At 40.9% G+C, this 288,358-nt stretch overlaps 1 protein-coding gene and 2 long non-coding RNA genes across 5 annotated transcripts; 1 reads left to right on the top strand and 2 right to left on the bottom strand.

Moving 5' to 3' along the window:
- Positions 1-47,267: 47,267 nt before the first annotated feature.
- LOC135175931 (uncharacterized) lies at positions 47,268-227,100 on the bottom strand. 2 transcript variants are annotated; one of them, XR_010302503.1, is made up of 5 exons: positions 227,059-227,100; positions 219,520-219,654; positions 54,217-54,425; positions 48,745-48,852; positions 47,268-47,948 (listed from the first exon to the last, which is right to left on the bottom strand). It is a non-coding gene; the product is annotated as an uncharacterized LOC135175931 (long non-coding RNA). The 2 variants fall into 2 exon arrangements; XR_010302504.1 differs by having other exon boundaries at positions 48,745-48,831.
- A 24,244-nt stretch (positions 227,101-251,344) lies between these two features.
- On the bottom strand, positions 251,345-286,651 carry GPAM (glycerol-3-phosphate acyltransferase, mitochondrial). 2 transcript variants are annotated; one of them, XM_064144399.1, is made up of 21 exons: positions 286,268-286,651; positions 284,755-284,885; positions 282,782-282,904; positions 280,089-280,162; positions 277,196-277,309; positions 275,748-275,897; positions 274,104-274,200; positions 273,011-273,147; positions 271,577-271,676; positions 270,678-270,890; positions 270,171-270,284; positions 268,111-268,196; positions 267,016-267,131; positions 266,229-266,299; positions 263,879-264,143; positions 263,264-263,406; positions 261,730-261,807; positions 258,506-258,646; positions 256,786-256,975; positions 256,631-256,689; positions 251,345-254,729 (listed from the first exon to the last, which is right to left on the bottom strand). In XM_064144399.1, exons 2-21 carry the CDS (start codon positions 284,854-284,856, stop codon positions 254,613-254,615), a joined length of 2,490 nt encoding a protein of 829 aa, XP_064000469.1. In that variant the 5' UTR covers positions 284,857-284,885; positions 286,268-286,651; the 3' UTR covers positions 251,345-254,612. The 2 variants fall into 2 exon arrangements, with proteins under 2 accessions (XP_064000469.1, XP_064000470.1); XM_064144400.1 differs by having other exon boundaries at positions 258,506-258,643.
- LOC135175928 (uncharacterized) lies at positions 285,653-286,225 on the top strand. The gene is made up of 3 exons (XR_010302501.1): positions 285,653-285,835; positions 285,941-285,990; positions 286,084-286,225. It is a non-coding gene; the product is annotated as an uncharacterized LOC135175928 (long non-coding RNA).
- Positions 286,652-288,358: the final 1,707 nt, after the last annotated feature.

The following is a 288,358-nucleotide window of genomic DNA, read 5'->3' as shown; positions in this document are numbered from 1 at the left end:
GAAGCAGGGAGCAATGCAGGAAAAGAAAGCAAAAGGCCTGGAGCCACCTAATCTGCTTCTGAGATAAAGAAGGTGCATACACTTGTTTAAGCACGGCCTGAGCTTTCCCAAATATGGTTAGCTTTGGCAAAGTGCCATTCAATATCTGTGGCCAAATAGAGCCATCAGGACTCAGGCAATTGCTAAAATGTGGTCAGAAGTTGTAAACAACTTCTCCATTTCGCCTTGACATGCTTGAAACCAGCTTTACTGTGTAATAACAGGCTTTGATGTTTCAAGCTTGTCCACCTGTAAACTTTGCCATGCTTCAGTTTACCAGGGAGAGGCATTAAGTGACTTCATGCCCTTGGCAAGAGTTATTGCTGAAAGCTGCCCAAAACCCATGGCCAACCTAGCGTGAACTGAAAGTGATAAGCTGCTCCTAGCTGAGGAGCTTGAGCTCACTTAGATCTCTTTGCAGCCTGCATGGTGAGATGGGACAGGTTACTGGTACCAGCAAGACCCCGTGCTTGCCAGTACACCTGCAAACCTCTGTGCCAAGCCTAGAGCCCTGGAAAGAACACTGTCCACCCAAGAAGGGACCAAGACCAGGTCAGAGACCATGCAAATCCCAGCGTGCTGTCAGAGCCCTGGGGAAACTCCAAAAGCCTCCAACATATATCATACCACTGACAGCAACCCCTCAGATGTTTTGGGTGCTTGTCTGGAACTACAATTCAGCTTCAGGAGCCCAGAGATACTAGTTTGAGAGTAAATATTCTAAAAAGCCTCTATGTGATTGAAGCCTTTTTGCTTTGGTTCTGTTTATTCTATGTAACTGCCTCCTGCTTGAGTTCCCCTAAAGGACAAGCAGCATACTGACTGCAAGGATTTCATTCCTAAAGCTCAAATTCATGTTTGCATTTCTGGTTTTGCTTAACTGTTTAAGCTGCCTGTTATCTGTGTAAATACCCACAACCATGTGCTTGTACCTTATAAATAAAAGCTTCCTGATTAGAATTAATATTAATAAATATTTTTCATAGGTTAATTAATTTTTGCCTGGTTATGAATAGTAATAATTGTAATTCATATTATCATCATAGAAGGGGATGTCTGATTTAGTATTGTTTAGGAAAACAGAGTCAGTGCATGGTCCCTGTGCACAGTATCTATGAAATACCAGCAACTTTGTGCCCTGCAGTTGTAATTGGACAACGAAAAGGAAACTAAAATGGGTAAACTTGTGAGTAGAGCTGTTGTGAGCAAGTTTTCAGTCACCTCTGCCTTAACACAATCATACTTAAAAGGCTACATTGGCTGCACTGTGTTTAAACAAAATGCATCTGCTTAGTAACCAGATGCTCACATCAGTATCTTACTGACACAGACAATTTCTTCTAGTCTTGATGTTGATTTCATTGATAGTGACACACACAGACCTCACTGGCAGAGCTCAGTTTGGCAGTCAGTAGCCAGATTCTCAGAAGTCTTTGGCACATTTGAGTGCCTGAAAAGGAGCAAAAATCCTGTGAAAATATGGCTCTAACTGGGCAGAAAGACTGAGCCAGAGAACAGCCCCTTCGGGCGGATCAAAACTTGTTCCATTGCTGTCAGGACTGGACATGCTCAGCAGACAATCAGGGTGTTCTTGGCACTAAGGCTGTCAAATCAGCACCTCTCAAGCTCTGAAGTGACACAACCAGAGGAAAAATAACACAGGTAGACATACACACACCCTCAGAAACTTTTCTTGCCTCTGACATGTTTTATCGGCGCTCGTTCAAGCTGAAGAAAAATTGCCATTCTCTTCTTGCAGTCCCAACGATATCACCTCACAGTTTCCTGGTAAGCTTGTATATTACTCACAGCACTAAGTAATATTTTTATCACCATTTGACAGTTGTAAGCACACAGAGCTTAGCTCCTCTATCTCACCTCTCAACTCCAGCTGCCCTCTGCACTTTGCCAAAGCTCTTGGAAGTGTGCTGAAGCATTGAGCTTCTGCTCTGCCTTTTCAGAAGGAGGTTAACTGAAGGGAAATACAGAGCTCTGCCAATTTATAAAGATATATACAAACATACTTAATTGGAAATGGTGCCTGGATGGAGAACCCTTGCTGGTTTTTTTTTGTTTCCTGACTTGTGTAATAGCTTCTCATGTTATTTTTCATTATTTACTATCCTATCTAATTGGGGCTAGGGGAGGATTGCTGAGATGACAGCTAACATAAGCTTGTCTCTCCAAAGCACTGATTTAGTAGAAGCAGCAAATGCAGAAGAAAGCAAGTCCAAGCTGCAGGGATATTATTCTAGATTCCACTACTGCCTGTAAAATGGTGATTTATTTCTGTAGTAACAGATTCTTCAGGCAGAGCTGCTTAAAAGCAAAGGTTTCATTCAGTCCTGCAGCTTATCTTGTCATTTGCTTAAATCTATCCTTCTGCAGCAGACATTTGCTACTCTCCCTTTACTCGGAGCTAAGCAAACAAGGTAGTGCAGGGTTCATAGAATCAACCAGGTTGGAAGAGACCTCCAAGGTCATCCAGTCCAACCTATCCCCTAGCCAATCAACTAGACCATGGCACTAAGTGCCTCATCCAGGATACTACTGGGTCATCTGTAAACTGAGAGGAAGCCCACAAGGAGGTACAACTGTTTGTCATATGGGCCAGGAGCCATTGGACTTCATGTCTGTGCCTTGTCACTATACAGTGCAGCCCTTCTGGAAAAACTATACAATCAGTTTTTTCCAAACAAAGCTAACAACAACAAGAACACTCTAAAGCAATGGAAAAGGCCTCTTCTGAAGAGCTTGCTATGATTCATTATCTGACCTTCAAGACATGAAGCAGATACAGGAAATAAATGTTAGACAGTACATGCATTTGTCAAGGGAAGAACTTCAGAAAACTTTTACTGAAAACAAAAATTAAAGATATTAACTACTGATCATAAGAAATGCATCATTTTGAAGGGAAATGTCTATGTCTGTTAAAAATCCCTGCTACCACCCGTGACTTAAGAGGGAATGTTTAGTTTTGACTTGCCATTTTATTTTACCTTTTAGGATGTTTCACTAGATGACCTTTAATGGTCCCTTCCAGCCTAAACCATTCTATGATTCTGTTATTCTCTTATTTTTCTATTTGTCAATGATGCAGCCAGGGTCAAAGTTTTTCCACTAAGTAAATGCCAGCCAGTAAACCGCCAGCAAAGTGAATGAGACTCTCTACATGACAGTCCCTTCTCCCAGTATAGTTGTTTGACAAGCCTGCTCATAAACAGCCCTTGGGTTCCATTTAAAAGCTTATCAGCTCAGTAGGAAAGTCTTCTAAAGACTTCTGACTTAAAGAGAAAAATATTTACTAGCTGGCCTGAGGGTAATTTCCTCCCTGTGTTTACCCCTTCGTGAGAGGCAGTAGCCTGAATAAATCATTGTCTAGAAAGCCCTGTTCATAAAATGGGAATAAAGGCAGAAATAAAGGAAAAAAATGAATGTATCTCTTTGCCTTAGCTCTGAATAGTCAGGGTATTGCACTGTCTGGCACATGCAGCATATGTGCCAAGGCAGGCAGGAATTATAACCTAACCAAGGAGTCACCCTGCTGCAATCTCTTCCGATTTTTGTGGGGCCAGACCCATGCAACTTCCCCGATAGTGCTATTTACTTTATGAAAGCTTTCTGTGAAGAGGAGAAAGCCCTCTGCGTAGGAAGCTGGTGATGGTATCAGGGAGTCAAGATCTCTGCTTTGCCTCTGACTTTTGCCAAATCCTTGAAGTGGACATGACCCATTAAAATTATATTTAATCCTTGCTTGGCCAAAACCTACAGCACATACTAGATAAGCATGCATGCTTGCTAGCATGGCATTCTGCTCCCTTCACAAAAGACTGACTTTTCTTTCTCTCTGCAAAGTGACCCCCCCATGACAGCTATGCCCAGCACCTGTGATACCTCTTCTAGAGAGAAAAGTGATTATTTCAGATTCCTAATTAACACTTGGATAACTTGGATCCCCTTGTGAGGTAACCACAGGTCTCAATACAAAAGGCTGTCTTTCCACTGACAGCAAAAAGATGCTGAAACATTCATTCAGGGCAGGTCAGGCTCCTGGAGAGCTTTATTCCCTAGGCATCTCAGCAAAATAAGGAAAGTCTCTGGTCTGAGGTCCCAGAACTTAAAAATCTTCAGAAAGGACTTGAAGTCTGAGAAGGTTGCAGTGGCCCTTGCTGTGATTGCTGCCTCTCTCATCAACCTTTCATGGTGAGACTTGGAGTTACTCTCAGTCAGGCTCATGTTGCTACTACCAACTGATATCACCACTGAGCTGCTTAAAGATTTTTTTCCTTTGGAAGAGCTCGTACCTATCAGGTATAGACACAATAATGCAGAGGGGAAAAGCTCTGCACTTATCTCTAGAGACCAGGAGACAGCACTGAACCAAAGGTTCTCTCCTCCATCCCTGCGGATAACTGCCTGCATAAATTCTCTCCTACTGCACCCCTTCACAAGCTCCCTCAAAGCCTTTAATTTCCCACCATTACATTCCTTCCCTCTGGCCTCTTTGCAGCAAGAACCTTATCTGGGAGGCCCTTCTCCAACCTAAGAATCTAGCCTTCCTCCAGCAGGCTTTTACACCTCTGCTAGCATTCCAATTACCCAGAGGAAAAGAATTAACACAAACTCCTTCCTCTCCAAATAGCACATTCCATGGCATGCACGGCTGCTGTCATTTCTTGGAAGCTACAAGTTCTTAGGAGATACCTGTAGCCCAGTTACTGTCTTCTTTCTTTTATTACTACCTGAAATGGCTCACCTGAAGAGAAATGATTTTATACATCTACACTATGGTTGATCAGTGACAAAAATAAGTGGTGAGTTACCTCCTAGACTGCCACAGTTGTGCTGGAAAACACATGTTTGAGTTTCTAGGTCTGTCTAGAAAGAGAAGCCTGAGCCCAACATTGCTTACACTTAGCACTCAAGCACTCAGGCAAAGCTCCATGGGGAAACTGAGGACTGAAAGAGAAAGTTTACTCAAAGACTCAGACCAAGTTAGTGGCAGCTTGAAACAAATTAGTTCATTTGTAGTAATTTCAGGTGGTTCATGCAGAGGTATGAGAAGAAAAGGCCTCCCTTGAGGCAACTTGCACTTGTGACAGATTTCCTCCAAGAAGGTTTAGGGGCTTGGTGGGGTTTTTGCTGTTTTTTTGTTTGTTTGTTTTTTTTATCAGAGCCAAAAATGGATTTTAAAAGTTTTTAATTACTATAAGAATCCTATTTAATCAGACTACTGTCTGGGTTCACTCCTTTAGAAGTGATGAATTAACCTAATCACTGCTTGATTTAACTGGGAGCTTTGATAGAACGATATTCAGTTTTGCAGTTAGCTGTCTGTGTCCCTGTGTCTGTTACAGACCTCTTTTCAACCTTTTTCTGTGAAGAAGAGGTCTTAAATGCAAAACCTCTGACCAAACTTACATGAATGTCCATGGTCAGACTTCACTATTGTTCTGTGAATGTACATATTAAAATAATTACTATAAATTCTTCTATGAAGAACACAAAGTGAATCTGATTATGCAGCCAAATCAAGTAAATCTAATGTTGTCTAACCAAACAAGATATCTAAAGAGGAAAGGAAGGTGAAGCTCTGAAGGAGCTGGGGTCTTTTTCTAGAGTGACATGATTTATATCACCATCATATTCTCCACACTTCTTTTCTCAGGGAATTCATTGGGATGTTGGCTTCATCTGCTTTTGCTTAGCTGTATTGAAATACACCTAGATCATTGGTTGAATTTGGAAAGGGGAAAAAACCCAAACAACAAAACCAAACACCACTCCCTTACCCATACTCCCTCCCACCCCCCAAAATAAAAATTCATAACCAAACCTAACAAAAAACCCAAATCACAAACCTTCATACAGAATCAGATGTGCCAATTACAGTAGGGTAAACTTAAACTTGCTGCTCACTGAAGTCATGGCCAGATGATTTCTGAAACCATATGTTATCTGCCATGAGAATGTGAAGAAATATTGTTCCTACCTGCCTATCTGTCTGGTGCATGGCAGATGGAGGGAACAGTCCATGTGCCAGCATGTCTAATTAGCTGAGAGACTCATAACCCTTTTATTGTTTCTAAAATGCCACTCTTTCAAAGCCTGATCCAATGTCCATGGAAGCAAATGAGTTTTTCTACCACCCCTGGTACATGCTGGACTCAAGTCTACAAAGTAGTGAAAAAATACAAACAAATTTGGCTGGAGAAAGGAATGGATGAAAAGCAAAGATGACACCCTCAAACTGGGCTACTTCTAATCAAGGGGCTTTACTGTGGGTCTATAATGGAACAGGTACTTCCATCTATCACAAGGAAAGCTATCCAAGTATCGCCAGGAAAGCTGGTGAGAGACTTCCTAGGATGTCAGGTAGTGATAGGACTTGTGGGGAATGGAGCAAAACTAGAAGTGGGTAGATTCAGATTGGATGTTAGGAAGAAGTTCTTCACCATGAGGGTGGTGAGACACTGGAACTGGTTGCCCTGGCAGGTGGTGGACCATCCCTGGAGGTCTTTAAGGCCAGGTTGAACGTGGCTCTGAGCAACCTGATATAGTGTGAGGTGTCCTTGCCCATGGCATGGGGGTTGGAACTAGATGATCCTTGTGGTCCCTTCCAGCCCTGACAATTCTATGATTCTAGCTCAGCCCAAGCTGAGGATGTTCTCAGGTTTGAATTCTCTGATTTGAACGTGCACAGTGAATGATTGTTTTCTTTTTCTCTCTCAGAAAAAAAATTGTCCTCTCCCAGCTAAAGCTCTGCTCCTTCTGTCATTCACATGCTGTCTCATCTCCATCCCTGCTCCCGCACACTGATGCACTGCAAGGCATCAGGTTGTGCCAGGGATCTCATTCCTCCAAGGGTGGCTCATTCTCACATCAGCTGCCTGGCTAGATCTAGTTCCTGCCAGCTCTCCTCTTTGGGAAAACACAGGCATAGCTGAGGGTCAGTCACCCACTTGTCTCAGGGCTCTAGCAGCTTCTCAGGAGCAGAGTTTTGTCTGCACAAGAGGAGGTCTTTCTGTAATAATTTGCAGCACAGCAGAGTGGTGCAGGCTCAGCCAGGCTGCAGAGAAATGATTCTTTTTCCTTTGCCTGGGGAAGAAGGCAGCAGACTGTGTAGGGAAACTGCCCCAGGTCAGCACTGACTTTGCTAATAGTGCCTAATGCTAGGCTAAGAGATACTCTCCTTTTATCTTCCCAAGGGAGGCAAGCTGAGAGCTGCCAAGACAGCCCTCACACAGCACACCAGTCACACACATTCAGCTCTGGCAGTTTGTACCTCAGGCTGGCCTGAGCTCATCTGTGGAGATGGGTTAGTGATCAATTAATAACTTGTGCTATAACAACACATTTTCTCAAACCAGGGGTTGTTGAGGAGAGAAAGAACTGCCATCTGCACTTATCCTGTGTACAGGTACAAGGGCAGTTACATGGCTTGGGTAAGTGAATCAGGAAGTGCAGGTAAGAGTTGTAGTACAGTTCTAAATATCGTAATTCAGCATCACAGGCATCTTACTCAACTTGGAGAGGCATTTAAAGTAAAATTAGATCCTATGTCTGAGTCAGACAGTTCTAAAGATGAGCAGTTTGGATAACTGCTGTGCATTTGGACATAGCTAGGTGTTAGAAAAGGAAGAACATTTTCAGAACAGTAGCCTATTTTTGTTCTACCTCCCACCTGCGATAGGAGGTCTATTCAAATCTCCAGACCTTGGTTTGTCACACAAAAGCAGACAGAGTCTGAACATACCTTTCACTCAGGAAAAAAAAATATGCAGCTGTAGCCCTAAATATGTAGCTTTTGTAAACAAGGACAAAAATATAACCTCTGCATAGCACAGTTAAAACCACATAAAGAGCAGAGCAGTCAATGCAGATGTACATTGCTGCTTATTCCTGTGATGAATAGATGAGAAAGTTTGTAAATGTTTAACAATAATTCCTGCACAAGAGCATGCTCAGGAACTTTATTGCCTGGGTAGGTGCACAGGTGTGGGTCCCCCCTCCCTGAAGGAAAAAACGTTTTTGCTTTTAGGGACATTGTTTCCACACCCTAGAAGAGCACAGAGCCATATTCACACATTAGCTCCCAGCACAGTTGCTAGCCCAGATATCTGGTTCTTCCCCTGGCCCACTAGCTCTATCTCAATAGTTACCCTTTTACAAGTATTACCTAGTGGGTAGTTAGATCTTTAAACCCTCTTAGTGTTCAGCAAGATTTCAATACAAGTCTAGGTTTTGGGCTTCCACTTATATTTTACTTTACTCTGTCTTGATGAAAGGGTAGGAGGCTTCATGCTCTCCAAAGATATTTGGGCCCAGATGCTAGTGCAGAGAAGAATGTAAAGGTTCAATTCTCCCCCATTCTTGGAGGGTCCAGCTTTTTAAAAGCCTTTATAGTGACTCTGACAAGGTGCTTTCTAAACCTGCTAAAAAGAAAAGACAACAAAGCAAAAAGAATAAGTGTACTAGTATATGGGTTAATTCTCTCTTTTGCTTGGCCCATGAATAGCTGCAGTCAAATCTCCTCTTTGTGTAACTAAATATAAAAGTCAAAGAAACAGATTGTAGCTTTTTTTTTAAAACTTGACACTCATTTTCTATGTTTTTTTAAAATGTTTTTATATTTAAAAAAGTGTTTTCCAATAGACATGTCATTCTTAAGCCCTTTTAAAATGGACTTTATTATGCTGCTTGATGTTTTCTACTCCAGTTTTAGCCACTATCATAATCCACTCAACATATGGTGAAATCTGAGCAAATTCACAGTCAGAGAACCATTAGAGGGAGTGGAATGAGACACATTGCCTATTTAGCCTTATGTATTGCCTGCAGGAATTGCTTTTGCTTCCAGAGAAAGAAACTCTACTTAGCATGTAGATCTTCAATTATTAAATGTAATGACTCAGAAGAAAAACTTGTTCTTTCCATCCCCTGGAGATAAGCAGCTTATGAACAATGGTAAATATCCCAAAGCTTGAATTTTGGATAGCAGCATTATATGTACAGCTTTGCAAGAGTCCCTGCTTGAGTAGCAAACCTCAGCATTTTGCATATTGAGATGCAAAGTGACCAGCAAACATGCTTAGGAAAAAAAAAAAAGGAATAAATCTATTGAAGCATGGAAGGCTTTGGCTAAAGGACTGAGAAGATATACTCTTTGGTTTTCACTTGGAAAGTAGACTGGTTAGCACCAGAAAATCCAAGGGTTATTTTTGAAGTGCTTGGCTCAAGTGGGATGTAAGATTGAGAAATTTTGTCAATCATGGGGTTGAGTCCCCTGCATTTGCTGTAGCTATGTACTGGATTGAGCTCCTCATGCACTCAATCCACAGAAAGTTCATCCTTGAGACCAATCCGTTCCACCATCCAGCAGGCCACAAGGCTGCAGTCCTGATAGCAACTCTTCTGGAGCCTGAGACATTATTCAGCTGTGGAGCAGGTGGGCAAAATCAGTTTCCTACTCAAACTGGAAAAGCATCTGTGCTTGAGGTTGAATTCAACACTTGTACCAAAATGTACTGCTCATTTTCCCTGAAATAAATAGAAAACTTTCTGGAAAGACCTGCCACATGTAATACAAACCTCTTTTCCCAGGGAAAAAACAGCATTCCTACAAGAAACAGAAGGGATTTATCATTGTATTCTTGTGTATTCCCAAAACTTGAACTGTGCATACTTGATAACCTCCTTTTAGCTACTTTGCCTCACAATGAGCTTTGAGAGGATATTTAGAATTTATTATACAGGGATCACTCATGCATTACATAACACACTCCAAGTAACATAATGAAGTTAATTACACAGTTAAACTCTTGGAGACACATATTTAATATGAAAAGAAAGAAACACAATATTTTACTGCCAGCGAGTTTCTTGAGAAACAACAAAGCAAAGGAAATAAGTTATTCATTGGTTGGGAAGAGTTCAGATCTGTAGAAATATTCCTTAAGCATCAGCTCCAGGGATATCACTCACCAAATTCCTTTGGCAGGCAAACAGTGATATCTCATTCACAGAAAAGATGAGTTATGGAAGTGATCAATGCAATGCAGCCCTGAAGTGGCAGGAGTCCTGAACACTGAGTTCTATACACAAAACATACATGGGGTCACTGGTTCTCAACAGTGGGCCATGAGGGAAGCTTTCAGTTATTTTTACTCAGAAGAGAAACTGTTAATAAACCTTCTTCATATCAGATAAATTAGATCTCTTCCATGTTACTTTGGAAAGTCTAGTTGATAATTATGAAGCTTCTATTTACTTATCAAACAGCATCAGACTACCCCAGAGTCAACAAGAAGCAGCAATAAATCACTGCAGCAGCCAGGACAACAGAGTTGTTAAGGAAAGATGATATTTGTGCTGAGGATAGACACATTTCCAGATGCTGTGTTCTCAGGAGAGGTTCTGGAACAACCTGAGGTGAGTGATATGATGAATGGTGCCACTAGTTATCAATTGTGATTGAGTAAAGTGATGCCACAGACAGAAGCATGCTTCCAGGAATGCTGTAGATTTTCAAGTAGAGGTTGTGGAAGTTGCAGCATGCACTGACACCTTCTGGAAGCACAAGCATGGAGAATGCAGCTGCCAAAGCAATGCATTGAACCTGACACTACAGATACTCTATGTTTGCAGATCCTGGACTTCAGTCTACGGTATTTCTGAGCTACCACATCAAGCTTTAGATACTACATCAAGCTTAATGCCAGATACTTAAGTGATCTTAGACTGATCATACCAGTACAGTGACATAGATACAGGCATCCAATCACATCTGTCCAGATAGGCATATGTGAAGATAAGCCAGCATGTGCAATAAAAATCTGGTGCTAGCACACTGACTGCACAGCTCCCACCGGTGGCTTAGAGAAAGATGAGGGTAAGACATGGATTACAGCCACAAACTAGAAGATCTGCATAGACACAGGAATCACAAATCTCCAGAGGGGATTCTCTTTTTCATGCTAGACATAAAAGACTCCTTGAGAGGCAGATGGCTATTTTTTGGGACATATGGAGAGATAGACACTTTCACCAAATGATGATGCTAGGGGAGAAGTGTATTTGATATCAAAGCTTAAAGAAATAAAGGAAAAAGACAGTCTGAATAGTTAACTCAGATTTGGTTAGAATAAAAATCACCATCCAGTATTGTTGAATTCTGATATGATTAAACTAGGGAAAAAAAATCATATTGTGAAAGATGTTTACCCTGACCTAGCACTCAATCACTGTTGTCTGAAAAAGAATCCTTCTAAAACCTGAAAGGCCTGGATACCATCATGGGGATCTGAACTACAGGTCTCTGCTCTGGATACAAGTGACTTATCAGATAATGATACTGAGGTGCAAAATAGGAATCTCCTATAGCTCTGAAATACATTAAAAATACAACAAAGGAAAGACTCAATCTTGAAGTCTTCAAATTCTTCCCATTCTGGAGGGAAATAAATATGTTCTAATGGTGTGCAGTATGGTACAGCAGAATCATCTTGCAGTGCAGGAAATATACTTCAGGGAACAAATGGATTTCAAGATCAAAGAACAGAGGAAAAAAAAACCAACAACAAAACCCAAAACAAACCTTGAATAACATCTTAATTATAGATTTTGAATAAGACAGCTCTCTGGCTGTTTTTGTGTTAATGCAATTTTAAAGCAAAGTCCTTCAAGCACTGTAGAGAGAACGTAGATGATAAATCAGAGTGCTCCTTAACTGCTGTAATTAGAAGATATTTTGCATTTTCTGCTCAGATCACGTTTTGGGCTCTTTTTGTGCATGCATGGGTGATGAAACTCTGCAGGGGAAATAGAAGGGACTACAGGAATAATCCCAATTAAATATGACAAAAGCATATCAGTGAAATAGCACATCTTTTCTCTCACTTTCCCTAGGCACTACATAGTATTTCTCTGCAGGAGGAAACCCTTCAGAAAATTACCTGAGTTTCTCTAACCCACTTTTATTACCAGAAAGATTGGAGCAGGTTTGCCTGCGCTCTTTACGCTTTGCCTGTGAGGTGCACATCTGAATTCTTTTGAAGGCTCACCTCCAGCCCTCAACTTCCTTAATTTAAAATAAAATAGTTCATACATCAGTCTCCTGTGTTAAGTGTATGTATTAGGTACCCTGATGGTCATCCTTCTATAAAATATCCCATTGCCTGGGGCAAGCATATGAGATTTTGAGGGAAAGTGTTCTTCGACACTGTACCTGAAGAGAGTGCCTGGCAACTGTTTGGAAAGGTGGCATAGCTTTCCTCTCCAAAAAGCATTCCCTTGACTGGCATTTTTTTTCCTTCCTACCCACAAGACAGCCACATGAAAGGAAACAAATAGCAATTTAATCAAAACAAAACCAACCCCCTATTCATGCAAAGATTAGTACCAAAAGATGACTCAGATTCCACAAAATCCCTAAAGTTTCACAACGAAGGCTTTATATGAAGAACAGACAATCTCAGGGCAGAGGAGAATAACTCAGTGAAGATTAAAGTCTCCTGATACATAAAATAATTGAGAACTAAAATGCCTAAGTCCTTTAAATCTACATCAATGCCACCATTCAAAAAATCCTACGGTAGTTATTGGAGCCACTTGTGTCTCTTCATCTGAAAGTACATGTAACTTAAACAGCTATAAAACAAAGAAAGTATTGCAGTGTCATCTTTTAAAGTGAACTGGGAAATACAAGATTTGACAAGGCATAGTCAGCTTCACCCAGATGTGTCCAGAATATTTTCTGTTAGATTTTGTTTTCTAATCATGCTAGGAATCTTATCAATGCTGTTAAGATTTGCTGATGAACCCTAGGGGAAAAAAAAATCAAACTAGAAAAGGTTTTAATCTGTTTCATGAGGTTTCTGGACAAAACTTGAAACCAGGGAAGCACAAAAAAGCCTAAAGTAAAAAAATGTATCTGGAGGCTAATACTCATTACACCTGAGAGGACAAGAGGAAATGGACTCATGTTGTACCAGGAAAGGTTTAGAATGGATATTAAAAGAGATTTTTCACTGGAAGGGTTATTAAGCATTGGAATAGGCTGCCCAGGGAAGTGGAGTCACCATCCCTGGATGTATTTGAAAGAAGTGTCACATCTGTACATAGGGATGCAGTTCAGTGGTGGACTCAATGTTAAGACTCCAAAGACCTTTTCCAATCTCAATAATACTACGATTATTCCTCCCGTCCCCCCCAAAAAAATAAAGTTTAACCAGATTTTACCTATTTGATAACAGTAAATTATGTGAGAGAAGAACATTTTTTTCCACTGAAAAATCCACTGACAGAAATAATTATACTAACTGGTTATAACTGTCCTTCTGGCCTTGCAGTCCATGTATGTGATTAAATGGAACAAGCATTAATACTCTAGGATTAAGTAGATATGGATCTGAAAACTTTATCTATTTACTAGAGGAAACTCCAACCTTGGAATCTATCAAGACAAACTAGATGAGCACCAAGCAGTAGTGCCACAGACACAGCTGGCCATGTCTAACTAGGAGATTTGCATTCAGTATGCTCCTGAAATCCATTCTAGTCCTTTTCTGCTTTTGTCTGCTAGAGAGGAAGGTAACTCACCAGAATGAAATTCATATAATTCTTCGGTGTTCAGTATCATCCTTCAGGGAATAAAAAGCCAAATGGACTCTTGACATTTACAGCATGCCACATAGATCTCTTTCTGCCTGATGACAATAAAAATACATGTGTGTGAATTGAATTTCTTTCCAGTTGAAATATTTCAGGTTCATATTCAGGGAATTTTGGATTAGAGCTTAATATTTGAGATGGAAATAAAATACTTGTCGCCGCATTTAGTTTTCACCATCTGTTCTTAAATGACATTGCCATGTTCCTCTGATACACTTCACCTCTGCAAGCTAGCTCAAGGGCACTGGGGCAGACTCCAGTCTGAGCACAGAAGTGTTGTGTATGGCTACGCACAGATTAAAGCTAAATGTCAAAGTACAGAAGAAGCCATGCTAAAGGGTAAGTATTAAAAAGTAATAACGAAGAAAAAATGCTTGGAGCAGATGAAAGGTTTATTGAAATTCCTTTTGTGCTGAAATGCAGACTTTTCCCTTTTGTTCCAGGAAAAGGAATAATCAGAAAATACTTGAGAAAAAAAAGCACAGAGATTTCTCAATTTCATCATAACCAACACAGTCTCATCTCAGAGAAAAAAAATAAAAGGAACTAGATGGGATGAGATTCAATAAGGCCAAGTGCAGGGTCTGCACTTTGGCCACTACAACCCCAAGCAGCACTACAAGCTGGGGTCAGAGTGGCTGGAGAGCAGGCAGGAAGGGACCTAGGGGTACTGGTAGATAGTAGGCTGAAGATGAGCCAGCAGTGTGCCCAGGTGGCCAAGAGAGCCAATGGCATCCTGGCCTGCATCAGGAACAGTGTGGCCAGCAGGACAAGGGAGGTTATTCTTCCCCTGTACTCAGCACTGGTCAGGCCACACCTTGAGTCTTGTGTCCAGTTCTGGGCTCCTCAATTCAAGAGGGATGTTGAGGTGCTGAAATGTGGGGGTGACAAAGCTGGTGAAAGGCCTAAAACACAAACTCTGAGGAGAGGCTGAGGGAGCTGGAGTTGTTTAGCCTGGATAAAAGAAGGCTCAGGGCAGACCTCATTGCTGTCTACAACTACCTGAAGGGAGGTTGTAGCCAAGTGGGGGTTGGTCTCTTCTCCCAGGCAACCAGCAACAGAACAAGGGGACACAGTCTCAAGTTGTGCCAGGGGAAGTATAGGCTGGATGTTAGGAGGAAGTTCTTCCCAGAGGGAGTGATTGGCATTGGAATGGGCTGCCCAGGGAGGTGGTGGAGGCACCGTCCCTGGAGGTGTTCAAGAAAAGCCTGGATGAGGCACTTAGTGCCATGGTCTAGTTGACTGGATGGGGCTGGGTACTAGGTTGGACTGGATGATGTTGGAGGCCTCTTCCAACCTAGTTGATTCTATGATGATTCTACAACTGCTCTTCCCACTCAGAGCTACTGGTGAATACAGAAAGCAAGAAATTATTTATGTGTGTCACAGAAAATATAAATTAAAAAATATGCTTTAGGTTTCAAGTAAGATTTTGTGGGACAGTCTGTGAATCTGGGTTCAAAGAAAGAGAAAAAAAATTCCCAGTGATGATTTATTTACTTTGCAGCCCAGAAGAGAATCACAGTACCTTAGAGGTTGGAAGACACCTCCAGAGATTATCAAGTCAAATCCCCCTGCCAAGGCGGGATCCCACAGGGCAGTTTGCATAGGAATGGGTACAGGTGGGTTTTGAAAGTCTCCAGAGAAGGAGACTCTAAGCAGCAGGTTCCAGGGCCCTGTCACCCTTACTGCATCTCATGTTGAGATGAAACCTTCTCTGTTCCAGTCTGTAGCTGTTGCTCCTTGTCTTATTGCTGCTGACCACCAAAAAAGTATCAGCCCCATCCACTTGACACCCACTCCTCTCCAAACTGAAAAATAAGGAACACAAAAGCATGGAGATATGAAAACAGTAAGTCACTCAAAGGACAAACAGGAGGTAGATCATGAGAGGGATGCAAACAGCAGAGAGAATCTTGCTGTAACAATTGAAGCAGAATATGAAAATCTGTATCTAAACAAAACAAATCTCAGTAATTTAGTGTTAAGAATGCCTGGCCAGCCTGTTACTCCTCCAATACTCCTGAACACTCCCCATTGTAATTCTCCCATTGAAAAGAAACTTTTCAGAAGTGAGATCCTAGCCACCTCTTCTCTCCATCATGACACACATAACTCTGCAAAAGAATCTTCAAAAGCAGGTAAAGAATCTCCAGACAACTGAGTCACAAAAATGACTTCAAGAGCAGTAGGTTGCTGGGGTTGTGTCTGCTAAATACCTGCTCTTACCATACAATACAAGGAAACCCTGGAATTAAGCAACTTGCCCAGCTTCAAGGAGAGCCTTAACTCACTAGACTGGCACAATATTTCCTTAAGAATTCCAGCTAATCTCATCATGTTATTTTTCCTGATCTGGATGTCCTGGTAGGGCATAAATCCCGCTAGGCTGGTTTAGCCGTTGCTCTCCTTCTCCTGTTACAGGGAATCTTCAGAAGTTGAGTCAAATGAGCAAAGCCTTGAGGGCTAGGGGCTTAGCACCACGTGTCAGGCGCCTTCTGCTGCCCTTCAAGGTGCTTGTGTGGTCAAACGAGGCATGGAGCTTTGAATTCATTGGCCACAACAAGGGTGGCAGTGCCTACTGGCCAGTTTGATTTTCAAACTGAACTATTTAAAGGGGAGTGGTTCAGAAACCATGCTTTTTGGCGTTTAGCCTTTCTGCCATTCACGGCTCATTAGCAAGGAATCAAGGTGGCCACGTGAATGCAGCTCACGCTAGCATCTCAGCAGCATCTCCTTCCTCTGCCTGGAATACTTTGTATTTTGCCCCGGGATCACTATCATGAGTATGAAAGTAGTTTTGATACAGGAGGCTTACTCAGGGACCAAAAGCGTCGTAAGTACATACGTTGGAGTGAGTGCTGAGACTCTATAAGCATAGAATTTTTCCTGTTGTTGCACTACTACTTTCTGAGTTCTGATTGTTTAAACTGTTTCATTCTGTGGCATTGATTCCTATCAACTGAAAATCCAAAGAATCTCAGGGATTTTCCCCTAATTTTGACTATTAATAAAAATATTCATACAGTAAATAATAATTCATAACTGATTATTAACTTCCAATACACTGGAAAACTAAATCGCTGGTTTTTCTTTCCTGTATCTTGACCATTCTGACTGAATTTGTCCAAGGAGAATCTGTACTTCACTCTACTTATCCCCAGCATTACAAAATTCAGAGCATCTGTTTCCTGAACTTTGAGGTGTCTTTCAGCTTGTCACTGCAGACAGAAGGATGGGGATCTTGGTGGGCTTTTTCAGTGAAAGAAATGTTATATAATCATAGGACTCCCAGGGTTGCAGCTTGAAAAAGGCAGACACCATTAAATTGCCAATTATACAAATCACACCAATTTAGTTCTATTGATATGTGGATTCAATACACTACAGCTTGCATAGCTAATTTGAAAAGTTATTAGGAAACCCTCTGTTGGAGAAATTCTTGCTAGCTGAGGACACAGGATGATAAACATGAGCAACCCGTGCTGGGAGTGTCCTTGAGTCCATCTTGGGAGTTAGATACCAGGCACAGGGTAGCACCCCCCACATGCAGCTGCAGGTGGGCAGAGTTTAGCCAGCCCCAGAGGCTGACCCTCAGATTGTTATGGTATACTGACCTATCTATGCCTTACAAGTAACCCTGTACCCTCCGTATGTAACCAATCTTGGTGGAGCATGCCTCTTGTAAGAATGCACATAAGTCTCTGTATCACAGAAATAAAGTGGATTATGACCATCTAACCATATTGGTGAACAAAGAGTCATTGTACCCAGGTGCTCCACCAGGTAAAATACGCCAATAACCCTCCACTTCAAATTTTCAGCTATGAAATTCTTGCTTCCCAGCGTCTACTTCTGCCTCTTTCCATCTCACCATCACTTTACAATGACACTCTGAATAAAGTTTTAAGTACAAATGCAGCACTTTGACTCCTGAAATTCTACTGTATTTCTGCAATAGCATTCTTACTGTGCATCTACAGACACTTAGAGGCCAAGAAGAATGTTTCCCTTCTCTCTTTTAAAGATCAGTGGAAGGTGTTCAAATAGAATGAAGTCTCCTGAGATCTTGGACTCTGAGTTATCCTTACATGACAAGATGTACTTTCTGTAGCCATGTTATGAAAAATACCAATGATGGGATTATCTTTTTTTTTTTTTAACCTCAAGACAAAAGAAAGATTTAATTCCAAAGTTAACTTTAGCACAATGCAATTGCACAGATAAACAGCTTCTGCAAAAGTTAAAGAAATCAGTTCTCAAAAGGATTCAGAGTCAAGAAACCTCACCCTTAGTTACTAAGGGTAATGCATTTATCATGTACTTAGACCCAGTCCACACTACAAATCTCCCAGATGAGCTGGTCCAGGCAAAGATTTAAACTCCAGACAGAGACCAAGGGTAAGTAGTCTGACTAGTAGCATTTAGTAGTGCTGTAACTGGATGGTTAATGTTTCTCCTTACCAGAAACTCTAGCAGCAGTTGCAGTTACTTCCTGGTAAAAGGGCCTTGTGACCTACTGCTCCTCAGAACATTTAAAATGAATTTTGAAGCCATATCATTAAAGGTCACAGCCACATACAATAACAATAGAAGCTGCTTTGTGAAAGCTCTATTCTGCTGCAATCAATGAAGTGAAAGGTAAATTTCTAGGTAGCATCACATTTTGTCTCAGGCTAGTGAAAATTAAATTATCGTTTGGAGGTGCCTACCTATCTCCATCCTCATTGCAGAACCAAGTGCAAGACAAACAACTGCAACCTACTTTCTAAACTCAAGATTTGAGATGAATTGGATCCCAGGCTTCATTCTCTGTCTGGCCTATTTAATATTTCTTACTCATTCTTCAAGTGACTTCTTATCACTGAATATTGTTATTGATATGTCTAGAATCATAATAATGTTTCTTATAATAAATGACAAACTATAAAAGCAAGACATTCTCTGACTCCATGAGCATTTCCTTCTTGCCCTTGATATTTTCTCCTAAAATGTCATGCACTACTAGGGGTTGTGACACTAAAATCCTTCCAGGTAATAAACTGTGGATAGATTTTGCAATGAACAGCTGGATTTTTCCCCTCCCTTATCCAAGTCTACACTAAGCTGAGATAATTAGAAATGATTTTTGACAAGATAGAGTAGGTCAATAAAAGACTAACGTGAAGGCTGAATATTAAGATTATCACCTGGAGGAAAGCATTCTTGAATTCATTGTCTATTACAATTTATGAATGCAATATTTCAATAAGAAAAGGCAGAAAAAGCCTAATGTTGATAACTTAGCTGTAAGAATAATATTTTTACAGGATGTCAAGAACACAAGTTCATATTCTTGATCTGAATCATGGATGTGCAATGCCTTATCAAGTAAATACTCTGATTCTGAGGTCATTTGCCTTCTGTGACATCTCCTGTATCTTAGTGAGAAAGTCCATCTCAGGTCAAGTTGGGGAACCCCTTCCCACACACATTTTCCTAGAAAAGCATCACCACATCAAGACATTCCTAACCAGTTCCAGCTCTAACCACATCTCTCGACCCTCAATTGACTGGCTCCAATGTGACTCTCTAGCTGTGTAAGAGGTCTTTAGAATTCAGCTGGGTCAACCAGTTCAAAATACCCCATGTGGAGCAGAAACTTAAAATAGTACAAAGGCATTCCTGTAAAATTAATCACTGCTGCCTTTGCATATATTCCCACCAAAAAAGCATTAGGTTCACTAGGAACTCAAGAGTCAGCTCATTTCACATATAGTACTGATTAATAACTGATGCTCACCTCAGCACTAGAAAAAGAATCTGATCTTTTCACCAGGTGGACAGCAATTCACAGTCAATGGGACAGCATAATACCTTTTTTTTCCCATATAAACCAAGTCACAGAACTGTGAAGGAAGATTTTGGATAACCTGACTAACAACCTTTGCAAGATATAGCCAAGTAAATTTACAGCATAGCTGCTACTTTAACAAATATCTCTGCTTATGATGGGGAACAGCATGCATTCATACTGAGAGTACTGTAAATTCCCAATGTGGTGGGTGTCATGGAAGGCCAAAATAGGCCTAAACATATCCTGGCTTTCACAAGCATGTTTTCTACTCTCTCTCCTTCTGCTGATGAGAGAAGCAACTGCAGGAAAGGAGGACAAAAGGCCTGGTGCCACCATGTCCCTCCAAACTTGTTTACAGGGTACATACAGGCGTTTATACACTTGTTTGTGTTCTGCCCTAAAAGGTAAAAGCGAGCCCTGGCTTCACCTATATTGTGGTTAAGCTTGGAAAACTGCCATTCTGATTGGCTGATCTGTGGCCAAAGAACCATTGGTCTTGGGTACATTGATAAAAAGAGATGAGTAGGTAAAGACAAGGTGCCTTTGCCTTTGTGTGTTCTCTGCTCCTGGCAGTGCTCTGCCCCATTGCTCTCTGCTGTTGCATCCTGCCATGCTCTGCAGAATTAGGTCTACTAAGCCATAAGAGAGCCTGCTGCATAATAACAAGCCTTGATGCTTTGGGTTTTGCTACCTGGAAACTTAACTTGTCTCAAGTTGGCCAGGGGGAGGTTTTAGGCGTTTCATATGGTAGACTTGCTTAGCCAATGTAGCATTGTGCCAAGATTGCACATCTCCAAGACATCCTGCCTGCCAGTCTTCTGCCAAGACTGGAAAGCCCTGGAAGGGACACAGATTGTCCAAGAGGAACCAGGATTGGGTCAGAGATAATCTACTTCTCTCCCAGCACCCCTGTTAAGAGCCTGGGAAAGATAAGAAGTCTCAGCAGCTATCAAGACACTGACAGAAATCTCTGCAAGTGTTTGGGTACTGTCTGAAACCACAGTTAGTGCCACAACTCTGGAGATTAATATTGTCAAATAGTCAAAAGCTTATCAAAACTCTGTACAACTCAGTGAATGCAAGTGCCGAATGCAAGTGTCTTCTGCCTTAAACAGAAAGAAGCTACTCTAGTCCATCTAGTTGGCAAGCAGTATAATTGACTGCAAGAACCTCTTTTCCAATACTAACAGTTTAATGTTTGTTGTATTATTGCTAGTTGCATCCTAAATGTTCTAGATTATGTTATTCCTTAGTGTAATGTTTTCCTGATTGTTGAAAAGAGCCTATTAAAAATTACTGGGTGGATGGTGAGAGTCCTGAATATCAAAATTAATAATATTAATTTTGGAAAAAACAAAATCCTATCTTGCATCATTCATACCCTCCATCACAATGGGTTGGGAAGTCCTCTTCCTCTCCTCAATTAAATTCTACCAGACTAGTTCAGATGGATTAGAAATAAAATAAAGCTAGATTGTACAGCAAAGCTATACTTACAAGTGGGTATACAAAGTTTACAATTCTATACAGATTAGAAATAATAGTACAGCAATCCAATTTTCCCTCTGGACAAAAAAGATCCCAGAAGGGACCAGTGCCACCCTCTCTCCTCCCAGATAGAAAAACAGCCACCAAAGCTCACATGTTATCTGATCAGTCAAGGTTAGTGGAAGAGATTAGAGCAAAGCAAAGTTAGAAGTGAACAGATCCAGTGCCCAAAAGCAAAGAAAAAAAAGAATGATTTATACTTTGACATTTCATATCTCTTAGCAAACCAATGAATGATAAAGACTTCATTATTATTCTTTTATAAACAATGATCCAGTTTATCTTATTAGAATATTCCAAATAAGCTTAAACCACTACACACATAAATACATCTTTTAAAAACAATGTCCTAATAAAAAAAAAAACAAGCAACACCCAAACCACCTACCAATACAAAACCCAAACCCACCAAAATTTGCTTAGTTGGGGGGAAAGGTCAAATTATCAGTTGCAATTCTGTTACTTCCCTATTTCCCAAGAAAAAGAAAGGAAAACCCCACACTTCAAAACTGTTTAGAAGTTCTGTAGAAGCAATAATTGGGATTGTTATTTTAGCAATTTGTCTGTGTTCACCATTTCCCCCTTCCAGTCTGTGTTGTTCAACACTAAATCTTTCTTCAAAGTCACTTTGAGAAAAAGCTAGCCCTTTGCTGCTCTTATTTTGAGAAACAGAAAATGGCACCTTATCCATCTCTACTTCCTGAAAGTGCCTTCTTACAGCCAAAATGCACATCCATAGATTAGCTATTTTAGGACAGGTATCACTATCATGGAATATCCTTTACTGATCTGCCTGAAAGTACGGGTTTTTCTTCAGCCTGAACACTGTGTTAGGGGTGGAAGGTCCCAGAATCTTCACCAGGCAAAGAACAACTTTCAGCACTTCACAGCTGAGGCAAAAACATAATGGCCACAAAATGAGACACTGTGGGCTCACTTAAGTGACAGATTATGTAAAATTAATAATCTGTATTAATTTTGATATCCAGGCAAAGATGGTTAATAACTATGAAAACTGTTTATTAACATTAAAACTCACCAGAAAACTTTCACAGGGTTCAAAATGCAGTTTGGAAATTTATACACGCAGGGAAAAGGCAAAACTAGAGTACCTACTCCTTAAATTAGCAAACATTATACCAGTAGAGAAGATTCTTGCAGTTAATTATACAACTTATCCACTAGAGGATGCAGGAAGCTACTTTCTGCTTATGGCAGAGGCAGTTAGTGAATTGCAAGAGGCTTTTAAGCATTTACTCACAAAATATTTTCAGACAGTACCCAAAGCACATGGAGGGGTTGCTGTCAGAGTTTCCCTGTCTCTCTTCTCAGAAAACTGGGAGCCTATAGCATAGTCTCTGCCCTGGTTCCTATTCATTCTCAATTCAGCAGAATCCTAGCAGAGGGACAGGCAGGAAGCAATGCAATGTGCAGTCTTGGCACAATGTCACGCTGGCTATGCAGGCCAATTCTATGCAGGCATTTAAAGCTTACCTGTTCCTGGTGAGCTCTCAAGGCAGTGGAGTTTCCAGGCGATTTCAGGATGCAGCGAGGCAGCAGCAACACACCGTGCTACTTGCTCATTCCTTTTTATCCACACCGCCCTAGACTAATGGGGCTTTGGACATAGATTAGCCAATCAGAATGGCACTTTGCCAAGCTTGACTATATTATACGAAGCCAGGGCTTTTGTTTTCCTTTCCTGTGGTTGCTTCCTCCCCACACAGAAGGAAGGGAAGCAGCTGGACATGTCTGGACAAGCCAGAGCCCTCTTTTCTGCAGTTGCATCTCCCCACAGCGGAAGCCGGCAGAGCAGAAAAACATGCCTGGGCAAGCCAGGGCATGGAGGAGCCCATTTTTGGCCTATCAGGCCTACCATGACATCCTGGCTTTCTCATGAATTTCAAGTATTTCATATGATGACTTCAATAACAGATGAAAAATAAGAACAGAAATTTGAGTTCTCCCACAAAAGAAACACTTTCTATGTCTTTACCTGACCATGCTACAAAGGTTTGATTTGGCTGGAATGTCTCTTTGAAATAAGAGCCTTTGATTTGTTTCTGTGCTCCCTTGATGCTACTCCTGGGAGTTACTGTCACTTTGCTTTGTGTAGCAACCACAAAGTGCAGGACTAGTTGAAAGTGCTGTACGGTATCTTGTTCTAGCAACTGATGATCCACGCGTATTTCCCTTGTTCCCACTGTACTGCAGGGTTCATCTTCATTGTAATTTCCAAGTACACATAAGACCTTAGCGTAGTCTTTTCAAGCAACAAAATTCAAGTCTAACCAGCATAGTGACATTTCTAAAGAATAACCCATCCTCAACTTCCCAGTTACTCCACCAGCAGGTTAGAGTGTGATCAAAGCAAGCCAAGAAAAGCCTGAAGTTTCAAAAAGAGGTTTTAGGTAGACAAGTCTTCTGCTCTTGAGCTACAAAGAGATAATTCCCTTTGAAGATCTACCAGGGCTGAGAGAGTGGTTTAAACTCGAAACAATATGCATGATTATCTGCTCTTGCTTCCAAACAGCAGCCTGAAATGAGTAGCATACAACCTTGGACACAGCAGAATGTGGAAGTTCTGGGAATAACCGGGCTTTTTCAGATAACTGTATCAGCAACTAAACCCTACATGAGATGAGGAAATAGGATGAAAAGGGAACAGGAAATAAAGTCAGGAGATTGAAACTTATATCCAGCTTGGCAGCTGACCTCTTCCCTGGCCATGGTCAAATTTCTTCATGTTTCTGTAACTAATTGCCTTTTATCTCTTTCTGCTTTTGACCTATCCCTTTGAAGACTAAGAGCTGGAAGAAAACCTGATTGGTATCTAATGTACTTGTAACGTACTTAGCATGCTATCCTTCTTTACTCAGACATATAACAGTAGTAACAAGAGGCCCAGAGTTATTTGGTGATGGACCTCATCTAAAAAGCAATTTTATTTCATATACTTATTACTTTTATTTTCTTTGTAATGCTGTCACACAGAGATATAACCATTAAAGAATCTTTGCCTGTTTATTTCAATTGAACCTTCATTCCAAAAGATAGTACCAGAAGCTGAGGTTGAGGCACAGCAACACTTATTTCCAAGCTTATCCATTCTTCCTAAATTTATGGTTATATTCCTTCATTAATTTTAAGGCTCATGTATAAAACCATTTTATTTTCTTTTTTACAGATTTAGTAATAAAAACTGGCCTAAAAATAACATATCCCTTGAGATTTGTACTATTAAGCCATTTTTTATGAGTAAAATGTTCTGCTTCTTGCATTGCTAAAAGGATGGGAAAAGAAAATTTTTTTTTTTAAGTATCTAATAACTTGCCAAGGTTTTAATTATAAGATTATAGGGCTGGAATTCTTCACTTTATTTTCTGCTAGATTTGGCAAGCAGCTACTCATGCTTCCTTTCCCAAGCTCTGTTCTACTGTGTAACATAGAGAAAACATGTCCTGTGGTTTCTTCTTCCTGAGTTTATGCCAATAGTCAAGAATGTATGGAAAGCAAAATCTATGGTAAGATTCGCATTGACTTCACCAAGAAAGTCTGTAGTTGGATAACTCTGGCTACAAATAACAACATTAAAAAGTGAGCAAGATTTTAAAATCTAGGTTTTAGCTGGGAAATATTGAGATTAAGATTATCCCCAAAACACCAATTTTCTTGTTTACCCTAAACAGTATATGTTACCTGGTGCAGTCTTTGAAAGTAGTATTTCAGTCAACTAGTCACAAGCCAGTCACTCTCTACACCTACTGAACAACACCCACAACCTGCAAGGAAGTGTCCATAAGCTCCTTTAGGTCATAACACTGATAAAATTGCCATTCAAAGGACACAGAATTAGATGGTTTCAAGAATATTTGACACATCACTGAAAGCTTTGAGAAAACAACTTCCATCAAACAACTAACTTAATAGGTGATTATGGAGCCTCTCCATAGCACTTACCTTTGCTTGCCAAATCAGATGACTCTCACAGACTGCTCACCCATAGGAAATGGGTTCCCAGATACTTTTGATAACAGCACACCTACTCCTCCACCAAGCAAAGCTTCCAGGAAGACTTTTATACTGCTTTTAATTCTGTGCAGGTGGTTGTAGGGAGCAGAAAATTGATTCAGGCTGAACTTAATCCCAGATCAGCTGCAGCAGTATTTGGGCTGAAATTCACCTGTAACAGAAACAGAGTCATCAGCTATGATGATTCCTGAGCAGCATTTTGACTGGATTCCTACATTACATTTTAATTAAACAGAAGGATAAGATTGAAAGGAAGCAGATAGTGGTTACATTCATAACCATTTGAAAAGAGAAAAAGAAATGGTTAATGCAGTCTGCTCAGCTGACCTGTACAGTGATAGGGAAAATGTGCAGGAAGAGATAGACATTTGAAGTGAAATATTGGATCCAAACTCTGCATTTGGATTCAGCTGTATAAAAAGATCCACTATTCTATAATTGTTTTCATCACTTTGTCTCATGTGAACTTGGATAACACAAAAGATATGAATAGGCTCAGTAGAGAGCTCTTCACTGTTAAGTCAAAAGAAAATGCTGGGTTTGCTTTGGCACTGTGCATTCATATTTCAACACTGTTGGGGAACATTGTGCTTGTAAGTCCAAGGTGTCTGGCTTCTTACAGTTGAGTGAATTTTCCTGGAAATCATGGGAGACCAACATCAATTCAGAAATGCCTTTGGAAGCTCACAAGTGTTTTCCAAATGCATGTCAAGTGAGTGGCGATATTCAAGGAGGTTACACTTGGTTACTCAAACATTTTAACAAGAAACAGATTCCCCAAAGAGAAACAAAGGCTATTGAATAAGGAGGAAGATTGCCAAAGGTCACCATGGCAATCCCTCCCCTGGATACCAGGTCAGTGCCTGTGCCTGGCTGCAAAGAGAAATTGCTTCATCACGAAGTATTATCTGGCTGTATCATAGCCTCAGATAATTTTCTTTACTAGATTTAGCCATGCTGGCTGGATGCTTCATAATAAGTCAGGAATAAAAGTTAAAGCAGAAATAGGTGTGGGAAAACAGCTCTGTTGTTACTTTCTGTTAGCTCTGGAGCTGTGGATAGTTTCACAGCTGCATCAAAACCCTTTATCCACTCCTAGGTTAGGTCAAGTCAAACTTATGTCCATGTTACTGAAATTCAAGAAGTTTAGAAAAAGAGTGAACAACCAAGCATATGTTTTCAGTTATCCTCCTTCTTGAAAAGGAAGTTGGTCTGACAACCTTCTGAGATGAAATAAATAGAAAGTACATTTTGAACATATAGCTCTGTCTGTGAATTCTTTATGGGAAATTGACTTTTTTTTTCCATACAGAAGTTGCTTAAAAGAGTAAAGGTCTTGTTTACAGACAGCAAAGTAGTCACGCAAACATAATAACCTCAGAGTTACATTTTCAAATCTTTGATCCATTTACAACATGGGGAAAAAAAAAAGAGTATGCAAAAGGTTCTGATTAGTCTTGGAATCCTCTTAATTCTCCAAGCATAGAAAAACATTAGCCCTGGGGTTTTTCTTTGTCCTCACTCTTCATTAAATTCCTATTTCTGTTATATTTTCCTAAGACAAACCACAGCACTGATTTCTAACAGCCGTGCTATTACTATGCATGTATTACACATTAACTCTTCCATGATTCTAATTCAGTATTCTATGATCTGAAAATTTCCTCTGAGCCTGATATGAATCCCATTAAATACTGAAGGGAAGAAAAAAAAAAAAAGCCTACTTATTTCAGTGGGCTCTGGAACAGCATTCCCTAAAGAAATTTAGGCTTCCACGCCACCCTGCGTTAGACCTGCTCTTTTTCTACATCTTCCCAAATACAGCAATTGAGCCTGAAAGGTCCAATAAATCATGCTATTGAGAAACCAATGCATAGAAATAGAATTATGGCAAAATCAATTTTGTTTTCTGTGTGTAATATCCTGAGCCAGTGCTCAAGATGGACAGCATTCAGAGCTCCCTAGGTGATTGTTGCGGTTCAAGAAAGGTTTGGGGAAAGCTATTCTACTAGAGATAGTAAACAAATATTGAGTAAAGCCATTGAAGTGGTTTATGTTTCAACCACAATAGAAAATCACTAAGGAGAAGGAAATTGCTACCCAAATTCATGGCCAGAATTCAGAATTGCAGATAGTTTCATATTAATTCCCTCAGTAGAGGCCTGAAGAAAATCCACTGACTTCTAAAGAATCACCCAGAAACAACAGAGGCTTCTTGAAGGACTGTTTGAAGCAGTAAGCATTATTTAATTGTTCAGGCTTTGGGACAGCATATTTCAGTGGAACTGCTGTGTGTTCACCCTAGTGAAACTAACCCTTCAGCTGAAGCTGCACACTTTCTGATGACTGCTTTTCACATTATTACCACGAGTTGAGCCTTTCCCTATTCCATAATCAAGGATTTTTCTCTTGACTTCAAACCTGGTTTTACTAATTGACAATTAATTGACTAGATAAAAATAACACCGCTTTCTGTGATCCTTGTTTGTCAGGGATATTCATCTATCAGCAAAGTAGACTACATCCACAGCCTTGCCCGCATTCATCAGGTGGGTAACCTGATCATAAACGGAGATCAGGTTGGTCAGGCAGGACCTTCCTTCCAGACACTCTGGAAAAAGTGTCAGTTTTCTCCATCACAAACCTCTGTGTTTCTGAAGACATTCCCTATTCTCTAAATTCTCTGTACCTGCTTGTTTTAGTTGCTCTATGCAGCATTTCTCGAGATGATTCATGTAATCATGAAAGAGCAGTGGCAACATTTCTGTTGTCTATGACTGAAATTTCTCCTTCTAATAACAGGCTGACAGGAATTAAGGAAGCCACTGTTTTCATAGAATCATAGAACCAACTAGGTTGGAAGAGACCTCCAACATCATCCAGTCCAACCTAGCACCCAGCCCTAGCCAGTCAACTAGACCATGGCACTAAGTGCCTCATCCAGGCTTTTCTTGAACACCTCCAGGGACGGTGACTCCACCACCTCCCTGGGCAGCCCATTCCATGCCAATCACTCTTTCTGTCAAGAACTTCCTCCTAACATCCAGCCTGTACTTCCCCCAGCACAACCTGAGACTGTGTCCCCTTATTCTGTTGCTGGTTGCCTGGGAGAAGAGGCCAACCCCCACCTGGCTACAATGTCCCTTCAGGTAGTTGTAGACAGCAATGAGGTGTCCCCCCCCTGAGCCTCCTCTTCTCCTGGCTAAACAACTCCAGCTCCTTCAGCCTCTCCTCATAGGGTTTGTGTTCCAGGCAAAAAGAAGACTTTATAACCAGAACAGAAAAAACTTCCAACTTCCACCATTGATGCTGACATATAATGCCTGTACACTTCATTGGGAACCCTGATATTTCATCAATGAAAAATCAGGTGTAACAGCAGAACCCACTTGTACAGATACAAGCTCCGTGTAAATAAACAATGGTAGTAATGCTGTACAGACACGGGTCTGGACTTCAGTGTTTCCCATACTCTGGGATCATTCAGACTTGGTTCAGACATTGCCTGTGGCAGTCACCAAAGCTCAGATCCAGAACTCCCAGCTCTGACCTGTTTACTCCGGGTTTCGCCCTGCCGCTATTGTAAAAGTGCGTTGTGCTGCTCTGCTTTCCCTCTTGCACATTCATATTTTTTATGGTGTTTATGAAACAACTCCTGCTCATAAGAGAAGTGTGACTGGTTTTGTTTATGCAAAACAATTGCAGCCTGTCATTTCATTATTAAATTTGCAAACAAAGCAAACACCAGATCACTACAAGACTGGATGAAATGAAAATAAACCCATTCCTGCCCTACTTGTTTAAGCAAAATGCTGTAAGACTGATGGTAGATAAAGCTTGTATCAACAGTTCCCAAAACTATTAACTGGCTAATCCTTGTTGTCAACAAGATCTGCTTTCAAAGTTAAGTCTACCTTGTCTACCTTCCAAAAACTGCTAGGAAATTTATGATTGAACAAAGAACTCTTAATTGCTTCCTCTGAATGTTGATCTGTTTTCCTGGAAACACAATTAATTCCCCATGCAGAACCTTTAAGAATGAAAAAAAAAAAAAAAAGAGAGAAAAAAAAAGAGAAAAAAAAAAAGGTAGCCTTTGCTGACTTTGGCAATGCAATCACTTTTAATCAGTGCATAATTAGGATTTAAACAGTATCAACCTGTTCCTGCTGCAAGAAGGTAACTGCGCTTAAACTTCAATTACTCCTAAATTTAAAAATCAATTGCAAATAAAATGTCCTGCTGCTGATGCTAAAGAGATTAGAAGAACCAGGATACATTCACACGAAGAGCTAGTTGTGTCAAAACAATTGCAACCAGCAACTGCTATAATATAGGTAATTCTGCTGTAATGCAATATTAAGGCCTTTATCTAATCAAAGGCTGTGGTCTAAGGCTGTCAAAACTCACAAAACACTTCAAAAAGGAGATGGTTATTGCTTTCTGGATGGCTTTATCTTGCACAGGATAATTGAACTATTTAGTTTTAAGAAATAATTTTTAGTGTGAATGCTCAAATATACTTTTTTTTCTCTCTCTCTCCACTCAACTTCTCTGCAGCAAGATGACAGAAAAGGTTAAACCCAGCCATCGTCTGTGATGACCCCAGGATTTGAATTAACAAGCTCATTGTGTATATGTTTAGCGCAATGCTTTCTGCAGGCATCAGGAATTGTGGGCTAAGCACTGCATAAACACACAATAAGGCAAGACAGACAGCTAGAAGGACCTATGGGCAAATCTAGATACAAACTCAGATTTCTAGGTCTCTCTGCTAAGTGTGCAGGGGGAAGGGCTCACAACTGCACAGTATGTGGCTGAAGAAGCAAAGCTGTCAGTAGAAATGGTGAGAAGTGTGTCCCTCTTGGGACCTTCTCTGAGTAGCGGGAGCACAGAAATACTCAGCAGCAGATCTGGACTGAAAACCTGTACAGGAAGGACCATGAGGTCTTCCTGCTTTAAACACCATAATACCTAAGGAAAACATATAATGCAAGTTCATATTTTTTTATGTAACTGGCAGGGAAAAAAAACAAAGAAAAAAAAAAGAAAGAAAATTTCATTATAGAATCACAGAATTGTCCGAATTGGAAGAGACTGCAAAGATCATCCAGTTCCATACCCTTTATCACGGGCAGGAACACTTCATACTAGATCAGGATACTCAGAGTCCAGCCTGGCCTTAGAGACCTCCAGGGATAGAGTTTCCACCACCTCCCTGGGCATCTATAGTTCCCAAATTTGGACTAGAAAATTGTTATTCATTCCCACATTTCTGCTATGTCTTTATAAACTCACGGTGAGGCCAGCTCACTCTGCTTTGCTCCTCATCCAGCCCTGTGTCGAGTAGGAGCTGCTTTTATTGGGACATCTAGGCAGAGATGCTACTTACCAATGGGCACAGGATAGAACAATCAACACATGAGTGTGATATTTGTGCTGCTATTAAACAAGGTGGGTGTCCGAAGCCCTTGTGGAACGGTGAGCAATGGGCAAAGTACAAACATGGTGAAGTGTGGCAGATTGATTATATCACTCTACCTCATTCTCAGACCAACAAGCAATGTGTGTTGGCCATGGTAGAAGCAAACACTAGATGGCTGGAAACCTATCCACTTTTCCATGCTACAGCATGTAATGCCGTTTTCAGCTTGGAAGACAAATCATGTGGTGACATGGCACTCCAGAGCAAATTGAATCAGGTAATGGCACTCATTTTAAGAATAACCTCATAAAAACTTAGGCCAAAGAGCACAGCATTGAGTGGATATATCACATCCCTTATTACACACCTGCCTCAGGCAAAAGTGAACGTTATAATGGTTTGCTGAAAATAACTTTAAAAACAATGGTGGGGAGGAACCTTAAAGAATTGGGAGAAACATCTAGCCCAAGCTACCTGGGTAGCAAACAGTAGAGGTTCTGTCAACCGAGCAGGTCCAGCTCGTTCAGATGTGTTATGAAAGGTAGAAGGTGACAGGGTTCCTGTCATTAGTGAAAAGAATTTGTTGGGGAGGCCTGTTTTTGTATTCTCCCTTTCAGGAGCGGCTATGCCTGTCCAAGGGGTGGTTTCTGCTGAAGGACCTGGTTATGCATACTGGGTTATGCCAAAGGACTGTGAAATACACTGTATTCCACAAAGGAACTTGACATTAGCAAAGAGAATGTAGATATAAGTTGTTATGAGTTCTTTTGCAGATAATTGTGGTGCCCAAAAAAATCATGAAGAATGTGAGCATGAATCCCATGAGTGATAAAAGTCCTGCCCAGTCCCATTTACTGAAGAAAAATCTGACTGTTCCAGAAGCCTCTGAGCTAGCCAATGCCTGAGACAGACAGAAATGAGAAGATGGATGGCTGGGAATTGGAGAAATGCCTGAAGCCTGAGCAACTATTATTGAACACATCCTAGGATATCCAAGTGTTATGATGCTCTCCAAGGAAAGGCAGGACCTCTCTTCACATTCATTTTTTATGCTTCTGTTCTTTCATTCTGTGCTGAGTATATCAACTGCTGTCTTCTTCAACTTGCCCCTTCTTTCATGAAACAAATTACTGTGATACTGTGCAAGACCTAATAAAAGTTGTGGCTGAAGGAAGCAAGCTGCTAGGGGAAATCCTCAGAATACCTTCAATGGTCCTAGGTATAGGGGGAAATAATCTAATTGTTGGAAAAGATTGGAAGCTTTGGACATATATATGAAGGTGGAGGTACTGCTGTGTTTGTCTTCTGGGTACTCCATGCTTTCTTGGTTCTCTTGCAAGTGGGACTTCAGTGACAATGGTTGGAGCCGAAGCCTAGGATGGTCTGCACAAAATGCATCTGAGAACAGAGAAAACTTATCCTCACCTCTGCACATGCACAGCTGTAACTTAGGTTCTTATTGACACAGGCCTTGCTGTCTCTATTAATTCTTATTCATCTTTCACTGAGGCACCATTGCCTTTGTACTCAATTCTCTCACTCAGTGTCCTAAAATGAAGCACAGTCTGACATCCTACAGTGTATGAAAGTGGAATAAAAATGTTGTTTCCTTTGCTCCTGTGTGACACAGGTGTAAAAATCCTTATCACTCTCTGGTCAAGTGCCACTCAGCACCACATCATCTTAGATGATGTGTTAGAAACTACAGCCCATGAAAGGCAAAAGAGTATGCAGAGAAGAGATGATAAATGGCCTTAAAAATAATTTAGGTCATGTTTTCCATTTCTCCCCCAACCTTTGTGCAAATTCCTTTCTCTTAAACCTGTTAAGGGTGAGAGAGATAAATTTTCCTTAGAAGCCAGGCAGTTAATTCCATGTCTACACAACACAGCCTTTGGTCTCTGTAAAGATGTGTTGATTGCATTGTGGTCCTGTAGAAAAGAGGAATCTTGGTAAGTGTGCAGGTGCCTATGGTGCCAAAGCTGAGTTTATACAATGTGGTCACTAACACAACAAGAATAGAATGCACTCGCAACTGCATCCACTATAAGGTAAGTGGAAATAAGTTTGGGAAAAAGCAGACAAACATCATCTTGAAGCTGGGTTGCAAGAAGCCAGCTTGGCTCAATGCCTGTTACAGAACCATAAGATCAGGGCACTACAGGAAAAAGGTAATGTTTTGTGCTAGCTGAAATGGAACTGCAGGTAAGGGAGGAGCAATCATCCACAGGATTGTAACAGCAGAGCATAATAATTTTGACATTAGATACCTGATCATTTATTACACAGCTTGCTCTGCTTGGGAGCAGCTCCAGAATGAATGTTTCCATGAGGATTCCTTTACACAGGCATAGTCCTGCCTCTATGCAGTCGAATAGCCAGTCACTGCTTCTTTATCTGTAAGATACTTTCCCAGCAAATACAATCAAATGACTTTTTGTCTTTGCTATGCAATTTAACATGAACACTCATTAAAAATTATAACATAATCACTGAACTTCTATATGTTATCTGATCAGACAGATCCTAGCTCTTAATGTTCTTCTGCATTGTGAAAGTCCTATTTGCTTTTGCATTATTCAGCGTGATGGCCTTTGGGGAGCTCAAACTTAGTACAGCTGACTTTGAGACAATAGCACTGTTAGGAAATGAGATGTGCTTTCCCCCAGAATCTCTGAAATCAGCTCTGCTACAGCAGCTGTCCTGGCATCTCATGCTGCCATCAGCTTCTCTAGATTCTCTAGTGCCTTCTATGATAAACCAACACTCAGCTGCACCAATAAGAATAGAATAGAATGGAATAGAATAGAATAAAATGGAATGGCATGGAATAAATAATTTTCAATTAGAAGAGGCCTACAACTATCATGTAGTCCAACTGCAACTAAGACTAAGAATGGCAACATCTCAGCACCTTTAAGAGAGTCAAAATTATTGAAAGTCCTGATTTTTTGGTTTGCTTGTTTGGTTTTTGTTTTTTTTTCCAGCACTTTTCCAATGAGGATCAGAATCTGAGCTTTTTTTTTTTATTGATGGCACTATACAGAGATTTCTGTTGTGACCTGCTTTTTTTTTTTTTTTGGCAGATGTTGAGAACCATTAAAAAGCTCTTAATAACATATTCCTAGAAAGCATGTAGCTTTGCTTTTTAGAGTAAAACCTTTTGAACAATCCCAGATTATCTGTAATACCAAAAAAACATTGTTCATGAGCACACAGGAATGTATCCCTAGTTTTCCTTTGGAGTAGGGGGCAGGTCTCTCATGAAGACTACAAAGATGTAGTGAGGCTGTGCAAGGGAGAAAATTAGGTGAGTCAAAGTCCAACTAGAACTCAACCTAGCAACAGCTGTTAAAGGCAATACAAAATGTTTCCACAAATACTTTAACAACAGGAGGACTGGGGAGAATCTCCATCCATTATTGGATGCAGGAGGAAATATGGCGATGAAGAACGAAGAAAAGGCTGAGGTGTTCAATGCCTACCTTGCCTCAGTCTTTAGCAGTAGAACTAGTTGTTCCCTGGATATCTAACCCCATGAGCTGGGAAACAGGGAGGGGAAGCAGAATGAGGTCATCATGATTAAAGAGAAGTTGGTCAGTGACCTGCTATACCATTTAGATACACAGAAATCTATGGAGCCAGATGGGTTATGCTCAGGAGTACTGAAGGTGCTGGCAGATGTGCTCACCAAGCTACTTTCCATTAAGTACCAGAAACCCTGGCTATCTGGGGAGGTCTCAGCAGACTGGAAGGTAGCAAATATGATACCCATCTACAAGAAAGGCTGACAGGAAAATCTGGGGAACAATAGACCTGTCAGTCTGACCCCAGTGCCAGGGAAGGTCAGGGAACAGATCATCTTGAGTGCCATTACGTATTATACAGAGCACAACCAGAGTATAAGGCCCAGTCAGCATAGATTTATGAAAGGCAAGTCCTGCTTGATGAACCTGGTCCCTTTCTATGATTAGATGACTCTCCTAAAGGGTGAGGGAAAGGCTGTGGATATTGTCTGCCTGGATTTCCATAAAGACTTTGACATTGTTTCCCAGGGAATTATCAGGAAAAAATTGGCTGGTTATGGCCTGGATAAGCACATGCTCTGCTGAATAGAGTGCTGGCTGGACACCCAGGCCAAAAGAGTGGTGGTCAGTGGAGTTAAATACAGTTGGTGGCTGGTCACAAGTGGTGCTCCTCAAGGCTCAGTGTTAGAACCACTTCTACTTAACATCTTTATCAATCATCTTGATGAGGAGCTAGAGTGCACCAACAGTAGATGTTCAGAGGCTCTACAGAGAGACTTAGACAGATTGGATCAATGGGCTGAAGTCAGTGGTATGTGCTTCAACAAAGCCAAGTGCTGAGTCCTGCACTTGGGCCACAACAACCCCATGCAGTGCTACAGGCTTGGGGAAGTGTGGGTGGAAAGTTGTCTGGGGATAGTATTGAGGTGCCCAAAGCTGAACACAGGACTCAAAGAGCGACCTCACCAGTGCCGAGTACAGAAGGACAATCACTTCCCTACTCCTGCTGGTCACAGTATTTCTGATACAAGCCAGGATGCCATTGGCTTTCTTAGCCACCTGGACCACTGCTGGCTCATACTCAACTACTTGTCAATTACCTTAACTTCAATCTTCCTACATAAACATGATGTTTGACACCACATATTGTTCTCAAAATAAAAATCTATGACACTGCAATCTCTTGGATACTAATTCTGCTGCACCCCTCAAGGGTGTGCTTTATTTGGTCATTCTGAGAGAATGTTGCCTACAATGGAAGATGGGAATGCAGGTTTTGTGATGCAGTTTCCATGGAAGCCATTAGATAAACCTTAAGTCACTTCACCAGGCTTTGGTAAGTTTTTGCCCAATTTCCTTTTTATCATCCTGAGGCTCTGACAATCACAATATAAGTCCATCACACTGAGAATGAGATGATTATTTATTTCACAATGATGTTTCTTGATAGTTCAGCTGCTCTTACTGGCTCCCGTGTTCAGAACTGTTTGAATTTCCTCCAGAAAAGTGATATTTCTCCTCTCTGTTTCTCAGGGTAGCTCTGGCTGTTTTCTCATTAGGTTCACAGCAAGAAATAAATGAAGCAGATGACTGGCAGTGAGATTCCAGTTCTGATAGGATCTCTGCTATGCAGCAAGCTATATCTGTAGCAGTAAAGTACGTGCATTTAGGTGAGAAAGACATAAAATAAATTGACTACCAAAACTCAAGTGAAGAAAGACATAATCCAGCTATGGCCTTATAGAAAGCAATAATGTGCATGGCTTTAGTGGATTCCTTTTTTGTTCATAACATCCTTTAACAAATTTGACTCATACAGTCCTATGATGTCCTGTCACCCGGTTCTGTCCCCAACATGCTGTCATACTTTGTACTAGGAAGAGCCTTACACATTCAAAAGGCTAAATCTGATCAATATACATTTTGATGTTGCACCTAATGGAAAGTAGGTTGTTAAGTGTAATTGAATGGATATCATGGTCATGCGGACGCAAGAAGCTTCCTTACTACTAAATTGTTTTATCAGATTTGGAGCCACTTTGTTTTGTGCAGTGTGGAGAGCTGCCTTTCTCACAAATGCTGCAAACATGTGCTAAGTGTAAACAGGTTATTTCACAAAGCTTATGCCTATAAGTAAATTGTAATTGTCAGAATTGTTTTTTTTTTTAAATCATGCTGGTTCTGATGCTACTTTAGGAAAATGATAAAAAAAACCAAAGAGCCTCTGATAATGGTGAGAATAAGAACACTGGAAGCCTTAATAAAGCTCTCAATATTTGAAGCCTTTGTTTTAATCTGCAGGAAGAACTATGGCATTGGAGATTGTTACCATGTGCCATAAAAAGAAAAAGTCCTCCTTATGTATATTAAAGATATGTATAAGCATATTAAGGATAAATGCTTTCTAATATATCAAGAGACTCTAAAATTGAGTGTTGCCTAATACAAACAACTAAAAGATAGCAATGCCTATAAGAGCAACCTATCAAAGTTTGGTAGGGTAGCTGTCCTGAAATAATGAAAGAAAGACATCTTCATAGTGCTAAAAATTAAGATACTTAAGTGTCATTTAGACCTTCTGAATCTGAGCTGCATGAACACATTCAATTTGAGGTTCTTGCTCTTCTGCATTATTAATATTTTTAGGCATGTTTATATTTTTCTTTTTTTTTCCATCTTACTTCAAAAGATAACACTTGTGGTGACTTTATTATTTATTATTTATGACCTTGATACATATTCATTTTTTTTCTCTGTTCTGTTCAAGCACATTATTCATTAATATAGTTCATTTCTTCATTGTGAGTTCTTCTGGTCTTTGGAGGTGTTTTCTGATTTGCATGAGCTGCACCATTTAATTTTTCTCCACACAAGGAAATGATAAGGAACTCCTCATCTCACAGTAGTGTCATGTTTCAGTCCTGCCAGTAATGCATCAGAGTCTGCTAAATTGAGGTGAGATATAGGGAAACAGGAAGATCTGAGTCTTTCTTACTTGTTACTATTTTTATGTCAATGAAATGTCTTGAAAAGAGCTGCTCCTCCTTTAGATGAAATGAGAATAGCATCACAGGAAATTGAGGGCCAATCCTGAATGTGTCATAAGACCTTTCTGTCAAAAGAACCTGAAAGTCAACAGCATACATCCAGCAAGAGATCTGAAGCTCATTCTTCCAGAAAACTCAGCCACTCAAAGTGCATTTCCTTACTAATTTTCCTATTATTCAATGCCAGGGATATTAGATTTCACAGATATAAAGCCCAGAAGAAATTATTCTGAGCATATAGTTTGAACTAGAGCATTACTCTCATGTTTGAAAAGAAATCTATAATTCACAGCATCACAGAAACTTAGACGTTAGAAGGGACCTCCAGAGATCATCGAGTCCAACCCCCCTGCCAAGGCAGGATCACCTAGGGTAGTTCACACAGAAATACATCCAGGCAGGTTTTGAAAGCCTCCAGAGAAGAAGACTTTTGAAACAAACATCCTAGCTCCTACCCTCAAGATTCTCATATTTGTGGGCTGTTTAGTCTAGCTGGCTTTTAAGATAAATCATCATCTTGTGGTATTTCTTATATTTGAACTGCCATAAATGAGTTATTCTGAGATGAAGGTCGCAACTCAAATTTGTTTGTAAACTAAGTCCTTTCCTTTTGCTTCCACAGGAAAGGCTGAATGCACTTGAAACACTGTAAGATCTTTGTACTTACTGTTCTTTCTATTCTTTTCTCTCTCTTCAAAGGCTCTACTGAATTCAGAATTAAATGGAGAAATAGTTTCAGACTAGAACATCATGTAAACCTTTCCTGAGGTACTGTGCTGAACATTGTGGTTAAGGATGTCCATGCCCAACACACTGAGCACTAGTAAAAAGGCAGTTAAGGTTCTCAGTGAAGGCCTGCAAATAACATTATGCAACTATACCTTTTATTATACCGATCAAATGTAATCAGGCTGATAAGTAATCAGGCTGATAAAGTTACAGGAGAAAGAAAAATCTTCCCAGTGTATTGAAATAAGATCTTTGCAAGGCATAATATAAATTAATTTCACTGTGTTCATTAAATTAGACTATTCTAATGAAGCTGCCATACAAGAAGTGTTTTCATGTGTTCAGATGTTGTCTAGCAACTGAAGCAATAAATTCCTTAACAAACACAAACTGACACAGCTTTACAAAAATTGGACAGGACACTGCAAACTTGCCATGAAAGAGACACTTGCCATTGAAATGCACCCTTCTTTGCTTCCAATTTCATGTGTAACAGATCTTCAACAAAGCTGACTTACAAGAGTGCAATTTACATGAGGTTTTCTAGATGACAATGCAGGAGTGATTTATATCTATCCATCTATCTATCTATCTATCTATATATATATATTGTTAATAGGGGAAGTGCAGGCTGTGTTGCACAGAGACAGGCAGCGTTATTTGGGAATACAAGAGATTTTCCCCAAGGAGTCTAGCTGTCAGCTGCTTTTCTCCCTGATTTCTGTCAGGAGAAGTCATCTTTTACTGCCTGCTCTTCAGAGCTGAAGGGTAATAAGGAGACTTGGTAAAGTCCTTGCTACTAAGGACTACAGTAATGTCTGTATTTACTTCTGTCAGAGAACTGTCTCAGGAGCTATGCATTTTTTCTTCTCTTGCAGGTCATATGACAGCACTGTGGAAAGCCAACACAATGTGTTTTTAACTAGCCTCCTGGGCATGTGCTAATATACAGACATTGAATGGGTTGGTGGTTGTGAGACACACAATACCTCTCTAGATAAGCACTTTCATATATTCCTGTATGGGCAGAGAGGCAGTGGGACTCTGCATGTAGTCCCTGCAAATAATACTCTGCACAGAAATAAGGAGTCTTCCAAGTACTTTGCTGTAAAACTACCTGTATTAGTTCAGGCAGTTCTGAGTTTTGTTGCTGCCATAAATGTTATTCACTACACACCCTGCACATAGTCCCTGTCAATAATACTCTGCACAGAAATAAGCAGTCTCCCAAGTACTTTGCTGTAAAATCACCTATATTTCACAGAATCACACAATGTCAGAGGCTGGAAGGGACCTTGAAATATCATCCAGTCCAACTCCCCTGCCAGAGCAGGATCACCTATACCAGATCACACAGGAGCGTGTTCAAGTGGGTCTTAAATATCTCCAGAGAGGGAGACTCCACAACCCCCCTGAGTGGCCTGTTGCAGTGTTCCGACACCCTCACAGGGAAAACAATCCTCCTCATATTTAAATGAAACTTCCTATGCCTCAGCTTCCACCCATGGCCCCTTGTCCTGTCATCTGGCATCTCTGAGCAGAGCCTGGCTCCATCCTCCTGGCACTCGCTCTTCACATATTTGTTAACATTGATGAGGTCACCTCTCAGTCTTCTCCAGGCTGGCTCCTCCAGCTCCCTTAGTCTCTCCTCATAAGAGAGTTCTGTTTTGTACAGATTTGCTCCTGCCATTAATGTTATTCACCTTCAAGGAAGGCCTTTCTGCCAGTAGAGCTCCCAACTCTAGATCTTACAGCATTTAGGATAAATAAAAGTCAGAAAATTTACTTTGTCCTCGTGCTTGCTATGACCTTGCTGGACAGGGAACATTTTCTATGTCTTTCCAGTTGTCTTCATCCCTTTCCCCATTCCTATCTGATAATACGTAAGACTGAGAGATTTTCTATGTTTTCTATAGTAGGATCATGCATAAGGATAGAATAATACATAAGGATCATCATAGGATAACACATAAAATTGAGAAATTGTCTGTGTTTTCTATAGTAGGATCATCTCTCTCTGTCTGGACTGTAGTTAGAACTTCAGGATGGTTCCTTAATAAAAATAAATACTGGTTTCAGTTGAGCTGAATTGTAGATTCCTGAGCACAGGCCTTCAAAGCATGAAATGCTATAAAACTGCCCAGAGAGGTGGCGGAGTTGCTGTCCCTGGAGGTGTTCAAGAAAAGACTGGATAAGGCACTTAGTGCCGTGGTCTAGTTGACTGGATAGAGCTGGGGGATAGGTTGGACTGGATGACTTTGGAGGTCTCTTCCAATCTGGCTGATTCTGTGAAAAAGAGATGCTACAATAACAAAACTAGTTCTTAACAGACATATTATTCAACTGAAAAATGTCAGTACTTTCCAGTTCCTCCAATTCCAATAAACCAACCGATGAGTATGGGTAAGTAAAATAACCACACGGCAGCAGAGCTGCTTCAAAGAGATGAGCAGTTCATACTACTGGAAAGGAGCTAGTAAGTTACTAATTTCAGCATGCATTAATCACACAGGCAAAAAAGACACTGGCTAGACCAGGGTTCAACCCTAGACACTGTTTATGAAAGAAAATGCAAAATGGCTTGAGATGCAAGAACAGAAATACACTCAAAACCTTGTCCAAAGCAGCAAAAAGCAGCCACATTAGAGTGCTGGCTGGAGCCTGAAAAATTCCCAGGTAGATGTTAGAAGACTGAGAGGCTGCCACAAGTTGAGCCTTGCCAGCAATGAATTCATACCGTACAAGTTTAACAAGTGCTACTCTGAACCTGCTTCAAGGAACATGGCACAGAAAATCCTAATTTCAAATGACAAGTGTGCCTGTGCACCGCATAAGGGGACATACACGGAGATGATCTCATGCAGACCACATTCCAGGTAAGACTTCAGCAGACTGCATAAATGTCACGAGTAAAGGAGTACCATAGGAAGCCTGGTCACTCTCCTCCTGCAATTCCCAACATGTCATTATAGGCTGAGATGTGAAAAATCAAGGAAAGCACTGCGAGTTCATCCTTTCACATGAACATATCAGCTGGGCATGCAGGTAATAGGAAGGGCCAGCAAATTTGCTAAATGGACAAAAAGGTAACATTGGCTGCCAGATCTATAAGATTACTCAGATCTTCTATCCCATTGGTTTAAACTCTAGATATTCTTGTTCATACAATCAGCCAGGTTGAAAGAGACCTCCAAGATCATCCAGCCCAACCTAGCACCCAGCTCTATCCAGTCAACTAGACCATGGCACTAAGTGCCTCATTCAGGCTTTTCTTGAGCACCTCCAGGGACGGTGACTCCACCACCTCCCTGGGCAGCACATTCCAATGCCAATCACTCTCTCTGGCAAGAACTTCCTCCTAACATCCAGCCTGTACCTCCCCCAGCACAACTTGAGACTGTGTCCCCTTGTGCTATTGCTGGTTGCCTGGGAGAAGAGCCCAACCCCCACCTGGCTACAACCTCCCTTCAGGTAGTTGTAGACAGCAATGAGGTCAGCCCTGAGCCTCCTCTTCTCCAGGCTAAACACCCCCAGCTCCCTCAGCCTCTCCTCACAGGGCTGTGTTCCAGGCCCCTCACCAGCTTTGTCGCCCTTCTCTGGACATGTTCCAGCACCTCAACATCTCTCTTGAATTGAGGGGCCCAGAACTGGACACAGGACTCAAGGTGTGGCCTGATCAGTAGTAGTGTAGAACCCTGTACTTGGCCTTGTTAAATCTCATCCCATTGGCCTCTGCCCACCCATCCAGCCTGTCCAGGTCCCTCTGCAGGGCTCTCCTACCTTCCAACAGATCGAGAGCTGCTCCTAGCTTGGTGTCATCTGCAAACTTACTGATGATGAACTGAAACTCCTGGTCCAGTTCATCAATAAAGATATTGAACAGGACTGGGCCCAGCACTGATCCCTGGGGCATACCACTAGTGCCTGGCTGCCAACTGGATGTGGCACCATTCACCACCACTCTCTGGGCCTGGCCCTCCAGTCAGTTCTTGACCCATTTCAGAGTCAATCTGTCCAAGCCATGAGCTGCCAGCTTTGCCAGGAGCTTGTTGTTTGCAAAAGCACTGCAAAGCCCATGGCAGAGTCTTTGTTTAACTATATGCTTGTGGTAGTTTGACCCAGGTCTCCTAAAGAGAGCCATATATTTCTCCAGGAGGATCAGACAGGTCCAAGGAGTGGACTCCAGAAATTGCAATTTTGCTATTCAATCCCCTATTCCTGCTATCACTTTATCAGTGGGCAGCAAAGTCAAATCTTCCTCTTTTCTCTCCCTTCCTTGGCTCTCCAGAGGGAGTCTTATCTGTGGCAACTGGAGCTGTAACCTGCCTAAGGCCTCAGTGAATTCCTTGCTCTGCAATCAGGCCTGCTTGGGCCTAGTGGGAGACAATGGGGGCAGAGAAGATGAGCACTGGGGTTCTGTGGTGTAGCTTTGGTGGGGGGAAGGTTTTGGGGGAATTCTCCTGTATCCTGTATCTGTATTAGGTGTTAAGGATTTGTGTATTCTGAATTTTTTCTTCCTTAAACACGCTTTTCTGTATTCCTCTACAATTCAGTAAGTGTTATTGTTTTACTGCCTCTGAGAGCAAAATAATCAAAACATAGACAATGCCAATTCCAAACGTGGAATTTATTGTCTGATGGGATGACTGCTGAGGTCCTGAGCCTTTCCATGGGTGGAAGCCCAGTGTACCTTCCACACAGCCATCATTACCAAGAGCCTGGCACATCTGCTTCCTGAATTGAAAGACCTTTCAAGAAACTTTTAGTCTCTCAGCAACAGAACAAGGGGACACAGTCTCAAGTTGTGCTGGGGGAAGTATAGGCTGGATGTTAGGAGGAAGTTCTTGCCAGAGAGAGTGATTGGCATTGGAATGGGCTGCCCAGGGAGGTGGTGGAGGCACCGTCCCTGGAGGTGTTCAAGAAAAGCCTGGCTGAGGCACTTAGTTGTGGGATCACAGGCCATTAATGTAACAATGGCCAATCGTGGGTCAGTGTCAACACAAGCCTTGGGCAAACCATCTGAGTCGGAGTGACCTGATTAGAAGAAGCAAGGAGTCTGTCCTGCCATCTCATGAATATGCCTGTCCTTCTTAGCTGATGAATATGCTGAAAACTGCTGCTCCCCGGTAACCAGATGTGGCAGACAGAATTTAGACTGGAAGAAAAGACGATTTTGCATGTGATAAAATGACTAATAAATATGTAAAAATGTTAAGCCTTCTGATGCCTTCTGACAAAGTATATAAGTCCTGTATGTTGCCTAATAAAGTTGGAACTTAGCTTGCATCAAGCTGCCTTCCTGTCTCTTTGTCGCGGCACTTAGTGCCATGGTCTGGATGACTGGCTAGGGCTGGGTGCTAGGTTGGACTGGCTGATGTTGGAGGTCTCTTCCAACCTGGTTGATTCTACAATTCTATGATTCTCTGCCTTGCTTTATGTTTTAACATAGTGTTTGTCAAGCACATAAGCAAAACATACTCATTTATGTTACATTTGAATGCAATCAATTTTCATCTTAGCACCATTTTCTGTGTCCTATTTTCCCCCTTACTAATGAACCTAACAAGCTTCTTTTTGCCTTTTTTTTTTTCCCCCAGTAATAACATACAAGGAATCTTATTATCATAGAATCATAGAGTTAACACATCTGTTCATCTGTCTACCCATCCTGGTAGTGATAAAAGCTTCAGCTGTCAGGGAAATAGAATCTAAACCTCTGGTATTAATGCATGGAATCTCACATTTTACATAATGATTTTTCACCTTGGAAAACCTCAAGACAGGAACAGCTACAGTCGTCAGTTTCAGTCAGCAGAGGATGATAAGAGACAATGTCTGTTTCCACATAAACTGAGAAAAATGAATCTCATTATTTTTGATGATGTAGCAAAGAAGTAATGATCCTATGGGATCTTATTACATGCTTGAAAAGTGAATTAACTTAGGCATAACCATATCGAGTGAATTACTCTAATGATCTGTTTCCTAGCCCTTATAGGTGATCTCATAACAATGCTCTCCTGATGTGGGAGTATGCATGAGAACATAAATTGATTAGCCACTTCAGAATCCAAACGTCACTCTCAAGGCAAATCACTGAGATGCTTTGTCATATACATTGCTGAGGGAAGCAGCCATTGCTATGAGCAGTGGTGACACCTTCTGTGACAGTAATAAAATTGGTCCAAAGCAAAGGTATGCTTGTGTCACCATATAGATGCAAAACTGGAGAGAGTCCTCATATAAAAGAGCAGGAGAACCTAGTGACTTCATCTAACTAGTTACCTCTATTCAAAGGGTAAGCTGAGAGAACTGCAAAGCCACTCTATCTGAAAACTTGCAGTAAGCATGAAAAGAAAACAGTCTGGAATTTAAAAGGTGGAAACTTTTCACTTTTACAAGACTGGACTTTTCAGCCATGAGATCTTCAGAACATTCTGTAAATCATATCCTCTGAGAGACCTGAAACTGGACACTCAAATTCACTCAGCATTTATAGATTAGATTGACAAATTTTATTGTGAGTTCTCTGCAACTCTGCTGACTTAAGTTTCTGCATAGTGATAAAATTCCTTGGTCTTGTGCTTTATCCTGGTTGATGTTTCCATGTTCTGAAGTCTCAATGTTACTTGCTAAACCTGCCTCACTTCAGTTCTGGATGTAATCAGATAAAGTAGCTCTGCAGGTCAGCAGTAGTTCTGCTGTGCATGGTGCTTATTTCCAGTTAAGATGTGCATAAATGTGCATTTTTAACAGAGGGATTTTAACTCTACAGCAGCAGGATTAACAAGTTCGCTTTAAACTGGACATCACTGATGTGCAAATTGATGAAAAGCAGAGACTGGCTGTGTAGCAGAGGTGAGCACTAAACTTGTGTGCCAGTTGCTGGAGCTCTTCCCCTTGCAAGTCTCACTGCTCTAAGCAGCTGTTTATTAAAAAAAATCCTTGCAGGAGATCACAGTATCACAGTATCATCAGGATTGGAAGAGACCTCACAGATCATCAAGTCCAACCCTTTACCACAGAGCTCAAGGCTAGACCATGGCACCAAGTGCCACGTCCAATCCTGCCTTGAACAGCCCCAGGGACGGCGACTCCACCACCTCCCCAGGCAGCCCATTCCAGTGTCCAATGACTCTCTCAGGGAAGAACTTTCTCCTCACCTCCAGCCTAAATCTCCCCTGGCGCAGCCTGAGGCTGTGTCCTCTCGTTCTGGTGCTGGCCACCTGAGAGAAGAGAGCAACCTCCTCCTGGCCACAACCACCCTTCAGGTAGTTGTAGACAGCAATAAGGTCACCCCTGAGCCTCCTCTTCTCCAGGCTAACCAATCCCAGCTCCCTCAGCCTCTCCTCGTAGGGCTGTGCTCAAGGCCTCTCCCCAGCCTCGTCGCCCTTCTCTGGACATGCTCAAGAATTTGATGTCCCTCCTAAACTGGGGGGCCCAGAACTGAACACAGTACTCAAGGTGTGGTCTAACCAGTGCAGAGTACAGGGGCAGAATGACCTCCTTGCTCCTGCTGACAACATCATTCCTGATGCAGGCCAGGATGCCACTGGCTCTCTTGGCCACCTGGGCACACTGCTGGCTCATGTTCAGGCGGGTATCAATCAGCACCCCCAGATCCCTCTCTGTCTGGCTGCTCTCCAGCCACTCCGACCCTAGCCTGTATCTCTGCATGGGGTTGTTGTGGCCAAAGTGCAGCATCCTGCACTTGGAGCTATTGAATGCCATCCCATTGGACTCTGCCCATCTGTGCAGGCGGTCAAGGTCCCACTGCAGAGCCCTTCTGCCCTCCAACCCAGCCACATCTGCCCCCAGCTTAGTGTCATCTGCAAACTTGCTGATGACTGACTCCATGCCCTCATCCAGATCAGGATGCTTCTGGAGGTTAAATTTTCTGGCACTTGTGAAAAGCCCAGCTGTTGGGTGACAGCCTGTCAGGCTTCTTTTAAACAATCTAACACTAAAGGGCAAAAATACTGCGTCTGTCAGCAGTAGCAGCAGCAGTTTTGCCAGGCAGCTAGTACAGCAGATGTGTCGTGAGGTACTACAGCACCATATGCTGTCTGCCACAAAAACTGTGCAAGAGAAGAAATCCAAAACCTAACACAACAAAAATGTGGATGAAATAGTGCCAAGAGTGCCACTGCGTGTCCTTAGATATCTAGCCTGTGCACAATCATGGAAAGGGCAAAACAGGTGTTGGTCAGCTGTAGCTGGCATACACTTCACTTGTTAAGGGCCAAGCATTTTTTTATCCTTCTCTTATAAAGGAAAAAATACAACAGAGAGCAAGAAAATGGTAAAGCCATGGGCAGATCGTGGTTGAACTGGGTACAGAACCTCCTTCTACTGCACCCTTGCTACTCCTTCGACCCTCATACTCATCAAGATGCTCTAATTTGCCAAGTAGACTGTGTGTTGAAACCTTAACAGAATCAGGCACAGGGAAAAATGGTGCCCCAGTGTGCTTGTCTTTGCATGGTGCTCTTGAGCAGTTTGGGACACTGTCCTTGTGACTCAAATACCCCAGCTGGGGACAGCAATGGGCACACCAGTGTGGCCCTAGAAAGCAAGGCAGTGCTGCTGTGACTTCCAACACCTGACACGCATGTTAGCTCTTCTGAGGCTATGTCAGGCAGTGACTGCTTGATTCCAGCACCTTTGACTGGATGGAATTGACTCAGTCCCAAGTGGCACGGTAGCACAGGCTGATTAGTGCTCTTCCATGCCTATATACGAAAAAAATACAATGAGTAATACTTGAAGAGACCAAAAGTTCACCTAGGTCAGGATCTTGCTTGCCACTGAGACCATGAGAAGGAAGTGTATCATCCTGCTAGTTATACTCCCTGTGACAAAATTCGGTGATTTCTATTCTTCAGATGTCCCTTGTTACAAGCTCTCACTGCAGGTACACATGTGCCCCCTGCTTTTTATGAGTGGAAAGAAGAGCGGTTAGCCAGCTGGTTGCCAAGACAGACACGAAGGCGACTGTGAAGCAGTAATGCATGTTATTTGGGCAGCCCACCTTTGAAACACTAGTATTTTTCAAAATACTATGCTTACCTGCCTGGGAACAATAAAACTGGTAGCAGTCATTTGAAATAGCAAGAAACAGCTGCTTGCACTGTCAGGCTGCATAAATCTCAAGCCATTTATAACAGCAGCAAATTCAACCTGAGCTACAGCTGATCTCCAGTGATAAAATCTGCTTTCCTTTTAGTTAGTCTCCCAACTCCTGGAATATTTCCAACAATGTCTACTTTTTGAGGAAAGCAAATTCACAAAATTGTCACAAATTCAGCAAAGCAAACTCTCCTCAAAATAATGAAACATCACTTGGCACCTCAAGCACCAAAAAGGGTACTTTACCACATGACAGCGGCTTTTGCCTGAACTGTGTCTTCCATAGTAACAATACCTTTGCTAAGTGCCCTAAACTATGGTGGCATGTTCACGGTTGTCACATGCCCCACTAGGGTGGGTGCCTGAATTTCTTTCAAAGACTGATGGCTCAGAAGTTACTGTAGTGATTAAACACACTGCTATAAGTGCAGCCTTCCTATCTTCTCCTTAATGTCTCTGCCATACTGGTATCTGATTGGGGAGGAGAGGTATTCATTAACCTCCACGTCTAATTTCTCAGGTGAGAAATGACAGCATGATCCAAAGGCAGAGGGACAGAGTTGGCCTCGAATTTGGGTTTGTTATTTCCTCAGTTTCAAAGTACAGCTGTGCTTTACATACAAATGGGCTAGATGACTGCAAGGAGCATCTCTGATTCAGGACAGCAGTGCAAACATTTGTGACATTTCAACATTATCCGGCAAAGGTGCATAACCTTTCTATTTGATATTTGACAGTGAAGAGAATATTAATAAGAGCTCACACACAAAAACCCTTCTGGGGTAAAAAGAGGAGGAACACATTTCTATGGTTTTGCATTTTGTGTGTGTAACAAATTAGTCCATTACTATGCTTCACAGACTTTGATTAAAATCCTCTAGTGCTGCTTTGGCCATTCATTTTTTGCTGACGCCCAAGTGGGCACTGCAGAGGTGACACTGATTAATACAACAGAATATTCAGCACTTCAAATAGAAAAAATATCAGAGAAGATATATCTTCTGCTTTTCTCAATCTTACCTGCCATTCAGCTCAATTTGTCTCCTTCCTCCCCTTGCTCCCTCTTCACCAACAGGTGAATGGTAAGCCTGACTAGATACTGCTCATAAAAGGAATCCTGGAGATGAGAGGGCTTTGAGCAGACCTTGTAGTGGCCTTCCAGTATCTGAATGGGGACTACAGGAAGGCTGGGTAGGGGCTATTTACAAGGTCTTTTAATGACAGGATGAGAAGTAATGGGTTTAAACTGGAAGAGCGGGGATTAAAGCTAGATGTTAGGAAGAAGTTCATTACAGTGAGCGGGGTGAGACACTGGAACAGGTTGCCCAGGGAAGATGTGGCTGCTCCCTCCCTGGAGGTGTTCAAGGCTAGGTTGGATGAGACCTTGAGCAACCTGTTCTAGTAGGAGGTGTCTCTGCCTATGGTGGGGAACTGGATGGAACTGGATCATCTTTGAGGTCACTTCCAACCTATTTCTATGAACTCTATGATTCTATATTGCCAGCATGTGTTACAAATGATAGAAAGCCACACCAGCAAATTAGGAACCATAAACACACCCATTTGCCCTCAGCTGTGTGCAGGCAACTTATGTGGCAGTACATAAAGCACGATGACAGAGGTATATTTTAGGATGGGGGTTTTCTTTGAGTCTTGGCTGTTGATCTTTCTCTGTAAATATTAGTGAGTTTAGTGAAGACTGATTTTGGTGTTTACTCTGCCAGAATATGAACAGGGCCAAGATTTCTGTCTTTTACCCACCTTTAGTTAGGATGTGATTTCCAGCAATATCCTTGTGTAGCATCTTGCGTACTAAGGCAGTAATCTTGGCTGACATCCTCGCTGTCTCTGTGATACAGACAACTTAATCTTATCCACAGGAAAAACATTAAAGAAGTAAAAAAAAAGAAAAAAGAAGTTAAAAAATATAGAAGTGCTGGCTTGAATTACCTAGCTTGTGTGACATTGTGAGATACAGCATGTATTGCCCACCTACAGTTGTAGAAATCTCATACACAAAAGTGGAAATGCTGAAAAAGTCTGTCCCATGCCAAATATCACAGTTGTTAATTACTGCTCCTACAGTGCTTTCTATCATATAGTACCTTCAGTCTCTTCTCCCAGGCAATCAGCAACAGAACAATGGGACACAGTCTCAAGTTGTGCCAGAGGTGGTATAGGCTGGATGTTAGGAGGAAGTTCTTGCCAGAGAGAGTGACTGGCATTGGAATGGGCTGCCCAGGGAGGTGGTGGAGTCACCGTCCCTGGAGGTGGTCAAGAAAAGATTGGATGAGGCATTTGGTGCCATGGTCTAGTTGACTGGCTAGGGCTGGGTGATAAGTTGGCCTAGATGATCTTGGAGATCTCTTCCAACCTGGTTGATTCTATGATTCTCTCATTTACTCCTCCTGAGCATTTTTCTCTAACAAATACTGCCTTTAACAGTGTTTTCTTCCTGGCCCAGTTCTGCACTCATGTATTTCTTATACCTCTAATTCTCCAATTTGCAGTCTGCTCCCCATGACAGGCCAGAGGAAACCTTCAATTACACACAGTTTGATGGATACTCAGTGAAGTTTAGGTAGCCTGAGTGCCCTTCAGCTACTTTTTGATAAAACCTGTTCACAAAGACAATATATTCTGTCAGATACTAACAATCAGGTAAAGATTAGGCTTTGCAAGCTTTACTGACCATCAAGTCTGTGTGGAACTGAATATTGTGCAAAGGTGACAAAGTGCTTCAGGAAACTCATGAGACTGCACCTTCTGAATCATTTAGATGTTCTTTATACATACTGAGAGGAATCACTCAAGGATGTCTCAGTGCTTTATGCAGAGAGACAAACTTTGGCAGAGCTCCAAAGAAACTGAAGCACAGGGGAATCTATATGAGTTACCACACAGAAGACCATGTGTTTTTTTTTCCCCCAAGCTCTTGACTATCTTGATGTGGCCTTTAAAAATATTTTTAAAAGCCTTTCTGCCAGCTAGGGGCAATAATGTGAGCAAAACAAGACAAAAACTGTCATCAGAGGAGAGCTCATCTTAAAATATCAGAATGTTCTTGTGGTTGTTATGCAGCCTCTTTTAGCCTTTTAGCCTCTATCAATTATTCTACTTATTAGAAAATATCCAGATGATGGTGCTATTCTCAGTAGCCTGAGGAGGTGAATTTCACATCAAATGCTGCACTGTCAAGAATATTTAAAGGGTTTGCCTGGATGTTTTTTTAATTGTGTGTGGGTTTTTTTATTATTAATTTGTTTCAAACTGTTTCCTGGTAGATTTCACAAACCACTTCACCCTTCTTTGAGCTCATGGTCTTCAAAGGTCTAGATCTCTTTAAATATTATCTCTTACATTTCAATGTAAATGGATCTCCTCATCATTCCATCTAGCTGATTTTGACTGCCTCCAATGTATTTGTCTCATGTAGTCTCTTGCTTATCTGACCTGAAGAGAATTTGCCTAAATTTACTACTACTTCAACAGTGTTCCTACTTTTTTGCTCTGTGACATGTTCTGTTAGCAGCTTTTCATTTTTTTAGAATCATAGAGTGATTGAGGTTGGAAGGGACATCAAAGATCATCTAGTTCCAAGCCCCCACCATAGACAGGGACACCCCCCACTAGAACAGGTTGCTCAAGGCCTCATCCAACCTAGTCTTGAACACCTCCAGGGAAGGAGCATCTACAACCTCCCTGTGAAACCTGTTCTAGTCTTTTCAGGCTGACTCTGATTTGCTGATCCATTTGCTGGTCTGACTCTTCAAGGGCAAGCAGTCAAGCCTGTCTTAATCACCCAAAATGTGGCATGTATCTGAAAGTTTGATACAAATTACTAAGATGATCTTCAAAGAATGCCTTCAATGTTCCTTATTTGATTATATCTCTCTTCTTTTTCATTATTGTCATCAAAATTGCAAAAGTCCACCACATAGCTTGTGGTAAGTTGTTTTTTTAAAGGAAATTATATTGAAAATGTATTGTTTTACTGCTTCAGATGCTCAGGGATCTCAGTAATTTGTGTGTGTGTGATTGCAGAATTTTGGTTCAGTTGGAGTTTCATCCTGTTGTTTGCACTATGTAAACCATTAATGGTAGCAGAGCCACTACTGCACTTAGTAGTATTTATGATACTTTACTGAAAGATCAGATATAATAGCAATCCCATTCCTTTGTCACGAGGCAATTATTCCTCCAGAGAGATGATGAGCAAGTTTACTGGTGTGATATTCAACAACTCAGCTGGTCACAAGGCTTCTGTATGACCATAAACCCAGAGAGGGAAAATTATCTGAGTTACTCTGAAGTACTGGTAGACTAAAGAGATATGAAAATATCATGTGAGAGAGAAGTATTGGATAGACACAGTTAAAATAGCTGGGATAGAAGTTAAAAATTGTCAGATTTTGTACTTCTGGGTGTGAAGTGAACATCAGCTATGTTCAGGCGTAAGTCCAACAACTTGTACTGTAGAGCACAAATAGTAATAGGCCTTTAAATTTTATTCTGATGGAAATAACTGATGATAGGACAGCAATTTTTCATCTTCCTTTTCTATAAATGTCATTGACCATTTTCAGAAATCAAAGAACTGAGTGTTATCTTACTGTTTAGAAATAACCCTGTTCTGATAGGCTAGGCTTTCCTGTGTGAAGACAGAACTGATTCCAGCCTCAGCCTTTCTAGAGAAAAGCCTGGTGACAATTCTCAGCAGCAAGGAAATTTCCATATCGGTTTGCCAAATAGAGTGATACTCAAATTTCATAATTTGTCATTACAGGGTCAAATGTCTAATAAATTTCTGGGGGATTTAGATATGAAGGCATTTTAGAAGTAGCTTGATCTCTCCACATCCTTTCAAGTGCGCTCTTAGAAATGCGAAAGATTTGGGAATCTTTAAACTGCTCTGGAGTAAGCAGTTTTAGCAAAGCACAGTTTCATGTTTGGCAAATACAAGCCTAACGTGAAAAAAGGCAGGTGATTTCACCAGAGCTGTTTTATCCTATGCCACCTGAAATATTAACCTTGCAGAGAATGAAGAAAGGTCCTTCTCTTTCTTGTCTGCTGACTAGTGCAGGATGCACCGCAGAGGCACAAAAGGGATCCTTAGTACCTTGCTAAAGTGCAGTACCCATTGCCCTCTTTTCTGAATGAGTTGTGTAATTTGAATGCCTGGGTTGGTGAAGAGATATTCTCCTAACATGTTTGAAGCAAGGTAACAAGATCTGAGAAGACCAATGAACATTAAAACAAGCAGCTATGGTAATTAGCTGGAACCACACATACATTTGCTTTGAAGTTTCCTTAGCAATCAAAGCAGCACAAAATCTGAAAGCTCAGACCAACCATGTGAGTGAGTGGTTGATACTTGTTCTCTCCACACCATCATGACTGTATTGTCTGTGTTGCCCTTGCAGACAACCAGTTCCCTATACTGATCTTACCAATCAAAACATCCGAACTAGTATGAAATAAGAAGTGGACAACTGTTCCAGTTTCCAAATCAGAAATGTCACCACAAACAATATGAACCACATCCCTGTGAAAACTGAATACCAGGAAAAAGAATATTCCTTCAGGGTCCCATCACTATCTCTGGGCATTCACCTGGGCATTCTCAGCCCTTGTTAGTTCACTTTCTTCCATGGTTAGAGGTCAGGTTTCTCAACCACCACCATGCTGAAGGAATTGTGTGATGCAATCCTAAAAAAGAAGCCACAGCTGACCACATTGGGTCTAAATAGAAAACATATCACAAAAAGTATGTAGAAAAAAAATTATTATTGTCCAATTGTGCAATTAAGAAACTGAATAGAGAAATGTTCTAGTTCTTGGGAACGCCAAGATTGTGCTTATTGTGATGCTCATCAGTCTAGGCAGAGACTAGGCTGAGCTGACACAGCTGTGGACCTCTCTGAACCTGTAATAGTGTTTCAGCACAGCACTTTATAGGGTAGATGAAACCTCTGTCACAAACTGAAAGAAAAACTCAGAGCTCTAAAAGTAATGATTTCAGATTTCACCACCAAAAAAAAAAAGTGGGATGTCATCTAGAAACTGAGTGTTCCTAACAAAAAGCAGAGGGCTCAGTCACTATGGTTTTCAGCAAATAACTGCTTCTGCAAAGCAGCTTTGAAGTGTCCAAGGTAAATGTTATTAGAAAATTAAAAAAAAAAAAATTAAAAAAAAATTGCTACAGATGAATTTCTATGTTCTTATTGTCTATGCATGGAAGCTATTCAGTCTGATTCAGTTTCAATTCTTATGTTAAGAAGCATTTCCTTGCAACTACTGAAGAAAACTAAGCCTGAAGGAGCCAAAGGAAACATTAAAAAACCAATTTGTTTCAGAAATAAAATGTAATATAACTCCCAAATCAAATCATTTCAACTACCTCTATTTGTCTCTTATCTACCTCGAGTAATAATGAAGAAAAAAAATAAATTAGGCAGGAACTATACCCTTTCTAAAAAAACCCTACAAAATTGATGTAAATGAACAGCAGCCACTCTTTACTTTTTCTAGAGAGAGATTTTCTTGTGATGGAAGCCAGTTAATGTTGTTCTCTGCAGAAACATAAAGCATCAGAGAACATTTTTTGTCTGAAAAGAAACAAGCAGGGTGGAAACATTTTTAATCTAGAACGACATCTTAATGTGCCTTCAAAAAAGGAAGAGACAAACAGAAAAAGAGACTGCTGTGGTTTTCTGGACAAGCTTCATGACATTTCACCCTTGAAAACTTCAGAGTTCTGCCAAAAACACTGTTTCAGATGTTGTTTCACTGCCAAAATTTTCCACTTATTTCCTCTAAGCCTTAAAGAAAAGATGAACTTCTGAAGTGTACCTCAAAATCATTATTGCTGCCCATTGAGGTCTTGAGTTCATGTGCAAAGAAGCATTTATTTTCTTCAAATCTTTGCCTTCATTGAAGTTATGTTTAAACTCTTTTGAGGTGTTCCTCTCTCCTCAGAATACTGCTGTTTGTAATAGAGTAGTCTTGTAAACAAACGTGACACTGCACTGACAGCACCTTTAGGTCTTCTCTTGGGAAATGGAAAAGGTATTGTGACTCCTACTGAGCTATGCACCTGTCCTTATGCAAACATCTAGTGTGGTCTGATATGGCCAGGCATTGCTACTTATAGAGTTAGCCCTCAAGTGGATGGATGAATGTTAAACTAATGAAATAAAGACTATTTCTAGGTAAACAAGCACTTGAACTTACATTTGAACAGAAGAAAAACTGAAACCAGATCTTGCCAGAAAGACCATCAGAGATCTATCGTGCCTGTGGCATGGCTCCTCTGCAGAACTCAGCATCGCTGCAGACACCAGGGGATGGAAAACAGAGCTGGCCACATCAAAGAAGGCATCATTTTCTAGTAACTTCCACAATATCCAGGGACAAATTCCAACTTGGACACCTTCCCAATGCTGTCAAAAAGGAAGAAATACCAAAGAAAAAAATGTAAGCAAATTAACCCTGCCAGCTGACAAGGCATATTTCTGAGAGAGTTCTAATTGCCACGAAACATCACAGTTTATTTGTTACAGTTGATGACACTAAGGAAAACACAGAAAAGGCACTAAATCCTCTGGGTACTTAGGTTTCAAAGAGTATGGGCAGGAGGCTTCAAATGATGAAGTTGGCACATCTGAGAGAAAAAGCACATGGCATCTGGAAATTATAAACACACTTCTGAAACACAGAAGCTGCTTGTACACGTTCCTTCACCTACCCTGCCAAGTCAGAATAAAAGGGTGTGTTAATATTATTGTTCTTGGCTTATTTAGACTTCTTTTGCTTATCTAGATAATAGAACAGTATTAAGCACCCTCACTTTTTGGCAATGGAGAAGGTGTCCCAATTTCTCTTGCCTATTAAAGGAGTCTTTTACGTCAGAAAAACAATTGTGAAAAGCAGATGGTGTCAGTAAGAGAAATCGTTTTGTTTCTTCTTTAACTACGTGAGTGTGTCCAGTTTAGTGATAGAGCACTGAGAGAACCTTTTTGTAACTTCCTTTTCTCTTATAAGTCAATGTCTATAAAAAAAAAATAAATACATGCTGAAATACTTACAGCAGAAAAGAGGTCAGACCTAAGGCAACACTGTCAGATCAATGCTTCTGAATAAAATCATCATAAAAGTAGCTAAAGCCGCATGAGACCAATGGCTTCCTGGCTGCTACACAGGAGTCTTGACATTTGTGATAATTTGTTCTCACAGTTGTGGCTGTAACAAAAAATCTTCTGTGCATCTCTATGAAGGGGAGATCAAAAGTCTCCTGTAGGCAAAGATATCTTTACAACAAATTTCTTGCCTTTTGATCAAACTTTAAATATCAGTATATTAGCACTTTAGTTAATGTTTTTTAAGGACACCTATACACACGTAGTTAAGTTAAAGAGATCCTACAGTGACTCCCCTACATTCACAGTCCACATCTAAACTGACTTTGATAATTTGATATTTTGTTTAATGAGCCAACATGGAGTACTATTCTGCAACTGATTTGTGGTTGTGGTCCCTTTTCTGGCTTGATTTGGCACCAATGTTTTAGAAATGCTGAGGCCTTTCCAATGCCATAATCCCAAAGCAAAGGTCATGCAAAGGCTCTTATGCCTGAGCATAATCACAGCAAATTGTAGGTTGGAGGATGAATCTTATGAAAAGCAACTGAAGGAGGTGGGGATGTTTAGTTTGAAAAAGAGGAGGCTGAGGGGAGACCTCATTGCTGTCTACAGCTATCTGAAAGAATGTTGTGGAGAGGTTTGGGCTGGTCTCTTCTCACAGGTGATTACTGATAGAATAGGAGGAAGTGGCCTCAAGCTACAACTGAGTAGTTTTAGAGTAGAAATTAGGAACATTCATTTTTGCAGAATGAGAGATCAGACATTGGAATGGGCTGCCCAGGGAGGTGGTGAAGTCGTCAACTCTGGATGTGTTTAAAAGTCATTTGGATGTGGTGCCTGGGGATATGCTTAGGGTGAACCTTGTAGAATAGGGTTAGTTGCACTCGGTGATCCTAAGAGTCTTTTCCAACCTGTATATTTCTGTGATTCTGTGAATATCTTTGAAGGAAGCAAATTAAATACCTGGGACAGACCAGAAACATTCACACAGAGCAGATCATTACCAAGCAATGAAAGATACATCTTTGTGGCCAGGATCACTAATGAGGTACGTAAAAGATACTCAGTCACATTCTAGGCACTCAGTTTGCATGATGAGTGTCCCAAGGTACAGCAGGTCAAGTTTCTGACAGCAAGTCAGGGCAGGTGCTGCAGAGACGGCAGTGAGCATTTCTCATCATGTTAAAGAGAGATCACAGCACTTGAATATATTACACTTGGCTATAAAATCTCTGTATCTGATTGGTGCAATCAGGGACTGAAAGAATATATCTGTGCTATGAGATGGTGAACATATTAAGACATCCAGGCAACTACCTCTAGTACCAAACAGAATGAGAACACAGTAAAAGTGATTCAAAACAGAAGCGGGAACAGTAAGGTGAGGGAAAACAAGTCAATATGATACATATGTAAACACTTCACAAACCTTCTATGATATTCTACGAGTGTATTACTCCAGAACTGGTTCAACTGCATGCTCTGTTCATTAAAGCCACACAAAGTTTATGAGTATCTTAAGCCCAGAAGAATTATTCCTTGATTATTCTAAGCTGTGATATAGAACCCATTGCAGACAGCTCATGCAGTGCAAGTTAACAGCAATAAAAGCCAGTGCAACTTACAACATATTATTTTAATTGGCAATGTACCAGAAATGGATATTAAAGATCTATACCTAATGTTTCTTCAAGTCGTTGGACTTCTGTAAAGCAATATGAAAGGATACTGTTCCAAGCTGTGTATGAATTATTTTAATCTCTGTATGACTTTATCTTGATGGAGCTTTCTTCTTCATTTTATATTCCTTATGTGTTTCTGAGCTTCAGCCAGAATCAAAACCAAAAATGAGACATGGCAACTCTGAAAGTATGTCTGCCTGGGAGATAGACATGGGAAATCTCATGAAAAATCATATTATATTGGTGATTATTTGTACAAATTGGACTGAAACTACTAAATCTTTCTAATTTGTCTAAATAGTGTTCCAGTGGGAATGGATCTGTAGAGCAAAATAGCTGGTAACGGGGACCTGATATCTTCACTGAACTTTTGGGGGGGATTTATTTCAGATGGGTTTACAAACAGTTTACTTCTACTGAAACTGCTTTACAAAGTGAGTTAAAGTAAGGTTAAGTGTAACTTGCTCTAGAAGCACACCTCTGAGCCAAGAATAGATGGTAATGCACATGTGTCTGAAGTACTCACCAATCTGACTAATGCTTCACATGTTGTGAGTGTTTCGTAGATACTCATTACAGACAACTATGTACAGTTCTGGAGCCCCCAACACAAGAAGGACATCAAACGGTTGGAGCAAGTCCAGAGGAGCTATTTCAATTCTACATCTCTTGTCTTTTGCATCATGCTCAGCTGATTCACCGTTAGGTTCCCAAATCTCAGCTTTGTGCAAAGTGCCTTGGAAAAACAAGATCCATCTGGTAAATGCAAGCATCACTACAAAAATGATTAACTAGCATGGCAATTGTCTCATTTTTATTCCTTATTTTAGGAAGAATCCAGAACTTCACTCGTGATAAGAAAAAAGCTTTCCCCTTTTGTGGAAGATAAGTGCCCACTTGACAGGTAGCACTAAGATTCTCTAGAGCTTGCTTGTAGACAGTATTTACAGACAACATAGGACAACAAACCAATTATCTAGATGTTACAGCAGACTTATGCCCTCAACTGATCAGAAGCAAAATGAAGACAACACACTATCACACTGTACAAGAAATAAGCAAACAACCTCATGGTTCTCTCATTGTCCTTTCAAATATAGACTGGAACTGCATTTAACAGGAGATGAAAAATAAGTCAGCTACATGTATTGGATAGCTGTGAATCTTCTAATTCCCTGCATGCTGCATAGCCTTTCCCCACAAAAAGAGCCTGATGAAAAAGAAGTTCTTGCCTTTTAATCTGAAAGAGCCATCTATTAGCATCAGAGCCACCAATTAGCATCACAAATCTCTTTTTGGTGGTCAGCAGCAATAAGCCCAGGAGAAATAGTTACAAACTGGAATACAGAAGATTTTATCTCAATGTGAGGAGAAACTTTACAGTGAGGGTGACACAGCACTGGAACAGGCTGCCCAGAGAGGTTGTGGAGTCTCCTTCTCTGGAGACTTTCAAATCCTGCCTGGATATGCTCCTGTGTGAACTACCCTAGAGGATCCTACCTTGGCAAGGGGGTTGGACTGGATGATCTCTGGAGATCACTTCCAACCTCTAAAGTTCTGTGATTCTGTAACGTGGCATACATGTAATAAATGTGCATTTCACAGAGTAGAAACATGAAGGATACATGCAGCCAGTGTAGCAGTATAACACACTGTGTTCAGAACAACTGGCAGTATCCAGCTGAGCACCCAAAGATGGCTGAATTTGAATTTAGCAGCCATTTGTTGTCAGCAACACCCTTGGAGACAGACAGAAGGTTGGATTTTTCCAAAGCTGCATACCTGTGTGATAAAAACAAGCTGGAAGCAATGTTACCATTGCAGAGCTTGCTTTTGAAACATGGTGCATTTAATTAAGGCCATTTGCATCAAAGCTCAGCATCCTTAAGACTCAGGTTAGAATCACACACATCTGTCACAACCTGTCACATTCAGCAGAAGAAGACATACAGGTTTGAAATCTTTGCATGGTGGTTATTTTTAGCTAGAGAATAAGAAAAAGCAAAAAAAGAAAGAGACAGAAAGTGAAAGCGTGAAAAGACTGTCAAGAGCACGTCAAGGCTGCAATGCCAGTGACAAAAAAAATCAGCAAAAAGCTTTTAAAATTAATATCCTTCATCTTCAAGTCCCAGGAGCTGTAATAGTAATTCCTGAATGTATAATTTGTATGTTAGCTAAAAATTAACAATGCTTATTTAGAAAAACTCAAGGAAAAGCTCACTGGAAGATTCCTGTGGATGGCAACAATGGCCAAAATAGATTTGTGATGACGGGAATTATTAGGAAGACTTAACAACTCTGGGCCTGTTGCTACTGCTTTCATATCTTATAGACCAAATAATGGTCTGGTGCAAATAATCACAGGACATAAGATGTTGGAAAAGACCTCCAGAGATCATCGAGTCCAATCCCACTGCCAAAGCAAGATCCTCCAGGGTAGTTCACACAGGAATGCATCCAGGCAGGTTTTGAAAACCTCCAGAGAAGGAGGCTCCACAACCTCTCTGGGCAGCCTGTTCTAGTGCTCTGTCACCCTCACTGTAAAAGAGTTTCTTCTCATGTTGAGATGAAACCTTCTATGTTCCAGTTTGTACCCATGCTTCCTTTTCTTATTACTGTGGACAACCAAAACCAGATTGGCCCCATCCACTTGACACCCACCCTTCAGATATTTAGAGACAATGATGGGATCTCCTCTCAGCCTTCTCTTCCTCCAGACTCAACAGCCCCAGGTTTCTCAGTCTCTCTTCAGAGGGGAGATGCTCAATTCCCCCAGTCATCCTCATGGCTCTCCATTGGACTCTCTCCAGCTGGTCCTTGTCTCTCTTGAATAATCTTTTATCACTGGTGTTTTATCAGACTGGAGATAGATTTTGGCTAACAATATCACATTGCTTTAATGTATGACTGCTTTGCTCCCAAAATTTCCTTGACTTGAGGGTAATTTTAGTCCAATGACAGTTTCTCAGGCTGTTAAGGCAATCCAGATGGCTGCTTTAGAGCTGTTTGAGATGCCATATCAGTACTATTTAGAAATGGTTCCAGTGGTTGCAAGAGAAATTTTCCTCCTCTGAAGATAACATTCTGGCTTATGCGTAGGGAACGTGCCAAACCACAGGTATCCAGCTAAGATTACAAAATGAGCTTTTAAAAAGGTTAAATCCTGAAATCCCCATTGTTATCCATTGAAGTCAAACATTGCATTAATTTTAACAGAAAACCAAACCAAAATAACAACAAAATGCAGAGGATAAAACATCTCATTCTTTAAGTGAGATTCAATACTCTGAGTTGAAACTTTATTGAGTTGAAGTGTATTTCCACAACAAACACTTCTTTTAATAGCACTTTTGTGTTGAAAGCAACAGGAAAAAAACATCCCTGGCAAACTCACAAAACTCTGGGTAGTCAAAACATTTAAAACTTAAAGTGCAAACTGGAATATAGAAGGTTTCACCTCAACATGAGAAGAAGCTTTTTAACGGTGAGGATGACAGAGTACTGGAACAAGCTGCCCAAAGAGGTTGTGGAGTCTCCTCTGGAGACTTTCAAAACCCACCTGGATGCATTCTTGTTTGGACTACCATAGGGGATCCTGCTTTTGGCAAGAGGACTGGACTCAACCTCTGAAAGTCCCTTCTGACCTCTAATCTTCTGTGATTCTGTAATAAGGAAAGATTTCATTTTAACTCTGGATGTTCTTTCTTCTCTCTTTGAATACAGATAATTTTTTTGTGATATTGCTTTTTTGATTGCCTTTTTTCTGTCGGTAATACAGGTGGCAATAAAAGTCTTCTTCCAAAACAATATTAGCCAAGATGCGCTGCTGAAGCTGCTGCTGTTGTAAGTATGAATATGTTTTCTTGGAAACAAAATAAGACAAATACTCAGAAGGTGAGGGCAAATATAGAGCACATAACTATGCTGCTTCTGTTTCATGCATACCATAGCATGGAATGTCTCTGTAGGTGAGAAAGGTATTCAGTATACACCCCCAGCACCTCCTTACAGCAGGGTAAACATACATTACTGACAGGCTGCTTAAGACAGCCATCTTCCTGATCACAGACTGAAAGCAGCACAACCAGAGACATTTTTCCCCAAGAAACTAGATTTTTTTTGCTTAGTAAAAGGCAAGGAAGGAAGCAAGGAAACAAACACAAGGCAGAAGCAGTGCACACTCAGAGTTGTGTAGCAGGTGGAAGAGAAACAATCCTGCAGATGAGAAACATTAATTTATTTTTTGTGGCACACATCAGTAAGTGTTTCTCCAAAAGCCAGGAAAAAAAACCTGAGTGATACTCTGATGGATGCTGCGGTCTCATAAGATTACAGGAAAGGTGGGAAAGGTTATTGATTTCTACTCCTTGGCCTGTTGGTTTCAGCATGAAATAATAATTTAAAAAAATGGCAGAAGAGTTGTTTTTTCCATCCTCAACTCACATTTCTTTCTGGTGATTCTGCTTAGTACAGGAATTTGTCAGTAGAACATAACCTGAGTGGGAAGATGATACCAACAGAATTAATGCTTATGTCCACCTTGCCACTTTGAATGTAAAACTAATTTTACAAATAACTTCCCACCACTTTCTTTTTTAACTTGGTCAAAAGGAAGCGTTAAGCAACTTTCAAAACAGATACACTTCCTTTTGAAACTTTTACAGGCACCTTTTACTTTTTAATTTTCTTTATACTCTTGTTATGCTACAAAATACAGCCTAAGTGATGCAATGTATCTAATCAGCACAACTGCAGTTATTGATTTAGCATCTAGAAAGAATTTGTCAGATTTATAACCTCCCCTCCATTAAACTATTCTTCCACAACCACAGCCTCTAGAGATAAGCCTACATGAAGAAATATATTGTCTATTAATTCCATATAGAAAAATCAATGTAGTGTCCCAGAACTTAATTTTTAAAGTTCATCTTACTCAAATCTACACAAAATTCCATTTCTTTCTATACCACAGTAGTATTTTATGTTGCAGTTTGTGGTAGCATGAGGAGAATGGAAGCAGAATGGTACCTGAATCAGGCAGAGATTAAATGCTCTCATCATGAACAATTTTGTTCTTGCAATCCTCTGCCATCCTGTCTGACTTACAAGGAGATACCTGTGGGATAGCAGTCTACATGTAGAGAATCACATCCCATGCATTGGAAGCACAAAGATCAGAAATGCACATTTCATCCATCATACCAGTAACTGGACCTGTCAGAGGAGACCAACATAAATGAGAAGAGTTGGAGAACACGTGTTATGAGGAATGGCTGAGAGAAGTGGAGTTGTTTAGTCTGGAGAAAAGCAGGCCGAAAAGAAAACTTGCTGCTCTCTACAGCTACCCGAAAGAAGGCTACAGTGGCATGGGTGTTGATGTCTTCTGCTGTAACAGTGTGGGCAGAGTTTATCCTAAAGTTGTTTGTTAATTTTGATATTCAAGAATCTCACCATAGACCATGATTTTTAACAATAGATTCTTTGAACTGTCATGAAAAGTATTACACAAAGGGAATACCAGAGAAGCTAAAACACTTAAGAAGTAACTAGCAATAGTATAACAAACATTAATTTGACTATTGGAAATTGGAGAGAGAATCTTGTAGTCAATATACCACTTGTCCACTAAAGGAACTTGAGAGGCTTTTGAATATTTACTCACAAAATATTATCTTTTGTTTCCCAGGACTGAATTATAGTTTCCAGACAGTACTCAAACACTTGAAGGGAGTTCTGTCAGTGTCTTAATATCTGTTGAGGCATCTCAATCTTCCCAGGCTCTAACAGGATACTGTGAAAGAGGCAGATGATCTCTGACCTGATCTTGGTTCCTTTTGGACTCCAGACTTGGCACAGAGGTTTGTAGAGATACAAGCAGGATGGCTTACAGATGTGCAGAGAGCACGTCGGTGGCACTTCTTGCCATGTCATGAGGCACCTAATGCCTTCTCCTGGTAAACCTGAGGCACAGCAACTTTCCAGATAGTTCAAGCCCAAAACATCAGGGTTTGTTATTAGGTAGCAGGCAGAGCAGAGCACATTGCTTGCAGTTTAGCTCCATTTGTATTATTTGCCAGAGCATAATGGCTTCTTTGACCAGAGATTCACCAATCAGGATGGCACTTTGCCAAAACTGACCATATTAGGTGAAACCAAAGCTTGCTTGCCTTTACTTGGGCAAGACACTAGGAAGTGCATAAACACCTGTGGGGACCCGTTTATTACTTTAGGAGGAAACATAATGGCATCAAGCCTTGGTTTTCCTCCCTCCCTTGCTTCCTCCACCAGCAGAAAGGTGGGGCAAAGCCAGGGCATGTTTTAGGCCTATTGCTCTTCCACGCCATCTCCCTAGCAACAAGTGATATGACAAGAGGATCTGGCCTCAAGTTATATCCAGTTTAAATAGATATTAGAAAAAACTTTTTCACTGAAAGTGTTATAAAACATTGGACCAGGCTTCCCAGGGAGGGGTCTGAATCACCATCCCTGGAGATGTTTAAAACACAGAGAGAAGCGATGCTAATGAGCATGGTTTAGCATCAGATTTGGTGGCAAAAGAATGATTGACTCAGTATTCTTAAAGGTCTTTTCCAAACAGAATGAGTCTGCAAGTGACCTCTGATAAAACGGAAGTGTCTCCATTACTGACAAGCACCATTAACTACTGTGGCATTTATGACTGCTTTGCTCCACCAAAATGCACGACAGACTCTTGATTACATTTCCAATTATGACTCATTTATGGAAACCATGTTTGAAAATAATGCAGCTGAGGCATTTTTTTGGTCGTGTTGATGTTACATTAAATATAAAGGACACTTTATGGAGATACTCCAACTCTAACCAAGAAATATTTTTTTTTCCTTAGTTAAGCAAACACTTCTGTACAACCAGACATCTCAGCTTTCTGGTGATTTTCATTTCAGCTGTCTGAAGAAGCAAAGCAATACAACACCCAGATTTTTGCTGCCATGACTTCTGGTAGGCTTAGAAGTGTAAGCAGAGTGGGATTGCAGCTGCCCACAGTTAAAGTCATAACTGCAGCCTGAGGAGCCTGATGATGACAGTACTAAAATACTTTGCTAAGTATTGGGTCTCTTGCTTTCTCCACTTCCTTCCCAAAAGCCCTTAAGTAGGGTGTCAAAACAAACAGTACTCAAGTGGGAGACAAACTTTTGCTTGCCTGACATTAAAGCGAGTTTCAAATGATGCTAAACTATCCTGAAATGCCCTGGAATGCATCTCCATTCACCTAGGGAAAAATCTTACATGAAAATGAAATAGCAACCTAAATCCTCAGAGACCTGCTAAATCACTTCCATACTGCAGTTGATTTTACTGTCTTTAGAGAAGCTCCACAAAGGCATTCAGGCAAGCATAAAGAAAGTAAGATGAGACAAACATTAGGTTATTCATGCGGAAGGCCAAGGTCATGTTAAAGCATTTTCTTATTTTTCTGGTTTTTATGTTCTGTCAAAAATCAATATTCCTCTCAGCCATGATACATTGTACATTGAGTTGTATAGCAGCAGCTTTGCACTGCATGTACCTGACATTCTTTGAAGCTGCTGGAGGCTTGGCTAGAATTCAAAATAAACACTGATTCTGCTAAAAAGACTGAATAGAAATTCCACTTTCTTCAACTGAAAGCAATGGACTTATTCCCTTTATTTTCTTTAAGAGATAGGGTCAGCTCTTTAGAAGGACAACAAATTGGAACAACTGAAGCACCATGTTCTGGCCAGGCAACAGCAAGTGAGCTGATTGCTGCAGTGGAGCACGAGGGATCAAACTGACCTGGTAAAGACCATGTGATCCATTGTTGGAAAAGAAATATTCTTACCAAGACCATAAGAAATCTTGACATATACATAAATGCAAAACAGTGAGGCAGGAAATAATTACTTTGCACATGCAAATTTCCAACAGTTTGTACTGCCCTTGAACATACAGAGCCCATGATCAAGCTGACATTTCTATTGCGCTTAACAGTTGTAATATAATAGCCAAGTCCTGCTGAAAGCAGGAGAAAAAGGATGTGTTTTGCACAGTATGTGTCAAATGAGTCTAGACAATATCACCTTTCCTTCCCAACCATTTATTCTGGTTCCCTTGGTCACCATGCAATGCATGACCAGAACAAAGACTTAGAGGGGAAAAGTTTTCTCACCCAAAGCGAGCTTTCCAGCTTTTGAAACTTTGTTTCCTTCTCTTTAAGGACCAAAGAGCAAAGACATGACAATTTTCACAAACTCTAAATCTCTCAAAACGTAGATGAGATTTTGCCTAATTTAATATTTTGTTTTCCCTTATCTCATATTTTATTTTCACTTTCATCAGGAATGAAGCTATTTCTGCAGATGAAAAGAATTTTTAAAACAAAAAGCAAAGTAAAAAATCCTTCCAGAGTGTAAAGACAATCTTTGGTATTTTGGTGTGTTAAAATCAAGCTTTGGACCATTTCCACACCAGCTTATTGAAGGAACTGTAACTGAAGACAAGGTACCTCGAGATCAGCTACAATTTTTGTCACAGAACAGGACTTTTCACCTGAGACCTGCAATGAAGTGACAATGCCTTGACTGGTAGGTCAGTCAGAGAATGATAGTGAGTGCTGATGCGATGTCACTGTGAGAAAGGCCAATGCAACGTACCAAATCGTTCTTAAGCCCAACATGTATCACAATGTGCAGAGATGTTCTCTAGTCTCCTGTATGTCTGAGCTGGAAAAGCACACAGTGATGTAAGCAGATCCAATTCCAGAGTTTCTTAGTAAAATTTATCAAATTAATGTTCAAATTATGTATGCTTTGCCCTCATCTCTTTCCTGCAGCATGTTAAATTTCAACAAAGCCAGTGTGTTCCAATATATAGAGAAGCTCTCAAATCCCTTCTCAACTGACATACAAACTTCTCAGACACTAGCGTTCTTTGAAGCTGCACTCATTTGCTTTAACTAGGCATTGTGCCATATCTTCATCAGCTTAGTCTTGGTTGATCCATCTTTCTTACTACACAGAAAAGGGAACCTCAAAGAGCAAGAAAGAAATGTAAAAGGAGACAGTACCTGATTAATTAAAAAGGGACATCAACAGATCGGAAGGTAAAAGAATTTTATTGCAGTTACAGCAGTAGCAAAATACAAATGACAAACATGTGTGTTACCATGAAATTTCAGCTCTGATTTTGTTTTCTAACACCCAGCTTATGAATTAACCTTCTAGTCAGAGTTCTTGGCAGTTGTATACTACATTGGCTGAGGACAGAAGAGATAAGTGTCCTTGAACGGCTTGGTACAAAATTACACCTACTGCAAGAACAGCTGAGAGCACTGAGTGTGAATTTGCTGTAGAAACCTGCTCCCCATTATCAATTATTCAGAATTTTGCCACTGTTTGGAGATAAAGTTTTTTTGCACATCTTGTTTTTCTGAGTGCCCACCCAAGATTGACAGACCGTGGGTAATTTCAACAGAAATTATTCTTTTGTCATTGCAGCAAGCATGATGAAGGGAAAATACTTTAAAGTGGTTTGTTTGTGAAGAGCCCTACTCTCATTTGTCTGAACACTGCATTTTCCCTCACCATCTGGAGATACTATTTGCATTTCAGAATAGAAGAGCTCTCATAAATACCTTTTGCCATTCCTGTGGAAAAAAAAATCCCATAAATCTACAAAGTTCAAATTTGATCAAGATATAAAGCTGAAAAAAATGTAATTTACACACCATATGTTTTCTAGAAATTCCATATTCCATTACTCTAAGCTACAGTGCTCTGATCCAGGTTTAGAGTCCTGCTCACCACACCAGAGCATGCCGAAATCCATTGTACCAACAATCCAGATCTGTGAAGTTTGCTTTTAAAAACAGGTCATAAAAGACAATGCATACTCATTCTAACCACACAGATTCTGTATGAACTACAAACTGGCAAGAATTAATTTATGAAAGAGTTGCTTACCAAATGTAAATATTCTTGATGACACTGAATTTTTTTTTTCAGTTTGGGATATTGATTTTAAAATACTGTTAAGCAAAGAACAGGTAAGGGTGGGCTGGAGCAACCCTTTGCATGCTGGGCATACATTACGGAGTGAGCTCATGAGGTATGGTAACAGGTCCTGTGACCAAAGCCATTGGACCGGTATCTCTGTGAGGCAAAATTAAGGTACTTTATTGGGAAACGTTGAGGTGAACACCAAAAATTAGGGGAACCAAAAGTCTTAACAGATCATAGCTGACATGTTAAAGATCCTGCCTTCACTTGCTCTCCCCTTTGGGGCTGGCAAAACTGCATAGTTGCAGCTTTTGCATACCTCTGTTAACTTGGGTTAACTGATGTGTTCAGGAATGGCTATGAAACTTGCTGGCACTGTATTTGGACAGTGTCTTTTGCTTTGGGAACAGATCACCCTGATCAAATTGAATTCAAGTGAATTCCTTTGACAGCTATGTGTGTTAACCAGCTGTGGTCACACATTGTTGTAGGCAAAGAGCAAAGACGGTAAAGAAAAAAGATCGGTGGCCAACCCAGCCCCTTAAAAGATGTCCAGGAGTTCTACATAGCTGTTCATTGTATGAAATAAATTAGATGTGAAACGGCAGCGGGAGGGACAGGTTTGCTAGCTGACTTCCACAGAAAGCTTCCAGAAAGTTCAAGAGTAAAAGTTTTCATTCTGCATGAATGTAAGCCCATATAAAGGGCTTCTTAAACTGCTGGGCAGTTTTGCCTGCAAGAACAGGAAAAGTGGAAAGAGAAAAAGATGAAGCCACCTGCCAAAACTGCCATCTGGGCCTACAAGGTCTCTTGGAGGTCTCTTCCAACCTGATTGATTCTATTCTATGACTCTATTCTGTTCTAATTCCCCACCAGCCAACTCCGCCACAAACTGTGAGTCAAGAACATGCACTGTCCTCGGAGAGGAGAAGTGAGAGCAAGAAAAGCAGGGAAGAGAAAGGGGAAGATGAAGTCAGACACTGTCTTTTAAGCTGTGATACGGGCAAATGGAGCAAAATAACATCGTTACAACACACTGGGATGGTCCTCTGCTCCTCTGGTTTTGTTTAAGGGGACCTAGGATCCCTCAACCTGCCACATCACCCAAAAGCACCAGGTACACTGAGCTGTTGGAGCTCTATTCCTCTATGGAGCATAGCACGAGCGTGGGAAATGTGCATTTGTATGTCCATGGGGCATTTGTGTGCCCAGACTGAACGGCTGCGATAGCAAATTGGTAGTGCTGTGTGCATGAGGAAAAATGATTGTTTCTACTCTCTTGTGCATTCTGCTCACCACTCCCTGCTTCCCAAAATTAACATTTGAATTGAAAGTTCAAAAGGTGTCTAACCGATTACTCACCAAATCACAGGCCAAAGGAACACCCAGCCAGATGCCCAGAGTCTGCATTCAGGAGAAAAAGAGTAAAAAATCCAACTAGTAAGTCATTAGTTCTGAAAGCTCTTTATGTTCTGTTGACTCCTTTTCTGTGCTTAGGCAGTAACAGGCTACTCCGGACCATCATGATGTGAAAAAAACCATGCTGAAATAGGCAGTATTGTTTTAATGTGGCATCTACAATGGCTAAACAAGCAGTGTATTCCCTAAAGATACAATACCACAGTTCAGCTCTTTCACCTTAGAAACTTGCTACTGAAACCTCCTGTGTACCCATTTCAACTCCGGATGTTAATGGACCCTAAAGTTATTTTGATAGTAAATTGGTAGGAAAAGCCTATCAGACATGCTTTCTCTGGAGGAGAGAGGGAGGGAAGCTTCTCTCCAGAGGAGTGAGAGCTGTAGGCAAGAAGACAGGAACGGTGATTAGCTGTTTGGCAGCCTATCACATGAAAAGTTTTAGCTACAGAAGGAAGATGACTTGCTGACATGTATTTTCTCCTTTTGCAAGAGCACTTTCACTAGAAGAGGAAACATTTAAGTCTCACCCTACTTTGCTGGGAGCTTAATTGTAAAGTCAACATTTTTCTCAGTGGTCTTTGCTGAGTTACAGATATGTCCAGGTTGCTTGTACTGTTTGGTTCAATAATTGTCACCTTCATGGAGCCAGTTGTATCACAGACTGTGGGCTAGATGCTCACCTGGAGTGTGTGCGGCTCCAGGGTTGTCAACGTAAGTAGACTGATTGGGCCTGTGTCTATCTCTGAACAGCTTCATTCTTTACAGTTCAAATGCTCTATCCTTTCTATGCTCAGGGTTTCAGGAGAACAAATCTTGCCTAAAATATTTACCTTGAAGAAATTGCTAGGCTGCTATATGTTGGTGTTTGTGACTTTGTGAGAGTCTGATCCTCTCTCTTGTTAATCAACAAAGATAAAGATTGCATCATCCCTCCTTAATCAACAAAGATTGCATCATCTCTCCTTAATCTTGTTACTCGTGGGACTCAGACTCGGTGCTTAGCCCAAAGCTCAGGGATGCAAATCAACAGACAATACCTTTGAAACTCCTAGACCTCACCCTGGCTGGACTGCCCAGGAAGCAGTCCACCTACCCCCAAGGGCTGTGTATGCAGGGTGTGGACAGGTGTAGCCGAGAGAGGGGGGAGGCCCTCCCCCCGGCTACGCCAGACCCCTGTGAATGCATGAGAATGCACAGGAAGATGCCCTGGGGGGCTGCAGCTGGACACTGAGCAGAAAACTGTATAAAAGGGCAGGAGAAATGCATGCAAAAGTGTGGTATTCCCACCGCACCACCAGTGCCATCTCCATCGGACTACCAGTGCCATTCCCAGCAGACTAAGCGTGGCATCCCCACCAGACCAAGAGTGGCACCTCCACCGGACCACCGAGAGCAGACAATCACCAGACCACCGAGACCACACAGCACCCGAAGAAACTCTGACAAACTCCACAGAAGATCATCCCTGGGCCACGCACCCGTCTCTCTCTCTCCCCTCCATCTGTGACTGAGGGTAATATGATCACAGCCTTTTTCCCTTCCCTGCTCCTTCTTCTCTTCTCCATCGATCTCTTTATCTTTCTCTCTCCCCCTTCTCCCCTCTCTCACTCTGTTCTGATCTTTCTCTCTCCCCCTTCTCCCCTCTCTCTCCCCCCGTTTTGCCCAACCTTATCCTGTAATAAACAGTTCCATGGTGATATATGGTCTCGTTTGCACCTTAATTTCACAACACGGAATCCATAAGAACTGGTCTTGCTCCCCTGGACAGAGATAGTGTTCATCTCTGCTCCTTCGGACCTTGACAGACTTGCATTCTCAGTTGTTGAAACTCTGGAGATAATCCTCCTAAAATGTAGAGATTATGGTTATGTCACTTAAAAGACACTTCAGAAGATAAGGCATATGGCAAGTTAACCAAAAGAAGACTTGATACCAGGCAGAGGGATCAGCGATGGGGTGAACTATACACCCACAGTTCCTACCAGCTGGCATACGGCTAAGACAATATTGCTATTTAACGTGACACACTGCTCACAGCCAGTCTTACCCAGGCAGCATCCAGCTCTGAAACTGGTGCACTTCACTGCAGACAGCAATAAAAGGTAGATACAGCCAAGCAATTACCATGACTCATGTTCCAGAAGTGGCCTAAGTAGGGTTGCAGGCACCTCTCTGTGAGCAACTCAGAAGGGTGAATAATGCTGCCTTCCTGACTGACTTTCCACCTGCCCTTGGAGATGGGGCTGTAACCACAGCAAGTGGGACCACGACTCCTTCAATAAATGCAAGTGAAATACTCCTTGATCATGCTAAGAAAGCAGAGGAGTCAAAGATGTTTCAGTGGGAGAATTTCTGGCTCCCTGTGATCAAGCATCTTACATGAACTCCTTGTTAATCACTCTCTATCTCATCCCATCATCCAGGGGCAAGTGCATTGCATTCAAAACTGTGGGAAATTTACAAATAACAAGCCTGAAGTGACTTTTCAATCGCTGTCATTCATACCAGATGATTACTTAATTGATAGATCCTGTTATCAAACCTAACTAATCCATTTGAACTCAACAAAGAGATGACAAGAGAAAATATTCTGATAGAAGATATCTTTTCAGGAAAACAACCTTACAGTCTGTCACAAAGGCTTCAGATAATGAACAGCCAATAAAAATACAGCTTGATATTCATGTAGCCCCAAGGGTAAAAAAACTACCTTATTGCTAAGAATGCATTATTGTTGATTTTTTTTTTAATTGTACTTTAGTGTTTTGGGTTTTTTTAAACTAGAAGGTGTCTGCGTATCTGCATTGTAAGCAAAGACAAGTGTATGAACAGTTAGCTGCCCAGAGAGCCTCAGGAACATTTCTTCCTAACAAGCTGTACTCACAATAATAGAAACTACCTGTTTTGAATTGTTTTCTCTGGTATGAAGCTCTCCACTTTGTAACATCCAAACAGGCAGAAGAATTATATTCTAGTTATGTTTGCCATGTGTGCTCACATACTCCAGTGAAATTCCTGTGTGAATTTATTCTTTGTGGAAAAGGAAGACTCATTGAAATGGATTTTGGAGAGCACCTCAATAAGGCTCATTATTTCCTCTCAGCAGCAACCACATCTTGCCAGAGGGTAGCAAAAGTAACAGACTTGAAAATGACGGTGAGAGGTGCATAGTTGGGTCTACAGTGGAGAAAGATGCCCCTAATTTTGGCTGTACATTCAATAATAATCTTGTCCAGACTGCACTCAAGTAGAGAGCTCAGACAGTCTAAATTTGGAAAATCTCTCTCTGCAAGACAAAAGATTACTCAAAATTCCAGTGAAAAATGCAGCACCAGAAGATGAGCCTAGAGAACCATTTGCAGGGAACAGGCAGTGTAGCCACTGACAGAGCACCAAAGAGAGGTTAGAAACATTTCTTTCAGAGACATGCAGCAATGCTGCTAAACCAGTATGTAGCTAATACCCCTCCCAAACCCAGCTGCACTGAACTTCTGTCAAGTGAATTGGAGAAGAGTAAAAAATCATTGCAAGAGTTCACAGGAGCAAAAAACTCCAAATCTAGAATTAGTTTACAAAGTGCCAAGATTAAGATCATCCAGGTTGGACTGGATGATCTTGGAGGTCTCTTCCAAACTGGTTGATTCTCTGATTCTAAGTTAAGATATTTTTCCTTAACAGAATCCTAAACAGAAATTAACTCAATTTTCAGTTATTAATCATTCAATGATGAGCTAAGTTTAAAAAAATAAGAGTGTTGTTATATATATTTGCCCCAAGCACCTCTAAGTATGTCTGAAATGAGTCTTGAACACATAGTTTCTGAGGCTATCTGAAAAGTCCAATGATACCATTTAAAGGAATTTTTTATTTGAAGACAATCAGAAAAATTAATTACTTTTTTTTTTCCTTTGCTGTAGTGCTTGGAACCAGATGCCTACAAAATAATTTCACCCTTTGCTGAAATTAAATTTTGCTTTATGGAGATAAATATTTTTTAAAATCATAAAGATACAAGAAACATCTCCAATGATAAATATAAAATACTTTTTTTTTTAAATAGTATCAACAAGCAACTAACTGTGATTTTTAAGTTCAACTCATGATTTTTGATTACTTACATTTGATAGCATTACTTTAAAAACTTTGATAATCCATTAAATGAACAATCATCCTTTCTAGGTGCCATGGAAGGCCTAAATAGGCCTAAAACGTGTGCTGGCTTGTCCAGACATGTTTTCTTCTCCCCCTCCTGCCATTGTTGGGGGAAACAAGGGCAGGAAAGGAAGGCAAAGGACTAATGCCTTTGAGTCTCCTTTTCTCCTTCCAAACTTGTTTACAGGGTACCCACATGTCTTTAAATACTTGTGTTCTGCCCTAAAAGGGTAAAAGTAAGCCCTGACTTTACCTAATATGGTTAAATTTGGCAAACTGCCAATCTGACTGGCTGATCTGTGGCCAAGGACCATTAGTGTTGGGTTGCACTGATAAAAACAGATGAGCAGGTAAACACAACGTGCTCTGCCTTAATGCACTTCTGCCTCATTGCTCTCTGCCATCGTATCCTGCTATGTTCCACATGCTGCATAATAACAAGTCCTGATACTTCAGGTTTGTTTGCCTTGCCTGAATTTTACCATGGAATAGGTGTTAAGTGCCTCATGTGATAGGCTCGCTTAGCCAGGTGACATTGTGCTTGTCTGCACTTCTGCAAACCTCCATGCCAAGTCTGGAGTCAAAGAGGAACCAGGATCAGATCAGAGATCATCTACCTCTCTCCCATCACCCTGTTAGAGTCTGGAAAGACTTAGAATCCTTAATGGCTGACAAAACACTGACAGAACTTCCTGCAAGCATTTGGGTACTGTCTGGAAACTGTAGTTAGCCCTGGGATTTCAGAGATAATATTTTGTGAGTAAATACTTAAAGCCTCTTGTAACTGGATCCAAGAGCCTTCTGCCATAAGCAGAAAGAAGCTTCTCCAGTCCCTCTAGTGGGCAAGCAGCATAATCAACCACAAGGACCTCTTTTAAGTTCTAATTGTTTAATGTTTGTTGTATTATTGCTAGTTATTTCTTAAGTATTCTAGATTCTGTTTTTCCATCTGTGTAATGTTTTCCACGACTCTGCAAAGAACCATGATGAAAAATGGGTAAAACAGTGAGAATAAATATATTCATATCAACATTAATAAACTATATTATTTTAAAACATAAATCTCACCTCTACCACCATCACACCAGGTCTGTGTTCTGAGGTTTGATTTTTATATCAAATGAAGCAAACACTGACAGGTAACTAGACTGTGCCCTAGCTGAATTTCATAAACATTCTGCTTGCTCTTTGCACTAGCTAAAACTTATTAACTTCTAAATGCTTTGCTCAAGGAAGCACATAGACATATTTCTCTTTGAACTGCTGATGTTGATAGTTTGATTTATGAAGTTAATATTCAACATATTTCAACTTTTCCAACTCAGGTCAAATATTTGCATTTAAATGGATTACCACTGTATGTTTCTTATGTACTTTTCATGTAGCTGTTTGATAGGAACACTTCTACTGATCCAGACAGATTTCTAGTAATCAGGACAGGAGACAGGTTAATGTACTTAAAATTAGACATAACGCTGTTCCCATGTACATTATCACACTGATATGAAATCCTTATATGCACATCTTTTCCAAGCCCATTTGTCTCCTACTGCATAGAAAGGAAGATTGAAGGACAGGCTGATGTAGCAGGTAGGTATGGAAAGGTAAGACCTAATCAAGATGGAGACTGGAGTGTTGTGCTCACCTGCCGCAAACTCTAAGCCAGAAGTACTCCTGCCTTTGAAACTGGACAAATCACTGCCTTGTAGGCACCTTGTGTGCTGCCAAAATGACATACAACTGCTTGTATGAATTAGTGGATTCCCAGTTGAGAGTTACATGTCTTAACTGGGTCGTTGCAGGACCTCAACAGCAGAGGATGAGATGAGCCTGGTAGAAGCTGGTTCTTAACTGCCCAATATTTATCCACCCTGATGGAAGCATCACATACTGTCCTTGGCACAAATATACACCACAGTCTGTCAGTCCAATGATTTTATTTCAGTTGCAGAAAGATTTATGTCAGATACTAGCAGGGAAAGAAAACAACCCTACCTTGCTTTTACTTGTGGGCAAATTCTGTAATACATCACCTAGAAAGGATGAGGACACTCTACTCTTTGAGCTCCATTGAAGCAGCACAGAGAAATAGCTGTCTGAAGCGAGGGTGAGTGAAGTTCTCAAGGAAGTTGTGCTGAGCCAAGCAAGTTCAAGACTGGAGAGATCTGCCCAGCAATATTTTCTAATCAGTAATGAAATCTCTTTCAAAACTCTGATCGTTTTTGCTTGTTGCTTATTACAAGTACACAGGGGTCACTCACACACCTCTTTGAATGGGAACATGCACCACTAGAGGACATTACCGCATCTAGAGGAGCTCAGTGAGCATACAGTCACTTCCTCTCCCTAAGCTGTGAACCCCGCCTTGGCTCCCCAGCTGGAAAACTGCTGTTCCTTTGACTGCCCTCTGGTCTTGCTTGGGACTCATGGCAGCAAACAACAGCCAGCAATTGAGCAATCCTGCCAAAGATCTGATTGCACTTGACTCACTGGTAAGAGCACAGGGAAGAGGAAGGACAGATACATAAACACGACAGCAGCAAAAAAGCAGTGTTATCTCAGAGACTTATTCACATCTCCAGCTGAGTGAAACTCAGTGGGAAATCTCTTGGCTGACATTCTGAAATCTGCAAGTTCACTTTGAAACAGCAAAGTTGTACAAGAGTTTATGCTATCCACATTTTAGAAATCAGCACCTGAAAGATTTATAGCAGGGTGCATGGCAATTACATTGCTCCCTTATTTACTGTGGAAACACATTTTGTGACTGTGAGAAAGAAACTGAATGAAATTCTGAGAAACAATATTTTAAAATTAAAGCCAAACAGTGGATTTAGCCTTACCAGGGAGCTTTAGCCTCAAGGCAGTCATGACTGGAGAGTCAGAAGAAAAGTGCCACCAAGCCATGCTGGGATTGATTTTGTAGGGCTAGCACTGTGTCATAGGATGGGGAAATAAAAGTAGAGTTAACTAATCAAAGCAGTGCTGTCATAGATGGAGAGCTCTGCCCACAAATGGTTGCAATGAAGAGTGAGAACACAATAATAATAACTCCTGATCTCTTTCACTCTGAATATTTTCCAAGCAGCCTAGCCCTGTGACATCAAACTGTCAAAATTTTGGTTAAGAGATTGTCTGTTTTAAATTTTAAGTTTTCCTGTAGCTCTTAGTCACACAGAACTACTGAACTTTCCAGATGGTTGCTAGACGAAACAGTGATGGATCTGTGTATTCAAGACGGGGTCTCTTCATGTGAATCAAGTGAAAAGGCATGCACTTTGGCACATGCCAACAGCAGATAGCTTCCTACCTTTCATAGATTAAACTGAAAGGAGAAATCTAGTTAATGGCTCCTCCAAAGGAAGGCATTTTCTTTTTAAGGGTGAAGGTATTTTAGAAGTGGAAATCTCACTAAGTCAAGAAATCCAAATACACTGAAATCAATTGAGGTGGCAAGACAGGCAAGAAAACCACATAGCAGGAAAACACTTCCTTCATCTCCAGAGTGACTTCACAGGAAACAAAACATTAAAAGGAAAAAAAGAAAGAAAATGTAATGTGTTTGTCTAATTAGATAGACACAGATATCTGTCTGTGTGGGACCCTTCTGGACTCTAAGGGAACAGTGATTTCTTTCCAACGTATGGACTTCGAATCTGTAAATAACAATATGATATCTTTTTTTCAGGAGGTTAACCAGTCCACTCAACACCTGTAGTCCTGTGTTCAGGTCTGGAGCCCTCAGTATAGAAAGAACATTGACCTGATGGAGCTGGTCCAGAGGAGGGCCATGAAAAAGATCAGGGGGTTGAAGCACCTCTGCTGAGGGAGCTGGGGTTGTTCAGCCTGGAGAAGAGGAGGTTCTGGGAAGTGACCTTCCATTACCAGAAGGGGACCTACAAGAAGGATGTAGAGAAACTGTTTACAAAGGCCTGTGGTGACAGGATGAGGGGCAATGGCTTCAAACTAGAGAAGACCAGATTAAGATTGGATGTTAGGAACAGGTTCTCTACTATGAGGTTGGTGGAACACTGGAAGAGGTTGCCCAGGGAAGTGGTTGAGGCCCCATCCCTGGAGATACTCAAAATGAGGCTTGACAGTTGAGGATGCCCCTGATGACTGCAGAGGGATGTTGGACTAGATAATCTTTGGAGGTCCCTTTCAACCCAGACCATTCTGTGATTCTGTGGTATTATGATTCTATTTTACAGCAGTGTATTATAATCCTGAATAAAGTTATCCTTGATTTACTTCTGGGAGAAGTATTGTGACTTGCTGAAAGCCAGCATTGACAAGAACTGAGATATGTGCATAAAAGCACCAAAGACTGTGAGTTTATTGCTTACCAAATCAGATACTCACTGTCAAAAGTTCAAAAACTAACAATAAACTTGACTGTTGCATCTTTAAAACTTATTTATAGCTTACAGAGGGAGTCCAGTACCTCAGTTTTGCTTCTCCCATAAAGTTTATAGCAGCAGGAGATAATAAAATCTAGACTAAGCTCATAATTCCAAAAGAAGATCTGTATATGTTAGTGGCTGTCAAGTGAGGTTTTTTATATCTCATTAGCGTTGGAGCTGTTATTGCTTTTCCTTTTCTTATTAATACATCATGTGATAGTATGCCCCCTTCTCACACTCCAAACAAGTTTGTCACAGCTAACCTTGTTGTAGCAGAAATAAAGCTTTTCTTGCCATAAACTTTTCACTTTCCCACTTGCAGCTGGTGAGCCGTGCTACCCGAGCAAGTCTATCAATTCTTTTTCACACACAGCTTGCTCACTGGAATTCAAATGCAGAAAATCTCTCTGGTGTTTCCTTCCCCTTAGACCTCTTTGCTGGTGCAGAGATGTTTCATTCACAGCTGCCTGTGCAGCATTGACAGATGTCCTCCCTCAGCAGCATGGCATGGCAGGGCTCTAGCTGACCTTCCCTAGCATGCTCTCGAAGTTCCTGGGAAGCACTGCAGCTCTATATATCATCCCTGCAGGAAGTTATGGTTCTGAGAGCAGCCAAAGCACCGCTCAGAAGTATTTAACATGATGGAGGTCATTCAGGACAGTAGGTCAACGTCTCCCCAGCAGACAATACTCTCCTTGTGAAAGCTGGCCGCATGTTCTTCCCTTAGATATAACCCCAAATAGTTTTTATCTGTGTTATCAGTGGGATTGTAAAAGATGAGCTCCAGAGGCTCCTTCCAACCCCTACCGTTCTATGATTCTGCGATTTTTCTTTCATGCTGAGATATTTCACATCCTCTCCAATCTGCAGGGAAGATGTTTCAGTGTTCTCCCCAGGGTGGGGAGATGGAAGCGTAACATAGATTAATTTGTCCAACAGACAATGTAAAATGGAAAAGAATTCTTCTTCCTACCAATGAAAAACACATAGCTGTGCATAGTCCCTGTTACCAGAACTCTTGATATGCTTTACAATTAATGCTCAATATTTTAAATCCATACTGAGAATTTCAGAGGCAATTAGAGACTGATGGAGTTATTTTTGGAAAAGTGACTATTTCTTTCACTCTTTCTTACTACTTGCTGGACAATCTAATCAGTTAGAGAACTACAGCTAAGTATTGTTTTGCCTTTTTGAAAAGCACACATGTATTTTTACACTGGGTTTTGAGTGGAGGACATGAAGTTGTGTAATCTTTAATTAATCCACTGAGCCATCAGCTTATTCTCCACTGCAAATACTGCCATCTGCTACCAATCCACACACTGATAATTAATGTCTGCTACAAGTTTGCTTCCCTGACATTATCTGATTAAGTAATTAGCCTATGGAACAATACAGGACATAATGCATTATTGTTCTATTAAATCTGCTCTGTTTGAAAGCACTAAAGAATGTGCTAATACTGTTTTGGTTCTATGACTCATAACCCAACCAGCACCTATCTTGAGAATGACAAAACAATTCGAGAAGGAATGGGGAGAGAGGAAACAACCTCCCCAAACTACATGAAAATCATGACAATAAACTTAGACATGAGTCCTGCTTACTTCAGAATAGCTTGAGAACAAGTACAAATACCAGTAAGAAAACCCACAAGTGATGCTCTCCAGAGAAGGCATGGATCAACATCAACAATCATCTGCATGTGATAAATGCCCCTTCAGAGAAATATGATGAAAAATAGTTTGTCATCAAAACCCAGGGGTTTAATAAATCAATGGAAGGTGGAATCTGGATGACGGAGAATGAGGCAACATGTCATCTTTGTTCTCTAGTGTAAAATGTGGCTCTTTCCAAGATTACTTCTGAATTAATCTTGGGAGGCAAGTGAGTGATGAAGATGCAGTGGAGGGGAACTGACGTGAAGGCAACATTTCAGCACTGTCAAATCCTGTAGCTACAGTGGAAGATCTCTCACTGTTTGGCTAAGTGAAGTTTTTTTCCCTTTACCCAACTCTTGGCCGCAGGTGATTACATAAAAAACTCTGATTTTGTTTTGTGTGAGATTTCTAGCCCAGCCTGGAGCAGAGGAAAGGTCAGCAAGGTCACTCTAAGTACATTGAAGCCATGACAAGCATATAAAAAGACCAAGCTTAGGAACTTGGAGACTTCATATATCATCACTGCTATTTCAAAATGTAGAGGTAGAGATTCATTTGAACACATTTTCCTGTCAACACAAATATCTACATCTGGTATGATTCTTTTCACTCCTTTTATAGTCAAGAAAAGCCTACCTTTTGCTTTGACAACACAAAGGTTTTTCACCACATTTATCTGGAATCATTTGTGAAACCACTGTCAGTTCAACAGCACAAACTGAGGACTATGTATCTGCAAGTTAAATTTCTGCTCTGGGTCGGACTTTCTCAATTCCAGGAGATCTTTCCTTCCAACAGGCTCTGTCTCACAGTTATCACTGAAAACAACTCTAAATCAGAAGCCTTATTGTTGGTAGGCTCCTAAGTGCACAGCGACCTTTAGCAGGAGCTGGGCATTGAGCACCCTTAGGGACCCCATGCCAGAGCCCCAGTGAACTGCTTTGACTTGTGTTACCACAGTGCCATAGTTTGTTTCTATATCCTCACTCTGTCTGGCAATGCTTTGTCTCTGCTGTGTATTGCAAAGGTTTTACTCTGATTCTTACCACTGGTGCATTTTGCTGTGCTGTTTAAAAAGGGATACTTCACTGGGGCTGCTGCTGAGGGATTAACCATTAGGTGAGGACACTGAAGTGGAGGGAGATGAGCCTTACCCGTGCTGGTGAGAGAGTCAGGGATAGAGAGGAAAACATCAAAGCAGAGATGCTTTTCCATCTTGTTGCAGAATCTCTACAAAGTCTTACATCAGACCATGGGGGTGGGGGGTGGGGGAAGGGAAGAAAAACAAGAAGAAAAAAAAAAACAATCAGAGAAGCCTCTTTCTACATTTACTTTCTCTGGTAATTGAAAGGAGGAAGCAGTTAAAGTATCATTCTCTTTTCACCTGTTAAATATTTGTTTAACAGTTCTCAGTTCTGTGTATACCTTCCTAAGTGATGCTGCATTTGGTATTCAACAACTATCCCCTCTATCGGTTTTCAAACCCAAATTCCCCTTAGGCACCACTCTGCTTTTATTTGTTTCACTGCAAATAGCAGATGACTTAACATTTGTCAGGCTTGTTTATTTATTTAACCATAGAGACATACAACATTTAGCAGTGTCCAGGATATGTCTCTGGGAGTTAGTAGGAGCTAGAAACACTTTGGTGCTTGGGTCATGACCCAAGAATGAAATTAGATGTATAGGGTAAATCAATGCTAGCAGGAGTACACCACCCTTTTCTCTAACTCTGCTTTCAGCTCTTTCTATCCTTTTTCTTACTCTGCTAGCAAATACGGAGCTCATCTCTCCTCTCCCCTGCTTCTCTTCCCCTTCCTTTCCCTTAACTGCTGATTGTGCATCTCCTTACTGCTTACATTCACAAGAACTGACCTCTCCACACAGGCACATGCAGTATCTAAGTCTAATTGCAACACCCTCAGATGTTCTTCACTGCCTAAATCCCTCTAAAACAAGTCATGGTGTACAAACAGCACAGTACTGAGATCTTTGTATTGAGCAACCTAAGAACAGGTACATAGGAACAGGAAATTCAGAACTACTGGGCCGAAATTCCTTCTCCCTCTGCATTAAAAGGCCAGGACCAACCCTACAGAACCAGGTCGAATCTCCATGGTCCTAACTGTAAAACTGGGGGAAAGCAAATGACTGTGGAAGAATGCACAAAGGAAGCCAGTGTACAACTATTTATATTGAATATGCTCCCAGCACTTTGAGTCCAGGATTTCCTTCACTAGAGAAATTTCCCCCAAATTTATGCCATGCCACATCTGAAGTTTATAATACACACATTTTTCTTGGAAAGTTTCAATTCTTTGATCCATTCAGTTCTTCCCAATCAGTATGACATTCTATAAGATTTCTCCAGAGAGATAATTCAAGGATGTAAGAAAAAAAATACAGCTTAAAAAAACACAGATATGGATCTCCTAAGATCTCAATTCTGAATTTCAGGCTTTCATTCCAAATTCTGGTCTACTGTTTCCCCCTTGTTTAATTAATAACTCAGCATAAACATTCCTCCTGATAACACACAGTACAACAGCAGAGATATTGAAACATTATTTTTATGTCCATGAATAATAGCTCTTTATTACCACAACATCTTCTTACAAATCAAAGCATTGCCTGTTTCTGTGATGAAATTGCTCCACACATAGAGGAAAATATCTCCTTTATGGCTGAACTCTGGGGAGTGTTCACACCACCTCAATTCAGCAACCTGACATAAGTAAGCCTCCACATAATCTATGCAGGGCTACACTTCACTTATCATTTTGGACAACCTCTTGACTCTTTTAAGTGAAGAGTGAGATTTCATGCTTGGGGGTTTAAGATACAGATCCTAGAAAGAAAATATGAGTGTCAAATTCCAAAAATTATAAAACACAAGGTGCTGAATGCTGGATGAAAGATTTCAGCCATCAGCAATTACGCCTGGTAATTTGAAATTGAAAATAATATTTCAGCTACTTCCTGCCCCTGGAGTATGATTTCAGTAGTAAAATAGTCTTTCAACAGACTTTATTGATTGTTCTTTAAATTCCAAAAGAGATTTTTTTGCATACTAAAAACATTTGTGACTGTGTACCTTTTATGAATGCTTGTCCTGATAGCATGAGGAAACAAAAGGGTTTAAAAATAAGGAGGTGTTTTGAATAGGAAGTTTGTAGTCAGCTTTAGTAAAATTAGAATTCTTATATGCAGGTTATACTCCTTTTGCTATTTCTCTTTCATTTTTATACTTGAGAGAGTGCAGAAATATGATGATTTTTTGAAAAGGAGGAATGTTGTTCTTTGCTGATCCTTTCTAGAACTTGTGATTACTCACCAAGTGTGACATTTCTATAAGTAACAGAATATTTCTAGAGTTATGGGGAGGGACAGAAATAAATCTACCTCTTGCCTCACGATTATAATTTGTCAGTCCCTATTTAAATTTTGAATATTCTTTTTGCTTTCCAATAGCAGTGATGAAACAAACAAAAAAAACCACATTCATAATTCCATGACTATTCTTATGTGTACAGTTTCCCACTTACCTTATTACTTGAACCCTTCAAATCTCTCCTTTGGTGAGCCATAGGAACTCATGGGGAATGTAAACTGCCTGAATATATTCTGTATGAAGGTAGAGGGATTACTCTTATGATTATCATCTTTGTTATTTTAGTATCTAAGACTCCACACTTGTCCAAGGTCCTCCTTAGGTTAGGTATTGGATAAAGAGCAAAAAGTAATGCTCCAAAACTTGCAATTTAAAGAACAGCAGCATTCCTATGTAAACGAGGTCTGGGATTAATTTGATTATATCACTACTGGTATTTCAGTCTGAGACCACAAGAATTTTTCAGTTAGAAAGGTTGCAAAGAAAAGCAAGATGACCACAAACAGAGCAGCTCTCTCTGTACCTACTTACTCCCTTTTAATTAAGATGTTCAGTTGGGAGCAGGGAAAAACATAACACTGGGGAGGATTTTATTAATTCTTTTTTTCAGCTTGAGTGCACAAGGGTAAATGTAGCTTCAGGCAGCTTTCACTGATGTGACTCATCTCCATGATGTCAAAGCTCTTAGTGACACTAAGGGGCTCCTATTTTGCGAAGAACAAACTATCCTCTGGTGTATTAATTAAGCCTAAGCATGTCCTGCAGAGAAGCAGCACAAACCCATAAGTTTTACATAGTGAGTTTAATCCCTATAAAACACGTGGCCTGACAACTGCTGAGCACAAAATCTCTCATTAACCCCCAGAATATGGAAAGCATGGATAAGAGTTGTGTGTTTCCCCAGCATAACTCTGTCTTCAGTGAGCATGGTCATGATGATAAGTCAGCACTGGCCTCTTTCCCATGAGGACAGCTAACAGCTGAGCTGCTTATTTCAAATCACATCATTATTTTCTGTTAATTTTCATAGGGCTCCAAATAGGAGTTAGGGACATTGGTAAACATTCCAAAGCAGCTGTTAGAAGAAATGAGGAATTAACATTACACATTTTTTTGAATCATTGCTATTATTTTACCTAGCCACATAAAGAAATGTTATTTTCTTCGCATAGCCTTTCCCAAACAAACAACTCCTCTCAGAAAAAGTCCTCCCAGCACAAAACCGACCCCCAACCCCCACAAAACTCAGCTGCTGTATGACCTATGTTCATGGGCTGTTATGGATCTTTCCTTGTGCCCTCCTGGAAGGAAGAAGATCAGGTGTCACAGAGGATTCAGTCCACCCAGGTGAATTGCATAAAAGAAACCCTTTCCAGTTGCAAAAAAAACCCAGAGCAAGAAAAAAGGTTTCTTCCAGGTTTCCCATTGACAGTATCTCACAAGCTAATCGTGCTAAAATCCAAGTCCAAGAGCAAATAGACAGATCTAATGTATTTTGTGTATTCAAAAAACCCCTTAGTGTTACAAAATTAAAATTGGTAAATAATTAAATTGATGGCAGAAGTAATAGTTTTGGAAGTTTTAAAAGAGAATCTTGGGGGGGGATAACAGAATTTATGTTCCCTCTACAATCTTCCCTTTTTTTCAGAGTTCTGAAAAACAGCCAATTTCTGATATTTTATAAAGCTTTCAGCTTAGATATTTTGTATTTTCTATGCTTTCAAGCACCAGATTTTAAAGTTTCCTTACAGATTTGACTCTGTTGGAGAGCTTTGGAAATCAGGCTGTCAATTACAGGACTCTGCTTTTGTTTGTAGACTTAATAATTCAAAAGTTTGAAGGGAAAAAGGAAAATCAAACTAGGAAATCTAAAACCAAATCTAAAATGTTTAGTCTATATTAAACAAGGCCAATGGCATCCTGACCTGCATCGGGAACTGTGCGGCCAGCAGGACCAGGAAAGTCCTTCTGCCCCTGTACTCAGTGCTGATTAGGGCACACCTTGAGTACTGTGTCCAGTTCTGGGCCCCTCAATTTAAGAAAGAGGTTGAGGTGCTGGAACGTGTCCAGAGAAAGGCGACAAGACTGGTGAGAGGGCTGGCGCACAACCCTGAGGGGAGATGCTGGGGGAGCTGGGGTTGTTCAGCCTGGAGAAGAGGGGGCTGAGATGAGACCTCATTGCCATCTACAACTAACTGAAGGGAGGTTATGGCCAGGTAGGGGTTGGTCTCTTCTCCCAGGCATCCAGTGACAGAACAAGAGGAGTGAGTCTCAAGCTGTGCCAGGGCAAGTTTAGGCTGGATTTTAGTAAGAAGTTCTTCACAGAAAGTGATTGGCATTGGAATAGGCTGCCTGGGAAGGTGGTGGAGTCACCATCCCTGTAGATGTTTAAAAGGAGACTGGATGAGGCACTTAGTGCCATGGTTTAGTTAATTAGAAGGTGATAGGTTGGACTTGATCTTAAAGGTCTTCTCCAACCTGGTTGATTCCGTGTTATATATTAACCATTTCTCCTGACATCTTGAAATTCTTGAGAATTGCTGTTGTGAAGGAAAAGGAAAACATAGCTTCTACTCCAGAAAAACCTCTCTGATATCTCAGGAGGTTAGATTCCCAGTGGGCATCTTAAACAGATCAGTTTAATCTAGTCAAAGCAAACCAGGTGCGGGGTCAGCCACACAGATCACTATTGACATGGACAGATAAAGCAGTTTCACCAAGTGCTTCTCTGAGCACTTTCAGTTTTCATTCAAGAAACCCAAAGCTGACATACTTCTACCTTCAAGCATCTACTGAAACTGAACACAATGAGAAATATGTTTTTCCATCTAAATGTCCAACATACATTGCCAAACATAACCTCTTCCTCATACGTTTTTCATAACTAATTCAGAGACCACTTGAGTGCTGGGAATGAACTCCAGTGAGAAGGGTGTAATAGGGTCTCAACTCAATGTTCTATTTATACTTCTGGCTTAGCTGCACTTTGGGCTTATTCCACACAACCACTGACATGTTCTTATATCCTTGTGCTCAGAGACTAATAGGACTCAGGACAGGAGTTCTCCACAATACCCTGTAGCTATTTTCAAGGTTTGATGATTCAAATAACCTGTAGCATTTGCAATTACATCAAATACCACTACTGGAGTACACAGACATCATCCTGATTTGCAAGCAGATCATGCTGAACTAAATTTGGGCTATGTTCAAATTACAGTGTGAGATTATTTTTTTCAAGCAGGATAGCATGGCTAGAAAGCCAAAAAAATCTCCCCTTCCATTTTTATGGCCAGCAATGTAGGTTAGCCCTTCAATGACATTGGCTCACATATTTGAAACAGATATGTATTAAATTTCAGATTAGAAACACAAACCAAGTGCCAGTAAAAAACATGTAGTTTTTTTTTTTAGAATAAATGACAGAGCTATATAGGGATTTTAAAAAGTAACATTGGAAAAAATCTGGATGCATGTAGAACAGTTTAAACATAGGTAAAAACTAATGAAAACCGACGGAGAATCTCTTTACATCTCCTGTAGCTCTACCAAGTCAAATTCATTACAACTCTTCAACATACTTCATAGCAGCTCCCTCAAGTGGCCATAGGTTTGAGGATTTCAGTGCAATCCGTAGCCAAGCCACCAACTAGCATGCAGGTCTTATTATCCACCTTTAGAAGTTTCTCATCATCTTTAGGTGGTTAGGACCACTGCAAATACATTTTCAGCTGTTTCAAATGCAAAGTCAAGGTGGGATAGGCAATTTCAGGAGAGAAGTACAGAGATAAAAAAAAGGTGTGAGGAGCAAATCGAAGGTTATGTGTCAGAAAAAAAAGACAATTGGGTTGACTTTCAGTAGTTGTTTGCTAAAGTCTGTAGCTCAAGGATTAATTTAATTTTTTTTTTTTTTCCTTTTAGAGTGAATTAGTCTGGGATGCTTGCTGGCCTTCACAGTAATTTTTTCCCCCATAACTAAATAATAATGAAAAGATTGCTCCACTAACAAAAAGATAGGATTCAAATAAAGAAGGCAGAAGCTGTGTCTCTAAAATATGCATGGAGTTGCAACTCGGAGCTGTTTCTTCTAGGGTGAAATTTCTAGCATTCCCCTGTGAGCTAGAGCAGTTTTCTACTACTCCAGGCCCCTTATTTTCTGAGGAAAGTCAACCTTGCATATCTCCTCAGACACTGATGCACCTGGAGCACAAGGTTTTGCATCTAACAACATAGGTTACACAGCTCTTGTGTGAGATTTTGGAGAAAGTTGCTTCTCTCCTCTAAAACCTCACTTTTTCTTCCTTCTTTACTGTGTATTTGCTCTATCAGCACTGGCTCCTGAAAGCATCCAACAAATAATAACCAATCTGCAGTTCAGACAAAGGAATTTTACAGATCAATTCATGGAGGGAAAAGAGTGAAAATTCAGAGCCCTGGGAAATATGAGAGTTGTTCTGAACATGAAAAGAGAGGAAATTGCTCCATATATGATATTTGTCATCGCTTTGTTAAAGTCAAAGCAACTATGACAAGTTTTACACATTGAAGATGTGGTTTCTTTACTACTAGGGAGCATGAATTCCCCTTTAGCTTTGCTTTTGGTTGTTTTTTAGTATCTTAAGTAGAATTATTTCTCCTCCTGGGCTATTTTCAAATAATCCAGCTCCCACAATGATTACTTTTTTTTTCCCTGGCAAGACATGAAAAAATGAAAGCTCTGTGTAGTCACAGAGATTATCTCTGGTTCCTAAGCTAACTTTGGTTAAGTCTTAATGAGCTAGTTTGAAGCAGGGTGGAATGTTTTGGTGAGAAGAACTAGATCATAGGCTGTGAAAGGAAAACAGTGGTGATGTCTACTCCCCTCAGAGTCTTCCTGAAGAAGAAACAAAAACATTAGATAACACTCTCACCATTTTTGTCTCACACTCTGGCTGGGCTGCTGACTGAGCAACATCTCTCTAACACATGCTCCACTCATCTTTGCTTCTTAACCTCTTGGCTGAACCTCTGTTCCTCCTTGGGACTGGGGTAAGGTTGAGAGGGGCAGGGAGAAGGTGCAGGGGTGGTTGAGAGCCCCTCCTGGGGACTCAGGTTTCTGGGAGGGGAGCTGTGTTTCTGTATCACCTTTTACCTTGTATATTTCTGTCTATAACTGTATATACTGTAAATATCTGCTTGTATATTGTGTTAGCTGTAAATAAATAGCTTCATTTATATTCCCAGAGCTGACTGAGCCTAGTCTGGGTGATTTCTAAAGTGTGTGGGGGGGGGTGGGGAACACCCAAACCATCACACAGGTTTCAGTCTTTCCTGACTTACAAAATCCTAAAAACTTCTAATGGAGATGTTCCCTCGACCCTCTGAGAGCAAATTTACTCTGTTAACAATGTCTTTCTTTTCCTCCTGTGCACTCTCTGGCAGCCTGCAGCACGAAGAGCACTCTGTTCTAAGAACACCTCCAGATTTGGAGTCTTTGGAACATACATCTGTATCTACCTACCAAAAGATGAATTAATTGCTTTTTCAAGTTTCAGAGCCTGATTACAGCTGCATAGACTTGTTACATCAATAGAACCAACAGGTGTGAAACAAATACCAATTAGTCCCCTTGTTCCCACAGTCCTTGCTATCAAATCTATTTTTGGTGCAATCAGAAGTTGGGCTACATTAGCAACTTCAGACCCTGACATAGTTCCACACACACTTAATCAAATGCTGAATCTTTTCAGCAATTCTTATGTGTAATGTGAAACTCAGACTTGAATTTTCTCAACTCTTACACCCCTAGACCTCATTTACTTGGTAGATTTCTTTTTTTTCCAATACTGTCACAAAATTACAGAATTAACCAGGTTGGGAAAGATCTTTAAGACCAACCAATCACCTAACACCTTCTAAATGACCAAACCATGGCTTCCTTTTAAACACCTCAAGGGATGGTGACCTCACCATCTCCCCAGGCAGCCCATGGATTCCAATGCCAATCACTCTTTCTGTGAAGAACTTCTTCCTAACATCCAGCTTAGACCTGCCCTGGTGATGCTTGAGACTGTGTCCTCCATGTCTATTATTTTCTCCACTTCTGTTCTTGTAACAGTACATATTTTTATATATATATATACACACAGAGACATTTATTTTAAGTAGATCCAGAATTTTCATCCACTGTAGAACTGCCTCTCTTTTGTATGATTCTCACAAAAGGGAGAAAAAAACCAAGCTGGCTGTTTTTTTTTCCTCCAGCTGTGGCCCACATCCAACAAAGCACTTAATCGTACGTTCACTTTTCCCCCTGGCCTGGGAGTTTGGTCATTGGATAGAATATCCACAGCAAAGGTGTGGTATCCATCACTACTGTGAGTCAGACAGAGACAGATATCTAAACAGCTGATTTAGACAACTGAAGTACCACAATTATTTGATTATCCTTTAGAAATCCAGAAACTAGTGGGCTCAGAGACTTGCTCATAACGGAGGCATGCAGCAGGCAGCAGGATGGCCTCAGATCATACGACATAACAGAAAATTACTTCATGTATGGCACTCCTTACATTCTCTGATTATCACATTTTAGAAATTGAAGCATTTGATGAAAACCACTGGACTATAAATTGGTGCCTTCAACATCTAGCTTCTTACATTAACAGGGTGACCTGCTCATTATGCCCCATTAAAAGGGTAAACATGACAAGATAATGGATTCATTTTGGCAGCAGCTATACACTTTCATATTTTATTATTTCTACTTTGCTAACTCACAACAAAAAAAATCCAAGAGCTCTCTTCAACTGCTAATACATGAATGACTAGACCCTCCTGTTCTGAGATTAGCATCAAAAAATGACAGAGGAATTGCTCACTAGACAAACAAGCCTTGGTCAGAGAGTGTTGGGGGGGTGTTTGCAAAATTTAGCTTTGCTCCCTACATACGCTTTTGAGATTAGCTCAATCTGTACCACTAACTTTAACTGCCTGAGAGAGTCCAATGCAGAGCCACAAAGATGATTAAGGGCATGGAACATCTCTCTTATGAGGACAGACTGAAGGAGCTGGGGCTCTTTAGCTTCGAGAAGACTGAGAAGTGACCTCATCAATGTTTCTAAGTACGTAAAGGGTGAGTGTCAAGAACATGGAGCCAAGCACTGCATGGTGATGCCTGATGACAGGACAGGGGGCACAGGGCAGAAACTGAGGCATAGGAAATTTCATGTAAATGTGAGAAGGAATTTTTTTTCCCCTGTGAGGGTGACAGAATGCTGGAATAGGCTGACAGGGGGAGGTTGTGGAGCCTCCCTCTCTGGAGATATTCAAAACCTGCCTGAACGTATTCCTGTGTGATCTGGTGCAGGTGATCCTGCTCTGGCAGGGAGGCTGAACTGGATGATCTTTCAAGATCCCTTCCAGTCCCTGACATTCTCTGATTCTGCAATCTCTGAAGCTGAAGGTCTGAATTTATATTGAAATCTAGACTAATTTTTTTGCCAATAGCCCAGGTCTATTTTCTAGGTGAACTTAAAAGCATTATTCTTCTCCCTTAACAATTTAAATGCACCACTGAGTAATCATACTCCTAGTCCACCTGCAGAGATTTATGTTTACTGCGTGTGTTCAATGTGTCTAAGGTATGAAATATAGAACTAGAAAAATGCTGAGGATCTACCTGCTAGTTTTCTGATCCCTGAAATTAAAAGCCATTTTTCAGGTATAACCTCTCCTCAGCAATCTGTCAAAGAAAACTTTCAAAAGAAAGAAGCAGGGAAGAGAGAAAGCACCTTTAAAGGCTCCTGAAGCTTTTAATTGAATCAGTGATTCAGGAAATCTCATTCTCTCTTCTGCTTGCTCTAAAATGAAGGCAAGATGATGAGCAGATTTCTCTCAGCTAAACAGATGCTCTGTGCATGCAGACATTTCTCCATTTAATGATCACTTTGACGTTACAGTTAGCTTTGTGTGATGTGCTGCTAGGGGTATCTTTAAATGCCTTTGCTGTAAGAATTTGCAGACATTCTTTTAAATAAGGGAGACTCTCATCGTATTAGGTTTGTAGTGATACTTCACTTAACCTCAGGATTGCACAGGTAGAAAGATTTTAGTTGTTCAAATAACAGAATCTCTAAGACATCAAAATTCCTTGCATTAATTGCACAGTGGAGACAGAGCAATAAAGTTCTGTGCTAGCATATCATGTACCCAGGTGTGATTAATGGCATGGTTAAACTTTGTATGTCTTCCTGTAATATGATTAAGAGAAACAGACCATCAGAGAAAGTTCAGAACTCAGATAAATGTACTTTTTCAGTGGAGCTTCAAGTCTTAGGTTATTTATATTTAATACTTAAATTATATGAAAAGAAAATTTCACACCATCTCTTCAGATGTTACATATATCTCTAAATCCATATGTAGGCTGATATACCTCATATCAGAATCCGGCTTCGTTTTTCTTATTTATAGTAGAAGCCAGCCCTAATCCTCTTCTCCTTTATGACTGGGTAAAAAGATGCAGCTCCACGAATGCAAAGAGGTTAATGCTTCTTTGATGCACAGTCTCCATATCTTCCCATAGTGAAGCTGAACAATAAATTCTGCTAAAAAAAATCTTGCCTGTAATTTTCCTCTATCCACATAGTGTAAGGTTCTAACTGAGTTTCTGTGGTGCGGGCTAATTAAGCAGGTGATGTTTTGCATGTACAAAAGGCAAGATGAGAATACCTCAGAAAATTAATACTGAGATTTTGCTCTTCTGGCCACTGATACCACAAAGTTATTATTTGGAGAAAAAGATAGGGAAGCTTGTTTGCATTTTGGTTTTTTTACTGGCAAAATGTATATGGACAATTGAGCTTGCTGGAAAACAGCTTCCACTGATGGAATGATAAAAGCATTCTGGGTCTTACACACTGTGCTTGTTGCATGTCTATGACCACGGCTAACAATAGTTCAGGGGAGGGGAATTTCATTTACAGCTTCTTTTTGGAAGATCAGGTTTTCATCTTTAGACCTTTGTCTGCTGATTGCAGTATCTCTAGGCTGCTGTAGCTGGGAAAGCTTGCAATAAACCTTTAGACCAGAACCCCTCTGCTTACTTTCCCTATCAATAGCAAGAGTAAACGTCCTTAAGAAAGACAGTAGAACACTAAGAGCAAGCAACATGAAGCAGCAATACTGTTTAGCATAAGGGGCTGGTAGCTATGATGGTAGTGAATAATCTCCTGTGTGAATTATTTTAGGTGATCCTGCTCTAGCAGGGGCTTTGGATGATATACAGAGGTCCCTTCCAACTCCAACTTTTCTGTGATTCTATGAAAGGAAAAACAAGTAGTATTATTGAGTGTGTTTTAACAGCAACCATCAGGACTGTTTCAGCACTGTGACATGCTGACACTATAGTAGTAAAGATACAATGAATATGATAGAATCAACCTGAATTTTATGCATGTGCTTGCAGTATGCTAGAGGAGGACTAGCATTCATCTGGCCTTTTTTCTGCCTAGGAGTTTTATGTATTTGCATTTTAAGCATTTGCCTAAGCAATTCTGTGAGTGGAAATGTCTGGTTTCTCTCTCAGAAGCTTAGCTCCCCGTTGCCTATTCTTAGCTCTCTTTTTAAGGAAACAGACCTTTATTTACTATGACTGTGTTCAGTATGCCATCTAGTTGGTACCTTTTTTCTCTATCAGCTGGAAACAGTACAAACAACTATAATGCAACAAAAGTCACATAATGCTGTTTGCTATTGCTAAAGCGGCGTCATGACATGTCTTGTCACCTGCATTTAAAATGCCATGGGATGGTGAAATCAGTAAATCCAAGATCACAGTATCCAGGTGGTTTTTCCTCTGCTGCTCTTTGGGAAATATTTTTGTCAATATAACCACAAATTGAATTTTGAGAACTGCAGGAAGGTACTAATAGCAATAGAAAGCTTGTAGTCTTTAAACAGGCTTTTCAAATTGTTACAGCGCTGTACACAGTACCATGAGACCTGAAAAAATGGATTCTTCATGTTGCTTTGTGAACAACTACCAAATCTGTTTCTCATTTGAGAGTTAAAGAAGTATCTTCAGTTCTGCTGGTGATGAATGCAGAGTAGCTGCGGAAGTTCTGGCATTTTCATTCTACCTATTTTCTTGAAATTTTAAATGCACATATCTGAAAACTCCTTTGCTTTATACTTAAAAGGCTTTAAAACACTGTGTTTTCTAACTATGTTTAAAAGCTATAGAGCTCAAATAAAGAGTGACATCACGATGAGAGAATCTATCATTGTCTTGTAAGAGTCATCAGAGCAAAAAGTGAGAGAACCTTGCCTACACACTTTGATCTCTCCATCACATCACAGAAAGGAGCAACAATAGATTAACTCAACATTTGTTTAATTATTTTATTTTTTAAATCAACCAGGTTGGAAGAGACCTCCAAGATCATCCAGTCCAACCTATCACCCAGCTCCATCCAGTCAACTAGACCATGGTGCTAAGTGCCTCATCCAGTCTTTTCAACAGAAGATTTCATGTTCTCTGCCAAAGTTATTCCAATCTAGTAACTCCAGATGTATTTGTAATTCTTGTTGCAAATTCTAGCAAATTTCACTGTCTAGTAGCAGAGTAATTTTATTAAGTATCTCATTTGGGAGTTACAAGGCGAAAGAGAATAAAGCACCATTTACAACCTTTCTGCACCCTTTATATACATAATCACCAGTGAATTTGTGATTTCACACAGTCAGGGAAACTTTCATGTTGGAGAAGACTGTCAGGATCACTTGAGCTCTGTGGTAAAGGGTTGGACTTGATGATCTGTGAGGTCTCTTCCAACCCTGATGATACTGTGATACTGTGACAATCCTACTCTACAAGGCACACCCTGAAACATATCCCCAAGTACCACATCCAAACGACTTTTAAACATATCCAGGGTTGGTGATTCCATCACCTTCCTGGGAAGCCAATTCCACTGCCTGACCTTCTTGCATCTTACTCAAATATCCTTCTAGCATTAAGAAATGGGATCTCTACACAACATAATGTAGTGGTGAATCCATATCGTAATTCAGAAAAGTTATCATGGTATTTTCTTCATTTTCTCTAGCTCTGCATCCGTTGTGCAATAGCAGATGTGTGACCAGCCCTGCCTAGGGATTCTGTAGGTGTGGGAAGTTTATTTGATCTTAAGGAAATATTGTATTCACTAATGTAAAAGAAATGCACTAAGAGTTATTACATTCACAGAAATATATTCAGCTCCCAAAGTACCAGATGTGAAAACTGCTCAGGAGATTTTGAAGGACAACTGTTACGCATGACTGTCTTGTATTCATCCCAGTCTCTCTTAAAGAGACTGATTATGGAAGAGGTAGAGCATTGGTTCCACTCAGACCAGCCATTCTTACATTCTAAACTTCTTTTGACAGAACATTGTATGAGCTAAGATTAAAGTTCAGAAGCAGGTTTGAGTCTCAGATGATCAAATCTTTGGTTGTTATTAAATCACCACAACTTCAGTTCCTAGTTTGGATCCTGGTTCTTCTTCATCTTCCTGAACCTGAGATATGAATTGAACAAGGTTTGCAGCTATGAGTCTCAGATGACTGATCTATAGTTGATAAATTGAAGCAGTGATACAAAAGTTATGATCATTAGGTCAGTGTGTTCAAGGATTTATTTTTTTTTAAGTTAATAAATGTTACTTATTAGTTGCTGAGATGTGTTTACAAACAAAGTCACCTGGCTGACAGCTGACTATGTCACAACCAAAATAGCAAAGAGCAGGAAGTGATGCCCAGCTGAAGAGTTTTCCTTGTTATGAAAATGTGCTGTTCAATACTTGGAAGACTTCTTATTCATGGTGAAAGCACAAACTGAATGAAGAGCTGCTAAGTTTATAGAAACTACAAAACTGGGATGCAGTCTATGATCCAAAGCAAAGCATCATCATGTTCAATAATCCTTAATGTGCTGATAACGTTCGGAAGTTAATTAAAACTACACATATCTCTTTAATGCTTTCAACATTTTAATTCCTGTTTTTATTCCTTTTAGGGGACTAAATGTTAAGATAGAACACCACATAGTATCTTCCAATACCAATTAGTAATTCAGTATTTCTAAATGGCCAGAACTGACTTCACATAAGTATAGAAAACAAAGTACAGAATATGTTTAGGCTACTACATTATACAAGAGGGGGAAAATAAGAGAGGAAATTAAAGCTGATATTAGGCTGTAGCCCATGGACTGTAACAGCTGTTAGAACAGACAGGTAATATGGTAAAGGTGAAAAGGTTAAGGAGCCTCATGAATATGAAAAATTTTTAATTACTGTTCATTGACCTTTTCTGTGACAGGGGAATCACCCAACAAAGCACACCAGATGGACAGGGCCACCCCACAGAACACTTGTTGGTTTTAGTGGCCCCATGCACAACTCATAGCATCAGAAACTCAGCTGCTACTGAGATTATGGGGATTGACAGAAGAATCAAACCCAGAATCAACAAGCCTCCCCATCAATACCATTTAGTTTGTGAAATTTGTTGTATTGTTTGCAGCAAGTTTGCTGACAATACCAAACCGGGAAGTTTGGCCAACACACCTGAAGGCTGTGCAGTCATTCAGTGAGACTTGGACAGACTGAGAACTGGGCAAAGAGGAACCTAATGAGGTGCAGAGTCCTGCACCTGGGAAGGAATAATAAACTGCACCACTACAGGCTGGGAGGTGTTTGCTGGAAAGCAGCCCTGTGGAGAAGGACCTGGGAGTGCTGGTGGACAACAAGCCATGCATGGGACAGCAAAGTGTCCTTGTGGATAAAAAGGCCAATGGGCTCCTGGGGTGCATTAAGAGGAGCGTGGCCAGCAGATCCGGGGAGGTTCTCTTCCCCCTCTACTCTGCCCTGGTGAGACCTCACCTGGAATATTGTGTCCCATTTTGGGCTCCCTAGTTCAAGAGAGAGACAGAGATCTACTGGAGAGAATCCAAGGGAGGGCTATGAAGATGATTAAGCAGTTGGAGCACTGCCCTGTGAAGAGAGTCTGGGGGACCTGGGGCTTTTAGGTCTAGTGAAGAGGAGACTTAGAGGTGATCTAATACATGTTTATCAATATCTGAGGGCTGGGGGTCAAGAACGAGGGGGCAAACTCTTCTCAGATGCTCCTTGTGATAGGACAAGGGGTAATGGATATAAGCTGCAGCACAGGAAGTTCCACTTCAATGCGAGGAAGAACTTCTTTGCTGTAGAGGTCACAGAGCACTGGCACAAGCTCCACAGAGAGGTTGTGGAGTCTCCTTCTCTGGAAACTTGCAAGACCTGGATGTGTGTGGATGTGGTCCTGTGTGAACTGAATTAGATTCTATGGTCCTGCTCTGGCAGGGGGAATTGGACTCGGTGATCTCTGGAGGTTCCTTCTAACCTCTAACATCCTGTGATTCTGTTGGATGAACCATTGTTATGCTGATCACTGGAAGCACTTTATCTCTTTTAACCTTTTTAGTGCTCAGCCTTTGAAGTTACACAGACCTATAGACAAAATCAACTAAAGACCAGAAAAATCTGAGCACTCCAACATCTGTCTGTTTGCACAGTTACCTGTGTTATCTCATTTACATCTGACCAGCTGGGACAGTTTTCACACTCATGTCTTAATTATAAATCATGAATTTCAAGGGTGTTCAAGAGTACGTCCCCAAAGGGGGCTGAACAGAACATAAGATAGAAATTTATCTCATTTTGTTGGGTTGTTATTTTTCTATATGATCTGAAGTTCAGAGCATTCTTTCCCTCTTGCTTGCTTGCTTTATCCACTTACTTGCTCCTTCTGGCCTTGCCTGCTCTATGCCAATCATTTGTTTGGTAAGACTGGGAGTGGGGAAGAGATAATATTGTCTTAGCTGGCAACAGCCTTCTGGGCTTTTGTCCAGGGGGATCTGGGTTTGTCCAGGGGATCCCTGGACTTTGTCCAGACAGATTAGCTGGGCTGTTGTCTGGTTGCACACATGTATTTGTATATATTTATTACATATATCCTACGTGGGCACGCTCCAAGAGTCAGGGCTCTTCAGCCTGGAGAAGAGAAGGCTTTGAGGAGATCTTGTAGTAGCCTTCTAGTACCTGAAGGGGGCCTAGGGGAGGGCTGGAGAGGGACTATTTACAAGGTCTTGTAATAACAGGATGAGGAGGAATGGGTTTACACTGGCAGAGGGGAGATTTAAACTAGATGTTAGGAAGAAGTTCCTTACAGCAAGGGTGGTGAGACACTGGCACAGGTTGCCCAGGGAGGTTGTGGCTGCTCCCTTCCTGGAGATGTTCAAAGACAGGTTAGATGAAGCCTCGAGTGACCTGTTCTAGTGGGAGATGTCCCTACCTATGGTGTGGGGCTGGGACTGGATGGCCCCTTGCAACGTAAACTATTCTATGATTCTATGATTCCCTTTTGTACTTAGCCTACTTTGTAAATAATTAATTTGATTTTACTCCCCAAATTCTGAGTAGCGTGGCAATTTATGTTTGGAGGTTAAACCTTAGACTCTAAGGGGTATAAAACCACCACACCAGCACAGGCCATAAAGTGAATTCAGTTATATCAAAACCTGGGTGATGGCAAAAGACACATCTTCTGGTATGGTGCTCAGACTTGTGAAGACATCCAGGGACTGAAAATCTGCTGTCTCCTTATGTTATTTCAGTGGTTGGTCTTTTATCTCTACAAATATGAATTTTCCCCTGCATTTATTATCTTTTACTCTATCTCTTCCAGCTATGCATTTATGCTGCAATCTAATTTAGCAAACTGTTTTCTTCCTCTCAATCATTGCTTTGGAAGCATCATTTCTCTCCTGCCTCTCACAGTAAGCGCGGAGAAAATCTTGGCATGTCTTAGCGTGGGGGGAACTGGAAGGGTTATTACAGAGAGAGAAGGGGGTATTTTTTTTCTCTCAAGAAAGGAACTGCATCCAACTCTTTTGCCCTTTCAGCTGCTCCTTGGAGCCAGCACCCTTGACTACACCCACAAGGGCAGCCTATGTAATCTTTATCCAGAAACCTCTTGTTCATTGAAATCTACTGATATTTTTTAAAGCCTTTTCTTTCCAGGATGCCTACACAATCTAGAAGGCTTTTGTCCAAGTTTCACAGTTGTTTCTGATGCAGATAGTTTATTTCATCATAAGCACTAACTTTTTCCTGTATTTCTATTCACTATGAAATCAACAAAAGAAGAAATAAAACCCAGCAACAACAAAACAAACTAAAGAACCCCAAAGAACCCAAACCACAAACAACAACAAAAACCTCCAAACAATAATAACAGAAAAACACACCACAAAACCATCACCATCATTAAAATGCAAATGACATCTTAAGTTGGGCACAAAGAACTGAGCTATCAATCCCAAGAAAAGTTCTGATTGCCTCTGCATCATGAAAAAAATAAATGTCATCAATTTAGGACCACAAAGAATATCACAGTTCCCCAAGTCGTTTTTTCTCCAAGCTCCTTACTAGCTTTAGTATTCTGAAGCTAAAGAATATTCTGGGCAAAGTATATTTTTTTCCAGGTTTATTCCAGAACCTCTAAATAGAATGAATGAAACATGCCCTGGTAAGACATCATCTTGAGTACTGCGTTCAGTTTTGGGCTTCCCAGTTTAAGAGGGGCAGGGGTCTGCTGGAGAAGGTTCAGTGGAAGGCTACAAGGATGATTAGGGGACTGAAGCACTGCCTGATGAGGAGAGACTGAGGAACCTGGGGCTTTTTAGTCTGGAGAAGAGAAGACTGAGGGGGGACTTAGTAAATGTTTATAAATATCTGAGGGCTGGGTGTCAGGAGGGAGGGGACAAGGTCTTCTCACTTGGTCACAGCACAGGAGTTTCCACCTCAACACAAGAAGGAACTTCTTTACTGTAAGGGTCACAGAGTACTGGCACAGGCTTCCCAGAGAGGTTATGGAGTCTCCTTCTCTTTCAAGGATTATCTGGATTTGTTCTTCTGTGACCTGAGCTAGATTGCATGGTCCTGCTCTGGCAGGGGAGTTAGTTAATTAATGCAGGTCCAGAAACCATAACCTCTGGAGAAATACCTAAAGACCCCAAACATCTTTAGCACAAAAAAGGATGTGGTAATTCTTGAGGTACATAAAAGACACAAAGAAGAGGACTCTGTTCTCTTTGTAATATGCAATGAGTCTAAGTGCAGCCAGAAAGACTGAGCTGAAATAATAGGAAAACATGGAAGCACTGAAGATATTTGAGGACAGGTTAGATAGAGGCTTGTCAGGATTTGTTAGCTAAAGATGATCTGGATCTGGGGCAAACACATGGAGAAACTGACCTCTTCAAATACTGTCCAGTCCTACCTTCCCTTGATCCAATCTTTCCTGTTGGGTCAATAACATTTGCTCAGGATGTATTCCATGATAGCTCTCTTAAAAGGACTAAAATCTTTGTCTGCTTATTTCTAAACATTAATTTATTTGAATCTCTTTTCACTGTATATGTAGACTATTCTGTGAAGACACTTCATTACTGCTGTGTTTTTAATGGGCACTTGACAGGGGTCAAATTTTGAAAAATAAAGGGGTTTGAGTAACATTAAAGACATAACATAATGCATAAGCAGGAAACAACGACTGTTACAAAGATGTTAGAATCAAAGGAGACATTTTCAGTTTATGAGAGAGGGACAGAAAAGCAATCAAAATTAAGAAAAAGCTCATGACATGAAGAACATTTCTGTGCTGTGTAGAGAATAACAAAGATTCTCCTTCCAGTCCCATTCTCCAACTTCATTATCTTTTTTAGGAATCCATCTTCTACTTATTTATTGTAACCAACTTTGTAAAGACAAAAGTACAAATGCTTGAAGGCTACTACATTTTACAACTGGATGATGTTATATCTTATAAATAATCTTTTGGTTCACTAAGAAAACAAAACTCTGACTAAACCCACACACAACACTCAGAACCATTGCACAGTTGCAGCATATTGAGCACTAATATTACTGAAACATTAACCCAAGAAACACATCCCTGTTATTCACGTTGATTTTTATCCTATTGAAGTAATAAGTATTTTCTGATTTGCAATATCAGATGTGATGCACTAATCTAGAAAATTAGATTTCTGAAAGAACCAAGATTACATTTTCCAAGTACTCCATTATTTATAATATTTTCTCTGTGCAAAGGATTCAATAAATTGTGGTTATTTTTTTTAAAATCCTTATTATCATGAAATTAGGGACCTTAATTAAAACAGAGATGCAAAGACCTGAGGGAAACATGTATGTATGATTCCTACAATTGCTTATCATTTAAATTAATTATTATTAAGAATTTTTTAAGCTTGCAGGAGTTTAATTACAGTTGCAGTGGGCTCTGAGAATGTAATGTTCACATACAGAACAGATTCATACATCAAACTGAAGCTACAATCATTTCAGTGCATGTTAAACCAATTCTATTTCTGTAGAAGTGCAAATAAACAGTTATTCACACACACACTCAAGGAGGATGAGAAATCATGGACAAAATGAGTCTGCAGAGCTGAGTTAGTGGAGACAAAGAAAGAAACAGCTCCCAAGTCTGGTGGTGTGCCTCTTTAAGACAAGAAGCAAGAGTTACTTGTTACTAGACCAAAAACCTGGATGTACACATAGCTGGAATGTTGGCTTGGTTGAGTAGTCAGTTACTTCCATTGGGTAAAATTCTACAGGGCTTATGGCAGTTTCATCTTTCTCATCCTCCTAACACAGGAATGATGGTAGAGAAATAGAGAGCATGACTACAGTTCTCTCATTCTCCCCGTGCACTGTCAGGGAGAAGATTCAGGCTAATAGATGCCCAAAAAGCAGGTGGCAGCCTTCCTGAGATGAACTATCACAGATCTCACCAAGCCCACTTGGACTAAAGGCTCTTTCTTGGCACCTTCTAACATCAGGGGCACTTTGAAGCAGATTGCATGCTCAACAATTAAGTTGCTGCAACAGTTTTAGCATAATTTGGTGGCTGGAACAAATCTAGCCTTGGATCATCCTAAAACTTACTGTCTTTGAATTAACCTCCCACCAATATGTTCTCACTATGTCACAGTCAAACCATGCTATCAGTGTTGCTCTTTCATTAAGCTGAAAGATCAGTCCAGTCAATTCTAATTAAAAACCATTCCGTGCAGCGTGCTCTAGGTGAATCTGCTGTAGGAGGAGGGCTTGGACCAGATGATCTCCAAAGGTCCCTTCCAACCTCTATCATTCTATGGTTCTGTAAAAGGTGAGGCCAGCTGTTGTGCTTGAATATGCACAAATGTGAGATAATTTACTGCCCTGTGAAGTGTACTCATGTAAAGGCCCACTGACTAGCTAAAATCCTTTGGGATTAAACTGTTACCAGAACAAGTAAGCAGCTGTATTTTGCTGAGGTGTTCAGTGAGGAGTAAGGGAATGTGAATTACATGTCTCAGTGACCTGGGTGCAGCTGTTTCTTTTCCGGTTTAACATCCAGTACAACACACTGGGGAGGCTGCTCAAATGCTTCATCTTTTCACATTTACTACTTAAAACACATACTATTAATACAGTAGCATTTTGCAGGACTTCTTAGTTCAGTTTTCAAATTCTTAAGACTGAAGGCAAAAATATTTGCTGAGGACCTGCACACTAAAAAAGAATCTCTCCCTGAAAAGGTTTGCATAATATCTATAGCAGAAGTCTGTTCCAGTGTTCTGTCACCCTCACGGGGGAAATAATTCCTCCTCATATTCCTATGCCTCAATTTCTGTGCATTATCCTTTGTCCTGCCATCAGGCACCACTGAGCAGAGCCTACCCTTTAAAATATTTATAAACATGAATAAGGTTAGTTTCTCAGTTTCCTCCTCTCCAAGCTAAAACTCCCTCAGCCTCTCCTCATAATAAAGATGTTCCATTCCCTTAATGTAAGTTAAGGAAAGTAAGCTAAAATAAGAAAGCTAAAATCCCCAATTTTTTTTGTTTTCAAAAGAGTCTTGTTAAAGACTGCCCCACTATCCTAAGGGATACAGCTAGAATGATGCCCATGAAGACGAAAGGACTTTGCTGCATCAAACCCACATCATCTCTGAAAAAAACTGCTTGTGCAGTAGCACTCCAGGAACATATTTCTCAGTTGTAACAAGGCCAAAGATACATTGAGCTCAAACAGAAGGGATTGTGTTCCTAATACATTATCAGACAGAGCCTTTTCAAGGGGCCCAAGACATTTCAACAGAACACGAGGACAAATTAGTCATGGTCAGTAGGGTTCTTGAACAGCAAAGCAAGACAGCTGACAAGTAGCTCAAGATATAACAACTACCTCAGAGAATTTCTGCGTGTTACATAGAGTACTCATCCTCTAACCCACTGCATCTTGAATGGAAGCAGAAGGAAACCATGCAGATGAACCTTTGCAAAGAAAAAAAAAAGGGAATATCTTAATATTCCCAAATGCCAAAAGAGCCTTAAAAGAATTTTCTTTCTTATGTGCATTATTTGCCTGTTGTCCTCACCTCTGATTTTTTATAGAACAGTAGTGTAAGGTGAGCTGGCTACACTGAAGATGAGGCAGAGGGAAAGTGCCATGTTCTATCTATAATTCTGTTTTCAAAAGCATCACAGTTCCTATATCTGAAAACAGAGAATAGTTTCTTTTCCTCCTTGATCCTAACTGAGAGGTATTTTGTGGCAATGATAGCTTCATGCCAAGATTAGGTAAATTGCCATGGAGAAAATGTAATGGAGTTTGTGCAAGTTGCCAGGACATTTGAGTGCAATAATACTTGAAAGGTTTGCTTATCCTCCTTTTGCTTTAATACCAACAGGGCAACCAAGCCCTCCGTAATCTTGTATAAGAGGTGAATTCAAAGGAAATCACATTTTAACCAACAGAGGTAAAAGCTCAAAGCCCTTTATCTGACTTAACAGAACTTTTCCATTTCCATAGCAAAGAAATAGTGTCCTTCTTGTGTAAATAAGCATTTTATACTAGAAAGAAAAGTTGTTTATTTCAACTTTTATAAAAGCAGAGGCCTTAAAACGTGGTGCTTTGTGTCATGCCAGACCATACTGATATGCAAAGGTGACAAAGAAGCAAAATAATTTCAGAAGACAATAATGTTATGGCATCAGGTTCAGCAGTTGGGTGAAAAGACTTCTTAAACAACTGACAAAAGCAGCAAGAAGACTCTAAGATAAATATCAGGGAGAAGGAAAGTGGATTCTTAAGGAACTTGCAAATCTTGTTATGACATATGGAACATATTGCTTGGTTGCAGAGGAGCACTAGTGCCTGACATGAGAAGTTAGGTCAGGCTCTTCTGAATGCTTCTTCTTCTTTCCTTTTCTGTCTTGGTAATTCTGGGATAGATTTGAAATTAGCACATCAAAATATTTGACTTGTTGTGCATTACATGTACCTTGACTGCAATCTAGACCGGCTGTGTCAGCTACTTAGATTAAGAAAACTTCTTGGGGTGGCCAGATTCTCTTAAACTACATTCAAAAGTAGATAATTGCTTATTTGCATCACACATATCATATTCACCACCTTAACAGGATCCTCAAGAAAAGAGTCTTTCACCTGCTGTCTAAAACATCTGCATATGGCACTATTCCTCCAAGAAAGCAAAGGAACTGTATGTCCATCCTAAGACTGTAGGGACATCACAGATGTGCTGGTTCGAGGCTAATTGGAATATTTTAAAGAGAGTAATTAGATTATTGGCTGTAACAAGAAAATAAAGTGACGTCTTTATTACCTATTCATTCTGCTGGGATATATAAAAACACAGACACAGAGATAAGACAGTATCTTCCTGGCTGCTGCCATATTAATGCTGCTACCTGAACATGCACACTTTTCAACTAATCATTCTGATTCTAATGCCCCTCACTGACCTTTCCAGCTCACTCTGCACATAAGAGAGATTCTGAGATAAGGGGGAGGGTGGGAAAAAAGGTGTGTGTGTGGGGGGTGGCTGGGAGCCTCTCCTGGGCACTCTGACTGCTGGGAGGGGTTTCATTTTCCTGTATTATTTTTAACTTGTATATTACTGTATATAGTTGTAAATATCTGTAATATATTGTATATATATGCTTGTAAATTTTGCTAAGCTGTGAGTATATAAAGCTTCATTCCTTAACTTCCAGCCAGCTGAGTTTAGCCTGGGTCAATCCTTGGGGGGGGGGAAGAGGGGGAGGGGATAATAATAACCACCTCTAACCACCCAATAACCACCCATAGCTACCACAGCAGACATGATAGAAAGAGAGCAGGCATGATTCTCAAAAAAATCATAAATTCCTGTCAAGTTTCACAAGCCTTTAAGAAATATCATCTAATGGAGCAATAAAACACATGGCAGCAAACTGAGAATCAAATAGAACTCCAATTCACTACAGAGTTTTCAGTATAATTATTATACTTTATGGCATTAACTCTGCATTCTGCTGGAAATAATTTTCTTGCAGGGATTTATTGGTGTGCTTTTCTTTTTGCAGCACCAAAAAAAGTAACTTTTCTTGGAAACTGAGCCATTGGAACTTGGAAAAAAAAATACTCTTGCTGTTATAGTTGATTCCCAGCAAACGAAAAGGTACAGAAGGAGTGAAAGTAGCAAACACAAGCATGGAGTAGAAGAAACCAGAATGTTATGTAAAGCCTGCCTCCCTAGAATTGTTACAAATGAGATTTGCTTCTTATAGGTGGTATCCAGAGCTAGATGTTTGGAAAAAGCTGGGCTCACAGCAGTTAATAAGGACTGACTAGCCTGGACTTTTCAGAATGTCTGCAGTAGTTTAAACATTGCAGGCAGAGTCTATCCAATGCAATTTTCTCAGCTCTGTTTCACACACCATGACCTTAGTTTTACTGTGACAAACTCTCCCAAAGGGCTTGGAAGTCTGTTAAGAAAAAGATGAAAGATAGATTTCTCCCTACTGGTTGTTGTAGCATTTCTGCCCACTTCAAGTGAGTCCTGTCTTGTAAATAGGCAGCTCCTTGAAATGTACTGTGCTTATATGCTGACTTCTACACAGACATGAACTTTGGGGTTGTCTATTCAATTACACTTTGGAGGGCCTGACTGAAATAGTAATTTCTAACCAAGTGATCACATGATTTGCTCTCAATGTTTTTTCTATATGTTATTGCATTAAAATGTCATGGAAAGCTATGTCATGGAAAGGTTAAAAAGGGCAATGTCTCCTCTGGCTGCCCTAGAAATTTTGTACAATAAGAATGCTTGAGACTGTCTTACTCAAGGTTGCTATAGCTGCATCACCCTGATAAGGGTCAAAGTAAGAAGAGTCTTCAGCAAAGGATGCAACAAATGTTTCAGTCTTATCCCAGAGCCTTGCTAGACCAGTGTCTTTTGGATCTAGGATATTTCATGCTTCTGAAACTCTACTATCACAAAGGATTCCCATACCAATACCTCCCCACTCCTGCTATAGACCTCCTCAGAGCTTTTCCCATTTTTTTCTACTTCTCAAGGACCCACTTCTTTTTCCAATCCATTCTGTCCCCAAACTGCTCACACTTCAGCCTATCACTATCCCATGTCTCAAACATGTCTACACTCTTATCAAATGTCACCTCCCCATCTTACTCCTTCTCACAGAAGAGCTGGTGCCTGAGGTAGTGGAATACTTTCTGAATGCCAGCTGTGACTTATTTCAGCACATGGTCCAGAAAATTAATTAGACAGCCTGACACATCTTGTTCTTCACAGATTCTGACAGTTGTTATTCATCTGCACATTGTCTTCTAAGTCTGCTCTTTTGTTCACATTCTCATATATTGCTTCCATAATCTATGCAGTGATTAAATTTCATAGAAAGATTTACAATTCCCTGGTTACTCATTCTCTAAGGCATGGACAGTGCTCACACTTCCCATTTATACCTGAACTACTAGGGCTAACAGCTAATAGTTCTGTGGTTGCTCTACAGATTACCAGACCTGTGATTTTTTTTTAATCATAACTCCTCACCAGCTTAAATGATTAACTAAAACCTCTGATGCACTGGAAGGCATTGGTAGCTTTTGGCATAAACACCTGACTTTAGCTTGCATTGAATTCCTCATTAACTAAAACCAGCTTCCATGTCAATGCATAGAACAAGTTCATAGATTTCATAGAATCAGCCAGGTTGGAAGAGACCTCCAAGATCATCCAGTCCAACCTAGCACCCAGTCATAGCCCAGTCAACCAGACCATGACACTAAGGGCCCCATCCAGGCTTTGTTTCAGCACCTGCAGGGACGGCGACTCCACCACCTTCCTGGGCAGCCCATTCCAATGCCAATCACTCTCTCTGGCAAGAACTTCCTCCTAACATCCAGCCTAGACCTCCTCTGCCACAACTTGAGACTGTGTCCCCTTGTTCTGTTGCTGGTTGCCTGGCAGAAGAGACCAACCCCACCTGGCTACAGCCTCCCTTCAGGTAACTGTAGACAGCAAATGAGGCAATGAGGTCTGTTCTGAGCATCAGGACAAGAATAAATAAGCTTATTAAAAGCCAATAAACCAAAATAAAACTAGGACAGGCTTGGAATTAGAGTATAACATTATCATAGAATCAGCCAGGTTGGAAGAGACATCCAAGATCATCCAGTCCAACTTATCACGCAGCCCTATCCAGTCAACTAGACCATGGCACTCTCTTTTTATGTTTGCTTTTGTTTTTTTCTTTTGTGGTTGGGGTTTTGTTCTTTGTAAGAATAAATTATTTGATTTAGAAAAGCTTCTTCTACTGTCCCCTCCCATCAGGAATATGGGAAACAACAACAGTTCCAGAATCACATACTTAGCTTTCTGCTCTGAACAGTAGAGCAGCTATCGCAGACAATGTACCTTACTGCTCCAAAGGACAAAGCACTTCATTCTTGAGTTTGGTAATTCTGAATGCAAATGATTGCCCACACCCACCTGGGGTCTTCCACCTGAAAGGGACTAGACTCACTTTTCTAAGGGAAGCTTTGTTTCACAGCTCTGTCCTGGATAACAAGGTGTCACTCTTAACATTTTGAGACACCTCTAGAAATAACAACCTGGCAACTGGTAACTGTGTAAGGTCTGACAGAAGGTTGGGAAGAAGGGCAAAGCTGAATTGTTGGGCTAGACATATAACAGCGACAGCTCTTGGTGTTAACAGGCAGAAGTAAATTACTGTGCCAGAATAATTCTAGGCACAAGTGAACAACAACTTGGAATCTTGTTATACTACTATCCCCTTATATTTTGTCTCTAGCAAATATAAATATGTGGGCTGAATTTTAAGCAGACAAGCAGACAGTTTCAGACTCTTTTCTTATCAAAGACAGATAGATTTTTAATAACAACAAGCACTAATTTTATAGCTGCTATCTAGTTGTGTATCTGCTTTTTTTTTTTTTTCTGTTTTGGATGTTTTCCTATTCTTTGGCTAATGCTGAATAAGATAAGGCACTTCACTAATAGCAGTGCAAGCCGAGTTTAAGAAGGGCAAAGATTAGAGCACAAGAATAATTTTTCTGATGCGTATTTTAATCTATTTGGTAGTTTAGCAAGACACTGCACCATTAGAATGGTGATTAGTCATCAACAGCCACTCATTCTTTGTGGCATGCAGGTCAAAAAGACTAGATTTTAACCTAAGCCTGCAATGCATGCAGGAAAATAAGCACCAAACCACACAGCTCAGACAAACATTAAAAATAACTTTCCTTTGTCACACAGCATTCAGTTGAATGCTTCAGGATGATAGTCCTGCACTCCTGCACGAAGACGCAGCTCTGTCTGCATTGTTGTCTTCACAAGCCGTGAAATGAAATGATATTTAAATCTGTTCCCCTTATTCATTCCTGTGAAGTCATCATAATGGCTTATGTCACAAATATGTTCTCCTTAGGAACAGGTGGTGTGATACCATTTTCCTTCTATTATAAGGATGGAGGAGAGAGTGAGAGGCTGGAGTTTCAATGAATAATCCTACTCAGATATAGAAAGAAAAGGGTGCAAAGAAAAATCTTCCAGAGGAAATTAGCTTTTGTAATAGAAAGGAGAAAGAAAGATGAATTAGGAAAAGGCTTCACAAAAAAAATGTAACTTTGAGAAAGATAACTAAAAATGGAAAAATCTGTCACCAAATGAAATCATCATCCATCTTTAATTATGATAAATTCTAATTTGAATGTTAACAACCTGACCTAATATGTCTGGATATTTACATCTATTTTGCTGAGAATGATTCTGTTAAATTTCCTGACCACAGACTTTTTCTAACAGAAATGAATGGAGAATTTGGGAAGAGAAACCACTTAATACATAAATAGTAGCTGGATGACAGTAATGGCAATGTTATAACGTGGGTAGTAACATCATGTTCATGTTCTCAATGCTACTTTGAACAATAGATGCATCAAGAAAATATGATCTCACCACTTGAGAGCATGCCGGGTCAAAGGGTGAATTTAACCAATCTCTGGTACATCATTTAGGTTTGAAATTATGAGAAGGGATGCTCTAAAGCTACATCTTTGAAATCAAAATCCACAGCATAATAACAAAGAAGTGCCTTGGCACATTTTAACTATTTCCTAAGGGAAAACAGCTCAATCAGAAATCAAAAGAAGTGCTTTGGGTAAAAGAAGTGATTCAGACAAAAACTTTTTTAGGTGTAGAGAAGAAGAAGGCATCTAAACAGTTCCAAATGAATTACAGGATTTTTGCTCTATTTTTCCATATCTCTGTGTGCTTATAAGCAATATAAATCAAAGTATTCAGGTACAAAGTATCTAAAATAAAATGCTTGTCTTTCAAAACTTTGTATTTCCTAGGCTGAATTCCAAATAGGAGAAAAACAACATGCAAAAAATCATTTCCAGAGTGGATTTTTTTGCTAATGACAAGAGCTTTCTGATAATGTCCATTACTAAGAGATAGTAGCAAAAATCTGTAATCCTTAAAATCATAGCCCTGTCACACACTAGGGAATGGGATCATTATCAAAATAACAAATTAGAGTGGGGACTTAGTGAGATGCATTTTTTTTTCCTGGAAAGAATTAGAAAGAAATCAATAGGTTGATAGTAACATCATGGAACTATGTTTGGTTCCATTGTAGATTCCAAAACTGTAGCATCTGGCAGAGACTCAGGTAAATATTTAGGTTTTTCAGACATATGCCCAGCTCAAGTCTTTTTGAAGGCCATTTTATGTAATACCAAACCTATCTCAAATAACAAAGTTAGCATAAGATTATAGGGGAAAATGAGCAACCCTTTAGGTTAAATATGTAATAGAGTACAGCTAGTTTGTGGTTGGTCAGTTTCTTTTAAGTACAGATTTCTTCTTGCAGCAGTGCAGGTGTGGTAAGGAGTTTGCAGAGCTACTACAGAAACTGTTTCCTCCTTGAAGAAGAGATCAGAAGGGGAGCACAGAAGTGATGAGATAGCATCACCTTCCCTAATAGGAGTTGCTTGATTGCACAGGAAGAAAAAAGGTACACTTCAAGAATCAGAGGCTGGACACGACTGATATGTTTGGAAGCATTTCCACATCTTCCATATAGTAATGTAGAAGCCCAGACAAAGCTTCTTCAGGATCTTGCTTTAAAAAGTACCTTTGTCATCTACAATAAAATGGCACTGCTCAATGTGTTACAGAAATGCAAAGAGAAACATACATTTGCTTTTTTCTTGTCAGCCTTATATGAGCATTTTATAAGGTAAGATAAATTCTTTTGAAGTCACCTGCTGCTCAGTATAAAAAGAAAGCAGAGAACAACCTTCTGATACTCTCAAAGTCTGAGTCTATTTGAATGAAATCAAAGGAATTTGCTAATTGAGATTAAAGTACTGAAAGGCTGAGCTGCATTAAGAGGAAGTGCAGAAGGAATTAAACATGCAAGGCCAAAATCCATTCTGGTCAGTAACTGCATTTAGGTTGGTGAAGAATTTTCCTCTTAAACTTGATTTTTGCCTCCTTCACCAGAAGCAGATCCATTTTAAATGTAATTCAAAAGCTATGATAAAATGACAGGCAGATAATTGTCAGTTATGTTAATTTGCATAGCATTAGACCTAGCTGATGAGAGAAGATGTGTCTATTAACAGCTGTGAGAATCCAAAGATCTTCAGTATGGCAAAGCTTAAAAAAAAACTCCACAAACAAAACCCAAAACCAACCAAACAAAAAACAAGGAAAGGGGATCAAATTCTTATCATTTCCACGTTAGAGGCAAAACCTAGAAGCTGCATCCTACAGAATATAAACAGGCAACATCTTGCTGGAAGAGATCTCAGCTATCACCCAGTCCAACTTTTGACCCAGCACTCAAGAATCAACACTAAACCATGTCCTTTAACACCAGATCCACATACTACTTAAACACCTCCAGGGACTGTGGCTTCACCACTGCTCTGGGCAGACCATTCCAATGCTTCAGAACCCTCTCTGTGAAGTATTTATTAGCATCCAGTCTGAATCTCCACTAGCACAGCTTGAATCCATTACCTCTGGCCCTGTTACTTGCCACCATACCCTGTTACTTGCCACCAAGGAGAAAAGGCTGGCCCCTCCCTCCCTGCAACCTCTCTTAGTTGTAGAGAGTGATGAGGTACGCCCTCAGCCTACTCTTCTCCAGACTGAACAACCCCAGCTCTCTCAGGCCACAGCCATGCAAGCTTAAAAGCTTATAAGCACCAAAGTCTCTGGGTCTTGTGACTGTGATTCATGATCTGTTCTGAAATTAAGTTGTAGAAGGGCTTAGTCATTTAAGTGATGTAGCCATGTCTTAGAGTGGCTCGGGTTGGAAGGCACTTTAAAGATCTTCTAAATCTCAATCCCACTGTCACCTCCTAGCAGGAGGGACACCTCCTGCTAGGTGGAACTATATGAAACCACACTAGCTCACTTCACCCTTGTAGCTCAAAATACTAACCCCTCCAAACACCATACCAAAAATCCAATGGGTATCACTAATCATAATTCTCATTTAAGGTCTCAGTTGCTGCAAAAGTTCTTACCAATTACCAACTGGCTGCTGCCCACTGTATATATATAAACAGAGAGTTACCTTGCCACAATTCAGTCACTGCTTTCCCTTTTAGAAAAAGAAATTAAAAAAGAATGGGAGACAACAATAGAACTAATTCCAGCCTAGCTCAGAACATGGAATTATCATTTTAATAAACTTGTGGCTAAGACTTAATAAGGTTACTGGCTTAGTTTTGTTTTTAAAAGTCCTATTTAAAGAGCAGTACCTAATCACAGAGGAAATGAAAGTATCTGGCCACGACTCAGATCATCTAACTGCTGTTTTGAGTATTATCACATCTAAGTGAAATAAAACCTACAAGTCTTTGCAGATCTACCACTGAAGTAATTTTAAAATCCACTCTGAATTTTTTCTGGTTTATCTTTGTCATATGACAGTGTGACAATAATTGTATTTCTATATGTTAAATGTACAGGGTTATAAACAGACAGCAATTTAAGAGTGACTATCAGGTCCTTTCAGTTCCAGTTTGCCGCATTTGCATCCTTTGGAGCTTACGGTAGTTCCTGTCTTGCTTCATAGAATCATAGAGCAGGCTGGGCTGGAAAGGACCTGCAAATGTCAGCTAGTCCAATACTCTCCTGCAGTCAGCAGGGATATCCTCAACTAGATCAGGTTGCCCAGAGCCCTGTCGAGCCTCACCTTGAGTATTTCCAGGGATGGGGCCACAACTACCTCCCTGGCCAACCTGTTCCAGTATTTCACCACCCTCATAGTAAAGAACCTGTTCCTAACATCCAATCTGAGTCTGCTCTTTTCTAGCTTGAAGCCATTGCCCCTTGTCCTATTGCCACAGGCCTTTGTAAACAGTTTCTCCCCATCCCTCTTGTAGGCCCCCATCAGGTACTGGAAGGCTGCCATTAGGTCTCCCTGAAGCCTCTTCTTCTCCAGGCTGAACAACCACAACTCTCTCAGACTGTCTTTGTAGCAGAGGTGCTCCAACCCCTTCATCATTTTCGTGGCCCTCCTCTGGACTTGCTCCAGACCTTTTTCTATATTGAGGGCTCCAGACCTTGATGCGGTACTCCAGATGAGGTCTTATCAGAGCAGAGTAAAGTGGCAGAATCCCCTCACTCCATCTGCTGGCCACACATCTTTTGATGCAGCCCAGGATGTGATTGGCCTTTTGGTCTGCAAGTGTACATTGTCTGCTTATGTCCAGCTTCTCATCCATCAGCACTCCCAAGTACTATTCCACATAATTCTACTTTCTGGAAGTGACTGCACTCAGGTAATGCTCATTATTATGGGATACACACTGTCATTCATCATTACAGAAAGGACTCACTCAACTCTAAAGATACGTTTCAATCCAACATTTTGAGTTCTGGGAGAACTCCGATTCCTTTAAAGGTTATTATAGAAAGACTTAAATTGTTTTTGTTGGAATGGAATTGAAGGACATTTTGTAGGTGTTTACTGTTTCTAGAAAAAATGAACAAAACAACAACAAAAAAAAATTCCTGGCCTGAAAAATTTGCTGTTGTAGTAACTTTGGTCACCAGTTCATAGACAATTATCTCACTTCTGATGTGTGATTTAAGGATCCCTGGGGCTGTTCAAGGCAGGATTGGATGTGGCACTTGGTGCCATGGTCTCGCCTTGAGCTCTGTGGTAAAGGGTTGGACTTGATGATCTGTGAGGTCTCTTCCAATCTTAATAATACTGTGATACTGTGATCACCACTGCATACAAGCTGACAGGGAAAATGTTGGGCTTCCAAGGAATTGCTCTTCTGGCAGCTAGAGAAGCACACAGAGGTGCAGGGACAAAATACAAGAAATACAGCAAGGCAAAAAAGAGAAATAGTTCTAATGACTAAATGCACAGGGCAATGAATGGAAGGTAAGACAAGAGAAGGTGAATACACATAACAGTGGCTGCCTCTTAGGGCATCTGGAGACAGCATAAAAACTTGACAAGTACAGGATTAGAGAGTCCCTGAAGAAAATACGTTAAGTGGGAAACACTCACTGTTAAAGATTACTGTATATTACTGCTTACTGTAGAGATGAATATTGGTGTGTGCTTTAAGCAGGATATGAAATGAAATATTTGGGAGGATTTTAAGAATAAATAGCATTACCAAGAAATTGATGACAGCAAAACTCTGAATCCAGACCTAGGTCCTGAAAGTCTTTTTGTTTCATCCACCACTGAGACTCTTTTTCTGCTGCCCAGAGCCCCAAATGATTATATCTTTTGCAATCTTTTTGTTTGACTGTGGTGCTTTAGGACCAAGGTGCAGCAGGTAATTCAAAACAAAAGGTCATTTTGTTAATAAATAACCAGGGCATCTTTTTAAGAACATTTCCTGTCTTGTTCTGAAGTTTGTGCAACATTTGTCAAGAGAAGAACACAGACATTTCTATACATCATTTAACCCTCTGCAGATGTATCAAATCAATAAAAATGGATGCGTCAGACTCCTTTTTTTCCATGAACAAACCTTCTTTTACTCCATACACACAGAGAAAATGAACCACTCCCTTTTTTTGGCACCTTGTAGATAGAAGGCATCATGGATGTGACAGACCAGGTATTTCACAGAAAACCAAGAGCACCCCAAAGGAAACCAACAAGGGTCAATGCAGAATAAACAGGAAATCCCCTCTGTGATTCTGGCTCTGGTATTTTTTAGTCTAGCTGAACAACACAATCCTCATTCTGATTTAACAGAAGCACATTTAATAGATTTGCACCAAATGAAACTAAGCTGTACTTCCTTTTTTCCTGCTCCCAGGAGTTATCATCCTCTCAACCCTAAAAAGAGACTAGGAAAGACAACAGAGAATAGAAAAGACAATATTCCTGACTTGCACCTCTGAAGATTTCTCGTTCAAGCAGCAGAACAAGATTTACAAACTCAAAACTAGCAATAGACCAAAACCCTGGTGATTGTCATCAATGAACTACAACCCCAATGAGGCAGTCCAGTGCAGAAGCTACACTGGTCCCTCTCTGCTGCTCACCAACCTGCCTGCAGTGAACTGCAACACATGGTGTTATGAAGGGGAAAAGTAATTAATGCAAGATGTTTATTAATTTTGATAGTCAAAACTCTTGACACCTTTGACTACTAATTTTAATAATAATAATCAATTCTTGCATGGTCATGGAAACATTTTACAGATAATAGCTAGATCTAGTAATAACCAGCAAAATACATAAACAATAACTGAACTGGAAGAGAATGTTCTTGCAGCCAAATACTGCTTGTGGTCAGTATACCGCTTGCCTACTAGATGGACTCAAGAGCTCCTTTCTGCATTTACTCACAAAATATTATTACCTGACTCGTGGGGCTAGCTACAGCTTCAGACTATACCTAAATGCTTGCAGGGAATTCTATTACTGTCAGCTGCTGAGACTTCTGATCCTTCCCAGGCTCCACAGGCTGGGGGAAAAGAGACAGACAACCTCTGACTTGGTCCTCTGGATGATTTGTGTATCTCCAAGTCCTCCTGTCTTGGCAGGAGACTTTCAGGTGTAGGCAGAATGTCTTGCAATGTGCAGTCTTAGCATGATGTCACACTGGCTATTCAGGCCAATTGTGTGGAGGTAGAGTCTTCTCTTCATAAACTCGTGACAGCGGAGTTTCCAAGCAAACAATAAGGCAGTAAGCAATGGCAGCAGGCAACAGCAGACACGAATAGCACAGCACAGCAGGACAACACTGCGTTTACCTGTGTATTTTTTTATCAATGTGGGCTGAGACTAATGGGCCTTTGAACACAGAATAGCCAATCAGAAAGGCAGTTAGCCAAGTTTGACCATTTTAGGTGAAACCATAGGCTTGCTTTACCCAAATCTGGGAAAAGCATAGGCTTTGCACAAGGCAGGCACAAGTTAAACATGTGTATCTTGTTTACCACAGGAGAAAAACATGCCTGGGAAAACCAGTACATGTATAAGCCTATTTCTGGCCCATCAGACTGTACTAGTTTGAAGCAAGCTAGAATGTTTTGGTAAAAGAACTAGATAACAGGTAGTGAAATGAAAACAATTGATGTCAACTTCTCTCACAGTCTCGCTGAGAGCTCTGGGCAGAAGTAGTAAACTTTCTCCATTTTCTTTTTTTCTTCTGCCTTTGCCTTAGACCTGGCCACATCTCATTAACCTTGCTCCTACTAACCTTGCTCCCTAACCTCTTGACCACACCTCTCTTCTTCCTGAGAACTGGGGTAAGGTTGAGAGGCCCGGGGGAGGTGTTGGGGTGGTTTGAGAGCCCCTCCTGGGGACTCAGGTCTCTGGGAGGGGAGTTGTGCTTTTGTATTGTTTATCCTTTGTATATTTCTGTATATAATTGTATATAACTGTATATATTGTAAATAGCTGCTTGTAAATTCTGCTAGCTGTAAATAAATTGCTTCATCTATATTCCCAGGGGCAGTCTGAGTTAGCTGGGGCAAATACAAAGTGTGGGGGGGCGGGTGAGAGCCCAAACCATCACACAGACCTATCACTTGTGGTGGTAGGCTTGATGGGGCAAACGTGAGCTTATCTGTGCTCAGGCATGTTCCCTTGTCCCCCCTCCTTCTGTGCTGGGGAAGCAACCTTGAGAGAGGAGGGCAAAAGCCAGGTGAGGCCTGACAAAGTGTCATTCCGATTGGCTGATCTGCGTCCAATGCCCCACTAGTCATGGTCTGGATATTGATAAAAGAGATAAGCAAGTAGCACGAGGCTGCTGCCGCCTCATTTTGCATCCTGAATTTGCCTAGAGAGCTTACCAGGAACAGGGTCCAAATGCCTGCACGTGGTCAGCTTGCGTAGCACTCAGTGTGACATCGTGCTGAGACTGCACACCTCAAGACATCCTGCCTGGACCTGAAAGGCCTCCTGCTAAGACTAGAAGTCCTGGAGATACACAGATTGTCCAAAGGAGCCAGGAGACAAGGTCAGAGATTTCCTGCCTCCTTTCCCCAGAATCCTGGGAAGAATCAAGACTCAGCAGCCAATCAGAGTCCCACATGCTTTGGGTACTGCCTGATTTATAATTTTGTGAGTAATTACTTAAAAGCCTTGTCCAGTATAACATTTGCATTTGCCACTTTAAGTAATAAGTGATCTAGTTTTGCCTGTGCCCTGCGTATATGAATTTCCAACCTGTGCATTTTTTGAACCTGTGAATAAGTTTCTGGTGAGTTTTAATATTAATAAACTGTTTTCATAGTTATTAACAGTCATCACCTGGACATCAAAATGAATGCAGGTTATTAATTTTGAATAATCCTTCACACCATGACACATGGTTTGTATCTGTGTTGGACAGTGAGGGCATGCTCTGACAATATCCACGTGTATCAAGGGATCTTGGTTATATCCAGCAATGAATAGAACTGCTAGCAGGGGCTTCACATAACATCATAGAGGATGAGTATCATCATAACTGCATCTGACTACAAGAAATTTCTCTGCTCTTGGAATTCTGCTGTATGGGTTCGGGATGCTGGAAAAATGCCTTCTTTTTAATAATCTGTGATGCAGATAAATAAAAATAAATGTTTTTTAAATCCATGTCATAGGTTTTTAAATACCCATCAATTTTATATTGGTGTTTGCTTGAGGCTGAGGAAAACACTATGTGCCCAAGAAACTTCAGTAGTCATAAAGGCAATAAGAAAATATTTTCAAGGAAATAGCTTTGTCTGATGGATTTGTGTGAACAGAAAAGTCCTTGTCAGTTTATTGTGTACCCTGTCAAACCAGTTTTGCCAATAAAAGATTTTATTTCCTGAAACTACAGATGCATTCTCCTTCACAACAGTGTGCATCCTGTTTTTTTATGTGCCAGCTTATGTGTGGGCTTGGCGTGCTGCAAAGGGGACAAGATGTAGACATGAAAAGTAAGGTAGCTGAATGTGAAGTAAAGGTGGAGAGGCAGAGAAGGTGACAAGGTTCAAATGCTTGGAAAATAAGAGAATACAGGAACAAGTAAATATTTCCAAGGCACAGAAAGGACTGTCCTGTTTCTTAGGCCAAGTGACAACATTGCTTCTTCCTGAGAAAGTAGAACTGACCGATGCTCTGCTCACTGGCTTGCCAAGCCAGGTAAGTGGTTGCTGAACAGAAACTGTGTCATTCCCAGAAGCAATAGCATCAGCCATTATCACCAGAAGTGAAATTGTTCTGCTTGTTTGGAATATTTTATATTAAAATGGTTAAAACAGAACAGTGACTTTGAATCTTCTGAATTCAGAGGATTTTGGAATCTCTTCTCTCCCTTACACAAAACATAATCTGCCTTTTACTTAGCAGAAGAAAAAGGGCAAACTGGTCCTGGCTGCCTCCTCAGATGGAATGGGTGTAAAAAAGGGGGTATGGGAAAGCATCCGACTTGTTTCTGTTATATAGTACTTAGAAATAGCTGACTGTCTCAGGACAGTTTCCTGCCAGAGCTCTGAGCAGATCCTACAAAATCTAAAGTTACAAGAAGAGCAAGCGAAAAACCAAAACAGAAGGAGATAGAAACAAAAGCAGTGAAGCCAGTGTAGATTATTTCTTACAGTATTCTCTCTCTCTCTCTCTCTGTGTGTGTGTGTGTGTGTTAAGGGTTGAAGCAGAACTCATTGACCTTTGCTGACTTCAATGACCTTTTCTTCAGTCTCTTATTGCAAATGTAGCTTTAAATGACAAGGAAATCAGAGAGGCAGTGACATTGCATAATTGTGTTTAGAAATAGGACATGGTTTGAAAATATCTCATATAGCTTTTTTGTAAATACCTAATTTAATTAACAAGCTGAATAAGCTATATCTATATTCTGCTGGAAAAGTTGACAGTGGTGATATAATACTAGAAACAAAAAAAAAATCATGGCCTCTTAAGATGCTATTCTCAGGCTCATATTGAGAGTCAGGGGTATAGATCTGTATAAAGTTCACTAGTATCTAGAAAATAAGGTTGATTACACCAGACTTAGCTGTTCCTCATGACAGTTGTTGAAAACAAATAGATCAATCAAATATCCAGAGTTTGACTGAAAATACAAAATTGCAGAAACTGCCATTGTGTATCTCCCAGTCCACACGTTTTTGCAGCCTTCACTCTAAGGAGTAAATCAGAGTCACACAAGCCCTTACTGTCTCAGAGAGGGGTAACTCTATAGTACAGCTGACTCATGAATTAAGAAATTCTCCATCCTCTCATGGTTTTGGATCATTTATTGTAGAAATGGTTCATTTGCCTATATCACTTCTCAGGTTTAGGACAAAAGATCGTTAACAATGATGCATTTTAAGCAAGGTATATAATTGCTACCCAAACCTATTCTCCATTATATAGTATTTCTTAATTTTAATAATAGTTTTAAATTAAGTTCAGTTGCCTCAGGGTCTTAAAGGTTGGATAACTGCTGGACAGTCTGGGGCAAGTAAGACTTCATCCTCCAAGAAAAAAACAGGCCCCTACAGGACTGTTCCTCAGACTAAAATTCACTTGGTTATTAAGCACAGGAATAGTCTGAGTTCCTGAGTTGCCCATATGGCTTTTTTACCTGACTTGACTTCGTAGACCATTTTGACAGTAAACCCATCTATACTCTCAAACTCTTTCCTGGAGCACAATCACAAGCAACCTGACCTAACATTAACATTTCATGCCTGTCTTGGTGTCTTCTGTCCAGACTTTCTGCCCTTAGATTAATGTCATATGAACAACTCCAGAAAGCACTCTTGATGAGTCCTTATATGACCAAGAAAGGAGAAAGGCCAAGTTTTAGCTATTTTGCAGAAGTTTTTCAACAAGTCTTAACTTAAACTCAAGAAATATTGAATATATCAAAGACAATAACAATACAACCCCTGCAACTGAGATGTAAAACAGGTAGCAGAGAAGAGCTTTGGAAAGAGTTTGCCATGTCTGCATTGCTGGTCTTGTACAAGGAGCATCACCATATTTGACAAGGGAGAGTGCCTGGGTCCTTTGTGTTTAAAATAAAAAAAACAAAACAGAAGGCAAACCTGGCACATAACTAATTCATGTGATTCCAGCAATAACTGCACCACAAGTTTAATTATGACAAGATTATTCTGATTAGTGTGATGATCTTACAGTAAGTCTGATTATGACAAGAGTGACTGTAAGAGTGGCAGTAATGTGGCAGATCAATGTTGTGCTGCATAGCAAAGAAGAAAAATGTACAGATTTTGTGATGAGGCAGGAAGGAAAGAGATACTGTCATCTGACATCACTGTAAGATTGCTACTGGTAGACCAAGGGTATTGGCAATAGTCTCCTTCATTAGCCTAGCTATACTCTGATACTGTTGAGATTGAAATCAAATCCAGCAGATCAAGAAAGCTTCTCCTCCCCTTCTATTCTGTCCTCGTGAGGCCCCACCTGGAATATTGCATCCAATTCTGGGCTCCCAGTTCAAGAGGAACAGGGATCTATGCAAGAGACTCCAAGGGAAGGCCACGGGGGTGATTAAGGGACTGGAGCACTGTCTTATGAGGAAAGGCTGTGAGACCTGGGGCTGTTTAGTCCAGACAGGAGAAGATTGAGGGGAGATTTAGTAAATGTACATAAGTACATGAGGGATGGTGGTCAAGAAAGAAGGGACAGCCTCTGCTCACTTGTGCCCTGTGAAAGGACAAAGGACAATGGATGTAAACTATAGCACAGAGAGTTCCTCCTCAACGTGAGGAAGAACTTCCTTCCCATTAGGGTCACAGAGCACTGGAACAGACTCCCAAAGACATGTGGAGTCTCCTTCTCTGGAGACATTCAGGCCCTGTCTGGATGTGTTCCTGTGCAACCTGCACTAGATTCTATGGTCCTGTTCTGGCAGGGGGGTTGAAGATCTCCAGAAGTTCCTTCCAACCCCAACCAATCTGTCTGAAAACTGTCTAGGGGAAAAAAAAAAAATCTGTGTGAGCCTCATAAATAATCTACATAAAGAAAAGAAGGAAAATACTTCAGTTGCAAGGTGTGTTCCTATGGCTGCATCCTGAAAAATGTCTCAGCACAATTAAGATAGAACTATCAGGGATATTAGAAAATCTGTAATGAAATAATTTGCACATTTTTTCTCATTCACAGCAAAGATGCACATCAAAGCTTGTAAGGAAAAGACTGGTATGAAAATCACACGGCACAAATTTATCACACAGAGGTCTAGAGAGTCAGTTGTAGTTTCCAAAATGTTAATCAATCTGCCCTTTCTTCATCACCTCTCTTTCAACTGTTTTACCTCCTATCCTCGCATTTCAGGTGCAACTTTGAGATTCCTATAAGAACAAAAGAAATTAAAAGAGTGATGTGCCTCAGACAAAGTCTGCTGTGCCCAAGGCCCATTAAAATGAATATTGCTGGGTGTCACATGCCTTGTTTTTATGGTCATTATCATGAAATGGTAATAGGAGAACACATAAAATAATTGCTTGAAATCAAGATCTATTGCATTAACATCTGAGGCAGAAGTGTGCCCAGGTGGCCAAGAGAGCCAATGGCATCCTGGCCTGCATCAGGAACAGTGTGGCCAGCAGGACAAGGGAGGTTATTCTTCCCCTGTACTCAGCACTGGTCAGGCCACACCTTGAGTGCTGTGTCCAGTTCTGGGCCCCTCAATTCAAGAGAGATGTTGAGGTGCTGGAACGTGTCCAGAGAAGGGCGACAAAGCTGGTGAGGGGCCTGGAGCACAAACCCTATGAGGAGAGGCTGAGGGAGCTGGGGGTGTTTAGCCTGGAGAAGAGGAGGCTCAGGGGGGACCTCATTGCTGTCTACAACTACCTGAAGGGGCATTGTAGCCAGGTGGGGGTTGGTCTCTTCTCCCAGGCAACCAGCAATAGCACAAGGGGACACAGTCTCAAGTTGTGCCAGGGGAAGTACAGGCTGGATGTTAGGAGGAAGTTCTTCTGTGCTAGTTTGAAGCAAGCTGGAATGTTTTGGTAGAAGAACTAGATAACGGGCAGTGAAATGAAAACAATTGATGTCAACTTCTCTCACAGTCTCGCTGAGAGCTCTGGGAAGAAGAAAGACTTTTTCTCCATTTTGTCTCTCACTCTTGCTTTTGCCTTAGACCGAGACACATCTCATTAACCCTGCTCCTACTAACCTTGCTCCCTAACCTCTTGGCTGCACCTCTTTTCTTCCTGAGAACTGGGGTAAGGAAGAGAGGGGCCGGGGGAGGTGTTGGGGTGGTTTGAAAGCCCCTCCCGGGGACTCAGGTTTCTGGGAGGGGAGTTGTGCTTCTGTATTGTTTATCCTTTGTATATTTCTGTATATAATTGTATATAACTGTATATATTGTAAATAGCTGCTTGTAAATTCTGCTAGCTGTACATAAATTGCTTCATCTATATTCCCAGGGTCCGTCTGAGTTAGCTGGGGCAAATTCAAAAGTGTGGGGGGGCGGGTAAGAGCCCAAACCATCACATCTTCCCAGAGAGAGTGATTGGCATTGGAATGGGCTGCCCAAGGAGGTGGTGGAGTCACCATCCCTGGAGGTGTTCAAGAAAAGAATGGATGAGGCACTTAGTGCCATGGTCTAGTTGACTGTATGGGGCTTGGGGATAAGTTGGACTGGATGATCTTGGAGGTCTCTTCCAACCTGGTTGATTCTATGATTTAAAAGTATTAAATAAGCCAAGACACTTGAGGTATGAAACCTCAGAAATCTAAAGAGAGAGAGAGGATACAGAGGAAAAAAAAAAACCTACAAAGTTTTACTAAATTTCAGTATCAGAATTGGAGATGCATATTTAGTTTCTGAAGTGCCAGTGTAAGGCACCACTCACTAGTGGGAAAACCACTAGAAGCACACACAGACACAAAGCACTATTTATGGGAACAATTTAGGTACACAAAAGTTAACATTTACAAGACAGTATTTGTCATGGAAGAAAACAGTTTGTAAACCTGCCACATAAGATACTGAAATGCAAGAATGCTGAAAGTCTGTGAAAAATTGTGAGAAAATAATACTGAGAGAATACACATTTCAGGATATTCATTTTCAGGCCTCTCCCCTTCTGTGAAGTTAAAAATGCTTCAGGTAGAAAATTTTAATTCATGTCCTTTCACTTTATGCTTTCATCCTCCAGATACTGTTTATTCCTCTTTTAATTTCATTTTCCTCACCATTCCCAAATCATTTTAATGCTAATAGAACTGTACCATCCTCTAGACCATTCATAGTTTTTGTTACCATTGCCTTTTTAGTAAGTTTCCTCAAAGTAATTTCAACAACTTTTTGTAAGCTTCTAATAGATCATTTCTTCTCCAGACATACAAACTTCAGGTTGACATCATGCTGCACTTGCATAAGGTAAGCCATAACTGCAGCTATTAGTAAGGTTAGGTCAGTGATGAGACTTTGACCTTTGGAAAAAAGCCCAATTTAAAGTCAGCCTATACAGGAACAAAGGTACCTCCATTTGTCATGCATTATTCTTAAGAACACTAAGCAAATATTTCCAGGAGTAATATGACCTGTGGTGACACAGATTTTCTTCTTAACCATCAAGGACAAATATTTATGGGAACATTTTTTTTGGTTCCATAGAAAGTAACAAATGTTTGTTCTTCAAATGTTTACTTGCAGTCCTGAAAGAGCTTTAATCAATAAAGAACTGAGCTCCTGCAAGACCATGTTATTTCTGGTGCAAAACCAGGTGATGGTGCCTTTCATATAAAATATCAGAGCTTGGGGTTTTTTTCCCCTTTTTCCATTTTCTATGCCCTGTGATTTTTAGGGTCAGGTTATCTTATTTATCTAGTTTCAGTTCTGTCAGCCAGGACTTATGTCTTCACAGAATCAACCACATTGGAAAAGAACTCTAGGATCATCAAGCCCAACCTATCATCTGGCCCCTTTCAATTAACTAAACCATAGCACTAAGTGCCTCACCCAGTCTCCTTTTAACCACCTCCAGGGGCAGGGACACCACCACCTCCCTGGGCAGCCCATTCTAATGCCAATACCTCTTTTCTATGAAGAACTTCTTCCTAACATCCAGCCTAAAGATACCTTGGCACAGCTTCAGACTCCATCCTCTTGTTCTCTCCCTTGTTGCCTAGGAGAAGAGACCAACCTCACCTGGCTACAACCTCCTTTCCAGTAGTTGTAGAAAGCAATAAGGTATCCCCTGAGCCTCCTCTTCTCCAGGCTGAACAAGCCCAGCTCCCTCAGCCTCTTCTCGTAGGGCTGTGCTCCAGCCCCCTCACCAGCCTTAGTGCTCTTCTCTGGACATGTTCAAGCACCTGAACATCTTTCTTAAACTGAGGGGCCCAGAACTGGACACCGTACTCAAGGTGTGGCCTAACCAGCACTGAGTACAGGGGCAGAAGGACTTCCCTGGTCCTGCTGGCCACATTATTCCCAATCCAGGCCAGGATGCCATTGGCCTTCTTGGCCACCTGGGCACACTGCTGGTTCATGTCCAGCCAGCTCCAAAACAGTCTTTGTAAACTTGGAATTCTCCAGCTTGTCTACTGACAGGAGCAGGGTAGAAAAAATACTGGTTATATGTGTGAAAATTTGGAATGGATGTTGCTTTTTATCAGACCTTTTTGTCAGGCTGAAGACTTTGATAAGGAATTGAGTTCTACTTTTATATTTGTCTTTAAAGTTATAGCTCACTTGTAGAAATACACAGCCACTGCCTTAAGCAAACCAAATTGCAATTAAGCACTTTTAGAGTCGGGTAACTGTGACAATGATATGCTGAATCCAGCAAACAGGTGAATATTTGTGTTCTTTTAAGATGATACCTCAACAGAGAGGGTGCATGTTAGGACTAGCAGCATGGAAGTATTCAGCATGGGAGCTGAATAAGATGCCTTTTCTTGTGAGGTACAAAGATGACGTTAGGAAGAGCTGCAGAACCTTTTATTTACAGGTTTTATTGGATCCTGAAAAGGAGATAAGAGACCTTTTAAAGCATTTCTTGTCCAGTACTCACTACAGGAGGTGGGAAGTGATCTCCATCAAGAACTAATACACTCTGACTCTATAAACATACTCAGTGACCGTGTCTTGGCATGTAGTATGTCTCACCATCACAATACTTACTGGATTATATTTTTGAAGTCGAATTGACACTGAAACATGGCTTAGCATCTGAGTGTCATGTGCCTACCTAATTGCTGCATCCCTGGAATGCCTCATGTGAGTCCTGATGGTGTAAATTCAGTCCTGTGTCTCGCACCCGTGCCTCATGCAGCTTAAACAAAAGCTCATTCCACCGCTAAACAAAGCCTCACAAACGCCTAGCAAAAGACTAAAACCCACACAGTTGTATGTCCTTAAAATCACAAAGAGCATTGTCGGTTTCTATTTTCACCGCATTTCACTGTGCCTTTGTTATGCAGAGAAGTACTGAGTCCCTCCATCACAAGAGCCCAAGCAAAAGAGGTTACCATGTACATAACCTCTGATAACAGAATATGCACAAAGACCCATAACCAGGAGAAAAATTAGAAGTTAGTTTTCTCTCTGATGTGTGAAACAAGTCCTAGTTTTAACATTCCTAAACATTAGGTCCTTCTGCCATGGGGAAACACAAGTCAGCTGGGAGGTAGAAAAACAGATGTGTTGTCTGGGGTCTCCATTGTCTGAGATCTCAATCTCAGAGGTGACTTCATTTCTGTAATAGTAGCAGTGTCTGTACTGTACTTTATTCATGGACCATAAAGGTATAGCAGCTTTCATCCAAATTTAAAATATATTAGTTCACAGGTGAGAGAATTGCAAAAGGAATGTTGGACTTTTTTTTTTTTCTCTCTCTTTGCTTAATGTGCTAGTTTGAAGCTAGCTAGAATGTTTTGGTGAGAAGAACTAGATTACAGGCTGTGAAAGGAAAACAAGGGTGATGTCTACTTCACTCATAGGCTTGCTGACAGGTATAAGAACAAGAATCCAAACATAGATAAGGCACTACTCCTTCTGCTGGGGAGCTTGGAGATCCATTTTTTTTCTCTCCCTAGCCTCTCTGCTGTCTCTCTGATTAATCCACTTTGCTTCCTAACTCCCTGGCTGAACCTCCATTCTTCCTTGGGACTGGGGTAAGGTTGAGAGGGGTGGGAGAAGGTCAAAGGGTGGTTGAGAGCCCCTCCTGGGGACTCAGGTTTCTGGGAGGGGAGTTGTGTTTCTGTATTACCTTTTACCTTGCATATTTCTGTATATAACGATATACACTGTAAGTATCTGCTTCTATATTGAGCTAAGCTGTAAATATAAGCTTCATTCAAATTTCCAGAGCTGGCTGAGTCTAGTCTGGGTGATTTCCAAAGTGGGGGGGGGTGGGGGGGGGGGGGGAACCAGGTAACCCCCATACCATCGCACTTAACCACTATCTTTCCCCCACTGTTTTTTTCCCTCCAAAAGGGAGATAAACAGAACACTGTTTTTTTACCAAAGTAAATTCCTAATGAGCAGAGAAGCTGTAAAGAATCCCACCATTCCAAAAGGGAACTTGCAGATCAGCATCTATTTATTGGAGGGCAAAAAAAAAATCCACAGAAAACAGGTTCTATGTGATTAAAGATTGTAAAAATGTCTTCTATCATCTGGTTATATGTAACAGAGAAGCCTTTAAATCTACTTCAAAAATATTCTCTTTAATTTCTCCCTCCCAGAAGGGGAGGAACTCATATGTGGATGAAAAAGAAAATCAGAAGTTACAAGTTTTTAATTAAGTAGAACTAATCTATGTTCATGAAATGCAACAGAGTAGCCTTACCAGAAGACCTCCTCTCTGTAACACACATAACATCAATAATTAGTCTGTGAAAGATCTCTTCACATTCACTCCGTATCATTACCCTTGTTCTCACTGCCTTCCTCATCTCCTGCTGTATTTCATCTTGACACATATTTCTTGTTTTATCAAGGAGCAGCAAAGATTTGTCTGTCAGATACTCACATTCTAAAACTACTAACCCACAGGAAAAATAAGGATCAAATATAAGATAAATGGAATTAGAGAGGCACAGATCAAGAGGGCACTAGATTGATGTAGATCAGAAGTAGAATCCCTCAGCTCACAGGTGGTTTTGCAGCTTGAGGTTTACATTTACTGAGACATTTTTTGCCATCCAAAAGTTACTTCAGAGTCTGACTCTTCTGCAGAGCAAATATTTCAGACTGCTTCATGTGTTTCAAGTGTTTTTCAGTCTGCTAATGTCATTGACTTATGTCAAAACTTGACTTTAAAGGTTCTTGTAACAGGCATGAAAGAAAACAAACAGAAAACTCACAGGTACAGTTTGTCTGCAAACAGACTTAAACTACTTTAAGGGGAAAGAAAGCTTTTGCTGCTCCCTTGTTACACCCAGAAATCTGATCAGGGTCCAAAATATTGCCTAGAACATGGGAATAACAACATACTTGCCTAAAATGATGAGTTTCCTACTCATCAACAAACTAGAACTGCAAACCCCTGTTTCCTGTTAGATCCAGGACCAAATAACTCAAATATATATGCAGATATGTGCACAACTACAAAGATAATCTGCCTGCAACTACAGTAAGAGAAGCCTTAATATTCTTTTTCCATGCATTATCACATACTCTTTGTGTAACTGGTTTAGAATAAAATGTCTTTGGTGTGAAGGTTATACAAATTCTGTTCCTAGAACAGGAGCCTGTTTCTCTGCAAACAGCTCTTAGACATGATGTACATTTAACAAAACATAGTTCAGTGAGGAGAACATAATAGATGCTTGAAGCTTTATATAATTCAAGCCTGATTGTTTGGAACTTCTGCTTGATAATAACATTGGTGGCTTTGAAGATGTCAGTCTGTATTTTAAGGAAAATAGTATGTTTTGTGTGAAGGCACAAACTTCAAGGTTGATTTTACTTCAGCTACTCTCAAAGAAGAAAGACTGTTCAATTGGTCACTTCCAAGAGCTTCAAAGCCCGTAGCCAGCCTTCATGCCTGCCAATCAAAAGGCAACACTCAAAGCCACAAGGAGCCAATCAGCAGGAAGGCTTCAGGAAATGTTGTCAATGCTGAGGTTAGAAACAAATTATGCTAGAGATAGTAAAATAATAATCTATGCAACCTGCAGGTCTTGCTGCAGTTTACAGAATCGTTAGGTGGAAAGCCTTGGGCACTGTGGTAAAGGGTTGGACTTGATGATCTGTGAGGTCTCTTCCAACCTTGGTGATACTGTGATACTGTGATTTAAAGCTGAGACTGCTGCTTATTCCGAGCACTGTACTTTCATTGGATATTTAAATTGACATTGAAAGCAATATACATTGATGGAACAGACCACCAGAGGAATGGAGTATACTCAATCACACGTGAATAAACATCCATATGAAACACAGTTAAACAAGTAAACCTATACAGAGGAAACAAACTTCAGAAACCCATAATTACTGCAAAAAAAACCCCAAACCAAATCAATAAAACATCTAAGTCATTATTTTAACTTCCTCCTTGTGATTTTCTGAATGGTGGATTGTGATTTTCAAACGTTTGCAATGATACAGAGCAATACTACACTGACAATACGATATTCTTTCCTGATGCCAATGATTCCATTTCAAATGGCATCCTGGCCTGGATCAGGAATACTGTGGCCAGCAGGACCAAGGAAGTCCATCTGCCCTTGTACTCAGTGCTGGTTAGGCCACATCTTGAGTACTGTGTCCAGTTCTGAGCCCCTCAATTTAAGAAAGATTTTGAGGTGCTTGAACATGTCCAGAGAAGGGCAACAATGCTGGTGAGAGGGCTGGACCACAGCCCTGATGAGGAGAGGCTGAGTGAACTAGCGTTGTTCAGCCTGGAGAAGAGGAGGCTCAGGGGAGACCTTATTGCTCTCTACAACTACTGGAAAGGAGATTGTAGCCAGGTGAGATTGGTCTCTTCTCCTAGGCGACGAGGAATAGAACAAGAGGACGGAGTCTGAAGCTGTGCCAAGGCATCTTTAGGCTGGATGTTAGGAAGAAATTCTTCATAGAAAGAGGTATTGGCATTAGAATGGGCTGCCCAGGGAGGTGGTGGTGTCCCTGCCCCTGGAGGTGGTTAAAAGGAGACTGGATGAGACACTTAGTGCTATGGTTTAGTTAATTAGAAGGTGCTAGATGATAGGTTGGACTCAGTGATCCTAGAGTTCTTTTCCAACCTGGTTGATTCTGTGATTCTGTGGAAACCTCTACTTGGTGGTACCTCACCCTCACATGCTCTTAAAAAAGGGGAAAAAAGCTGCTGTAGCCCAGTCTAGGAGTAAAGAAACAAGTAATAGCAAAGATACTGGCTAAGACCAGGAACAGAAATGGATATTAAGGAGTGCAAAACATATATCCCACATAAAAAAAGACAAGGCTTCCAGGAAGTAAAGGATGCAAAACCATAGTTGGTGCACGTGTTGAAGATAATTTGGAAGAGAGAAAAAAAAGTCAGCCCGAGAGCAAGCTAGTAGAGACCTGAGGGAATCTCAGGGTTATGTTTTCAAATATGAAATGCATACTGTTATGAAGCAGCAAACACACTGGCTATATCCGTCACTGTGTTACTCAACCTCTTTGCTGATGTAAACATCAGTCCAGAACAGTAGCTGGGAGAATTGTACACTCTCAATTTTCTCCTTTCTGCTATATGGCTGCATAACACATTGTTCCCAGCTACTAAATTATTTAGAACTTCATCTGCAAACACCTGGAAACATATTTCTTGCTTCAGTTCAATCACTTCCTTTTTATACTCTCTAATTTACCAGCAAAGAAAATAATAAAAGCTCTTATTCCAAATGACTCTTTCAGATCATTTTGAATTACTTCAGCAATGTGTTACCTCAAAGCTATTTTTTTTTAAACCAATCATTTCTCTCTATCCTATACAGGACATAACAAAAAAAATCTGAAATTAGAAGTGTGTTTAGAGGCTGCACTTTGTAAATAGTTAATGACATATTGTTATGGTTAATGGAATGAAACTCAGGGGAATAACCATGGCAAATGTATCTGTGGTATGCCTTTGTGAACTGGAATATATACTGCAGGATAAAATTATAGAAAAGCTCTTCTATTTAAAGGGGAAATTATCTCTAGGGCTCAGCAGTCCCTAATGGTGTACAAATTGATGTCAGAGGACCTTCAGCAAAACGTCAGCACTGGGCTGAAACACTTGTATCCAAATTCATAGTTCATTCCCTAAACCAGATACAGCACAATGGATCTGTGAGAAGTTGTCCATGGGATGGGCTAAAGAGATGTGTCTTAGCTCTTAGAGTTTGTGTTCTGGAATAAAACCCCATTTTGGAAAATGTCAAAACACAGACCAGAAGTGAGGAGTTATGAAACACCTGATGGTCATTTGTCTTGATGAGAATGGAACTGGGTTCTGGGGAGAGGTCTTCCCCAGCTTCATCAGTTGGTGCTTCTTGCCTGGGAATACATCCCCACAGCTTTGCCGGCTCAGGGCCATGTGAGAAGTCCCGAATGTACTTCAGACACACCCAGATGAGTTTCTGAAAGGCCTAAAGGCTCACACTAGCCTTGGTGTGAAACAGGGAGTGCTCTGTCCAGCTCCTTCCACCAGCAACATAGAGGAAACAGAGAGACAGAAACGACCATCAGGAGTCAGAGGTTTCAGATGGTACAGTGAAAATCAGGAAAGTATGTCTGTCTGTCTACAGCATGCAACATCTCTGATACACAAACACATCAGTCACATTTGACAATAACTGCACATTTTCAACCATGTCTTTAATCAGCAAGCCTTTGCATAGTTAGTTGTTTTGGAGCACCATATAAATGCTGGTCATAAACACTGGCTGGGGTGTTGGAAGGACAGGAAAATCTCATTCTGCTCACTGGAAAGTAAGGAAATTTTGTGAAGGATGATAGAAAAGGGGAAGTTTGTGTATTGGTTAGCAGCACAATGCTTCTGGTCTGTACACCACTCTCTGTCACTGACGTCTGCCAAAACATGCATCTCAGCCATGGCCATCTGTATGTATAGAGTGAGGAAAGAGGAATGAAGCCAAGAAAGCATCCAAGCTAAGACAGACAGAAATACTTGCTGCCAAGATGTCTTGTCCCATCCTTCAGTCACACTGGCATGCACAAAGCTTTGGTAACATAGTTTCTTATTTGACAGCCTTCAGCTCTTTCCAAGACTGCTGAGGAGCATTCCTGTGACAAGCACAGATCTTCAGCTCAGCTTACAGTGACAGAAAGACAAAAAGACAGCTCTGTCAAAACAGTGGCCTGGTTTGTCAAAGCTGCTGGCCTGACACACCACTTCAAAATCCATGTAACCTGACCCACATATGGAAACACCTTGAATTGGGAGTTACTCATCACCTGTAAACCATAACAAAGATAGTGAGAGAGAGGGAGGTGAACAGATGCAGGTGAATACTTTGAATCTTGGACATTTACTAAGAAGATTGAACTTAGAGCAAGAATTTGTACAAATGTAGGCATAGAAACAAAGAGTGCTCTGAATTCTCTTGGCTTTTAACAACTGTCTTACAGCAGCAGCACTGGCTTTGAAGCCTGCCCAAACTTACCCAGTTGTACTAACATGGATCTAGGGCAGAAAAAGATGGCATTGCTCAACCAAGCTCACAAAGGAAGTTTGTACAGTAGTAGACAACTATGACAAACTCTGATCATTACACAGATTACAGCATTTTTCTGACCAAATCAGCAGTCCTCACCACCCAGCTCTCTCTTGCTTTGCCTTTATTCCCGTGCCATCCATTCCAGATGCTTTACTTTGAGTCAGGTCTGGCACAGGTTTAATCCCACAGTGCATCAATTCCATTTACTAAAAGAGCAGAAAATTATCTTGGCTAAAACCTTTAGCTAGGTTTAAGAGGTGAATTGGTTCTCCATGCAACAAGGTAAGTGCCAGAGCTGAGGAAGGAGAGAGTGAGCTCACTCTTCTGTGTCAGCAATCTGTGACCAGCTTCTCTGCTTCTTGGATCTGCATCCTGAGCTTCACTACATGTAGGGTAAGAGCAAATAGCCTGTTTTGTCTCTGACAATCAGTGCAGACAAGGATGATGTGAGAGGGATTAGGAAAAACAACATTTGCACAGAAGATATTGCTATCACACAATCATTGGATGATAAAGCTGTTTACCAAGAGCCCTCACACAATAGCGTCTGAACAAGGCTATTACATTTGCTCTCAAATTAATTTCAATTTTCTTTTGAGAATATAATTTTTCTATCTTTTGTATTGAAAATAGCTTCTTTTTGATCAACTGACTGTGGTCAAAATAGCTCAGCTACATCACAAATCACATATGCTAAGCTGCTAAAAGCTAAACATGAGAAAACACACTCAATGAAAACTTCAAACACTGAAAAACAGAGTCATAGAAAAACTTAAAGGTATTTCTTTCAGTACAGCCACTTTATCTTTAAATTCACTCTGGAAATTGTCTGAAGCAAACAAAGTGAGGGAGACTGGATCAGTGTGGAAAGGAAGTAAAGCTTGTCCGTAGAAATGAACACAACATTCTTCAAAATGGAAAGAAATTGAAAGGCATGCCTGAAACTCTCACATCACATCCATCTTGGTGAATATTTGCAATTATTTCTCCTGTGAAAGAGCTGCAGAGAATTCCACCAAGATGTTTTCCAATAGCTAAACTTTAAAATGACTCAACAATCATGCTCTATGAGAGGTAGAATTAAGCATATTCCTGTCCCACCTAAGAGAAGAATATTATAAAGCTCAAACTTTATAAATCTGTAGCACTGGCAAGAAGAATCATTTTGCCCTTGGGCTCGTGATGAAGGGTTAGGTTTACCAGCATTCTAAAGAGTATTAGACATTTATATGGCTAATGAGAGCATTCATGGTTATGTAAGGAGGGATAAATAAAATTAAGGCTATAAGCCTCCAGCCTTCAGGGCTAGGGAAAAACAATTCTTTGGTGGCAAACTATTTTATGAAGACTTGAGGTAAAATCTTGACCTTGTTAAAGTTACTTATAATTCTTCCAAAGTAGCTATGATTTTACCTCAACCTTGCTTAATTATGCAGCTTCCCTGAATTCATTAGGCTATTCTTCATCTGCAGAACTTCTTATGCTTTTCTACAGCACCTGAAACTAATCAGTATAAGCTACAGATAAGCAGCTAGATAGACTTTAGATATAAACCAAAATAACAACTGCTGTATTCCTCTTACCTCCATTTTAGAGAACTGAGATTAAATATTGGATCTGATTAGGAACTGTCATGCTGCTCATTTGGCTGGCTCTAGGACTTATAAAGTGCTTGGTATGAAGTGGGACCACAGTACAGTACATTCCCTATCATACTGCATCATCCTCTTCCCAGGGAGCAGAAATAGGTAGGTGTTGATTTATTCATGAAGAAATTCTACTCCTGTTCCACCCTGAATTCTTTTGCATTACCATCATAGCAGGATCCCTGAAAGTCCCCAGCCTTGCCCGATGTGTGTCATTAGCCCAGACCAGCGTCTTGCAAGTACAGTTCTCCCAACTTCAGTCATTCATCTGTCAGCTGTTCCCCAGGGAACAGACACATACCAAAGCCCACTACCTCCTTCTCTCTTTTCCTTTAAGTTTCCTACCTCCTTGTTTCCCTCACAGACATGCACACATCTCCCTTTTGTTTCTTCCCCAGCGATTCTACCTCCATCCAGTTGTTTTACTTCTGCTACAGATGTGGCAGATGCACAATAAAATTATAAGGCTTATGCAGACTGGATATCTCATAAAAACCTCTCTGTTTCAGCTGGCAGTGCTAAAGGATAGACCCATGCAGGTCTTTGATAGCTGTCAGAGCCAGATGCTGAAGTTTCATTGCTTGCCTTGATGCTGTATTCTGTTGTTTATAGTGTGACATCTCTAACAGCTTACATAATTCATCATGATTATTCACTGCATTGTGATAGGTTTTGGGATTACTCTTTTGACGTTTGCCACAGTGTGAGCACTACTCCTCTCATGCCATGAAGCATGACTCCAAATGGTACGTAAATGGTAGGAAGCATTATCCTCTAGTGCTGCTGGTGACAATGCCACCTCCATTTTGCCATGCACCCTTTTGTGCTTTGCATCCCTAATAAAGCAATAAGATAATTTAATACTGGAGACTTAAAATGATGTATTAAATGAAAACCATTGTTTTCTTCCCTTGTGCCGTGGTCCCTTCTGAGGTAGAAAGTGAGAAAAATCTAGTTGACAGTTAAGACATGTAACACAGAGTAAGAGTTGGGATGGGAAATCGTTTGTGTATCTGCTGTTTGAGTTCTATATCAGGGGAAGAGAAGCGGGAAACTTGTGAGCATAGTGAAGTACTTATAAAGCCTGCAGAACTGGAGTTTTCAGACTTTCCAGTCTTTTGCTGACTACCAAGACTCTTGCACAAATTGTTAACAGGTAATTTTCAAAGGCTATCAAAGAAATAAGTGCACCCCACCTTTGTTTTTTTAAAGCAAATTTCAGCATAAAATCCCCTCCAGCTCTTTTGAAAAATCTACCTTGTTATAAGCCTCTGCTCTGCAAAACTGAGCATTTTAAACAGCTGCAAGACCTTCAGTATCCACGTATGAGTGTTGTACCATACTGCTTTCAGAATCCAAGCATGACCAATAACAAATTAAAAACCCAACAAACAAACAAACTACACCAACTTAATTTTTCACAGAATCACAGAATGTCAGCAGCTGGAAGGGACCTCAAAAGATTACCTAGTCCAATCCCCCTGCTAGAGCAGGATCACCTATACCAGCTAATTTTGAGGAAAGTTGAATGGAACCATTAATTTCCCCTCAAGGTGTTTATCTTGGACACAATGATCTCTGGAGGTCACTTCTAATCCCTAATGTTCCATGATTCTGTGATCCTAAGACTCAGGTATTTTAACACACAAGCAACCTTTTGTCATGTGTACTTTGAAGCTATCCCATGTGTATATTGCTAAATATTCCTCAGAGATACATAGTAAGATTAATGTAAATATTGATTATTATTAACCTCAGAGGTGATATCACAGAGTTGATAACTCACTCTCTTCAGGCTACATAACCTTAGGGCAAAATGACCTGCTGAACAGTTCAAAAGGCATCAACATATTTGGTCAAGTCTGATCCAACAATGATACTGTGCAAGTTTTATGGACAATATATAAGTAATTCCTTGAATGGAGGAAAAAACTGCTCTGGACTAACAAATTAGTTACAGTCCTCTAATTTCTGGCATTATGAAGCAATGTTTGCTGTTTCAACTCTATTGTACAGGAACTAGAAAATTAAAGAGTTGGCACAAGATTTTTTTTTTTCTCAAAACAAGGCAGCATTGGTACTCCAGGAAACAGACCTTGCTTGTGAAATCCTTTTATTGTTATTGTCTATGCCATAGAATGGATATGAAATTATGTAGCTGAACCAACGTTCAATCCTGAATCTCTCACTTTTCACACTCAGAGATGAAAGAACAATGCCAGGAAACAGAGCTCTCAGCCAAACCTCATCCACTCTGCCACACAAGTTCTACAGAAGGAGATATCAAACGTTATAAAATAATCTTGCTGCAACAGCTGGGAGGGAAGCTCCCAAGAGTATATGATGAATTACAGCTCTGCTCCTCTTGCTTGGGCAGCCTTAATTTCTTTGCAAGTCTCACAGCTGTTCAATGTCTCTTAGATGGCATCACATACAGATTTCCTTTTCACTTCAGGCAGGGAAAACTTTCATTTGTTCTCCATGGCTGGTACAAAATGCACAAATTTCTGAAGACAGAGCAGTAACCAGCACTGGTCTGTGCCTTCAGTTCAAATTAGGTTTGAAAAAAAGGAAAGGAAAGACTAACAATCCCATATGCATTTTTACTGTCTTGTTGTCAGAAAGCATAGTGTCTGACTAGTCAGTGCTCCCTTCACTAGTATCTCCAACTGCTTCAAGTTCCTGGGGCAAGGAAACAAATCAAAGAGCCAAAAATGAAAGAGACTGGCAATCCTCCTGTAGGTTTTTGGTTTGTTTTTTTGGGGGGAAGGGGAAGGTTTTTGGTTGGTTGGTTGAGTTTTTCTTTTTACTTGCTTGGGGTTTTTTGTTTGGTTGGTTTGGGGGTTTTGTTTGCTTGGTTGATTTTGTTGCTGTTAGTTTGAGCTGGAGTTTTTTTAAATAATATATCAGTAGGAGTAAGAATGATTCCTACAGGTAGTAATAAACTATTTATGACTTAGATTAATCCCTGTAATCTACACAGAGTCAAATATGATAGCAATCCATCTCCTGCTTTCCCTCTGGTTGTTTGTCTGGAGCTGGAATGCTGAGTGAAAACTCAATTCACTTACTAAGGAGTTTATTTTGGCTGGTCAAAACATTGGTGAAGTTTAACAAAGAGCAGTCATAAACATTATCTGAACAAACTAGCTTTGGAACCTTATGATTCATTAGAGCACACAAACAGATTAACATCCCTATATTAGCAACATCTCTTTTTTTTGCTTCAGCTTGGCAGTACCATAACTCTAAACTTATTGCTTTTATTAATATTACATTTTTGAGGAATTCTAGCTGGAATCTGTGCATAACTGATCAATGTGAACAAAGCTTTCTTTGAGCCCAGTGAGGGATTTTGGTTCTGATTTGAGGCTAATTAGAACATTTTAATGAGAAGAAATTAGATCATTGGATGTAAAAAGAAAACAGTGATGAAATCTATATCAATTACCAGGTTGGGAACTATGGGGTTAAAAAAATCCCATAGGGGCTAGAAAATTGTTATTCAAGCCCATAATTCTGCTATCTCCTTATAAACTCACAGCGAGGGCAGCTTCCTCTCCGTTCCTTCTCCTCCAGCCCTGTGTCAGGTGGGAGCTGCTTTTATTGGGACAAACATATAAGGAGTAGACCTGATTTGGGGGTCTCCAGAGGCTTGTGTTTAGGTTTATGGATGGCAGAGGCATTGTGGGAGGGAGGACTGAAGGACTGGGGATTATAATTTTGGGTTGGGGGAAAATTCAAGGCGGTCACCATGGATGTTGTATCTGCTTTGTAATTTCTTCTTTGTATCTCTCTCTCCAAATATAATTCTGGGTTTTTTTCTCCAATTCAATTGAGAGCTTCATTCTGTCGTTCTTAAAAAAAACCCACAACAATCATTCATTGGTTTGCTGAGAGGGATAAAAAGCCAAAATGTCAACAATTTGTCCCACTCTGATCTGGGACACTGGTTCTGTTCACTTCCCATTCGTTTTGCTCTAATATCTCTCCACAATCTTGGCTAACACATAACAATGCAAGCTTTGCTGGTTGGTTTGTTTGCCTATCTGGAAAAGTAGAGGGAGAAAAAGAAGGTACCTTTGAGCCCTTCTGGGCAGTTGCCTTTGTCCTTTGGATTTCTGTATTATTTCTGATTTGTATATAATTGTAAATAATTGCAAATGTACTGTGTGCATATATGCTTGTACATTTAGCTTTGCTGTAAATATAGCTTCATCTCACTTCCAAGCCTTCTGAGCTGGTCTGGTAAATTTCAGTAGTGTGGGAGAGGAAAGTTCCTAACCCACCACAATTTTCCAGCTAGTTGGGAGACCCTTCAATTCTTCCTGAATTGCGTTACCTTCCTCTTTGTAAAGTGACAGACACATCCTGAGCCAGCACAGTGCATTCCCAAACTTGCAGCTTCTGTTCTGAATAGAACTTGACACCTGCTTATATCCGAGTGTAATGCTGGACTTCTTCGGTGGTTATAAGCACAAGTTTTACATTAAGTACACTGATAGCAGCACCTACCTGAGCTGAAGCCTGCCTGTACTTACAATTTCCTCAACATCTGAGTTTCTGCCACTTCTATCCCCATGAACTTTTATAACTCTTAAAAAATGATCTGAAATTGAGATCTTCATTAGCATGTGTACCACGTGCAGCTTCTTCTCAGCAGTTGCTTACAAATTAGATGTATCAGGGACTGCCTCTGACCTTCAGTTAATTATTTTATGCCACTACTGAATTTCAAGAATTCCAGGGGGTATCTTTTAGAAAATATCTGCTGAATATCTGTGGAGCAGCAAATGACACAAGGTCAGCCATTTAATAGGATAGTATTAGCATACTGTTCTGAGGACTCAAAAGTTGTCCTCCATTAAGCACCCCAGGTCAGAGGGCAGCAGTGAATGACACACAAGGAAGAGGAATAATTCTTCATTTTTCAGAAAGTTCCATGACACAAACTTTAACAGATCATTTAGAGTTTCATTTATAGGAATCTTGACTTAATTCCTGTTGACTTTCCCTCTGGATCAACAGAGCAGAGGCAATTCAGTCAAGAGAGAGCATTTCTGAGCATGGCAGTTGCAAAAGTAATTGTATTTATGGGCACACCTCACCCGGACTCCTGCTTCTGAACGTGGTTTGCCTTGTTTGACTCATCCCACAAGCAAATTGTCAACAAAGTACTAACCTCAGCAGCAAGTTCCTCAAGTTGTAGTAGTAAGCAACCATCTTGGTGTACATACACCTGTTACAGCCTTGTTATACCCTAGAGTCAAATATTTTAAAGTGTCATGGACAAAAACTGGGGTACACTATGTCATTGACTTTTATTTGACTGCCCATATGTTTGTAATCTGCCTATTAAAAACTATTCTGTATTTTTATTTGCTGTTATTCGTTCTGTATAGGGCATGAATATGAAAAAAAAAAAGAAAGTTGAAACAGTTATAACAATCAGTTCAAGAAACTCCCAAAGAATTATCTGTGTTCCAGGAAATGTGATTGGAGTATATGAACTCATATACTCCACAGAGCAATAAGTGTCTAAAGTCATGAAGTATTCCTACTTCACTGAGGTATGTGTGTGTTCCCTGCAAGGTGGAAATATGGGAAAGCAAGTCTGGCCAGGAAAATGGGTAAGAAATACTCAGGAAAAATACACATCTCTGTCAGGTACAATCATACTGCACAAAAGAGCTATCAATATATCTTGCTCATCTAATTCTCTATGCAAAAAATAGGTGGAAATTACTGCATTAAGTGGAATCTGCAAGGATAAATTGTCATTGCAGATCTCAGACTCTGGTAGTTCACACCAGCGTTTTGTCAGAGATGTGCAAACAGATCCAATTCTCTCGAGCATTTTCCCCTGATATTTGCTGCTTGACCTACTGTTTCATCAAGAGCTTGTCTTCCAGCAAAACCTTAATGCATCCCCCCCAACACCGGAGAACCTTTTGGTTCACTGCAGTCCAGCTGAAAGGAGAACCAGCCCTGAAGCATTGGAACAAATAGAATAGCCCCTTCACGAGAGACTTGCATAAAGGAAAAACCAAACCAAAACAACAAAAGAAAGAAACAAACAAATAAAACCCTCAAACAACAGCAGAAAAACCAAAACCACAAACAACACACTTTAAAAAGTTCTGTTCTCAGAACTTTTTCCCATTTTTTTGCTGAACAAAGCAACTTCAATGTGACAGCTTCTTACAATAGCTTTTTAAAAATCTTCATTTTGGCTTGTTCAAATCTCGCTTTGCCTTGCCTGAACCTGCTGTACAACAACATCAAGAGACAAAAAGATGGTAGAAAAGTTTAAAGTGCTCAGAAACCTAACAGATGGTGCCTCCAGTTTTTAAAAACAGCCCTGAAGACACCGAAGTTTTCATGACTGCAGTCCAGCTGAGTGAGCAGGAGACATCTCCAGACTTCACAGGCTGTGGACTAGCCCTCTAGGAAAGAGCCACTGTCTGCTGACAGAATCCACCAAGCTTGTCACTGCTCTGCTCCAACAGGCAAACACAAAACAATCTTTTGTGCATCCAGCCTTACCTCTGAGACACCATGCAACAGAAAGTACAGTCAATCGCACACGCTAAGCACTAAATTACAGAAGATTAGCTAATAGAAAGGAAACAAATGAGAGGAAGAAATTTTGGGAGAAAACACTGATGCTGAGACTCTCAAAACTGAGAAATAGATTTGATTGCTTAACATCTACTAAAATAAATCCCTGTGGTAGTTTCAAAAGCGTCAAATTGCTTTCAAGCTCTGATTCAGTGTGGTGAGATCGATAGGAAGATGCCGAGTGTCAAAGAAAGTTAGCAGATTAGAGTATGCAGAAGGCAAAAAAAGAATAATTGATTTTCCCCAAGGCTGTACACATTTTTTTACTTCACTTTCACTCACAAGTCACAATATAGACTTTGGCACACAAGGAACTTGAAACATTTATGCATTGTTTTACATATTATCACAGTGATGCTTAGAGATTTATTTAGAAGCCTGTTTTTAGTGATTTTAACTTTTCCTCCCTCAGCAGTTAGTGCCAGTTCTTATTCTTGCTACAATTTTATTTTTCTGGATTGATCTAGCTGCCACAAGGAGTGTAAAACCAGGATTACACAAGGATGAAATTAAAAGTATGTCAAGCAAATAAAGAGACCAAGCCTCTTAAAACAGGAGGCTGGGTTTTAAAAACATTCATCTTGGAATCACAGAATCAACCAGGTTGGAAGAGACCTCCAAGATCATCCAGTCCAACCTAGCACCCAGCCCCATCCAGTCAACTAGACCATGGCACTAAGTGCCTCATCCAGGCTTTGCTTCAACACCTCCAGGCATGGTGAATTTATTTACTGCACTGAGACTGGCCTATATATCTTTTTGTACAAAAGAATTATAAGGCAAGTAAATGTTTTATTTTAAGAAAAACAAATAAATGTAAGGAGATAAAGACACTTTTGTTCTGAAAAGGCCATAGCAGTTTGGGCACAGACTATGTGCATCGGAGTGAAAAGGATGTGCATTGATAAAACTTCCCATATTACAAAGACAAGAAGGAAAACAGTATAGAAGAGGAACAAGACAGCAGACAAAGTCAGACCAAATCTGAGAACTACACTAGAAACAGAATAAGATCTATAAGATCAGTTTCCTACTTATTGATAAAAATCAAGATTTCTTTTACTAGCTGGCATTTCATCACTGGAAGCAAGAGAGAAGAGGAGGAAGAATTAAAGGAAATCCATATGGCTGAAGTCTGTGCTATAGAATGGTTTACATTGGAAGGGACCTCAAAGATCTTCTAGTTTCAACCCCTGCCATAGACAGGGACACCCCTCACTTGAACAGGTCACTCAAGGCCTCATCCAACCTGGCCTTGAATACCTCCAGGGAGGGATTAGCCACAACCTCCCTGGGCAACCTGTGCCAGTGTTTCACTACCTTCACTGTAAAGAGCTTCTTCTTAACATCTAGGCCCCTTTCAGATACTGGAAGGATACTACAAGGTCTCCTTGAAGCTTTCTCTTCTCCAGGCTGAAGAGACCCAACTCTCGCAGCCTGTTCTCATAGAAGAGGTGTTTATGATGTACAGACAGTAGCTCAGGTGTAAAAGCAGTAGAGATATTTCCATTAAGCAATAAGTCTTTGTTATAAAGGCCTATTTCTCTGCCAGCCTATTAGACCAGAATCAATACCACACAAGCTCTGCCTTCCTGCACTGAATGTGAATGTCTTTGCATGTTATAAAAAATTTCAAGGGTTTGGTGCCAGGTTATAGTGTTACAGCTGTGATTATTTGGCTAATTTAAAAATCTTGACAGTAACCTTTGTTTTGTTACCTACAGAACTAAATCTTCTGTTTTATTAATCATAGAATCAACCAGGTTGGAAGAGGCCTCCAAGATCATCCTACCACCCAGCCCCATCCAATCAACTACACCATGGCACTAAGTGCCTCATCCAGGCTTTTCTTGAACACTCCCAGGGATGGCGACTCCACCACCTCCCTGGGCAGCCCATTCCAATGCCAATCACTCTCTCTGGCAAGAACTTCCTCCTAACATCCAGCCTATACTTCCCCCGGCACAACTTGAGACTGTGTCCCCTTGTTCTGTCACTGGTTGCTTGGGAGAAGAGGCCACCCCCACCTGGCTACAACCTCCCTTCAGGTAGTTGTAGACAGCAACAAGGTCATCGCTGAGACACCTCTTCTCCAGGCTACACAACCCCAGCTTCCTCAGCCTCTCCTCACAGGGCTGTGTTCCACTCTGAGGAGGGAGATAACAAGTAGGTAGAAAGGAGTCTATGTAAAAACAGCCTGTGCACCAGTTCAGATCCTGCTGGGCTGCCACTTGCTTCTGATCAACAAAACGTGATCTGGGAATGTTTATATTTGCAAAGCTGAAAGTAAGTATTAAAAACAGGTAAAGAAAGGACTTGGGACTTGCTGATTCAAGCCAACAATCAGGCCCTAGGAGGAGAGCAAGGTTGCTGTATTTTCAAGGCCATTGTGCTTCCTAGCAGGATGGTCCATTAGCTGTTCGTCTCCTTTAGAGTCTGTGATTTTCTCTGGATCCTTGGGCATAAAGGGAAAGCATATTGTAGGACTGAAAAGTTTGATATAGCATGTGCTCTATTCTCATTCCACGTGGAAAATCTCATCTACTCTCAAAATCTTTCTGTATAGACTAGACTCTTCTTTTTCTTTTCTTTTTTTTTTTTTTAAATCAAGATATTTGCAAGGTGCTCTTCCCTCTCTTTTAACTGTTAGGTTGAAGATAAATCTCTGTTTGTTGCCTTCATTCTTTACTGTGCCTGTACTTGACCTGAAGTGCCACTACACAACAATGTAGTGTTGTGGCAGAAGTGCCAGTTTTGTCTGTCACGTATGAAATGTGCAAGGTAATTATTCTTTGCTACTTGGCACTTGTGAAGTCTTAGCCAAAGAACTTTTTAAATGGTCTTTTTAAATGGTCATCTTCTATTGGCAGCCTTGAAGAGTCTTGAGAAAGGTCTGGAAAAGAGAAGACTGAGAGGAGATCTCACCAATGCGTATAAATATGTGAGGGGTGGGTATCAAGGGGATGGAGCTAATCTCTTTTCAGTGGTGCACAGTTATAAGACAAGGAGCAATGTCTACAAACTGGAACATAGAAGGTTTCACCCCAATATGAGGAGAAACTTCTTTTTGGTGAGGATCACAAAGCACTGGAGCAGGCTGCCAAGAGAGACTGTGGAGCCTCCTTCTCAGGAGACATTCAAAACCCACCTGGATGTGCTCTTTTGTGAACTGCCCTCAGGGTTCCTGCTTTGGCAGGACCTCTGAAGGTCCCTTCCAACCTCTAATATTCTGTGATTCTGTGAACCTTGCACTAGATCCATAGCATCACTACTTACCTAGAAACCTCTTTACCAACATGGAAGTTGTACAAGCACAAATAAATAAGACTTCTAAGACCAGAAGGGTCAAGTGAACCTTATTTCGGGTTGGAACAAGAGTTTTCTTCCTGACAACAGAGCTCTTGTTACATTGAGCTTATAGAATATGTAATTCATCCTTATTCAACAGAACTGTTCCTGATACAAGCCTCATTGCAGGTAAAAGAAGGGTGCTAATAATCTAATGATGTGATTTTTACTCTACAGCAACAGAGCTCTTGAGGATTTATTAAGAAAAGGTATGTGTAGAGCACAAAATACTACAGACACTTGGTGAGAAGTGCTCTCCTGTCTGCCAGCACCTTCAGATCTTAGCATGGTTTAGTAAACCAAGTTAAGAACAGAAATTAGAGTAGTTTAGGCTGCATGGGTTCAACTCTAAAACCCTCAAGCATGACAGCAGACAGTTGCTCAGCATAATAACCTATTTTCAGTGCTTAAAACTACTGTATTTGCAAACAATTTCTTCACTGAGTTCCTTAACTTACACATTCTAGGGAAAACACTCCATGCTGGGTAAATGGAAGTCATGCTGTTTATGCACATAGAATAGAAAAGGACAAGAAAGCAAAAATGAAGAAAAGGAAATGCAGTGATATAAATTCAGATAAATTGGATAAATTCAGCTCTGGAAGAAGAAATACTTGTGCATCTGACATGGTGGGCAGGTGTAAGGGGACATATGAAGCTGGAGAAAGGCCAGGTGGTATTAAATCACAAAAACACTGCACAGACAAGTCTCACAGAAAATCCTTTAGTAAGATTCAAGAAAAAATAAATACAATAAAATAAAATAAAAAAAGAGCTGCTAATGCATGAATACTTTCCAGCATGATTAAACAGGAAGCCTCCAGAGAGATTTCAGCATGCTAATGAGTCCAAAGAAAAATACAAGTGAGATTTCTAGACAGGTACCTAAGAAAGTCTCAGTAAGTGCCAATCTGAATCTTTAGATATCTTAAATGCTTACATGCTCTGTAGGTCTTGACAGCAAAGGTGTCAAGATGATTGTTTATTAATCCCAACCCCTTCCCCAACTGAGTCTAGGCTTGTAGATAAATAAGAGCTTCATTTAAATTTTACTGAAACCCCAAAATAACCAGTGTAATTCTGTAAGACCCAAAGTACAATCCAGCAGAGAGTAGGTTTCTAAGTGATATTAATTCATTATGATTGCCTAACATTCCTTCCATTTTGTTGATATCAAAGATAAAAGTGACCTAATGCTTTAAATATTCAATGGAAATTTAGGACCTCAGAATACAAGCTTTAGTTAAAATAAAAAAATCCTCCACCAAGAGATTTTCCTAAGATTCAGTTCCCCTGATTGTCAAAGGAGGTAAAAAGCTTTTTTCCCCTTAAAAAAAGGACAAAGTTTTGTGTCAGCTCATTTTCCTATTTTGAATTTCTCCTTGTAAAAGGTACATCTTGAAAGAAGTGAGAATTTTGAAACTCCAAAAAAAGCAGTTTCAAAACAGCATAAAATGAAATAGATTAGCATTACCAAAAGAATATTCTTTTTAGAGGCCAGAACAAATGTGTTAATGCTTTCAGAATCATCACCATTTATTTACGTATTGTCTGAAATTGCTCATGTAACATGACTCAGCTTCCCAGACACTTGCAGTCTTTATGATGCTGCCTTTTCTTTAATTCCTCCCCTTCTTGTTTCTTTGAGACAAAGTTACTGTTCTTTAGGGAAATGTCATCTAGGTCTAGCTGTGAAAAGATGAATCATTTGGCCATGAATATCCTAAAAAAAACTAGAGACAACTCAAACAATAACATATCTTCACAAATACAGCTCAATTTTTCCTGTATCCTTTGTGTGCATTGCAAGCCTGGTGGCTGTTCACAAACTCTGGGGTCTAAACGTCATGCCTGCTGGCTATAGCACATTTAGGGTTATTCTTCTTTTATGTGTTTGTATTGCGTTCTTGTTTTCTTCAGTCTGGAGTGACTCATGAAAACACGCCTCTTTAGAGATGACTTAGAGGGTAGTGTGAGAGAACAAGTTGGGGCAAGGTGTACTCTTGGTGAAAGAGATTGATAATCCACCATACAAGTATTGAAAATAAAATGTGTAATATGGGTGTCTTAACAAGACAGTTAAAAATGCAAACTCCCATACTGGAAGGGATATCATTTCTGTACCTGTTTGACCACAGTAAGAGCACTATAACTCTGCAGCTGGCCATGCTCTCCTGAGTACCTGGCTGCCCCGACAACTGTCTCAACTGCCCCATCCACTCTGATTTCTAAGGCAATCAAGGAAAAGAAAAGCTCTAGATAGAGCTTGACATCTCCTCTATTGCTTTCTTCAAGAAAAAGGAGATAAACCAGAGTGGGACTGGCATTAAAAGCAACTGATGTAGCCAGCCATCAAGCATGAGAATCTTCTCTTCTCTCAGGGGACTGAGACCATCAGCCTCCCACTCTGCTGGAGCCAGAGGCACAGCTCTGCTAACACCTACACCGAGAGAATTTCTAAGGATTTCCCACAGCATCTTCCAGAGCCAGGCTCAGCTTAGGCAGTGGTTGTTTCAGTCTCACCACTTTCCTCCTGACATAGTAGGTTCTTTCCACAAAATAAGATGAAGAAATGTATGGGAAGCAGCAAGAGAATCAAAAGCAGACAGGCACATCTATTGAGATGGCTTACTGTATACTTCATCTTGCCAGAAACAGTGGTCAAGGAGATTGAGAGGTTATTAAACTTTTTTTCTGACACAATGGTAAGTACTCATGTTACTACTTACTGGGTTATGGACCTTTTTCCCTATGAGCACACAAATCTCCAATTCTCCACATCACCTCCTAAAACTGATCTCCTCCAATGGTGGTTCATTGATACCCAAAAAGATTCAATAAGAGAATTTGAACCTTTTTAAACATAAGACTTCTGGAAGTGGTATGAAATACTGGAATTTGGTGATATGGAAAAGTGAATGATATTGATGGGTTGGTTTACTAATTCCCACAATCAGGAAATACTGTAGTTTAACCCAGATTTTCAAAAGCCATAAAATAACAATAGAAAACTTCACTTAACTAAACCCCACAAACACTTAATTTCCAGAGACTTTGCCTGCTACTTTAAGATACTTCTTGTCCATGTTATCTCCTTCAAAAAAAAACCCCAAACTTTGACTTCAGTTTCCTACATAGGAAAGATCAAAACCAATAAATGTAAAATTCTACCCAGAAAGAACTTAAGAACAGGAACTGTACAACCAGAGGATGACACAAACCTCTTGAGTTGAAGAGTCTCTATCAACTTAATCAATATGCCTGGGACCTGCATCAGAAACAGCAGCCAAATAACTCTGATTTCTCAATTGCTCAATCTGTAAAAGCACATTTTTGAAAACTGACCTATCTTGTCCTGGAGCTCATAATTATCCATACCTCCTGTGAAAACTGAACAAGCAGAGCTTTTAGGAAACAGAATCCAAGAGTGCAACTCTCTACTGATGAAAAATTGAAATGATGAGGCATTCTGTGTGAAAACACAGCAAGAAAACCTGGATGAAGGCTGAAACAAAAACTGGCAGAGAGGCTACTTCAGAAATTATGGAAAGGGCAGGAGTCAGTAATGACATGAAGAGTCTAGAGGTATGAGAGGATTTTTCTCTGAGCCTTGCTTGTTTTCTGTAATGATATTTTCCTTTAACATGCAGCGGAGCTTTTATACAAGCACTTGCTAATACGTCCGGATGAACCTTAGTGTCTAGTACTCCTCAGGCCTTCTATGCCTTTTTCTATTAGCATGCCACATTTAAGAGTGAGATAATGTTTGCTATGCAATCCATTAAGCTATAAAAACTCTCGCTGGTGTAGAACCAGAAGTTGTGTTCCCTGTGTCAGGATCTTTATTAAGATAGTAAACAAAGGCTATTTGCTGGCTTCAACTAACATGTCCTTTAAGGAGAAGAAAAATGCCTCACTGGACAGGTCATGTTTGCCTTTTAGGATAAGCTGGAAAAAAACAAAACCCATTTTTTTTCTCTCTAAGCAAAAAAAGGAGAATCATCAGAACACCTCTTCCAATGAGAATTAGAACTCAGTTTTGAAGAAATGAACATCATGAAAGCTATACTACTGTACTTTTGCCCAGCCACTGTCACCAAACTGTAGGCAGTTGCCTGTTGTTCAGTTGAAGCATTTATTTGAACATTTATTAGAAGAGTTAGATCATGAGCTTTAAAGCACAAGACTTCAAAACAGCATGTTTTGCTTCTGTCACTTAATTCTTTCAGGGAAAAGAAAGCATTGTATTCCAAAGAAAAACACCCCTCACACGCTTAGAAAATGATTAAACCTTGATTAAGAGCAGAGAACACTGGCTCTGACACAACAGACCCTCTTTCTCCTGGTCTCTCACAACTGAAGGGTTGTGCATGCTTGCACACATGAAGGACCACATAACACCATGAGGACCTGAAGGAAAAAAGATAAACCCCCAAATACTAATGCCATCTTGTGCAGAATAGGAGGTGAGTTGTATCTAACTCCAGGATTTTCTTTCTCCCATGACTGAGAAAAACAAATTCCAGCTGCTAGTCAAAAGGAATACAACATCTGTCTGCATTCAGACCTTTGGAAGTGTTTTCTTCAACAAGAGACATTTTGCATAACACTGTTTCCCTCGTCAGGTTCACAACAGCTGTGGGACTTATTAGACTGACTTTGTGTTGAATATTCAACAGTACCTTACTAGTCATCTGAAAGACCTCAAAGGAGTCAAAATGATGATTTACAACGTACTCCTGTCCAGATTTTGAAAACAAAATGCCTTTTTGTTCAGAAGAGTGAAGTCTGGGGTGGACTTCTGCACGTAGTGTTACAATTCCTAAACGTCTTGACTGAACCACTATGGACAGCTCCATGGTTCACTTGTCATTGCTTAAACCTTGCCCTTTTATAGAGAAATATTCACATTAAAATTGAAGGCAAATATTTACTGCAACAACTATAAGAGAAAAGGACTGTGTGCACTTTTGCCATGTTACCCTCCCCCTTACACTTTGGAAATCACCCACACTAGACTCAGCCAGCTCTGGAAATTGAATGAAGCTTATTATTTACAGCTTATCAGAATATACAAGCAGATATTTACAGTATATACAGTTATATACAGAAAGGTATAAGGTAATGCAGAAATGCAGCATCCCTTCCAGAAACCTGAATCCCCAGGAGGGGCTCCCAACCACCCTTTCACCTTCTCCCACCCCTCTCAACCTTACCCCAGTCCCGAGGAAGAAAGGCAGTTTGACCAAGGAGTTAGGAAGCAAAGTGGATTAATCAGAGATGTCAGACAGGCTAGAGAGGAAAAAAAAGCATCTCTGAGCTCCCCAGCAGAAAAAGAAGTGACTCCCTTATCTATGTTTGGATTCTTGTTCTTATACCTCTCAGCAAGCCTACGAGTGGATTAGACATCAGCACTGTTTCTCTTCCATAGCCTGTGATCTAATCTTTCTCACCAAAATATTCTAGCTAGGCTCAAACTAGCACACAGAGGCAACACAATACTATAACATCCTACAGAGCAAAAGATCATAATATGATTTAGAGGAATATGACTTTTATGTATTTGGAAGAAAAGGAGCCCTTGGTTTCAAGAAAAGTGCTTGCTTTTCATGAAGCAAAGGTGGAAAAGGTCTAATCAGACTCAGACATGCTCCAGTGAAAATAGATGTACCCCTTCTGCTATAAGCAAGGCCTATAGCAAGGTCCACAAGAAAGAAGCACCTAGTAAGTAAAAAGAGCTAAGTGACAAGCAGGAGACTTCCCCAAAAAGGCTAGATAGGACTCAGAAGACAAGGACTGAGAGAACACATAATGAAAGTTCTGGAGACAGCAATGCCCTGGTGAGAGATGAGATCTGGGCAGTACTAGGAGGAATAAGGAACAAGGCAAGAATTAGAAATATACAGCACACTTTGGAGAATAATTCTAATTATCTAAGGATATGACTTAATAGCTTAATAAATTCAAAGACCATTCCAAAGCGTTGCCTCTGTCCAAACCTCTTGCTTCCCACAAAGTAAGGTGATGAGGACAGCTTCTCTCTCTGAAGCTGTTTGCACTCCCCTTGTTCCAAGGGCTGTCTCTCTACAGCTTTATATGTAAGCCACTACACTGGAAAGGGATCAAGAATACCCATCTGTGTCCAAGTTATACATTTTGCCAGTCTCAAAGGCTATCCAGATGGTAGTTGTCTACTGCCAGTAATATACTTCACCACAGCAAATTAATGACAAGTCATCTCAGCAGCTTTATATAAAAGTAAAACAGAAGAAGGGTATACAAATATTGGGGTTTTTTTTGTTGTTATTTGGTTTTTGGTTGTGTTGTTGTGGCTGTTTGTTGGTTTGGGGTTTTTTGTTTGTTTTTATTGCATTTTTTTAATAACAAGTCAGCTAAGGGAAAAAAGTAAAAATTAAAGCCTGTAGTGTTGCTACAGAACACAGAGTTGTTTGGTTTAAAATCATGTAATTTGTTAGCACTTTCAGTTCTGACAAATGGCAAATGCAGAGGCTGTGGCCCACTCTTTCTTACCTGCTGTGAGCTGAAGTGTTTGCAAACTTTGCTCTTGCCTTCTCATTACTCCATCTAGCCTGGTTCTTAAATAGTTAGGAAGTTTATAAACATCTCTTTTCTCTCTCTTCCCTTAGCATATGAATTTTCCACTGCTCCTGGAAAAGATTCTTTCTTGGTGTTTCTGAATGATTTTAGCTCCTGCAACTCTCTCAGCATTTCTCCTTCCAGCAAACTTTAAAGCAAAATAAAAACAAGAGTCCTGGGAAATCCAATTTTGGCAAGATTAAGTCATTTTAGAGAGAGTGAAGCAGTTGCTTACAGAAGTTTGAAATTCGTAGCAACAAGACATGGACAAAAAGAAGTGCTAGATGATTTCCACAGCTGTACACCATTGTGGTGTACCAGTTTTCTGATCTCACACTCTGGAACAGCATCTCCAGTAGTAGCTGTCATTTGAAAAGTTACGTTGAAATACAGGAACAAGGTCAACAGCTCAAGTAGACAAAATAAGACCACAGAATTACTGTAGCTGGAAAAGACCTTCAAGATCATCAAGTCCAATCATTACCCAGCACTATCAGGGCCACTGCTACACAATATCCTTCAGCACCATATCTAGAGAGCTTTTAAATACATCCAAGGATGGGGATTCAACCACTTTCCTGGCCAGACAGCCTTTGATAACTCTTCCAGTGCAGGAATTTTCATAGAATGGCCCAGGTTGGAAGGGACCTCAAAGATCATGTAGTTCCAATCCCTCTCCATAGGCAAGGAGACCTCCCACTAAAACAGCTTGCTCAAGGCCTCATACAACCAGCCTTGAACACCTCCAGGGAGGGAGCATCCACAACCTCCCTGAGCAACTGGTGCCAGTGTTTCACCACCCTCACAGGAAAAAAAGAACTTGTCTAATCTAAATCTTCCCTTTTTGTTGTTGTTGTTATTAATCTCCTGGGAAGCCACAGAGTATAAAATCTCTTTCTTTCCTTGTTCGTGAAAATCTTTTTTAGGGTGATGAGGATGATCAGAGGACTGGAGCACCACTCTCTTCAGGACAGACTGAAAGAGTTGGGGATGTTCAGTCTGGAGAAGAGACAGATCCAAGGTGACCTTATTTTGTGGCCTTCCAGTATCTGAAGGGGGTGCAACAAAAAAGCTGGAGAGGATCTTTTTAGGATATCAGGTAGTGACAGGACTAGGGGGAATGGAGAAAAGCTGGAGATGAGGAGATTCAGACTGGATAGGAGGAGGAAGTTCTTCAACATGAGACTGGCAAGAGCCTGGAATGTGTTGCCCAGAGAGGTGGTTAAGGCCCCATCCCTGGAGGTGTTTAAGGCCAGGATGGATGAGGTTGTGTGCAGCCTGATCTAGGGTAGGGTGTCCCCACCCATGGCAGGGGGTTCAGAAATAGATGATCCTTGAGATCTCTTCCAACCCTGACTGATTCTATGAGATTCTGTTCCACTGAGTTCTTGGGGCCAGGGAATGCTCTCACACATGGGTACCCTCCACTTTGGGCACAGTTTCAATACCTTATTATAGCTTAAACACTAAAACCATAATGAGAAAGGTATACTGGAAACTACAATACCTATGGCTCACGTGTTACAGACATAGGGAGAAACTACAATACTGAATAAGATATGACAAACAATCTCGAGTAGCTCTATTGATCGAGGGGCAGGTTATCCCTATGCCACTGACTAGCATTGCACTTGAGATGTGTAGATAGCAGAGCCTGTCAGCTGTCATCTCAAAAGGTAGGCATGCCCATCAGGAACCACACCATCACAGTGGTAGACTGGTGCTGCTCCAGCTCACCTATCTACACTCTCAGTTTGTATGTATTCAGAATTCTGTGACATATGTCCAGCACATCCCAGAAGGCTGAACCAAGGAGAATCAAGTTCCTCCCTTATTTCACAGTTTGCTACATAAAGAGTTCCCCTACTGCCCACATGCATTGTTGGCTACCAGGGGAGCCTTCAACATTCTTCAGCTCCCTCTACAGCTGGTTGTCCTCTGCAGAGCCTTTCAAGGTCAGTGCTAGCTCCACATGCTGTTCAGCCATCACCTCATTCTGGCCTCTGATTACAGGGATGGTACTTGCAAACTCTAGGGTTTTTTTTTCAGATTTACAACTTCTTGAAAGCTTGCAGACTCAGTTTGTATCTCTGGTAACCTGGCAACGATTGGTCTATTGTCTACTTCTGATCAATCACACACCAACTCTCTCCTCTTACAGGTTCGTATACTATTTCTTCTAGGAGGAGCCACAGCAGCAGATTTTCATATCTATAAATGCCTGTGCTAAACCACTATGTCCAAAATTTTCTGATATTGAGAATTTAACTGAGAACTCAACTACCTATCCCTTGTTTCTTCATGAAACCTAGAGCCACTAATGGGAAAAAAGGTTGCAGATAGCAAAGAAGGATGTGCAGAGCCAGCAGCAGGTTGCTGACACGCAACTCCATACAACCACCCAATGGGGCAAAGAAACAAGACCTGTAAGCAATTCAAAAGTTTGAATACCAAGTATAACTCAAGGGCCCTTGAAATTTTACTGATTGGTTGGAATTGATCCATAAACAAACAGCAAATTGCATTAGGCAGCTTTGCACCTAACATCTTGACCTGAGACTGGATTCTCCATAACAACATTTTCTGTTTGTGAATACTTTAACGCAAGGAGAAAACATGCAGGTCTTCTGTAACAGCCATTAAAACAATACAGATGTGATAATGTGTGTCAACCAACCCAACAGTCAGGAGCAATAACTGTGATTTAAATACAGAATTGGAATCAGAAACCCAAAAGAAATTACTGCAACAGATACTTCTTTTTCCTTTTCAGTTTTGGGAAAAAACTAAACATCAGTGCATTTGCTACTAGAGTTTATTAAAAATAATAAATCCTGCCTATTTTGCAGGTGAAATAATGAATCTGACACTCCCACTACAAAACTGTTTTCTCGGTACAATAGCAATAGAAAATTCATAAGTCTCACCAAAATCAAGCCATTGTTGGCTGACAGTTGCCTGCCTAGTGCAATGTATTCATAGTCTTACATAGACTTCAATATGAAGAAAATAAGAATTAGGAGACTCTCAAGAGGTCATGGATGGATTTATTTCTTTGTGTTTCTTTTACTTCTGCTATAGTATTTTCATTTGTGACAGTATTTTAGGTTGCAGGTGTGATGATTGCTAAGGGAATAAATGCCCAGAAGTCCAACTCTCAGTGTAAGCAATCTTTGAACTCCAGAGAATGTTGGAAACTGTATTGCAAACACTAAAGCCAGAAACAGTATCCCAAGAGGTCTCATTACACCTGCTAGATAGACCAGAAAGTAGAAGGAAGTGCTGCAGTTAAGACACAGAGGTAGGACCATGGTCAATTCGTGCCTTCTGGATTGCAACAGCACTCGAGTCTGAGCAGATACAGTCTGCACTTGTCAAACAGATGAATGCTCTCATTCTCCTACCTGCTCTAAATGGTTCAATAGCAGGCATTTCTGCTCTTTTATGGCACCAGGACATAAAGGGACACATTGGGGAAGTCACCCCTGCTCACTCAGCCTGGCTTCTGTATAAGGTTTCCCTGCACACTTGCATTTCAATGACTACTCAGAAGGCAAAGCTAAAACACCTAAAATCTTTTTAGATGCTTTCTAACTTTCAGATTTAATTCAGGAATATATTGTAAAAACTGTTTTGGTTTAAACAGGAGACTTGAAAACAGCAAGTTTTTAATTTAGTATTAATTCTCTTGATACATTTCTGAATCTCTTAAGATTAGAGGAGGCTTCAATTAAAATAAATTACTAGAGAATATTTAGATTTTCATTTTCCTCCAACAGCACACAATTTAAGGTTTGACAAATGGGATGAAGCTTACACGCAGAGGTATATTTGAAAACAGTAGGTTTTCATACAGATTTCTGAGGAAGAAGCAAGGTCTGGGGAGACTTTATCAGTAACTGGAAAAAGACAAGCAAAAAACTCCATGACAGTTGCACAGGTCAGAGAAGCACAGAAAGCCTTCATCTTTGTTTCCACATATCTCTAATCAACACCCTGACTTGCCTTTATTGGTGTAACCACTAAGGAGCTTGCCTTGCAGGCTCCATAAACTCCTCATGCACAGAAGTATGCAAAACACCAGGAGAAATTCACAATGAATTTCCATTAGCGCCTGCTTACTTCCTGGTGAGAAAGAAAAAAAGGTAATAATAAATCAAAAAAAGGCCACAGCATTTTCTGGAAAATCCAGGCAATGTATGGATAGGACACCAATACAATCTGAAAGCAGAGGTGTATAGGTTGGTTCAAATTAGTGACACCAACTTCATTTAATTCCTGGCAGGCATAAGTCACAGCTGACAGTAGATAACAGCATTATACCATCCCACATCTCCTATTTTTAAACCACAAGATCATTGCAAGTGTGCAGTTCTTTGTTTGTTTTTTTAAAGCATTCATTTGTGATCAGGCTGTGACCTCCCTACAGCTATGAGGAATTAATCTCCCTGGCTTCACCACGTGAGATTGCCAAAAACCCTGTGTTCACTGATGGCATTTCCAGCACGGAGTGTGCACATGTAGTTTTCAGACTTTTTACCTGAAGAAGTGAAAGTTTCCTCAAGTAACTTCTGTAAGACATATTCTACTTTGACTCATAACATTTATGTTAAGAACTACACACAACTTGTTATTTTCTACAGAAAACATTTTCACCTACTCAAATTTTTGCTTCATTAGTTCTAAAAGTAATATCTGAGGGGGAAAAGGGAAGAACTATATTTATTTCCCAAATAGATTTTACAATGATCAGAACTCTTCACATCCCAACTTCATGACTTCTACAGCAGTTCAGCCTTTTAAAAATAACCTGGACAATCAAAATAAAGACTCTAAGATCATGAAAATCCAGTCGTGCTTTCAAAATAAATCACATTATTCTCCACATAAAGACATGCAGAAAACATTCCTGTAAACAAGAGTGTCAAAACACCTACAAAATTGAATGGAGCATTTCAAATGCCTGCTTAGGAGGCATGGTTTGAAAACTAATTTTCAGACTAGGAGGCCACAAGTGGTAAACAAATTCCCAATACAAAAATGTTTCAGATGGAAATTGCATAAAATGAATGATGCTTATTCATGGCCACAGCAGGCTGTGAAAAAAAATTAATTAAAAAGTGTGATGGTTTGTGGGTTTTTTCCCAACCCAGCCCAAGAACATCTGATTTCTAAATCAATAGCTGTCTCTAGACAAGCCGAAGTGCTTGTGCAACTTCAGACAGGTAATTATTTACAGGGATTGGATGAGGAACAAGCACATCAAGGGATATTGCTAGGTCAATCTCTCTTCTTTTACATTTTATTGTAGCCTTTCCGTTGTTTCAGAGATCAGTGCCATGAACAGATTTTATCCCCTGGAAGGTGTAATATAATCCATTACTAATCCATTAGGTCCATGTCTTTGATGGCCTCTTTTTCAAGCTATTTTAGCATGTGATGGTTTGGGTGTTACCTGCCCCCCCCCACTTTGGAAAAGGTACCCAACTAGTCTCAGCCGGCTCTGGGAATATAAATGAAGCTATTTATTTACAGCAGCACAATGTACAAGCAGCTATTTACAATATATATAGAAATATACAGAAATATAGGAGGTAAAAGTAATACAGAAACACAACTCCCCTCCCAGAAACCTGAGTCCCCAGAAGGGGCTCTCAACCACCCCTCACCTTCCCCCTGCCCCTCTCAACCTTACCCCAGTCCTGAAGAAGAATAGAGGTTCAGCCAAGAGGTTAAGAAGCAAAGGCGAGTGGCAGGTGAGGTAGGGAGATGCAGCTCAGTCAATGCCCAGCCCGAGAGTGAAACAAAAATGGCAAGAGTGTTATCTAATGTTTATTTTCTTCTTGTTCAGCAAGACTCTGAGGGAAGAGACATCACCATTGTGTTCCTTTCACAGCCTATGATCTAGTTTTTCTCACCAAAACATTCTAGCCTGCTTCAAACTAGCACATAGCATCACAACTGAGTGGCAAAGTTCAAAAGATAGTTTTAAAGAAATCACAGAATGACAGAATCGTAGAATGTTAAGAGGTTGGAAGGGACCTTCAGAGATCATCAACTCCAAATCCCCTGCCAAAGCAGAATCTCCTAGGGTAGTCTGCACAGGAAGGTACTAAGGTGGGTTTTGAAAGTTTCCAGAGGAGACTCCATAACCTCCCTGGGCAGCCTGTTCCAGTGCTCTGTCACTGTAATTTCTCATTACATTGAAGTGAAACCTTCTATGTTCCAGTCTGTAGCCATGGTTCTTTGTGTTATTACTGTTGCACCAACAGAGAGATTGGCCTCATCCACTTGACAGCCACCCCTCAGATATTTAGAGACATTGAGAAGATATAGTCAAAAAACATTAAAACAAAAGAAGTTTAAGAGTGCAAATTTAACTGAGGTCCCTGGAAAAGGAACAATGAAGATGTTGTTATGGGATGCAAAAATTACTTAGTTCCAGTAAAATGTTACATCTGTAAGATGGTAAGATGTTTGATGTGTATAGAAAAGGCAATCCTACTGCATTTTATTCAAATACATCAATATAACACAGTAAGCAAACACCATTTACCTCTCTGTTGATGAATACCTATAACATACATCCAGCCTAACCAACAGTTGATTGTCATGGAAGGCTAAATTAGGCCTAAACATGTTTTGACTTGTGCAGACACATTTTCTGCTCCCCTTCCCTTCTGCTGTTGGGGGAAGTAACCATGGGAAAGGAAAAGAAAGGCATGGCACCTTTGAGTCTCCTTCTCCCTTCCAAACTTGTAAACAGGATACCCACATTTGTTTATATACTTGTGTTCTGCCCTAAAAGAGTAAGAGCCCTGGGTTTACCTAATATGGTTAAGTTTGGCAAACTGCCATTCCAATGGGCTGATCTGTGGCTAAAGAGCCATTAGTCTCAGGCTACACTGATAAAATGATCAGGCAAAGAACACGCTCTACCTTACTGTGCTTCTGCCTCAATGAGCATACTGCCCTGAAACATTCTGCCTGCTACATAATAACAAGCCCTGATACTTTGGGTTTGTCTACCTGGAAACTGCCTTGCCGCAACTTTACCAGGGAATGGGCATCAAATGCCTTCACACAGTAGGCTCACAGCCATTGTGCCAATTTACACCTCTGCAAACCTCCATGCCAAGTCTGGAACCAAAGAGGAAGCAGGATCAGGTCAGAAATCATCAGTCTCTTTCCCAGCACCTTATTAGAGTCTGGTAAGATCTAGAAGACTGACTAGAATTAGAACTCCCTTCAAGTGTCTGGGTACTGTCTGGAAACTGTAGTTAGCCCCAGGAATCTGCAGATAACTTTTCACAGTATCATCAGGGTTGGAAGAGACCTCACAGATCATCAAGTCCAACCCTTTACCACAGAGCTCAAGGCTAGACCATGGCACCAAGTGCCACGTCCAATCCTGCCTTGAACAGCCCTAGGGACGGTGACTCCACCACCTCCCCGGGCAGCCCATTCCAGTGTCCAATGACTCTCTCAGTGAAGAACTTTCTCCTCACCTCGAGCCTAAATCTCCCCTGGCGCAGCCTGAGGCTGTGTCCTCTTGTTCTGGTGCTGGCCACCTGAGAGAAGAGAGCAACCTCCTCCTGGCCACAACCACCCCTCAGGTAGTTGTAGATAGCAATAAGGTCACCCCTGAGCCTCCTCTTCTCCAGGCTAAACAATCCCAGCTCCCTCAGCCTCTCCTCATAGGGCTTCCAAAAGCTTCTTTACAAAACTCTCTAAATTCTAATTGAATCCAAATGCCTTAAGCAGAAGAGAGCTTCCCAAAGTGTCTCTAGTGGGCAAGCAGTATAATTGACCACAAGAAGCTCCTTTCCAGTTCTAATAGTTTAATGTTTGTATTACTGCTAGTTATTTCTTAAGTGTTCTAGATCATCTGTTTCCTCTGTGTAATGTTCTCATGACCATTGCAAAGAACACATTATTAAAAATCATGGCCTGTGTCAAGAGTCCTGAAGATCAAAATTAATAAACTATATTAATTTTGAAAACTAAAATCTTGCACCATACAACTGTTACACTGATATGACCACTTCATATCTCTTCACTGAATGGTTATTAGAGCATTTGAGGGATTGACTGAAGTTATCTGAAGTTTTGGGTTCAGTTTTTGAAAGCATCGTAATATCACAGAACTTTAACAATTGGAAGGAATCTCCAGAGATCAAGTCCAACCCCCCTGCCAAGGCAGAATCACCTACAGTGGCTTACACAGGAACACATCCAGGCAGGTTTTGAAAGCCACTAAAAAAGGAGACTCCACAACCTCTCTGGGCAGCCTGTTCCAAACAATTCAGCTTCATTTTTTAATCAAAAGTATTCTCTTCTCCAAGTATATCTGTGTATGCACACACATATCTACGTGTGTGTATTGCTAAACTCGACAGAGTTTTCTGTGGGAAAATCCTATTCTATGCAGATCTAAATTTTGATGTTAGAGTTTTGGGGGTTTTAAGACTGAGAAAGCTTCTGAAATTTATTTTTCACAGCAACAATAAGTAAAAATCACATTTATTTTGCTAGGCAAAATAAATTTCTGAAAGTAACCCACTAGGATATGTGTAAGCGTGACATAGTAAAGGAAATATTATGTAAATCCAGGAAGTTCTAAGGTTGTGCAAGATCTGTAAGTTTTCCTCCAGATTCCTCTGTATAGCTAGAAACTCTTGCCAAGTCTTTCTTCACGAAGCTCAAATATACAACCCTCTTGAGATCCTGATACTTTTTATTAGAAGAGGATGTATTTTAATGAACTGGATACATTTAGTTCCTCTAGTGCTTTCTCTGGTGTTCACTACACTCCCAAGTGATGAGTCAAAATTTGCATTTTAACAGAAGTTGCATACTCTATTGGAAAAGGATCATGCTCAAAAGCTCATAAGCAGAATTTTGTGTATTATTTAGTTTATTCAAATTTATTACCAAAATTGCAGTCCCTTGTTTAAGGGATACATAATGTTCCTATTAATTAACCTAAATTAACACCTGCATTTTTGCATGCAGTTGTAAGCTATTAGAGTATAAATACAATGACCAACTTTGCAGGGCAGCTATTCCATCTGTTTTGCACCAATTAGACAGAACAGGAGATCACCTGGAAAACGTGCTTGTGTGATGGGATTTTGATTCCAGAAGACTTTTTCCCACAAAGGGTTTAAAGCAACTGTACAACTACTGTAAGAGAGTAATTAAGTGTGCCACCCTGACAACCAAGGCAGTGCTCCTGACCCATGAGTGAAGGGAATGTAATAAAAGAGCACAGAGAATGGTCTCCCCTAACATTAATTTGCTAGGTGAGCACAAGCATTTCTCACATTTGTTGTCACATATTTTTGATTTCTCTTTATCAAACTCAGATTATTCCAACAGAACTACAATGGAGGATATATCTATGCTTGTAGGCATGAGAAAACTTCCCTGGTGCCAGGCACAGCCCTCTTTGCCCAGCCCAGCTGCAGTTAAGAGAAGGCAAGAGTCCAGAGCCAAAATTGTTCCTGTGGTTGGGAAGGCAGGCAGCCAAATCTAGAAACATGAAGAACACTTGCTGTGTCTTCCTATTGAAGAAATTCTTTCCACTGACAGAATGTTTCCTATGAGTTTTCTAGTAGTCAGTATAAATCCTTTAGGAAGGACTCTGGGACACAGCACAGCAGGCTTTCATGTGATATATGCTTTTACTGTATTCTCAAGTCATTTAGACTTTTATTGCTTATTTTCTTTATTGAGTATGTAACAGAGCTTTGTCTTAAAACTGAAGTAATAGAAGTTTGATGGTCCTGACTGAGCATAACTGCTAGGAGGGTAAAACCAAGACTCACACATGGTGCCAGGTGGTTGAAGAAAACAATTTCTTACACCTTAAACTATTCTACCTTTAGGTCGCTGTCCTGCAAACAGATTCACAAGCACATACTTTCTTTTCCATGTCAAATATCTTCTAACATCAGCAGTAAGGAATTTTGCACTGCTACTTTGTTCCTATTGAGTCAAGAGGAGAAGTGGAGTCCCATGACCTGCTGCAAGCCAGTGCAAAGGGTCACTTATCAGAGTAAAAACTTTTACAGAGAGATTCTTCTACAACTTTTTTTTTTCTTGAAGAGGAGGAATTACTGATGGGAATGAAAAATACCCAAGCTACAATGAAAAGCTGGTAACAAGGTCCCAGCAGCCCCATTACAGGCATTTAACAACTGAACTGTAAATTTGGCCCAGTTTTAGTCTGGTCATGCAGAGCAGACACTATTTGCCAATTCCATTACCTAAGATCACTCCCAGAACATATCTATTACGTCAGCTGATCAAAAAGTTAGGACTGGTCATAGCCTTCAAATAGTTCTTGGATGTGAATGATACATGAGCACAGTCCTACAATTCACTTCAGAAACATTCTCCTGATCTAAAGCAAATGGCTAATACAGAAGTACCTCTAGGCACCTTTCCATACAGTATAGTGAGAGAAGGCAATACCCAACATAGAAAATGAAAAACCTTAAAATTAGTTCCTGCAGCTGAAAACCTTTTCAAAAGACACATTAAACCAGCAGGGAAAAAAAAAAGTAATGAGGGATTTTCCATGAGCACAAATATGTCATATTCATTGCAGATTGGTCAGGCTGACACCCTAAAAAATAGCAAGTCTTTGATAAAGTACTAACCCAACAAAACAATCAGAATAATTTGCTACTTTATGCAGGGTTTTGATGTCACAGCAGTGAGTGGAAGCCTGGACTTAGCAGGGTAACAAAAAGGCAGATATCAGTGCCACAGCCTTCGGCAGGCCATTTCCAGGAGCAGAATGAGGGTGAAAGGGAAAGAGAGATGTAGAAATAGATAAAAATGCTCTCCAAGAGAGCTAACCAGTGCATTTCATAACTGAATTGCAGGGGAGACTTCAATCTCACAGAAGACTATCTGGGCAATGGGAATGGAGCAACTTCATGGAGTTACCAAGGGGAGAAATTAACTGGTCTGATAACAAGATCATCCATGGCAATACCTATACCAGGCTTCTTACTGCTTTGTAGAAGCAAGGAGGTTTTCTCTGCTTTTTTACCAGTGCAGTCAGCTGTAGCTCACTTGTAATATCTAACTGATATGCCAAGATCTAGCAGGAAAAACAAAATTGAAAAGTCTTTCCAAGAGAAGTTATCATCTGTACTGCAGTAATTTCAAGTCAAACCTCAACAGCTATTTTAATCTACCATCCTTGACCTAAGAGACATCATCACACAACTTTCTCCTGCTATGTGAGATGAAGGCATGGGAAGAACAACCTTTTTCCCATGCCACCCTGGCTGCCCCAAAAACCAAAGCCTGCAAGGCAGAGTGCAAGCTTCCTGCCACATACCCTGAAGACAAGCTTGATCTTCAATTATTGCAAGCATAAGTGTTTTTAATAGGACTGCAGTCACTCTCTGTTGCCTGTAGCACAAAGGCAACAGAGCAAGTAGCCCTTGATATCCCTGTATGTTTGTCACTGCATGAAGATGCATAGCCCTTGATGACCAGGAAAGACAAGCTGCCATCTCACCATGCACTCCAAGGACCATGGCCTCTCCACCAGCACAGCACCACAGAGATCACTCAAGCATCCTGTAGCCAGGAACCCTCTCCCCTGAGATCTAGCCCTGCCCACCTACCTCCAGCACTCACATTTCTGCTCTCTGTAGCATCTGCCATGCTTGTCCTTCCATCTGCTTTCATCTCTATTTAGAAGAACGTGCTTGTTTTCCTCACAAATCCATTTTTCATGCAAGCAAAATGAACACCATTTATACCAAGGACTGAGTATTCACAGGCTAAAACAGAGGCGCAAACATAAAGCGAGAAGCAACTCTCACACAGCTGCAGTTTGCAAACACAAGTTCAGAGGAATGGGTTCATCATAAAACTTAATCCAATCCACAATTCGTAGCTGATGTCATTAAAAAAAAAAGTTTTTTTTTAAAAAATCTTTTCTCTGAAGTAAATCTTCACTTAATTACCCTGATGTGACTACATAACCATTTCAGCTGTTGTAATGATTCATTTTTTATTAATGACACAAAAGGGGACAGATTCTGATGGCTCCAAAAATCCCTCATTCTTTCTCATGCATTATTTACATACAAGAATTCTCCCTTGAACTAAGAGATACATTTCATCTCTCTGTTTCAGTTGAAACTTCTTTAACTACAGCTGAAAGACAAAATATAAACACAACTTTAGAAAAGCCCAATTTATGAGTGAAATACTGAATAACTTGTAGTGAAATAGCTGGCAATTTTTAATTTATGAAAGATGCTTTCTTCCTCTTGTGCTGCTTTAATTAGAAGATGTTTCACTTGCAAATCTACTTAAGATACAAAGTCTACTGAACTGAGACATTATAATCATATTTGCTGATTGCTTTAGCAGTTGTCTCCTGCAATCTTCTAAGCCAGTCATTAGACTCCCACTGCCTGTGTCCAGGGTAGGAAAAGGCAACATGAACATCCAACAATTGTTTTTTCAGTCCAGCAAGGCTCACATCCCACATTCACACATACTTAGGTCTGAACACCGTAGGCTGCTATTGCTACACGAGGAAGAACAACGATTAGCTAAAGGAGTTTAGCCTTCATTTTTAGCTCTTCACATCATCGTGAGTCAGAAGTCCTCAAAACTCTGCATCCATGCAAGGAAAACAGGGACTATAGATGCAGGAGCTACAGGTTTAACCACTGTTCTCATCTCCCAGCTCCTCCTCACACCCTGCAAAACAGCTCAGCATTAATAGTTGTGTTGCAGAAGTGGTACCATTTACTCAGGAGTGCAGCTCCCTAGGAAAACAGGCTAAAACTCATCTTCTGTCACTCTACTATGAAAATCAAGTTGATAAGGTTTGCTTCTGATTGATAAAGATACCTTGCAAGCAAACGTAAGGGTGAAGTCATAGAGATTTTACCTTCAGAGCTGTAGTGCTACCTGGTTTGGGTGCTGGATTTTTTGCTGGTTTGGTGTGTTGGGTTGTGATTTCTTAATTTCATCAGGTTTGTTTGGTTGCTTGGGCACTTACAGGGTTTGGGGTAGCTGTTTTTTTATTTGGTTTGGGAGTTGTGTTTTTTATTGCTTTGTTGTGGTTTGGGGTTATGCTGTTGGTTGTAGGGTGAGCTTTTGGGGTTGTTTTTTGTTGTTTTAAAGACAGTTAGTTGATACACAGGCTCTGCAGTCAAACTCCAGGATCTGGTGCAAAACATCGACAAAGTGAACTAATGTTACTGACTCTTATTCCACTGGGTGGATAGGTTAATAGACTAATAAGCAAACAGTAGGATTAGACAGAAAGCACAGTTTGTAAAGATGAGGAAGGTGTTTTGATATTCCTTACCATCTTATCTCAATTTTGTAAGCCTCCTTAGTTAGACCAGAAAATAATGGTAATGCTCAGATCTTTGTCCTCTATCCTCCTGCATGACACTTATTACCTAATCTAATACGACAATATTCCATCTAGCTTTAAGTTGTAATTTCTTAGGTCTCTTTAGGCTATAACATATATTTGCACGATGACTAAATCCTAATTAGATTATCATATTCTTGATTTTCTAGCTTGTTAGCATCTGCCCTTCTTCATTCACCTGCCTCTGGTAAGTTGAAGTCAGCTTTTATGTATTAGAACTACAGCCTAGCCAAAGTAATTTCTTGTCATATTTAATGATTTCACACACAGAAAAGTACAACACAATCCAAAACAGAGCTGGAACAACACTGGTAACCCTGGTCTGCTTTCCCACAGGAAGAGTGGCTGCCCAGGGGTTTGCATCCCTCTTTCTGGTCAAAACATAGCACCCCCTGGGTCACCTCTAAAATGGTGTGACAGAGTGCAGAAATCAGGAGGCATACAAAGAAGTGTGCTAGTAGAGAAGACTGCTAACAGAAAATAATACTGGACAGTGAAATAAACAGAGGAAGATTAAATATTACTTTTGAGAACAAATATTCAGACAGTAGCTAAGAAGGTCATACAATTGTTTCTGATGGTGACAGAGTGACAACCACATGATACTTCTCCCCAGACATGATGGCAGGAGACAGGTGTTCTCTCTCTAGACAGGAAAAAAAAGACCAACCCTCCTCTTCTGCAGTTCCTTCATCTTCCTCTCTAAGAGAGATTATCCAACACTCATTTATACAGCCTGACAACATAGCAAGAGACAGGGAAGGGGAGCCCTTCTCAAATATAAGACAACCTTGGAGGGCAGATCCAAAGATGTGGGAGTTTCCAAGGCTCCATTAGCAGGACTCCAAACAGAGTAGGTTTTCCCTTGTTAATCCCTCACCCCTAGAGTCTGACTTCATCTGACTCCAGAAATTTGACTCACATCTGCTTTTGGTCAGTTTAGCAGGCATTGTGGGCTGTCACAGCATTTTAAGAGTAGAAGGTAATAGTAAATTAGCCTCAAAACCCACCAAAAATTGTGTCTTTGCTGCTTACCAGTGAAACAACTTCTCCATCAGGCCAAGAAGCAATTCCTCTTCTATACATTAGGACCAGCATCAGCAGCCACTTATGTGTTTTTTTATCATCATCTGGGCGTGGCAGTTAGCACTTTGCACTACTATTGAATTATGGAAAGACAAGTGACTTATTTCACTCTGCTGGCAGAGGGCAAAATTCATCCTGCAGTGTAATCAAAGATGTTCCTGGCATTGAGACAACTGTGGTTGTTTTTTTACCTCGTGTGGTTTAGCTTTACCATGAAATAGTCAAATAGCATGCAGACTGCTTCATAGCCTGTGGAATAACCTAGGCAACAGAGCTCTGATTGCCTTTTTTGTAAATACAAGAAAAAGCAATTACCACACTGTGACTGTCCCCATTTATACAGTGAGGTGTGGAGGAGGAGACAATGTCCCACTACTGAGAATAGCTTTTAAGTATATACACCATGCATTTATTAGCTTTGTTTACTCAGTAGAAGGACCATGCATGTTAGCAGTAGTATAGTTGGATGGTTAATACAAATATACCCTTTAGTTCAAAGGCCCAATGAGAGGAGGAAAAATAATAGTTCACACGGAGAGATTATATTTCTACCAGAATAGAAAACCTGACCAGAGCTTGTTTTTGTTTCTGTATGTATTACATATTTGTGAGATTTTACTTCTCCTAAGCACAGGCCCAGCTTAAAGCTTATCTGTCCAAAACAACACTTCCATTTTACAATAATCAAAAAGTTGTCCTTATAAACAGTTTGATTTTAAGAAATTAGGAAATCAAACATAATGATGGTTTCTCCATTTTTTCTGATACCACTTTATGGGAAGTAATTTTCAGTTAAACTCTGCATGTACTGGAAAGGAGAAGACTATGAAGCCCTGGGCAAGGACAGCAGGTAATGCTCAGAAGACAGGAGACTGAGTGGAGATGTTGCTACCTCTGTAGAGGTTGCTGGAAAATGAGTTTTTGTAGCTGACTGTGAGCCTTATCTGCCCAGCACATCTCACTGTCAATTCTGTGATCAGATGTGAGCCACCACCCTAAATAACTATGACCCTTCTAGATGAATTGTGGGATTCCCCTTCCTATACACCAGCATGTCTGGGGTGCTGTCAGGACAGGTAATCTCACAGTTATACACAGTGACTTTTTCACACCTTAACTTAGGTCAATCTTACACGGAAAGTTAGCAACAATGCTGAAATTTGAGTTCTGGAGACTGCTCAGTTTTCCTTAGCATTGGTTATCCACTGTTTGTAAGCAAGACTTTGTTTTCCTCAGGACCAGATCACTATCAATGCCTAATTTCAGCAAAGATTGCACATGAAGCTCATTCTAACAGCTCACAGTGGTCCTCTTAGTTTCTGCACCACTTCCAAGGCAAGAAAACACAATGGTGTAAACAATGATTTACATTCAGTTGTCAAATAGAAGGCAAATATATACTCCCTATGTGACAAAATGTTGCCCCTTTCACTGAGAGCTCACCTATGGATCTGTCTCTTGTTCTTTACACACAGTTAATATGTATTCTGAAAACCACTAAAAAAAGAGTATTGAGCCTGCAACAAGAGTAGATGCTGAGTGTTTAGTCTGTGTATGAGCAATGGTTTGAGGGGATAGAATTTGAGTACTAAAATATTAACTGCTAATGATGCCCAAGTTCAGGTATGCATATTTAAATATCTTCAACTTAAATATCTTCAAAATTACATGTGATTACAAAGGTTAATTCTACAATATTCATAGGTGGACATGAGAAACTATTTCTGCAGCAGAATAAATATCAACCCTTGTAAACATAGGAAAACCTAAGCCCATCTGATCTCACTGATTACAAACAAAAGCCTAAACATTAATTAAAATAAATATTTAAAACTCAAGAGCTCAGTGTTGCCTATTAGCAGAAGTGGAACTATTTATTAGAATATTTAGCATTTAAACTTAATATTTTTTAAATATGTTTGTTATTATTATACAATTTTGTGCCCTTTTTTTGTAGCTCTCAATTTTTTACTGCACTTCAATTTTAATTTGTGAAAGGTTCCCAAGCAGGACTGAATTTTTGCTCCTATTACACTTAACAAGGCTCTAGGTGAACATTTAGGTAGGTGAGCTTACTGGGAAGCTCAAGACTGTGGAGTTAAAGATTTTTTTGCAAGGAGAAGCAGAAGAGATTACTTACTTTTAAGGTTTCTTGTTGGTAGCATTACTAGCTGCAAAAAAATGGTTTTTGAAGACAATGCAGCTGTTCTAAGAAGACAAAGTCCTCACTATCTGGTTTCAGCCTCACCAACAAATCATAGAAAGGTCTGACCATGTGGCTCAGCATAACCTAAACTCTGCTAGGTCCTTAAGATTTTTAAATGAAGATACAGAATTGTAATCTTAAAGCAAGTCAGCAACCTGCCAGTACAGAGGACCACTAAGTTTTCAAACTCCTGCCTCTCTGAAGTAAGGGAGAACATAAGAGACAACAGAAAGGTTTGCAGGGTCAAGCAGCTTCTTAAAGGAAAAAAAAAAAAAAAAAAGGAAGATATTTTGCAGCTTTACAACTTAAAAACTTTTAAATGAAAGATCTTATTTAGAACCTTATTCATCAGGAATCGAGAGGAGAAATCATGACTTCTTCTGTAGTCAGAGTTAGGTGGAACATTTCATCAGAAGAGCTTAGTTTGGGCAAATATTCCTTTTCCTCAAAACAAGCCTCAAAACTTTCTGCCCCGACTCACAGAATTGTCAGAGTTGGAAGTGACCTCAAGGATTATCTAGTTCCAACCCCCCTTCTATAGGCAGGGACACTTCACACTAGATCAGGCTGTCAGAGCCACGTAAAGGCTGGGTTTAAAACCATCAAGAGATGGGGCTTCCACCACCTCCCTGGGTGACCTCTTCCAGTGTCTCACCACCCTCACAGTGAGCAACTTCCTAACGTCCAGTCTGAATCTCCCCTCTAGCTTGGATCCATTCCCCCCTAGTTCTGTCACTGCTCAACATCCTAAAGGTCCCTCACCAACTTTCTTGTAGACCCCTTCAGGCACTGGAAGGCCACAAAAAGGTCTGCTTGGAGCCTTCTCTTCCACAGACTGAACAATCCTAATTCTCTCAGTCTGACTCAAAACAAGTAAGCTTTTGTATACAATGTATTTCTGAATTCCTAAAAGAAAAAAAAAGAAAAAAAAAAATCACTTCAACTCTTTCATTAGAGATTAGTAACAAATTTTTGGCAGTAGAAGTTGACAGTTCACCTTTATTCTATGATGCAAGATGCACAAAAGCACAGCACCTTCTGTAATGCACCAAAGGCATTACAATAAATTAAAGTGTTTTAGTAATGCAAAGTGCAAATATTTGCTAAGAAACTTTGTGTCATGGAAGGAAATTTCTCCCTTTTCTGTTATGCAAAAAATTCTAAGCAGCTCTTATGCTGCCTGGATTCCTGATTTCCCACGCACTTAACCTTTGCAAATGATTAAGTACACTTTATATTTACTCTAGCTTGCTAATTAAATAACTTTCTTGCACCAGCAGGCACAAAGCCAGCAATAGGTCCTTTCTGTGTTTTGCAGCAGAAAGGCAGCATAATAGATTAACCTTGACCAGGATTTGAAGCAAAGATATACTTATATCCCGGACTAAACTCTGACAATTCCTTACTCTTATGTTTATAAAGCTTATAAATGCTACATCTCTGCATTTTAGAAATTTAGATGACAGCTAAGGACAGTGCTTGGATGCTTCACTTCCAGGTATATCCAGGCATAGAGTTAAGGACATTGTTCACCACTAATTTTTAAAATGAGGCAATAACCCTTGGCCAGAAGTAGATGATGGCAGTAAGCTGGTCACGCAGAAGAATATTTTTCATGCTGCTTTGCAAGGGAGCAGGCAGGGAAGGACGTTGGCATTAAGTCCCAACATTAGAGGAATGAAACAAGAATAAAAAGTTGAAGGAATTAGTCTAAATAACAAGTTTCATTCGTGATCAGGACATTCTTTTAATGTTCAATCCATACTGTCAAACTGTTTACCCAGGATTAATCATCTCTTTTGCCCATGGAAATAGAAAAAGTGTTTTTAAGTCTGAAGAAATTGTATTGGTAGTGAATCAGTTTCAACATCTTTGGTCATTTATATATATATTTAAAATCAGAGTGGGCATTCTTTCCATCAAATAGAATTCAAGCAGGAATTCTTACTTTGAAAACCTTTATGTCACATTGCTCAAGAAATTCAGACAGCCTTGAACTCTGGGACACAGAACTTCAGGTGGAGGGAGTGCAGAAAGCAGTGAAACATCTTCCATAAACAACTCAAAGCCTCAAGAAACACTCACAAAGGACAAAACCTTCTCTTCTAGCAGGTTGATCACTTTTTAACTGACTATACTGCAAAAGGCGGTTTTGGCTGACATGCCAAAAGCTACTTTTATAAGGGGAAAAGGCAGTAAATGGCTTCCCTATTCTTTTGCAGACAAAGCTTCCTGTCATTCAGCAAGTCATTTTCCATTATTGCTACCACAGTAATGTAAGTTGTTGTTTTTTTTTTTTACTTCTTGCAAAGAATATTCACCATTTTTAGATAACCTCAGTTGTTTCTTTTCAGCTCTCACTAACAAGATGCCCTCCAAATGTCCACTTCGAGATTCATGAAGCTTTCATGTTGTCCTTTCCTGTCCGGAAATACATATGTAACTGATAAACACTGAGGAAAGCTCCTCCTGAAATGAGTTCCTTCAGTTTTTCAGCTCTGGCCTTTCTAAATTGTTATGAAATGTATCACAGGTAGAGAGCCTATCAACCACTTTTGTTCAGATGCTTGCGTACTGGGAATAGGAACATTGAGCTAGGGGACCGTTTTCTTCTTACTGCGGGAAAGCCCTCAAAAGATTTCATGTTCAGACCCTTCTTCTGTTACTCTATTGATTATTTATTAATTACAGTCACCTTTGCTTGCTTTCCCTGAGGACTCTATTTCCCCAGGTTTCCCTCACTTCTGGGATAAATTAAAAAGGATTTTTTTTTTCCAAAACACCTTCGTATTGCAGAAACTTTTGTCTTCCCATTCTGAGTCGAATTTTTAGAGAGGATTTGGATTCTGAACTTATTTCCACCCTTGCTACTGACATCATACGGTATTTAAGTGGTGATGAACTATAAAAAAATTGAATCACTCTTACCTAATGTGGAAATTTAATCCATTCCTACTATAATACTCTACATAGAAGCACACTAAAAGGTTACCAGTCCCTGCCAGGTGCTGTTTGCAACTGAAAGCAGCCTTTGCCTACATTTGCTTTATGGCACTAAAAAGCTGCTCATTAGACAAGTTGTTAACTGAAACATTGGAGAAAACAGTTACATTTAAGATTCACACAGAAACCACAGAAACATTGGGGTTGGAAAAGACCCTCAGGTTCACCAACTCCAACCAATAACACTGCTCTACAAGGTTTACCCTCAATCATATCCTCAAGCACCACATCCAAATGACTTTTAAACACATTGAGAGTTGGTGACTCAACCAAGGTTTGTCCTTCTGTTGTGTACTGATCTTGCTAAAGAATTTTTGCATTCCAGTTTGTAAAAAAAAAACACAAGGAGACTGTTTCACATTTCCCAAAGACCCTATGCACAAGACAGTTGAAACTGGAATTTTGCAAATAAAGGAAGCAAGAGACTTTAATCCTTTTAGTAGCTGCTTGAGGCAAATCAGTGTGTTTTACCAGTCTCTCAGTATCAGGTAGAATACACTTAAAGCAGATATAGCATTATGCCTCCTGGTCTGTGATCTACACTCTCAACAAATATTTGGGGAAATTTATGAGCAGAAGTTTGCGCTGTCATCCTCTAAGAGCTCTCAATAGATCTCACATCCATGACCATTTGACTTTTTGAAACCACCTCTATTTCTACCATTGAAAACAGAACCTATGCAGCACATAATTACTTTAACAACACTGCCAAAGTTATTTGCCTTCAGACCTTCTGCATTATTTCATTTTGTCTTCAAAATCTTGTCTCACAAATTATTTCCTGAATGATAATTTTCTAATTCCAAGCCCCACCACCATGCACATACAGTTGATTATAGGAATAGTCTTCTCTGGGGTCATTACTTTGCTAACAAGTTATTTTGCCACTTTGTTGTTCAGACACTCAGGATCATTAAATCCTTCTCCAATAACTTTAATTTTATCTCTTTTAGTAACAAGTTTAAATTCTCTCTCTTCACTGCACATTATTATGAGCATACAGCTTCATCCATTGCACTGATTTTAAATCATTTAAAGCCATCTTTCACAATGTGTCATTTACATGATCATCAGTGGTAGCTCAGTTACTACAAAAAGCTATGTCCAAAATCTACCAAAAGCTTTCTTAGGAAGCTAGCTGCATCACAGTATCCAGATCATTTTCCTTTACCAATTTATTGGTTTGTATAAAACTTGAGTTGCAGCTTCTTCAACAAAAACAAACAAACCCAACTGTTTTTTAACAGTACAATTAGTAGTTCAATAGATTTCTGTTTTCTTTATAAGTTTTGATCAAACATGCCCAGTATAGGTACTTGCCATTCACCCTCTTTTTAAAACTTTCTTGGTTTCCTTTTGGGAAACAATGGGTAGGTCTTCTTTTCCCTCCCTTTTCCAGTAAACACAGCCTGGCTGTTGTTTTTTGTTATTGTTTTATCTTCTAGTTCCAGTAAGAACAGCCTGCTCTTTATCAAATTATAAGAGTCTGTGTGGGAGAAAAAACAGCAAAACTAAGGGGAGGACACAGTAAATTAAAAGCACTTAAGGATGCATGCAGAAAAGAAAGGCAAAACAGATTTAAATTGTCTCTTTGTACTTCGATGCTGACTTCTGAGCAGCTTTATGTAGAAATTTATTGGTTTGGGTTTCTGACAGATTTTCTTGGGCTAGCTCTGTCTTTGATGCTTGACAAGGAGAAAGCCATTTTCCCTGCTCCAGAAAAGTTTGGTGGGCTCCACCCTGATTCCAGAAAGTGAGGTGAGGGGAAGACAATTGTTTGCTTGTAACACTGATAACAAAGTTTTAAACAGACCCAATCTCTAGTCCTTGGATAAGCATCCAGCTCAACTCCAGCTGCTAGGCAGCAGCAGAAATACTGAGCACTGCTACTGCCTTTGACTTGTTACCAGCACGAGTTTATGTACAAATATTTTATCACTGAATACATCTTATTTCTCTTTTTCCATGCCTGTCTTTTCTTTTTTTTTTTTTTTTAATTTCATGTATTTGGCTAAATTTGTGAAGTTATGGCCAAGTTATTTGAAAGGCAACAAAAGCTTTTAGCCGAGCTTGATACAGTGCTGTTGACATCAGAAGCTGGTTCATCCACAGACTTGATCTGGAATCAACTCAGATGTAAACAGAATGCTATATGTGAGGTAAAAAAGGTGACACCTCTTATTTTACACAAAACCAATCCCAACACAATTCCCAAGGATAATATTGAAACATACATTTTCCCATCAATACCTATTCTCCAAGTAATTCTCACCAGCTATCCACCAGATGCAAATACATTTAGCCAGCCACATTAATCCTTGAAAAGAACACAGCTAAAGCTATAGGATCTGCATTAGTTATAGGGATAAGACTGTAGTTATCACTAATCTATAATTCACTGGATGACAGTTGTGAATGGGAGAAACCCATTCTTGGTTTCAGAGTTTGGACTCTGGTCACTGACATCATCTCCCACACCACTTTGAAAGTACTTTATTGCACACAGTCTAAGGGCCTTGAGACACTTGCTTTTACATGCTGATAATTGGAGTACTATTAAGTCATGGGGAAAAAAAGAAAAGTTTGTCTGGGATTTGAAGTCTTTATTCTGGGGAGGATGGAGGAAAGTGCTGGTTTACCCTATAGGAATAGCTTTTATTTCCACATAAAACTGCATAATATTTGACTCCAGTGGTAGATTAAAGTTGTTGAGACCACTGAACTGCAGACACATATAAACATCACTGTGTTTAGATCAATATATCTAAATCTTGTTTCCCTTCTTCAGAACAAGAAAGATTCACTTATCTAGCTTTATGAGCACAGCTATGTGAAAGAGAGAAGCAAATAAGCAAAAAGAAATCTTGGGAGGCTGTTGTGCATTCATTCCTGGAGCACTCTATAGCTCAAAGAACAGTAACTGAAGTGAGCAGTAAAGGCTTCTGGCTCTAATCACCAGAGAAAAAGATGAACACTTAAGAGAAACAAATTACATAAGCTATAAGAGTGCATGTAAAGTGATTTGGGAAAGGGCAGCTTTCTCTCTAGACGTAGTTGATGAAAGCTGGCAGTTGGCAGCTGAAAGCTCTAGGCACTGCCTGGCAGATTTCAGAGAGCTATGCCTTTGAAGAAGCTGCAAACCTGTATTGAGTGACAACAATAATCAGTCAGAAGAGAACATGTATTACACCTTATCAAATCAGAATGTGCTAATGGTTCCACAGAGCCTCTAAACTAAAAAATATCCAGACCATTAGCATAAATAGCTTAAAAGGCATCAATGACAGCCATTAAAATGACTTGCAGCACAGTCATTCATTATAGACAGACACTGCAATGAGACCTTTATGAAAAAAATTAACATTAAGGGAAAAAAACCAAAAGTTTCATATACCTAAGGACCTTCCACAGAATATTTCTGGTCTTACAGGAAGCAACAGAAGCACTAGCAATATTCCACTAGATTGTAAAGGTCTCTGTTGTTCGAGGTTTTTTGTCAGTGACAACGTTCACTCCTCAGTGCTTCCATCAAAAGACAGGACTGAGCTGATGAGCAGCTGAGCTCAGCGCCTCTTCTTATTTGGAGTGTATTCAAGACAACTACCTGAAGGGAGGCTGTAGCCAGCTGGGGGTTGGTCTCTTCTCCCAGACAACCAGCAATAGAACAAGGGGACACAGTCTCAAGTTGTGCTGGGGGAAGTATAGGCTGGATGTTAGGAGGAAGTTGTTGCCAGAGAGAGTGATTGGCATTGGAATGGGCTGCCCAGGGAGGTGGAGGCACCATCCCTACAGATGTTCAAGCAAAGACTGGATGAGGCACTTAGTGCCATGGTCTAGTTGACTGAATAGGACTGGGTGCTAGGTTGGTCTGGATGATCTTGGAGGTCTCTTCCAATCTGTTAATATCCTATTAATAGGATAGTTTGTGTTAGAAGGGCTCTTTAAAGGTCATCTAGTCCAACTCTACTATGCAGCAAGCAGAGACATCTTCAACAAGATCAGACTCCTCAGAGGCCAGTCCAAACTGACCTTGAGTGTTTTCAGGGATGTGGCTTCTACTAGCTCTCTGGGCAACCCATTCAAGTGTTTCTCCTCCCTCAATCTAGACAAGTTTCTTCCTCATATCTATCCTAAATCTACCTTTTTTTTTTTAAGTTTAAAACCATTGCACCTTGTCCTATTGCAATAGATCCTGTTAATGTGGTCATCTTTATCTTTCTTGGAGGCTCATTTTAATCATTGAAAGACTGTGATAAGGTCTCCCCAGACCCTTCTCTTTTCCAGGATGAAGACCAGAACTCTTAGCCTGCCTTCGTTGAAGAGGTAAGGTACATTATGCACTGTAGCTAAGCAAAATACTCCTCTGTTCATGACTTCCATTACTTAAATTCAGAAGTGTATGAGGAGAAACAAACAACACCAGGAGCCAGACTAATCCCCTTAAATATAAACATGTACTGAAATCAGCAGTTAAACTACACAATTCCCTGCAATACCCTGCTGCAGAAAGAACCTGCTGTCAGTGGAGAGATGTTCAAGCAGGAGTGTCAGGGACTTACCCTTTTCATCTCTGCAAGCAGCATACACAGGTAAGCACAGCAGCAATGCAGATAAGAGATGCTGTCATAAATATCTCTAGTAGTTGTTGCTCACCTATTTTCTGTTTCATCCATGGGACTCATTGTCTGGTCAGCCCCAACCCAAACTAGCTTTTTATTTGGTTGTCTCTAGTGCTTCTGTGTCTAGAATGCTGACACAGGGAGCAAGGCAAGTAAATGCAAGTGGGTGGCCACCTCTCCTGTTACAAGGCCTTCTGTAACCCAAGAAGAGACAGTTGGTAAAGGCATTTCACCCACTGGTACAGACTGCAGAGCTTCTTACAATCTAACATGTTTTCAGAGTCCTGTCAAATACCAGGATCACTACATCAGGGTAGGAGCTTTGAGATTACATCTGCACATCTGGAGAATTAACTCTCCCTTTCCCTGGGAGTGTCTTGCTAAAAATACCATCTCATTTTGGATTATAAGAAAGGTCAGACTACAGCTGACAGTATAGTTCTATCATCTTAAATTCTCATACTGAATTAAAACAAAACATAAGAGGAAGGAGTTTTTAACCAAGCTTCTTGTTGCATTTTTGTAATCCTTCACACTAATGCCTATCTGTGCTGGAGATTATTAGAACTTCTGCAACTTACACTGGACCAGAAATTGTAGAAAACATGCATCTCTTACAATTCTAAGATCAGGAGATACTTAGGAAAGTCAGCTTTAATGGGAGAATGGAACTTGAACAGTTAAAGGTGTTTTGGGAAGCACAGCTTTTCAACATGGCATAAATCAGCAAGAAAAAGTGTGATGTTACAATCTGGTCACTGTCCGTTCCACTATGGCACAAGAGCTTTCTTTTCTGTGCTGCTTACCTTTCTATTACCATACCAACGCTCTGAAAATCCCTTCACATGCAAGTGCAGACAAAGTAGCCTCCTTGTCCTAAAGGTCCTCAAAAAAATCTCTGCAGCTTCATGGTCCCCTCCCTGCTTCCCAGCTAGTGTCAGATTTCTCTCTGTGCCTGATACCACCTGTGATACACAGCTGACTTATGCAACTGCATATATGAAATAGCTCAATCACACAGGTAGTCTCTCAAAGATTCACTTCAGTCTTTAATTTCTTTCAACTCTCATGCCCCTTCATACCGCTTTTATAAAGCTCCTGTAGACATTCCTGTGCTCTACTCCAGTCTGGATTCTATTGTCAATTTGCCACTGTTTTTCCAGTTTCTCACTTTGCTGCCTTTAAGCTTTGCTGTAGAGAGTGATTCTCTCTTCCTTGCTTCATCTAAATCGTTCAACCCCAGCTTGTCCCAATCTCTTTTACTGTTTCTCCAGCAAGAAAATATTGCCCTCATTCTTGCTGTTTTAGTGAACAACACTGGTGAAGAGCAATGCCAGCTTTCCCCCTTGAGTCAGATTTTTAGTCTCTGCTTTCTCTTAATGCTCAATTATTAAAGCTACTTGCAAGCAGTACCACAAAAAGCAGTGGCTTTTTTTTCTCAGTACTTTGTGCTTAGAGTGTATGAATTTCTTCCTGTAGAAATGGTCTCTGTGCTCTCTCTGCACCTTAACACTTAGCTTTCTAACATCTACAGATCAATTAGATACCTGAGAAGTATCAATTTTGACCCTAACACATGCTCAGTTATTAATCAGTGAACATATTTAAACACAGTATAGGCTGAGCTCTGTTTAAAAACTATACCATTTAACCCTCAATTTAACAAGCATTAGATTCAAAGTGCTTTCCAATTGTTAGCTGCTCTTATATAGTCATCAAGGATTTCACATTACCTGGAATTCAGCTGAACAGGACTGCATCCTGCATGAAATCCAGCATAATCCCATCTCACATTTGATTTCTAGGTGCATGTTAATCTTACAAGAGATACTTTAAGCTTAAAAAAAGGTTTAACTGTCTATTTTCATGTTCATAAATGCACTTTGAGAGTATTGTTTAGCACAAGTAGCTTATTCCCTAGTCAGCACTTGGCACAGTAAAGCTGTACCTAGATATGTAATTGCAAAATGCATTCCTAGGAGTTATTTGCTTTTCATTAAGTTTTTATTGCTATTCATGAAACTCAAAACGTACCAATATTAAGGCTGCATTTTTCTAGATCTTAATGTTTAATGTGTTAATGTATTTTAAGTGGATAGTTATGAGCTAGATGTGATCTTTGTGGATAAAATTGTTAGAAAGCAATTAAAAACTTTCAGCTGGATCATATTTAATGACAAAAATTTCTTAGGGGGTGGCACAGAAAAAGACAAATGCCAAATGCCACCCTTAACACGGTTCCCTCCTTGTCATCACCCAGAATTACTTACAGAGAGCCTGAAAGAAGTTTGTGATCACAGAACTTCTTCACTTCATGACTGTTTAAGAGTCAGTGGCTCTACATTATATGTCCTTCATGCTGCCCTTTGAGCAGGATTTGCAGAGTGAGGACTTGAGGCTGAACTTCCTCAGATGGCAAGCCAGAGGATGCATCAAGTTGCCAGCTAGTAACTGCTTCATATTTCAGGCAGAAAGGGGAAAGAGTACACTGTAGCCACGTCCAGCCCTTACTTTATAAGCATATGTCCACCTGCCTACAGACCCATCTGCTTCTCAGTCTAGGCTCAGTAATTTGAAGAACCTTATCAATTCCCGTCTTTTACAAAGGGTTTTCTTCTGCTTTTTTTTTCCATATCTCTCTGAGCTTCAACTCTCCCATGCCTTTCCTCAACCTTCAAGAGTGCATTTATCTACCTTTTCAACAAATAATCTTTTCAGACTGACTCTAGAGAATGGTTTTCCCTGACAGTATCATCTAAGCACAGCCTGGGAAACTACTGTTATTATACATTGTACACTGATCCTGGTCAGAGTTTTCCAGTGATGCTGACATTGAATTAACTTCTCCTTGATCATGTTTCTCATCTCCCTGAAAATTTTGGAGCTTCATCTTTTAAAGCACTAAAATAAAATAGAAAATATGATGCTTCAAGCGGGAGGAGAATTAATTCACATTTGGAGAAATTAGCTACTAATAATTAATTTCAATTTACAAAGCTGTTCAGGAAGATGCACTATAAAAAAACCAGGCCTTGCTCTGTCTGGAGAGCACAGAGACAAAGGAGCAGCTAAAAGCCTTTCATGACAGTTTCGTTAATTCCCTCACATTAACATGTTAAAGATATTGTCTTGACCAATGCCACAATAGGCTGCCATGCAAAGGTGTTCATTATAAACTACATCAGACATGTTTTGGTTTAGATTAGTATTCTCTTTAGAGAATATTTAGCCATTTCAGTGCTTTAAACCTCTTCTGAGCTAATGTCAAAGTTCAAAGTTAGAGCCTTGCAATTGACTTTCAACTCAAGATGGATTTCCTGATCACATAAGACACTGAGTGCTCAGACAGGTTTAGACCTGGTTTAGACCACAAAACAAAATTCAGGGAATTTTCTGAACTAGCCTTAAACACCTTTAAGGAACTTATACTAGAAAACATTTATTTCATTTTCACATGGAACACTGCTGCCACAAACTATAAGTAGTTTCTTGTTAGTGGTAAGAGTTAGCGGTAAAGTGAGTTTGCCCATGCAATGCATGCCATACCCAGTGTACCTCCCCAAGAACTAGACTGTTTCCCCAAATGGTTCTCCCTACTTTCAACTCCAGAAGCTGGTGAAGGTAAGAACACACTATAAAACAAAGATTGAGTTACCAACACTGTAGTGTTGAAGACAAAATTGGAATCTTTGATCAACCAAGTCTGATGGAAGGTGCCCCTGCCCATGGCAGAGGATGTTGCAACTAGATCATCTTTAAAATCTCTTACAACCCAAACTATCTCATGATTTTTCACCAACTCTTACTGGACTTTTCCATAAGAACAGGTAAGCTTAGAATTGGGGTTTCAGCATTTCTGATCAACACTATTTATCATGACTGAGTACAACATTGGTTCTACTTTCCTGTGTCTGCCCTCCCAATACTAAATATCATCCTGTTATACAATTCATGCAGGCTAGATACAGCTTTAAATTCTGAAGCACGTTTTGTGGTCACTACTGCAGAGATATTAGCTCACACAAACCAGCAAGTAGCCTATGCTAAGACATTGCATGATGAATCAATTAATGCATTTAATCATGAAGCTATAACCAAAGAGAGAAATTAAAATTCAGGACAAGGGAAACAGAGATGCATCCCAGGGTCAGATTTGAAGAGATCAAAAGCTAATTGAGCCCGAAACACAAAAGAAAGTTGGAATCATTTTAGTACAATCACACAGAATTATTGTACTGAACACTAGAGCAGTGTGGTGCTTTGATTTTTCCTGAATGGCATTCCCATCATGGTTAAAATGAAAAGGTAAGTGGCCCAACACTTCAAAGATTCAGTGCTTCTTATCCAAGGAATTAGCAAAAGCAAACTTCAGCTTCAAGCCATGATGCCATGACAGGCACCATGATGTTCAACAGTCAAAAGTCTTGGCATTGCCAAAGCCTCAGTGCTACCAGCAGAATCCTAGGAGAAAACTGATTTCTCAGGCAGATACAACCATATTTCCTGCAGGGAAGGTATCTTCTGACAGTCCAGTCTAAATACTTGGCTCAATCTGCTATTAAATCTATGAAGAATTAATGTATTCAGTTTTGGATCAATGCCATGCAATCCCAGAATACTTTATTACATGATTTGAGAATAATTGCTGAAATGTTGTGCCACTCAGATGTGGAAAGCTGAGCCAATTCAGTCAAGCAGATGCCTACTCTGTTCTCTATGGGTTATTTCATTACCTTCATTAAAGAAACATTTCCTACTAGTAAATTACATGATGCAGTTAATACTTGTTATGTATAAAAGGAAGAAGAGGTGTTCCTCCATCTTCCCGAGACAACATTCTCCCTCCCCCACCAAAAAAACTACTTCAATTCTCCACTGACAGAAACTTAACAGCAAGAACAGCTGTAATCCTCCAGAGCTTTCAAAGGTGTTCCTGTTAGGGAATACTCTAAAAACCATCTTTCATAAAATGTGCTGAATATCGAGTGACATCAAAACCTCCAGCCAGGAAGATAGCAGCAATGTTAAGAACACCACACAGCAAACCTCCTATAAAGAAGCATGGACTTTCATAGGCTTTAAGTCAGTGAGTTTCAGAGGAGTGCAGTGGGGTTAGGAAATCACTCCCCAAATTAAAATTTGCCAGACCAGCTCAGATGGCCTGGAAGTAAAATAAAGCCACATTTTACAGCAAGGCTACATTTACAAGCATATGTACAAAATAGATTTATATGTATTTAAAAATGATAATTCTGAAATCAAATCTTCCCCCTCCAGACAAAGAAAGTCCAAAAGGGGCCAATGCCACCCTCTTTCTCTCTCCCAGACAGAAGAACCAGGATGGCTCACATGTTATCTGGATAAAGTTAGTGGAGGAGATAGAGAGGCAAAGGAAGAACAACAGCCAGTGCCCAAGAGCGCAAAATTGCTGATATATTGGCTTTTTACCCTTCTTAGCAAGCCAGTGAATGGTACAGAGTTAATCATTCTTCTTTTTTAACCAATGCTCTAATTTATTGAGATTCTGCACTGAACTTTCAGCAAAGTCCAGATTTCTCTTATTGGAAGTTTCCACTAACCCTTAAACTATTACAAGGAGTTAAAGGAAGCATTTGATGCAAAATTTAAATCCCATTGTCTTTAATGTTCTGACTTGACTTTAGTCTATATCTAGCTCTCTAACCTTTTTAGGTAGACAGACAGTTTTGACTCAGATTTTCATACCTCCTGTCTTTTAAGCACATTACATAACTTGATTTCAGGTGTTCCACTCTCAATGGACAAGTCAGAGACTGTAGTGATGTAATTGCTTCAGGTATGTTGAGATACACGTGATTTGCTGGCAAAATTTCAGTGAAATGAACTGGACTTAACAGCAATTATACACTTAGTAAGTCTACAACAAGGCTTCCCAAACTGCATGCGTTTAGTTTTGCTGTTAGCAGTATCAGTAAATAGAGACAGCACCTGTAAACCTCTAGCTTTTACGGAATGGTCACTCCCAGGATGTGTATCAAGCTGAGGAATTCATGCTCTAAAAGCTAACATTTTATACTGTTGTACTTCAAGAACCATTTGGAGGAAGCTCCCAAGACTTGGAGCTCCCACCATAAACCAGCTCTTTCACAGTACCATGAAAAACAGCCTAAGAAGGCCACAAATCGATAACCATTTCAGTTGGCTCTCAACACATCAGTTTCTACAGAACACAAAGAAACATACTGCACACAGAAATTATTACATGATTCAAAGCTGCACGTAGATCTGCTCACCTCTGCTCTTGGCTCAGGGCAGCCATGCTCCCCAATGTCAGATGAAAACAGGCAGAAGCTGATCTATTGTAATACGTACACAGTTAAAGGGTAGTTACCAGGCTTTTAGATTTAACAAGTAGAACTATAAAAAACATTTTCAAAGGAAAGATACTTTTAATTGAAACAGAAGTAAAAATCTAAAGTAGAACAGAATATTTAAGTTGAAAGGAATCTACAACTACAATATATTCCAATTGCCTGATCACTCCAGAGCTGATCAAAAGTTAAAGCATGATACTAAGAACGTTGTCCAAATGTTTTTTTCAACTAGTTTTTCCAGGGTATCATAGTTCTGCTTTTATTCTTCAGCTGTGATAGGTTTTACACTAGCATATTTCAGTGGGCTCATGTTCCCTACAAAAGCACAGACAACCAATATTTATTCAACTTGATTTGGCTGTTCCAACGAAATTTCTCCAGTTTCCAAGTAAAGCAGAGCTGTACTGGCATTTGGTTGGCCCTTTCTGACCTTCCTCCAAAGACTGCCTGAGCAGGTCAAACACCAGCTTTCAAACCAATACAGATGCTTTGCCAAGCACAGGTCCCTCTGATCACTCAAAGCCTCCCATTTGATGTCACTCATTTCCACAAGCCTTACCTTTCTGCCCTATATATTTGCATCAATTCACACAAACATCCAAAAAATGCTAACTTGAGGCATACATAGTGTTGCAAAATGGAGTTTAGGGGAATTTATGGGAAAAAACATGCGAGGACAATTTGTAAAGAAGATTAAATGATTTATTACTAAAATACTAAAAATCCCCTTCCCCAAACTTATTTATAACTATCCCACGTAAGTTCTTGATTCGCAGTTGCAGATTAAAATAGAAAATAGCTAAAATGAAGACAGTTTGTGATTTTAAGAGAGTTCATTTGAGTCTTGAGAGATTTTCAGTCTGCTGACCTTCCATGACACATAGTGCTGGGCCCCATCCTCTTTAACATCTTCATAGATGATCTGGATGAGGGCATTGAGTCAGTCATCAGCAAGTTTGCAGATGACACTAAGCTGGGGGCAGAAGTGACTGAGCTGGAGGGCAGAAGGGCTCTGCAGTGGGACCTTGACCGCCTGGACAGATGGGCAGAGGCCAATGGGATGGGGTTCAATAGCTCAAAGTGCAGGGTGCTGCACTTTGGCCACAACAACCCCATGCAGAGATACAGGCTGGGGTCGGAGTGGCTGGAGAGCAGCCAGACAGAGAGGGATCTGGGGGTACTGATTGATACCCGCCTGAACATGAGCCAGCAGTGTGCCCAGGTGGCCAAGAGGGCCAGTGGCATCCTGGCCTGCATCAGGAATGGTGTGGTCAGCAGGAGCAGGGAGGTCATTCTGCCTCTGTACTCTGCACTGGTCAGACCACACCTCGAGTACTGCGTTCAGTTCTGGGCCCCCCAGTTTAGGAGGGACATCGAAATGCTTGAGCGTGTCCAGAGAAGGGCGACGAGGCTGGGGAGAGGCCTTGAGCACAGCCCTACGAGGAGAGGCTGAGGGAGCTGGGGTTGTTTAGCCTGGAGAAGAGGAGGCTCAGGGGAGACCTTATTGCTGTCTACAACTACCTGAAGGGTGGTTGTGGCCAGGAGGAGGTTGCTCTCTTCTCTCAGGTGGCCAGCTCCAGAACAAGGGGACACAGCCTCAGGCTGCGCCAGGGGAAATTTCGGCTCGAGGTGAGGAGAAAGTTCTTCACTGAGAGAGTCATTGGGCACTGGAATGGGCTGCCTGGGGAGGTGGTGGAGTCGTCGTCCCTGGGGCAGTTCAAGGCAAGGTTGGATGTGGCACTTGGTGCCATGGTCTAGCCTTGGGCACTGTGGTAAAGGGTTGGACTTGATGATCTGTGAGGTCTCTTCCAACCTTGGTGATACTGTGTGATACTGTGTGAAAATTTGCTGTAGCATGAGGAATGTGGCAGGTGAGCATCTGTTTACAGAGTCCATGGATCAGCAAACCACTGTGTTAAGGACCTGCTTTCCTCTGACCACAAATGATATAACAGCTTCATTATGAAGCCACACACTCCAGCACTAGTTCACAGCTGGTCTACTTGAACCTTAATTAACTCTTATCAGTTATCAGTTCAAACAGCTACCATAAATAGGATTATTGCTCAAGTTACCAGGCTTCTGATGGCTACTGAACTCTTCTCAGAAGGCTGCTTCTTCCCATATTAAATGCTTAATGATTGCCAACATTTTTTCCCCTTGTTAAGATTTAAGAAGAATAATAATTCAGAACATTTGGGCTTTGCTGCACAACAAACACAAGTGGCAGAATCTTGAAAGGGTCTGAACTGACTCTAATAATCTTTGAGTCCATGTTTTACACCTTCTGTTAGTCTTCTCAGAAGTGCCCTGTGATAAATTTGCAAGCATTTAACACAAGATTATCTTGCGTTAGATTACAAGCAATGAGAGAAATTCACTGTTTTCTATCTGCAATGGGAATTCTGGGTGCTCCTCTTGGTGTGAGAAGGATGTATTTATGCACATCACTGCTGCACACAAAGACACAGCTAGAAAATGACATGAGCTGTCCATCTGAGATTACTGTAAGCACCACAGGCTGTCATGCCATTTACCCCTCCTGGTTGCTGTAAAAAAATCCAGTGCAAAATAGAGATTTTACACTTAGGCTGTCTCAGCAGAGCCTGTCAAAAGCAAGAGATCCTACTCACTGTCACCAGCTTTTGTCATTAGTGCTGCTCCACAAGACACACACGCAACAGTAATCTTGTTAAACACAAGGGTGACCAATCCTGGGCAGACTCACTTGTCCATGCACCTCAAAGCTCCATTGCTAGTGGTCTTCAGGCTTCACAGAACTATGAACAACACTGCTACTGCCTGCAGTGTGTTACATACATTTTTGGTGCAGTTTACTGTGTCTGGAAACAACATTAGAAAGCCTGTAAGACCTTTACTGAACACCTAGCACAACCAAGAATGGAAAAAGAATGTGATCCAGCAGGTCATGACTGCTTTCTTTGGTTTGCTAAGTCAGAAGGTTTTGTTTCCTTTAATGTTTCTTTTCTTGGCAATTTTGGAAAAAAATGGAAGTAGAAACAACTCAAAATTTCAGCTGATCCCCAAAGATGTTATAACATGCTTTACTGTAGCTATACTGACATACCACATGAAAAACAACAACTATCAGCTTTAGTTTCAGTGAAACTGTGCAGGGTTTAGAAAATCAGGATTGCTGACCCTAATCTGCAACCAAAGCTCATGTAAGAGGCAGGCACACCTATTCATTTGAAGATATTATTTAATTAATCTCACAAATAGGAGATTTTGGAAGCACCTATTTCCAAACTAGCCAATGTGTCTTGTATCACAGAGAACAGAATTATCTTTATAATCCTGGCTCTTTTCCCTAGCAGAAGAAATAGTGGAGGCTGCTTAGAGAAAGCAGAGCTGTTGCTCAGTATTGTACAAACACAAAAGATAAGCCCTGCTCTGAAAGAAACACACTGTACTTGACAAAAGGAAAAGACAGAGGAACAAGGTCTTCAAAGCAAAGAACTTAAACATGTGAAACAAGCACATTTATTAGACAAGTAATTATTAGACAAATAAGTGTACTTCATAAATTGCACTGCCCTGCAAGTATACAATTTACTTCCAAATTATGAGGCCCAGCCCTTTTCCACCCATTGAGCAGTGTTTTATATACTTCTGATGCTTTACAGTAGAATAAATAGTGATAAAACCATGTCATTTCCTCCTCACTAGGATTTAAAATGTAGGGGAAATAAAAAGCTTTTTATACTGCCTCTCCACTGCTGTACTCATGCCATTTACTTGGCTATCACTCCAGAGGAGGCTGTAGGTGTGTCCATCAGAAGGAAAAATGACAACATGACCAACTCCCAAAAAGTAACCAACTTGGAGTGTGATTACGCTGTGGTTTCCCACTGATTACATGTATATGGGGGGGGAAGCTCAAGTAGATGAGGCTGATTTAGTTTATTAAAGAATATGAGGATTCAGGATCAGATCAGGAGGGAAATGCCAATTTCCACTTGTGATTACTCAAAGTGCTCAGAAAAGCTCATATATGTGTTATTACCCATGGATTATGGTTGCTAGATTGCTGTAATGGAGGTGGGTAAATAGGTACATTCTTACAGTGGAGTCAATGATGGGCAGCATTGCCATAATAATATTGCATCAAATACCTGAAACCCTTGACAGTTCCTCTATGAATTTGCACACTAAGTTACAGCACAGAAAAGGTTAATTATTTACTTGGGGTAGAGCATGCGGGAACAAAAGTTTTTTATATTAAGAGCATAGTTTGTATGGGCTTGACACTTCCATTCAGACACTTTTGCAAGCCTCCTTAAACGTTTAAAATCAAAATTAATTAGGATCTCATGTTTTGATGTGACCAAAAAATGTTTTGTTCAAATACCACTTTTGTTGATAGTGAACTTTTGTTTTCTAAAAGAGTTTAGAACTTTCACACAGGGAAATTCACCAGACATATTTCCTCATGTTTCTTCTTCTTCAGAATGGTATTTGGCAACACAAATTTAAATTCATTCAAGAGCTTCCAAGCTAGGTCATGCTTCAAGTTTTTGTTTTGTTTCTTCTGATACTATCAGGTGAATGATTTCCTAGTAAGGTCCAGCTGTCAACACAGCCACAAGCTTGGCAGGCACTCCACAGTTCCAGTAGCTTCAGTCTGACACAGCCCATTAACCATCTAATAAATTAGAAGCAAGTTTTTCTTGTACCCAGATAGAGCTGCAATACATTTTTGCAGACATTAAGTTTGTTGTGTGCTCACACACCAGATGACTGATGGAGTTCTGAGCCAAGTGGTGGTTTTCCTACAGCTATTCTATAACCATATACTAAAAATTAAATGCCCTTACCAAAAATTCACATTCACATGAAGGCAGAAGTGATTTATATATTATTGCCATTAATACCATATCACCTCATATTGCTGGTCACAACTTCTATTTAGAAGCAAGGCCACAGTCAACACCAGCAGCATGGTCCCTAGGAGGCACAGCAAGCCCTCGGCAAACACCTACTTGTGAAGTTTTGTACTAGGATGTTCCTCACAGAAACATTTACTTGTGACCTCTTTTTCTGTGGACTGTGAAAGCTCTTTGCTGCCAGAACTGCCCCTTAATAAAGTACAAGGAGCAATATAATGACCAAATCTCTTACCTCTGTAAAAGCCTCAGAAGCAATCATTCATTAACATCACCTCAGCCTCTAACAGGTCAGATGTGCAAAGCCATTTTAATCCTTGACCTGGAAGTGTTTATTTTTCAGGTATATGAGAGCTTGGAATATCTTTGCATCTTACAAGTTGACAGCACTAAGGAGGAAGATTCATGTTTGTAGCCCATGAGTGTAAAGTTTTATCTAAAGCTCACAACAATTCACTTGTAATGGAATCATTCTGACTTGTTTTATGAGCTCTTCCATTTACTTCAACTCATGGTGAGTATCACCAAGTAGAAGTGAATGTTCTCTGGATGGTACGGTAGAAAAGGAAAAAATCCATAGTGGGTGTGATGGTTTGGGGGTTACCCCGCCCCCCCACACTTTTGAATTTGCCCCAGCTAACTCAGAGGGACCCTGGGAATATAGATGAAGCAATTTATTTACAGCTAGCAGAATTTACAAGCAGCTATTTACAATATATACAGTTATATACAATTATATACAGAAATATACAAAGGATAAACAATACAAAAGCACAACTCCCCTCCCAGAAACCTGAGTCCCCAGGAGGGGCTCTCAAACCACCCCAACACCTCCCCCCGGCCCTCTCAACCTTACCCCAGTTCTCAGGAAGAAAAGAGGTGCAGCCAAGAGGTTAGGGAGCAAGGTTAGTAGGAGCAGGGTTAATGAGATGTGACCAGGTCTAAGGCCAAAGCAAGAGTGAGAAACAAGATGGAGAATGTTTTCTTCTTCTTCCCAGAGTTCTCAGCGTGACTGTGAGAGAAGTAGACACAATTGTTTTTCATTTCACTGCCCGTTATCTAGTTCTGTTACCAAAACATTCCAGCTTGCTTCAAACTAGCACAGTGGGTTTAATGACCCTTGTCAGCTTAAAGCCTTCATCACTACAGTTTGAACTTCAAAGGCATTTTGTTGCTAAGAGCACAGGTATGTGTTAACAGGGGTTCTTCACAGAAAATTTTGCAGTCTTCAGCTGCAAAGTCACAAAACTCCTGAGTTCTCCCAGAAAGTTGTTCAAATCATTGCTATCCAAAGGTTATGCCATACTCTCACTTTGATAAACAAACAATCTGCAGAGTAAGTTACAGAGACCCAGTGTCAGTCGATAGAAAGACAGGCTATTTATTTTTGCCTTTTCATTTTTAGATACTAAACAATGCCACTTCAGAAAGGAAACACTGGATATAAATTTTTCTATGGTAGGACTTCTTGGCATAAGAGGTCGCTTCAAATAGGAACTAGTGCCAAGTGTTATCTGCAGCTTTCAGATGAAGGAGCACTGGAGTAGTTCTTGGCTGCTTTAACTGGATGCAGAGAAAAGTAGCATTAAGCTACAAGCATGGGAACTCCTGATAAGATGGATTAATTTGTAAAGACTCATTTCTGAAAAGAATCTGTTGCCCTTTGCTGAACTCTTGGCGTGCCTGCCAAGTCAAGTCTCACCTTTAGACCTAAGACTCAGCTTTTTCTTCCCTACAGCAAATAGGAAGAGGACACAAGGCTTTATGCTGTACACTTTTTACATCTATCACTGAATCAATTACGAATTTATTCCTTGTCTACTGCAGACTCAAATCACATCACAGCTACTGAAAAGATAACATTTTGCAAAAACAACTGATGAAGCAGTTCTAAGCTGCAGGAACTGGAAACAGAATACAGGTGTCCTAGATCAGTACACAGTATTTTGCTTCCTGTTTTCCTCTACTACCTATGCTCTCCTCTCATTCTGGTTCAAATTATCCTCTTGTCATCTTCTCTTTAAATCTGCTATATGCAAGAGAACACTCTCCAGAATCAGGCATCTAACCATCCAGGGAAGACTACAGCTAGTCTTTAACCCTACAATAGCTGTGTCCTAATATTGCTGTAGGGTCCAGGAAAGTGATAGATTTGAGATAAGTCAAACATTTTGGCACAACAAGGACTCAACATCTAGCAACCATGCTACAGCAGCTATACTGCACCAATCAAATGCATGCAGCAGTGGCCTGACAGCTCTGAGTAACAGGATGAAACGGTACCCACTTCTGCTTCCCTAAAAAGCTACAGCAAAAATTCAAGCTGAAAGCTTCCAGAAAGTCCCACACATCACATGCCTTCTGGGGACTACTGGCAGAACTAAGAACTTGAGCTTCACCTGGGAGGGTGAGGAAAGCTCATAGGTTTTTCACTAGGCTGAAGATTTCACTTCAGTGTTCAGATGCTGAACACTGCAACCAAATACGATCCTGATACCACCTACTCCCATCAGTCTTGTTAGACCTTTGCAGTTCCCCAAGTTATGCAATTTTGTTTGATAAAGCTTTCTGTGCTGCTACAATCTCATGATGCATGAGAGGAATGTTCCTCTCAGCCACTTCCAACAACACAAACATTTCAGAACAATTTGGGGTGAAATATAACAAGCAAAGAGATCCATTGCCATTTTCTTTCTTCCTTAAAAACCTGATTGAAGAGGATTAATCCAGTGTTATTCACTCTGGTAACACCCATGTTAGCCATCTCTGGCCCATCACATAGTTATGTCTTCATATACAGTTATGAACTTCTTTACACCACATTAAAGTCCTAGGGAAAACATCCACTTCATCTCTTAATACTTAATCAGGCCTTCTCAAAACCTAAATCATCTCAGACTGCGTCATAACTGCATTGCAAAACCTTCACATTTGAAAGCAAATCAGTCATGATCTGGTTTCTCTATCAAGATCTCCCACCACTGAACTCTGGCAATTCGGTTGGAGGTTACAATACAGACTTAGCTTTGCTTTCCCCACAACTATTTGATGTGAACATGAATAAGTATGGGCAATGTATCACCCAGAACATTTACTTAATACCAAAAAAATCAGCAAGTGATAGTTTTCCACTGTGTCTGCAACTGTGGATGTAAAGTATGGCACAGCCTAGACAAAAACAAAGTGCAATAATAGAGCCAAAGGTAAACTAGAGAAAAACAAAATTTGATTTTAGCACACTTAACACAGAAACTACCAATTTTCAGTTCAAGACAGCTGCTCAAATTTAAGTACATCTGTTCATAATTTATGGGTTATTACAAATCTAACAATAAAAATGTTTGGGGTTTTGTTATTGTTTTTTTTTCTTCTTGATTTCAGTTGCACATAACACTATACTACATACCAAAAAAAAAGTCATAGCTTGTGAGGGTAATGTGAAAACTGAACTGTAGTTCACTTTCTCCACTCAGTGGTGTAGATGCAAGACACAGGCATGGCACAGATGTCTCACCAGCATAGCACACACCTGGGGATAAACTTCCAGAGGAACACCCATATATAACTCTGTATTACTACTTTCTTCAATTTGAAACTCAGCATTTTCATGTACATTTGCTGGGCTCCTTCCTACTGTTACTCATGCCAGCTTCTGCACAATCTCTTCTGAAGATTTAGTGTGATGTTTAACAGCAAATGCTTAAGGTTGGCCAAAGAGGAGGGAAAACCTATCAGTGACATAGCCCTTAGCTTACTATTATTACATTATGAGGAAAATTAGTAGTGAAAAGCCCACACAGGAGAGTAAGGGCCTTCCAAGAGAAAAGCACCTGGATACATGGAACTCTGGACTAGCTCCACCTCACCTGGATCCAAAACAGGAAGCAGCAGGCCAGTATTTGTGCCAGGCTACAGAGGAAGCATATGGGCATCATCTCACTAGTGACAGAGCAGCAATTTGGCAAACTACAATTGTCATGCATTCATTACCATCCACCACCTGCAGACCATCCCTCCTTTCCATTTATGTCACACTGATGTTTTTCCTAGTCCTTATCATTACAACTAGTTGACTAATAGTGCTACTGAGAGCAGCTTGTGCTAACATAGCTGGCTTTGCTCTGGTCCTCAATAAATGTCCTACCAGCTGTGGAAATGGTAGCTGCTCCAAGACTATCCAAAGGTAGTTTGGTTTGGTTTTGCTGGGTTTTTTTGTTTGGTTTTTCTTAGTTGTTTGCTTTGTTGTAGTTTGTTTAATGTTTTTTAATCTAAATGGTTTTGAATCATTAAGAAGCTGTACTTTCTGATATGGTACAGAATAAGAAAGCTGCAGGATTTTGAATAAATAACAGCTTACTCTTTATATCTCAGCTTTTAAGTCTCCATTTTCCAAGACTTTCACACCAATGTAACCTCCACTGAAGCACAATGCTCAAGAGTCCTCTTTGCATCTCCTGGATTGGTTAGAATTTCTCCTTATAGAAAAACATTGATTTGTCCACCAAAATTTTTCCAAAATTTTCATGACCACCAAATTTCAGCTATCTCAAATTAAAGCATGCATTACAGACCAAAAAATACTAAAAAATAATTTTCACCTCTACTCCTCTTTCTAGTATGCATACCACTGTCAAAAGATTAATGATGGGAAATACACAATTCAAAGTTGCACAATTAAGAATCAGAATATGGAAGCAATTTCAAAACTGAAGTTCATAATCCACAAAAGTATCTTAGAATGAGTAAGTCAACTGAACTGGAGCTTGGTTCTATGAGTTTTAAGCCAGGAAAGAGGAGAAGGAAAAGAGTTGCCTGGAGCCCTATGAGGGGTTGTTGAGCGGAGGGCTGGCTAAGTATGACAGGCATGAAAAGGAACACTAAACTAAACAGCTTAAGTGTCATTATCTCAAGCAAGTAAGTGCTTTTGTAAGAATACAAGTAATAAAATAAATGCTTGGGTAAATCTGGTCTCACTACTGAATGGAGCAAAGGAGTTACTGATACGAGATGTGGAGAAGGCTGAGTTACCAATTGCCTTCTTTATTGCACAAAGTATCAAGATAGTACTTCTGAGTACCTAAGTATTATGAATTATGCCAAGTTAATTATATTAATTTTTATATCCAGGTGAAAATTGTCAATAACTATGGAAATTTATTATTAAATACCACCAGAAAACTTATTTATAATGTTTGAAATGCAAAGTTTGGTTATTTATAGACACAAGGCAAAGGCAAAACCAGAAATCTTTAAGAAATAACTTGCAAGTGCAAACATTTAAACTGGAAAGAGGTTCTTAGTCTCAGTTATACCTCTTGCCCACCAGGGGACTTGAGAGGCTCCTTTCTGCTACTAAGGCAGAAAGACAAATAAAATCTAGTTACAGAATTTCTAGAGAGGTTTTGAGTATTTATTCATAAAATTAGCCCCCCAGCTTGTGAGGCTAGCTACAGCTTCAGACAACACCCAAACACTTTTAGGGAGTTCTGCCCATGCCTTGTCAGCTGCTGAGGCTTCTGATTCTTCCCAGGCTTCACAGGATGCTGGGGAAAAGAGGCAGACAATCACGGACCTTATGCTGGCCTCTCTGAATAATCTGTGTGTCCCTTCAAGAGCTTCTCATCTTGGCAGGTATAGGCAGGATGGAATAAGGCAGTGAGGCATAACACTGCCAGAAGCAGAGAGCAATGGCAGCAGCAGGCATGAATACAACGGCAGAGCACAGTGTGTTACCTGCTCATCTTTTTTTATCAATATGGCCCAAGACTAGTGGGCCTTTGGATACAGAATAGCCAATCAGAATGGCAGTTAGCCAAGCTTGACCACATCAGGTGAAACCATAGTCTGGTTTTACCCAAATTTGGGAAAGCATAGACCTTGCATGAGTCAGCCACAAGCCAAGTGTATGTACCTTGTTCATAACAGGATGTAAACAGGAGCAAAACAAGTCTGGGCAAGCCACAGTCCTTAGACACAGCAGCTCCAGGTTCGTTGTCCTCTTTCCCATGGTTGTTTCTCCCCAAAACAGAGAGAGAAGGAGAGCAGAACACCACATCTGGACAAGCCAGGACAGGTACAAGTCTGTTTTGGCCTACCGTGACACTATGTTAATTGAAAGATTAAAAAGAAAATAAGCTAGGTTTATGAAATCTCTCTACATTCCTTTGGAAAGCCTAGAAACTTGGGATCATTAGATCAGGGTTTTTTTCTGTGCAAACACTGCTATTGGTCTGAGGGATCATAGAATCCACCAGGTTCAAAGAGACCCCCAAGATCATTCAGTCCAACCTATCACCAAGTTCATAGCACTAAGTGCCTCATCCAGTCTTTTCATGAACACCTCGAGATGGCAACTCCACCACCTCCCTGGGCAGCTCATTCCAATGCCAATCACTCTCTCTGAAGAACTTCCTCCTAACATCCAGCCTAGACCTCCCCCAGCACAACTGGAAACTGTGTCCCCTTGTTCTATTGCTGGTTGCCTGGCAGAAGAGACCAACCCCCACCTGGCTACAGCCTCCCTTCAGGTACTTGTAGACAGTAATGAGGTCACGCTTGAACCTCCTGTTCTCCAGGCTAAACACCTCCTGCTCCTTCAGCCTCTCCTCATACAGTTTGTGTTCCAGGCCCCTCATCAGCTTCGCTATCCTTCTCTGGACATGTTCCAGTATCTCAACATCTCTTTTTAATTGAGGAGCCCAGAAGTAGACACAGCACTCAAGGTGTGGCCTGACCAGTACTGAGTACAAGGGAAGAATAACCTCCCTTGTCCTACTGATAATTCCATTCTCCAGTTTCCCTGTCCTCCAATTTCACCTGGGTCAAGCATTTTGTGAAATGTGAAAGTTCCCTCAAAGCACTTGTAGGCTCTCTACATCTATTGATTTATGAGAGGGGGACACTGTCATCTTCCTGTCATATTCTCATTTCATTGCCTTTTTTACAACTGAAACCTACTGGATATATTTCAAACAATCAAAAAGATGACAGGATTAGACTACACCCTGTGTCTGTAACAGAGACTGTCAATTACTTATAAATATTCATGGTGCAGTTATGGTAATTGGTTCAGAAAGTTGTGATCTAGCTTATAGATGTTCCAGGAACAGAAATGAGGAGCCAGAACTGCCAGATGGATTATTTTTTGCAAGTTATTTGTTCAGCATGCCATGGCAGAAAATGCAGATAGAATGGAACACAATGGGATCATGTAACAATTATTCAGAATCTGTGTAGTTTAGAGGAAATTACTTCTCTTTTGTAACTCTACTGTACCATGCCTTTTACCTCTCTAGCAAGTTCTGTCAGGCAGTCCTCTTCAGAAAAAGAGCAGTAGGAAGTTTCAGAGTTTTAAAATTCTTTTATAGAATTGAATAAGGTTTCTTTAAAGAGTTAGAAAGAAAAATACATCATGTTCTCATTCCAAGCACAGCTCTTTATAAAGCCTGGCCTTTACCTACTGAGATGTGATAAAAAAGGTTTCACATGCTGGCATAGCTACATGGTAGATCTAAATCTAGCAACGAAAGTTGCATCAAGTCAACCAGTTCCTAAAATGACTAAGTATTTTTAATCCAGGACATTGTCTTGCACCTCCAGACATTGCTCCTGGAGCCAAGTTTCCACTTCAAACAGAGCAGTCTTAGAGTCACCACCTAGAATCTTTAAAACATCAGAATCCTAAGATAAAGGAAACTCCTCCTGTGAGAGAGTGAGTTAGAGAGGATTATTCTACACATATGGTGAATATAGGAAAATTAAATCCTACCTATTGTTTGAACAGTCCATGGTACATTAAGAAACAGGAGTCTTTACCAGTTATTTGTCAGTTTAGTAATGTGGCCAGAGACCTAAAGCGCAACTGTATTCTCAGCTTGATAAATTATCCAGTACCACTGCTAAATCAAACATAGGAACACAACACCTACACTGTAACACTAGTAGACTGTCAGGTAACTTGATCTGGGCTTGGACCTCTACCTTGTGATAGAATCATAGAATGCATTCAGTTGAAAGGAACCTTTAGACATCCCAGAGATAGGCACAGTACTCTAGGTGAAGTCTTATCGGAGCAGAATGGCAGAATTGCCTCTCAACTTGCTGGTCTTGCTTCTTTTGATGCAGATCAGAATGAGATCAGCCTTCTGGGCTGGAAGCACATGTTGGTTACTCATCTCCAGCTTTGCAACCACCAATACCTTCAAGTCTTTCTGCAGACCTGTTCTGTCACATCCTCCCCCAGCCTGTATTGATAATGAGGATTCCCCTCACCCCAGTGCAAGACTTTACACTTGGCCTTGTTGAATTTCATGAGGTTCACTTGGGCCCACATCTCCAAGCCCTCTGGATGACATTTAGTCCTCGTATCTCATGGCTGTGTGTAAATCCAAATCCTAACAGCCACAGCTCTCCACACAGGAAGGCTGAGACTGAAAGTGATCAGACTGCAGACTACACATAAGCCACATCCAGAGTTGTAGAGGCCATGCTCTTACCAGGAGTGCCTTCTGCAGGAAATGAATGTGGCTTAGTACCAGCATTCCTCATAAAATAGAAAGCTTTCAGGACTGCAGGGGGGGAAAAAAAGCATAAAATATACTCTGCATGCCACTAAGACCAGAACAAAGCAAGAATATTTTAAGCCTAGAGACTACACATTCGTCACATTCCTAAATGTTTTAGATCAACAGTATTGTAGCTAAATCACTTGCATTATTAACATTGGTCCTGCCCACAATATGTGCTTGCAGATTTTATACAACATGTACATTTTGGAAAATCTGATGTTACCTCGATGTAAACTCAGGCTGATCACCAGTTCACCACAGAATTGTATTGCAGAGTATTTGAGATCTTGGATGTCACAATTTACCAAAAATATGATGAAAGAAGAAAATAAAGTGGACAACAACAACAAACAGGAGGGAGAAAGACAACATAAAACCCAAAACAAAACCACAGCTGATTCTAAATAAGTAGCAGTAATAGCACTCTGAGGAAGAGAAAAAGTAACTGTAATATATTTTTGATGATTCAGAAGGAAATCTTAAAAAAAATAGCTGAATGCAAAGTTAAAAAACAAAGCATGTTGAATGATATTATGTACCTTGAGGTAACAGCAAAAGCTGATGCTGGTGACACCTTTCTGCATGATTAAAAAGTACTTCAAGCCACCAACATCCCATTACTCTACTGTTTTGATTTGAGAGGAGGTACATCATCCTTCCAAGTCAGGTGAAAGAGTTTTCTTCTTTCTGCTGAAGGTCTCTAGTTATTAATTTCTAAGGGAAATCTACCATAGTCAAACTGAATCCAAGACAAAGCTACTGCCACAAAGCTGTGTAACCTAATTCAGTTCATGTCCACATTGACTTTTAGAGCAGAAAGAAATACTATTAGGCCCTTTAGGATTCAATTCCACTTACTAGGTTAATTTGATATGTATTTAATCCAAACAGTTCATCTATTCTCTTAAGAGGCTATAGAAATAAAGACACCTGTGATGGTTTCAGTGTTACCCACCCCCCTACACACTTTAGAAAGCATGCAGACTAGACTCAGCTGGCTCTGGAAATATGAATGAAGCTTATATTTACAGCTAGCACAATATAAAAGCAGATATTTACATTATATACAGAAATATACAAAGTAAAAAGGTAATACAGAAACACAACTCCCCTCCCAGAAACCCGAGTGCCCAGGAGGGGTTCTCAATCACCCCTCACCTTCCCCCTACCCCGCTCAACCTTACCCCAGTCCCAAGGAAGAATGGAGGTTCAGCTAGGGGTTAGGAAGCAAAGTGGATTAGTCCAAAATGGAGGGTGAGCTCAGAGAGTAAGATGTAGCTCAGCCACCAGCCGCAGCGAGGGTGGTTATCTATGTTTTTATTTCTTGGTCCTATACTTCCCAGCAGGCCTATGAGGGACGTAGACATCACCATTGTCTTCCTTACACAGCCTGTAATCTAGTTCTTCTCACCAAAACATTCTATCTAGCTTCAAACTAACACAACACCTTTGGAGTGCAACTTGTCCCCATTTTTTGGAGGTGCCACTACCCTCCACTGACTATAGAGGGAGCCTAGAAGTTTAGTTTAGGCTCTATGCACAAAAAAGACAGATTTCAACATGCCGTTTCTTGGTATTTTCTCTCAGTGACACAAATAAGTTTAATTTTAGCTACCAATATGAAAATAAGTTGCTTAGTACACACAGAATGTGTGCAAGAATGATTGTTTGCGTGACTATGTTAGTGGGTGTATTATCAATGAATCTCCAAAGAGGGGGGAAACTTCCACCCCCTCTCAAAAACTGAAAGGTTATCATACTCCAATAATGTCTCCAAAGGCTGACACTAGATTGCTTCCCTACAGTTTCCTATTAGCATGCTGCTAATGGAAAATTGCAAGTCCTCTCTTTTGTTGGGCATCTAATGAACCCAATCTGTTTCAGTCTGCAGCCTATGGCTCCATACAATTTTACTCCACAACACTGAATGTCAAGTGCCACTCCCTTCCCTCCCCGTGTTCCTAAAAACCTAGCCAACTCACCCTCTGGGAGAAAGGAAAATTCTAACAATCAAAATTACAAACACTTCATTGTCTTATTACAATATGCTTATTTACATAAATGCCTTCTATTTGTCTTATTAGATCAGCCTGACCAAAACAAAATTTGCATTTAAATAGTACTACTATAATTGACATCAAGTACCTGGACTGATTTTCATACTGTTATTTCCACACATAAGAGGCAGGGGGAAAAAAGAGCTTTCTCCACTCAGAGAACAATAGGTCAGTATGAGATCACAAGCAGAGCAATTTCTCAAACTTTAATTTTCTTTAAGTTTTCCAGAGACCCTGCACTTCACTTTAAAATGCATACCAGTTACAGAATGAAACAGCAGGATGAAGACAGACTTGATCTAGCCAAGGGAAGGCTGAATCAGCTTCCACAAACTTGTAACCAAGACTAGAATTCCTTTTAGAGAGCATCCCTAAGTAAAAACATGACAGCCAAAAGCTGCAATAAATGGAAGGCATCAACCATTGCAGTTTTGGGTTGTTTTTAAATAAGGACAACTATCACACCAGCAATTGTACACTGCCAAGCAGAAACACAGGTGCAAGTTAAAAAGGTTTTATTATCAGAAAACAGAACTTCACTGGAAGCAAAGGCTGTCGCTTTAGAACCAAAAAAGATTGCTACGTGAAGAGTTACTGGAGTTTCAGTACCACTCTGCTGCAGAAAGGTCACTGAATTACACTTTACAGATAAGATAGAAAAGAAGTTTTAGTCCCATTCTCTACTGGGGAACAGTGGCCTTGGAGGGACAAGTGGAACAAGGATTAAACTCCACCAGCTGCAGGAACTAGAACAAGTTCACAGAAGAGTTTTTTGCATTCAGACAATTCAGGGAAAACACCCCCTCTGAATACCAGCTAAGTGTAGCCCTGCTAACTGAAAGCATCCCACGGACCAACATTTTGGTACATGAGGAATATCAATTAGTAATTGCTTTGTCATCTTAAGTGAAAGTCCAAAACAAAAGGAGCTAATTAAAGCTTTATGTCCTGCAGCTCTGGAATGAAAAAGATTATTGCTTGGATGAAGAATAGCAGTCCAGCAATAATTATGGGATAATGATTATGTTTTTATTTGGGGTTATTATTGCCTTTTTCCTTTTCTCATCCATAAAGGCACAGAAGCGTGTCATCGCTACACGACAAAGCTTCTAAATGAAGCATTTCAATACGATTCATTAATTCTAAAAAGGAAGGCAAAAAAATGTTGCAAAACTCTAAGAAGAAAACCTTGAAGCAAAGAGTTCTATCAGCACAGACAAACTGCTCCAGCTGAGCCATGAACCATCTAAAAGGCTTACAAAGGACATCCTTCTTCAGACAAGAAGATTATAAACATTTCCCCAAAGGATGAGACCAAGCACAGCAGTTCTGGTTGTAGGCTGCAGGAGTTTCACAAGGAGGGGTAGGGCTAGTTATCTCTGATTGAGTGCCAGCAAAGTCACAACAGATTTTAAGCATTTCAAAAGTTTTTGGGGTGGGCAGGGCAGCCAGAGTACCCAAAGCCTCAGACAGGTTGACTGATGTACATGATCTTTAGGGATTCCTCCTTTGTGTTAGCCTCAGTATTACATAAGCACAAGTATGTGAATTGTCTGTTTGCTCAAATACTTGGTGGCTTAATAACAGAAAGAGGGTCTGTGACATTTAAATAAATCCAGCTCATTCCTTGCAATATGAAAACATGTTTTGTGTTTATCATATTTTCCAGAAAATAACTTTTTTTGGGGGGGAGGGGGGGAAGAGAGAAGATAAAATTCACAACTGAACTCCAGGCAGAAAGAAAAAAAATATTCCCAATCTCATCCAAGACACTTTTTAAGTAATCAAGATTTGATGAGTATTAAGTTCAAAGGGGCTTAGCCCAGTTCACTGGAATGCACTACCTTTCCATCCTAATGTGCCTGCTGTGACAGGATCCTTATAAAAAGGCATTGCTTGCACATTTCAGTCTTGCCAGAGAAGTCAGCTGTACATGTAGTACAGTTTCAGGGCGTCAGTTCATGAGATCAACTTTACTTCACAGAATGTTAGGGGCTGGAAAGGACCTCTAAAGATCATGTAGTCCAACCTTCCCCCCACCACCACAGCAGGATCATCAGATCACACTGGAAAGCATCCAGGTAGGTCTGGTCCATTGGGAAGCAGAGCAACTGAAAGCTAAACCTTTCCAAAGTACACCCTGTGATCCTGCTCCTGCATAACCATGTTCCAATAAGTTAAATCATCCTGGTTTAGTCCTGTTACTTCTATTACAAAGCCAGCAATAAACATCTCCAGGACAGTCATCCTGCATGTCCAAAATTCAATACTCCTTAAATATTGCTGGCAATTTTGACTCCAGTGGAGGTAAAGGACCCGTCAGGTCCCAGCATAAACTTATCTTTATTAAGAAGAATTTTATGCTCCATTTAGAGTTATTAATTTATACAGCAGGCTGAGCCCTTTCTTCCCAAGCTAGAGGCTTAATTTGATGAGCAGTAAAGCAAGAGTCCATTACTACATACAATTATTGTCTAGTTCCTTTTATGTACCTTGTCCCAGTCGTTATGGCATAATTTCCCAAGGGAGTAATTGTAAGTGAATTAAATGTTACCTTAGGCAACATTTAATCCACAGTGACATGTTTATTAAAGTGTGGGATTGGGTTGGGTTTTTTTAGGGGGGGAGGGAGAATGGGGTGATGCAGGTAGGGGTTAGTATTGGGTTGGTGTTTGTTTCATTTTGGCTTTTTCAGTTTTCTTTTTGAAACAAAGTTCCTTCCTCTGGGTTTTCCATCCATGAAGAGAACATTTATCTGGGCACAGACAATATTTTGCAAACAGAACATTATAGGAATGCAAATATTTAGTATTGTCTTATTCTGCTGAACACACATTTCTGTATGAAGGTATCCTTATGCTCTGCAGTGCAGTCAAAGTTGTTGTGTTTTTTTTTTTCCCCAGCTTCTTTCCAACCTCTCTGTGGATAATTAAATGAATATATAATTTGCCACACACCATGTAATCCAAATCAAGTCCAATATCAAGACTTACACTGGTTTCAGACTGCCAATACCAGGAAAAGCCTCCAAACATTCAAGTAGGTTATTTCATTATTGTCATCACAAGACCCTGGTCTTAAAGGATGCTAGTAACAAGGCAACAGGTCTCAGTTGCAGACTTTTTGTCTATTTGACATGTGCTTTCATCTGGAAGCTTTGTGGTGTCCTTTCTATAGCTCCAAGCCTAATGTTATTTCATATTATTTATCTCCATTAACTTTATTCAATGTCTTAATTCCAAAAGACATGGTTCACACCCATAAAGATCAATTGGGATGAATATAAGTTTTAAGAATGAGGCCCAGAATCTATAGGAAAAGAAATCATTCAACTACATCCACCACTACATGAGTCTCATCCTGGATAGTCTCAAAGCACAAGTAAAACAATGTGAATGGTGCCATCAGGTATTTTGGTATTCACATAAAGTGTGAAAGAGTACTTCTTGATGTCAGAGTTGTCTTCCATATCTACCTTGTTAGATTCACGTCTATTTCCAAATTCTATTTCATTCCTCAAAACTCCAGGAGAGACTTCAGCTATAAAAAAAAAACCACAAACAACCTAACAAAAAAACCCCACTTGCGTTACCCAGTATTACCAGCTCAATGTGTAGACTTTGGAAAGCATGAATATGGACATTCCCCTCTTACTGCTTCAAGTCCTGAGCACTCTGCAAATTACATTAGTATCTTCTGAGAAGTTCAGATATGCTCAATATAACCTGATCATTATCACAGACATACAGGTACTGATTTGCTAACATGATTTTCAGATCTTGCCTTTCTGACCTCCACAGGGCCTCAGTTTTAGGTATTAGCAAAAAGAAGCAGTGTTAGCAGATATTTCATGTCTTTTATCAATACTGCATTTTGATGAGTATTTTATGTGTCAAAGTTATCCAATCATTTAAACTGATGTAATTTTAAGTCAAAATGGCCACTTAGCACTCTCCATTGGCTACAAATCTGTCAGTCCAAGGACCCACTAAAATTCATGACAAAAATTAACTCTCCTTTTCTTTAAGATTCAAGTTCTTCCCTTTTACAAAGCCTTTATGTTCTCCAACTGAGCTATTAATAAGTGCAGGCAAACAATCTGTCTTCTTCACAGAGTTATTGTTAGTTCTGACAAATGCAGCAGTGATCACTTGTCTGCCAGAGTATGGAATCCAGATGCAAGCAGAATGGTTGCATTTTGAAATCAATTCCCTACCCTCATACTCTTCAGAATTATATGATCCACTAATACACAGCTATTTCAGGTTCCAGATAAAAAGAGAGCTCAGTTTCCAGTGCTGTAAAAGGACATATTGAGAACCTGCCTCATAGCAATTGAGAAATCAGTACATATATATTTTAACAGGTTCATGATTTTCACTTCTTCCAGTAAAGAAGTTAACTTTTCTATGCACTGATGACTACATTCACTTGAAGATCTTTACATGACAGAATTACTTATTTTTAAATAAACCTTACTTGGTCTATTCTCTCACATCAAGCAATTAACTTCAGATTTGCCCTCATCACCTAGTTAAAAAAAAATAAAGTAATCAAGCTACAGGCATTTGGCTTTCAGGACTCAGCTTTACAGAGACTTCCAGAAGCCATTGAGTCCAACCCTCATGGCAAAGCAGGTTCCCCCAGGGTAATCCACACAGGAACGCATGCAGGTGGGTTTGAAAGTCCCCAGAGAAAGAGGCTCCTCTCTGGGCAGCCTGTTACAGGCCTCTGTCAACCCTCACTATAAAGAAATTTCTCCTCATGTTGAGATGAAGTTCTCTTATGTTCCAATTTGTAGCCCTTTCTCCTTTTTTTATTGCTGTGGACCACCAAAAGAGATTGGCCCTATCTACCCCTCCAATATTTGCACACATTGATCAGATCTCTTCTCAGTCTTCTCTTCTCCAGTCTAAACAGCTCTCAGTCTCTCTTCACAGGGGAAATTGTTAAATGCCCTAATCATCCTCATAGCTCTCCATTGGGCTGTTCAGAAGGTCCCTGTCTCTTTGTTGTATCATGAGTTTAAATTATGCACCTAGAAGTCCAAGAATTGCATCAGGTAACTGATCTTTGTTTTCCTGTCTCTCCTTATTTTATGCTTATCCAGTCAGGTCATCCTAACCAAGACATGAACCTGGTGGCTGAATCACGTTCCTTGTGACCCTTTTTTTGCCCTTGCACATCTCCATCTGCATGCAAAGTGACTCTTCATTCCTTTCATACTGAAAGAATCCAAGAACTTCCAAATGTGACAGAATATCTCTGTCCTGGGGACAACAGGACACTGTACTACTGCCACCAGCTCTTTTGCTCATCTCTTCTACAAGGCACATCAGTTTCAATCTGAAGACAACCAAACTCCATCTCTAGCTCATTAATTCCACAGAAATAGGTAGCTTTTGACCTCCTTAAAGTCAAATGAGGCACATTTGTATTTCAGAGAAACATGTCATGTTAGTCTGTATAACCCTATAGATATGAACTTGAATATTCGTAATTGAGAATGAAATTGTTAGCAAAATTTTATAGCACTTAAATCCTTTTCTCAGTCTTCCTCACGCTTTTTTATATCCTTGATGTCCAAAGAACACATTTAGTTCCCAGACAATAGCAGTTTTTTAAATAACTTGGTTCCATTTGCAAGTCATCTTGTCCTTTCCCTTCACCTTGCATATCACCATCAATTACCTTATTTTTTGTACTCTGTCAAGTAACTTCTCTGTCCTTTTGTACCCTTCCAGCCCTCTTTTTCACTCTCCCAGCTCTAACTTGTCAATATCACCACCACTATTTCAGATTCACCAGAAAACTCCACATCACTTTCCATCAATGCTCAAGTCGTCACAAACTGCAAGAAGGATCTTACAGGAACTCAAGAGGGTTTTGCCAACTTTAGTAGGAACTGTGGTTAAAAGCTCCAATAAATTTTTTGAAGGATCTAAAAATTATACCCAGTGAGGTCCAGGCTGTAGTTATTCCAAGAGCAAAAAGCAACCAACACACAACATCCACGACTTTGCAGCAATGTCCAAATCAACATACTTGGATCATCTATTCATGACCTGCTGTAGAGACAAAGGAACAAGAATGTTGAGAGAGTTCATCTATAAGGGATCCTTTTGAAAGAAGTGCTATATCTACAGGATATATATCCACAGCTTTGTGGGAGGTGAGGCTGGTCCCTGGATGCAGGTTACTCAATGCTTTGTACAGGGCTGAGTGCGGGAACCAAAGAAGGGAGAAAGATAGAGTGCATCCCTGTGCACCCTTGACACAAGATTGATGTTAGAAACACAGTAAACTGCTATGCTTGTCTTGCATAACATTTGTACAGAAGTATAGTAAATTTAGAGCAAAGAAATGAAAGCAGCCTGTGCCAAGATAGCCCACACCTCACTGTTATCCAATAAGAATGTTAAAACAGTATTTTGTTTTGCTTTCAGAATCAATTCAGTGGTTTAATTTTAACAGGCTTTTATTTTATTGATTTCTAGCATTAGCATAGTTAAGGTCAGAAGTTCAGAATATGGATATTATAAGACTTTTTGGGTTTTTCTTTATATCAGCAGTAGTACTTTAGGATAGAGATCATGTCAAGGTTCAAAAGAACGGAACAATGTTTGTTACAATAAACCGGCAAAGTTAAAATGGCAAAGGTTGCCAGATTCAGTTTTCACACACACAGCTGAGACTACATTTGCATCCTGTTAGATTATTTACCAGCCTTCTGTAGGTGACACTTCAAAAAGATGGCTTAATACAGGCCATTTCAGCTATTAAAAGGTACCATCACAATGACTTCACCCCATGGGATTAAGAATATCAGGTTTGTGAGGCCAGCTAAGCGTGTAACTCTTAGAATTATATAATTCTATTGCTTTTTGCACCACAGAATTATTATCCTGTTTTCTCCTTTTTGCCTTTGTTTATAATGGGCCTATTAGAAATATATATATAAGAAAAGGCTCTTTATAAACTGAATAATCAAACTAAACTTCATGATAATATGTATGTAGCATATATAACAACAATAAACAGGGAATATAATCAATGGGGAATATAAAACAACTTATTTGCAACAATTGACAAAATAGCAGATACTGGCAGCCAAAAATCACTATAGCAGTGAATAAACACCCAATACTGAGAGAATAATCATTTTGAAGCAGATCTGATTGACAGTCTCAGCTTCTTCACATTGAACTGTGCAACAAGAGACATGAGTTCTCTCCCTAGAAGTAAAGCCTTGATCCTTTTGTAATCAACCACCTAAGTTAGAGGCAGCCTTTTAGCTTTGGTAATACCAACCTCACTAGTTGAGACAGAATGAGCAGGTGACTGTGGGACTCTTCCCTCTACCATGTGGTCAAGGCCTGATAGTCTATGACTTAACAACGTTAGAGTACCACAACCAGTGAAGGGAATTGTCCCACTTGTTTGTCTTTGGAGCTGTAGGGATGAAAAATTACTAGAATTGGACTTGCTAGAGACAAGACCTGGGAATGGGTCTGGAATTTTGCTCTGGCCAGTACCAACTAGGAGATCCTTGGGGTCCCTTCCAGCCCTGACAATTTTATGAGTTTGAGTCTTTCAGGTGAATTGGTCTTACATCTATATAAGAGCAGAGATAACTGATACCCACTGGACTGATGAGCAAACAAGTTTCTGTAGACAGTATTTCATATGACACCATTCTTGCATTCTACAATTCCTCTAGAAATTGTCACAAGTCATGGATTCTGAATCCCTGCAAGTTTGTTTTGTTTCTTAAATTCTTAGAGGGACCAAACAACTAGAAGATGAAATGCACCTGGCAAAACCAATTTGTATGTTGAGTCCAGCTGGTTACAAGAGTAGAGCACAGCAGAATACACATAACACCACACCGACCACACTAATCCCCACACTTAGCTGGAGAAGCAATGTGCTTCACTTGCCACTTACATAGTGCTGTACATATGAGTTTTGTAGTAAGAATCCAATTGTTGGCCAAGTTTGAGGGGGAAAAAATAAAACCAAAAACCACTAAGATGTATTGAACTACTGTTAGCAGCAGCAAGCAAAAGCTTGAACATAACTATAGATGATAACATTTTAAAAGTCTATCACTCAAACAGGAATCTCTAAAAAAAACAAACTTAAAGCACTGAACTCTAAGGTAAGCTAAAAATGAACTGGTTAAGATGAGCTATTGATGAGCACTACAATTGTCATTGCTAGAGTTTAGTCATCTGGAAGAATCTTCCATAAACACTCACACTGACCAGGTTAGGCTTTTACACTTCCATTGGTAACAATTTGACAGGAAAAGCCCTGAAATTGTGCAATTACTGTTGCTAGAAGAGTGAATAGCCTCTGACAATTTCTGATGTGGAGAGAACAGAGCTTGAAGCTACTACAGCCTCCTAATACCTGCAAAAAAGAGACTGCTCAGCTATTTTTTAATAAAAAATGAGAATGCCAGGCAGTAAGAGAGTCTGCATGCAGTCCTTAATCCAGGCCTGAAGGCAAAGTCTCAAAGTTAAGCCAAGAAGAGATGCTGGAATAGACTTGGTACAATCACCAGTCTTCAATGCCAACTCTTGCTTTAGAATGACTAGGAGGTGGCAGCAATATGGGACAAAATGGCAAAGCTCTACAACAAACATTAAGAATCACACACTAGAGTTGAGACATCCATCCCACACAGAGCCAAATTCATCTGTACATCTTTTCCCTCCAGGTCTAAGTGACAGAACTAGATCCTTCAAGCAAGCCAGTGGTGCATACGAAGCAAGAGATGCAGTAGTACAGGTCAAAACATCTTAGTCACTATGCCTCCTTGTACCATTTGTTCCCTCTGCTTGTGCTCAGCAGCCTGATTCAGGCAGTAATTTGCCAGCCCACTTATATGGGTCTTTACTCAGTAAGATATTAAAGCCTGTGATTATCACCATTTTCAAGCCAAGCACAATGAAAACTAGGCACTGCATCTGTACATAATAATTTCTTCTGGTGAAATCAAATCCAGATAAGCCATCCACAGAACTTACAACTCTGATGCACCATCCACATGCTCACTCATTTCTCTGCTCATTCTCTACCACCACATTCACCAATATGAATCATTTTTCACATTGGTCTCTGCCTGTTCTGTTCCCTCCATGAACATCATTGAAGAAATTAGCTTTAAGCAACAGAGCAGCCAAGACATCTCTTACTTCAGACAGGGAAAGCTTGGCGTTGCCTTTTTCCTGATCTTTATTATTAGGGAACCCTGAAGCCTTAAAGAAGTCATTACTGATGGACCTGAATAGGTTTGTAAATCTATTATACCACACATCACCCAGACAGATTGTCTTTTCAGTGTTTCACTTGAATAATCTATCAAGGAAACTGGAGGAGGGTTAGAAGGGTCTAGAGGGAGAAAAAAGGCCCTTCTGCCTGCTACCAAAATCATAAATAATGGCAAAGAACAAGGAGCATTCATTTTCCCTGTAGAATCCAATCCCCAGAGGGTGGCTGTCTCCTTACCTCCTCCTTCCACAAACTTCATACTGGCAGAGTGCAGCTTCAGCAAAAAGCAAAATGATTCATGAGAAATGAAGTCTTGGAGATCTCACATGAAGGGCAGTTGGAATCCCCCAAGGGGAGCAACAACTCTACAGCCAGCTTAGGCAGAGACAGAAGATAATGCACTATTTTGCCTAGTTCTGAGAAAATATACTAGTTATTATTTGACATTTACACTGAAATAAAAGAAGGCTCCCTCCCTTAGATGCCATCTTCGCTTCTCTGTCTCTTCCTTCATTTCAGCTGCTGATAATCCTACCAAAGATGAGTTTGACACTTCAACTTCTACTCAGTCACTTTTTGCCTTGTATCCCTGCTAAGGAATTTTCTTCTCACTCAAGACATATGCAAGCCTCTCCTCACACACAGTCCCATTTTTAAGGGGGCAAGAGAGGAAAGAAGGAGAGAGATGAAAGAAAGGAGATGCTTGCAGAAGTCACCTTTAAGGAAATCGATATGTGCAATGCTGCTGCTTCTCTCTAATCCCATTGTGTTTTATCCCAAGTGTTTCACTTAAACTATAACTAACAAATAATAACAAAAAAAGCCCTAACCATAAGGCAAGGCCTGCAGCAATATTTCTGCTGCAGTATCAGGTGGCAAAGTTCATTGGCCCCCATAGCTATCCCTAAGACTCAAAAGGAAACCACAATCTCCCTTTCCAATTTATTTCTTGCCAGTCAAAGCCTCAGGACTATATTCAAATTTTGTATTCTAGATTTACACAGAGAGATAAAGCCCCACCAACTCCAGAGGCAGTTGCTTCATTAGAAGTTGAGTGAAAACATGTCAGCAACTGACAGCTGATCAGTCCCTTGCTAGTTTGTAGAAGTGGAGAAGGTTTCCAACTAAACCAAGTTACTACATAAAATACATACACACAGGTCAGGTAAGTGGAGAAAGTAGGATAAGAAAAATGTAACTCCCAATTCTGCACTGAAAGAGATGGGACAAATCATTGGCTAAAGGATCACAACAGCTTGGTTCAAATCCTAGGTGCATTTTCTTAACAAAGATCTCTCCAAATTGTTATAATGGAAACTTTGTGGAAATTCATCTGCATTTTCTTAGCCTGGCTCATGTCCTGGTGGATTTGGAAGGAACTGGAATTCTTGTAGTTCTCCAAGCTACAATAGGAAGTTGTATAATGAAAAATAGAATGATAATGAAAAAATAGAAAGGAAGAAGTATGCATCTAGAAAGGCTTTGGTTCGCAAAACAAGTCACAAGATATAATTTAGTCAGCTATAACAAATAACTGCATTCTCAGACTGTTCAGGTGAAATATTTCCTCTGCATTCTCACACGATATGTTTTTCCCCCAGTTCACAGGTCATAAATCCTTCCCTGTTTAGAAAATATTACTTTTGTTAATGAAGCATGCAAGCTCATATATAACACTAGCTGCTTCCTTGTTGAAGGCATAAAAGCTCCTGAACTGTAAAAAGTGTTAGTTTTGAGTCTTCAGATCTTGGATTCTGCATCTGACTTCCAAACACTTTTAATTAAAGAAAAGGAACTACACCAGAAGCTGGATGTCAGCATCTGGATGATTTATTCAGTTCAGCATAAGCTTCTGGGCCAGAGAGTTCTGCTCTAGTCCAGCCCATGGCAGATGTGGACTCAGTTCTAACAGCACTGTGAAAGCATTGTGCAGACTTAAGTTATTTATTTTTCCAAACCTTTCATTTACAGATTAGGGTAAAACTCCTATTTCCCCACAGGGAATAATACCATATGCAAATACGGTACACAGCATGAATTTGCTCTAGATGAGATGAAGGAACATGCATAAAAATAGAGTTAATCCATCTCCAAAATAGAGTTAGTCCTCAGACCTGGCTGCAACTACCAAAGAGGACCTGAGTTGCATTGATCTTGTCCCACAAATTCTCCACTAAATGTTTACCTCATTTTCATGCTGTGTAAGTGTGGAGGGGACCTAATTTTAAAACTGAAATTTGATACACAACTAGAAACAGGACCATTCTTAACTCTAACCTTGCATCTTTTCATTATGTAAGGCAACAGAAGTGAGTTAGATCAGCAGCAGCAACTAATGAGTTGATCAGTTACACAATTACTTGCTGTTATTAAAAAGAGGATTGTCACTATGGCAACAGGAACTTCTATCAGATTTGATTTGTCCAAGACACAGAATGCCTCTTAGCAGCACACACAGTGGACTGACAAACTATTAGAGCTTTTCATAGGGTCTCCTTGGAAATATTTTCACTTGTTTTCCATTGCAGAAATTTCTGCAACTTGCCAGTCACTTCCCTGACTGACTTCATAAACTTCCCTCCACAACTCCTCAAAAAGAAGGAAGGGCACAGGGGGAAGCTGCTGCCTAGAGCAACAAGTCCATAACAAGATTTGTGGCAATTGTGGGTCTAAATCCAAGGCGAGAGCAGTTTATACCACTTCTCAGAACTGAGTTCCACTGTTTTAATTTCAACTCAGCTTCCTTCCAGCTCACAGCACCCCTCAGAGATCAGGGCTCTAGCGCCAGAGTCTGCACTCCAAGGACTGAAACTCTTGCCTTTACTAAAGATCAAGCCTGCATTCCAATTCCTTATGCAACACCTTGGAAGTACCTCCAAAAATAATCAAGGGGTCAAAACAGGTACTAGAACTAGCAGCACTAAAAGAAATGTTGATGCATTTTTATGCACAAATAGACTTTTACAGGACAAATGATGCAGAGTGATGGAAGAGTGCCTACAAGAAAAGCAATTATTTCCCTATATGCACATTCCCATCTCCTCCTTTGCTGAACTTAGGGAACCTGTAGATATAAACCTGACTATAGCTTCTAGACCAGGCAGATCTAATTCCAAAAGACCAAGTGTTGTGGAAGATACGTGCCTTGGCTTGCCCAGGGATGATCCCATGGTCCCTTCCTTCTGTTGGAGGAGGAGGAAGCAGAGCACAGGGAGAAGACAAAGGCTTGGAGACACCCACTTTGAGGGTCCAAGACTTGCCCTGACTTGTTCCTCCCAAATAAGGGAAAGCAACATGCTAACTTCAACAAATATGGTCAGGTTTGGCAAAGTGCCATTCCAATTGGTGAATTCGTGTGGCCAAAGGAGCCATTACATTCAGATAAAACAGTAAGTAGGCCTCTGCCACATGCTTTTTTGCTTTGCCTGCTCTTCCCTGCCACATTATACTCATGCTTTGCCTGCAATGACTTTCAAGACACCGACAGAATTCCCTTTGAGTTTCTGGGTACTGTCTGATACAATTTTGCAAGTAAATATTCAAAGCCTTTCTATAAGAAATTCTGTAACTAGATTTTATTGTGTCTTTCTGCCTTAGTAGCAGAAAGGAGCCTCTCAAGTCCTCTGGTGGACAAGAGGTATAATAGAAACTAAGAACATCTTTCCAGTTTTAAGTTTAATGTTTGTATTTGCTAGTTATTTCTTAGTGTTCTAGGTTGTCTGTGCCCTGTGTGTATAAATACATAAACCATGCATTTTGAACATGGTAAATAAGTTTTCTGTCAAGATTTAATGTTAACAATTTCAATAGTTATTTATATGGATTATTTTTGCATAATTAATAACACCAAGCCAGTTCTTAGATCAGCTAGCTGTTTGAATCTCACTGAGGCCACATTTATTTCTGGTGCAAGATACTTGATCATAGTATGGAAGTAGCCCAGAGTTACATTGAACCAAGTCATCCCTTCATATCTACCTGCAGTCATCTGAAGTTACCTTAGGTCATTATGACATTGTTTCAGACAGCAAGGACAATCCTGAAGCACACCACCACCACTGGGACAGCTTTGAGCAGAGAATCACTAACTTGGAAACTACATCCTGGAGTATTGTAGTCGCAGAAGTCAATGCAGTTCCATAAGAACAAGTGGATACTTCCTATTTGCAAAAAGCCAACTGGCAACATGGGAGCCAGGCAATTTCAGTATTTCTAAAAAAACTTAATTTCTATCTTAATATCATGAAAGGACTAAATATATCTCAAGACACTTCTTTACAAACAGAAAAATGCACACAGTCACACTGGTCTACAAGCTTCCTGTGTGAAGCCCACAGGCATTTGTCTGAAGTCATCTAATAACACTTCTAGCACTTGTAAAATAGTCAGTCAAGGCAAAAAAAGAACCTAAGCCCTTCCAGGACTCCTGGGACTAGCATATAAGGGAGTAGTCAAAACTAGAACCAGATTAGCAGCTCTAACACTGTGCTGGGCCTAAAACCAAGTAGTATTTCATGGAAAAGGTGGCCTGAAATTTTGTGCCTCTAAAGAAAGAGATTAAGGGGAAAAAATGAGCTCAGCTGATCAGGTTGTCCCTTCAAATGGCTGTGTTTATCATTTCTATTATGTTAAATAGGTCTGCAACCCAGAATTGCTCCATCACTTGGGAAAAAAAGAGCCACAAGGCAGCAAACCCAAATAAAAACAGCAACAGCCACCCTAGCAAAAATTACTCACAAAATTAAAAATACAACCACAGAACAGTCAGCAAGTCTCATTAAAATGTTCTGGTTCAAGACAAGAGCAGATATGCAGACTAAATATTTTTTCCTGAAGATAGAGAACTGAAGAAATATTTTTCTCCTATTAAGTAAGGGGAAACAAGTAACAAAAAGTTATTTCTTAAAAGCATGTATTTTAATTCCTTTAACCTTTTCGCTTTCCTCCAAAGCCCAGTCAGTAGTTGACAGGTAATAGAGAAAAGAAATATCTGTATCTGCAATGAGCTCCTAACACATGTGAGCTGTACTCCTGACTGAGACCAAAATAGACCTTAAGAGCTTTGGAGCACTAATGCAACCATGGTTCTGCTTATTCCTTCTGAAGAAATACCTGCTTGCCTGACTTGCCCACCTAATAGGGTAAAATAAAAGCACTTAGCAAACTCTTCTTGTCACTTCCTGCTGTCTTCACAGAAGAGAGAAAGGAAGAAGAGGCAGCACAGCAGTTCCATTCTCCCTTCAGGACAGCGCATTGGCCCTTTCAGGGCAAGAGTCCAGCAGTAGACTCTTTACACCTGGGGAAATCAGGTGGCTAAGAGGATCAAAACAATGGAGCAGCTGTGGGTCCCAGACTCAGAAAACAAGACATTAAATGTCCTCAATTCTACAAGCCCATTTAGGAGAGTGCAAAGTAGATGCCACTGGGCTACAGGAACGATAATTCCTCTAGCAGCATCACCAGATACAGATCCTACAAGATGTCAAGATGTGCTAGTTTGAAGCTAGCTAGAATGTTTTGGTGACAAAAACTAGATTACAGGCTGTGAAAGAGAAACAATGGTGATGTCCACTTCACTCAAAGGCTTGCTGAGAGGTATGAGACATAGATAAGGTAGTCACTCTCTGTCCAGGCTATGGGCTGCATTCTTCTCTCTCTAACACACATTTTTCTCTCACTTCATATCTGAGATGTGTTAAGTGCAAAGCACATTGCTATTACTGTCACTTTTTTTGTGTGCAAGTGTGTAACAGGTTTCACCTGTGTCCTGCTGAGCAACAGGTCTATGCCTTCCCAAATTTGGTCCCTACAGCCCAGCCACAGCACTGCTTATCTTTCTGCTTCTGACAGCTCCCAGTTAAAAAGTACTTTCATGTACATGTCGTACAAAAGCACTCCTGCTCCCACAGTTTGCTTGATAACCAGATTAGCAAGCAGCCATTTTTGCAAGTGAATTCCTGGAAGCAGTTTATGTTGGCTCAGAACCTGTATGCTCTACCTAAATTCCAACTTTGCTCTCTCTGTCCTATCACAATAAAGAAAAGGAGCTCTGGAGATTTTGCAATTTTGTTGTTTACTTTTTTCTTCTGGACTGAAAAACAGAGGACATGAGAGCACTCAAGGAAAAATTACCCTTCCATAAGCATTCACTTAGATCACAGCCAGATTCAGAGTACCGAGACCTTTCACGTGGACACAGGCAACCAAAGCCTGGCATGATGGACCTGATGCAGCCTAGTGAAGTTAGCTTGAACTTGTCTGCCTGAAAAGTGCCAAAACGTGGGCAAAACAGATGTAACTTTTACCAGTTGATACTAGTGATGAGCTTCTATAAATTGGCCCCAAATATCTTCTTTCCATTGCCATTTTAGTGGCCCTATGTTTAGTGGATTTAAGTGAAACAAGGAAGGAGCAGTGAGGCAAATAAAGCACTATCCTTTCTTCTTACTGGTTGCTTATAGCAGCCTGGCTGAAAAAGTGATCTCTCCCTAGGGTAGGATTCGATATGTAGACACCATGAACCTTTCCCTCCCTTCCATATGACTAGCACCCTTTTCAGACCCAAGGCTGCCAGACTGCATAAAGGTCCATCAAAATGAACAGACTGACTGGGAATCAGAAGCAGCCTAGAAACCTCATCAGTAAGAGCTGGAGCAAAGTAAGAAGTACACAAAAATGAAAACCGCTATACCAGCATCCTTATGAGAAACCTGCAAAGAACCAAGGAAACAAACTTTCCCTTGGAAGCTCTGTAGACTGGAGGTGATTGTTGCCTCAAGTGTAGGAGAGGAAATCATTATTTTTTGGTAGGAGAGAAGTGAAACGTATTTTAGTGTTGTGCAAAAGTTATTATGGAGCATTCAGAATCCAGAATCCATCCAGTAGAAAGAGATTACAAGCAGGTGAGCTATGAGAAAACCTTCAAGTGGGTATTTGTATCTTATTAAGCATCATAAAAAGTCATAGAAAACAACCTCAGGTCACTCTGGGATCAGCAGAGCTTATTCTAATTCTTTTCAGTGGGCAGAAAACAGCCTGAATTTTTGACTGGAAACTATAGTCAATATGGAAAGAGTAAATAATCAGGTGTCACATTCTGACTTGAGTCACTGAGGGTTATGAAAACACATATTTTGTAGAAGCTCCATTATGCACTTTGGTTTAGGTCTTCAGAGTTATTTATCCCAAGTCCTTCCTTTACAGGCAATCAAGTAATAATTATATCTCACTACTTTATACACAATGCAAGTGCCTTGCAGTTTTCTGTTTGTATAATTAAAATTATAGACAAAAATGGCAGCTGTGGATATGAACACAATGTTTCAGCATTAAGTTTAATATCAGCAGGCAGGAGAGTAATTAGTTAATGGGCATGCAGAGCTTTTCTTGAAGGGCAAAAGCATTAATTGCTATTTCTTCGGTTTTGTATTGCTCTACTAGACATATTCCTTCTAGAGTACATCTAAAGATTTATTTCAGTTCAGGTATTGTTTTATACAATTTAAATTCAGGCTTGAAATTAGCCATCACCCTGGGAATTGGTAATGACTGTTATTCCTAGAGGTTTTTTTTCCCCTTGAAAAGTAAATATCGCACTCTTTAGCCGCAGCTCACAAAAGGCATTAGTGATTCTACACACCATGATCGTTCACTCACAATGCATTTCACACATGCTACAGGTTTTTATTGCTCTTTTGGTTTGGTTTTTGGGTGGGGTGTTTTTGATGTTGTTTGCTTGGTTTGGGTTTTTAGGTGCCAGCAATTTACAGCATCAACCAAGTTCAAATCAAACTCACCCCTCTAAAAAGGGAAAAACCCACCTGAATCGCCAAACAACCCAGACCAAAACAAACTTTAGCTTAGTGTGACCAGTAGGATGAGGGAGGTTATTCTGTCCCTGTACTCAGCACTGGTCAGGCCACACCTTGAGTGCTGTGTCCAGTTCTGGGCTCCTCAATTCAAGAGAGATGTTGAGGTGCTGGAATGTGTCCAGAGAAGGGCATCAAGGCTGGTGAAAGGCCTGGAACACACACACTATGAGGAGAAGCTGAGGAAGCTGGGGTTGTGTAGCCTGGAGAAGAGGAGGCTTGGGGGGACCTCATTGCTGTCTACAACTACCTGAAGGGAGGTTGTAGGCAGGTGGGGGGTGGCCTCTTCTCCCAGGCAACCAGCAACAGAACAAGGGGACACAGTCTCAAGTTGTGTCGGGGGAAGTATAGGCTGGATGTTAGGAGGAAGTTCTTGCCAGAGAGAGTGATTGGCATTGGAATGGGCTGCCCAGGGAGGTGGTGGCGTTCAAGAAAAGCCTGGATAAGGCACTTAGTGCCGTGGTCTAGCTGACTGGCTAGGGCTGGGTGCTAGGTTGGACTGGATGATGTTGGAGGTCTCTTCCAACCTGATTGATTCTATGATTCCATGATTCACATACAGAGTAAATGGATCAGCATCAAAGCTTCACATAGGCGAGGTATTTGCATCCTTTCCAATTCTAGCATTGTTGACTATTTGTTCACTATTTCACCCAAACAATACATGTTTCCCAGAAGTAACTTTTTAATATGGGAAACTTTCAGAGTCACTTGTGTAGCAAAAACCATATTATGACAATCCAAGGCCAACAGGAGGAAACAATGGTCTTTCCCAATAGGCACAAACAGAAAAGTCTCCCATAAGGAGTGATGACTCGTCACTTAAGGTAACAAAAAACAGCTCCTAATGTTGTGTTGTTGGAGTTACTCTAAATTTCATAATGTCAACCTGTTTCCCAGCATCCCCAACGAACAGCATCTCTATATGCTAAGCCTGAGTAGCATTCGTTGGTAGCAGAGCTGCATTTGTCACTCATCTTGTAACTGACACACAGCCAAACTCTGAACTTCGAATCTCCCAAGCCACATGACCAAGTCCAGCACCAAACACGAGCTCTGATGCTACAAAGACTACATACAGCAAGGGTTGGGTCCCCATAAGCAATATTCTAGAATTCTGTCTCCTACCCCTTTATGCCCTGTTCTTTGCTAAGGTTACTATTACCACAAAGCCCTTCTGGAAGAGGAGGCTCTGAAATACACTAACCCTATTACCAGTTTTGTTCGGGAACAGCCCAGGTGACCCTTGCTAGAAAATTCAGCCTCCCACTCCGCCCTCAACTGCCTGTTTTTACAGAAAGGCAATTCTGGTTTCCAGAGCCATTTAGAGTACAAAATGCTTCCAGTGGCATAGCTGGAACATTCAGGGGTAAAGGTATAAGAAAAATGCTAGTTATTTGGCTACTGGAGGGGGAAAAAAGCTATTCCCACCAGCAGAGGAAAGGAGTGGTTGTTAAAGACAAGCTCTTATATCTATATGTTGCATCACTACCAGTCTTTCATGTGCATATATACAATCTGAAGGTTTTATGTTCTCCTTCAGAGGCTATTAAATATTGCCTTTACTATTTCTAGACCTGCAAGAGTCTAGAAAGGTGTATAAACATAGAAGACTTCGCCATTATCACCTAATTATTATTGGTACTAATTAAAACACTCTATGCTGATAGTCAACACTGTGGCACTAGACTGAAAGCACCTAAGCAATTCATCATACTGCTAAAATATGCAGGCACGTTTCTCAGCACCAGAATAATTTAGAAGTGAATCTTGCTGCAAGATAATTGCAAGACACTTTCCCTGGCTTCTTATGTTTTCAATTTGTGATTACTGCAAGAAGCTTAAATAGCAGCTGTAATTCTGTGCCACCCCAGAAGTCTCCAAGGGGCAGGTCACAAGGCCAGTTTCTCAGAAGTAAACCATTACAACTCACTTGCTATTAAGATCAGGATGTAGAATACATGTGAAATAGAATGTAATTAAGACCACTTTCCCCCAGAACCATTTCCTTCAGGACATGATTTGGAAATTCTGAGTGTTTTGATGAAAAGCAGTGAAAAAACAATCCCCACACCAGGTAGTAAGAGCTACCTCTCAGGATTACTTTCATAAAATATTAAGTATCCACATCAATTGTCTACTCACAGTAGATTAGGCTGAAACACAAAGTATACCGAGTTGCTTAATGTTGAGTCATATTGTTCAATTCACAACAGACAAGTACCTAAATTTCCAGTGAAGTAGGTCTGAATAAGGAAAGACAAATAGGCTTTTCAGAACATAGTCATTTGTTCAGTTTCTCATACTGAAGGCTAAAAAATAATGAAAGGGTTTTGGGTTTTGTCGGTTGTTTGATTTTTTTGGGTTTTTTTTTTGTTTGGGTTTTCTTGGGGTGTTTTTTTTGGGGGGGGCTGCTGTTTGTTTTTTGTTGTTGGGCTGGTTCCTTAGAGGAGGGGGAAGATAAGGGGGTTAGGCCCTACCTGTAGTGCTTAACAGCTTTGGGCAGCTGTTTTCAGCCACTTAAGGAAAAAAATTAATTCTTTATTATATGATTGAAACCAATTAGACAATCATGAAAGCAAGGGTATAAGATTTTGATACATCTCTGAAAAAAACATGTAACTGGGGCCAAAGTGTAACTGCACAGAAGTTTAGAGGCTGGAAGGGACCTCAAAAGATCATCCAGTCCAACCCTCACTGGCAGAGCAGGATCACCTGCACCAGATCACAAAAATGCATCCAAGTGGGTCTTGGATATCTCCAGAGAGGGAGAATCCACAACCACCCTATGCAGCCTGTTCCAGCATTCCATCAGCCTCACAGTGAAAAAATTCCTCTTCATGTTTACATAGAACTCCCTATGCCTCAGCTTCCAGCCATTGGCCCTTGTCATGTCATTGGGTATCACCAAGCAGAGCCTGGCTCCATCCTCCACATATTTATAGACATTGATGAGGTCACCCCTCAGTCTCCTTCAAGCTAAAGAGCTCCAGCTCCCTTAGTCTCTCATCAATAGGAAGAAGTTCCACTTCCTTCATCCAAAAACAATGCAACTGTCACAGCTCCTGGCTGATCATCTCTCCTCAGGCTTTTAGGACTGAGGAAAATATCTGAAGTACCATTTCCAATCATCACAATAAAAGCTCAAGTACTCAATGGTGACAAAGTACTAGGAAAGTAGACTCCGAAATAGGAATAGGGTACTGAAAAGCCCCAAAAGAAGAGTAATGAAGGCATGCCTTTTTAGAAGACAATGAAAATGTTCCATATGACCCTGTTCTAAAGCTTATTGCCATCTTTCTTCACTCAAAGTTTCACATCAGTTCAGCAGATAAAAGCGGAGCTGTCTTACAAGTCCCTCTCTTTAAGATTTTTGCCTGACAGGATATGCATTCATAACACAGCATCTTTCTTTAAGGGTGTAGAAATGCATAACACTTAAATCTTCACAAGGGCTTGAATAGCTTCAGGGAATAGTCAGCTTTCCTTTCAGCACTCTAGGCAGGAAGTCTCCCACAACCAAGATGATGGTTCAGGATAGAACTAACTCCACACAATAATGCTACACTTGGGAATTCAAAGAACAAAGAGAGCTGACTTCTCCTAACACCAAAGCAATAAAGACAACATGGATATATTGTCACAGCCAGACTTGCAGGCTTTATTTCTCTTTGGAATGGTCCAAATGCCAGCAGAAATACACACCATCCTAATGAAAGTTAGTGAGAGTGCTTTAAAAAACAGGATTTTTCAGTGTTTCAAAAGGCTGGGTCTCAGCAGTGAAGATTGGAACATGCTTGAGCAGAACTTGTACCCAGACTACCACAGATGCTTTGTAAATGCTCAGCTGAACCCACTAGACAGAAGGAAATCATATGGGGTAGCTATCCCTGGGACATGATTTCGCCAGGGCTTGAGATGACCAGTGCATTGAAAGAGACACACAGTCAAACTAACAGCCAACATTGCATTTGGAGTGAGGATTTCGAGCTGTTAGTGTCTTTCTATTGTTTAGCCAGGCCTCATAGGCTACACAACATATTTCATATGTAAGTTCATGCTTTAAAATTAAAATCCATGCATTAAAATCCTTCAAAGTCCTTTTGCCTATGCTTTAAGAGTAAAAGGGAATATTCCTCTGCAAAGAATTAAAAGCTTCCTTCTTCCCTATGAGAAAGAGCTTGAAAGAGACCATGTGAAAAATACATGTCCATGTGACATGTATTATTAGAGAATAGAGGAGATGCAAGTAACTTAATAGCATATCCTTATTAGGAGACCTACACAGTGCAATGAATTAAAGACAAAAAGAGGGTGTATCACCTTTGGAAAAAAGTGAGGTATCCCAGAAAGAGTTCAAGGATGTTGCTAGGTCTTGTAGGAAAAAAATTAGAGAGGCAAAAGTCCATTTAGAACTTAAGATGGACGCTGCTGTTAAGGAGAATAAAAAAAATGTTTCTATAAATATGTTAATGGCAAAAGAAGGGCCAAGAACAACCTCCACTCCTTACTAGATGAAGAGGGGAATACAGTAACAAAGGAGGAGGAAAAGGCAGAGGTACTTAGCACCTTCTTTGCCTCAGTCTTTAATAGTGGAACAGGTTGTCTCCAGGACAACTGGACTCCTGAGCTGGCAGATGGAGTCAAAGACCAGTATAGTCCCCCTGTAATTGAGGGGGAAGCAATAAGGGGACCTACTGTGTCACTAGGATACTCACAAGTCCATGGGACCAGATGGGATCCTTCCTAGAGTGAGGAGAGAGGTGGCAGATGAGCTGGCCAAGCCACTCTCCAACATTTATCAACAGTCCTGGCTCACTGGAGAGGTCTCCAAAGACTGGAAGCTGGCCAATGTGATGCCCATCCACAAGAAGGGCTGGAGGGACGAACTGGGAAATTACAGACCTGTCAGCCTGACCTCAGTGCCAGACAAGGTCATGGAACAGGTCATCTTGAGTGCCATCACAAAGCACCTACAGGACGGCCAAGGGATCAGGCCCAGGCAGCAGGGGCTTAGGAAGGGCAGGTCCTGCCTGACCAACCTGACCTCCTTTTAGGGTCATGTTACCTGCCTGGTCAATGTGGGGAAGGCTGTGGGTGTAGTCTACCTGGACTTCAGCAAAGCCTTTGACACTGTCTGCCACAACAAGCTCCTGGCAAAGCTGGCAGCTCATGCTTAAGTATCTGCCCAACCACTTAGGTCCAGTAACCATACCCAAAGACATCCACTCCTTCATGCAATGCACTTGTTTATGAGCTTTGCTGAGTATTTGCTTATTTGCCTAACTTTTCAAAGTTTGCTTGCAGAAAAAGGTCTTCACTTATTCCAACCATTATTCACACAGCAGTGTGTTGCAATAGGCCTGATAGGCCCAAAATAGGCTGATACATGCCTTGCCTTAGCATGCTTTTCTGCTCCATCAGAGAGGCAGGCGTGGGAAACGGACACAAAAGAACCCGGAGCCACTGAGTCTGGCCTGCCCAGGGTCTTGTGTTAAGGTACACACACTTAGCTTGTGCCTGCCTAGTGCAAGGCCTGTGCTTTTCCCAAATTAGGGAAAGATGAGCCTGTGGCTTTGCTTAATATGGTAAGGTTTGCCTAACTGCCATCCTGATTGGCTGTTCTTGTGTCCAAAGGGCAATTCATCTCAGCCCACATTGATACAAAGAGATATGCAGGTAAACAATGGGGTTTTGCTTTTGCACTTTGCTCCCCTGCTTTCTGCTGTGCTCAGCCATGCTGCAATTGCCTACTACTGCCTTATTGTTTGCCTGGTAAACACCACTGCTGCGAGTTACCAGGAGCAGACCCTAGATGCCACCACGCGATCAGCCTGTGTGGCCAGTGTGACATTGTGCTGAAACTACATCACACAACCTGAAGTCCTGCTTAGAATTCCTGGACACATACACAGATCGTCCAGAAGAAGCCAGGAGAACAAGGTCAGAGATTGTCTACGCCTTTTCCCAGAAGCTGGGAAGATTCAAGCCTCAACGTCCAACAAGACAGAGGCCCTCAAAAGCATTTGGACACTATCTGGACTGTGGCTAAGCCCTACAATTGGGTAATAATAATTTGTGAGTAAATGCTTAAATGCCTCTTTGTAATTCTTCATTGCCTTCTGCCATAAGCAGAAAGAGCTCCTTGAGCCCACCTACTGGGCAAGTGGCATATTGACCACAGGAATCTTCTCTTTCAGTTCAATTAATGTCTATATATTTTGCTGGTTATTACTAGGATCTAGATATTATCCATAGAATGTTTCCATGACTGCGTAAGAACCAAAATATTATTAAAATTAATGGTCAGGGGTGGTGAGAGTTCTGAATAGCAAAATTAACAAACAATATTCATTTTGGAAAATATCATCTTGCATCAATTAGTTTCCCCTCCGCAACACAGTGTCAGAGACCAAACATTATTCATACTGAATTCCTCTAGTCAGTCAGCCTTCCCCTTCCAACAGCTCATTTTTCCCATTTAGCCTAGCACAGCATTTTCCTGAAATTGGGCATAAAGATGACATTTTTTATGATCTATGTCTGTTTGGGGCCACTTGATGCTTACTAGGTTAAAAGCAGCACTACCACATACACACGAAAGAGCCTCAGTTCCCTTCTCTCTTTCTGCATTATCCTTCTTGTCTTTGAGAAAGACCCACTCCCTGCTGGGTAACATGCTCCTTTTATCACAGCCTGCAGAGAACCCTCTTAACAGAGCTTGGCTCTATGTTGCAGCAACCCCACTGCCTGCTCTGCAGGTGACAGAGGAGTGCAAGTATGTAATTAATTATACCTAATGTTTAACATATCAGCCTCCATCCATTAATCAGCCGAACAGCCAAATGAAACCAACTCAAAAGATGTCTGTTGCATTTCACTAAACTAAAACTTGAATACACAGCTAAACAAAATCCTCTGGGTACTTCTATAACTAACATGTTGATAAGGAAAATATTTTTTTCTGGTTAGGAGTTAATAATTCACAGTACACTGACAAGAAGTTGTCATTTAGCACACACAGGGGAAAGCAACAGCACAAAATACAAAACTCCTTCCTCTGTAATACATTCTAGTATAGAATAGTAATAGACATTCTAGTGCTAATTAAGTGATTAGTACTAATAGAGTTTTACCTTCACTTTTTTGAATAGTAGGTTGATGCATTCTTTGTTCTTCACATCTTACAAAGATTGACCTCCTCTAAGTTTTACACAACCCCTCTCCCCTCAAACTAGAATAAGTTTCAATCTGCCAGGCCCAATGAACAGCATATAACAAACAACTCTGTCAATCTTCAGCTCAGGCTTCAGTCTGTATCTTCCAACATCTTCTCCCTTCCAAGGAAATGCTTCAAGTAAAGTGAAAATCCAACAGTTAAGATACACTGAAGATGGAAGGAAGACTTCCATCCCCAGATAGCACCACTTCTGCAACTCCCACCACAAACCTCAAGTGAAAAAAGGTCCTTTGCACACATACTGTAACTGCTTGTTTTCCATCCTCAGTAAATAAATGTATGTGGGACAAGAACTTCTTGTGATATTCCTGGCACATCTTGCAAATAAAAAGTGTGTTTTATTGCTTTTATTAAAAGCCTTACCTAGGAGAATGTTTCCCTCCAGAAACAGTGATGTGTCATCCAAACAGGAGAATCTTAAAAAAACCTAATACCAGCTAGTAACCCACATCGTGAGACAGAACAACCTCCTACAAAGCTGCACTTTACTGAGGCTTGCAATTATCTCAATGAATCTTGATATAAATACTCTTATGGGAATAAATTATTTTTTTCTTGAGGAAAAGCTGAAAGGGATCCCCTGGGTTGCTGCAGGTTTGTTGTCTCTATTTTGCAACTACACATAGGGGCAGGCAGTAACCCAACAAGAAAAAGCTTGCCTTAAGCAGACTATGAAGAGCACCTGGAGACAAATAGATTTTAGTTACCAAATCTCTTCTATATTAAGGAACAAACAAAATGCAGTGCTTGAAAGCTTTGCCACATCTACCTTTCAAGCTTGCCTGGAGCTCTGTTACAGGCATCAACACCTTCTGTGAGAGAAGATTAGCCTCTAGTACAAGCAATCCAGAGCAAGCAGGGCTACAAAAGAGGTACTACAGCCTGCTGGTGAAGACAGCTTCTGCAAACACAACTGTTTTAACGAAAGAAAAGCCAGCAGGGTGGGAAGCATATTTGTGAGAGTGTAGTTTTGACAATTACTCTTTTGACACTAGACAAAAAGCTTCCAAACCACTCATTTTAAAGCATCCCACAGCAAGACCTAATATCTAATTTTCATCAGGACTAATTACAAGTTAGATGTAGCTCACCACCAACACCCAACCAAGGCGGAGTATTTAAATCTGTGCCATTCAGCAACACTTGAGATTTTAATACCTACTGATTTCCACAGATGTAAGAGTTTTCAGACTTGTGATGCACTTGAGTACCTAAACTCCAACCACATCACAATTTTATTCCACTTCACACCCCTAGTACAACCCTATAAAGCACTTACCTCTTCCAGACATTGTGTGAAGCACACCATCTCCCAGAAGAACCTCATGGGAAACTGTAGTTGTTCTTTTACTTCTGCCTTCAGATTCTATCTTCTTTTGTGTAGTGGCTTATTGAGCCAGTAACTCAGCTCTACCTGGAGCAAGATAGGGAAGGTTTCATTTTGCAGGAAGGACCAATGAAAGGAGACCAAACCACAGGAATGTGTGGTTGCATAACGTAACATTAATAAAATATGAGTCTTTATAGAACTAAGGCTAAAGTGCATTGGAAGGTGGCCTTAAGAGAAAAGAACTCGCTTAATACTTGTTAATATGAGGTTGATCTAGAATTAATACTAGTAGCACTTCAGATGTAGGGCTTAGATATAGATATGACCTACTAAAGAAGTACAGTATTAACTGAAGCATAGGACTAGACTAAAGAAAAATGTAGTTCCCAGACGAGCTGATCTCTCCAAAACTAACACAGGAAAGCCTTGCATTTGGTTTCCCTTCAGGAAAACTGCAAGGAAAGTTGGTTCAAGTTAGCAGCTAAATCAGGACACACTGACTGATCAGCTGGAATTTACAGACTCAATAAGGATAAGTGATTCACCTCTATATAGCCTCATTTTCAAGCTCTACTTCCAAGAGTTAGCTCTATGCTTCTATTTTTCATGTGTTTTTGTAGAAGAAATATTTTGGGCCTACTTCTGAGGTCACTACAGAAAACTAAAGCATCCCCACAGACTTTCCTGGGTTTTAATCCTAAATTAATGATGATCATTTCTGATCTGTCTTTTACTTTACCTCTGCTGGGAGCCAAATCCCCTCTGAAAATTATTCACTTTTTCTAGAGCCCTACAACCTCTGTGAACTGATGCCTGTTGTAGGTTAAGGGAAATTAAGAGTTAATTGGTATAATCATAAAGAAATGTCCTCCAGAGGCCAGAGAGCCCCAGGGGGAATGGGCAGCTTGTCATAGGACATTGTCACCTGTTATTCCACTTGGTGTTCCTGGATCTCTCTATTTAAGGAAATGCACAGCCAGTTCCCACTCTCTCTCTCCCTCCCCTCAGTGCATGTGTGCCATTATCCTGGTTTGTAGGGGACAAGCCTTGTCCTAGCCTTGGCTGGCAGCTATGCCACTGGGCCTGTTAGAGCCTGCGGTAGGTCTGGGTCTAGAGCTGGGGCAGTTTGGCCTGCTGAGGTTTTTGGAAGGCTCTGGAAGGTTTTGGCCTGGTACACCCAGGTGAAGAACTGAGCCTAATTTGTGGATGTATTCCTTTCACCTGGATACCCTTGTATAGATTTGTAAATAGAATTTCCATTTAAACTTCCAATACACTGTGAGGCATTTTTATTTTACTGACTGGGGAGGGGTAAAATACCTTTTCTGTCCTTTTGCCCTGGGCAGCTCATGGCTCAAAACTAGGCCAATACCAGCTCACATTAAGGCTCAAGCTCGCCTATGAGAATCATAGAATCAACCAACCAGGTTGGAAGAGACCTCCAACATCATCCAGTCCAACCTAGCACCCAGCCCTAGCCAGTCAACCAGACCATGGCACCAAGTGCCTCATCCAGTCTTCTCTTGAAGACCTCAAGGGATGGTGACTCCACCACCTCCCTGGGCAGCCCATTCCAATGCCAATCACTCTCTCTGCCAACAACTTCCTCCTAACATCCAGCCTATACTTCCCCTGGCACAACTTGAGACTGTGTCCCCTTGTTCTGTTGCTGGTTGCCTGGCAGAAGAGGCCAACCCCCACCTGGCTACAACCTCCCTTCAGGTGGTTGTACACAGCAATGAGGTCTGCCCTGAGCCTCCTCTTTTCCACACTAAACAACCTCAGCTCCCTCAGCCTCACCTCATAGAGTTTATGTTCCAGGCCCCTCACCAGCCTTGCCGCCCTTCTCTGGACACGTTCCAGCACCTCAACATCTCTCTTGAATTGAGGAGCCCAGAACTGGACACAGTACTCAAGCTGTGGCCTGACCAGTGCCGAGTACAGGGGAAGAATAACCTCCCTTGTCCTGCTGGCCTCACTGTTCCTGATACAGGCCAGGATGGCCTGAGAGTGACAAGAGGTCTGTTTTTTAGTGCCCATCAAGATGATCTCAGTTTTACTTACGACTTTGTCTAGATTATAAAGCATAGCTCAAACACGTTCATAGCAGACAGAGCCTGGTTTTGGTGAGGACTGATCTTTACATAGTACACACAGAAGGCCCTGCTGTAGCAATAGAACCCTAAAGCCTTCCAAAACACCTCTGCTGAGCTTTTCTCTTCCAGGCTCAACTCATCCAATTTAACTGCCCCTTTAAGTTTTCGCTTGTGCTTACAGAGGTTTCTCTTATCTCTTCCTCTCAGCTTCGTGTGCCTTTTTGTTGTGATTATCCAGCAGCAGTTAAGTGTTTTGCCTTTGTCTCTTAGCCATAGGCAGGGAAAACTCCCACTAGAATAGGTCAGTCAAGGCCTCGTCCAACCTGGTCCTGAGCACCTCCAGGGAGATTGTGGATCACGGAATGTACTCTAAGAAGGTGCTGTTTAGAGCCTGTCGCTGGTAAAGTCATGGCAGTGGAGCTTCCAGGCAAACAATAAGGCAGCAAGCAATGGCAGCAGGCAACAGCAGGCACGAATACAATGGCAGAGCACAGCAAAGCATATGGTTTACCTGCATCTCTCTTTTTGCCAATGTGGGTTGAGACTAACGGGCCTTTGGACACAGAATAGCCAGTCAGAATGGCAGTTAGCCAAGCTTTAGGTGAAACCATAGGCTTGCTTTATCCAAACTGGGGAAAAACATAGCTTGTGCCTGCCTTGTGCAAGGCCTAAGTGTGTGAACTTTGTTTACCACAGGAGAAAAACATGCTTGGGAAAGCCAGTACATATGTAAGCCTGTTGCACAGTATCACAGTATTATCAGGGTTGGAAGAGACCTCACAGATCATCAAGTCCAACCCTTTACCACAGAGCTCAAGGCTAGACCATGGCACCAAGTGCCACGTCCAATCCTGCCTTGAACAGCTCCAGGGACAGCGACTCCACCACCTCCCCGGGCAGCCCATTCCAGTGTCCAATGACTCTCTCAGTGAAGAACTTTCTCCTCACCTCCAGCCTAAATTTCCCCTGGCACAGCCTGAGGGCTGTGTCCTCTCGTTCTGGTGCTGGCCACCTGAGAGAAGAGAGCAACCTCCTCCTGGCCACAACCACCCCTCAGGTAGTTGTAGACAGCAATGAGGTCACCCCTGAGCCTCCTCTTCTCCAGGCTAACCAATCCCAGCTCCCTCAGCCTCTCCTCGTAGGGCTGTGCTCAAGGCCTCTCCCCAGCCTTGTCGCCCTTCTCTGGACAAGCTCAAGCATCTCAATGTCCCTCCTAAACTGGGGGACCCAGAACTGAACACAGTACTCAAGGTGTGGTCTAACCAATGCAGAGTACAGGGGCAGAATGACCTCCCTGCTCCTGCTGACTACACCATTCCTGATGCAGGCCAGGATGCCACTGGCTCTCTTGGCCACCTGGGCACACTGCTGGCTCATGTTCAGGTGGGTATCAATCAGTACCCCCAGATCCCTCTCTGTTTGGCTGCTCTCCAGCCACTCCGACCCCAGCCTGTATCTCTGCATGGGGTTGTTGTGGCCAAAGTGCAGCACCCTGCACTTGGAGCTATTGAACCCCATCCCATTGGACTCTGCCCGTCTGTCCAGGCGGTCAAGGTCCCGCTGCAGAGCCCTTCTGCCCTCCAACCCAGTCACATTTGCCCCCAGCTTGGTGTCATCTGCAAACTTGCTGATGACTGACTCCATGCCCTCATCCAGATCATCCATGAAGATGTTAAAGAGGATGGGGCCCAGCACAGGTCCCTGAGAGACACCACTAGTGACTGGCCGCCAGCTGGATGTGGCACCATATTTCTACCCCACCAGGCCTACCGTGACAGTTCTGGATGTTATCCAGCAAATGTGCAGTTTTTTTAAGAACTAAAAAACAGAACTGAGAATCAATGTAAACTAGTTAAGATCATAGGAAAGCTAACACCAGTGTCATCAGTTATCTATAAAGCCCTGACATGCAATGCACTAGTCAAGGAATCTAGCTTTTTTTTTCCTCTTATTACTGCTGCAGAATTAAAACGTGGCACAACAGAAATGCATCAAGTTGCCTACACACTAAGTTGATGTAGATAATTTAACATTCAATGGACACATTTAAATCCTGTGTGAATTGTCATTCTAGGCACAGTGGGTCAAGCTGTGCATATGGATGTCAGCACACAGGAGCCCTGTGTCATTTGAAAGAGAGATAAAGACTTGAATCTTTCTGCCAAGCCTGCAACTAGGAAAGGCTTATCCTGGTATCATGGTTCACACATCTCTTTCGTGTTGGATGCAGGTAGGCCCCACATTCATGACTGTGGTGGAGGGCCACATAGCCCAAATAGGCTTGCTTACAGGCCTATGCTTGCCTGGACATGTTTTCCCACCAAAAGGTGTTTTTCTGTCTAAACCAGGGGAAAACAAATTAAGCAGACAAAAGGAGCACAATAAGCCTGGTGCCTTAGAGTCTGGCCTGCCCTGGTTATATAAGGTTGATGTAAAGAGGTTGCATAAGCCCACGTGCTCAGCGTGTGGCCCACCTGTGCTCTTCCCATATTTGGGCGTACCAGGCCTATGGACTCTACCTTATTTGGCATGTTTTGGCCTGCTGACAGATGCTTACTGGACAGTATTGTGGCCAAAGGACTATCAATCTCAGCCCACGTCTTATAAATAGGGCAATTCAGTGCTCCTGCCACCCTCCTCCACCCACCTCTCCTAGCCTCTTCGTCGCCTGGGGCCACTACCGCTGTGTATGACTCTATCCCACGGTACTTTGCACCGATCCAGTGGGCAACTGACCAAGGTGTTCCTGGCTGGCCGCTGCTCCCAGCCCGTTGCCGCTCCCAGCCCACCGCGTCAGCCCAATCGTGCCCGTGGAGCCTTCTCAGCCAGCACGCCCCAATATCCAAACTGAATTATTTAGATCCACAAGGACCAACAGTGTGGCTTTCACTACACATATTTGGGACCACAGAGACTGTGACTCCAGCTAGTGAGTAACTGAACAATCTCAATTTGAGCAGCTAAGAAATCTCAGCGACTTTACCAGTGGCACTTCATGCCACAAGACTCTCTACCCAAAACCTTTCCAAACCTCTACCAAATTCCTTAATCCTGCTGTAAATAGACATTCTGTAAAGTCATTTCACAAACCGCATCCAAAGAATTTGTGTGGGTCAACTGTATGTAAGTTTGGGGGAAATTCTCTTTGTATATATTATTAAATTATTTAAAACCCTTTCAAAATTCGGCCTCATATCTTACCCCAAAACGCAGACAAAACCCCTTCACAACAATTACTCTTAAACTTCACCACAGCAACACCCTCAGATGCAAATCACAGAATCACAAGAGCATTCTGTTTGGAAAAGGTCCTCAGGATCATTGAGTCCAACCACTATCCCTACTCCACAAAGTTCACCCTTAAACCATATTCCCAAGTCCCACATCCAAGCAACTTCTAAACACATCCAGGGTTGATGACTCAACCACTTCCCTGGGCAGCCCATTCCAATGCCTGATCATTCTTGCTGTGAAAAGAACACGTTAGGTAACATCCAGTGTAAACCCACCCAGTCACAGCTTCAGGCCATTCCCTCTTGCTCTATTACTATTTACTTGTGAAGAGAAAGCAGCAGCAGCCTCTCTACAATGTCCTGCTGCTAGATTGCAGCAGACCTCTCAGTCATGTCAGTCAATGAAAACAAACCTCTGTGGGAAAGGACCTGTTTCAACAAGGTTATGATTCACCTTCTGCCTGTCTTGATCACCCCAGGTCTGCATAGAGTCACCCTGCCTCATGGCCTCTCAGACCAGCTTTCTGGAAACAGCTTTTTTCCTGAGCAATTTGTTCTCATCACTGCTGGCCTTCCATGCCTCAAATGTAACCTCTAGATAAACTGCAGAATTTACACAACAAAATCCATCATAAGAGTATGGTTTTGTCTGCAATGTCCATGCATATTTCAGACTCCAAACTGGGCTCCAAAAAAGGAAGCAAAAACAACTCTTAATCCAAAAATCAGTGCGAGACAGGCTCAGATACCAAAAGATATAGAGCTGTGCAAACTCAGAGTGCATGCACAAAGCCAGAGCTAATTTATGCCAAAAGTACTAAACAAGCATATGTTAAATTCATTGCACCTGGAGGTTCACACCTAAATCATGAACATCAAAGTCTTCTTTGTTTCTTTATTCTTTCAGTGGCAGTTGCTGCTATTGTTATTAAAACAACATTTGGATTGACTTGACAGTTGAAATATCACTAGAAAATCTTTTGTCACCTTTCCTGTCTGCACTATTTTATAAGTGGCATCTAAAACTACTTGCCTTTTATTTTCTCACTAACATGTGAAATTGTTTTCAGAAGTAATTAGCACACTGGGAGGCAAGTAGAAATTAGTATAGCAATTGACATGACAAAAACCACAGCAGTCCATGAGAGAATGGATTTTGAAACAAATCACCTAAATATTCCTCAGGTCTTGATCCTAAGGAATCAGAGAAAACTACCACAGAGATTTAGTGCATTAATGTAGTAACTCATATGCAGGAATCTACTGTAACTAAATTTAAAGTCTTTCTTTTCTATGAAATTATAATAATCACCTGTGGTGACAAAGGCACACAGTCTACCTCTCCTGTGCCTGTAATTTTTCCCTTCTTGAAAAATAAGCTCAGGGACACTTCCATCAGCTGCAGATAGACAACAAGCAAAAAGCAAATGTCTGTTTCTCCATCCTGCTAACGCTGAGGACATCAACTAGGTCTGGATCAAAGAGAAGCTCTCTAACAGCTCAGGAAAGCTGTGCATGTGACTACTTGGTGTGGGACAGACGTGTTGTTAGCTGGGTTTCAGCATTAATGATGCCATGCATTAAAAAATATATGCAAAAGCTGCATTTATTTACATGCCTTTTTTCACTTACAGATAAATGAAGTTTTAGTCAGGGGAAAAACAAACAAACAAAAAGCAACATAAAAAAAAATAAACAAAATCCAACAAGTCAAACCCCACTTCCTTTCCTCTCATCCTTAAGGCTATTCCATTTTGTCCCAGCTTCTAGAAACACTGCCATTTTCTGTGGAAACCTCACTTTTTTAATTAACTTGATGCTTTTCTGAAGTTCCCAAGTAAAATGCTTATATGGGTGTTTCTTTCTCTGTCCTTTAAAGTTAAGATATTTTTTATTTTCTTATTTTTTTCCAGATATTACAGATATCTTCAATAAGAAAGCATATCAATAAGAAAGCATATCTTCAATAAGAAAGCATATGGTGACCATCCAGTCACCACAACTGACTAAAACTCCACCATAACTGACTAAAACTCCATTAACACAAATTGGGTCCCCAGAACCCAGCTGAAAATTCACATACTACCAAACAACATTGCTATCCAGAACTGACATCAACAAAAGATCCAAGAATTATATGAGACAAGAATGTGAGTTACCTGCTCTGGGCAGTTCCTTGCTGCAGAGTACTAAGCTGTCCCCTAAGAGGAGTAGGAGCTGGTCAGGTGGGTTTTATTAGCTGGTCCACTCAACTTCTGAGCAGCTACAGCTGTGCTTCAGAGACCCCAGCTTCATGGGTGTTTTCTATCACCTCTCTATTGCAAACTGGCAAGCATTACTGAGCAATCGATTTATTTTCCCAGTGCTCAGAAACTTTGAGCTTTTCTCTTTCTACCCTCTGTCTAAGACTGGACTGCACCTAAGCTACTGTTTGACATCCCAGATGATCTTACTATCTCTCCACTACAAACACATAGTAAGCTCTGAGTGTGGCTTGTGTCTTTTCCTTCCATGGTACTTAGGAGCATCTGCTCCACAGTGTTTTAGCCCCAAAAGCAAAAAACAGGCAGAAGCAGAAAACCATCCAAGAAAGCACTGGAGGTACAGTTTAATGAGCTTCTCCTACATCCAGGATAGGACAGCAGTGACTACTTCAGAAGAGAGGGCTGATGATCAGAGGTCTGGAGCACCTCTCCTATGAAGACAGACTGAGAGATTTTGGGCTGTTCAGTCTGGAGAAGAAAAGTATGTGAAGGGGGCCTGCAGGAAAGCTGGTGAGGGACTTGTGTCAGGCAGTGATAGGACTAGGAGGAAAGGAGCAAAACTAGAAGTGGGTATATTCAGATTGGATGTTAGGAAGAAGTTCTTCACCATGAGGGTGGTGAGACACTGGAACTGGTTACCCAGGAAGGTGGTCAAACCCTCATCCCCAGAGGTGTTTAAGGCCAGGCTGGATGTGAGCAACCTGATCTAGTGTGAGGTGTCCCTGCCCGTGGCAAGGGGGTTGGAACTAGGTGATTCTTGGGGTCTCTTCCAGCCCTGACAATTCTATGACAACAGGTCTACAGACAAAGATATGATATTTCTGAGGGGTCAGTTCAGGAGACAGGTTACCTACAGGTCAGGTGCATAAAGAGGACAGGGTTATAAACAGGTACATCTACAGATAGGTACTGACAGCCACTGGTTGAGCTGAAATCAGTCTCATGGGCCATACGGTAGGGGAGGCCCTAGGGAAGGCTGGACAGAGACATGAAGGGCCATTAGTGCCCTCAGGGGCCTGAGAGTGTGACCCATCTCTTCATCTGAAAGGTGACACTTGCAAATGCTGATGCCAGTATAAAAGCCTTCAACTTTATGGTCTCAGCAGCTTTCTGAGACTCCCTTGAACTACATGTAGACTTGCTGATCATATTTTTTCCCCTACCTTTTCTTTTTAATATATCTATTGGTAGACAGTTATCATCAGTACCACATTAGCTAACTGACCCAGCTAATAGCTCAGAGACATGAGTGGTATTCCTTGCTCATCGTTAACACTCAGGTCACCAGCTGACTGAACTATTGCTTGTAAGCACTTTTGGATCAATTCACTTTTTCAACATATTTTTGAATCACTGCATATTAATTTCTGTACTTCAGAGGATTTAGCTCAAAAAAAAAAAAAGAAAGTTTTATTTTAGTATATTTTATATAATCTGCATCATTTACATGTGTACTTCTGACCCCTAGCTAGAGTGAAAGACTTATTCCAAAGTATTGTGTTCCTTTATACAGGAAACTAAAGTACAATTTAGATCACTGGTTTCTTTAAAGCTTTCTTTTGCAGAACTACAAGAAAGATGGGGAGGGACTTTTTAGGATGTCAAGTGGTGATAGGACTAGGGAGAATGGAACAAAGCTAGAAATCAGTGCATTCAGACTGGACGTTAGGAAGAAGTTCTTCACCATGAGCGTGGTGAGAGCCTTCAATGGGTTACCCAGGGAGGTCATCAAGACCCCATCCCTGAAGGTGTTTAAGGCCAGGCTGAATGAGGCTCTGGACAGCCTGATCTAGTGTGAGGTGTCCCTTCCCATGGCAGGGAGGTTGGAACTAGATGATCCTTGGGGTCCCTTCCAATCCTGACTGATTCTGTGATTCTATGATTCTAACTGGAATGTCAATCAATCCAAACTATGCAGATTTTCTTTACCTCTGTCCTACATGAGATTTTTTTTTTACCAAACCTTATTTCTTTAAGATTTACAGAGTTGGGAGAAGTTCCCTTTGATTTGGTGATGCAATCTATGCTTGAGAATGCAAATCTTCAGTGAATTAACATAGAAAATATCAAACCTACATTTGCCAGACGTAGGCTTTGTGACCAGGGTGATGTACACTGTGGTTTCTGTCCAGTATCAGATGTATACAAAGATCCTGTGATATCCTCAGAGCTGGTTAAGAGTTAGAAGCTGTAGCAACTGGTTCCCACCTATGCCTCTGCCATCCCAGGCACCCTTAGGGCTCTCTCATGCCTCTGAATTCACTGACTTTGCTTACCACTGCCCATCACATGGGAATAAAAACATTTAACAACATATTGCAAGGAGGCAATAATCTTACAGAGCATGTTTCAAAATGAGCATAAAAGATACAAAAGAAACAGGAAATAGTATCATACAGGTCTATTTCTCCTATTCTTCTGTGGAATGCAAAGTTATCAGCTGTTGGGTTGATTTTGTACAGTTCATCACAATGTTGTTGTGCAGAAAAATCACATCTAACACTGTGGGATTATGAGTGCAAGATTTCCCAAAAGAGAGCTGCAGCAAAGAATATTCCCTCTAGTGTGAGGAGACAAGTTTGCCAGGATCAAACAATTCACTGTTTTAAAAAGTCCTATTTAGTGCCTGCCATTGGTAGCATGATCCACCCCCAGGGCTGTTAAGTTTTTCTGGAAGTAGAAAATCTGGATGTTCTAGAAGTAGCAAAACAGAAACAGTTCTGTTTTCTACACCTCAAATGACAGAAGATCGATATTGAAACTGCAGGAATACAACCTTTAACAGTCATGATACAAGCCTTTTTCAGCAACAAGTTCAAAGCTGGCTATCAGGCCAGCTAATAAAACAAATACATATTGGTTTAGAGAGGAAAGTCCGTGCTTTTGCCAAGTTTTACCAAGACTTATTCTGCTGTTTCCATCCTGCTCCAAGAAGTAGTTCCATGCATCACATTTCTCATATCAACAGCCTCCAGACGTGCGACTCAAGACACAATCTGCTCAGTTACATCTTCAAAGCAGGCATCCCAATGAACTGCTGCTTTATGTGGAACAAGCTGGAGTATTCAACTTTAAACAATATCATAAGCATTTAGATAGATTTCCAAAACAGCTAAAGACAAATTGTCTGGTTTTGTAGAAATATTCCCAGTATGGATTCTCATTCCAAAGTTTACATGAAATGTGGCCTTAAAAATTGCCCCACTCTTCCTTATAAGAGTAATGCCCACTAATTACCTCAACCCGAACCAGATCTTGCAGACCACAGTTACTACTAAGAACTAGATGTTTTGCTAAATGTAGAGCTTGTCTGCAGTGCCAGTAAGGTGGTCCTGGGATGAAGGAATCACAGAATCACAGAATGTTACAGGTTGGAAGGGATCTCCAGAGAACATCTGCCAAAAGCAGGATCACCCAAGGTAATCAAGGAAGTCTCTAAACACTGTCAAAGTTTAAAACAGAAGCTTTGGTCCTCAACTAAAGTCACACAGCAGATTTGTGTAACCCAGAGCAGCTGATGGATGGGAAAAGTGCCATTGAAAAAACAATTACCTAATTAATTAATCAAAGGCTTCAGTAACATGTGAAGATATTAAAATGAAGACTTGGAATTGCCATTGAAGGTTTATTACATTGTGGCTTTGCAGGTATTGAAATGAAACATTTTGTGTACCTACGAAGGAGCACATCTTCCTTCTTGGCAGCTGCTGGCATTCTGAACTCCCAGGAGGTCGCCTCAGTGCTCGCTCTGAGGGATTTGTGATGATCTTCAGCAGTTCAAGTATTAGTCAATGGGGATGTTCAGTGCCACATAAGTGATTTACAGCCCCAAAATCCATTAACTGTAGAAGGAACTTTAGAATGCTCCAAAACCTTAGGGACCATCAAGCATTTTACCCTCATTTCCATGCCTAAGATTTGTTTTCAAGGAAAGCTTTTGGTGAGAAATGTCATGGGGGAAAGCACTGATGCACAACTATTGCTGCAAGCAATGCATACATAAGATCTCTTTGTGCTTTCTTGTTAATTCTGTGTCCTGTTTGTAGAGGTGATTTTTGTATCACTTCTGGGTTGTCCATTGCAGGTGACAGTTGTAAAATGGAATGAAGACGGATGATCTGTGCAAAGTGTGCTAGCAGAAGTTCAGGGGTAAAAGTTTTAAATCACTTGCCTATAGCAAGCAGGACTCTGTGACTAAGGTTTACTGACTCTCCAACACAGCAGTTTATCCTTCTGGGCATAGTCTCACCTTGCTTCCACCAGGTACAGTGACACTAGAAAGGAAGCAAACAACAGCACAAGCTCACACACATATTTTATTACTGGCAGACACAAGGCACTACCACAACCTGCAGATGTTTATCCTGATCTTTGAAGAAGCCTAAGTGTTCAGACCTCAGCTTTTATTTCATCAGCATCATTTGCTGTTAAGCTGCCAGGCCAGTTATAAGAGATGTTGAAGGAATTTACTAGGACCATGGTACTTTTGGCAGTCCCATTTTGACACAGAGAGATGACTCCTACATGACACAAGGCTTTCTAAAGTGCTGGAAAGTCTGGCACACTGAAGACACTCATTGTGAGGCTCATGCATTACATCTCTGCACATGCAGGGCTGAAGCAGTGCATGTCTCTGTCGTGGAAGGTCAAAATAGGCCTAACACATGTCCTGGCTTGCCCAGGCATGATCCCATGGTCCCCTTCCCTCTGCAGGGGGAAGCAAGTAGAGCACAGGGAGAAGACAAAAGGCTTGGAGACGCCCACTTTGAGGGTCCAAGACTTGCCCAGACCTTTTCTTCCCAAATAAGGGAAAGCAAGACGTTGACTTCAGCTAACAGAGTCAGGTTTGGCAAAGTGCCGTTCTGACTGATGAATCTCTGTGGAAAAGTGGCCATTACATTCAGGCAAACCATAAATAGGCTTTTGCCATATGCCTGTGCTGCTTTGCCTGCTCAGCCCTGCCACGTTATGCTCTGTTTTTCATGCAGTGACTTTCAAGGCACTGACAAAATTCCCTTCAAGTTTCTGGGTACTGTCTGATACTATTCTGTGAGTAAATATTCAAAGCCTCTGTGTAAGAATTCTGTAACTAGATTCTATTGTACCTTCTGCCTCAGCAGCCAAAGGGAGTCTCTCGAGTCCCCTAGCAGGCAAGCAGTGTAATTGACCACAAAAACCTCTGCAGTTCTAAGTTTAATGTTTGTACTTGTAGTTATTTCTTAAGGGTCCTAGATTGCCTGTTCCTTGTGTGTACAAATATCCAAACTGTGTGTTTCAAATGTCATAAATAAGTTTTCTGGTGAGATTTAATGTTAATAAATAACTTCCATAGTTATTAACACCCCTCACCTGGGTATCAAAATTAATATTGATTATTAATTTTGCATAATTTGTAACAGCCTCCCTACCAATCCCATGGTTCCTCTCTGGAGTAATCTTACCTCTGCATTTAGGGATAGAGCACTGTACTGGTGCCAGCAATCACCAGAGCCTCACTCAAGGATACAATTTTTCACACCATTTAATTAGGTGGGGTTTAATATTCTACAGAAGACTGAACTTGAGATGTGGCTTGAAGCATTCATTAACATTATCAGACAGGTATTGCAAAGTCCTAGTGGCAGTAACCTCACCTCCTGCTCTCTTCCTTATCCAGGCAATAAGAAATCTGCTCCTATGTCTTTCCTCTCAGGGTTATTTCACATGGTTCACTACATGAACTCTGCCAGAGGAGGTTTAGTTTGGATATTAGGAAAACATTTCTTTACTGAAAGAGGGGTCAGACATTGGAATAGCTGCCCAGGAAGGTGGTGAAGTCACTGTCCCTTGAGGTGTTCAAGAAATGTGTGGACATGGTGCTTTGGGACATGTTTTAATAGCATGGTGGTCTTAGGTTGACAGATGGACTCAGTGATATTTGAGGTCTTTTCCAAATGAAACAAAACATAGATTATATGATTATATAATATTGAAAGAAAAAATACATCTCTCTTCTTCATAAAACATCTAAATAAGGATTTCTTACAGATCAAATAGTAACAAGAAAAGACTGTCTTTCTGCTACACAAGTTCTTTCACAGCAAAAGTAAGGGCTCAAGGTACCTCCAATGTTCTGATGGATTGTAGAGTCCTCTGCACCGACAAAGTCGTTGAACATGTCAGCTCAGTGGCTGTGCCAGGAAGGCAGCCCAACTGCCTGACTCCTGGAGAAGTGGAGAGAAAAAAAATGTTACAGGCATTTAGGACAGTGTTATGAACAGTAGGAGAGATGCATTCACAACACTGTGGCCTGACATCAGGCAGAGATCTGACCCAGCCATTCTCGTTCCTGGTCTGCTCTTGGAAAGGAGTACAGAGACTTCTGCATCATGTTAGACTGATGACATGCTCTTCAGCTGCTTATGAGAGGAGGGTAGAGGCGAATAAAATAAGGAAAGAATAACATATTTCTGAATTCAAACTTTGGTCTTGAAAGAGATCCTGATTACCTATAAAGCAGCAGGTAGTAATGCAAAAGTGTAACAACACCCAGGTTTACAGGGTCACAATACAGCCTGCCAAAGGGGGGTTAGAAGAGACAGTTTGTTACTGCATACACAAAGCTATCACATGCAGAGCACATCCATGTTGTCCAAATCTCATCACTGAGTGAGAATTGATTCCTATTAAACTTCCTTTGACTGAGTCTTGCTTTCTACCATTACTGAAATCCTTCTCTGCTGTAGAAGTAAAGGGTAGTCCTGGCATGTGCAGCAGTCTGGGACAGTGTGTAATTCTGCCCAGCTCACAGGCAGACAGTGAGAAGATTTGACTATCAGAAGCAATAAACATCATAATAATTTTCACTATCAGAAAAAATAAACTTTACAACTATATAGCTCACAAAAAAAGCCTGGTTTATGAGAAATAACTCCTTCTCATACACTATCGGGCACTTCAGCACCTCTTCTCATGGGTAAATAGTGATAGAACAAGAGGGAACGGCCTCAAACTGCATCTGGATAGGTTTAAACTGGACGTTAGGAAAACGTTTTTCACAGCAAAAGTGGTCAGGCACTGGAATGGGCTGCCCAGGGAGGTGAAGGAGTCATCAACTCTGGATGTTTATCAAAGTCGTTTGGATGTGGTACTTGGGGATATGCTTTAGGGTGAACCTTGTAGAGTTAGTGGTTGGACTTGGTGATCCTGAGGGTCTTTTCCAGATGGAATGTTTCTGTGCTTCTGTGACTCATCCAGGATCAGCTCCAGAGAAGGAATAGTAGGTAAAAGATTAGGAGATACAGGGTAAAATTCAGGTGGCATATGGAAAGGGAAATAAACCTCTCCTGCATATATGCTGGTTAGTGTGAATTGAGAGCTCATTGCAAGCTGGTAGTAGGAAATGTATGTCAGTTTGCCTGGGCAGGAGCCATTCACACAAATGCTAATGAGCCTTTGAAACTCATAACATCGTTTGATGCCACAGCACTGATGAATACAGAAAATCTCACAATGAAAGCCATCCTGCATTTCAGCCTGCACTCTCAGCAGTGAACTTGGAGATCTGGGAATGAAATTCCCTTTTGAGTGAGTTACTTAAATGTGGGGTTACTTGAATTTACGTCTTAACATGTGCCCCTGGTAGCTGCCAGAGGCAGAATAACACCGAGCAGCTTTTCTCTCAGCAGCACCAGTCTATTGCATTTCTATACTCCACAGAAACTAAAGAGTCATGCTTAAAGTTGTGTTTATGAACTATACAACACCAAACATAATTCATGAATTTTCAGTTCTTATGAGCAAGTGAAGATCCTGGGTTCTTGCTCTTCTGGAAACCAGATTCCCACAACTACTTTGGAGTTGCACTGCAGAGAATTAAAATCCTCCCCAAGGAGATTTTGTAGATACAGTAACACTGTTTGAAGTGTCAGCTAGCTGATGTCATTCAAAATCCTTCCAGAAATATTGAAAACAAGCAGACTGGAGAGGTTGAAGTAAGGGAAATGTAAGTGTTGTGTGAGTACACAAATACACAATAACCTTACTGAGAGTCTTAAGAGTACGTTAATTATTTGAATCAAGAATCAATTCTGAAGGCAGCAGAAACAGTAAGCTTTCTTTTTAGTTTGTGATAAGCAGGAATAAAACTATAAAGAAGCTCTGATAACAAATTCATAATAAGCTTTATAATAAATTCACTAATAAAAGTGAATTAAATATGCATTTAGTAATTTATTGTGCTGGAGCTTCAACAGACCAAATCCTAGAGCTGAAGCAGAGCCAAATGTATTTTTATGAACTTTAAAAATGTTTTAAAGGATTTCCTGAGCAAGATCCTAGAAACCAGATTTGAAACCTGAAACATTTAATTTTTTACAGTTCACATAACAAAACAGAACCAGAGGTTTCCAATGACAATGCTGACACGTTATTAACTAAAAGAGAAACTGCTAATGTCAAAAACCAAAAGGAGAAAGAAATGAAGAGAAAGAATTTGCTGGGTACTGTGAGTGCCTGCAAGCTTTATGTTACTTTGCCTGGAAGCAAGAGCATTAATTGAAACAAAGACATGTGATTAAATCGTTGTTGAAATCCTCCTCAATGTCACTGGACTGGATGAGGCACTTAGTGCCATGGTCTAGTTGACTGGATAGGGCTGGGTGCTAGGTTGGACTGGATGAGCTTGGAGGTCTCTTCCAACCTGGTTGCTTGTATGATTCTATGGAATCTAGTTATACTCCTCAAACACTTCTCTGGGTGAAGACAAACTTAGAACCTAACCGAGGTGCTCCCAGCAATGTGATTTGCTGTGTATGCAGTCTGTTCCCTTGCAATGTAAGGAAGAGAAGAAATTTGTGTTTGTTTGATGCTAATTATGTAGTAGTACTTCTCCACATGCCCCAAAAAGCCACAATAAACCTTCCCAAGTTACATGGATCCTACAGAGGATGAATACAGAGAAGCCTACCTAATAAATAATTTCATGTTCACTTAAGTATTGTTAGCTTTCCTGTATGAATAGTGTGTATAGGAAAACAACTGCAGCAAAGTGAAATGCATTCAAACAGTGTCAATCCTCTTACTTCACAGAACCAGTCAGTGCTTGGGTTATCATGCCAAGAATGCAAAGAATTCCCTGAGCTGAGACCATTAAAATAAAAATGAATTAACTTTCTCCTCCTTCCCCCTTCATCACTTTTCAGGTAGTATGCCTTGCATGAGCTAATAACAGATTCAATGCAGCCATGCTGTAAGTGATTGCAGTAATTTTGCATATTTACTGATGTATATTAATCAGCTATACTGAAACTCTCAGGATCAACAGATCCGTGCTTTGAACTTCCATTCAAAGCCCATGCAATTATTTACAAGGATGCTTCAAAAGGAGTTCTACAGGAAACAAAGCCAGAAAATCCACAGTAGATTAGAACTCAGTAGGGGTGAATTCCTATATGGTGAAGAAATGAATTAAAATAAGAAAATCAGTTCCACTTTTAATTTTCAAACAAGTATAACAATCCTGACCTTATAATGTTCACAGTTCCTACAGCCACAAAAACCCGTGTCCTTTGCATATATAAGGCTAGAGGACTAGAACCATAGAACCAGAGAATCAACCAGGTTGGAAGAGATCTCCAACATCATCCAGTCCAACCTAGCACCCAGCCCAAGCCAGTCATCTAGACCATGGCACCAAGTGCCTCATCCAGTCTTTCCTTGAACACCTCCAGGGATGGTGACTCCACCACCTCCCTGGGCAGCCCATTCCAATGCCAATCACTCTCTCTGTGAAGAACTTCCTCCTAACATCCAGCCTGTACTTCCCCTGGCACAACTTGAGACTGTGTCCCCTTGTTCTGTTGCTGGTTGTCTGGGAGAAGAGACCAACCCCTACCTGGCTACAATGTCCCTTCAGGTAGTTGTAGACAGCAATGAGGTCCCCCCTGAGCTTCCTCTTCTCCATGCTAAACAACCCCAGCTCCCTCAGCCTCTCCTCACAGGGTTTCTACTCCAGTTCTCAACCAGAATAAAATAATAGAATAATTGAGAGAAAACTCTGGAAGTCAGGAGGTCCAACACCACTACAGTCTGCCTTGAAGCAGGGCCATCTTTGGACAAGCTGCTTAGCACATTTTTCAGTCTGGTATTTGACATCTCCGAGGACAGAGATTCAGCAGCCTCTCTGAGCCTTTGCTGCAGTGTTTCACTGCCCTTGTTGTGATGTTTTTTTCTTTGTATCTGGTAGGAATTTCTCTTGATGCAGCTTGTGTCTGTTGCCTCTTGAAAGTAGGATATAGCATAAGCCATTGTTTTGGGGATCGAGGAAAGGGGAAAAGTCTGGCATGTTATTCCAGCATGGCCTCTTAAGTGCTCGGTAGAAAGCAAGAGGAACCTGAGCTCTAGTTAATGCAGTTTATGGTGCTGTTGGCCTTTATGGCTTGGGCAAACATTGTTAGTGCATGAGTAGCTTGATACCCACCAGGCTATGCAAGTCTTTTCCATAACTAGTTTCTATACAAAAGGTCAGTTAATAGCACTGAGAAATAAATAACATCGGTGGCACATCCTCTGTGCTTACTGAAATTTTACAATATCCCAAGATTTCTTTGATATATCTGGTACCTGATTTTTGGGGTTTTCATACTGTACCTTAAATATAATCTGGTCCACCATCATCTTAATCCAGAGTGGCTTTAGATGACACACGTGGAGAAGTCCAGCTGGAGAAACATGAATCCAGGGCCTTTCTTAAGCATCTGAATGAGAAAATGAGACCAATTTGAGAAGGTGATGAGGAAATTTGAGTAAATAACCACAGCCTCCCTGCATTTGTTAAATGCTAGTCCCTACTTTGAGTTTCAGCTGGAGCCAAATGAAAATTCTTCAGATGGGTGTGGTGTAATGTATCTAACACCTGATATGTGTTAGGCAGTTTGCTCTTAGCTCATCTATTTGGGCAAGCTTCTGTGACCCTAACTACTAATAATCTTGAAATGCCTTCCTAAGCAAGCAGCAGCCCCTGAGTACTGGTACCATGTTGACAGCTGTTTAAATCACTCTATTCTGCTGTTTTGCAAGGTTTTCACATCATGCCTGGCTTCACTGTCCTGCTTGCAGCTGCACACTGCTGCTCCACAGAGCTCATTTAACCACTGCACTTCCCTGGCACCTCCATTCTTCTGGTCTAGCCCTCTCTTCCAGCAATTTCATATCAGTATCTGTCAGCTGTCAGTGATGTCTTGAAACTGGAAGAGAGTATGAGGATGTATAGGGAGTTTTCCCTTTAGATTTCTTCCTTACTAAAATCATCCTTTTGGATTAAATTTACTTATGGAGACTATTTTCTCCCAAAGCAAAAGAAGAGATAGAAGCAGAGTATGGGAAGGTAGGTCCTCACAAGGGCTTTCATGATCTAACAGTACTTTTTCACAAGGGTGGAAGGACTCAGTCCAGTTGCTTTATGTTTTCTGCCATGGAGAATTTTCAAGTGGGTGTTATTTTCTTGCTCACCGAGCTAGTGTCATTTAATACTGTCTCAAATTGTCAACCAGTTTCTGGGACTTCTTTTCTGATGGATGAGGCAATTCTGTCTTTACGTAATTCAGAGGAGACACATGAGACTTAATTAATATTTATAAAGCATTCAGGATGATATAGAAGTCCTACGAAAACACTCACAACTTTTCAGATTCTCTGATGCTGCAGGTCATGTTAAAGTCTCATTTTCTCCCTTCATTTTCTTACAGCAGTTCTGTCCCTTATGGGTTGCATGGAAACAGTCAATGCCCAGAAGCCAGTAAGAGAGGGAATTTGAAAAGAGAGGGTAACCTAATTACAGTTGTACAGGCTGGCATCCCACGAACAGCAAAACCAACAGTATGTTACTTCCTGTGTATTTGTGTTCTGTCTCCTCCAACCACCACCACCACCTCATTGTACATCTTCCCTCATCTTGTCTTGCATCTCTCATGGGGCACATGGTGGTACAAGCAGTAGATGACCTGAAAGTGCCAAGGGGCCAGTCAGCTGGTGCGTGCTGTTCAGCCACTCAACTGCTGCGTCTGGAAGCAGTGAACAAGTTGAACTGCGTAACGATGATATTATAGCTTGCTGTTACATCCGCAGTTACTCTGACTTGTGCAAGCTGGTTCCAATTGCCTGGAAAAGAAGACAGACAGCTCGGCTGTCTAAAGAACCTCATTGCTTTAAATTGCCAAGCGTAGCCCCCAGCAGATGAGACTGGACTGAGACTCTCGAGGCCTCCCAATGATATCCAGTCTCTTCCTATGCCTCCCTTTTGCAAACAGCTGTTGGTGCCAGCACGAGAAATAAAAAGCTGCTCTTGTGAGGCTGGAACAGGGTGGAAACTGTCCTGCCCTGCTGCAGGGCAGTAGCAAAGAGATGCAACAGGGATCGCAGTCACAACAGCAACGGCACTGGACTGGAATGGATGTGTTACAGCTGGCAAACAAAAGCGACAGTTAGAGAAACATCCTAGCCCACAGGGAAACGTGTGCTTGGGTTTTTTTCATCTACCATGCAGAGGAAAATTATAAAGTGAGTGTTTGTGTGTCTTTGTATCTCCACTCAACCATGCTGGAAAAGGGAATAATCCAGAGCAGAGATCTGTCTCATGCAGAATGATTTAACGGATTTAACCTGAGGCAATCTCCCCCTCCACTCCCGCCCCCCAGGGCCCAGACACTTACTCCCTGCAGCCACCTTCAAATGATGCTCATACCCCTTGTGAGGAGCTGGGGGACAGTAAGGCAGCTGCTGCTAAGGTGGAAAGCTGGAAGTTGTTTTATTTCTTAATATGCAGTGCTTCCAGCTGCTTCCAGAGACATTCCTGCAGTGTATGTCCTCAGGGATCGTGGAGTCCCCGCTCCTGGGCTGTGATGTCTCCCCCCTACACTCAGATCAGAGCCCTGGCATTCACGGGAACAGGTCGCCCTTCCTTTCCTCCCCTGGTGCCAGCTCCAGGCTACCTCTGCTCCAGTGGTTGCTACTTCAGCTCTGGTAGCTGGGAGAGAAGTCTGCACCGCTTTGTTTTGTTGGGTTTGTTCTCACACACTGTCAAGTCCATCTTCTTGTCCTCTTTTGTGTACCTCTCCAGAACATTCTTCTCCTGCTGTACGTACAACTGCAGGATGTTCAAGAGGTGAGACCCCTGCCAGCCACATCACCATGCTGTTAGTAGCTGCTCTCTGCTGCTGCTGGTTCTCCCACTGTTTGACATCTCTGCCCGGGCAGCAACGTGCTGCAGACGATCTTCATCACAGCATGTATGATATCTGTGTCCCTTCTTTTTCACTGCTGGGACATGTTCAGCTCCCCGAAGAGGAAGCTTTAGAGCTATAAAGGGGTTCTCATTCTCAATATCTAAATTGCCCACCATGCTCAATGTCCTGTGGGGTGACAGAGCAGCTCTAGCCAAAACAGCAGCGAGGCTGAGTGCACAGACCGAGGAGGCAAATGCTTGGAGACAGGTTAAGAATGGTTGTTTGCCTGAGCTGGTGTTAGCAGTAGCATCAGCTGCACTGCTGCTGGCTGGCAGGTACACTGAGCAAACTGCCCTCCTGTATGCTCAAAAGGCTGCTAGATAGAAGAATAATGGAACGAGAGGAAAAGGAATGCAGGAAAGCGAAAGGTTCACTGCAACAAGATAAACCTGAAGTGGATCATTTAGGGACAGATTAGTTGACAAAAGGGCAGTTCTGAATTTTACAGCTGCCCTCCAGTGGCTGTGTTACAGCATCGACGGATCTCCTCCCAGATTGATAAACTGTTACTTCAGAGGTGGAAGAAATAATCTTTGGATTTTATTTGTGCCACTTCTCTCACAAACAGTTCAAGACAGAGGAACTGATTCCCTGTCCTTTTGACGAAAGGAATTGAATTCTTATCCCAAACAGTTTAGTGGCAGAAAAAGAAAACCAGTATTGTTACTAAACCTGTCAGCAGGCTGAGGCTGCAGAGGACAGGCCCAGGGAGTTAAACACAGTCTCCTCCAGCTCAGAACATGCCTTGAATTTACAGTTTCTGGCTTGGCAGAAAGAACCATTTTCCTTCTCCCTTTTAAACCATCCCAAAGGCACTTGCTCTTTTCTCAGATCCAGGCCCAGGTGCAAGCTCCACCCTGCACACCATCAGGGAGAACTGAAAGGTCATAAGGATCTTGTCTTGGTTGCTTTGTTGCCCACACCTTGCTTTTTGGACAAGATAGAGATTACTGAATTGCTGCAGAAACTTAAAGCCTTAACAGTAAACAGTCTCTTGAAAATACCTGTGTAAAATATCTCTGCCTTCCTTTCAATCTTTCTAGATCATTTGTCTCTGTCAGCAGCTTGGCTGACTCCACCATGCTAACAGTGACCAGTGGTGTTTGACAAGGAGCTAGACTGTGGTTTTGATCCACCTGAGATGTAATCCAGAAAAAAAGGGGACGAAGGAGGAGGAAGCTGCAGAATTTGAAACTGTGATCCCAGCTCCTGTGCTTAGAAACAGGGCACATGAGCACTGGGGTGGAGCTTAAGGAGAGAGAAGGGGAAAGAGCAGGATTTGCCAGCATCAATACTGCTATCAAGAAATGAGCATGAACCACACCTTCTGGGCTCCACAAAGCCATTTGGAAACCAGGAGAGAGGTGCTCAGCAGGGCACAGGCCATCTCCCTGTCCAGACTCTGCACTTGCATGCTGTGCAGTAGAGTGAACTGTGCTGTCTGCTCTTCCCTGAGGACTTTCTTAAAGTCAGGGGACTCCTCAGTTTTTAGCTAGGGCAAGTTCAAATCTGCTTTGCACTGGTGGGTGCATCAGGAGGTTTCTGAGATAAAAACAGTGCATTGATGAATTAGGATGTTCACTGGTATTTCAATCAATCTTCTTCCTGAGACACGAGTTCAGGAAGGTTATCTTCACAAGGAAAAGACTACAGAACATTTTTAAATCGAACTAATGCTTGTAATGCTTTTAAGAATATTCAGGAGATGCAGTCATGCTATGAGAACACCTAGTGCTCACATCCAGCCAAAGTCTTGGAGTTAGCCTCCAGCATCAGAGGAAGGTTTACATCTAAAGAAGGATAAGTTGAGCTGGCAGCCTTGCTGGGGTGTCTGAAATACTCCTTATGACACAGCCTCTGCTGCCCACCTGCCTTGCAAAAGATTCAGTTCTCTGCCTCCAACAGCTGTAGAAGGATGTTGGTTTGCATGGGGTGGGAAGGTGGAGGGGATCTGAGATGAGTTTGCAACCCCAAAGCCTGGCCTTGCAGCTGGAACACTTTTAAACTTGAGGCCTGCTCAGGTATGGACTTGGGAGTGATGGCTTCATTTCTTCTAAATGCCTGTCCAAAACCGAGGTAGCAGGAGGAAGAAGAGGTCAAGAGATTCTCTCCTAGTGCACATTTTCTCTTGAAGCAGTGTAAACACCACTCCATGCCTACAGGCATTATAGATGGTCTTTCAAGTTCTGGTGTTTGTGTCAGGTGCCAGCCTGCCTCCTGCAACCACAAAAATCAATCACAGTAACAGATAAAATCGGCTTCAAACCAAGTGCTTTCATGTTAAGCAAATAGTGCATCTGGCTGCCAAGGAAATGATGTTTTGCTTCTAATGGACTGCCTGGGGGCTCAGGTATGGGAATGGTGCTGCCCAGGCCCTCGAAGAGAATCACAGCTGTAGATGAAACTCCATCACCATCTGCTGGATACACTGAAGATGGAGCTGGGCTCACCCATGTTTGTCTATTAGCAAAACGACAAAATCCCTCCAAAGAAAAAGAGTTTAAAATGACAGGACCAAAATCCTTAATTCTCACACATCTCCTCTGGGATTCCTGGTTTTATTTATCACAGATCTGATAGATCTGAGAGGCAGTTCTTACCTCACCAACCACGGTCAGCATGCAAAAGGAAGCAAAGAGTAGGGAAAGAGTGGGTTTTTCAGCAGTTTAAACAAACAGCCTTATGTAGTTTATGCAGCACAGAGCAGCCAGAGTCAGGGTTCCTCCTCTGGATAAGAATGAGTTGGGAGAAAGAAATCAGTGGGCCAGAGCTGATGTGGACTGTGGAAATCACTACAGTCACACAGTAATAACAGGGAGAATGGATTTTTTTTCTGTTGAAAAAAATAGTCCTGAGCTAATTGGATCAGGAGTCTCCCTGTGGCTCCTCTTATTTATTCCCATCATCACCTGCTGTGATGCTTCTGTGTGGCCAGAACCTGCCCAGACTGACAGTCATTTGTGCACACCACATGCTCCATCCCTGCCATGCAGTGCTTGAGCAGGTGCCATTTGTCTCGCTCAGGGGCAGGGATGGGGCAGGTGTCCAGTGCAGGCTTGCCCTGGGCAAGCACACCCTGGGCTTACCAGCACAGCAAGGCATAGAACTGTGTACATTAATACCTGTGGAACCGTGGAGGCATCAATCCACCATCCAACCCTGCTTCCAGGACCTGAGTAGTGCAGGTGCACCATTACCTCCTGGGCACTGAGATATTTCCTAGGGTAGTAGTCTTCCTAGGGTCACATTTGCAGACAATTTCAGAGCCAGGAGGCAAATTCCATTTCTTCATGTATGTCCCTCCAATCCTCCAGTGCAACAACCCTCCCCATTCTCCCTGCTCTCTCAGATCCTCGTCTCTTTACATGACCTACAGTAACAATTCCCAGTGATGGTCCTGTAATGACAGGACGGGAAGCAATGGGTTTAAACTGGAAAAGGGGAGATTTAAACTAGATGTTAGGAAGAAGTTCTTCACAGTGAGGGTGGTGAGACACTCGCACAGGTTGCCCAGGGAGGTTGTGGCTGCTCCCTCCCTGGAAGTGCTCAAGGTCAGGCTGGAGGAGGCCTTGAGCAACCTGTTCTAGTGGGAGGTATCCCTGCCTATGGCAGGGGGCTGGAACTAGATGATCTTTGAGGTCCCTTCCAACCTAAACCATTCTATGATTCTCTGGGACTAGGCTACCTCCAGCAGGACCTGCACATCAAAATTTCCTTTACTGAACCCACCTTCCAGCCTATGCCAAGTCTGCACCAAGCTACTGCAACAGCAATATTTCAAGTCTGCTGCATCATTTAGATCTGATTCTTCAATAAATGAATTGAGGTTTTAATAAGAGATAAGGGAGCCTTGCACTGTCTTGTTCAGACTAATCCTTTAATGCTCGGAAATGATAGACAGCTTGTATCAACTTCTTATCTAGCATTTTGCTTGCAATCACTAATCACCAACTTGTACTTCATTTACTTTGTTCACAAAAATAACTACATGTGTCATTGATTCCAACATCTTTCAGTTTTACTGCCTCTTGCACGGGGAAAAGGATAACTTTATATAAACCAATTAAAAGGCAAAACATACGCACAGCCTCCTGCCCCAGTTTGCTCTCCTAACCCTCTGGAGTATAACTAGAAATACCAGCCTCTAATATTTCTCTGCTACTTTCACTCTGACTTCCTTAAACTGCAACTTGGGTTAATAATTATAGCCAGTAAAAGGACAGAGTTCTCTTAATATCCAAAGCAGTTTTCTCAGACTCCTGGATAAAAGGAAACATTTTGGGTTAAAAGTGACATAATTCACAGTTTTGAGGGAAGAATGGAGAAGTTCCAAAACCTCTCACCCCAACAAATTCACATTATATCTAAGCATTACAAAAATGTGAACACAAGGCATGTGCAAATTTCCTCACTCCCTAGACACGTGGAACATTCACTGGAGTAGAATAGAATAGGATAGGATAGAATCAACCAGGTTGGAAAATACCTCCAACATCATCCAGTCCAACCTAGCACCCAGCCCTATCCAGTCAACTAGACCATGGCACTAAGTGCCTCATCCAGTCTTTCCTTGAACACCTCCAGGGACGGTGCCTCCACCACCTCCCTGGGCAGCCCATTCCAATGCCAATCACTCTCTCTGTGAAGAACTTCCTCCTAACATCCAGCCTATACTTCCCCTGGCACAGCTTGAGACTGTGTCCCCTTGTTCTGTTGATGGTTGCCTGGCAGAAGAGGCCACCCCCCACCTGGCTACAGCCTCCCTTCAGGTAGTTGTAGGCAGCAGTGAGATCACCCCTAAGCCTCTTATTTTCCACACTAAACAACCCCAGCTCCCTCAGCCTCTCCTCATAGGGTTTGTGTTCCAGGCCCTTCACCAGCCTTGTTGCCCTTCTCTGGACACATTCCAGCACCTCAACATCTCTCTTGAATTGAGAGGCCCAGAAATGGACACAGTACTCAAGGTATGGCTTGACCAGTGCTGAGTACAGGGAAAGAATAACCTTCCTTGTCCTACTGGCCACACTGTTCCTGATACAGGCCAGGATGCCATTGGCTCTCCTGCCCACCTGAGCACACTGCTGGCTCATCTTCAGCCTACCATCCACCAGTATCCCCAGGTCCCTTCCTTCCTGGCTGCTCTCCAGCCACTCTGTCCCCAGCCTGTAGTGATGCTTGGGGTTGTTGTGGCCAAAGTGCAGAACCCTGCACTTGGCCTTGTTAAATGTCATCCCATTGGCCTCTGCCCACCCATCCAGTCTGTCCAGGTCCCTCTGCAGGGCTCTCCTACCTTCCAACAGATCAACACCTGCTCCTAGCTTGGTGTCATCTGCAAACTTACTGATGCAGGACTCAATGCCCTCGTCCAGGTCATCAATAAAGATATTGAACAGGACTGGGCCCAGCACTGATCCCTGGGGAACACCACTAGTGACAGCTGCCAACTGGATGTGGCACCATTCACCACCACTCTCTGAACTCTGCCATCCAGCCAGTTCTTGACCCAGCACAGAGTGAATCTGTCCAAGCCATAAGCTGCCAGCTTGGCTAGGAGCTTGTTGTGGCAGACAGTGTCAAAGGCTTTGCTGAAGTCCAGGCAGCCTACATCCACAGCCACTACATCTACATCCACTTTGTTACAGGTGACAAACTCTCTGGGGAATTAAACAAAACCTTATTTCAAGGAATGTGCCCTGGGATATGGCTTCATTTCTTTGCATAGACCAGATCATTCTTCAGCACAGTTTTAAAGTTCACCTCATTGAGCCAGGCTCAGCATTGAAAAAAAACATCAAACAACATTTCTTCACAAAACCAAGTGTGATTGGATTAACTGAGCTCATCTCCAAAAAGAAGAGGAAACTAATTACATTTCCATGGTAGCTGAATGAAACATCACAAACTTTTCAAACCCTGCTGTTTTGGTTTGCATTTTTATGGAAAACTTTGGGGGCAAAAAAAACCCCAAACAACCCAGCTTGTTCAGCCTTCCCTTTCAAAACCCCAGAATGAACTTTCTTGTGGTTAGTAGGTCAAGAGAGGTTCTCCTGCCCTTCTGCTCTGCCCTGGTGAGGCTGCATCTGGAGTACTGTGTCCAGTTCTGGGCCCCCCAGTTCAAGAGGGACACAGAACTGATTGAAAGAGTCCAGCACAGAGCTAAGATGAAGGAGGGAAGGGAACATCTCTGTTTCGAGGAGAGACAAAGGGAGCTGGGACTTTTTAGCTTGCAGGAGACTGAGAGGTGATCTCATTAATGTTTATAAATACGCAAAGAATGAGTGCCAGGAGGCTGGAGCCAGGCTCTGCTCGGTGATGCCCAATGACAGGATAAGAGGCAGTGGATGGAAGTTGAGGCACAGGAAGTTTCATGTAAATATAAGGAGGAACTTTTTCACTGTGGGGGTGACAGAGCACTGGAACAAGCTGCCCAGGGAGGTTGTAGAGTCTCCCTCGCTGGAGATAATTCAAAACCTGCCTGGATGTGTGATCTGGTACAGGTGATCCTGCCCTGCAGGGGGGTTGGACTGGCTGATCTTTCCAAGTCCCTTCCAGCCCCTAACATTCTGTGATTCTGTGATTTCTAAACCCCGGACAAAGCCACTGCTTCAGTGCAAAGCCATTCTTCAGATCTAATTCTTTCCCAAGCACCTTGCTAAAATAAGGAAGTATACTCATTTTTAAGGAAACAGGATTTTCTGATAGAAAACCAGTCACAGAATCACAGAACTTTAGAGGTTGGAAGGGACCTCTGGCGATCATCGAGTCCAACCTCCCTGCCAAGGAATAAAAAATATTCAATAACTTAAATTATGATGTCTGGATTTTAAAAGGAGCTCATTTTCATATTTTGTGGGCTTTTTTTGAAGGATAAAGCTGAGCCATCCAACCAAAGAGTTGCTGTTAAGGACAATGAGATGGACTTAGGAACATGAGGGTGATGAGTGTCTAAACCTGCAGCACAGTGGGAAAACTGGCCAGCCAGTGAGACAAAGCAAAGCTGATGAATTATGATCATTAAGTTTAATGAAGGGGAAATATCAACACTGAAAAAGGCCTTTTACATCTTTCTGACAGGTAGAGGTTTAATTGGCCTTCTCCATCCTGCAGAGACAAGAGGAAGGCTGATTCCCAGAGATGCCTAGCACCACTGCCAAAATTAGGCTTCAGCTAAATATAGTGAAGATGAAGTAAACTTTTCCACAGACATGCAAAACTCTTAACTTGGAAACAAAACCAATCCATCACCCCCTTCCCGAGTCTCATCCAAAGGAGAGCAACAAATCCAAGGTGAGGCACTGGTTTTATAGACATGCTCCAGCCAGCCGTTAACAAGCCATCTCGGGTACCAATTACACAGCAGCAACCACACAGTACAGAGCTCACTGAGAGAGGTTGCTCTTGGGGGCATCCTGGAATTCTTCCCAAGAGCATGCATTATGTGCCACTGACAGGTCTGTGACATTTATAAATGTTGTTTTCTTTGGGGAGGTACAGTCACTGCTGCCTGAAGTCCTGAGATAACAAAATGGTCAAGGCAGCAGTAAACCTAAAACTCAGGAAATGGCACTTGGGTTTCAGCATTTCCAAAGCAGGGTCAGAGTTAAACTGTGATCTTTTAACAGATTACAAGGTTAATTTGTAATTGTAGTCTGCCAGCGAGTCTGCAAGGTGAAAATGCCAGAAGCAGGATTCCTCACCCATTTTTCCAGTCAAGAGAGATTTTACTGCTGGCAGAGGTAGAGGACTCTTAGAGATCTCTGTGAAAATGCTTATGCAGCACTCAAGACACAGTGCAGAGGCACAGTGATGTTAACCCAGTTTCCCTTCTGTTCTCTTCCTTATCACTGCTGGCACTCCATAGGCTTTTCTGACACTAAGCAAACATTTTACAGAATATCCTTCATAAAGCCATCAAATCTCTACTAGAGCTGCCCCTGACCCTGGGACTTGGGGATGACGAGCCAGTCAGATCACCACTCAAAGCAGTCTGATCAAGCTGCTTCTCCACAAACCCATTTCTATTTCATTTAGGAAAGATGTCTGGATCTGGAAGGCTGAGGTTTACCTCCTGTCCACACAGCATGGCAAGATTGGCAGGGAGAGGGACTCAGTATTCAGAATAAGTGAAATATCAGCCTCCCAGGCCATCTATCTGTGCCTCTCTTTGCTTACAGGAAAAAGAGCTTACAGTAGAAAGAATTTACACTATCTTTTCAGACATTGCAGTATCTGGAACTGTTCAGGTATTTTACAGATTCTTTTCACCATGACTCAAGACTAAACCCACTACTTTTACACAACCTCAGTGTTCCCCTATCCAGGGCATAACCCTGATTCTTCTCTTCTTTCACAAGGGGAAGAGCAAGCCTTTTTCCCCACCACCCTTCCATTTTGCCCATCAGCATCCTTCAAACAGTGCTCCTCAAACACAATGTAGTATCCCATCTGAGACCTTATCAATCTGAATGAACTGGAAGGTTTTGCCCTGTGTTTGTGGCGTGCAGGAATATAGAATCTTTGCAAGATGTTTGACCTTAAAGATGCTGAGGTGCTCAAATGTGTCTGGATGAGGGCACCAAGGCTGGCGCACAGCTCCATAAGGGAGCTGGGGTTGTTCAGCCTGGAGGAGGCTCAGGAGAGACCTTATTTCTCTCTACAACTACCTGAAAGAAGGTTTTAGCCAGACAGGGCTTGGTCTCTTCTCCCAGGCAACCAGGGACAGAACAAGAGGACACAGTCTTAAGCTGCACTAGGGCAGGTTTAGGCTGGATGTTAAGAAGTTCTTCGCAAAAGAGTGATTGGCATTGGAATGGGCTGCCTGGGAAGGTGGTGCAGTTACCATTCCTGGAGGTGTTTAAAAGGAGGCTGGATAAGACAATTAGTGCCATGGCTTAATTAGAAGGGCTAGGTGATAGGTTGGACTTGATGATCTCAGAGGCCTTTTCCAACCTGATTAATTCTGTGATCTTTTCCTAACAGCATGCCACTCCTGACTCTGTTCTGCTTGAATCTACAGTAGTTAATCTCGATTTACTGATCACATCTTTCTTTAAATAACTCCTACAGCATCATTTTATTTCCTTTCCTGTGCATTTAGTTTTTCTTCTCTATTGTAACACCCTATAGTTTCCTGGTTGGATTTAATTATTATATGTCACATATAACAGCATCCAGTGTACCACCTGGCTCTCCCAGATTTTGTTACCTACAAATGGAAAGAGTAAACTGTCTCCTCCGTTCCCCGAGTCACTAATGTAGATATTGAATAAGAGTCAGAACAGATGCTGGTGGAATCATTTCCACTACTAATAGCAATTCTTCCATTCTGACTGTGAACTGTGTTTTAAGGAGAGAAAAAAGATGCACTTGGTACTCATATAAATGCAGCTTTCCTCAAACTACTGTCGCTTGAAAACGAAAATGTGACAACAGTAGAAGTAACCTAGAAATTAGGAGCAGAAGAATGGGCTCCTAGGTGTCACTGAGCTCCAGATCTAGGTTTCCTCATCTGTCAGAGATTGCTGCTCTGTAAAGCATTTGAGACCAAGTGACTGCAGTTTTACAGCAATATTATTATTGTGCTGGACAAAGCTCTCTTTATGCCAATCACCTGTAGCAATAAAGCCTGCACAACTACATACACATACACTTCTAGTCATATAACTGAGACCTACACAATACTTCATTAAGTGCCTTTTATTTCCCTAACTATCCATGCTTTATGGCAGATGAAATCTGAAAGTCTCTGAAGTTTCTGGTCTCCTAGGTCTGAACTCTGACATACACAGCAATGAACATTTCATACCTGCTTCTTTCCAAGAGCCAGAAAAGTTCCTTATTGTGACGACAGCATTGACTACAAAACTTTTTGTTCAATTGCATTAACAGATGAGCCACTTACAGAAGAATTAACAGGGACAACAGCTCTCACCCAGCAAATGCAACACGAATGAACACCTGTAAGAGACTGTAAAGAAAACATTTCAAGTGGCAATTCAGATCAGTGTGGATCTTACCTTGGAAACATAGGGCCACCAAAAACTTAAGTGTACCGAAAGACAGAACAAATCAGAACCCTCAAATCAGGTGATCCTTCTAGATAAGCCTGACAAGCTTTCATTAGAAGAAAACTGAATTAAGCAAAAACCAGAGAGATGTGTCTTATCTGACAGTGGGGATTTTGAAAGACTGAGAAATAAGAAGACATTTAGGAAAGAACACTATGTAAGGTCATCACCAATAAAAATCGGGTTTTATTCAAGCTCTTGACAATAATTGAATCTTAGTTTCCTGCCTCAGCCTGCAGCTGTCAGTTAATTGAGTCTTGCATGCATGTGAACATTGCTAGAGGCCTCTTAAAGAATCAGTTGATTACAACTTTAATTTCCCCTGAAAAGTGAAACTGCATCCCTCCTTCTCACTGTATTAATGATCATCTATGCAGGTTCTATCATATTAGAGCTCCACACCAACTGATTCAGATTTACCAGCTGCTGTCAGAACTGCTGACAGGTGCTTGTTGTACTACAGGTCCACCTGAAATCACCAGGAGAACAGGCAGACTGCAGCATCAGAATCATCCCAGACTCCCGCTTGACGCTCCCCACGCCCCTGGCTCCCTGTAAAGTGAGAGGAACATTTAAAGATTAAACTACATACAAGAGCCTTGCAAGGAAGGGGAAAAGAGAAGAAAAATGGCACCTCCACTTCACAACACAATAAAGAGTGACTCAGGAGTCAGGATGTCATCTGTCTGATTTTTAAATGGTTCTGTCCAGTCCAGACATCTACAATGGAAGATTTTCATGGTTTAATTTCAGAAACTACCTGGCCTGGGACAATGTTATTGAATGAATTATTTTAGCAGATCATTTAAATAACAACACAAACCAACAACAAAAAACACTTCTTAAATGTCATATTTGCAAACAGTTTAATTTATTAAAATGACTCCAGTACATCTCTGTGCTTCTACAACAGACACAGCATTACACATAACAGGTAAAACGTGGTAACATTCTCAAGGAAGCAGTATCAGCAGAGAAACAAGAGCTACAGTATCTTACACCACCTCCCAGCTCAATCACCTTCTAGGTGGTGATTCTGATTACTTCTCTGTGGAGCAGTCAGTCAGCTGAACCCAAGTGTGTGATATGCTTCCTAAGCAAAGACAGGTGAAAAAAGTCCTATACTGTCAAGAGGGAAGGCAGGTATGCCTGCAGTGTCAGTGGGAGTAGAAAGGAAGTGTATTAGCAGGTTTATAATCTCTGGGGGCTTGGGTGGCTGTGGTGGCACAGCAAGTGAAATTCTATATTTTAATCATTCTGGAAACATGAGACCTACAGGATGCATATGGAAAGATTAGGTTTCATGAAAGATTCTGGCCTAAAAAGACTTTCGCACCTGAGTAAAATGCTCATAAGACTCATATAAGTCTTTGCAAGAGAAGAGTCTTAAAATACACCTGTGGTAACTGAAGGCCAGTCCTTCCTTGTTTACTGGCTAACTTTACTGGAATTAACCTGGCATTCTATCAGCACAGGAAAGATGAGAGGTTAATAAAATCAGAAGACACTGGAGGTATAAATACAGTGCAAAAGTGTTGGGTTTAGTTTGACTGTTACAGCCTGATAACATTATATTCTGTGCTTTATATCCAGGAAAAAGCATTGTTACCATGTGTCAAAACATACACACTTGCATATATATATATACACATATATATATACACACACACAGAGATACACCTGCTGCAGAATGCAAAGGCTTCCAGGGCCATACGACTCAGTGCTGATTTCTCACATGCAGCATTTTTTCATACACCAAATCAAACCAGTTTTAGAGGTGCCTCCTCCCTCTGCACATAAATGTAATCATTAATGTGTCTTCACATACATTAATACCCTACCCATGCACTGATTTATATTAACCAGATTTGTTGTCTTTTTTTTCTTTTAATGTAAGACATAAATATCCTTAGCTGTAACTCCTAGCCAGAACACTCTCAATGCCCACAGTACACCTGGGTTTTATGGTAACTAATACATCAGTTGGCAGAATACTCTTAATAAAATGACTCAAGTTTTGTTTGGATTTTTTTTTTTTGCTTTATATTGCTTCATTTTTAAGAATCTATGTATGTACAATCTTTGCTGTTAGTACACTTCAGATTTACTGAAATGCAGTAAACTGTTAAGAGCTCATTATTTAGAAGCACCTCATCATTTTTTTTTGACATAAAATGGAAGCCATCAGCAACAACCACTGTAGGAAACATTCATTAGATTAACAAAGAGTGCATGTTAGTAGTATGAGATGAAACTGTTTTCCTAAAGAGCTAGTAGACTTCACAAAAATTATGTGTGATGTAGTCACTATCCTGCTGAGACAGCAGAAGGACATAAAACCAAAAGTGACTCTAGGGTCAGTTTCTATCCCTATTAACATAGCTTTGGTTCAGAAAGTCTTTTTAAGTGTCGTAGAGCACCTGGTTTAGTGACAAGACACATGCGTCTCACAGTGCTAACAGTATCCTGTTAATCAAAGATAAACTGCAGCTTCCAAATATTAATAGCATTTAATAAAAAATGTACAGAAATATTCTCCTTGACAAACGTGCAGTACAAATGCAAGCTCCTCGGCTGCAAACTCCAGTCTGATGCATGGGTTTTGTGCTGGCATTAACAGTGCAAGTGCTGAGATTCAAGTATGCTTTCCCGTATTTATGTTAAGCGACAGAGACTGCATGGTGAAGGTTGGGGAACTTTCTGCTTCACAAAGCCAGGGTGCAAGAATCAAGAGGAAAGTTGAAATGTTTGATTTCCTTCATAGAGAAGGCAATCAAAGCGAGGCAAAACACATTTCACAAGCAAAACAGCTTCACATACCATTATTGCTTCAGCTAGATCAGCTGTACTAAAATACAGGACCACAGGCTGCAATCTAATCTCCATTCACATGGAGAGAAGATGAAATCTACAGTGCAAGTGCTCCATGCAAAAGGATCAGATTGCAAGACCAGAATCCCAGAATTTATTAACCATTCACTTTTGTCTAAAAATTATTGTGTTTGTAAGTCAGTTAAATTGGAGTCAAATCCACACTGTTCATGACATTTCTGTCTTTCTAGAGGTTAGTACTTCATGCCAATTTACATCTGCTCAACAAGAGAATACAGCATGAACACTTGCAGAAGTTATTGCTGAAATTATTAGGGCCAAATTTTTTTTCCCCTCATAAAATCAAATTTTTACTCCATCAGAAAAAAAAAATTAAACCTGACATTCTATTATGTAGAAACAAAACCAAACCCATCCAAACAACAACGACAAAAAAACAAACCACAAAACAAAGACCCAAACTTAATAGCTTTTTTTTTTCAATTAAATAATCACCTAAGATTTCACAAGATATTCACATTCAGGCAACTGTCTCCTGACTTTCATCTGGCTGAATGACAGCTACCATAACAAAACCAAGAATGCTACTCTCACATTCTTCATGACAGCAGAGATTAGTGCAATTTACCACTGCACTACACAGCTACAGTTGTGCAAGGTGTGCCTGCTGACCCTTCTCACAATCATCTGCCAAATGATTGTTGTTCTCAGATGTCTGTTAAGTGTTATTCTCCTTAGAGTTTTGGCATTTATGTTAATAATTATGAAAAACTATGGCTTTATCCATGAAGTATTTATCATGTATAAGCAAAAAAAAATAATCATTTATTTAAAACAATAAAACTGAATTGGAATCAAAGTTACTTTTTTTATGCCATAAAGCTGTGTTGCCACTAAACTCAAGATCTCAGGGTTAGCTACGGATCACCAATACATGGATTTGTGCATCTCTTGCAGTCTTTAAAAGTACATTTAAAATGTTAACACTGATAAAACTTCATTCTTAATTTTAAATCTAATCCTACTAATTTCTCTTGCTTATTGCAATGTGTTTAATTACTCGTATCCAAAGTGTCATCTGAGGATCACTGTATTACAACAGGACTGGGACTTAAGAAACCCATAAATGCATACATAAGAAGGCACTTGTCTTCCAGTAGTTCAAGTCAGAGAAGGCCTTATACAGACAGTGGCACCTTACACTTCGAAGGATTAGCAAACGTCCCCAGGCTTTGACACAGTCTCAAGACCTGTCTTCATGTCCTTGGACAAAGGTGCTGTATGTGGTTTATATTACCATGAAGCTCATGACAAATTCCAGCAGTCTCTGCCTGTTGCGCTGAGGTAGGAACGTAGTGCTCAGTTCCAAAATGGTGTCTTTCCTTTGTTTTGTCTGGTTGAAAACCTAGAGTGTGACATGAACATAGGTAAGTGTCAACAGGTTCAAAGAACCTCCTTTCTTTTGTGAAGGAGGTTTTACCTTCTATGTTAAATTTATCTTCATTTACTTTTTTCTTTCCCTTTCCATTCATAGAACCATAGAATGGTCTGTGTAGGGACCTCCAAAGGTCCCTCCAAAGCCACAGAATTAACCAGGTTGAAAAAGACCTTTGAGATCATCGAGTCCAACCTATCATCCAACACCTTCTAATTATCTAAACCAAGGTACCAAGTGCCTTATCCAGTCTCTAAACCCCCTCTGGAGTAAGCAGGGGCATCCTCAACTAGGTCAGGTTGCTCAGAGTCCTGTCAAGCCTCACTGCCATAAAAATCATAGAATGTCAGGGACTGGAAGCGACCTCGAAATCTCATCCAGTCCAATCCCCCTGCAGAGCAGGATCACCTATACCAGATCACACAGGAATGTGTCCAGGCAGGTTTTGAATTAGCTCCAGAGAGGCAGACTCCACAATTCCCCATGGCAGCCTGTTCCAGTGTCACCCCTACAGTGAAAAAATTCCTCCTTATGTTGACATGAAACTTCGTGTGCCTCAACTTCCACCCATTGCCCCTTATCCTGTCACTGGGCATCACCGAGCAGAGCCTGGCTCCAGCCTCTACATATTTATAAACATTAATGAGATCACCTCTCAGTCTCCTCCAAGTTGAAGAGTCCCAGCTTCTTTTGTCTCTCCTCGAAACAGAGATGTTCCATTCCCTTAATCATCTTTGTGGCTCTGTGCTGGACTCTCTTAAGCAGTGAACAGCTTCAGGAATGGGGCCCAACCACCTCCCTGAGGAATTTGTTCCATTGTTCCATTACCCTTATAGTAAAGGACTTGTTCCTAACAGCCTTTCTTCAAGGCTTATATGGCAATGCCTGCAGATACCAGAATTCATCCAGTGCTGAAGCCCTTCAGTTGGTACAGGAGAATCAAGCACAGTGTATCACAAACAGCCAACTCCTAATACTGAGGCATAACCCCCACACTCTGAAGGCATCTGAGCTGCAAGGGTAAACAAGAACTCAGATGCTATGCTCTGAATAGATGCTAAGTAGATGCCACCTAGTTCCCCTTTTTAATGGCAAAATCAACTAGAATTAAAACTGTGGATTTAATATGTGCTTTCTTTACAGCTCTTACAGTCCATAAGAAGATGTCTTTACTACAAAAGTTTTCCTATAAGCCAACTATTGTTAATACTTCAAAATCCTTATGTACAAAACTTTGCCTAAATGCTGATGTTTACAAAGTTCTAATGCTAAATCCCATCTGGCATTCAGGAAGCCACATCACTCTCATGAAAGAAAAGCTCTTGTTTTGCAAAATCTGGGTAAGTGATTTCCAATCCAAAATGCTCATGGTAAAGTCCAAACTGATTCTTTATTTTAAAAAACACTTGTGTCAGCACAGTGGACTCTGGAGGTCAATTAGAGAGGTTCTCCTGAAGCACTGATCACTTCTAAGCCCTAATTCAATGACTAATGCTTTCTGAAGACTTAAGTAGGCCTCCAAAATTAATTTGAGTTGTTATTAAGCATAGAGCCTTCCAGCATGGTCACTAATATCCCATAAGGGTATGGAGTAGAGCAGAGGAACTTCATTTTCTGTGAACAACAATGTATAGACACTTTGTGCTCATCTAGGCAGGTTTTCTCAGAGGCAAAAAGTGCCCTGTTCCACAATGTGTGCTCTTCTCCTACAGCTCTGAGCCTTAAGGAAAGCAAAACACTCAAAATTCACCAAAGTTTTGCAGCTACATTCACAGATTAAAAACTGACATTGGAAAGGTTTCCAGAATTGCCAAACTGTGCTCATTATTAAAATGAGACTTAATCTCCAGCTGTGATCACCAAACACTTACCCCAATTTCCTTAAAGACTTTCACTGCATTTTTCACGTGACTGTAGGTAGCACTCTCAGCTGCAAGAAAACAAAACAAACCAGAGATAAACAACCTACCACTGAATTTGGGCTACCTTGTCCTAGGAGGTGTAGTTTAAAACCGGTTTAACATACCATAAACAGCAACATTTCTCTCTGTCCTGCTTATTAAGTGCCTGTGTAACTTTTGAAGGTATTCAGACTCTGAAACAGGACCACTGAAATTGTGCACAAAGGTGACAGCAGAGCTGTATGCCTCCAATAAAGGTCCCAATAACCTCTGCAGGAAAGTGATATACTGCTGATGCTCTTGAGATTGGCTCACCTAAAAAAGGGAAACAAGAGCATAAGCAACAGAGATCAACAGAAACAAGAAATGATGTGCAATACAGCATGTGGAACGTGGCAAAAAAAGGAGCATGGAGGCACAACACAACACATTAAAACACAGCCAAAAGGTAGTTTACCAGGAGGGTCAAAATAGACACTGCACATGTCAGATGAATCACAGAATTAATCAGCTTGGAAAAGACCTCTGAAGATCACTGAGTCCAAGCTGTCATCTAACCCTTCTAATTAACTAAACCATGGCACTGAGTGCCTCATCCAGTCTTTCCTTGAACACCTCCAGGGATGGTGACTCCACCACCTCCCCGGGCAGCCCATTCCAATGGGCAATCACTCTTTCTGTGAAGAACTTCCTCCTAACATCCAGCCTAAACCTGCCCTGGCACAGCTTGAGACTGTGTTCTCTTTTTCTGTCACTGAGTACCTGGGAAAAGAGACCAACCTCACCTGGCTACAACCTCCTTTCAGGTAGTAGTAAAGAGAAATAAGGTCTCATCTGAGCCTTGTCTTCTCCAGACTGAACAACCCCAGCTCCCTCAGCTGCTCCTCACAGGCCTGTGTTCCAGTCCCCACACCAGCCTTGGTGCCCTTCTCTGGACACATTCAAGCACCTCAACCTTTCTTAAATTGAGGGGCCCAGAACTGGACGCAGTACTAGAGGTGTGGCCTAACCAGCACTCAGTAGAGGGGCAGAATGACTACCCTGGTCCTGCTGGCCACATTATTCCTGACACAGGCCTCCTCCATGATTCAATAACTGTTTTCCTAAAATAAACTGAAAGACATTACACTGCTCTGCAGCCCACAGAATGGCTGCCAAACATTCACAACAATGGACATAAGTTTCCAAGCATTAACAAGATCAACATGATCAGTCTGTGAGACAAAATGTAGTCTGTGAATAAATGCCAGCCAGATGTGCCCTTTTTTTGAGTGCACACTGTCAAGAATAACACAGTCAGATGCTAAGTATTTGGGCCATTCTCGGTTTTCATGGCACTAACTACTGCCCTTCCACTTTCCTGTAAGACTATCTGATGTGTCCTCAGCTCTCTGCTGGGAAGGGACTTTTTACAAGGGCTTGACATGATGTTGGGGCAATGGCTTTGAGCTGGAGGAGGGGAGAATTAGACTGGGCATTGCAAAGAAATTCTTTACAGTGGGGGTGGTGAGACACTGGAACAGGTTGCTCAGGGAGGCTGTGGACACCCCCTCTCTGCAGGTTTTCAAGGCCAGATTGGATGAGATCTTCAGTAACCTGTTTTAGTGGGAGGTGTCCCTGCCCATGGCACAGGGTTGCAACTAGCTCATCTTTAAAATCCTTTCCAACCTAAACCATCCTGTAAATCTACAAAAGAAAGGTGTTTCACTGACTGGAGCAAAATACAACAGACCAACACTATAAACCAGCAAAAAAAACCCCAAGCTATCATTTTACCCCTCTCAGGCTAGCCTCTTGTACCTCCTGCAACAGGCTTCGACGTTACTGGCCTTAGGGTGATATTACCTTCAGGTAGCAATCTCTCTGCTCCTCTCCAAAATCACTGTCTTCATCTTCTTCATCACTTCTCCAGGATAACGGCTCAGGGAGTTTTTTATCCCACTGCTGTTCTGTAAGACCTGGGCTAACATCCTCCTGATCATCCTGCTTAAATGTGAAAGACAAAGTGGTAAATATGTAAGAAATCCAAACCTAGGCAAACAACAGATTGACTGCATTGTATCATCTGACTTACCCAATCCATTCATTAGCCAATATTTAATGAACACAGAGGTCATTACGTGTAAGGAATATTTCTTAGTTTTTGAAGGAGACACCAGAATAAAGATTTTCTTTTTAAAAAGCACAAGCCAGCCAATTAATGAGAAATTTATCAATGTTTCATGCAAATAGTAAACTGAAATAATTAGAAGGGGCAGAAGCGAGACACCCATCTTAGAGAACAGGTTGCAAAATCACTTCCAACCTGTCTGAAGTCATCAAACAAAAACTCCTTACAGTGTTTGCACTGATTATGCAAATCCTTGACATTTTAAAAGAAGTAAGAGGCTACAGGGGTTAGTTAATAAATTTACTGAGGGTACACAGCTCCTTTTTTAAGCCTTCAGACGTTGCACAAGTGGTGCATATCAGACAACACAGATAAGTATTTATATGCCCCCTAACAGCTACCTATATCCCAGCTACAAGCAGTGAAGTACCAGCTTAGAAACTGTTGTGGGCTTAGGACATATTCTTCTACCACAGAAACAGAAGTCCTCCAGGGACCAGAAAGTCTGAGGGGGGTGGACAGTTTTTCTGTTGCCCTCTCCTGTACCTCCCTATATAACCACCCATCACAACCAGTTCTGGCCCTCTCTCACACCTCTCTGCTCTTGGCATGTGCAGACATAGTCGCTGGTTTGTGGGGGAGGTTGCAGCCTTCTTGGCAAGCTGATTTCTAGATGCCACTGGTTTGAGTGGGGAGGGGGTGTGCATTCAGGCCAGTCTGGGGGGGCATTGAGGCCTGCTAGGTCTGGGCTGGGGCGGGGCTGGGGGGCAGTTCAGCCGACTCCTGGACCTGCTGAGGCTGAGTGAGAGGGAGGTTTTGGAAGGTTTGGCTGGCAGGCCCAAGTGGAGGTGTGAGCCTAATTTGCATATATATTCCTTTTCCCTGAATACCTTTTGTATTTCTGTGCTCTTGTGAGTGCTTTTATTGGACACTCCTAGGGGGCAGAACACCTTTCTGTCCTTTTGCCCCAGGCAGCTCACGGCTCAGAACCTGCACAGCAACCAAACCCCAGAGAAGGAAACTCGAGAGAGGCTTCGTGCTTGAGAAGCCTGAGGGGCATAGCTACGCCTGTCCACACTTACTGCTTGTGTTCCCAGGCATGGCCCATCCAGGTCCCTACCTAATCCTTCCACTGGCATATCTAATACATGACATGACATTTCTCCATAAAAAGCAAGCAGCAGTAGCTGCAGAGGTAGAGAGAGTTACAGATTCAGGTGTAACAAGTAAATCACAGTATCATAAAGTGGTTTAGGTTGGAAGGGACCTCAAAGATCATCCAGTTCCAACCCTCTACCATAGACAGGGACATTTCCCACTAGAACAGTTCGATCAAGGCCTCATCCAACCTGGCCTTGAACACCTCCAGGGAGGGAGCATCCACAACATCCCTCGATAGCCTGTGCCACTGCCTTGCCACCCTGTGAAGAGCTTCTTCCTAACATCTAGTTTAAATCTCCCCTCTGCCAGTTTAAACCCATTACCCCTCATCCTGTCATTAAAAACCTTGTGAATAGTCTCTTCCCAGCCCTCCTGTAAGCCCACAGTATCACAGTATCACCTAAGTTAGAAGAGACCTCACAGATCATCAAGTCCAACCCTTTACCACAGAGCTCAAGACTAGACCATGGCACCAAGTGCCATGTCCAACCTTGCCTTGAACTGCCCCAGGGACAGCGACTCCACCACTCAGATTCTGGAAGGCCAAGGTCTCCTTGAAGCTTTCTCTTCTCCAGGCTGAAAAGCCCCATACATATATATATAGATATATGTACACATACACACATAAATAATTTTTTAACTGCTTCCATTTTTAATATACATAAACATAGATAGTATATATATAAATAGTATATATATTTAATTATATATATATAATCTATGTTTATGTATATTAAAAATGGAAGCAGTAAAATTAGAGTGGGGCAGTGGTTATTAACAAACAGACCAGGAGCAGCTCTAAGCCTCCTCTGGAACTGGATTGCTGCAGGAAGAAAGCAGCCACATATGTAACTCCTTTACTACGTGCTCCTTAAATCCTGGGCACCAATGTTTGTTTACTGTGCAAAAAGAAAAGCTTAGGAAACAAAAGTATGTTGAGTCAGCTGCCCCCTGGTCTCCAGGATTTCTTCACACAGCAAGCCTCTGGCAGACTGCAGCACACAGTAACTCCAGTACATCCCTGAAACCCCAAGTTGCGCTGGGCAGAGGAGGTTTACAATAAATTCTGAGATCAATGAGAAGGAATCAAAGAGTGACAAAATATCTGGACTACTAACTCCTGTAGGGTATGAAGTAAACGTTCATGCAGCTCTGCTATGAGACCTTATTGTGGCCTTCCAGTATCTGAAGGTTGCTGAAAGCTGATGAGAGACTTTTTAGGACGTTGGGTAGTGATAGGACCAGGGAGAATGGGGCAAAACTAGAAATGGTAGATTCAGATTGGATGTTAAGAAGTTCTTCAGCACGAGGGTAGTGAGACACTGGGACAGGTTGCCCAGGGAGGTGGTAGAAGCTCTATCCCTGAAGGCCTTTAAGGCCAGGCTGGATGTGGCACTGAGCAACCTGATCTAGAGTGAGGTGTCCCTGTCCACAGCAGGGGGAGGTTGGAACTGGATGATCATCCTTGAGGTCCCTTCCAGCCCTGACCATTCTATGATTTAAAAGGGCACCAGGAATAAAATAAGTCCCCATTTCAAAAGGCACTAAAATATGTCTTCCTTAGTAGGTTTAATGACACAATGACATTGCATGCAGTCATTCACAGCACCACAGGATGACTACACACTGACATGTGACGCTTAACAATGGTAGGAATGAAGCACTATCAGTCCTAGACTTCTTGTTACAAACTTCAGTAACAGTATATATTTAGAACAAGACGTCCAGATAAGGATAAACTATCTACTACTCAAGTCAAGCAGAGGAAACATCTCATTTAGTATCTCCATTGCCTTACCTCAGCCACCAGAAGAATACCATACTGTATCAGCCTTTCCACAGATTCATGGCAAACTTGATATATCACCTGGCAAGGCTGCACAACATAAGAGAAAAAAAAAACAAAATCACATGTTTACAGCAACACCAGTTCCCTGTGGAGTATGAATGCTTTAGATATTTAGATTATTCATTTAAGCAAGTTCCCACACTTCTACTACCACAATTGTATAGCACCACTCAGGTTTACTCTGGCAGACATTCTCATTCCACTCAATGAGATACTTAAAATTTGTTCAATGTTTTTGAGCAAATACATTGCTACACTGAGAGTAAACCACATTAAATATTCTCCCCTTTTAACCACCCCTAGCCAAACTTTGGGTTGTTAGCAATTCTAAAGCAATCATAAAATTAAAATCATTGAGACTCATGACAGTGATTTGTTTGTAATTGCAAGGAAAGTATACTTTTAAGAAATCCTCTTATGTGTTTTGAAACTGTATTATAAAGAACCCAACCTCTTTGACATTGCTCATAATCATGTAAGAAATATTTTCTAATTAAAATATCACCTTATTAACTCTGAAAGCAGATGGATAAGATTATTAAAGCACACCACCACATGTGCTACATTAATGCCCAGACAAAAATACTCTATTTGGTTTATACTTCTGTTTTACAAATGCTCTACAGAAGTCAGAAATGTGTACAGATTTAAGAACTGATTCAAGAATCTCTCAAATTCCATGTAACTTCTAAAGATGAGAAAAAAAACACCTAACATTTAAAATTGCAACTATACAGTTAAGTATGCAGTGTCTGAAAACTGAGATAACATCATCTGTCTTCAGTGTTTTGTAACAAAATAAAAACCAAAGTCATGCCATATTTAAAACTGCCACTAAGTACTAGGTATGGCACACTGAGGATTGCACTCCTACACAAATTAAGACTACCTTTAGAAATTGGAGCCTGAGTTCCTAGTGTCATTTTAATCACCTATGCAAACTCTTGCTAGTTGGGTCCTTTCAAAGACTTGCATTTGTTTAAGTGAAAAAAAAAAAAACAAAAATGGAAATAATTTGGGCAGGATGCAGCTGGTGTCGTGCTGGTTTTAAGACACCAGTGACACAAAATCTGTTGGAAAGCACTGAGAAGCCCAACCTCCAGTCTGGGAAGCTGACAGAGCAAGAAGCTTTTATTTCTCAGGAAAGGCCTAAACCCAGCACAGTGAAAATGCATCATGCATCCATTTAGTGTGCAACTCTGGAAACAGATCAACCTGTTTTGTCTCATCTCGCTGAGGAAACAAGGTATCAACAGGAGTCTGGCAAGTTAATTCGTGTGTAATCTTAAACCAGACATCTCTTGGATGATCTGTTTTGATTACATTCAGTCTCTTGATACCCATTACCCTCAGACTCTACTTAGAGTGAACATATCAGAACTGTGACACTTAAGAAAGCACCAATTAATTTTGAAGTGATACACACTGTTACAAGCAGAAGGAAAAAATGAATGGTGGACAATTAATGCAATTACTTACTTACCAAAGACACAGTAAACTCATTAGAAAGCAAGTAACACAAGCTGGCAGCTTTTCGGACCAAGTGTTCTTGACTTATCAAACTGGGTGAAACACCATTGGTACCATTTCTGTACCTCCTGCTCTGAATTGCATGAAGACTGCAGGCTAGAGCAGAAACAAAACATAAACAAAATTGATTTTTCCCAAAGAGCTTTATAGCAAAGGAAACACAGAAAATTTGGATCTTGTCTATTTCTAGGCTTAAAAGCAAGCAGCCAAAATATTCAATTCCATTGAAGAATAAAGACAGAATTCATCATTATTTTGTTTCTGACCAATGAATCAGCTGCACCCAAAATCTCAGTGAAATCTTGCTGATGAAAGCACAGTTTTGCCATGTTGGCTCAAAACTCTGATATTGCCTTGCCTATGGCAGTGACCAAAGCACTTCAGAATTGTTTTTTGCTAGGGTAAACACAGGCTGAAGTGGGAAGGGAAGAAAAATAAAGAAGGAAATTGCATAGAAAACTGATGGCTTTTTATGCAAATACTTTTTGACTTCATACATCTATTTGTGCAGATACTTTAACTTCACACATCACAAGAAAGGCTTTCCTTGGCAAATGCCAAAACATACCAATGATGGCCTCTTTAATGAACACATGAAACACTCCGTTGCTGTAGAAGTTGAGTTCAAAGACAGCAGGGATTGTCGTGCTGGGAGTGATGAAGAACTCGTTGTTTCGGCTGGTGTTGGTGATATTTACACAGTTCCCCAACAAGTGGATGGCATGCATGACAACATCATCTGAATTCCCTGAAAATCCTAAGTCAAAGTCCCGGGCTAAAACCTCCTCTTTCATGGAGAAGAAATCTTCTACCAATCTGGAAAGATCGGTTCCCTAGAAACAAAAAGAGAATGACAGAATGAAGCAAGTTTTCTGTACCATGTAACTATGCACATAGCAAACACAAGAACAATACACTAATTGTCAGTACCCCAACACCCAACAGCCATGTTAGAAAAAGTCATCTGCACTGGGATTTTGCTGTAATAGCCCACAGGTTTTGAATATTTTCAAGCCATGAAGCTATTTGAGAATGCAACTATTTTGTTTGCTTCTTGGTTTATTGCATAACCTAGAATAGAATCATAGAATGAGTAAGGGTTGGAAGGGACCACAAGAATCATCTAGTTCCAACCCGCCTGCCATTCCCAGGGACACCCTACCCTAGAGCAGGCTGGCCACAGCCTCATCCAGCCTGGCCTTAAACACCTCCAGGGACAGGGCCTCAACCACCTCACTGGGCAACCCATTCCAGGCTATCACCACTCTCATGCTGAACAACTTCCTCCTCACACTCAGGCTGAACCTACCCATCTCCAGCTTTACTCCCTTCCCCCTAGTCCTGTCACTACCTAAGTGCCTAAAAGTCCCTCCCCAGCTTTTTTTTAGATACTGAAAGGCCACAAGAAGGTCACCTGGAAGCCTCCTCTTCTCCAGACTGAACAACCCCAACTCTTTCAGTCTGTCCTCATAGCAGAGGTGCTCCAGTCCTCTGACCATCCTCATGGCCCTTCTCTGGACACGCTCCAGCATGTCCACATCACTCTTGTAATAGGGGCTCCAGAAGTGGATGCAATACTCCAGGTGAGGTCTCAGCAGTGCAGATTAGAGGGAGAAAATCACCTTCCTCGACCTGCTGGCCACACTTCTCCAGATGCAGCCCAGGATCTGGTTGGCCCTCTGGGCTGCAAGTGCACACTGGTGGCTCATGTTGAACTTCTCATCTACCATCACCCCCAAGTCCCTCTCCTCAGGCCTGCAGAGGCCTGACTTGCTCTTTGAGAAGACCTTGTAGTAGCCTTCCAGTATCTGAAGGGGGCCTACAGGAAGGCTGGGGAGGGACTATTTACAAGGTCTTGTAGTGACAGGATGAGGAGTGATGGCAGATGGGAGATGTAAAACTAGATGTTTGGAAGAAGTTCTTTAGAGTGAGAGTGGTGAAACACTAGCACAGGTTGCCCAGGGAGGTTGTGGATGCTCAGTCCCTGGAGGTACTCAAGGTTAGGCTGGATGAGGCCTTGAGCAACCTGTTCTAGTGGGAGGCTTCCCTTCCTATGGCAAGAGGTTGGAACGAGATGATCTCTGAGGTCCCTTCCAACCCAAACCATTTTATGTTTATATGATTCTTCAAAAACATGTTAAGGGATATTTCTATTACCTATGCTATAAAATGAATCTGAGAATATTGTCCTTAACAGAACTGTTCAACTGGCTGGGGACATGAGGAAATCTTTTCCTCAAGCGTTTCTTTTCCTTGTTGTTTTGTCAACATGGCTTTAGATCACATTAAAAAAATGTTTCTTTGATTCTACTGTTTCAGGAAATTGGAAAGATTGGACTGACTGAATGGGGATACTGCCCTTGACAAGCAATATCTGACCAATATTTTCCAATTTGCTCTTGATTTATGTGCAATAAAAGATTCCAATTGGAGATGAGGAATTTCATCAAAAATGCAAAAAGACATTTGTAGGAGAAAATAAAAGAATTTCTTCCAAGCCCCACACACTGGATGTCAGTTAAGCATTAGCATCATTCTGCCATCATGATAAAAGACTCAAGTACTGAGGAACCAAAATCATGTATTATCTTAACAAAGCATAACTACCTTTTTTAATTAGGAAAAAAAAAAACTATTTCCACATGGATATTTATTACCATCCCACTAATAGTGGCTTATTACAGTATCACAGTATCACCAAGGTTGGAAGAGACCTCATAGATCATCGAGTCCAACCCTTTACAAAGGGTACCTTCCAGCATCCACTGCTGAGTAAAACATTAGCACTTAAGTTAATTGAACTCCACTTTAATTTAAGTACATATTTCTATTTTTGGTAGTCTCAATAGTAAAATGTATATTGTTTATTTTTAAATTAACAAAGTCTAAAGCAGCATGGAAGCCTAAGGAAGCCTTACCTGCCTGTGTCTGTACAGCAGCAAACAGGCAACAATGTGGGTAGACATCACAGCACAGGACTTGTTAGCAGCTAGAGGTAAACAAGATCAACTCGTTAAGCACCTGAGAAGTTCAGAACAATATTACAAATGAAAGGGTACTCCTTATTTACAACTATAAATAATGACATTGGCACAGAACTGCACATTCTGAATGAATTACCAAGTGTATTTTGTCTCTATAGTAACAACATTAAAGCAATCAAATTAAAGTAACTTGAACTAAAAAGGCTGAGTAAAGTTTAAAGGCTCACTAAGCTAAGCACCATTTGGTATGCATCTCTTCTACCAAAAGCCACAGATCTACTGACTGAAGCATGCACTGCATAACCTGTAACACTTGATAACACTGGCCCATACAGCTAGCTGAGTTCATGAGCATGATTTTAAATAACCAATGCCATTAAGACATTGCAATAAATTCTTACATGAAGTGGCAAGAAATCAGTGTATCAACACAACAGTCAAATACTTCACAGTACAGCAAGTTCACTATATCAGTACAAGGAACACAAAAGTTAACAAAACAAACAGAACAGAAAGTTTATCCTTAATCAGAAAGAGTCTATTAAACTTCAAAGAGGAGGAAGAGAGGCAAAGAAATCAGCATTTGTCAAGAGAGTATGTGAAGTCATGAAATGATCACCTGAATGGAGAGATCTGGGATGTATGACATCACCAAAGACCAAGTTAGCTCATGTACTCAGCAAACAAAACAGGTAGTTGATAGTGATACTGTAACACTTACTAAACAAAATATGCTCAGCCAAGTTGGCTATCAGCTCTCTTCTGAAGGGCTCGCTGGTGACATCTCTGGAGTTGGACAGTGAGGCCTCTGTACCTTCATCCACAGTATCATTAGGTCTGAATATAGAATAAAAATTCATGTTACAACATTTGGATTTTGATCAAAAAGTAAAATAAGCCAGACTGGTTTGTTTGTTTGTTTTATACACTGACTGAACTATAATGCAAAAAACCCATTATGTAGTTTGGTAAGGGCACAAAAAATGTGCTGCATAACCAACTCCACAAAAATCTTAGTATCTACCACATTGTCAGATTGCTTCTTCACACTAAAAAATAATCACAAGACTACTAAAGAAGAATTGCAATTTTGTCCTGACTTGTCATGACTTTGACTTTACATCATTTGCACCCCAATGCTCTTTTCTCTTCAATGAATACGGACAACAGTAGATTAAGCAAACCCACCTCAGAGGCAATTACCTGCCCAGTCTCTTTACAAACCAGAAATGATCTTTTGCATGGACTCCCAAATTGCTAAAGAAAAATGACTGATTTTGTCTCTACCAGGACCACACAGGTTTGTGCAAGTCCAGCAAAGATCTCAGCTAAAATGAGTGTCTGTATAATAAATGCAGACCCAGCTCTCAAGCAGTTTTGCCATTGTTAAGTAACAGTCAAACAGGATTTGACTTCAGCAAGAGGTACTCAGTGCCAAGCTCGATTTGCTTTGGAATTATACCAAAAGCCACTGAAATATTTCTGAGCTTTAAATCTAAATCCTTTATTTTCCATTGTGTATTTTTTCTTCCTAAGTTATTCCCTAAACCATAAAGTTAAACCAACAAAGATCACAAAAAATTAAAAAGGAGAAAAAAAAAAAAACAAATAGGAAAAGGAGAAAAAGAACTCCCCAGAAAGAATGCAACTCTCATCACAAATTGCACAGTTACAATTGCCAAAGTTTTGAGTTTTTTCTACACACAATTAGATTACTCTTGGGGAGTTCAAGCACTGCTCAGTCTGTACAACACAAAACCACCAAAACAAACCCAAACTCATCCTTCCTAACACACACGAAAAAAACAATCTCTACCTTGATGGGAGAATAGCTGGTAACAAAGCTTGTTCCAGAGAAAGTGGAGCAGGCAAAGGTTTTTGGCTTTGGCTATTTACATATTCCTGTTAAGAAAAGATCTGTTATTTTGTTGTACTTACATTCAATTGGTGATATTATTAGATGAAAATGGCTATTATTTAGAACTGTAACTATGATTAAAAATAGCTCACACTATTAGAGTAGTAGTAAGGTCAGAGAAATTCAAAACTTTCAACAGTATATTTGCTTGTGATTTTGTTTTATGAAAAGGCAGACTTGCCACAGCAAGGAATCTGTACTCCATGAAAAACACTGCAACAAAACCAATACATAAGCCACCAGCACTCTGCTGGGAACAACTCCTTGGAGACTAGCTACTCCATGATTAAATTAATGAGAACTGCCTTCATTAACATGACTGAGAGCAAAGTCTGACACTCATTCAGAACCAACATGGAGACTAATTATTGCTTGCTGCTGCCAGCATAGGAAACTTCTCCATTGGTAAACAAACACCAGCGCAGAAACTCCTGTTGCAAGACCCCTCACAGTGCCACATATTAAAGCACCCGGAAAGCAGACAGGGTACCTCATGCTTGGAATTCTTGAATTCTCAATTTCTCAAAAGCCAGGTATCTCTCTTACAGGTCAGCACTTACATTATTCAGTTTTCAGGACACGTGTTCTCTAAGTTTCTATAAAGAGTGACGTGGGAAACTAAAGAGTCACTTAATCTGCTGGTCAGGAAAACAGTTCCCTCCAAGGAAAGCTGCTTAAAAGACTTTCACAGCCAGCTCACTCTCTTCTGAGCCCGTCCTCACAGAATTGAAGATGCCCAAAATTAACCCACAAAGCTGATCTCTTTTAGAAAAGTCTGCAGGGACATAACTACATCAATTTAAAAATACAAGATCAATTTTAGAATACTTAACACATCTGTGAATCTTGGTCAAGGCCTACTTACACAATCTACGTCATTTATTGCCCCCTCTGGAGTACAGAAATGAATATAAATACAAATGAGACCTGACAGAGGTTCCTAGGAAGGTATACTGTGATTAGCATTTCACTAGATTAAGAGAGCAGATAACCTTCTTTTCCTTATACTGATCCAAGAACAACTGTTAACTCCCTACCAAGAATAGCCCAAACCTTCTCCTTTGCAGCTGAGTTAATACTTTTCCCTGCCATGCTAATTATAATGCACTGCAGACGGTCACAATAATTTCATGCTGAGGTAATTGAACTCTCCAAAGCTCTCCAACCTCCTGCTTTTCTGAGAGAAGTAGGGCAGAAAGAAGAACACCTAATTAATTTGAATAATGTTCTAGGAGGTTGTTGCTACAGCAGTTAATCTTATTAAAGTCACACTTAAAAATAAGATGTACTGCAGCAGAACATGGGCTTAGTAAAATGCATTAAGCTAAGCTGAGTAGTAGGTTCTGCAGGTTCTGTAAAGAGATAAGAGGAAGCATAAGTGAAGGCAGATACTACTGCACCAACCCTGAGATACTACACAACAGTATTTGGTGAACTACTGTAGGCAATAGCTGTAAAATAGTAACAAACCATGACTTTCCAAGAATGTGCAGATTTTTATGGCATGTTAGCCATTACACATTTATAGCTACTAATTAGCTTAGCAATTTTCAAACTCCAGTGAGATAAATGCTCTTCCTCCACCATAGTGTAAGTCTTTCAATTACAAACCAGAGAACAGTATTCAGTTTCCTTCAACTCCAAATGTTTCTACAACGTTATTATTATGTGGTGCAAGAACCAGTCTCAAGGTTGCTTGTGGAAATGAAGAACCAAAACAAAAGAGCACAGTGAGAATTCTTAAACTAGAATAACCCTTTGTATCACCTCTGAGACTATTTCAGCTTAATAAAAATGTGTCCTAAGACAACAGGGATCCTTTTGTCTCACCAGGATGGGCTTCAGTAGGTAAAAGCAGTGATTATGCATGAAGAGCAAAATCAAACTCAGTGTGTCCCACTACTGAAACATAAAAAAGGTCAAACTTTTTAAAGGATCTTCAAAATATCAAAACTTACTTTTAAGGAAAATGGTTGTGCAAAATCTACTCTGACACATCCATAATTCTTCCTCAGCATTCTGAAGACTCCTCTAGCTATACTCCAAAGGCTTTCATTCTTCTTAGGCTTACCCTGGAAAACACAGGTGGTTGCTTACCATTTTTTCCACTTTGCAATGAAAAGGTTATGCTTAAACTTAAAATGCATGCCACAGCAAACAAAAGAAGGCCAAGGGTTTAGATGCACCTTTTAACTTTCAGTAAATGCAGAGAATGATTGTTTTCATAGATACCCACTTGAACACAGGATTTGTTACATCATGAATTTGCATTCAGAAGTATGTCACCCATGCCTCAGCACTCCCTGTCAGAGGTTTTGTGACTCACAGCTTTGTGCTTTCAACACTTAACATCAAGTACAAGCAACAGAGGACAACTACTAGCACAGCATTTAACCACACAACACGTTTTTCTGCACATAAACAGAAAATCCCCTAAGCAAAACAAGTTGGAAAATCATTCTCACCAGCTGTTCACTGTTGTAGTGACCTTCAATTATGCGATCATAGGAGATTCCCACAGGTATAATTAGGACATCAGGAGTAGCATTTGAGAAGAGAGCATCTACCACCACAGATAAAAGACCTGCTTTTGCTCCAGATGTCTTTCCACTTCGAGATCTTGTGCCTTCCAAGAATATTTCTAAAAATTGCTGCTGTTTCAGCAGTTCTTCTATGTGCTGAATACACAAAGATTAGGGGAAAAAAGGAAAAAATGACTACTTATACTGGTAAAGTCACATTTGGGACATATGTTCAGTATCCATTTCCTTTTAAAAACACTGGAAGATTTAGCATGAACACTTGTGGAAAAAAAATAAATGCAATAATTAGTGCTTGACATTAACCCAGACCAGACTGCAACTGAACTTGCATGAATACAGAAGCAATATTAACACCATTTGTTGTTCAAGAACAGCATGTTTAGCAACAGTTGATCTAGCCAATTTGCATACAACTCTCCTTCTGCTTCTTCAGTACATCCCATCTTCCAAGCTGGAAATACAACTATTATACTGAATGGCACAAAGGATGACATCAGCCCATCATAAACAGAAGAATTCCATTCAGTTAACAGAATCAGTGTAGATATGCCCCAGTATAAAACAGAGAAACAAGGCTTAAGTTTTAACATTCATTTACGATGTACTACTTCCACCTTCTTTAATAAGGATTATGCAAAGTTAAAATCTGTTCACCCTCAAAGGGCATTCAATTTTCTTTTGAAAAGACTTGAGGCAAAAAGGTGTATTTTGGTTTGCAGCATAAAAGCTAAGACGGATTCAAAGCAGTGAAAAATACCCCCAGACCAACTTACTTTCCCACTTGCCACCTGACTGAAATACTAGAGACAAGAAACACATACCACATAGAGCAAAGCTCTGTAGAGGAAGTCCTTACGACCGTCAGGACTCTGATCCAACTTCCGGCGAATGAAAAACCCTCCCAGCTTGCGGATCAAGGTGCTACAGAATAAAGAAGTATACTGAGTGTTTTTTACCTTGCAGGAAAATACTCCACAGCTCCTAGTGTGCAACAGGAACTAAAATTACTTAAATTCTCTAAGATTATGCTACTTGCACATGATAGGACCATACAAGTATTACTCTAACATAAGAAACAGTCATCTCTACAATGTCTTACTGCATGTCACTCTCTTGGCAGGCCACTTACTCTCTGCAGTACCCCACCCTGACCAGGAGACCACTGCACACTGAGCAGAGCTGGCCCAACTCTGTGCTTTGTGCCCATGTTGTGCTGCACATGCCCCTCCAAAATCAGCTCAGCCAACAATTTTCACAGAGAAGCCTGCAGGCAGCTCTCACTCAGCAGTAGCAATTATGCCACTTGCATGGCCTTGCTTTTATCTAAGTGTAGCAAGAAGTTCTCATGGGAATATCTCTCCTGCTTGAGAGAAGAAATGATGAATAGAGTTGTTTTTTTTTAAATAAATAAATTCTATACCAGCTCAAATGATCAAAATGGGGAAACTCTTTCTACAGACAGAGAGGCTTATGCATGGCACACTCTGCATGGATCACAGACCTGCTGGAGGCTGAACAACTTGGGATTCCCAGTGTCTAAAGAGACACTGTCTATGCTACTATCTCTTTCTTTATACTGCTAGACCTAATAAATAGCATTGTAACCTATGTTTATAAGGTCTTAATGCCTCCTAGTAGGATCAGCAGAGACCAGCATCTACTGGTGCAAAACACCCCCAAGCAAAGGTATCTTCCTTCTTTCCTCATCACTTCCCAACTAAGGCAAGGTATTTTCCTTCTTTCCTTATCATTTCCTAACTAAGCCAAGGTATTTTCCTTCTTTCCTTATCATTCCCTGCAATATGTCCCCAATTCCTGCCTCACTGGCAAAATGCTACCTAAAAGACCTTAGGTTCTTCACCACAACAAATATAAATTAAACAGAGACCAAACTGGAACATTTTCCCACAAAGTGTTATTCACTCAGTACTGTTTCTGCCAGCTCACTAAACTCCATGAAGAGTTGTTCAGTCACACACTTTTTTATATACTTATCTTTGCTTAGTCATCTGCCCATTTTGAGACTTCTACAAGAGAGAAATATCCTTCCATACCCTACTCAGGCTGTAACAGTTTCTCAGAAAGTTTTGCTATGCTCTCTCTGACCATGTAATAGGAACCAAAGAAGTTCTACAAGGTGGTGCAGCAATGCTGAGATTATCTTACACTTTGACAGAAGATATATTGCACGGTAGGTTGTCTGAAGATTGAACATCCCCCCCCACCTCAGTTCTTTTCAAATGAGAGGTTATTACCTGAAGATGGGGATGTTGAGATTGTTCCCTGCAGCAATGTAGGGTGCTTTGATGTTATGGCAGAAAAGAATGAACGTAAGGAGCAGGTAATCTATGTGGGACTTATGAACAGGCAAGAAGATGAGAGGCAAATTCATCTGTAGTGGGGAAAGAGGGGAAAAAGAAAAAGAGAGAAGGCAGTTGGCAAAAGATACAGAATATTATTCTTTTTTTAAATCTATCATTGAGATTGCTAGCATCATATTATCCAAATTGATGGTATTTTCCAGTTACCATCATCCAGTTTGCTTCCTTCTAGTTTTCATTCAGCTATGTGATGGTAACAAATGAAGTCAATTGCATGTCTTAATTTTCATTTTTCAGTTGTATGCATTGTGCTACTAATGATTAATACACCCAGTTTCTTCAGACTCACAGGAATGAGACAACAATTAATTACAGGGATGTAGTTAAATCATCAGTGTTACCAAAGTACTGCTAGTACTGCTCTTTCTATTAGGTATCATCAAGAATATATGAAAAGTGCAGTTCCCAAACACTGGGAATTGAAAGACAGTAGAAAGCCTTTTTTTGTTTGTTTCATTTATCTACTCCATCTTTCTAAGACAAACCCTGCAAAAAGAATCAGTTCCTCTGAATGCAAAGAAAATGGTAGAATTTAGCAGTTATGTTGATAAATGTGAATAAATATCAAAAGACTGGAAAAGGATTGCTAGGAATTAATAGGAAAAGTTAACTTCTTAAAACGATTTTTCTTCTAAATTAAGGTGAGAGTGAAGAATCCTAAACAGACCTATGATTTACTACTGGATGCATCAGCACAATAAAAGAAATAATAGATGCAGCTTATCCAAGATAATCATTCAGCCTGAGAGTTAAACTTTGATTCTGCAACAAAGGTAAAACCAGAGTTCACATAGTGATTTAGGTTATGCAACTCAAAGAGCACTATTTCACAGATATGAGATAGTTCTGTCTGCAATCTGATTATCATGCAGACTTAGAACTCCCCTAAAAAGAGAAAATACTGTAAATATTAATAGTAACTACATCACAAATCTACCTTTCTAAGGTCTTTCCCACCTTCCCTTACCTCTGTTGCTGCTTTCACCATTTCTATTTGACCTCTGTGGATCTGAATATTCCAGAAAAAGCTGTTGAACAGCTTCAGTAATACCCAGCCAGTCAACCTGAAGGAAGAACAAAGTCAAAAAGCTTAATTCATCTCTGTTTGCATTTCACATTGCTTCTACATGACTAAAGGCAAAGCCATAAAATCTGATTACTTTATACTAAAATAAAATTACAGCAAAATCCAATTGCTAAACAAGTTTTTGCCTATCAGCTAAGCCCTGGCTAAAAATCACATTTCAGCTTCCTGCAGTTATGACACAAAACTTAGCATGAGCCTCAGCAAAGGCTGTACAAAAGGCAGAGACCACTTCATATACAGGGCAAGTTAATGGAGGTTCTGTGTTCAATTATGGCAACTAAAGTCCATGAAGAAAGACTTTGGAGTCCTGGTGGACAGCAAGTTCTGCTTGGGCCAGCAATGTGCCTTTGTGGCCAAGACAGCCAATGTCATCCTGGATTGCATCAGGAAAAGTGTGGCCATCAGGTGTAGGGAGGTTCTTCTCCCCATCTTCTCTACCCTGGTGAGACCATACTTGGAAAACTGTGTCAAATTTTGGGCTTCTCACTTCAAGAGAGACAGGGACTTGCTGGAAAGAGTCCATCGGAGAGCCACAAAGATGACTGGGGGACTTGAGCATCTCCCATAGAGAGACTAAGAGACCTGAAGGCTGTTTCATCTGGAGAAGACTGAGAGGAGAGCTCATCAATGAGTACAAATATCTGAGGGGTGGGTGTCAAGTGCATGGGGCCAATGTGTTTTTGATAGTCAGCAGCAATAAGACATGGAGCAATGGATACAAACTGGAACACAGAAGGTTTCACCTCAACATGAGGTGAAATTTCTTTACAGTGAGGAGCAACAGAGCCCTGGGACAGGCTGCCCAGAGAAGTTGTGGAGTCTCCTTTGGAGACTTTCAAAACATGTCTGAATGCATTCTTGTACAGCCTACCCTAGGGGATCCTGCTTTGGCAGGGGGGTTGAACTTGATAATCTCTGGAGGTCCCTTCCAACCTCTGCAGTTCTGTGATTCTGTGATCTAGTTAGGTGACAGCATGCACCTGGTCTTATGGGAGAATTTAATACAGTTACAAACAATGCAGGGTGAAAGGGACCAGCAATATGATAGAGGCAAAGTCATCACTAGTAGTAAAACTGGACATCACATCTCTCTTGAGATATTTGTAACTACAGGCTATGATATTTAATGGCCTAGTAGAAAAAAGCTCTTTCCACAGTCTAAGATGCTGCAGCTAGCTGCTCTTGCCTGTATCAGCCCAAACCAGCAAAGGATGCTAATAATGGTTAAAGCATTAGCAAAGAATCTATTTTCAGAAGACAAACAGAAAATTCTGTATTGAACCCTATCATAAGAATTTATCCCTTGAAAAGGCAGAGTGTTTCTGCTGCATCTGAAAATGAAGAGTAACTACCATTTGATTCATTAACACTAGAAAAAGGATCTTTAATGAATAATGTATCATTTTTTTATTAATAAATATTCATAACTTTGGAACAATGAGCTACAAGCTCTGCTGGTGCAACTCTGAGAGCTCTTGGCCATCCTCCTACCCACTGACATTACTCAGGAGCGGTTTTTCTTACCTGATTAAAGCAGGTGACACATTTGCTACCATTTCCTGAAGAATTTTTCTAGCTTTTTTCTTCACTTTGTTGATAGCTTTAGGATCTGTTTGAGCAAAACTACCTGGAGCACTTGGTTCGGAAGCTTCATCTACAATGGCCTTCTGGACTCTAACATTAAAAAGTAAAATTTATGAGACAGTCCCACAACAGAAGAGTTCAAGACACAGACTACTACAACTACTGGAAATCAGCTATGTGTTTTACTACAGGAGTAACTTTAAAGCACAAAAGAGCATACACACTGAAGCAGTGTACTTGAAATGCTTTAAATGTAATTCAGTAGTGTTCCAAGTTCTGATTAAATAGTTAGACAATGGATGAATGCACTCAAAGTTGACCACATAAAACAAAACAGTGTGCATGCAGTTCACAGGTACTGACATCAAGTGCCTGCCAATTTGCAAAAATGGCTAATAAGGTTAAAAATGCAGAAAGAACAGCTGAAATCTCCTCTGTTAACATCTTTTTCCTGCCATGGCAATTTCACTTGCCTCTTCAAACAGAATTATGCAGTTGGATGGGGCTGGATGATAGGTTGGACTGGATGATCTTGGAGGTCTCTTCCAACCTGGTTGATTCTATAATTCTATTTCACACTTCTAAGATACCTTCCTTTTTGAACTCCCAGCTTTACAAAATCTACCTACATTTTACAAGGGCTGTTTTCCCTATTTAAAATATCTCTAAGAGACATTAAGTGGTTTAACACACCACAACTGTGACACAACACAGTCTGCTTTCCTTTCCAACAGCAATACTATCATCTTCAGGTGGGACCTGAACATTAAAAATGCAGGAGAATTAGGAATACTAATACAGGCAGCACGTGCCCTCTGACAAGGCAAAGTAGTCTCAGGGGATGGACATCCAGTTGAATTTCTCTGTGTCTAGGGAACACTGATACCTACATAGCTAATCAGGGGCTCAACACACCATTTAAAATGTGGCATGCTCCACAAAGCAAAGGGTAGGCACCGCATTCTGTAGTCTCTTTCCAGTTTTGCTTCAGGCTTTTGTATATACTCAGTGTACTCTGAAATGCTGCTATCCTATAATTTCTGAAACACTAACAATTCCTGCTGACTGCAATATGACTTTACTGCTGACCATTTTGATGAATTAGACAAAACATGTGAAGAGTTCCCACATAATTTATTTTTCTCTGTACTATCTGCTGTCCATCCACTATGCATCACTCCCCTGGAGATTAGTAAATCTCCAACTCCCTTCTTTTCCTATTCAAACAGAAATTGCAAGTTACAGTCCCAAGAGGCCGTGCTGAAAGATACTGGTATCTTCTAATATTTTAAATAGTTTGATTTTCAAACCCTGCCATTTCCTAATTCTTATATATCACATTATAATGTATCAGTCATTAAACAAAACTTTATCTTGCATTGTCTTACCTGCTGTTATTCAGCACATTTTCTGTCAGATTCTTGGCAAACATACCCTTATGTACATCCCTCTCTTGCACAAAAAGGATGTAACAAAAACGTCTTGCAAGCCACCCTCTGTACCTACAAAAACATGAAACTATTTCACTGCCACATGAAAAGAATATTCAAGACAGATAACAATACAATTAAGAAGCAAAAGCAAGGAGTTTCATGAAGGGCTGCCCAAAACCTTCTACGTCTTCCAGTAAATTGCTCATATGTTAATGTTACAGTTTAAACAATCAATGTATAGTGCAAAGTATGTGGTATAGTGCAAAGTATGTCAGATGACTGATGTCTGCATTACTTCAATTCAGGATGATACAGGCCTGAAAACATCCATAGTATCACAGCAAAGTAGCTAGAAACCAGCATATACATTTTTCTCCTGGCTCAGCAAGGAGAAAAGTGACTTTCCATGGAGGAACATAAATGCCCAGCTAAGAGATTTATCAACATCTTCAAAAACCACCAAATCCTCTTGGATAGAGGGATAAACTCTCACAGACACTTCTGACAACGTTTGCACTAGCCACCAACACGAAAAACACTTTATTTGTACTCTTTGCTTCCTTTCTAGTGTTTTTAAACACCAAGCCCTATGTGTCTTCTACACACCCTCTCCTTGCAAAGTTTTAACAGGAGTAAACCACTAAACAGTAAATCTCTCTATACGCATTTGAGCATTTAAGTAGCTTATGCAGCCAGTCTCTTCCTTTTAAATGAACCCTGTCCCCTACTCTCTGGATCATACAAGCAGCAGCCACCTGAGAAAACGTTATTCTGAATCATTTTCCTAACATCTCAGAAGATGCATGGGAAAAGCTAAAATCCAGTCCTCAACAATGAATATTCATTACTATTTTCTCTCCAGCCAGGACTGCACAAGTCACCACTCAAGCAAGTCACTCCACAAACCAAGCAGAGTGGGACTTGTGAACAGCAGAGCTGACATAAAGGGGCAAAATTAAGAGCTGGAAGGAAAAATTAAATCCTGGCCATTCCTAAAACCAGAGCACACAGTATTATGCAAGAGGACTGCTGGTGCAATGCATCAGTAATGCTTTGGAGAGTGTCCCAAAGCGAATAGTAGGCGGCAGTGCTCACGCTGGTTTCCATGGTGGAGCAATGCCAAGGTCTCACTCCTTGCTGTCACACAAGTTACTGATCTTGGCTGTTAAGCCTCCCTCCATATTTTGATGTTAAAACTTGTATTTAAACCAGCTAGGAAGTATGTGAAGGAACCTTTACACTGCAAAAGGCCAAACCACCTGAGCACACAGGTCAGGTGCAATAAAACCAAGACGAGTGCACATGCACAAGCCATTGGCAGAGTCTGACATGTAACTGTTACACAAACATTCAGATCATCTCTAAGAGCAGAATTTTGCTATTCATGCTGCCAGGAAAGTAGAGCTGTGACTGTTTTAATTGCTCTTCCACATTCCCCTTCTCCTCAAAGTGTGAGAGCAAAAAGCTAAGTGAAGGATATGCTTCTCTCTGACAACAGTTTTTGTAGCCATGAACATATCACCACAACAGCACATAGTTATGGCAGGGATCTGTCAAGGTATAAAGGCTTCTATATTCGTTTTATGGCTTAAGAGTTTTTCTAGTTATACAGCATCATATCTGTTTTCTAATCATGTAGCAATGATAGGAGACAAAAATCATGCAGAACAGAGCCAGTCAAGATGCATTATAAAACTGACATATTCACACCTCAGGAAAAGGCTGTCTCAATACAGGTGCAGCGTGCTCGCAGCTTAAGAGAATCTCTCTTGCTTGCTAAGGTCAAGAAACTGTGGCCATGTAACCCCACAGGACTTCAGAACTTCATTAAAATTATCCATGTTCAGACTATAATGACACTGTGAGCTAAAACTTTATTATTCCAGAATAACTCATTAACCCATATTTGTTGCCCTTATATTTCTAATTTAAGTGACTCTGATCATTCAAAACCATTCAAGCATGAGACTTTTGAAACTATTTTTTTAACTTAAAATGGAACACTATTTCTGTTATTTTCCTGCATTCTAAACTACAAGCTCAACTCTTAAACAATATCATTAATTCAAATTGGAGCACGAACAGCCTCTAACACTAGTTTCCTCCTTCTCAAGCACATTACAATGCTGCCTTTCTTCTACTCAGACACTTTGGCTCATTTCTTTCAGGCTGCTGGCCTCTTTGTTTGTTGTGACTCTATGGCAAACACTGCTAGACCTGCTTATGCTAATGATTACTGGAAAAACCTTAGCAAGCACTACTAACTTTTCAAAGAACAGAATGAATTTTTTTCTGTGTATTTCCAGTATCTTTATCCTAGAACACAAGATACACTTCCAATAGTGCAAAGATACATCACCATTTTTAGGTCATATTCACAATCACTAACAACACTCTGCCACCAAGGCAGAGAAAAGACAGTTTCATACGATAGATTCAGATTTAATTGTCATTAGTAGTAACAGTCAATGTCTAAATTGTGAGCCAAATATGCTCACTAAATTAAAATGCAGCCTGAAGTCATTCTTGAGTATGGGAATAAAACAGCTCTTCTCAGCATTCTGCTACAAATGCTGTCATTTGTACTGAAGGAGAAAGGATTTGAACATGCTCTGTTTTCTATGAAACAGGTTTGACCCTTAAACTCCTCATCTATAACCCCAAAGGACTTTGTCCAGCTCCCAAATACACATGGCCAGATTTAACAAGTACATTACTTTCCTGAAGTCAGCATCAGTTCTTGCATTTTAGGACAGCAGCACACTTCCATGCAGTTCTAGAGTTTTCCCCTGTTGCAAGACCAGAACACATTGAATTTTAAAGGCAAAAGAAGGGCTTGCCACCTTACCTTGTATGTGTTTCATTGATATATATGACATTACGTAGACCCAAAGAAGGAATACTGGAATTGAAGAAGTTATCCTGTAAACCCAAGACAAAAAGGATTTACTCTGTCACATAAGAAGAGCTGTGCCTTTACATTCACCATTTAAGATAATGCAATGTTTTTCAACTCTATTATAAACAAAAGCTGAAGCACTGAAATGCTGAACTCGCTCACAAAGTACACACAAACTGCCCTGAAACAAAAACAAAATTCAGAAAGCCTGTATTCCCAACTCCAATACACTCAAACTATTCTCTAGGCTTTACTGCATACAGGAATTGGTTGTATTCCTTAAGCCAGAATATTTTATTATATTTTGATGTAACATAAATCAGGACTTGTTGTAATACAGAACTAGTCTTTGAGACAGAACTTCACTAGGCCACATTCAGCATTAGTACCATCACAAGCCTTTTGATGCCCAGTCTGTGATGAGTAGTTTGCCAGCTAATCAGGCAGCACATAACGGCAGCCTAAGGGTCAGGATCCAGGGTTAGGTGGCAAATCTCTACATTCCTGCTCCGCCCAAACAACAAACTTCATCCTGCCTTCTCCATCCTGGGTACAGACTCTACATGCCAGGCTACTAACTGTTCTGGGATGCATTTTGGAGCAGCTCATCTTTGACAAACAACTACTTCTTGGCAGGAAAACCTAAACTTTATTTTTTTATATTTCAAGTTTCTTTCTGCCTAAATAATATTTAATTGTAAAACTGACACTGGGCCAGTCCTTCACCTCTCCTACCACCTCCAGCATTTATCACATCCCCTAATAAGCCAACTTCATTCAGGCAAGGCAGAAAACTAAGACAGCCACACTAAATGAATAATAAAGCAGGTAGTTTTCTGCTTGGTTAGTGAACTTGATCAGCTCCCAAGACAGCAGGAAATACAGGAGGGAGATGCAAGTCTTCCCTCTCTCACCTTTGGCAAGCTGATACTCTGTCCAACACTTAAGTTTGGCCAACTTAAAGAAAAGCCTTATTCATCCACCTGTGGTGGTAGGCCTGATGGGGCAAACATGGGCTTATCCATGCCCAGACATGTTTGCCTGCCCCCCGCTAGTCCTGTGCTGGGGAAGTAACCTTAGGAGGGGAGGGCAAAAGACAAGGTCAGAGATTATCAGCCTCCTTTCAACAGAAGCCTGGGAGAAATCAAGTCTCAGCGGCCAATCGGACAGAGTTCCACCTGCTTTGGGCACTGTCTGAGTCATAATTTTGTGACTAAATACTTAAAAGCCTCTTTCAGAATAATAACTGTGTTTGCCAGTTTAAGAAATAAGTGATCTAGTTTTGCCTGTGCCCTGCGTGTATGAATTTCCAACCTGTGCATTTTTTGAACCTGTGAATAAGTTTCTGGTGAGTTTTAATGTTAACAAACAGGTTTCATAGTGATTAACAATCATCATCTGGATATCAAAATCAATAGAGATTATTAATTTTGCATAATCCTTCACACCACTCTCCTTTTTCCTTAAGAGAAATATCAAAACAGGCAGCTCAAAAAAAGTGAAATATCTAATGCCAGGATCTGCTTTGCTATTGTCTACTGCAAGGATGGCATTTTCTCCTTGAGGCAGAAAGGAACAAAGGGCTTAGTCACATCATATCCCATTCTTAAATGGGATCTCCTGATAGTTAATTAGTTTCTTATTAGGCAGACAAAATACAGAAAAAGATTTTTATTTTTAAAGCACAATTCCTAACTTGAGGGGAAGAGCCTAACAACTAACAGATTGATTAAAATCTATAGAGCCCTAAGTTTAGGATTCAGAAGTCAAACCACACTATTATCAGAAGTAGTCTTGCACATATCAAAGAAAGCTTTCACATTTTCCTTGGATCTCTATCCCACATTTGTGTGTCCCTCTACTTTTCTATTCTGGCACAGGAACAGAGTGGAACAACAACTTTCACTTGGTCAAAAAAGTAAGCAGATTTCACTCTAGACCAGCCCATTGTGGGACTTAGTGCAGGTGCAACTAAGTGCAACTTGAATCTTGGGGTGTACATACAGTCAAATTACATGATGAACTGGTTGTAAACTCTATTATGCCATTTACCAGCATTTAGCATCTTCAGCTTACGGAAAGCCTGCCCGATGCCGTTCAATAAAGTTCACATTTTAAATCAGTTTGTGCAACCTCTCTAGAGCCACCATCTTGACACTGTTCCAAGCAGGCAAATATCCCTACTAGTGTAACTGGCACTCCTTGCTTCCAGACTGGGAAAAGAAGGCAGGAGCCAGACACCTGTATGAACTAACTTGTCCTGATCTCTTCACCTCCGAAAGGAAGCATATTGCTTACTTACAAAACTGTATTTATTCTATGGATAGAGAATTAGGCATCCTAAAAGTAAGCTCTAACACTTTAATATGCATCCAAATTCCCACTCCTCATCTAGCAGAGCAGGTGATTTTTCCACACAATTTCCTATTTTTGAAAATCTGGAGAGTTGTGGGAAACAAAGCATCATAATAGGTCCATGTCATCCATTAATTCCATAACTGCAAACAAAGGTGAAAAATGATGTTCCTTTATGAAACAGTAACACTATGACCTCAATTCTGCAAGTAAGAAAACTACTGAAACTTCATTACACTGCAACTATGTGTTATTGTCAAACATAATCCAGTCTGTAATCTTCTTACCCGGCTCTGGGGAGTGCATACGTAGCAACATCGTCCCACAAACGGCCTTTTTCTGCTCAGCAAAGTCTCTTTCCATTTTAAAGTGGCAGATCGGAAGAGAGTGGGCCTAGAGTTACACTCTCCCTGCAAAGCAAAAGGTCATTGCATAATTATCCAGAAATATACATTTTACAGGCTACATGAAAACTTCTGAGTAAAAGGAGTTGCCAGACACACACAAAAAATACCACCCCCCCAAAAAGTATGTGAAACTAACATCATGTTTTCCACGTTACTAAAATATACTCTTTCCTAAGATGTGATTTTAAAAACATAAAAGCAAACATCACAGTGTTGCACTTTGTATCTTAAGTGCTGCAGCATTTGCTGACACACAAAATTCTAAAATATATAATAACTCTAATAAGAAGCAGCAAGGAAACCTGATGGGGGGAGAAAAGTGGAAGAAATTAACAGCAAATTACACTCTCAGTAATGTAAGGCTGCCTGTAACATGAGCAATGTCTTTTAAGCTTTAACTGGGCATCACCCTGTAAAATTGCAAGAAGCCTGAATGTAGACAAAATATTAAAAGTTTGTAGTCTTTTTTTTCCCATCAGCTTCATGCAAAGTGACATGAAAAAAGGAGCACTGTGCCTTCTCCTATGTTATGCTGTCCTTCTGGAGGTTAAAGAAACAAAACCTCCAAGGTTCTGCATTCACAGAACATTTTCTACATTAGGACATAATGAAAATAGACTTGACAACAGTTTTCACTAAGACATTGATTGTTCCCATTAAAGTCTACTGAATTACTGCTGAGAACGAGCACTGAATTATAATTCTCTGAACCATATATAGTCAAAGTTGTTATTAAAAAGGGAAACTACAGAAATAAATCAAAAAGTTGATTAAAGTAGTACATATAAGTGAAAGAGAAGTGTGGCAGAACCAACAGCTCAAATCAGCATAAGAGTTGGAAAATACCAAGAGAGAGAATCACATACACAGCTAGAGTAATTGGCAATTACTCCAAGATTAAGTCTTCTACACGAAATAAACAAGCATTAAGCTGCTAAGCCAGGCCCAGTCACCCAGCACTTTCCATAATGCTGACTCCAAAATTAACTACTAACAAAACTGTCTTGTTTCTGCCCTGACTGAACTCACCACCATGTCCTTATAAAACCTCCCTCCTATGTTTTCTGTTTTGTCTGCCTTTATCCTACTCTCTCACACAAATCTTTGTTACTTGGATGTAGCTAGATAGAAAACCCAGCTGCCGGGACATCTGTTCTTTCCCTCGACTCTGACCATGTCTCCAATTCTTCTGTATTAAGTGCAGACTCCTCCTCTCCAAAGCCATGTCTATTTCTTCCTGACCTATGCTTCTAAACCAACCAGTACTAGCCCAGTCCCATGTGGCACTTTTGCTCCACCCAGCTCTCTCTGCTTACTGCCCCTTTTAGCTCCTTCAAATCCCAGGACTCACTCAACAGAGGACATAGACTTTTAACAGGCTCATATTTATATCCACTCACTTTTTTCTGCCTCCCATATTGCATGAAAAGCTCCAGCTACAACAGCTACATGGCCAAGCCTCTTTAGCTTCACGTTCCTTTTCACCTGTGCATTTCAAATTATTTCCTTACCAGGGATTTTTCTGTCTGACCTTCTGTTTGACCTCAGTCTACTGCAGAACAGGATTCTGCACATTTACTGCTACATAAAGTGATTAGTAACATCACACTAGAAGACTGCAAGACAACAACAGAGTTTAACAGGATTTTTCTTTTATAGCAACATTAGTCTTTGGCCCAGCAGTGAAGTGCTGACTCCCTCTTATACTTTAGGTTATCAAAATCAATCTGTATCATTCATGAGAGAGATGATACCTTATTTTCTTTCTCCATAATTAAAAAAAAAGTCCCTCTTTGACTTGAAGGACAAAATAAAACAAATATGACCACTTACAAGTCAGAATTTTTCCTTACCCATTCTTCATTGGAATGCTTGCATCTACTGATACTGCACTCTGCTGAGGTGGACAAATAGGAAACATCTATTGTTCCAAGGGACAAAGCTGTCTCATCCATGACACAGGAGTTGAAGTGAAGATCAGAAGCTGCAAAAAAAAACCCCACACATAGATATATATGTACAGACACACACAGAGAGAAACACATATACACACACACAAAAATGCAAGGATAGCTATGTAGCAAAAAAAAAATAAAATGCAAACCAGTATTTCTGTACCCTTCAGCAGAAGTTGGGTTCTGAGGAAGTTTCACTGCCTTCAGAAATCAGCATGATTTTAATACGATGAAAACCCCATCACATTTGATTTCCATAAGAATACAACACACCAATCAGCCATCTGCAAGTTTTTCTCTCCCTGCTCTTCTTCCTGTTACAGGTCAGTGGAGCCCCTCTACACTTTTCCACTTTCCTCCATTGCGTGGTTTAAATCATTCAGCCACAAGGATACACATTTCAGTCAGTTTCAAAAGTTTACTATCCTCTTGCACTCCATGACCTCACTCTTTCATAATTTGCTTCTCAAGGACACCTCTTATCTACAAATAATTTCATGAATGGTCTGTCCCAATCCCGTCTCACAGTATGTTTTATAGATCTGATCTAGCTGTAGTCAAACCAGTTTGCAAACTCCTTGGATAAAGGAGTGTTCTATATATAAGCATGCTCCTAAATATGAACATTCTGCTGACTAAGTGCCGTTCCAGACTTCTGGGATTAAAAAGTAATAAAGAATTACAAACTTGTGCTGGTATTTTAAAAGAGAAGTTTTTGTAGTCCATGCATATAAATGCAGTTAATAATCCTCCCTTGGGGGAAAAAGAATGAAGAAAACAAGGCAAAAGTAGCAAAGCAATTTAGCATTATAGCAAATGTATCAAAGCAATTTAGCATCTGCAAAAGACTCCAAATTAACTCCTCTGTTACTGAGAGTCACCGAGACAGGGATCCCAGCACATCCAGCTGGAGAAACTGTAAAGCGGCAATACCGCCGCTTCCATCTGTCACCACACAGAGACTTGTACCACAGCCAAGGTAGGAACCACCAGGAACGAAACTGTTCCCATCCCAACATTTGCAAGAGCTAGGCCTAAAACTTTAGTTCAGCATTTTGTCTTTCTTACTGTCCTCCACAATCAGACACAAACCTCTACTGCAACAGCGCCCGGCACAAACTGGAGTGTGAGCTGGTATATCCCCGCACGTAGCTACCTTCACGCAGCCCAAGGAGGTAAGTTAGCTTTTCTTCTTTGCTGGCTCCTAAGCTTAATTTGTCTTTTTAGGTTTTTATTAGTGCTCAGGCAAATAAAACCACCCAGCCAATAGAACAAAAAGAGTCACGAAAGAGAAAAGCGTCTTCCTTGTGCTCAAGGTGACCTTGGCTGCACCAGCACACACCAAAGACTTGCTTTCCTTTGGAAAAAAGGTAACGAAATCCTGCTTGAGCACCAGCAACTTCGCACATACCTCTGACGAAACCTGCGCTGCCGAGTGCCCGCTCCTCGCCGCGGCGCTTACGCTGTTACCGGCTGCAGCACGCCGGCATTCTCATGGGCTCGGCACAGCTCGGGGATCCCTCACGCTCAAAGGATCTGCTATAAATAATACTGCTGAGAGCCGGTATCGGGTGCGGAGCCTCCACGGGCTGGGCCGTCCCCCTCCGTGCACCCCGGCGGCCGGGAGGGGCGGGGGCGAGGGCGACCGCAAAGCAGGCGCTGGCACCGGTCCCCGCAGGGCCCAGCCCCCAAACCCGGGGGCTTTCTGCGCCCACCCGCGCTGTTCCTCGGCCCCAGGGCGGCAGCGCCGCCGCTTCCATCCACCGCTCCGCTCCCTCGCTAGTGGGCACGGCGAGCGCACGGCGAGCACACACCGCGCGGACACACGGGCGGGTCGCTCCTCTGCCGCGCAGCACACGCGCCCCGGCTCCCCTGCTGCCGGCGGCCAGCCCCCTCCCGCCACGCGGCAGCCGCTGCGCTGCCCTGCCCTGCTCCGCCCCGCCGCCGGGGGCAGCACCGACGAGCACAGCCGCGGCTGTAGCTCGGTCCCTGGCCCGGCTGCCGTGCCGTTCCCTGCCTGCCTCGCTGCGGCCGCTGGCCCCTGCCTGCTCGCCGGCCTGTGCCTGCCCGCCAGCCGCGCAGCTACGCCGAGCCTGACGCGACTTCCTGAGCGCACGTCGCCATGGCGCAGGCCCGCGGCCTCCCGTTCAGCCCCGCGGCCGCCTGCCCCTCGCCGAGACCCGGCGGCTGCAGGCCACGGGGCCCACCGCTGCCCTCCCGCTCCTCGGCGACGCCGTTACAGCACCGCGCACCGGCCGTGGTGCCTGGCGCCAGCGCTGCCCAGAGCGGCTTCTCCTGGCCCAGCTCCGAACCGCAGCCCCAGCACAGCCTCTCCCCCTCGGTGCCAGTGTCACCGCCTGCAGCCGCCACAGATGCAGGGGCATCGTTAAAACTGCCGTATCCAGCTCGAAAGTGCTTCCCCCGCCCTCCCATCGAGAGACGTGACTAACGATTATTTTGCTCTCGGAGCTACTAAGAACACTGCGAAAGTTATTTACAGCCGTGTTTATGTGAGTTTACAGTGGCTGAGCTGCGACTGAGTGGCTGCTGAACGAAGACTTGCAGAAAATTCGGGACGGGTATCGATCTGCCTGCCTGGCCTTGCCACAGTGCCAGTTTGCCTTTTAGTGAGTCCAAAAGTAAATGTTGATTGAGATTGCTGCATATAAACAAACATAGGCTGAGAGTATTTTTTGGCTTTGGCAGTCTTGGACTATTTAAAGATGCTCTCCTAGCTTGAGTTGCAGACCTCTGGAAAGGCTGGCACCTCCATTTCTTCTTTGATTGTCCCAAGCCTTCACAGTTACTGAAAACAGTGCACCACAGAAATAAAGTGATAAACTACAACACATCGTTTTATGCTAATGCAAGTATTTTGCTTAAAAATATAAGTAACCCAAGGAGGTATTCTCCTCCAAGAAGTCTCGCTTCCAGATGTCATTTTGAATTTCTTACAGATGGGAATTGTTAAGCAAGGATTACCAAGTGCTCTTCACAGGTAAAAGAAGGTACCTAAGTGTGATAGACTGAACACAAACTGATAAAACGCATATGTGAGTTGCCCTGCTTCCCATCACCCAAGTGCCATCCTGGGGACTAGCACTGAGATAGCAGAGCTGATGTTTTGCAAAGAATATTCTGCAGTTTATGGGTCAGAATGTATTTTTAATCTCATTTTTCCTCTTTTATTAAAAGAAATATAGTTGTAAGGTGGACTTTGGAATATAAGACATCTACTCTTCAAATTAAAAAAAACACAGTAAAATGCAATCTAGCAAAATGCACAGCTCAGAAAGTCTGTATTACAAACTGCAGCATTTGTGTATAGGGCATCATATTTTGTGCAGAAAAATCATAGAATCATAGAATCAACCACGTTGGAAGAGACCTCCAAGATCATCCAGTCCAACCTAGCACCCTGCCCTATCCAATCAACTAGACCATGGCACTAAGTGCCTCATCCAGTCTTTTCTTGAAGACCCCCAGGGACGGTGCCTCCACC

The sequence above is a fragment of the Pogoniulus pusillus genome, chromosome 6 (assembly GCF_015220805.1).
Source record: "Pogoniulus pusillus isolate bPogPus1 chromosome 6, bPogPus1.pri, whole genome shotgun sequence".
NCBI classification, from domain to species: Eukaryota; Metazoa; Chordata; class Aves; order Piciformes; family Lybiidae; genus Pogoniulus; species Pogoniulus pusillus.
This window is presented reverse-complemented; position numbering and strand designations above follow the sequence as displayed.

What these genes read in the sequence shown, in the direction of transcription:
- GPAM (XM_064144399.1), bottom strand. Translation starts at nt 284,856, where the DNA reads ATGGATGAGACAGCTTTGTCCCTTGGAACAATAGATGTTTCCTATTTG. An exon ending in AATGTGCTGAATAACAGCAG is followed by an intron (nt 275,898 to 277,195) that starts GTAAGACAATGC and finishes TTTTAATGTTAG; the next exon opens with AGTCCAGAAGGCCATTGTAG. An exon ending in TGGTGAAAGCAGCAACAGAG is followed by an intron (nt 273,148 to 274,103) that starts GTAAGGGAAGGT and finishes TCCCCACTACAG; the next exon opens with ATGAATTTGCCTCTCATCTT.